Genomic DNA, 237,854 nt, shown 5'->3' on the forward strand with positions numbered 1-237,854 from the left:
CCTGGAGATGTTAAGTAAGTAGAAGTCCTTGAAGTATCACTCTGTCCCCCTGCAAAATCTGGGTCCTATTTCACCATCCCCGATCCCCCCCACCATGTTTACCCAGGCCTGCTCTCTACACTATTCCAGGCCTTCCCAAACTTGAATCACGTAAGATTTTTCCTCCGGTACTCTTTCTTTGCTTAATATTTTTCTTGAAACCAACACATTTTTTTTAAACCAAAAAAAAAATTCTTAAAGGACTCAGAACACATCTATCACAGTGGAAAGCCTGGACTATTGGCCATAGGTAGCAGGTAGCTGTGCAAACAGAGATGATGAAGATGAAATGATTTTATAAATTCCAGCAGATGCTGGTGTCCAGGCTCTGGGCGAGTGAAGCCTCAGCACAAGACCCTCTCCCTGAGTGATCCGAGGGATGGAGCACCCTCGCTGCTCCAGCCAAGACCTGGAGCCTGTCTACAGGGGTTACTGGCTGCTAGGGAAACCCAGATGAGTCAACATAAGCACATGGCAGTGAGGAAGGGACCCAGCAGAGGTTAACACTAAACAGTTCCCAGTTATTAAGTACTGACTGCATGCCAGGCGCTGTGCACTGTTTCACTGAAGTCCTCTAAAAGTTGGTCCTCTTCACTATCCCCATTTCACAGATGCGGAAACTGAGGCTCAGGGAAGTTACATAGCGAGCCCACAGACACACAGAATGAAGCGGGACTTGAATGATTTCACTTGCCGAATCCTGCCATTTCTACTTCTAAGCATCTCTCTTACTGGTTGCCTTAAAGTCTCTCCCCAAGATAATTAGAATGTGAGGCTGGGTTGTCAATTCCCATTCGTTAAACACCCACCTGCACCAGGCTCGGTGCCGGGCATCTGACAGATACTGTGTCATGTGAGCCTTGGGAAAACCCTGAGCAGAGGTGGTGTGGCTTTCCTCAGTTTACAGATTAGGCAACCACGACAAAGAGAAGCAGGGTATCTTGCCTAATGTCACAAAGGCAGAAAGTGATGTGACCAGGACTCCACCTCAGACTGGCTTTCGTTGAGAGGCCTTAGTCACACATCTGGGAGTGCTTGGGACTTACCAGAACTGAGGACGGTCACAAAAGAGCTTTTGAGAATCTGATGACCCCAGATCAATCACAGGTAGCTTTAGGCAAATCACTGTAGGAAAATGTATCCGCCCCCACGCCCCCACCGAAAGGTAAATTAGGGAGTATTTGACTTACGAAAGTCTCAATCCTCTGGGCATTTTCTCCTTTTCGTTTTTTTCTAAGCAAAGAGCCTGCCCTTGCTCATGGCCTCCAGGAGGAGTACAACGGGGCTTCGGGAACACTTTCTGGGTTTTTACATAAAGGCTTTGGCTTGCAAAGGTCGAGGCCAGGGAGCAGCCAGCTACAGGCTGATTTGGGGTTTTTGTGTGTTTTTGTTTTTTAATGTGATAAGAACACTTAACATGAGATCTACCTCTTCACAAATGTTTAAGTGCACAATACATTATTATTAACTACAGGCACTATGTTATATAGCAGATCTCTCCAATTTATTCGTCTCGCACGGCTGAAACTTTATACCCACTGGACAGCAACTCCCACTTTCCCTGTCACCCTAGCCCCTGGCAAGCATCCCTCTGCTTCTGTGAGTTTGACTATTTTAGATTCCTCATATAAGTGGGTCATGCAGTATCTCTCTCTCTGTAACTGGCTTATTTCATTCAACATGTCTTCCAGGTTCATCCACGGTGTCACAAATGGCAGGATTTCCTTCTTTTCTAAGGCTGACTAATATTCCATTGTACGTATATTCCACATTTTCTTAATCTAGCCATCTGTCAGTGAACACTTAAGTTGTTTCCATATATTGACTGTTGGGAATAACGCTGCAACAAACATGGGGCTGCAGATAGCTCTTCGAGATCCTCATTTCAGTCCCTTTGGATACATACACAGAAGTGGAATTGCTGGATCACGTGGCACTTCCAGTTTTGTTTTGTTTTTTAATTTTTATTGGAGTAGAGTTGATCTACAATGTTGTGTTAGTTTCAGGTGTACAGCAAAGTGAATCAGTTATACATAGATCCACTCTTTTTTTAGATTCTTTTCCCACGTAGGCCATTACAGAGCATTAAGTAGAGTTCCGTGTGCTATACAGTGGGTCCTTATTAGTCATCTATTTTATATACAGTACTGTGATATGTCAATCCCAATCTCCCTGTTTTTAATTTCTTGAACTGTTTCCCAAGTTGATTGCTTCTTTTGCTATGCTATTTTTGTAAATAAAGTTTTATTGGAACATAGCCATGCCCGTTTGCGTATGTATTGTCTGGGGCTGCTCTTGACCCACAGGGGCGGAGTTGAGTTGTTGCTACAGAGATTATACTACGGCCTGTAAAGCTTGAAATATTTACTATCTGGTGCTTTACAGGAAGTTTGCCAACCCCTGTTCTAGCCCTCTGGGCCTCCAGGGAATTGAGGCCAGGCCACCATGTTTGGACCAGGAACATGTTGGAAGCAACAGGATAAAGATCATGCTGAGTAGAGGAAGAAGAAGAGAAAGGGACACCCATTCTGATTCCTGAGTGTCAGAGAGACCACAAGAGAGAAAACGGATGACCCTGACCACAAGGTCCTGTTCCAAGCAGCTCCAAACCTCCAGATCTCAAGGGGCCACTGACACGCCCCGTGCATCCCAGCATGCACTCCCACAGGTGGGTTAGCCCTGACAAACCAAGGCTAAACTTTCCCACCAGCCTGGCAGGATGGAGGCATCAACAGAAATGGAACGAATTTATACAAAACTCAAATTCCAAGACACCTGAGTCTGGAGCTGTGTCTTACATGTCTACATGTAGTAGACAAGTCCACTTTACTTTAAAGGCAGTCACGTGACAGAAGCCACATTGACTTGGACTTCAGGACTCTCTCCACTGAGTAAAGGCAGGGACCTCCCTGGTCGTCCAGTGGGTAAGACTCCACACTCCCAATGCAGGGGTCCCAGGTCTGATTCCTGGTCAGGGAACTAGATCCCGCATGCAGGCCGCAACTAAGAGATCGCATGCTGCAACTAAGAGTCCACATGCTGCAACAAAGAAGCCTGCATGCCACAACTATGAGCCCACATGCCGCAACTAAGACCTGGCACAGCCAAAATAAATAAATAAATAAATAATTTTTTAAAAAAAGGCAGACACACAGATGAGGGCACAGGTCCCCTGGTCCCTCCAAAGTGACAGCCAGCCTCACCTTATCCTCAAGAAGAGGAGGCAGGAGGGCAATCACTCCCATTTCACAGGTGAACAAAGTGAGGCACAGGGGCTGTTTAGTCAATGAAACCAGCCCCCAAAGCCATGGTTGGTAGAACCTTCTGGAAAAAACCCTCCCTGGGCAGGAGGTGAGAAGGTCTGTGACCCGAGGGCTGGAGTCTGGCTCACTCTGTGTTCACGGCTCAACTTTGGGCAGGCGGTGCCCTCTCTGCTGGCATCCTCCATGCAGCATGAGGGCTGTGGGCAGTCGTGGGGTTCAATGCAAGAACTACACCCTGGGCTCCTCACACTTATGCTCCCCAGGAAGCAGAGCCAATGGGCCAGACAGGGCAGGAGGCCAGAGCCAGGGCACTCTCCACTCTGAGTCCCTATTCACAGCAACCCAACCGATCCTCACATGCTTGAACTCAACCCCTTCTCCCTGCTTCCCAGAAGATGCACGCTCAGGACTCAGGGCTGTGAGATGTCCCCATGCTGCCTGCACTGAGCAAGGGGATGGGAAGCAGGAGACTGCACTGTCACGTAACAAGTGGCTCCCATCAGGCCAGGGCCCCTGCGGCAGAGGGAAGACACAGACACCAGAGAAAGAGGGCTCACAGCAGCGCTAGAGTTCACATCCTGCTTCTTGGGGCCTGTTCCAAACTGTGCTGCTTTCAGAAAGCCGACCCTCTGCCACCATCAACTCACTCTTGTTATTCGCTTACTGCATGCCAGGCACTGGGCACATTGATCTCATTTAATCCTCCCAACAGCCCAAAGTTGGAACTGCTATTACCCCCATTTCATGGATGAAGGAACTGAAACGGAGAGGTTGAGTAACCTGCCCAAGGTCACACAGCTATCAGAGGCTGAAGTGAGATGCAATGGGACACTTGAGCCCAAGCTGCTGCTTTAAAATGCGCTTTGTTTCAAAGATGCTACTTCTTTTTTTTAATTAGCAATTTTGAAAACTAGAACGTTCACATGGGTCCCCAAAAAAGAAAACAGGCTATGAACAAATCTGTGTCCCTTCCCCTTCCCGTGTGCCCCAACCACTAAGTCTCACCCCCGCCTCCACAGGTAACGTTTAGTCATTCGGTGGTTAGCCACAGTTTCTTCATGCAAATATTAGCTGATACAAATATACACTCAGCCCTCCCTTTTTTTTTTTTTTTTTTTTTTTTGCGGTACGCGGGCCTCTCACTGTTGTGGCCTCTCCCATTGTGGAGCACAGGCTCCGGACGCCCAGGCTCAGCGGCCATGGCCCACAGGCCCAGCCGCTCTGCGGCACGTGGCACCTTCCCGGACCAGGGCACGAACCCGTGTCCCCTGCATCGGCAGGCGGACTCTCAACCAATGCGCCACCAGGGAAGCCCAGCCCTCCCTTTTTTTAATGCAAAGATGTATATACTATATACTGTCTTGAATCTTGCTTTCCTCACCTAATAAAGCTTAGAGACAGTTTCTCACTGTTCTTTACAACAGCAGAGTACAGTATTCCATTTTATATGGAGTGGGCCAGTGTCTTTTATCAGCCCCCTACTGATGGAGGGTCTAGGTTGTTTTCAGTATCTGGTTTTTACAAACAATGTTGCAAAGGATAACTTGTACATAAATAATGTCCCAGGAGTTCCAGTTTATTTGTAGGATTATTGTTGGGCAGCAGCCCAGCTGGGACAGAGGGTTTCTGCATTTGTAATATGGACAGATATTACCAAAGGAAAGACCAGGTTCCAAATAAGGCACAGCTCAAACTCCAAAGCCCTCGGGCTGCGGGTTGGGTGGAGCGAAGGCCTGGCGAGGCACCATCTCCAGGGGCGTGGTCCATGGCAGTGGATGGGGCCTATGGCATTGGGCGGGGTCTGGAGGGCAGAAAGAAGAGCCCCTCCCCCTCGCCCCACCAACACTGGCTCTTCTAGTCCAGCCACCTTCTCACCTCACCCCCACCTGCCCCCTCTAAATCTTCCCGTGATGACTTAACCGTCATGGCAGCGCATGGCCTTAAACGCGATGAAATAGCACACAGCTGCAACAGGTAAGGAGGCCAGCGGGGGAAGAGCACCAAGCTGTATTAAAACGGGGCAAAACGGGAAAGCATGCCGCGAAGGGAGGCCCGCATCACCCCCGACCATTCCCCAGGGATGACCATGTGCAGTGGGGCAAGGTTTCATTTACCGGACTTTTCCCTGACCAGCTGAACCATTAAACTAGGACACCGAGATGCCTGCCACCGTACCCTGGGCATTTCCTAATCAGGAGGGTATTCGTGGCAGCCCCGCCCTGTGCAGAAGGTTTCACGTGCATTATTCCAATGAAGCCTCCCAGCCACCCATGAGGTCAGTTCTATTATTACCTTCATCCTCCCTCCGGAAGGGGACACAGGTGAGGTAACTGCCAAGCCACAAGCTCCAAAGAACGTCTGTTTGGATCATCAGAGCCACAACTCATAAGCAGGACATTTGAAGGCAGTGGGTAATGAGGCTAAAAATATTTATTTGGAACAGATTCTAAGGGCAGGCCAAATTCCTGTTCAAACCCCACCTCCTGTTACAATAGCTTTGGGTTCAGGGAAGGACTGGTGAGTAAGGGTTCCATCCCAGCTCTTCTTTTATGATACACATGGATTTATTATGCAATAAGGTTAACACATGCTTATGGCAGAAAATTTGGAACATCCGGGGAGAAAATGAAATGAATCCATACACCCATCACCCAGGGGAAGCCTCTATTAACATCATGGTACAGTGGCTGCCACCCTCCGTTCTTGGCATGTGTGTATATGTTCATGTGTTAACTGAAACAGAACACATGTGCAGAAAAATGCACGGATCATACATGTATAGCTCAATTTTCAGAGTGAAAACTCCTGCAACACAAGCATCCACGTCAAGAAACAGAACATGAGTGACCACGTGTGTGTTTTCGAAACAAAATCAGGATCCTTTGACGTTGTGGGATGACTGTGTCCTTCCCCAAAAGGTATGTCTGCGTCCTAAGCCTGGGGACCTGTGAATGTGGCCATATTTGGAAATACGGTCTTTGCTGATATAATCAGGTCAGGATGAGGTCCCTGTGGATTAGGATAGGCCCTGATCCAATCACTGGGATCCGTATAAGAAGAGACACAGACAGAGGGAAGAAGACCCATGATGTGATGAAGGAGGGGTGCAGCCACAAACCGAGGAACACCACGGATTGCCAGCGAACACCAGAAGCTAGAAGAGGCAAGGAAGGGTCCTTTCCTACAGCCCTTCAGAGAGAGTGTGGTCCTGCCAGCATCTTAATTCAGACTTCTAGCCTCCAGAGCTCCGAGCAAAACAATTTCTGGGTTTCTTTGTTTTTATTTTTTTTTTTTAACACTGAACAGTATTTCTTCCAATTTCTGTTGTTTTAAGCCACCTGTTTGTGACAGCATGTCACGGCAGCCCAAGGAAATGAATACATATGATGTATATGCAGTTCAGGATTTTTTATGGTTATGGGAGTCATATGAGTTCACCTTTCACCTCCAGCTCCTGGACGGATCTAAGAATGTCACCTCCTGCAGCCTGGTGACCATGGCAGACACATCAGATGGTGTCACCACCTAAAGCACTTCAGTGGCTCCCCCATGTCCCTGTGGTCTGGCGCCTGTACCCTCCCACCTCATCTCATACCTCGCTCCCTGTTCGGCCACTCAGGCCACATTTTGGCCCTTCTCCTCTCTGTCTCTGTGGCCACAGGGCCTTAGTACATGCTGTGCCATCTGCCAAAGATGCCTCTACTCTCCCCTCGACACGTGCGCGTCATCATCCTTCAGATCTAAACTATTCCCTGCCTCCCTATACCATGTACCTGGTAACACCAGTGATCTCAGGACCTCTTCGTAGGGTGTTTGGGGGAGAGGCTTCCAGGGAACTGCCCCCGAGTCTGTCACTCCCAAGGTCTTGGCTCTGTGTCCCCACCTCCCAGAGAGGAGACATCCCCACTGGTCAGTGGTCCCCAGGGCTCCTTCTTCCGCATCTCGCCTCTCCTCACCACCCATGGCCACCTCTCGGCATCGCAGTGGTGCTTCCCACCCTCTACTCTCCATACCCAGCTGAGGGCTCTATAACACGTACCCAGCTCCCTTCCTGAAAACCCTTTCATTGCCCCCCACTGGCATCAGGGTAAATTTCTAGCTCCTACTTCGTGAGCCTCTTGACAAGGCCATTTTGATCCAGCCTCCAATGAGCACTTACTGCACCAGCCTCAGTCCCCGGCGCCAATTCACCTCAGTCCTCCTGTCCCCAACAGGCTGGGAGCCATCATGCCTCAGTGCCTTCTCCCTTTGTCCCTTCTGTTCCCTTTGCCTGGGCCCCTTCTCCTTTGGGCTTCACCTGGCTAAATGCTCACTGCATCCTTCTCAACTCCCACCAAGGTACCACCTCCTCCAGGAAGCCTTCCCTATGCCCCCGACTGTGTTTTCCCTGAGGCAAGAATGGTGTTTTGATTGAACTGAGGACCCCCAAAGTGGGTACGCAACGAGCATTTATCAGAGAAATTATGTCCCAAAGACAAGGCCCGTGATAACAGAGTCAGGTTTCCATGACGCACCCAAATTATAGTGACTTTACCAGGATGCCCCCAGGGTCAAAACTTCATCCACGCTGCCCAAGTCAGGCTTCACCCCATGTACCCAGGGATCGGGGCTTGGAGGTACCGCTCTGGCCCTTACCAGCCACAGACGGTGCTCTGTTCAGAGTCCCCAGGCCCATCTTCAGAGCACCTCTGAAGCCCACCTGTCTTACTCTAAACCCACCTCCCATCTCAAAGCGGGGGAGCACAGTTCTGCCCCCTGAGATCCAGGCCCACAACACCCCAAAGCCTCAGGAGGTCCCTCTGACCCTGCTTCTGAGGTTTACCTTCCCCATGCTGTATGCTCGGCCCAGGATGGATTTATCACCAGGTTGGGGGACAGGGAACTCACTCCCTTACAGGAAGCTCACCCCTCCCAGAAGGAATGGTTGGGCCCTCTAGCTGAAATAAAGCCACCCCAGTGGGCCCCAACCCTGCAACATCATGACACCAGGGGTCACCAAGAGCACCTGCAGGAGGCAGCGCTGGCCCTTCTCTCTTGACCTTGACCAACTCAGTCCTGCCTCTCTCCACGCTTTTCTCCATCATGAAACAGGATACCAGGGAGTCCACATTCCCCTAAACGTGCAGTCCTGCTGAGCCCCAGCCCCCGTCCCCCCGTAGGCTGGCACCTGGGCGCAGTGTTGGCCAATCCTCCCGTTTACAGGACAAGCCAGATGTTCACATTTCTGTGTGAAATGGCCCTACTTTAAAACAGGACTCAAATTTTCCAAATCTCTGAGTGGCCAGATAGGAGCCCAGGTCATGGACCTCTGGGCTCAGGACGCCAGCAGGGATCCACAGGGAGGTTCGTGATAGCTCTGGCTTTCCCAAGCACTACTGCTGGGGACTTGCTTTAAGTCACATAACTAAAACGGCTGCTGTGAGGCTCTGGGACCAGCTGGGATGGGCTATCGATATGCTGGATGGGCAGCTAAGCCTTTAGGGTTTTGTCTGGAAACACAAAGGCCTGGGGCAGGGAGACAAAGCTGAAAGCGTTATCAGCAGTGACTCAGCGAGCCCGCGTTAACATCCCTAGAAAGGCAGCCAGGGTGGGGTTCTCAGCAGGGTGGCAGGAAGCCCACATCCTTGGGGTGTGTGCAGCTGTCTGGGATCTGGGATCTGGGGTGATTTCCTCACCCTCGTCTGAGGAGGTGACGCTCTCAAGAGCAGATTGTCAGGGACGGTTTCCCAAGCTGGGAGCCGAGGGCCACCTCCCTCCTAACAAGACCAGGCAGCCCAGGACGGGGAGGGAGGGACTCCAGGGGCAAGTCTGCGCCCGTCTTGGGCAGGGTTCCGGCAGGGAGTGAAGCAAACCTCAGCTCACGTCTGCTCATCACCTGCCCTGCACCGCCCCAGAGAAGGCTCTGCCCAGCAGGGCCTGGCATGTCGTCAGCACTCAATAAATACTTGTTGAATGTATGGCTGGCTGGCTGGCTGGCTGAATAGACGGTTGGACAGATAGACAGACGGATGCATGGATGGATGAACAGATAGATGCACAGATGCATGGATGAATAGATGCATAGATGGATAAACAGACAAGACGGATAGATGGATGAATAGATGACTAATGGACGAACAGAGAGACGGATGCAGGGGTGGCTGAATGGATGAACAGACAGATGGAGTCATAAATCTTTAAGGATAGAGAAAGACACTTCGCAGGCCCAAGGTGCCGACTGGGCATGATAGAAGCAGCCCGTCTTACAGTAAACCTCAGCCTCCAGCAGGGAAAGCGCTGTGGACGGTGATGTGGGCAATTCACACAGCTGGGACTCATGGAGAAGTGGGCGGGCGTGTGACTGCACTTACATACCTCCAGGCCTCGGCCTGTGATGTTCCTTCTGCCTACAACACCCTTCTCCACTTCTTTGCCTGTCCATCTCCCACTCAATCTTTTATGACTCATCTTGGACTTCTGTGTCCCAAGGAAGTCACCTGAGAGGTCCTCCTCTCCCTAACCTGGCCTGCCAGGTTCCCCCCACAGACCACCCTGTGTCATGATGGTCTGTTCACTCCTGACCCCCCAGTGGGCTGTGGGCCCCTGGCGGGCAGAGACCATGCCCAGCTCCCGTCTCCATCCCCAGCGCTGAGCCTGGCACTCAAAGTACTCAGGAAATGCCAGTGAACTCAAAGCCAGCACACAGAGGGGGGATTCTGTTCCCTACTCCCCCAGTGTACAGAAAATGTGATCTGATGAGAAAGATACTTGCCCAACTCAACTTTAAAAAATGAAATTGGAGTCACAAAAGCAAAGCAGGCTCAGAAGGAAAAACACAGAGCCCTAGACTTGTGGTTTGATAGAACAGAAAAGCTCCATATTTATGTCGTGTATCATGGTCCACAAAGAGCCGTCACGAGTCAGCTCAATCCTGTCGTGGTAGCCATGTTTGCTAAGTGGAAACAGAGGCCCGGAGCTAAAGTGGCTTGTCCAGGGTCACAGTGAGTGTTGGGACCAGGGCCAGGGCTGGGATCCCAGGCAGGGGGCTCACATGCCAATCCACTTGTCCTCCTTCTAACAACTGTCTACTTTCCAGGTTAGGAACCTGCTGGGGGCTAGGCCAGCCCAGGAGGGGAAAGGCTGACTTCCCCACATGGAGGTGATAAGGAGGCTCAGAGACTCTAAGTCACCTACCTGGGCTCACACAGCTAGGAAGGTAAGAAGTGGCCAGCTGGGGAGAAGGGCAGGCCGGGAACCCTGGGCCGGGCAGAGACTTCATCCCTAGGGCCCCTGCACTGCCACCTGGACCACCATGGACCCCCAGCTGGGAAGACGGGCCCCCCACCCCCCATGTGGAGTCTAGATCTCTCAGAGCCCCAGCCCCGCCCATCCTGGGCTCAAAAGATAAGACTCCTTCAGCAGAATTGGTGACAGGCTGTCCTAACTGGCTCAGCCAGGAGATGCCCAAGTTTGGGTCAGAGGGCACGGTTCTGACTCCCAGCTCTGCCACTTGTGAACTGTGGGAGCTTCTGCATGCGTGTCTCTAAAGCGGTGGTGATGAAGCCTGCCAACAGGGTGGTCGTGCCCATCACACGAAATCGCGTATTCAAGCACCGGCCACAGTGCCTGGGAAACCGTAAGTGTTGCCGTCCTTGCCACCAACAGCATCTTCATGACACCAAAGCACAGCAAAGAGGCTCAGAGTTCGCTGCAGGGGAGGATGAATTGCAAAGAACAGGTCTTCTGTGCTTTACCCTTCTCAGGCTGATAGGGGAAGGCTGGAGGTCCCAGCGCGCAGATGGGGCTGGGGGGGAGTGCCCTCCTGCAGGAACCTACATGGCAGGGAAGGCAGGGCCACCCACTGGGGCCAAGGAGACCCAGTTAGCAACAGATCAACAGCCCCATCTGTGATGGAGAGAGGAAGGGCCAGTGTGAAGGCCAGGAGGTGGGAGCTGGTTCAGCCTGGCAACGAGAGAGTGGGCAGGTTCTGTCTCCCCTCCTCTCACCAGGGTCTGTGCTCCCCCGGCCAGGCTCTTCCTCCCCAACTCCCTTGGTCTGCTCACTGCTCGCTCCCCAAGGCATTCCGCACCGATTCCTGCCACCCAGCAAGGGAGGGTACCAACCCCGCAGCTTTGGAGCCAGACGGGGCTGGAATCAAATTCTGATGTTCCCACTTGCTAGCTCTGGGCTTTGGCTGTCTCTTCTGGAAAGAGGGGACTAAACGCCCCCTGTGGGAAAGGAACTTAGCACAGCACACAGGCTGCTCAGGGTCCTGGGGCAGCCTCACTGGGGTCCTCCTAATAGGTGCCTCTCTTCCAAACAATAAACCTGTACAGCTACTTGGGAAAAGCGCTTGTCCATTTCTCAAACTAAACATAAACTCAGACATTTATACAATCCCACTCCTGGCTGGGCATTTAGCCCAGAGAAATGAAAACTTATATCCATACAAAAACCTGCAGCAGCTTTATTCAGAATAGCCCCAAACTGGAAACAGCCCAGACGCCTCTCAAGAGGTGAATGGTTAAGCAGTCTGTGGCATGGCCACATTGTGGGTTACTCCCCAGCCATAAAAGGGAAGGAACCACTGACACACAAAACAACTCAGATGGATCTCAGGAGCATTGTGCTGCGTGGAAAAAAAAAGCCAACCTCCGAGGGCACATGCTAGATTATTCCATCTATATAACATTCTCAAATGACAAAATTATAGAGATGGAGACCATATTTGTGGTTGCCAGGGGGTCAGAGGTGGTCAGGGGCAGGGCGGCGGGTGTGACTGTATGAGGAGATCTTTGTGATGATGGAGTAGTTCTAGTCTTCATTGTGATAGTGGTGAAGTGAATCCACACACATGACAAAATGGCACAGAACTGTGCATGCACACACGCACGCATGCACACACGCGCGTGTTCTCTACCAATGTCAATTTTGATATTGTAGCATAATTATGTGAGGTGTAACCATTAGAACTGGGTGAAGGGTATGTAGGACCACGCTGTACTGTCTTCGCAATTTCCTGCGACTCTAGAATTATCCCAGAAGTAAAAGTGTGGTTTTTTTGTTTTTTTTTTTTAATGGCACGCATGGTATGATGTCTACAATTGGCTCTCAAATACTCCAGCCATAAAGGGAAAAAAGCAAGAGAGGGAGCCCACAAGGAGGTGATAAAACAAGATTGCAAAACATTGCTGATGATGACGCCAAGGGGTGGGGATGAGGGAATCACTGTCTGGACCTCTTGATTTCTGTACATTTTTGAAATTTTCCATAATAAAGCTGTTAAATTTTAAATGCTGATATGCACGGGCGGGCTCACGTAGGCCCAGACACCAGCGTGCAGGCGTGCTCCGAGAGCCCTGACTCACACCCCCTCCGAGCCCAGGAATCCTTCCAGACAGCTGTATGTGTATACATGTGCATTAAGGAAATAAATAACGCTTAACCACCGTTGTGGAATCCAGCCACACCGGGTCGCATGACCGTCAGGCCATCTGCAGGGCAGGGCTCAAAGGGGTCCAAGGGCTGTTTTGAACTCCTATAGAGAATCTTCTGGAAACTGGGGGCGGTGGGGGGGTGTGTGTGTGACTAAGATGGCTCCTTATGGGAGAGGGTGTTGGGAGGGGAAGACTCCCAAGAAGGGCTTAGATCCACAACAGTTTCCCCAGGCGGCCCCCGAGTCTGGGGGCTGGGGAGGAGCTGGCTCCTAGGCAAAGGGAGGCCTGGGGAGGGGGCTTGTCCCTGCAGGGGACGGGGGCGTGGTGCCTCAGTGTGCCCGGGCAGGCGGCTGCGCCAGTCCACCCTGCCTGATCCCTTCAGTGGCATTATTATTTCCTGAGATTTTTAAGTGATGGCTTGACGTTGGGGGAAGTCACTACTTGCTCTGAACCTCAGTTTCCTCAGCTAGAAAATGGGTCCAATGACAGCACAAATCTCACAGGGTTTCTGTGAAGGTCAAGTATGGTGGCCACAGCCTTACACAAAGCTGACTTAGTGCCAGGCCCTGCACTAAGGACTCTGTGCACGTTAAATCCTTCAATGTATGGCACTGTTACCACCCCCACTTGCCAGATGAGAAACCAAGGCACAGAGAGGTTGAGAAACTTGCCCAAGGTCACACAGCTGTTACGTTCAGGAACCTGTAGGTCAAGCATTGAGTTCTAGGCCCTCGGTACTTAAATGTTATTTATGGGGATGATCTTACATTTTAAAGCATGTTCATAGCTGAAGCATGAGTTGGGAGGGAAATACAGGGTAGAAAACGCCTTTCTGTTCCCCCTTGAAGACCTGCCACCAGCTGGGCTGGAAAGATGACTAGAGGGCCCAGTGAGCCCAGGCCAAAGACCAGCACTCCACCAGAAAGGACCAGTCAGACCTGGCCAGTCGGGGTGGGGGAGGAAGGGAGCCCCCCGCCAGCCCACCTCAGTGCCTGGTCTTCTCAACATGACATGTCACAGAGGAGCAAGGGGATGACAGTGCGGACTTTGAAGTGGAGGCAAGGACTCCTGCCTGTCAAGCTCAGAAACAACACTTGCTTGTGCATCACTGTGGGACTGAGCCTCAACTTCCCCCTCTGTATAATGGGGCTAGCCAGGTCTACTGCCTGGGAGGCCTTGAGATGCGGCCAGTGCCCACCTCATTCTGCAGCCATCCATCTCCCCTTTCTCCCTGAAGCACTCTTTCCTCACAAAGAAGGCCACACCCAGCAAGAACACAAGGGCAGGTGCGAGCAGAGAGAAGTAGCCGGAAGCATGTAGAGGTGACCACAGCACTGAGGCCCACAGAGCCCCATGCCACTCTGCTCCCTCCATGCCCCCTCCACAGTGCAGCCAGGGCAGACCCCAGACTAGAAATGACATCTTGGGCCCTACAGGCTCCTTCTGCAAAGCTCTGGGGAACGTTGGTTTCCACAGTCGGCAGCGGAGTGCTGAGTCACCGGGAACCCTGGTCAGTGGTTCATGACTAAGGAAGAAAGACCATGCAGGCGTGGGGCGAATGCAGGGGTTGCGATGCCCTGGGGACCGTACAGAGGCCTCCCTGCCACCCACGCGTCCAGGAAGGAGACTCCTGCGCAGGGGATGGCCCTGGGGTTGGGGGGGTGTTGAAAGCCTTCAATTACTGCTGACAGCCTTCCGGCCAGCTTTACGGCACAGTTTACGGACAGTCTGATCCAGACATGAAGAGGTCCCTTGTGGGATGAAAGGTCAGCTAGAAGGGCACGATGGGGCAGGGGATGGAGACAGCCTGGGAAAAGGAGACAAACTCACGGAGTGTCGTCATGAAACCACTCTGGGCTGGAGACTGGCACGCGCCATCCTTCCATCCCGTGCCCACTGCCTGGGCTCAAGACTTGTTGGCACCTGAGGGAGGGTGGTGGTGATCACCACGCCCCGGGCTCCTGGCGCCCCTCATCTCCTCCAAGTCGCCACTCTGGCCTCAATGGTTCACCCTTAATGTGGCTCCCCACTGCCCCCAGCAAGAACCACAAACTCACCTGCCCTCAGGGACCAGGCCAGGGACCAAGGAGTGAAAGGAGGCTGGCGGGAGACAACAGGGAATGGTGGAGACTGTGGACGATGGGACCTCACAGGCCCCCGACACTGGGCAGCTGTCACTCAGTTCCAACTGGGGCCTGTCAGGCAGGAATGTGGGTCCAGGGCTGCCAGGTTTCCCATTGTTCAAGCACGTCAGAATTCTGGATTATTTTAAATCCTGGTTTTTAAACATTGCAAATCATATATATATAGAGAGAGAGAGACAGACAGACAGAGACAGAGAGAGAGACAGAGCCAGAGAGACAGAGCCAGAGAAATCTAGGTGCTGTACAAGCCACACAGCTTGTCTGAGGCTGGCTCTGCCCTTCAGCCTCAGATGAAGTGCAGCCCTAGTGGCCGGCCTCTGGCCACCTCCCCAGGTCCCCCCTCCCTTTTCTCTTGTCCTCCTGAAGTAGCAGCAGCTCCCCTGACACAGCCAGTGGTTTCCAGCTGCCTCCACACCCCTCACCCTGGGAGCCTCACCTCATAGAACAGCATCCCCGAGCTCCCCAGGGTGAGGGGACTTGGTTCCCCGGGGCCCCCAAGAGCCTCTACTGAAAGCACACAGCACACGGGGCTGAAGTAACACCCTTCTTCCATTCTAAGCTGCTACTGATCTGATAACTGCATCTAGAGAGACTATATATATATATAAAGGTTCAAATCCCAACTCATCCCCAAGGCCTACAGATCCAGTAATGACGTGGCCCCTGGCAACCTCTCTGAGTGTTACCCCCTCCCTCATTTCACTCTGCAACAGCCTCACTGACCCTCTTTCATCTCCTGAATGTGCCAAGTTCCCTCCTGCCTCAGGACCTTTGCACACGCCATTCCCTCTGCCTGGAATGCTTTCTCAGCAGATCTTGCCACAGCTTGAGCTGGGGGTGTGGGTGGTGGGGAGCACACATCTCTCAGCAGACCTCAACTTTACTCCTTAGTAAAGTGACACCTTCATTGGCTTCAAGCCACCCAATTGGGCCAAACTTGCAGGCTATTTTGTACCTCAGGGCCTTTGCCCAGGCAACTTCAGCCGGGGATGCCTATCTTTGGACCCTGTATTAATTCTCCCCCTTCAGGGCTCAGTTCAAAAGTCACCTCCTTAGAGAATCCTTACCTCCAAAATTCTCCAGGGCAGGTCTCCCCAAGGTCCCTCCCTGGTTGCTCTCTCTCCCTTTGCCTTATTTTATTTCCTTCTGGAACTCATGGCTCCCTGACATAATCTTGCTAATGTATTCCTTTCTCTCCACCTCCCCGCACCATGGATGTGAGCTCCACAAAGCCAGGGGCTTCATCTGTCTCCTTCTCTGCTGCATTCCCAGGTGGCCCACGAGCACCTGGGCACCAATAAACACATGCAATGCCAGTACCCATGAAACAGGGGTGCTATTCGGAAGACACTCAGATTTCAGAAATTATTCACATCTGAGAAAAAAAAATGTCTTAGTGGCAAGCCACTTAGTGCTGTGTCTGAAATAGTGCCTCCTGGGCGCCCCTGCACCCCACAGGACATGCCCGCGTTGATTCCCTCTGCAGAGGTTGAAACACTGCCCCACAGCCAGCTGCCTGAGTCCCAAGTCCAGCTCTGTGGGCTCCAGGCAAACCCTGCCTCGTTTCACACTTGTAACAGACTTGGGGGGGCAGGCTGTGGTGTCCTGACTTTTCAGATGAGGAAACTGAGGCTCAGAGAGGCCAAGGATCTCCCATCAAAATTACACAGCAGAAAAGGCACGAGACCCACTCCCCCAATTTACCTTCCCCTATATGCCCCAGGGGAGGGGAAGGAGATGAGGAAAGAACCAGCAGGAAGCCAGGAGCCTTCCCACTGCAGCCCCAGCTGCAGGCCAGGGACCAGATGCCCGCGACCCTGCTGGGGTGGCCCCAGAGGCGGCCTGGGGGGTGTCTTGATCCACACGTACAGGCCGTGGGTCAGCAGGGCCTGGCACACAGACAGCTCTGCTCACAGGGGCCAGCCTACAGGGGACATAACCTTTGCCCCCAGACCTGGGGAGGGGCTACCCTTCTGGCTGGTCTGCAAACATGGGGAGCACTAAGAGGCTCGATCTTCTTCTTTAGACCCCAGATGACAACGTTCCTCAGGGAGAGAAAGCCACTGAGACATTTTCTGCAAAAACCGTGATCTTCCAACCTGTGCTGGGAGCAGGGAGACACAGTGCCCAGCGTCCCAGAAGGGCAGCCCACCCATCTCTCAGCTGACCCCAACCTTACTCCATCCATAAAGCAACAACAGTTTGATGAATTTCATGCCACCCAACTGGGCTGACATCACAGTGCTTTTAAACCCCAGGGCCCTTGCACAGGCTGCTCCCTCCACCTTGTGGGGGGGGTGGGTAGTATAAGTAGCCCTTCAGACTAATTTTACTGCTTTGTCCCAAGTCCTCTGCAGACATCTCACCCGTGAAACTCTCCCTGCCCCCTTTCCACCCCCTCTTCCTCAAGTTGAATTAGCTCCTGTGGACCCAGTGTCAGTTCTATCATGGTGCCTCTAAAAGTGGATCCCGTTCAGTGATATATAAGTCTGTACCTTTAGCCATGCTCCTGACACCTGGAAGGGGTCAAGGGCATGTCTGCTATCAAATCATTCCCACAATGGAAGGATGGCACACTGTGCAGCGCCCAGGGATGGCATGCCAGGTCTCCACGTGTCCCAGGGATCCCCCTCCTTCCTCCTGGCCTTTAGCTGGGGACCCGTCCCCTAGAAGAAGCACCTCAGACCCACAGAGTGAAGCACGGACAAGGGTGACCCCTCCCCCCAGCCAGAGCTGACCGTTCGTTAAGACAGTGCCTGACCCCAAGGGTCTCTGTCCCATTTCTTGGTCTCCCAGACATCATATTCCATCACCTGAGCTTGGCCCAGGCCCGGGCAGGGAAGGCACGGAGGGTGGGTAGAAACACCACCCTGTCACCTGCCATCCTCCCTGAGGTCACCTGGCTGGGCAACTGGCTCTCTGCCCCTCCCCAAAGCCTGATGTCTAGGGATACTCCCAAAATGTGTGTGAATGAAGTACAAAGGAAGACCAGAGTCTGAACAACAGCAACACCAAAAATATGCACTTATCTGGCGCTTGCTGTGTGCAAGGCCCTGCTTAGATGTGCCCTTCTATTTTATCTCATTTAATTTGTACAGGGCCTCAAAAAAGAGACTTGGCGAGGAGGTAGTGGAGCTGGAACCCAGTCCCCTGCAGTCTGAACTTCACGCTGCTTTAGACACCCCAGTTGGCCAGGAGGCATCTGTAAAATGGGTCACAGCTCACACCGCCTTGCCCCCGAGAGTCCTGCCAAGAGGATGAAAGAGCACACATGGGCCAGATGCAAGCAGTGGGGGGACCCAGAGGGAAGTTGATGCAGCCCTGAGGGGTTCCCCCAGATGTCAGCAGAGGGAGTCTGTCCCTTGGGGCCCCAGCCTAGGGATGGGGAGCCCCAGGCCCCTGACCCACATAAGGGCCACGGGGATCAAGCCCCAGGGGCCACAGGAGCTGCTGGCCACTCACGGTCACCCTGACCTCCGAGGCAGGCCAGCTGGGAGTCACTCTTTCCAACCCCATCAGTAGAGCTTGGCTGCGGCCACAGCCAGGAAGTCCAGGGCGGAGGCTTTGGCTTCTAGCTGCTTCCACCAAGGCCACTTTGCCCAACGTCATCACTGGCTCCCTAGCCTTTAAGATCTGCTGTATCCACACATATCATTCCATCATCACTTACCTAATACCCTTCATAATAGGACCGCTTTAAAAACAATTCTTTATTTATTGTAGATGGAAATATTCTATCCCTATGTGGTCAAATCACTCTGAGGGGTACTTCTAGTTCTCCCCTGCCTGCAGCTTTATGGTAAATTGATAACTATAAACATAAAACACGGCTCACCCGTGTACAACTAAAACCATCATATACCTCACCAGGAATACAAGTGCCCCATTCTGTCCAGCTTCCGAGAAGAGGGTCTCAGTTGCTCTCTCAATCTCAGACCCTGGAGGTTCCCTTTCAGGCTTTCCAAAGGTGGGGGAAGCCCCAGCACATTCCTTCAACCCAGCACTCAAGGTGGGGTTACAGTGCTGAGTGCCCCCATATCTCCCTTGGGAAGAAATCTTGAAACCCAAGTCCAGCGGGCAGTGGGCTGTTGACTAGAAAGAACCCCACTTAGATCAGAAGCCAGGAGCCCTGGATTTGAGCCCCAGCATTGCGGCCAAGTCACCATGTGACCTGGGCTGGTGGTTTCCTGAGTCTGAGCTTCTACTGCAAGTAGGAATAACCCTCCCACAGGGGATTTCACTTCCTGAAAGCTCCCAGGATGGCTGCCGGCGCATCTTGGGCCCCCAGGAAGGCACGACGATGACTAGCAATGCCCTCCTCATTCCTGGACAAAAGTGGTGGGTGTTCATACTCTCATGGTTGACAGGCACGAATAACACCATCCAGCCCTGGAAAAATTCCAGATGCTAACAGATGAAGAGATGCCAACAGGTGCTGTTCAGCGGTCCCAGTGTCAGAAAAGCCACAGCCATCCAGCTGGTCACCTCCCTTCCCAGGCTCCCTGCCTCAGTCTCTCCATCTGTGAAATGGGTGAGACTCCCGTTTAAAGAGGGACAAGGAAGGACTGAGATTCAGACATCGCCTGAATTTCCAGACCTTTCATTCTCAGTGAAGTCTCTCTCCAGGTGGGCAGAGGCGGTAACCGGCACTTTCCCAATTGTGGAGAACCAGCGTGATGTCGCCGGCAGCCCCTTCAGGCCAGTGGTTGTGAGAGATGGACCCCCCACGCATTCCCAACCCCAGCCCGAACCTTAATTAGCTTAGATCAATCCCAACCCTGCACACCCTAAATTAGTTAGCCCGGGGCTGGCCCCAGGCCCCGGGTGGGAGTGAAGCACAATCAGGACTAGATTTAGCAAAAATAAAAATACAGGACACTCAGCTAAATGTGAATGGCAGCCCAACAACAAATACATTTTTTTTTAGTATAAGTATATCCATGTAACATTTGGGATATACTTACACTCAACATTTACTCATTGTGTATCTGAATAACCGGGTGTCTTGTAGTCTATCTGGCAACCCTACTTAGGACTCTCATTAGCCAATTGTGGGAAGAAAGGCTTCCCCAACCCAGGACAGCGAGCAAGAAGCAGTTGGCCCCCTGGCCGCTGGCTGTCACCTCACACCCGTGAGGGAAGGCAGCCACAGGACAGCCAGCACACCGAGGATCGGAGGAAGGCTCGGAGAGACAGGGCTTTGCAGGGGCTCCTCCGCCGCTGCCTGGCACCTGCATTCACTGAGCCTCGTGGACCAGGCACCACACTGAGCGTGCCTTATGTACATTATGACTCTGTATCTTCGAGAGAGAGCCAGAACAGGCGAGGAACTGAGGCTCCGAGAGTTGCTTGGTGACGGTCCGAGGTTGGATTCGAACCCAGGCAATTCAGCTCCTGGGGGATAGGCCACCACACTACCCCTTTAAAATGTATGCAGATCCCTTATCTTGGTACAGGGGGTACAGGATGGGGGGATGGGGGTGTTGACTGCTAGTGATTAACACGCATTTGACCTCATCGTTACAGATGAAGAAACACACAGAGTGTGACGGTGCTGTGACACCCGCTGAGTTTGGGATGGGAATAGGGAGGTTGGGCCACCCATCCAGGTCCCGGCTGTACACACCCTGTCCTGGTCCCCTGCCTACCAGATTTCATTCCTTTTAGGAAATGGAAGAGTCGTGACAGCAAACCCCAGGGCCGGGGAGGGCAACTGCACTGGGCATCTAGTCTGGCAAGAAGGAGCCGCCAGCCACTCAGGGCTGGGCTGAGCGGGGAATCCTCATCAGTGCCAAGCCAGGATGGTGAGAAGCCCCAGGCCCCAGAGCATCAGCGTGCAGACGCACCCAGCCCAGGCTGGCCTTGCTCTAAGAAAATCCCCGCCCACACACTGGCAGGGACCGCAGAACAAGAGGCCAACCCCACAGGCTTCCCCTGCTGGCCCTGAGCCCAGCCCAGCACCATCCCCGGCTACCTAAGACAAGGATGAAGCCCACCCGTCCTGAGACCCTGTGCCCGGCCAACGGAATCCCTGAACCCAGGATCACCAGGGGAGGAGGGGTTGTTGGTTCAGACATTCGGTCCTGGTCGCCCACTCTGGGACAGGTCAGATGAGAAGCTAAGGACACAGGTGAACGTGGCACACCCCTGCCTTCAGGAGCCCCAGATCAGCCACGGAGACAGACAGACAAGGGTAGACAGTGTGACCAGTATTGCGACCCAGGCCATACATGGGGCCACAGAAGCCCAAAGGGCAACTCCATCACCCCACCTGGAGGAGGTGTTGGAGGTGACACCCAGGTGGGGCTCAGGGAGGAGGAGTCAGAGTTAACAGTGTCATCCGCCAAGGGGCAGGGAGGGAATCTGAACCCAGGGCTTCTAACGCCATCACTTTGGGACCGTGTCAGCTGTTCAGGGTGCCTCTCACTGCTGCTCTCAGCCAGCCCACATCAGGTCCCAGAGCGAAAGCCAGGCCCTCTGCCCAGGCCCTGGAAAGCCCCTTTTGCTGGGGGATTTTCTCCAGCAAAGGGTCACACGTTCACGGGACCCAGGCCCAAAGCAGTAAGGGTGGACCACAGCCCCTGGGGGACAGACACATCCCCTGCTCCCCGTGTCTGGGATGGGTGAACAAAACGGGGTCTGGTTGCCTCTGGGCTCACATGGGCATCTTCAAAGCAGCAGCTCCTAATGCTCAGGGGGCCAGGTGGGGGAAGGATGGAGGAAAGGGTAACCTGGAGAGCTGACAGCTCCCAGACTGGGGTTCTGTAGCTGGGCATGAACCCCAAAAGGCCACTTGGAGGCCCTCTGGTGGGAGCTGAGGTCAAGGTCAGGCTTGGAGGCTCTGAGGTAGACAAGGCCAGGGTTACAGAGACCCCCCTCACTCGAAGGGAGAAGGTGAGGAGTGAGGGCTCAGAGGTGAGGATCTCCCCATCTGTCAGAAGAACAGACCCCCACTTACTCCCGACTCTGACCACAATCCCAAGCCAGCTGGGGCCCATAGACCCCGAGAGCCCTGAGGTTTTCCTCTGAGCCCTCCCCAGCTGAGCCATTTGGGACTCTGGCTCCAGAAAGAGCTGACTCAGTGGTCCAGGCAGAGACCCACTGTGGGTTCTCACCACCCCCAGGACCTGCACTGGAAACAGACATTCAATGCCCTCCTGGGATTTATATCCAGAATATGTAAAGAATTCTTACAATTCAACAGGAAGAAAACAAACAACCTAATCAAAAGTGAGCAAAATATGTAAACGGACATTTCTCCGAAAAAGCTTTACAACAGGCCAACAAGACCATGAAAAGATGCTCAGCGTCATTAGCCATCAGAGAAGATGCAAATCAGAATTAGAATGAGATGCCCCTTCACGCTCACTCAGATATCTAGAATCAAAAAGACAGATAATAAAGACGTTGGCGAGGATATAGAAGGAACTGGAAACTTCATGTAAAATAGAGCAGCCATTCTGCAAAACAGGTTGGCCGTTCTTCAGAAAGTTAAACAGATAAACAGCAAGGTCCTGTTGTACAGGACAGGGAACTATATTCAATATCCTGTGATAAACCACAATGTCAAAGAATATATATAAAAAAAGAACGTCTCTATGTATATAACTGAGTCACTTTGCTGTACAGCAGAGATGGGCACAACATTGTAAATCAACTAGACTTCAAGTAAAAAAAAAAGTTAAACAGAGAATTACCATATGACCCAGCAATTCCACACCTGACTATCTACGACATGAAAGAGTAACGAAAACACACATCCGCGTAGACTTGTAGGAGCATGTTCATAGCACCGCTATTCACAATAGCCAAACAGTGGAAACCACTCAAATGTCCATCACCTCATGAATGGAGAAACAAAACATGGTCTATTCACACAAAGGAATATTATTCATCCACAAAAAGGAGTGAATTCTGATACCTACTATAACACGGATGAACCTCAAAGACACACTAAGTGAAAAAAGCCAGTCACAAAAGACCATGTGTTGTATGATTCCATGTATATAAAATGTCCAGAAAAGGTAAATCTATAGAAACATAAAGTAGATTAGTGGGTGTCTGGAGCTGAGGGTAGCTGTGGGAATGACTGCAAATGGAATGGGCACGGGGTTTCTTTTTGGGGTGATGAAAGTGTTGAAAAATTAGACTGTGGTGATGATAGCACAACTCTTGAATTTACTAAAATTGGTAGAATTGTGCACTTTAAACAAATGAATTTTGGGGAATCTAAGTAAATCTCAATAAATCTGTTAGAAAGAAGGCCTCCTGGGACCCAGAGAGGTAGCTGGAGATGCCCTGGACAGACCCGGCCTGTGTGACGCCCCCAGTGGCCTTCCTACTTTTCCTTGTCTGTAAAGTAGGATGAAAGGGCCTCCCTTTTGGGGCGACCGTGAGTGTGGCCCTGCTCAGCTGTCCCCTCCCACCTCCCAGGCCCTCTAGCTGAGGACAGACCCCAGGGGGAGGCAGGCAGGGGAGCCAAGGGAGCAAGGGGCACAGCTGTTTGGGGAATCAGCTCATTTTCATGTTCCCGGAAACACAGCCATAGCTAATCAGCCAGATGGCTTAAGCAACACGAACTGACATGGGAGCCAACTGAGATGAGGGGCCTGGGGCAGGCCCCTCCCCCACCCCTACTGTCCCCTGGGGTCACAGACATCGGCATCGGAACTCCACCCCCCAAGTTCTCGGAGCAGAACAGGAACCCTGTACCTATGAGATGCCAGAGGGCAGAGGGGCACCTCAGTCCCTACCAGCGCAGGGACAACGGGTGTTAGCAGTGTAGACTGGTGGTTACGAGCACAGACCCTGGGCTCAGACAGTCTGGGTTCATATCCCAGCTTGGCCACCACGTAGCTGTTTGATATCCAGTGAGTTTTATCATTTCTCAGAGCCTCAAGATTCTTTTTTTTAAAAAAATTAATTAATTAATTAATTTTTGGCTGTGTTGGGTCTTCGTTGCTGCGCACGGGCTTTCTCTAGTTGCAGCGAGCGGGAGCTACTCTTCGTTGTGGTGCACGAGCTTCTCATTACAGTGGCTTCTGTTGCAGAGCACAGGCTCTAGGAGAGTGGGCTTCAGTAGTTGTGGCTCGTGGGCTTAGCTGCTCCGCGGCATGTGGGATTTTCCCGGACCAGGGCTCGAACCCGTGTTCCCTGCAGGCAGATTCTTAACCACTGTACCACCAGGGAAGTCCAGCCTCAATGTTCTTATCCAAAAAATGGCCATAATATTACAGTGCCTGCAAGGTAGACTCTGGCAAGGATTAAAGCAATGGACATGGAACTTTCTGGGATCCTCATCCTCTCTTCACTCTGATCTCCTCCTGACATCAGAGCTGGCGCATTGCAGAGTCCAGAAGGTGGGGCTGGATGTGAATGGACAAACAGGCCTGAACAATCCGTCAGGCTGTAGAGCTGGACAGGGGGCCGCTTTTCTTCTTAACCCCAGGAACTCTAACAGAGGAGTTCGGAAAACTTGAATGGAACCCTCGGTGGAACAGTGAGGTGGTTCCTCAAACAGTTAAGCACAGAGTTAACCTATGATCCAGCAATTCCACTCCTAGGTATGTACCCAAGAGAACTACATCCACACAAAAACTTGTACATGAATGTTCACTGTAGCCTTATTCATAGGAGCCAGAAAGCAGAAACCATCCAAATGTCCATCAACAGACAAACAGACAAACAAAACGCAGTCTATCCATACAACGGAATATCATTCAGCCATAAAGAGTACTGACACGGGCCAGGACATGGATGAACCTTGAAAACGTGATGTTAAGTGAAAGCGGCCATTGAGCATCTTCTATGATCCCATTCATGTGAAAGTCCAAATAGGGAAATCTAGGAGACAGAAAGCAGATTGTAGTGTCTGGAGCTGTGGAGAGTGGGGTAGGAGGGCTGATAGCTAATGGGTACCAGGTTTCTTTTTGAGATGTTGAAGATGTTCTAAAATTGATAGTAGTGATGGTTGCACATATCTGTAAATATACTAAAAACCACTGAATTGTACTCTTAAATGGCTGACATGTATGGTATATGAATTATATTTGAATACAACTGTTAAAAAAAAATGGGGGGACTTCCCTGGTGGCGCAGTAGTTAAGAATCTGCCTGCCAATGCAGGGGACACAGGTTCGAGCCCTGGTCTGGGAAGATCCCACATGCTGCAGAGCAACTAAGCCCGTGCACCACGACTACTGAGCCTGTGCTCTAGAGCCTGTGAGCCACAACTACTGAGCCCGTGTGCCACAACCACTGAAGTCCTTGCACCTAGAGCCCATGCTCTGCAACAAGAGAAGCCACCGCAAGGAGAAGCCCATGCACCACAATGAAGAGTAGCCCCCGCTCGCCGCAACTAAAGAAAGCCCGTGGGCAGCAACAAAGACCTAACACAGCCAAAAATAAATTAACTAATTAAAAAAAAGAAAAAAAAGAATCCTTGAGTTTGGACACTGAAGGACCTTCAAGACCACTGGATCCAACTCTGTCCCCAGAGATGAGCAAAGTGAGGCCGGGAAGGGGACAGATTTGCCCAGGGTCACTTGGGGCTTCCTGTTGCCTGGGGCCGGAAGGAAGGGTGTGTGTGTGTGTGTGTGTGTGTGTGAGACATGCTTAACCTGTGCAGGGGGATGCGAGGGGGACAGGAATGGCGGGCGTCTGTGGGTTGAATATCTGGCACGCTCTATGCAGACCTCCTAGCCCCTACTCTGATCTTTCTAGCAGTCCAGGGTCCTTCATCTCTGCCAAGATAAAGGGGCAGGAGGGAATTGTGTGGACATCCCTGTGACTGTGTACAGAAGGTAGGCTACGTCCCAGACGTGTCAAATAATCCCCTTATTTTATGGGGGAGGGGATGAAAGAGACTCAGAGGTGTGATGGGGCTCACCTGGCAGGACACAGCCTGGAATGGAACCAGGTTTGTGTGATCCCAGACCCCACAGATGGAAGGGGCACCCTGCTCCCAGGCTGGGATGGGCAGGGGCAGGGCGATTTCTCCACTGAGCTAGCACATCAAGGAACCAGTGTTGGGACAGTGAGTCACAGGAGCCCCTGCACCCAGGCAGAGCCCCGGCAGCCCTCTCCGCCCTGCCCTGGGCCCTCTGTGGTCTCTGTAACTGGTGGGGGTTGGGGCCTGGGATCCACCTTGCTCCTGTCTGCTCCTCTCAGAGGCATCTCTCTGCCTTCACTGTCACCATGGTCCTCGGTGAGTCCCCAGGCTCAGATCCCCTCCTGGGCTTTGGAAGGGGGGCTCTGGGTTGGACGGCTGCTCCCAGGTGCTCCCCCAGCTCCTCAAGGGCCCAAGGTTACCTGCCCCCCAGCCCACTGGGATGATCCCATGAACAGACATCAAGGCTGCAGCCAAGGGGCAAGAAGGAGGTGTGAGCTTGAAGGTCAAGTCCCCACAAGTGGGCACATCATTTTCATGGGCCTAGATCTTTCTGGAGGTACAGGGAGGCCCTGGGGTGGAGGATGGGCAGAGGAGGACCTCAGGCCACACGGTGAAGACACTGCCTGGCCCATCCCAGGGGCAGGAGGGGAGAGAGAAGCCTCAGGACACACCAGAGTTGCCCTCGGCTCTGAATCGAAGAGCCCAGAGAGAGTTCCGGGAAATACAGGCACCTCTCAGACATGCCTTTGCTGCCCCTCTAAGCTGCCTCTTCCCAGCCCTGGATCTATCACTAAACCAGATCCACCAGGCCACTCTGCAGCTCTAGAGCCTTCAGTGGCTCCCTAGCACCTGGCACCGGGGACACCACTTCATCCCCTCCCCTGCCTCAGGGACTTGGTCCTGGACCCCATCCTCTGATGTCTCTTTGGTTTGCTGCATGCTGTTCCCAACTGCCTTTCTCCTTCTTCACCCAGAAAATTCGATTTCATTTTCAAAACTCCACTCCAACCCCCTTAGCAGTTATCCCTGACAGCCTTGGGGAACTTGCCTCCATGATCTTTGTTTCTATACAGAAATGAAAGGAAAACCACAAACTCTGAAAAAAACTATTTACAACATTTGATAAATTATTATTTCTTCTAATTTTAAGTGGAAAAAACAAATCATACAATGGTGAACACAGTATCGTACTTTTTGTGTTAGACAAGAAGAAATAGGAATATCTGTGTCTACCTATTATGTTTATTTTTGCAAAAAGAAAAGAAAATGAACAGAAACCAATGAAAACAGTCACTCAAAGGCAGCTGGTTGGGATTGAAATAGAGGGGATCGGGATGGGGGTGGGCTTTTTAACTTTGTTTTATTCGTGTACTGCTTTATACTCCAGAAATTAAAGAAAAAAAGATAAAAAGCAAACCCCAAATGTGAATACAAAAGAGAAACAAGTGAACCTAACTGTGTACCAGATTGATAACCACACTGAGAAAAGTGTATATCTCAGAACTTTTGAACACAGTGATCTGACTGCATTTCCTCAGAGTGATACATTCTAAGGACAAAAAGAAATGCAAAGGAATCTTAAATGGCACCCAGTAGGGTTTTTTAAAAAACTGAAGTGAAATTCAGAAAACATAAAACTAACCATTTTAAAGATTAAACTTCAGTGTGGCGTTTAGTACATTCACAGTGTTGTGCAACCATCGCTATTACCTACTTCTGAAACATTTTTTTCTTTTGTTTTTGTTTTTGTTTTGTAAAAGTTTATTATCAGAGACAGCATAACGTGTGGGACAGCACACAAAGAAAGTTTGTTTACTTAAGACAGAAGGAAGGCAGAAATACACACCCACTAAGACATTTTCATCACCCCAAAACCATTAAGCAGGCACTCCTCTTTCCCCTTCCCCCACTGATCTGCTTTTTGTCCCCTGTAGGTTTATTTTTAGAAGTCACCACTACTAAAATTTTGCAACGATTCTACACATATTGTAAGATAAAGCAAAGAGTAAAAACTAATGTTATTAGGAGCCTAGATTTTTCAGTGTAACAGACAAGAAATACAAATATAATGTAAAAGTAGTTAAGATGAATAGGTATTTGTACACCCATGTCCACAGCAGCATTACTCACAATAGCCAAAAGGCAGAAACAAACTAAATCTCCGTAAACACGGATGAATGGATAAACAAAATGTGGTATAAACATACAATGGAATATTATTCTGCCTTGAAAAAGAAGGAATGGGGAGCTATTGTTTAACAGGTATAGAATTTCAGTTTGAGATGATGAAAAGTTCTGGGATGAGAGATGGTGGGTGATAGTTGCAAAACAACGTGAGTGTACTTAATGCCACTGAATTGTTTGCTTAAAAATGGTTAAGATGGTAAATTTTATGTTATAAATATTTTATCACAATAAAAAATAATTAAGAAAATACTCTTGGGCTTCCCTGGTGGCGCAGTGGTTGAGAATCCACCTGCCAATGCAAGGGACATGGGTTGGAGCTCTGGTCCAGGAAGATCCCACATGCTGCGGAGCAACTAAGCCCGTGTGCCACAACTACTGAGCCTGTGCTCAAGAGCCCGTGTGCCACAACTCCTGAAGCCCACATGCCTAGAGCCTCTGCTCCGCAACAAGAGAAGCCACCGCAATGAGAAGATTGCGACCTGCAATGAAGAGTAGCCCCCACTCGCTGTAACTAAAGAAAGCCCACACGCAGCAACAAGGATCCAATGCAGCCAAAAATAAATAAATAAATTCATTTAAAAAAGAGATTAAAAAAAAAGAAAATACTCTTGATATGTGAAACTTGAATTGGGATTATCAATATGTATCAATATGTGTACATGATTTTTACAAATACATTTTCTATCTCTGTCCACTGAAATGGTCTAGGAGCAATGACACCCCAGTAGCAATAAGCACACCTAGTACTCAGGTCATGGTTTCTAAATATCATTTCTCTTTTTTTAAAAATTAATTAATTTATTTAATATTTAGTTTTGGCTGTGTTGGGTCTTCGTTTCTGTGCGAGGGCTTTCTCCAGTTGCAGCGAGCAGGGGCCACTCTTCATCTCAGTGTGTGGGCCTCTCACTGTCGTGGCCTCTCCCATTGCAGAGCACAGGCTCCAGACGTGCAGGCTCAGTAGTTGTGGCTCATGGGCCTAGCTGCTCTGTGGCATGTGGGATCTTCCCGGACCAGAGCACGAACCCATGTCCCCTGCACTGGCAGGCGGATTCCTAACCACTGCGCCATCAGGGAAGCCCTAAATACCATTTCTTCTTAACTGAGAACTGAGGCTCTTTGGACAAATGGCTGATTCCAGGTGGGCTTAGGATATCTTATACTGAAAAGCAAGAAAGCTATCAAAGACAAAAAGAATCATATCAGGGGCTTCCCTGGTGGCACAGTGGTTGAGAGTCCGCCTGCCGATGCAGGGGACACGGGTTCATGCCCCGGTCCGGAAGGATCCCACATGCCACGGAGCAGCTGGGCCCGTGAGCCGTGGCTGCTGAGACTGCGCGTCCAGAGCCTGCGCTCCGCAACGGGAGAGGCCACAACAGTGAGAGGCCCACGTACAGCAAAAAAAAAAAAAAAAAAAAAAAGAATCATGTCAAAGGTCACAAAAACCAGATTAAAGGGACTCACCTTGGCTAAACTGAGAGTTCTGAACATCTAAAAAAAAAAAAAAAAAATAGTGACTATAACGAACTGCAAGGTATCCAGTCAATAAATATTCCTGTGTCCATACTGATACAGTGTATCCTCATCATTCACAGATGCAGTATTTGCAAGTTTGTCTACTTGCTAAACTTCATTTGTAATCCCCAAATCAATCCTCTCAGCAACTGTCACAGTCATTCCTGGACATGCAATAAGTGGTAAAAAAAAAAAAAAAAAAAAAAAAAAAATTCCCCTGACATGCATGTTCCCAGGTGAAGTTAAACAAGGTGACACCCTGCCTTCTTGTTTCAGCTCTCAGACCATAAACAAAAGTCCTTTTTTGTGGTCTACTGAGTGCCAGGTTTTTCGTGGGGGTTTTTTCCCCACATTTTTGTGGGTTTTGTTGGTGATTTTGCTACTTAAGATGGCCTCAAGTATAGTGAAGTGCTGTCTAGTATTCCTAAGCCCAAGAAGAGGCTGTGATGTGTGTTGTAGAGAAAACATGTGTTAGATAAGTTTCACTCAGGCATGAGATTTTGTGTTGTTGGCCATGAATTCAGTGTTAATGGATCAATAACACATATTAAATAAAAAATCTTTTAAACAGAAACACACATAAAACAAGGTTATATAGTGATTGGTTGACCAAAAGATTGTGACCCAAGGCTCACAGGAACCTAACCCTGTATTTCCTCTAAGAGCCATGGTTCAGTGTTTAAGGTGACCCTACAGAACCTACCTACCATGAATAATGAGAACTGACTGTACTTAAAAACAAAAAGTGGGGGGAAAAGCTCTTTCTATAGAAGAATACCAGCTAAAAACATAGATGGAATGATAGAAAAATCAGTTTTGCAGACCCCAGTATAATAAGTGATTTGGGTAAGGATCTCTACTGGCTGTGGAAGCCCGTGGTGAAAAGCCATTCGGGTACAGGATACTCACCTGGAGCCAAGACATCACCCCATGGGTGGTCTATTGCACAGGGGACAATAGAGTATATATGGAGAAACTGGGAGGCAACACCAAAGTTAATAAACTCAGCACCACTGATATAATGATATAAACTGCTAGTGTGAGTTCCCCGATATGATGCAACAAAACGTCACCCATGGGGTATTCTTGCTTAAAAAGTTGCATCAGAATCCAGTTAAGCCTCTAGGCTTAAGCCTTCCAGGTTATAGGACATACGGGGACAGAGAAACATTAAACAACCTCAGGAGCAGATAATTAGACAATATGAATTTGAGATCATCTATATGAGGAAAGACCTAGATCCTTCTAGAAGTCAATGTCATGGGAGAAAAGAAAGATGGCAGGATGAAAATACACTAAAATACTGAAAAGACAAAACCAAATGCAAGGTGTGAACTGGGTGTGATAGGATCCTGGTTTTAAAAGGCAGCTATGCAAAATATATATATATATATATATATATATATATATATATATATATTTTTTTTTTTTTTTTTTTTGTGGTACGCGGGCCTCTCACTGTTGTGGCCTCTCCCATTGCAGAGCACAGGCTCCGGACGCGCAGGCTCAGCGGCCACGGCTCACGGGCCCAACCGCTGCGCGGCACGAACCTGCGTCCCCTGCATCAGCAGGCGGACTCTCAACCACTGCGCCACCAGGGAGGCCCTATGCAATATATTTTTAAAGACTGGGACAACTGGGAACATCTGACTGTACACTGGATACTGGATGATACTGAAATTCTGTTAATTTTCTTGGAGCTAATAATGTAGTCATCTCCCATAGTATGGTGCACTTTGTGTCCACACAGGCCTGGGCCCACCTTTTGGGAAAAACACACTAGCTATTATTACTACCACTTTCTGCCAGGCCCTGTGTGAGGGGTGCTGCGTACATGGAATCCAGCTGTCCAGTTCTGCATCCTTCTTGCTGGCTGTGTGACCTTGGACAATTTACTTAACCTCTCTGCACCTTATCTGTAACATGGGGGAAAGAATGGTACCAAACTCACAGGACTGTTTGAGGATTAAATTAAGACTCTGAAGGGCTTAGCTCAGACTGGCACAAAGCAAGTTCTCAGTAATGTTATAGATTTTTAGCTGCAGAAGAAGCAGTTAATCTGTCTGTAGGCTGCTTTGGGCCAATGACTGAGCACAGTGGCGCTGCTAAGACAGGCCTCTTCCTGAGAGGGAGATTTTATATATATTCTATATTTATGTACATATATCTATACACAGATCTTCCTCAACTTACCGTAGGGTTACAACCCGATATACCCGTCATACGTTGAAAATATTGTAAATGGAAAATCCACTTAATATACCTAATCTACCAAACATCATAGCTGAGCCTTACCTACCTTAAACGTGCTCAGAACACTTACATTAGCCCACAGTTGGGCAAAAGCATCTAACAGAGCCTATTTTATAATAAAATTGAGTAACTCGTGTAATTGATTGAATACGGTACTGAAAGTGAAGTACAGACGGTTGTAAGGGTGTCGGCTGTTCACCCTCGGGATCGCGTGGCTGCCGCTGCCCAGCATCACAAGACAGGAGCGTATCATGTATCGCTCACCCAGGAAAGATCAAAATTAAAATTCGAAGTATAGTTTCTACTGAATCTGTAGTGCTTTCACACCACTTAAAGTAAAAAATTTAAGTCGAACCATCGTAAGTAGAACCACTGTAAGTTGGGGATTTTCTGTCCACGAATATATGCCAATATATACATACATGCAATTAATATGTGGGACATTTCACCTTGAATTTTAGAGGCCAAGCCGTGCACCTCTGAGCAAGCTCGGGGGGGTGGGCCTCGTCTCCGTCCATTTTGCAGATGAGGAAGCTGAGGGTCAGTGCTGTGTGCCCACTACACACAGGGCTAGGGTCCTGGTCAGGGAGCTTCCCACTGCCCCTCTTCTCTCTCCTGCTGGACCTGTAGTGTGAACCTGGGGTGGGGGAGGGACACTGGGGCTGCCCAGACTCCCTGGGGGACAGAGAAGAAGACCAGAAGGGGCCCTGGCCTGTCACACACCTCTTTTTTGTTTGTTTCTTGCCAGTTTCTACCTAAAGTGAAGAAGATAGATGGGGCTGGGCACTGCCTTAGGGTTGTCTGTTCTGCAAAGGCTTCTCTACCCTCTACCACATCTCAAGCACTAGGCTAGACAGAGAGACATGTGGATGTTGCTACCCCAGGAGGCCACAGTCCAATACATCCATAAATCCCTGTGTGTAGGAGGTTGTGAAGCCAAACAAGAACATTTTTAAATTGAAAGTAGAGCACTGTAGCAGTTTTTACCTGCAGAACTAGCAAGCCACCTGGGAGGAGACCAGGTTTCAGGTGGTTCACAGTGGGGAGGGGGTTCTATTAGTCACACAGCAGGGGGCAAATAAGGGAAGCCAGGGGGTGGATGGAAGCATCTTAGAGAACAGGATCCAGCAAACTATGGCCCCCAGGCCAACACTGGCTCACTTCCTGTTTTTATAAATAAAGTTTTATTGGCACACACCATGCCCATTCATTTACATATTGCCTACAGCTGCTTTTCTGCTACCCCTCCCTCTTTCTCTCTCTCATATCAGACTCTTCGTGCCAGACAGCAACCAGGGCATCCTTTCTCCTTCTGGCCATGACCAGTCTCCCTCCCAATCCCCCTGCCCGTGGGTTCCTTAGTGACCAGGAAACGGCCGCTGCTCCCTTCGTCCCTCCCAGCTTTTTTGTAGCTATTTATGTAGCAAAATCTCAATAAAACGTCTTTTCCCTTAAAAAATAACAGCAGAGCTGAACTGCGACACAGACAGGAAGGCCCACAAAGAAGTTGCCGGAGGTCAGGGCTCTGTCAGTCCTGTTCTTTGCTGCTGTCTCCCCAGCACGGAGCATAGCGTCTAGCCCAGTGTGGGTGGTTATAAAGTGATGTGAAGCTGCTTATAACACCACCTTCTAGTTCCGTTACCATGAGCCCTTTTCAAGCACTTATTCAAGTATCCAACCCTTGACAAAACAGATGACAAAGAGGGGCTGCATGAGGTGGCCCTCAACCTCTTCTAGCCTTCCTGTCCCTGGTGTGGCTGATCTGCCCTGCCCTTGGCGGCCTGGGGCTGCCCTGCAGGCCCAGCCAGGCCTGTGAATCATCAAGGGCTGACTCACGTACTGTCTAAAAATATATATTGTCTCATGCTGGCGGGCATTGCTTTGATCACTGTTTGCACTCAATCTGGTCTTTTTCTGCTCAACTTAGAGCCCTGCGCGGGCAAGGTCTGGGTTTTCACCACTCCGGGTCCCCAGGTTCCTCTTCTGTCCACCACCCGGAAAGGCATCTGGGAGGAAGAGCTTGGATGTTTTGTATAAATTGTGCCCTGCCTCTCACTTACCGTGTGACACTGGGCAAATCACCCAACCACTCCGAGCTCTCATTTGCGTCATCTGTTGCCAGCACGAAACAAGAAAAGGAGGCTCTGCTGATGCACTCCGCTTCTTCCCTACCTGAGTAAGGGGCGGGGTGGGGGGGTGATCTGCCCACTGACCCCCAGCTGGGCTTTTCTCTGCCAGTGAAATCATTTGACATCATCTCAACATCCAAGGAAATTGGGAAGCTGAGATGGTGCTGAGTTCTGCATCTCAGTGCCAAGTGCTGGGAAAGCTCCGGTTACAGAAAACAAGTGGAAACCACAGGCCCTGGGCTGAAGGTGGAACTAATTTGGGAGGCAGTGAGGAACAGTGGAACATAACCCGGAGCCTGAAGGCTGATCTACCCCAAGCCAGGCCACTGTCCAGGTGGAGCATCTGGGGCCCAGTGGAATTCTCCAGCTCCTACTTCTTTCTGCAGAGGGCTGGGGCCAGGACGGGGACCCACCTCAGGGTGGCTGGGTGGAGATTCAGAGCATGGGCCTTGAAGGTTGGAGCAACTTCAATCGGATCCTGCTTCCTCACTCCATGCTGTGTGACCTGGAGCCTGTGGCCTCACCTCTCTGAGCCTCAGCTGCTACATCTGTGAAGTATGGGATCTAGGGATACCTTCCTCATAGGGTTGCAACACAGAAGGTTTAGCACTGTGCCCAGCACCAATGAAGCCCTCAGTAAGTCAGAACTGTGGAAACAGGACATGGTGGTGGTGTGGTATGGGAGCAAAGACTGGTAATGTCCTCATTCATGTATTCATTCAACAAACATTTATTGAGCATCTGTTCTGTGCCAGACACAGCTACAGGAGGGAACAAGACAGACCCAGCCCTGTCCCCAAAAGAAAATGAACAAATAATGAACATGTAACTGTAATAATCCTGTGAAGGAAAAGAACAGGGTGCTTGGATGGGGAGTCATGGCGGGGTGGGGTCAGGGGAAGACTGAAAAAATCGGCATCTGAGCAGAGACCTGAAGCGTGAAGTGGATGCAGTGAAAGGAAGATTGGAGGAGGGGGAATTCCAGGCAGCAGAAACAGCATTGCAGAGGCCCCGAGGCAGGAGAGAACTGAGGGGATGGGGGTGGGGCATTAGAGATTCACCAGGGTTGGGCCATAGTCAGGATTTTGGATTTTATTCCAACAGTCCTGGGAGTGGAGTTGGGGCCTGACAGCATCATAAGCGCTCCCTCTCGGGGGAGGCTCTGTCTCTGGAGCGCAGGGCTGGTCCAGGTGCCCGCACACAGGCAGCACATCCCAAGGCCAGATGTAGGAACTGCCAAGCCTCCCCTAAAGGGCAGGGTGATGCCCACGAACCACTTCGGGGCCTCCGGTGGCCAAAGACCAAGAATGGACTGGGGTGGGAGGGGTCAGCTCAAGACAGTAGACTGAAGGAAACTTAGGGATTCCCCCTCCATCCTACAGAGGATGAAACAGACACAGAGGGAAGAAGTGACTTGCCCAGGGTCGCATGATGTGTTAGTCCCATTCTTATATCCATCCGTGTAGAAATGATTTGCTGAACACCTACGATGTGCCACGCCCTGTGATACGCTCGAGGAATACAGGGGGTACATAGTAAGACATGGTCATTGTCCTAAGGTTTCCCACACTCCTGAGACGAGGACATTTAAACTGACACCTGCAGCCAAGCCCAGAGCTGCCTGCTCCCCAAATCCTCCACCTCCCAGTTCAGTTCTGGTTTTACCACCTGCCCCTCCCCCGGGCCTGCTGATTTGGGGGTTTTGTTCGGGGGCAAACAGTTCACATCTTCCCTCTCCCCAGATATACTCCCGGACACTGCCTGGTCCTCCTGCCTTATCTTCAGGATCCTGTCTCGGGCTAGGCAGTAGAGTCAGGGAAATAATGCCTCCTGGACAGAAGGACAAATGGAAAGACAGATTAAAAAAGTGAGCCTCTCATTAAAAAGTCTACAAATAGGGACTTCCCTGGTGGCGCAGTGGTTAAGAATCCACCTGCCAATGCAGGGGACACAGGCTCGATCCCTGGTCCGGGAAGATCCCACATGCCGTGGAGCAACTAATCCCGTGCACCACAACTACTGAGCCTACACTCTAGAGCCTGTGAGCCACAGCTACTGAAGCCTGAGCGCCTAGAGCCTGTGCTCCACAACAAAGAGAAGCCACCGCAATGAGAAGCCCGTGCACTGCAATGAAGACCCAAGACAGCCAAAAATAAATAAATAAATAAATTTATTTTTTAAAAAGTCTACGAATAATAAATGCTGGAGAGGGTGTGGAGAAAAGAGAACCCTCCTACACTGTCCATGGGAATGTAAATTGGCGCAACCACTATGGAGAACAGTATGGAGGTTCCTTAAAATACTTTAGTTGCCATATGACCCAGCAATCCCACTCCTGGGCGTATATCCAGAGATAACTCTAATTCAGAAAGATACACGCACCCCAATGTTCACAGCAGCACTATTCGCAATAGCCAGACATGGAAGCAACCCGAATGTCCATCGACAGATGAATGGATAAAGAAGAGGAGGTATATATATACAATGCAATAGTACTCAGCTATAAAAAAACAATGAAATAATACCATTTGCGGCAACATGGATGGACCTAGAGATTATCATACTAAGTGAAGCAAGTCAGACAGAGAAAGACAAATACCATGATATCACTTATGTGTGGAATCCAAAATATGATACAAGTGAACTTATTTGCAAAACAGAACCAGACTCACGGACATAGAAAAATTTATGGTTACCAGAGGGGAAAGGGGGTGGGAGAGGGATAAATTAGGAGCTGGGATTAGCAAATACAAACTACTATATATAAAATAGATAAACAAGGTCCTACTATATAGCATAGGAAGCTATATTCAATATCCTGTAATAAGCCATAATGGAAAAAAATAAGAAAAAAGAATAAGAATATATATATGAAACTGAATCACTTTGCCATAGACCAGAAACCAACACAACATTGTAAATCAACTATACTTCAATAAAATAAAATTTTTTAAAAGAAGCGAGCCTCTCACCATTCACCCCACTTCATGCCACTTCTCTACTGGGGGTGTCACCCAGGATCCCCCCACAGTGGAAGCCTGGCCCACTCCCAGCTCTCTAGACACAGTGCACAGATTCTCCTGAATCTCAAACAGCTAAGCAGCTGTCCCCTAACCTGACCCAGGGGTGATGTCAACTTTGCCCTTGGAAGGAGGTCCCAAAGGGAGGGGCATTTAAGGCACGAGTGGAGAGGTGGGAGAGGCACCAGAATGGACGCTGGGTAGGTGGCAAGGAGCCAGGCTGCCTGTCTCTTGAAAGCCCTGTGAGCTGGGCAGCGGCAGGCTGGGTGGGTGGATTGGAGCCCCTGTTCCAAGACGTCTGTCTCAGCTGCCAGGCCCCGACCAGGCAGGTCAGCACAGGTGCGGGATGAGCTGGGCCTGGGTGCAAAGCATCTCTGCTAGAGGATGCCAGCATGTGCAGTACACACCTGGGCCATCTCCTCCTTCTCCTCCTCTCCCCTGACCCCCAGCAAAACAGGAGCTCCTGGGCTCCCACTGTGTGTCACTGTTCCTCCCTCAGCCCCATGGTCCAAGTTCAGGGGCAACAGGAAGTCATGGTGATAACCAACCATGCCCAGTTTGGGACTCAGGGATTTCCTGGGACATGGGAATTTTGGTGCTAAAACCAGGACAGTCCTGGACAACACAGGACCTTTGGTTACCCTAGCAACTGCCCACTCAGTGAGATTTGAGGGTATCCAGAAGATTCCTGATTCCCAGATTATCCCATCTCCTGTACTCCTCTACCACAGGCACCTAGAATTCCACTATTACAGAGGAAGATTTCCTAAAGTTGTTCAACTGCACTGGTAATCAGAAAAGGCAAATTGAAATAATGAGATACGATTTTTTTTTTTCTCCTAAGATTGGCCCAAATGAAGTCGTTCACTGATACCAAGTTGGGAAATGACTCTTTCAGTGACAAACAATACAGACCTTCAGGAGGGCAGGTGAGGTATTCACTGCTACAGCCCAGCAACCCTGCTTCTGGGGGTTTCCCTAGAAGAACATTTGCCCAAGGAGCCATGGGAAAGGATGCTCGCTGGGAATGAGCTCCTAACACAGGCTTGACACAGATGGACCTTGAAAACATGATGCAAAGTGAAAGCAACCCAGTGCATGGGCCACATGGCATGATTCCATTTATATGAAATAGGTCAGAATAGGTCAATCCATAGAGACAGAAAGCACGTTAGTGGTTGCCAGGGCCTGGGGGCTGGAGGGCTGGGGGAGCTTAATGGGTACAGGTTTTTTTTGGGGGAGTGATAAAAAAAAATTCGTGAACTAGATAGAGGTGGCTGAACTGTTCACTTTCAAACAGTTAATTGTCTTATGTGAATTTCCAAAAAAGCGCCTTGTTAATAATACTGAGACCCGGAAGCCACCTGAATGTCACTCAGGGGGCATCTTGGGTTTCTGGTACAGAGGCTGAGAGAGGCAGGTGGGGAAGGGAAGTGGGAAGACCTCCAGCTTAACCTGCGCTGTGGCCTGGTCTCCACGTGCAAGTGTCCAAGGCCTAGGCTTGCAGGGCAGGGGCAGAGGAGCCCCTCAGGGTGGGGTTGTTACTGCCTGACTTGCTGGGGCCTGGCTACCTCTGTCTCTCCTCATTCCACACTCCGTCTGGGCCAGTCAGTTCAGCCCCGCCTACCAGACTGGTGGGCTCTTGGAGCCCATTACCCGAGAGATAACCAAAGAGGACTCTCCAACAAAACTTTGCATGAAATATCTACAAGTAAGAGGATATGGTGTCTAGCGCAGACGTAGAGAATGGACTTGAGGATACGGGGAGGGGGAAGGGTAAGCTGGGATGAAGCGAGGGAGTGGCATGGACATATATACACTACCAAATGTAAAACAGATAGCTAGTGGGAAGCAGCCGCATAGCACACGGTGCTTTGTGACCACCTAGAGGGGTGGGATAGGGAGGGTGGGAGGGAGAGGCAAGAGGGAGGGGATATGGGGATATATGTATATGTATAGCTGACTCACTTTGTTATAAAGCAGAAACTAACACACCATTGTAAAGCAATTATACTCCAATAAAGATGTTAAAAAAAAAAAAAAGAAATGCTCCCTCTAGTCCTCGGAGGTTTAGGGCCACTTCAGGGACTCCCAGATTCTGGGGGAACACCTGGTCACCCAGCTTTTCCTGGGGGCTGGCAGAGGCTCCTGCCTGCTTGTTGGTGCTGGGGCCTCTCAGCCCCTTTGGTCATTCCTTCACTGGTCCCGCAACTCTCCTCTCTGTGCCAGGCCCTGTGCTGGGTGCCAGGAGCCCACGCATTGAATCTAGCAGGTCTTTGCTTTTAAAGAACCCCCTCCAGTTCCAATCCAGTGGAATAAATGCTCCAAGTTAACTGAGCCCAGAGCCCGGAGCAGCAAAGCCTGAGAAAGCCAGGCTGCTCAGCAAGCCGGCTCCATGGCCAGGCCTCGGGGTGCTGCCTCCCCACTGGGCCCAGAGGAGCTGGGGCCTCAGCACAGGGCAGCCCTGGAGTCAGCAGCCCTTTCTCCCTCCTCAGGGAGCCGGCATGAACCCCCAGCCCTATGAGGGCAGAAGTCCCTCAGTGGGTCTGCAGCTGCTACAGTGAAAGTCAAAGAGATGCAGATATTCCCTCAAGGGAAGAGCAAGGGCAAGAAAGGGAACACAAGTGATCTCCTCCCCCAGGAGCTGGGCTGGGCCAAGATCCAGTGCCCTGAATCAAAGCACCTCAGAGTGGCCCCCCCCAGTTTAGCGATCCGATTCCGCCCTCCCCCATTTGGCCGCCCACACAACTACGTTCTCCTTAGTGAGGCCCGGACCCGGAGTTATGCTTGGGGTCTCGGTTCAGAGCCTCAGGAGGGAGGCCCCACCATGATTCCCCACTGGGTAGAAGGGTCACCCAGAGCCAGCCCCCAGCCACCAAGGTCAGTAACGATGACCACCCACAGTGTAAGCCGCGTCACACACATCTTCTCATTGAAGCCCCACCACGCCTCGAGGAAGAAAAAGCATTCTCTCCATTCTATGGAGCAGGAAACGGAAGGTCGGAGAGATTCAATACTTTGCCTGAAACAAGTCAGTGGGTGGATGGCCGAGCCAGCACTCAACAAATAACAACAACAACGACATTCATAATAATAGTAACAGCAGCTCTAGCGTTCTCCTATCGCCGCTGCAACAAGTACCACAAACTTAGTGACTTAAAATAAGACAAACGTTTCTCTTACCGTTCTGGAGGTCGGAAGGCTAAAATCAAGATGTCGGCAGAGCTGCACGCCTCCTGGGAGCCCCAAGGGAGAATCCATTTGCCTGCCTTTCCCAGCTTCTAGCCACTGCACGGCCCCTTCCTCCCTCTTCAACCTCTGCCTCCCCCATCACAGCTTTTTCTCCTTTGATCCCCCTACCTCTTCTTAGAAGGACGCTTGTGATGACATCATTGGGCCCACCGGCATAACCCAGGTGTATATCCTTTTCTCGAGATCCTTCACCTCATCCGCGGCGCCCCTTTAACCATGTAACTGACAAAGTCACAGGTTCTGGGAATTAGGAAGAAGTAATCAGCCTACCCGCAGCAGATAAGATCTATTGAGCTCTTACTAAGCTAAGCGGCCCTGTGCTTAGCATTTCAGGGCAGCACGCCTCACACTTCAACAGGGGCAGGCATCTCCAGGGAATGTTGTTGAAATGCAGATTCTGGTTCAGGAGCTCTGGATTTCCAACAGGCATCCAGGTGGTGCTGATGCCGTAGTCCAGAAATCACACTGTGAACAGCAAGATTCTAGAAGAGGAGCCGACAAACTTTCTCCATAAAGGACCTGAGAGTAACAACGCTCAGCTTTGCAGGCCCTGTGGTCTCTGTCGTGATGGCTACAGCCCCAAAGCAGCCACAGATAATACAAGAACAAATGGGCATGGCTGTGTGCCAATAAAACTTTACTTGTGGACACTGAAAATATAGCTTTCCCATGTCATAATTTTTTTTAATTTTCAACCATTTAAAAATGCAAGGACCATTCTTGGTTTACAGTCTGTGCAAAAACAGATGCCTGGCCAGATCTGACCCTTGGGCTGTAGTCTGTAAAACCCTGATCTGGAATATCAGTTCCAGGAGAGCATGTAGTTCTGCCTTCTTTTACTTGCCGTGGTATCCCTTGCATCTGGAAGAGTGCCCGGCACCTAGTAGTTGCTCATAAAATATTTGTGGAAAAACAGACATGTAGACACAGAGAACAAAACAGTAGGGTTACCAGAAGGGAAGGCTGGGAGGTAGGGGAGGTGCGAAGTGGGTAAAGGGGATCCGGGACAGTGCAGTGACCTATGGAAACTAAACTGATGGTGGTGAGCATGCTGTAGGTACCTAGAAGTAGAAATATGAAACATATTATGTAATAAACCAGTGTTAGCTCAATTAAAACCAAAACAGAAAATATTTTATAGACAAACCTATCTATAAAAATGTTATAAAAATCCTAACTCCAAAAAGTAAAAAAAATAATAATAATAAAATTAATCTGTTGAATGAAAGAGTAAATCATCTCATTCAATTCTCACAGCTACTTTACCAAGGAGGTATAATTCGGAACTCTGTTTACAGAGGTGGAGCAGATGAAAGTAATTTCTCTGGATCTATTGATAGAAGAAAAGGCATGGAGGTGGCATGTCCTGGGTCACGAAGCTGGCCTCCTGGAGAAGCCAAAACCCCTCTGGCTCCGCCTGTGTCCTTCCCCACAGCCAGGGCCACAGAACTGCCTGCCTCTCCAGCTCCTGCAGGGAAAGTTCTGCTCCACAAACCTCAGGTCTGGCTCCCTCCACACATCTTCAGCCAGGTCTTGCCGAGCTCTCACAGAGCCACGAGAGGCAGAGTGAAAGTCTCGCCTTTGCTGGTTTGGAACGGCAAACACCCGGCACTTCCAGCCTGCGCCACCAGGCACAAGCTCCACCAGGTCAGAAGATGCTGGCTGAGGCTCCGGGCAGGTCAGAGCCTGGCAAACAGATTTCCTTCAGGGGCCCAAACTGGTAACACAAAAAACATGTGAAATGGGAACGGGTAGGGCTGAAACCATACGTGCCAAATCGCTGCTACTGCCGTGAGCAGTGACACCTGGCCAGTTCTGGGGCCTTTTAAAGCCTTCTGTGGCCAAGACAACACATCAGAGACCCATATGGCTTGAAGCTGCTGGGGGTGTCTCCCCTCCATTTTACAGCGAGTACCTCTTACCCCAGGACCTTTGCCCATGCTGTTCCCGCAGTCTGAAATGCTCTTCCCATTTCATTAGTTAACTCCTTCTGGAACCTCAAGTCCCAGACAATCCTTCCCCCACACAGGCACGTGGCACGTCCCTTGTCACACCGGCAATTACACGTTTGTTTGTGTGATGAGTTGATTGCTGTCTATCTGCTCTTGTATCCATTCCCCTAGGGCTGCCGTAACAAGTCACCACGATCTTGGTGACCTGAAACAACAGAAATGTATTCTCTGACAGTTCTGGAGGCCAGAAGCCCAAGATCAAGGCGTCGGCAGGACTGGCCCCTCCTGGAGGCTCTAGGGAGAATGCATCCTATGCCTCTCCTTGGCGTTCCTCAGCTTGTAGACCCATCCCTCTGACCTTTCTGTCTTCACATGGCCTTTCCCTCTGGGCTTCTCTTCTGTGTCTGAGTGTCTCAAATATCCCTCTCCCCTTCCTTCCTTCCTTCCTCCTTCCCTCCATTCCTTCCTTCCTCCCTCCCTCCCTTCCTTTCTTTTTTGCCACACAGGGCAGCTTGCAGGATCTTAGTTTCCCGACCAGGAACCCAGGCCCACGGCAGTGAAAGCGCCAAGTCCTAACCACTGGACCGCCAGGGAATTCCCTCATTTTCTTATAAGTACACGTCACTGAATTTAGGGCCCACCTTAAATCCAGAATGATTCCATCCCAAGATCTTTAACTTCATTACATCTGCAAAGACCTATTTCCCTATAAGGTCACATTCGCAGCTGCCTGGGACTTGGGCATGTCTTTTGGGGAGGCCACTGTCCAACCCACGGCAATCCTTCTAGACTGTGAACTCCATGAGGACAGAGACAATGTCAACTTTTTCCACCAGTTTACCCCTGGTACCTGCCGCATGGCCTCATACACCTTCGATGTTCAGAAAAGATTTGTCAAAGGTAGGACTGTCTCTGTAATTTGTGAAGACCAGCGAAAAATGAAAATGCAGGGTTCCTTGTTTGAAAAATTATGAATTCCAAGGTTGGTGACAGCAGAGCATTCAATCCAGCGTGGGGTCCTTCTCAGAGGGGGACCCTGCCCTGGTCGAGGGAATGATGAATATTGAAGATTACTTACCCTGCCAGTCACCCTGGGGAATGGCTGGTGAAACCATCTCCAGTCCAAGCCCCAGGTGCCAAACCCCAAGTTCCGTCCATTTTGCAGATGGGGAACTGAGGCCTGAGAAGTTAAGGCTGCATGAGGTCAGATGAAGCCGAGCCCCTGGGTCTCCTGACCCCCTGCCCCTTCCTCCCACCTGGCCTTTCCAATGACTCTTTAGTGGGAGTGTCCCACGCTCAACCCACTCAGTGCCACTCAGCGCTGGCCCCCTCACAAGTTTGGGGACACTTCAGAACATGTGCAGCGGGGCCACTGAAGGACCAGAAGAAAAAAGGTTGTGGGAACTTTGCCCACGGTCTAAATTAATCACAGGCTTGGCCCGAGCCTGTGTGTCAATCCAATGAACGTTTGATGGATGCTCACCCTGGAGCTGGCTGGGGTCACCTGCAACAGCCTGTCCCCTTTCGTCTTCACATCTGTCCTATGGGGAAAGTGCTGCCTGACCCCCACCTTACAAATGGGAGGCTCAAGTTCAGGGTGAAGTGCTGCCCGAGGTCACTGCTGTTTGCACCTGGCTCCCTCTGACTCCAGGACCCAAGGTCCTCTCAGCTCAGGACCCAAGGACCTCTCAGCTCATAACCTCTTCACAAGAACCCTGACACCTGTGCTATAACCCCACGCAGCCTTGCAAGGAGGATACTATCGTTACCCCCCCCCCCATCTTTTAGACAAGGAAGCGGAGGCACAGAGCAGCGCCTTGCCCAAGGTCACGTAGACAGCAGGCGGCCGATCTGAATTTAAACCCAAGCAGTAAGCGCCCCGAGTCCTTGCTGCCAACTGCTCGGCAATGCCGCTCGGGAGCCTCGGGTGGGATCCTGAGCAGGGGCCAGGGAAGGGCAATGTTAAAGGGAGATGCTGCTCCAATCTGCAGGGGACCCTGATCCGGCAGGTGAGGGGGTGTGCAGGGGTCAGCCTTTCCCACTGGCATCCCCTCCAAGGTGAGTCCACTGCCGCGGAGAAGGCACGGAACAGGGAAGCCGCCGGCCATACTGGTGCAGCTGGCGTAGGACCTGCCGTCTACACGCCCGGGACTTACCCTCTCTGGGAGCCTCAGCTTATAAAGCGCCGACACCTGTAGCACGCGCCCCCCGCCACGGGTGTGTTATGAGGATCAGATAGTTCGTAAAGCACCAGGCACAAATCGGCACACGATTAAGGCTTAAAAACATGCCTATGGGTTGGGACTTCCCTGGTGATCCAGTGGTTAAGACTTGCCTTCCAGTGCAGGGGGCGGGGGTTCGATCCCTGATCAGGGAGATAAGATCCCACATGCCTTGGGGCCAAAAAATGAAAACATAAAACAGAAGCAATATTGTAACAAGTTCAATAAAGACTTTAAAAATGGTCCACATCAAAAAGATCTTTAAAAAAAAAATGCCTATGGGCACAAAAGACACAGTCCCCCTGCTCCCAAAGAGCTAAAACCAACCCCAACCCTATCAAGAGGCACCACCCTTCCTGGCTTGCCCAGAACCGAGGGGTTCCCGGGATGCAGAGTTTTCAGTGCTAAAACCAGACAGTCCTGGGCACACAGGGACCCGCTGGTCACCGTAGCTCTAGCTGACCAAGGTCACTGGCTCAGTTGAGCCCTCTCTGGGCTTTCGATCTTGGAGCAGCTGGAGAGGAGGGGAGTGAGGACCATGCTGACCACTGATGTCCTGAGGGAGATGAGAGGCTGGGCTTTGGGGCTGGGGAAGGGCCTTCCCTTTGAAGTGGTCCCAGCTGCAAACACAATGTGGCCTTTTCTGCTAAAGTCTTTCATCAGCCGAGAATTCCTTCTCCTCCTGGGAGGGGGCCAGTTTCCCATTTGAAGTCCTTGGGGTGGGACAAGAATGCTGTAGGCTCAGGAGGGCCCTGTGTTAGATTCCCGCTACTGTAACAAAGTATCACAAACTGGGCAGCTTATAATAACGGAAGCTTATTCTATCACAACTCTGGAGGCTAGAAGTCCAAAATCAAGGTGTCGGCAGGGCCATGCTCCCTCTGAAAGCCATAGGAGAGCATCCTTCCTTGCCTCTTCCCAGCTTCTGGTGTTGCTGGCAATGCTTGGTGTCCTTGGCTTATGGCAGCCTCACTCCAGTCTCTACCTCCTTCATCACACGGCCTTCTCCTTGTGTGCATCTGTGTCCAAATTTCCCTTTTCACATAAAGACACTGGATATTGGATTTAGGGCCTGTATTAATCCAGTATTACCTCACCGTAACCTGATTACATCTGCAAAGACCCTATTTCCAAATAAGGTCATGTTCATAGGTTCTGAGTGGACACGAATTTGGCAGGCATACTATTCAATCCAGTAGAGACCTCCCCCCGAGGCAGGGGACCCACCTGGTACCATGCCTGGAAGGTGGGGCAGGGCCTGGGCCCCAAGTGCTGAAACACCCTCACCCACTCCACTTCCTCAGCCTATGCTGGGGTGAAGGTAGGTGAACCTGGGCAGGAAGAGGTGGAGCAATTAAGGACCCCAGTGGCCCGGTCAGGAGCTGATGGTGAAGGATGCTGCAGTGGCACTTGATGTTGTAGTCTGCCTGGCCTCCTGGCCTCCTCTTCCTGGCAACAGGGCCTGCGTTTTCCTTTGAAGCTTTGCCCCTCCCCCACTCTCAATTCACAAGGTTTGGGGAGAGATGAAGGCATTCCTCGTTCAGAGGATGGCCGTGGGTCCCAGGCCTGGCCAATCAAAGCAGTGCATTCCACTCAACACAGTGATTGGCTCAGGACTGGACAGGCGACCCAATCAGCAGCACCAACAAGACTCAACCTGGACTTCTGTTGCAGCTTACCCCTGGGAAACTGAAAACTTGGGCAGCCATCTTGCCACTATAAGGAGAGAATGTGCACTTGAATGAAACCACCACAGAGAAAACTAGATTCACGAGACACTGGAAGGGATTCCTGATGCCACGTTTGAGTACCTAGATCCAGCTGGTCCTGAAGCCATAGCTCCATCTGCATTTTTCAGCAACATGGGCCAATTGGTACCCTTTTACTGAAGCCAGTTTGAACTGGTTTTCCATCAGGGACAAGGGAAAGAGAACCGACATGTGGTGTCGAAGCACACTGGACCTCAGTGCCAAACTGAGGTTCGGTATCATTGGGCAACTTTCCCAAGGTGCTTTCACTTTATAGCAGGTACTGTGCTAGGCAAAGCTGGTCCCTGCTTAATGGGCGATAAAGAACAATTACAGTGTCAAGGGGCAAGGCCAGTTTGAGCATTTCAGTCTGCAAGCACACGCAGGAAGGTGAGCCCCAAGAAGGGAACACTTCCCTCCAGGATGCTGGAGGGAAGAGTTTTGGGGTGAGGGGAGACAGAAGTGGGCATGGTGGAGGGAAGTTTCGGAAGAGCCTGGGGCCTTACAGAGCTCCCTGAGAGAAGATGGGGGGTGAGGGCCCTCAATACTAGGAACACAGCTCCTTCTGGCGCCTGGGAGAGACCCTGGTCCCCAAGCTTGCCTCACAAGCAGTGGAGCTGCCACCTTTGAGGGCTCCTGATGCTTGGGTCGGAGCACAGAGCAGTCTCAGTGTGGATTCAGGATGGGAGGGCATTTCTGTACATGTCTGACCCCATTTGCTCCTGAGACTTTCTCCTAAATCTGAGAAGCGAAGGTGGGAAGCCCCAGTACTGAACAGATGGTGGCTCACAACGCGTTCTATTTGATTGAGAGGAATAAAGAATTGTGACATTTTGTTCATGCTACCCAAAGCCATCTATAGATAGATTCAATGCAATCTCTCTATCACGATTCCAGTGGCATTTTCCACAGACATAGAAAAAAAAGGTCCTAAAATTTGTATGGAACCACAAAAGACCCCAAATAGCCAAAGCAATCCTGAGAAAGAAGAACAAAGTTGGAAGCATAACACTTCCTGATTTCAAACTATATTACAAAGCTATAGTATCAAAACAGTATGGTGCTGGCAAAAAAGAGACACATAGACCAATGCAACAGAATCAAGAGCCCAGAAATAAAAAACCCTCTCATATATTTGACAAGACTACTCAATGGGGAAAGGATAATCTCTTCAACAAATGGTGTTGGGAAAACTGGATAACCATATGCAAAAGAATGCAATTGGATCCTTATCTTACTCACAAAACTTAACTCTAAATGGATTAAAGACAAACATAAGAACTGAAACCATAAAATTCCTACAGGAAAACATAGGGGAAAACTCCTTGAAAAGGAGTTTGTTCTTGGCAATTATCATTGTTCTTGGCAATGACTTCTTTGGAAATGATACTAAAAGCACAAGCAAGAAAAGCAAAAATTAGTTAAGTAGGACTACATCACACTAAAAAGCTTCTGCACAGCAAAAGAAAGATGAACAAAGGAAAAGACAACCTATGAAATGGGAGAAAATAGTTGCAGATGATAGATCTGATAAGTGGTTAATATCCAAAACATATACAAACTCATACAACTCAATAGTAAAACAAGTGAAAAACAATTTGATTTTAAAATGGGTGAAGGGGACTTCCCTGGTGGTCCAGTGGTTAAGACTCTGTGTTCCCAAGGCAGGAGGCCCAGGTTTGATCCCTGGTCAGGGAACTAGATCCTGCATCCCGCAACTAAAGATCCCACGTGCCACAACTAAGACCCAGTGCAGCCAAATAAATAAATAAATATTGTTTTAAAAATGGGTGGAGGAACTGAATAGACATTTTTCCAAAGAAGACATTCAAAAGGTCACAGGTACATGAAAAGGTGCTCAACATCACTCATCATCAGGGAAATGCAAATCAAAACCACAATGAGATATCACCTCACGCCTGTTAGGATGGATATCATCAAAAATGTAAGAGATAACAAGTGTTGGGGAGGACGCGGAGAACAGGGAACCCTCGTGCGCTGTTGGTGGGAATGTAAATTGGCGCAGCCACCATGGAAAACAGTATGGAGGCTCCTCAAAAAATTAAGAATAGAACTACCACACGATCCAGCAATCTCACTTCAAAAGAAATGAAAACATCTGCCCTCCCACGTTCATCAGAGCATTAGTCATAATTGCCAAGATATGGAAAAAACGGAAGCATCCGTCAACAGATGAATGGAAAAAGATGATTTGGTTTATATATATATATATATATATATATATATATATATATACAATGGAACATGATTCAACCATGAGAAATAAGGAAATCCTGCCGTTTGTCACAACATGGAAACTTGAGGGCATTATGCTCAGTGAAATAAGTCAGACAGAGGAAAACAGATACTTCACGATATCACTTACATGTGGAATCTAAAAAAGCCGAACTCATTGAAACAGAGGGTAAGAATTGTGATTACCGGGGGCTGGGAGGTGGGGGAAATGGAGAGATGGTCAAAAGTTATGCTTCCAGTTATAAGATGAGTAAGTTCTGGGGATCTAATGTACAGCATGGTGATTATAGTTAATAATACTGTGTTATATACTTGTAAGTTGCTAAGAGAGAAAATCTTAAATATTCTCACCACAAGAAAGAGATGGTAATTATGCGATGTGATGCAGGGGTTAGCTAATACTATGATGGTATAATCATTCTGCAATATAAGTGTATCAAGTCAACGTTGTACACTTTAAGCTTACACAATGTTATGTGTCAATTACATGTCAATAAAACTGGAAAATTTTCTAAAGTAAAAAAAATTTTTTTTAATCAAAAAAATTTTTTAAGGATTCTGTCATTTAAAAAACCCATGTTTGTGGAGTAAAACTCATTCATCTAACTAATACTAGGGAATCCCACCGGGAAGGCTTCCTGGCTACTTCCAGCCCAGCCTCTGGACCCTCCCCTCTGCCTGTTCTCAGCCAGGAATCAGCTCTTAAACACACACAAAGCACTCAGAACAATCCCCGGCTCACAGCACGGCTGCATTAGTACCTGCCCTTATCACTGTTAGGATTCCATCTAGCGCTTTATAAGCTTCAGGTGAGAAGTCCTAGTTTGCTAAAACACCAGCACGGCCTCCTGGGATGAAAAATCTCTGGGAGTGCTGAGCATATGACAGAAAAAAAAAAAAAAAATCAACACGTTTTCCTCCAAATGTGTAAGGAGAAAAATGTAAAGATGCCCTGGTGAGTCCCAGACACGGCCCATCACTAACCTCTCTCCTTGGGCCACTGACTTGATGACCAAACAGCCTACTCATAATCACTCACTTCCTGTGTGTCATTGCTTTTAGTAACCACATGCCGTGGCTACCCCCTTCCTCCTGCAGACCCCAGCTGGTGCCTTCCCATAGAAGCCTCCTCAGGGTCCAGGTTTTTCCTCCAGCTTCACACAGCAAATCCTGTGACCCACCCCATGAACCAGAGGTCTCCCTGACCTGGATTGCCCCGTCCAGCCCGAGACAGCCATCCATCCAGAGCCTGGTTACTCTCCAGCTGAGGCTGACTCTTGTATTCTGAAGACATAAGAGAGGAGAATATTCATGGTTCACTGCAAACACATGATCGCCAGTGAGACTGAGAGCCATGTGCCCAGACAGGGAAGCCAAACCCAACGAATCCTGGTGTGTGCTGGGTCCCCACACAGACACACTTTGACCAGGGACCTTTGTACATGCAGTTTTAGCTCTGGGTTTACAAGGCCACCCCCTAAAGTCTGAAAAGGTGAATGTCAGGGAGTTGCCACCAGCTAAATACTGATGCCAGGGTCACAAAAACCCACTGGTAATGTTTCCTGTGGATGACACTACCTGAAAGAGGCCCATTGTTAGCAAGCAGTCAACTCACTCTATCTTTTGAGCATATCAAATTACTAATAGAGAATATAATGGCAGAGCGGGGTGTAAAGAAAAACAGGTACCAGTCCTAACTCTGTCCCTAAGTTAAACAGCTATCAACTACTCATCATGAAGTCTTAAGCAGGACACATACCAGCTCCCGACTGTGTAATAAATGCTCCTTATCAGAATAAAAGTATGAATTTCCTCCTTAACACTCTTCTCCCACCCAAAGCCCCACCTTTTCACACATGTGCACGTGCGCGCACACACACAACGCTCGCACAGCTCGGTTCGCTTTCCCTTTCAAGGGAGGGCATTCGAACTCTCTGTGCATCATTTTGTTGCGACAACTTTCTAAATGAGAGTGCTTATCCTCTCCGTGCTTTATCCCTCCAGGTCACGTTGGACTTTTCAAGTTAGGTGCTCCCGGGGACGTGAGGGAGCAGTCTCTGCTCATACAGCTCTGACATTGGTTGGGTTCCTTTGCATTTTACAAGAAGGACCCTGATAAGCACCTGCAACTTCATGCTAGAAACTTATGAGAATCAATTTTTTAAATTTATTAAAAGCATGTTAACCCAGCATTAAAGAAGAGTAATACCCCACATGAGCGTCCGTTTCCGCTCACACTCACTGATTTTAAAGAAATTGCTGCTTTTATAAAATTCAAAGGCCTGGGAAAGAAGGCTTTTAATAATGCAGTTAAGCCTTCTGTGAATATTTTATTAAGTTCTCGTATATCCTAGCTCACTAATAAAAATCAGGAGCAAGAATACTGGTACATTTTACTTCCCATCATGATAGAAGGAGATTAAGAAAAAAAAGTCTTGGGACTTATTATTAGCTTTTTTCCCTCCACAGAACAGTTGTTTTCACTGAAAGTCCTTGGTCTCAACCTGTTCTGAAAAAGTGGGAGTTCATTGTATGTGAAATGATTCGTGAGTACACATTCTTCCAGGGTGACAAAGTCCCTGCGTCCTGGGAGAAGGGTGATCACACAAGGGGGAGACAATTCTTGCCTCAGTTAGGTGCACACATTACTGTGGGACCCAGGGGATCAGTCTCTAGATTTTTCTCCCAGTTACACCCACAAAGGACAGGCTCTTGGGGGACTGCAAGGACTTCAGGTCTCTCTAGACAGACAAGAGGAATCACTTCCAATTGCCTAAAGGAAAACTAGAAAGAAATATGACACTCATTCACTCAAAACTACCTCATACACCTGACCTCAACTCCTCTTGGGGAGAGAAAATTCGGTTGAACTAGTACAATCTTCTTACAGGAAACTCTCTAAATGTTCCAAATTCTGGGTTCTGCCTCAGCAACAGTGGTGCAAAAGAAGGTGGAGCAGAGACCTGGGGTATCTCTCCTTGCTGGGGCGGAGGCGTCCAGCTTCCACTTCTGCCTTGAGGCTGAATTATCTCAAGCATCTGGTTCAAACTGTAAATGCAGAGGGAACTGGATTCCAGGGGCTCTCAGCCCCTTTCCCTCTAAAATCTCACTGTGAGCCCACCAGCTGGCTTGGGGATCTTTGGTTTTGTAGGAGTAGTCATTCTACTGGTTGGATCTGCAGAGGGGGTCTGAACTGTCTGAAAGGGGAGAGGGAGCCCGGGAAAATCACATATTAGACACAGCACAGCTGTGTCTCCTACAAGAGCTTGGTGAGAAGCCTGGGAAATAGACCCTGGCTGGTGGCCCTTCACCAACCACCTCTCCTTAGGCACTTCCTGAGTGCTGGCAGATTGCAGGTGCGCACTTTGTAGACTTAACTCACTTCATCCTCACAACAGTCCTGTGAGGTAGGTACAGGTGACAGTGACTGTTGTTTGCCTCCCAATTCCATCTTCCCCTTCCTTCTTACTAAGAAGAAGGAATGTGTCCACCTGGAAAACTATATTAGTTAGTTAGTGCTGTGTAACAAATAAGCCCAAAACTTAGCTGAAAACAACAAACGTTTATTATCTCACAGTTTCTGTGGGTCAGTTTTGTGGGTTTTCTGGATCAGGTCTCTCAAGAGATTGCAGTCAAGATATCCGCTGGGACTGCAGGCATCTGAAGGCTCAGACTGGGGGAGACTGTTCTTCCAAGCTCACTCATGAGGCTGCTGGACTGAGGGCCACAAGTCTTCACTAGCTTTTGACCAGAGACGTGTTACTTATCCTGGGGGTCTCTGCACAAGGCAGCTCACAACATGGCACTGACTTTCCTCAGAGCAAAAGAGCAAGAGAGGGCACCAAGCCAGTAGTCACAATCTCTTTGTAACCTAATCTCAGAAGTGACATCCTATCACTTTTTCCATATCCTATTGATCAGAAGAAAGTTACTAGGCCTGGCCCACACTCAAGGGGAGGGAATTACACAAGGGAGTTAACACCAGGAAGCAGGGAGTAGAGGATTCCTACCACAACTACCTTTCCCAAACTCCTTTGAAGCCAGATATGCCCATGTGACTAAATTCTAGCCAATGAAATATAAGTAGTTTTGTTGTGGATTTTAGGGAAGGCTCCTAAAAAGGGAGTCCGAATGTAGCTCTTCTTTCTTGTAATCTGGAACATAATGGCTGGAGCTCTAGCAGCTATTTTGGACTATGAGATGACCTTTGAAATGGAAGCTAGTGTGGGAAAACTGAAGGAGCCTGTCTATGATGACTTCATAGACTCATCCAAGCAGCCCCGACTGCCTGCCTTGGGAGTCTTGTAGTTTGGGGTGGGGAGCAGGTGGTTAATCCATCTTTTTTTTTTAAACATTTTTATTGGAGTATAATTGATTTACAATGGTGTGTTAGTTTCTGCTGTATAACAAAGTGAATCCCTCTTTTTTAAAATTTTATTTCAACATTTTATTGTAAATAAAATGTTTAAGTTTTATTTAAACATTTAAAAAATTATTTTATTTTACTTTTTGAGTTAAAATACACATAACAAAAAATTTACCATCTTAGCCATTTTATGGGTACAGTTCAGTAGTATTAAATACATTTACACTGTTGTGCAACCATAACTCACTTCCTCTTGTAAATCTGAAACTATACCTATTAAACAATAACTCCCCATTCTCCCCTTCCCTCAGTCCCTGGCAACCACCATCCACAGGAGTATTTTACATGAGTGTTTTAAGCTACCGAGTTCAGAACTCTGTCACTCACAACTCAACCCAGTCTTAAACACTGCAGTATTATTATTCCCACAGTATGGAGCAGAAAACTGAGGTTCATAGGTCCACAGAACTTATCCAAGGTCAAAAGCAAGTAAGTGGTTAAGCCTGGGCTTGACTTCCAATTTGCTTCATTACAAAACATCCTTCTTCCAATGCTTCTAGAAAGAGATCATCTAGAGTTCCTGCCCATCTTCTAGACAATTTTCATCATGTGAAATCAAATGGAAAACACGAATGGCATGCATAGCAGCCTGGCAAAACAGTCCTTTTACTAGGGCAGGGAGTAAAGATTGCTGTTTTTATCCAGTGTGTTCCCTGTCTCTCCTGTAGGGACACTCAGCAAGGAACACTGTGGACCGGGCAATTGTCAGTTTGGGAAACGTGCCCAATTTCAGAAGTGATAGGGAAGGCTGGACTGAAAGAGTGAAAGGTCTGCACAACAGATGGTCTGTGTTTGAAGGCCCGCTGCCCCAGGCTACGGGCAGAGTTTGGTTAACGCCCTCTCAGAGCAGGGTCAGATAGACGGATGCCTTCAGGCACAAAGCCACCTCCCTGTGGAGAAGAGCCTAATCAGACCCCCACGAGAGTATGAGGGAAAGCTCTGGCAAAGACGGGCCATCCCCTAACCAGGGAACTCCATTTCAAACCCCAGGACCTGCCAGAGAAAGCAGCCTTCCGCTGGTGGTTAAGTGATGCTCGTCAGTTCGTCTGTGTGGCCTTTTCGCGGGTGAGGTACTTCTTTCTGCTTTCATTCCCTCACTCTGACCTATAGCAGTAGCTGCAGACAGAACACTAAGGTCAAAAGGTGCTCCTCGGGCTTCCCTGGTGGCGCAGTGGTTGAGAGTCTGCTTGCCGATGCAGAGGACACGGGTTCGTGCCCCCGTCCGGGAAGATCCCACATGCCGCGAAGCGGCTGGGCCCGTGAGCCATGGCCGCTGAGCCTGCGCGTCCGGAGCCTGTGCTCCACAACGGGAGAGGCCACAACAGTGAGAGGCCCGCGTACGGAAAAAAAAAAAGAAAAAGAAAAAAAAAAAGAAAAAGGTGTTCCTCAAGGGGCTGGAGACACTTGACTTTCTCAAGTTAAGCTAAACATTTCTGTTTTACTCTTGGTGCAAGGCTACAATAACTACATACCAGCAAGCTCTTTCACAGACTGTAGGGTCCTCCTTGTACCCAAATATTCCTTGTAGTAGTCAGGGATTTCGTGGTGGCAAGCCAAAGATGTAACAGACCAAGATAGAGATGGTTTATTGATTTACTTACCGGGAAAGGATGGGGTGTATCTGGCACTGGGCACAAATGGATCCCGGACTCCAGGGCTGCCGTCCATGTGCTCGCTCAAACTGGTTCATCCGTCTCTCATAAGTGGGTTCTCAATGTGGTTGGGAGAAGGTCTACTGCCTGCAACCCCAGACCACGTGCTTCCAGTGCCGCGCCCAGAACAGGCACGAGATACCTGCGACTCCATCTGCCTAGGAAGTGATTGGCCCATCCCAGGGCGAGGGAGCACTCTGATTGGCTGGGCCTGAGTCATGTGCCCACCTCCTGCGGAGGAGGGCGGGGTGCTGTGAATGGTAGGGCCCTACCAGAATTACATGATTGGACAAGTTCGGCTCAAAGAAACGGGATGCTTCCGGAGAAAAAGGAACCCGTTTTTACTCAGTCCAAAGTTGTATGTGGATGAAGGTTTTTCTGTGCATGCGTGCAAAATCAAGTGCCCTACTGAATCCAGCTTGCAGGTGGATCTCTCACTGCACTGGCCCTCCTGATCCTGGCTGGGGGCTCCTTCCCCCTCAGTACTCTCCTGCTTTCTTTCTGTCTTCCTGACAACCTCCTTCATTCTCCCACCTGCTTTGTTTGAATGGGGATCTCAACCAGCTATAAAGGTCCTGGGGCAGATCCTGCCATTTTCCCTCCAGGATGGGTGAACTTCCTCCGTTGGCAGAGAGGGAATTCCCTCTCTAGTCCCTGCCTAAGCCCTCTGAGAGCTGCCCTCGTGTTCTCCGAAGACAGAAGAGCTGCTGGTAAGCCGGGCTGCTAATTCCAGATGACATTTGACCTTTCAACTCCAACAGGCTGAGTGGCAGCTGAGTGCAAAGCCGCAGCTGGACGTTGACAGTTATTGGCTGAAAAGAGAAAAGGGAGGGAGGTGCAGACCCCACCCATCTCTGGGGGAGGAGTGGCAAGCGGATTTGATTGACGTATCCCAGTTCCAGTCGAGGATACATGGGGTATAAGCTCCTTTTCTCAGGCCATAAGATAAAGCAACACTTTCCAAGAAGCATAACTCTGTCGGTGACTCTGTACATTTACGTCTGTTCATAGCAGCCTTAACGTGGCCAGGAGTACTGGAAAATGTGGTGGGGTTACTCAGGACCACCCAGAGTGCCTTCAGGCTTGTTTCCACCGTGATGTCAGGAATCGGATGGACGTCTGCAGCTGGTGGTTACTGTCCTCTCACTGCTGCGGAGAGGCAAGGGCAGCCCTCCTAAGAGAGTGGAAGTTTGTGCCCAAGAGGGGAGCGACATGAGCCCCGGAACAGACAGGGCAATGGCAGACCTCCAGAGTCAGGGGAGGACCTCAGGAGTCTTTGTCTCTTTTTCTCCTTTCATGGTTGCATCTTAACCCCTCATTAGGCTGTCAGCCTGGTGTAGTAAAGGAGGGTCTCCTGACCAGCCATTCTCAGGGGTCCTGTCTTTGCTCCCTTCCGGGTCTACATTTTCTGTCTAGCCACACTCCCTCCTGCTGCTGCACGTTGGACCCCATTTTCTTCCTTCCTTCCTTCCGTCCTCCCTCCCTCCCTCTCTCCCTTTCTTTTCTTTTTCATTTTTTGCCACTCCGCGGGGCATGTGGGACCTTAGTTCCCCGACCAGGGATCGAACCTGTGACCCCCTGCAGTGGAAGTGCAGAGTCTTAACCACCGGACCGCCAGGGAAGTCCCTGGACCCTGTTTTTTCAGTCATCTCACTCATTTAGAGGCAAAGGAGAGAAAGAACATAGTGATGGCGAGCCCGGTCCTGGCAGACATGGACTGTGGCCCCATTTGGTTTCCAGGCACTTGTATGAAACCCTCCTTTCGCCCTGTGTTTCCAGGGGCCCCATTTATGACAGGAAAGACATGGCGATACTCAAGAGTTCATTTCAAACTGCTTAGCTTTTGTCTCTCTCTCTCTTTTTGGTGCTGGGGTTCAGAGGGAAGCAGCAGAGAGGGGCAGAGCCTCCCCTACTCTTGCTCAAGCTCTCTTCCTCTGCAGAGGGGCATTGGCTTCCAGAATTGAGCCGTTTCTCAGCACCTCGGTCTATTTTTACAGTCGAGCCGGCTGCCCCATGCCAAGGTTTCTTACCACAAATAGAACTTCTGGAAAGGCCTACCGGTTTCCTCGGGGCTTTCAGACACCTCTTCACATTTCGCTTGGCCTCCCTTCCGCAGCCCCAAAAGGGAATATCTGGAGCCTCTCGTGATCGCAGGCCCCCCCCGAGGCTCTGCAGGGAACCCTCTGGGGTGGCAAGAGCCAGGCCCACCTCGTCCAATCTGGCTGCTGGCGCACCCGCCGCCATGGCCCACACGCTGAGCCAAGGAGCCCCAGGGGTAGCCAGGCGCCAGCGTGAATCCCAAACCGTAGGCTCACCCCTGAGAGAGACAGTGGGAGCAGAGGAGCCACCCAGGCCCAGCTTCGGTGTCCCCGTCCCCTCAAAGCCCCCGCCCTGCCAAGTGCCTCCGGCCCCCACATGTCCTTTGAGACAGGATTTGAGAACTCACCACAATAAGTGTCACGGGCAAGTGACACACACTGACACACTTACCTGGCAGGGGATGCCTGGAGTCTGAACCCTCCAGAAGCAATTCCTACGAGTCGAATTATAACAAGTGGAGGTGTATCTTACTGATATGTGGGAAGGAAATAAGTATAAGTAGATGAAAGACAATTAAAGCAACATTATACAGTGGTGGTGGGAAACATAAAGAAAACAATACCTTATGCACAAAAAATGTCCATGTCAATTTATTGTTTTATGTATATAATGTAATAAATTCTGAGAATTATTATATAAATATTTAAACGAAATTGGAATGCTAGATCTTCCTCCACACACACACACACACACACACACACAAAGTTAAGAGGTCACCTCATTAACGTGCTAGGGACTGTCAACCAGGCAGGAGCTATGTGTGCCCAAGACCTGCTTTGGTTTGTCAGGGTCTGAGGTTAGAAGATGCAGGGGAAAGCCACTTCTCGAGGTACTGGAGACCAAGCTTCAGAACATTCCAGAACAACAGCAACAAACCCAATCATTTGAAAGGCTCCCACGTTATGTAAGTATCCCCACTGGCCGCTCAGAGCCCAGGCTCTGGCAGACGGACGGGGTTCCAATTTCAGGGCTGTCACTTATTAGCTGTGTGACCTTAGGAAGTTTCTAAACTGCTCTAAGCTTCCCTATCCCCTCCCGAGGGAACAAAGGGGATAATAATACCGTGCCTGGCACATAATAAACCTCTAAGTCTGAATAAGAAGTGTCTACCAGAGCTACACCCTTCACATGAAAGAGTGACATTTTCCACATGGTCCCAATTATCCAAAGTAAAGATACAAAGGAGCTAAGAGGTATCGACACTGCAGGTGAACTAGAGATGGGCGTGACCTCGCCCTGGGCTGTGCCCCAGCCGGCACAGGTTTGCTTTATCAACAATTATGTTCCTTTCCCCTTCAGCTGAGGCAGCTTCCTCAAGATCAGTGGCTCCCAGACCTGGGCAGGCACCAGAAACACCTGAAGGGCTTGTTTCCAGACTGCTGGTCCCCACCCCTGGAGTTTCTGACTCAGTAGGACTGGGGCGAGGCCTCAACATTTGCATTTCGAGCAAGTTCCCAGGGGATGCTGATGCTGCTGGGAACAGGGAGCTTCAAAGACCCGGGCGTGTCTCTTCACGGCTCTGTGGACTCCTCTGTGAGTGAAATGATTCGCTGGCTCACGAGAAGGGCGAGGGCTTTCTGGACGCTGCTGTTGTAGTCCTTTGGCAGGAGTGTAAATTGGAAAGCAATTCGGCCATACATATCAAGAGCCTTTGTGCCCAGGTGAGACTCGGGTGTGCAAAGGGATTCTGGCCACCCGGATCCCTCAGCACTTCCACAACTGCCGTCTCCCTCTTTTTTTTTTTTTTTTTTTTGCGGTACGAGGGCCTCTCACTGTTGTGGCCTCTCCCGTTGCGGAGCACAGGCTCCAGACGCGCAGGCTCAGCGGCCATGGCTCACGGGCCCAGACGCTCTGCGGCATGTGGGATCTTCCCGGACCAGGGCCCGAACCCGCGTCCCCTGCATCGGCAGGCGGACTCTTAACCACTGCGCCACCAGGGAAGCCCTTTTTTTTTGTTTTTAAATATTCTTTTCCATTATGGTTTATCACAGGATATTGAATATAGTTCCCTGTGCTATACAGTAGGATCTTCTTGTTTACCCATCCTATATATAATAGTTTACATCTGCTAATCCCACACTGCCAGTCCTTCCCTCCCCAACTCTCCTCCCCCTTGGTAACCACCACTCTGTTCTCTATGTCTGTGATTCTGTTTCTGCTTTGTAGATAGGTTCACTTGAGTTGTATTTTAGATTCCACATATAAGTGATATCATATGGTATATGTCTGTCTCTTTCTGGCTTACTTCACTTAGTATGATAATCTCTAGGTCCATCCATGTTGCTGCAAATGGCATTATTTCACTTTTTTTTTTTATGGCTGAGTGGTGTTCCATTGTATACATGTACCACATCTTCTTTATCCATTCATCTGTCGATGGACATTTTGGTTGCTTCCATGTCTTGGCTGTTGTAAATAGTGCTGCCGTGAACATAAGCGTGCATGTATCTTTTTGAATTATAGTTTTGTCTGGGTATATGCCCAGGAGTGGGATTGCTTGATCATATGGTAATTCTATTTTTAGTTTCCTGAGGAACCTCCATACTGTTTTCCATAGTGGCTGCACCAACTTACATTCCCACCAACAGTGTAGGAGGGTTCCCTTTTCTCCACACCCTCTCCAGCATTTGATATTTGTAGGCTTTCTAATGATGGCCATTCTGACCCCACCGCTGCCATCTCTGTGTCTCCCCTCCAGGCCACGGCCTTCATGTGGACATATGGTGGTATCAGGTCGTGGTTAGGCATGTCGGCATTGTAGTCAGACATTCTGGGGTTTGAATTCCAGCTCTGCCACTGACTGTGACCTCCAGGGCAAGTGACTGAACCCACCTGAGTCTCAGTTTTATCTTCAAGTGGGGATGAGAGTACCTACCCATTGAAAAATTGTGAAGTGTGTAGAATAAGAGTACACCCAATATACATTTCCCATGATCAATTACAGAAAAACACACAGTGCAGTAGAGAAGAAGGTTTACTTTCAAAAAGCAAGGGTTGAATACTGCAGGGGTAGTTTAAAGTGGAAAGTTCTAGAGAGCAGAGAGTGGGTGTCTTCCAGAGACTCTTGGTTTTTCCTAGTGAAATTGAACAATGGCAGTGAATGGGGTGGGGTGGGGGGAGACCATGGTGAGCGGTCACTCCCTGTCATCTCTCAGCAGCTCGCAGTGACCCAGTGAGGAGCAGGCGGGGGTCTGGTCTGACTCACCAGGAACTCAGCCAGCATCCTCGGGCTCACATAGCTGGTGAGCGGCAGTGCGATCACAGAGAGCAGACACCATGCGCCCGAGCAGGCTGTCTCTAATGTGTGGTTACCTCAACGCCTGTTATTAATGGAAACTCTTCTAGAGCCTGACTGGGCATGAGAGGATGGAAAAGGGAGACAATGAGGGCTCTGAGGCTCCGTAAGGTGGGGTGCTCCTATCAGGCATCCATCAGGACGCCAAGTGCCTGGTGATTCACACACACCCGGAGGAAAATGAAGTCACCTGGACGATGGAGAATTCCGGGGCTGTGAAAACAACCCAAACACCCAAAGGACACTCCATTTTTTCCCCACTTAGACCCAGCCTTCAAAAGTGGGCAGAAGACTAACCTTCCGAGTCACGATCATTTGTCAAGGTAACTTGTAGGCACAGCGCTCCAAGATGCTATTTAATTTTTACCCCATTCAACAAATGGAGGGCCGCCTCTTGGGTAGGATTAGTCCTTCCTGAGTAAAATGAACGACTCTGAATTCCCAGATTCTGGGTATTGGTAATGACATCGGGGCAACTGGACTGCAGTGCACAGAGGGGAGATGTGCAAAGAGATTTTACTCTCATCACCAGCTGGAACGTGGGAGGGAACCATTTTCAGCCAAGTGTTTCCAGTGGTCTGGCCATTGCCAGTAAGGAAGATTCCACCGTCTGGGCTTGAGGCACCTGCAAGGCAACCGGGCGGAGGACTACTGGCCCCCACCCATCCTCCTGGGGGAGGAGGTAAGCGTCAGAAGGCAGGTAGCTAGTTCTCCAGCTGGTCTCAGAAATACGTAAGACTTTCCACCCAAGTCTCACAAGTCAGGCGTGGGTGCATGAGGCTTCCCACCACCCAGGGTTCTGCACAAATCCACAATCTGCATACCAGGCAAGGTACTCTGCCTTCAAGCTATCTGGTCCAATATCTCCCTTTGTTCTCACTTAAGAAAAACAGACATGGGGATTCAATCTCTTTTCTTATGAAACACAGATTAAGGTCCATGCCCCCACTCCCAAAAAAAGAAAGAAAAAAAGGGGGCTCCTTTTTGGGGTCCTTTCTTTTTCAATGGGATTATCTTATCTAAAACATTTCAATTTTAAAAGCACCTCCCAGCCGCTGGATGTTGTCACCAGGCCCAGCCACACCAAGAGCTTTATCAAGTTCAGGTTCACGACATGACCGGAAAAAGCAGGAGGCCGAGGCAGAAATGGGCAAGTGGCTGAGGACAAACTGAACTGCTTTCCGCAGGGACCAGACAACTTGGAAGAGAGCATGGCTCAGCAGGAGAAACACGAACTGGCCTTCAGGTATTCTATTTCCCCTCCTCGACAAAATCAGATGCAGAGATTTACTCCATGAATCATTTGGGGAAAAAAAAGATTTCAATTGAAGTTATGAAACTTAAGTCATGAGATTAAAAAAAAAAAAGCATTAAAAAAGATGGCACTATTTTTAATGAGCACTAGCTTCCCAGGTCAGGAGAGAGTGGCCTGGCCTCAGCAGTAACCCAGGGTCATAGCATTTTCCTCTCCTCATCAAGAGAAGGGCTGCAAAATTGTCTAAGTGGGAACTGCACACGCAGGAATGGTGAGATCCTCTCTGTGCTGCTGTTCTTATCGGCAATAATAACAGGATACTTTTAAAACACACACTCAAGACCCACACTTGTTATCAGACCGACAGATTTTTGAGCAAGGCACCAAAGCAATTCAACTGGAAAGGTCTTCTCCACAAATGGTGCTGGAATAACTGGATGTTCACATGGAATTAGGGAACCTCAACTCCCATCTCACACCATATACCAAAAAATTCATTCAAGACGGAAAGTAGAATTAAACATAAACATTAGAACTACAAAATTTCTAGAAGAAAAGCAAAAGAATATCTTCACAACTTAGAGATTTCTTTAAAAACTGATAAAATAGATTTCATCAAAATTTAAAACTTCTGGGCTTCCCTGGTGGCGCAGTGGTTGAGAGTCCGCCTGCCGATGCAGGGGACGCGGGTTCGTGCCCCGGTCTGGGAAGATCCCACATGCCGCGGAGCAGCTGGGCCCGTGAGCCATGACCGCTGAGCCTGTGCGTCCGGAGCCTGTGCTCCGCAACAGGAGAGGCCACAACAGTGAGAGGCCCACGTACCACAAAAAAAAAAAAAAAAAAAAATTAAAAACTTCTGCCCAGTAAAGATACTGTTAAGCAAACAAGTTGTTTGGGAAGATGAGTGAAATAGGTGAGGGAGATTAACAAGGAGAAACTTCCAGTTATAAAATAAAGTCACAGAGATGTAATGTATAGCCTGGGGAATATAGTTAATACTATTGTAATCAATTTGTGTGGTGACAGATGGTAACTAGACTTAGCATGGTGATCATTCTGTAGTGTATAAAAATATTGAACCACTATGTTATACACCTGAAACTAATTTAATACTGTAAGTCAATGATCATTCAATTTATTCAATTAAAAAAAGAAGTTTCTGGTACAGTGGATCCTGAATGTTCTCACCACAAAAAAAAAAAAAGACGTGGTGATCATGTGATGTGATGGCAGTGGTGGTGATAATTTTGCAATGTGTGAGTGTATGAAGTCAACACATTGGAGACCATAAGTTTACACATGTTATTCATCAACTGTAACTCAGTAAAACTGGAAAAAAAAGAAAAGAGAAAGAAAAGAAACAAGCAAGCCACAGACTGGGACTAAACATCTACAAAACAACTATCTGACAAAGGAATAATGTCCAGAATACATAATAAACATCTACAACTTAATAGCAGAGAGACTTAACAACTTGACAAAATACAGGCAAGAGAATTGAACAGATACTTCACAGAGGAGTATACACAAATGGCCAGTAAGTACCTCATCGTTAGTCATCAGGGAGATGCAAATGAAAACTGCAGGGAGATATACTATAGGGCTAAAGACCAACAACGCCAAATGTTGCCAAGGGTGAGAGCTACTGGTGAGAGTTTAAATGATACGTCCACTTTGGCAAAAGATCTGCAAGTTTCTTATAAAACTAAACATATACCTATCTAGCAATTCCACTCCTTGGTATTTATCCTCCACAGTGAAAGCTTTTGTTCTCAAGAAGACTTGTACTAGAATGGGGACTTCCCTGGTGGTCCAGGGCGTAAGACTCCCTGATCCCAATGCAGGGGGCCCGGGTTTGATCCCTGGCTGGGAAACTGGATCCCACATGCATGCTGCAACTGAGAGTTCCTGTGCTGCAACTAAGAAGCCCACGTGCTGCAACTAAGAGTCCGCATGCCACAACTAAAAAAAAAAAGATCCCGCATGCCACAACGAGGATCTGGCACAGGCAAAATAATAAATAAATAAATATTAAAAATAAATAAACAAGTAAATAAAATAGAAGATTGTACTAGAATGTTCACAGAAGCTTTATTCATCATAGCCCCCAACTGGAAACAGCCCAAGCATCTGTCCATCATGAATGGACACACAGACTGTAGTATGTGCATACTCAGTGGTAAAAAAGGATACACACGGCTACATGGATGAATCTCAAAAACATCATGCTGAGTGAAACAGGCCTCACACCAAAGAGCATGACTTCGTGATTCTACTTTCATGAAGTTCTAGAAAAGGTTAGACTGACCTGTGATGAAAAAATTCAGCGCAGTGGTAACCTCTGGGGGTGGGAGTGGGTAGGAGTGGACTGGAAAGAAGCAGAAGGGAATATTCTCTGGTGATGGTGATGTGATGTTTTGTATCTTTTTTTTTTTTTTTTTTTTTGCGGTACGCGGGCCTCTCACTGTTGTGGCCTCTCCCGTTGCGGAGCACAGGCTCCGGACACGCAGGCTCAGCGGCATGGCTCACGGGCCTAGCCGCTCCGCGGCATGTGGGATCTTCCCGGACCGGGGCACGAACCCGTGTCCCCTGCATCGGCAGGCGGACTCTCAACCACTGCGCCACCAGGGAAGCCCGATGTTCTGTATCTTGATAGATCGTGTTGCATTAGTTAGAACCTATTGGATGGTACACTTACGATCTGAGCATTTCACTATAAATTTTATCCCCAGTGATCCCCAAATATAAACACATATTAAACTCTGGCTCATGACACGCATGCTCAAGGATTTGGGAGGGGGAGTGCTCTGATGTTTGTAAATTACTTAGAAATGCATCCAAAACTAAGATGAATTGATGGGTGGACGGAGGGATGGCTGAATGGTTATGTAATAAAGCAAATACAGCAAAATGGTAGCTGTACAATCTAGGTGGGGAGGAAACGGGTGTTTGCTGAACAATTCTTTCAACTTCTTTGGATGTTTGAAACTTTTCATAATAAAATGTTGGAGGGGGGGAACAGGACGAATACAAAGTTAAAAAAAAAAGAGGACAGAGCCGCAGCATTCAATCTCCATCCCAGCTCTAAAATCAAAGAACTATAAAATGACTTGAAACACCGAGGTCCCCACTTCCACCCCCACCTCCAGGTTTGGTTACAGTACTTACGTAACCCCAGAACCACAGCCCCATCATCATAATATGCTCCTGAGCCTCCGTATCAAAAATCCAAAGCAGCATCCTACGGTTTCAGGCCCAGAAGAGACATCAGCCTGCATGTGTGCGTGTGTGTGTGTGTGTGTGTGTGTACCAAGAAGATGGTCAACCCAGTTCACCTGCTTTAAGTCATTTGATACAGTTGGGAAAATAGGGGTCTGGGCACATACCAGGGCTCAGCTGGGTATTTAATGCTAAGCCAGACACCCACCTCCCCAACCATGCCTATGTCAGCTCCAACCAGGGTTTCAGATCAAAAGCATCATCTTCCAATATCAGTGTGACTCATTGTGCACTTGTGTGTGCTGGGCGTTTGACATGACTTCATTTAATCCTCACAACCACCCTATGAGGTAGTTTTATTATCTTGCTTTTATGGTTGAGGAAACAGCCTCAGAGAGGGTAAATAATGCCCAGGAACACACAGCCGGAGCTGGAATGCAGGTACATTCAGTGAGGCTCTAGGGCAGAGGCCCTTTCTAGAAAGCACTCCCCCCAGCCCCGCAAGCCCCTCTGAACCAGTACTGACAGGGGTGCAACCTGTGTGTCTGTACAGCTTTTTGAGCAGGGAGAACTGGGCTTCAGGGGACAATGAAAAACTCTCAACACCTCAGAGCGACGGGTCCAATCTCTCTCCCTCCAAGGCCCTGCACACGTGGAGATCTTTAGACGACCCCACACTCTGCGTTTCTATGCCAGGCGTGCTCATTAGGCTAGATGTATGTTTCCTATGTACACCAATCACAGCCTCGCCCTGGTTTTCCCTCTTGTTCATTCCGTTAAAAGAAGTGCCAGGCCTATGTTTTCCTCTAAGAGTTTGATAGTTTCTGGCCTTACATTTAGGTCTTTAATCCATTTTGAGTTTATTTTTGTGTATGGTGTTAGGGAGTGTTCTAATTTCATACTTTTACATGTACCTGTCCGGTTTCACCAGCACCACTTATTGAAGAGGCTGTCTTTTCCCCACTGTATATTCTTGCTTCCTTTATCAAAGATAAGGTGACCATATGTGCGTGGGTTTATCTCTGGGCTTTCTATAGTGTTCCATTGATCTGTATTTCTGTTTTTGTGCCAGTACCATACTGTCTTGATTACTGTAGCTTTGTAGTATAGTCTGAAGTCAGGGAGCCTGATTCTTCCAGCTCCATAGGCAGAACACTCTATGACATAAATCACAGCAAGATCCTTTTTGACCCACCTCCTAGAGAAATGTAAATAAAAACAAAAATAAACAAATGGGACCTAATGAAACTTAAAAGCTTTTGCATAGCAAAGGAAACCATAAACAAGACCAAAAGACAACCCTCAGAATGAGAGAAAATATTTGCAAATGAAGCAACTGACAAAGGATTAATCTCCAAAATTTACAAGCAGCTCATGCAGCTCAATAACAATAAAACAAACAACCCAATCCAACAATGGGCAGAAGACCTAAATAGACATTTCTCCAAAGAAGATATACAGATTGCCAACAAACACATGAAAGAATGCTCAACATCATTAATCATTAGAGAAATGCAAATCAAAACTACAATGAGATATCATCTCACACCGGTCGGAATGGCCAACATCAAAAAATCTAGAAACAATAAATGCTGGAGAGGGTGTGAAGAAAAGGGAACACTCTTGCACTGTTGGTGGGAATGTAAATTGATATAGCCACTATGGAGAACAGTATGGAGGATCCTTAAAAAACTACAAATAGAACTACCATACGACCCAGCAATCCCACTACTGGGCATATACCCTGAGAAAACCATAATTAAAAAAGAGTCATGTACCACAATATTCACTGTAGCTCTATTTACAATAGCCAGGACATGGAAGCAACCAACGTGTCCATCAACAGATGAATGGATAAAGAAGATGTGGCACATATATACAATGGAATATTACTCAACCATAAAAAGAAACGAAATTGAGTTATTTGTAGTGAGGTGGATGGACCTAGAGTCTGTCATGCAGAGTGAAGTAAGTCAGAAAGAGAAAAACAAATACCATATGCTAACATATTTTATATATATATATACATAGAATCTAAGGAAAAAAAAAGGTCATGAAGAACCTAGGGGTAAGACAGGAATAAAGACACAGACCTACTAGAGAATGGACTTGAGGATATGGGGAGTGGGAAGGGTAAGCTGTGACAAAGTGAGAGAGTGGCATGGACATATATACACTACCAAACATAAAATAGATAGCTAGTGGGAAGCAACCGCATAGCACAGGGAGATCAGCTCGGTGCTTTGTGATCACCTAGAGGGGTGGGAGGGAGGGAGACGCAAGCGGGAAGAGATACAGGAACATATGTATAACTGATTCACTTTGTTATAAAGCAGAAACTAACACACCATTGTAAAGCAATTATACTCCAATAAAGATGTTAAAAAAATTTTTTTTAAAAAGTGTCAGGTACTACCTGTTTCTACCCGTAGGCTTTAATGACTCAGGAGAGTCCAGCAGCGCCCTCTAACCCCCTCCTTTGTCTTTACCCTCCTGTCACACTTTCCCACTGGGCTGTGCCTGGCGACCGCGTTGAGCAGGGGTGGGAGTTCCTCGTGCCAAGTCTGGGTTTGTAACTTTGGGGACAAGGGGGAGGGGGAAGGGAAGATGTTAAGAGGCCCTTAATTGGGGAAAATGTTTTACAAATCTGAATTCCCACGACACCTGGGATTCTCATCAGAGCTGTAACAACTCAGATCCTTCCCACCAGAAAAAGATACAGCCCCTCCTACACCATTTACCACGGGCTCCACTCCAGCACCAGGCATCTGACTCATCAAGGCAGGTGAAAGGGTTAGAGGTTAAAAAAAAAAAAAAGAGAAAACCATAAGCAACAGGCTTAGTGACTTACAGGGCTTTTTCAAGGGTGATCTTTAGAGAGAAATAAGTCTATGTAGAGATTAAGTATGTCATTCATTTATAAAAGAAGAGAAAGGAAAAAACCAAAATCCTATGAAAATTTCTTTAATTTTCATCTTTTGGAAATACATTTTTCATTTTTATTTCCACGATACAAAAATGTTAAATATCTAACAATGATCTATATGATGCAGATCTACTGAAGCAGATCCACGAGATTCTGTCCCTGTTGTGACCTGTTTCAACAGAGAAAGGGCTGGTACAGGGTGTCGATTTGTCATGATTTCACACACATGCACACACGCCACCTCACCCCCAGATGCCACCAAACAGAGAAGACACCAGGCTAAGATAATGAAAACTGAAAGCAGCACTACATGGGAAAACAGAAATTAACTTTTCACTCGTACACTCCACCATGAGAAACTCATATCTTAGGGGGAAAACTCTAAATAAATATGCCCCAAAGGTGAAGGGAGGTGTTGACAGCGGTAGAGATTTTCCTACTGGGAAAACAAGCTTGAGAGCCTCATATTTTCAGGCAGTGATGGTGGAAAGCAGGCAGACACAACCGAATTCTCTACTGGGAGACATACCCACGCGCTGGGGCTGCCCCCAGGACTGAGCATGAGATGGTGGATGAGAACCTCTCAAAGCAGGAAAGAGTTCAACCCCAAATCAGGATCACAGCACCTAAGAGTGTCGGCTCTTTCTGTGAAATCTCACGGCCAACCTTCCCCATCAGGTGGATTCTTAAACACAGATTCATGACAGGAAGGGTTTCACATGAGCAACAAGTAATGACCTGGTTAATCACGTACACATGACAGCCAACGACATGCTGAGCGCCAGCAGACAGGTGATGCTAAAGAGGAAGGAACACAGCCTTGATGATAAAAACTGGGATTTTTCAGGAGACACACACTTGGTTTCAAACCCCTCCTGTACCACATTGGATTCAGTTAAACACAGTATGGCTTCCAAAAATGCCGGCTGCTTCTTTCCTTCTCAGCAACAGCACCAGCGGTTTGTTCCACTCAGGTCTTGGTTACCACGTGTCAGGGACCTCAAAGAGCTTGGCTGAGCTGTCCGAGATGCTTCCTGGTGGGAGAGGACAAAACAAGGTGAACAAGGAGAGGACCACCCCGGGGGGGAGAACAAAAAGACCAGCTGCAAAGACAGCTTTGACCAGGGCCAGGGCCGGGTGGTTGGCACGGCCACAAGTGGAGAGAGTCCACGGGTGGGCCTTGCCTATGGAGAGCAGTGCCCGGCAAAGAGGCCACACTGCAGAAACATCACGGCAGGGCCGAGGAAGTGCCTCCCTGCTTGGGTGCCTCTCTTGATTTTACAGGAGTGACAGTACCTCTCGGTGAGAACACACTCTGTATTCTTTGCTAGCCAGCATGCTGGGCACTTAGTTCATTTAATCTTCATAAAAGCCCAGTTCAGGGGTACCAATATCCCCATTTTACAGATACAAGACATCTAGCGAGTGGCTGGGATGGGGTCTGGATCCTTCCGCAGCACCAAGGTGGCTGGGTTCCTCTGTGCCGTGGTGACCGGCACCCAGATGAGAAATCTCAGGGGCTGGCGGCTAGACAGTGGCGGGAAGCCGACCAGTGGGAGTTCAGAGATCCCAAAAGGGGCAAAAGCAGCTTGTAGCTTTTTCCAATTTCAGCAACACTGGCTACAGTCTTCTCGGACTGAAGGGTCTCTTCCGTTACAAACAGTTTCACCCCGAAGTTAGAAGCCCTTCTGCATTCAGCTACTTTCTGCAACAGCAGCAGCAGCACTGGATCAGGGCCGGACCACAAATGTCCAGATCCGAGTGAATGGGAATTAAGTCAGGAAACAGCGTGTTCACGATGGAAAATGCACGACCGGGCATTCCCGTACCCGTGGTATCATGCATTATTTAAGCCTTAGAGCAGGGCTGGCAGGGAAAAGGGCAAAGCCAGCCCCAGCCGCTAACATGCCAAGAGTTCAAAAGGGGGGAGGTCTGTGATGATGCCTGAAGTGGAGAGTAACTTCTAAAAACAGAGAGGAACTCGCTCGGCTGGCAGTGGCTACTGCCAGTGACAGGAATGCCTAAAGGTAACTAGGTCCAAACACATGAAATAACACAGGGAATTCCACTAGAGTGAGAATTCCCACTTCTGCTCATTTATTGAGATAAAGTCCAGACAGACAGGATAAGAAGAGCAGGCGAGGGGTCATTTGAAGTGTTCTGCCCCAAGTCTCGTGGCTGTGTTGCACGTGCATCTCTTGGGACTGCTCCTGAGAAGTGAAGATGGGCAGGAGATGGTCCACGTGACAAAGACTGCCATGATCCAGTTAGAAAAGGAATAAAGGTTATTGAAAAATGAAACAAAACACAAACACTCCCCTCCCCAGAGCAACTAAATACTACAGATGGCCCATGATAAGACTGAAACCAGCCTGACTCCTCCTCCACCACACATTCACACAACACCTAATTGTAGGGAGGAAAATAAACATCAATAAGGGCATTTTTACAATTCACATATCAAAGAAATATTACAGCAGCCAATCTGCCATTCTAAAGGTAAAAGCCACAACGCCAAATGTGGGGAGCTGAAATAAATTAAAACTAGCTGAGAAGAAAAAAGATAAATGGCTAAAAGCAACAGCGTTGTCATATTTATAATCGCACCCATGGTTAGCTGGATGGGAGTATATGTGAGTCTGGTGGTACGCCATCAAACGCACAGGAGCGACTCTGTGAAGAGCTAGTGAGAAATAACAGAATAAGCAAAAGCTGTGAAATGAGGCAAGTCTGGCCTGACCATCTCACTAGCTGTAAGACTCCAAGCAACTCTCAGTGCCTCATCTATAAGATGGACTCGATGCTACTTTACGCCACCCAGGACTTCTGAGATTCAGCCAGGTTCCTGGCACAGAGCAAGTTTTTTTTTTCTTTTTTTTTTTCTTTGCAGTACGTGGGCCTCTCACTGTTGTGACCTCTCCAGTTGCGGAGCACAGGCTCCAGACGCGCAGGCTCAGCGGCCATGGCTCACGGGCCCAGCCGCTCCGCGGCATGTGGGATCTTCCCGGACAGGGGCACAAATCCGTGTCCCCTGCATCGGCAGGCGGACTCTCAACCACTGCGCCACCAGGGAAGCCCCAGAGCAAGTTTTTAATGCACGTTAGGCCCCTTCCCTTAGGGATAAGGTGGCCCAACACTGAACGTGGTGGCTGCCCAGGAAGCCAACAGCCTGCAGTCAGAGAGCTGCCTAAAATGCGCAGCTGCTGAGCAAGAATGATGTGTACGGAGGAAACAGAACTTTACAAACCATGTAAAGGAGACCCAGACCAGAGGGGAGCTGGACGCCACTGCTGGTGTTTGTTCTAGCACCTTCCAGAAAGGGAGAGCTGTAGACCGTTGAAGGATCTGTCTCAAAGCTAACGGACAAAGAGCTACGGTCGGTTTTCCGGCGAACTCACTTTCACAGCCCTGTTTAGTTACTAGAGTGCAAAGAATTATTCAGGAACAATTCTTCTTTTTAAATAGATACTTCAGGACATCTGCCTCCTGCTACGATGGGCCATACCTTGCATCACATACAAAGATTAACTCTAAATGGATAGTATGTCTGCATGTAAAACCTAAAACTGGAAAACTTCTAGAAGAAAACACGAGAGAAGATCTCTGCAATCGAGTAAGGCAAAGATTTCTTAGATATGACAACAAAGGCATAATCCAAGGGAAAAAGATTGATAAATTGGATTTCGTTAAAATTTAAAACTTCTACTATTGAAAGATACTGTTAAGAGAATGAAAAGAAAAGCACAGTCTGGAAGAATTTGTAGAACACCCATAAGGACTTGTATCCTGAATACGTAAGAATACATAAGAACTCTTGAAACTGAATAAGGAGAAAACAAACAGCCCAATGAAAAAATGAGCAAAAGATCTGAACAAACATTTCATTAAAGAGATTTAAATGGACAAATAATCAAATAAAAAGATACTTAACATCATTAGTCATTAGGGAAATTCAAACCAAAGCCATAATGAGATACCAGTACACACCACTAGAATGGCAAAAAGGACAATACCAACACTGGTGAAGGTACAGAGCCACTAAGCCCTCATGCCCGGCTGGTGGGAATGCAAAATGCTGCAGCCACTTTGGAAACCAGTGTGCCAGGTTCTTATAAAATTAAATATACACTTACCACACGACCCAGTAATTCCAGCCTTAGGTATTTTCCCAAAGAAATGAACACTTAGTTCGCACAAAAACTTATACATAAATGTTTATATCTGCTAGATTCTTAGTTGCTAACAACCTAAATGTCAACAGGCAAAATGGATAAATAAACAGTGATATGTCCATAAAATGGACTGCTACTCCGCAGAAAGAAGGAATGAGCCAGTGACATGGGCAAGAACACAGACAAACGTCAAATGTGTTAAGCTAAGTGCAAGACTCTAGGGGTTACTTATTGAATGATTCCATTTAAATGACCTTCTGAAAAAGGCAAAATTACAGGAATAGAAAGCAGATCAGCAGCTGCTGGGATCTATGGATGGGAAGGGGCTGATTGCAAAGGGGCAAGAGGGAATCTTCTGGAATAACTGTTCTATTTCTTGAGCACAGTGATGGTTATTTGACTGTACATATTTGTCAAAATTCATCAACTTGTACACCTAAAAGTAATGACATATTGTATGTAAATTGTATCTTAATAAAGCTGACCCTGCAAAAGGTATGAGGAATGTTGTTTTAAAAAAAATCCAACAGATTTTAATATGAAATATTATGCTGCTAATTAAAATTATTTGACCAAGAGTTTTTTTTTAAATGGGGGGAAAACAAGATACTAAACGACATATAGAGTATGATGCCAACTATGTATAAAAACGATAGGCAGGGGCTTCCCTGGTGGCGCAGTGGTTGAGAGTCTGCCTGCCGATGCAGGGGACACGGGTTCGTGCCCTGGTCCAGGAGGATCCCACATGCCGCGGAGCGGCTAGGCCCGTGAGCCATGGCTGCTAAGCCTGCGCGTCTGGAGCCTGTGCTCCGCAACGGGAGAGGCCACAACAGTGAGAGGCCCACGTAACGCAAATAAAAAAAAAAAAAAAAAAAAAAGATAGGCAGAGTAAAATACTTGTTAACAGAGTATCAAGTAACTAGGGTTTAATGTTCTTTCTAGCTTCCTTCATTTTACTGATTTTCATAGTGAGCACATTATTTTTGTTAACAGAAACAACAAAAGAAACTAAAAAGTGGTAAACACAAAGGGTGATTGTTTCTGCTGATTTACCTTTCATCTAACTAGAGTTGAAAGGGAGAAACTCTGAGCTAAGACAGCTCTCCCCTCACGTGAATCTGAAAAACCACACAGCACACTGGAAATCTGCCGTCCTACCATTTCCTACAGAGTGGAATTCTGTATAGGGCAAGATCCTCTGGGGTGCCATACAGGAGTTTTTAAGTAGGAAGTGCTCCAAAGGGCCTGGTCATGGGGTGGTATCCACACCAAGAAAGCAGGGCTCCCCTGGATGGTGTGTGGGGAGCCCCCGAGGTATGCCTGGAGGAAGAGGGAGGTGCAGGGAGTGTGCCGCCCCACAGGGCAGCACACTCCTCAGTTAGGCTGAAATCTGCATTTTAATTGAGGAATTAAAAAGTTCTTTGGGAGGTCGCTGGACATCCCTAGCCTGGCCGCTCAGGTGACCGATAGCACCAACTGCAGATTGTGTTCCTCACTTCAGGAGACCTCCAACAGCACAAGGAGACCGCTGTTCTAGGTAGACTCCCTACTTTTATACTGTAACCCTAGGGGTTTAAGCTGGAAAGGTTCAGCAGATTAGTCAAGACTACAATAAAACCTGCGGCTCTTGGAAACCATGTAAAGCTCTAATGTGTTGGGTTTTTCTTTTTTTAATAAATTTATTTTATTTTTGGCTGCGTTGGGTCTTCGTTGCAGGCTTTCCTCTCGTTGCGGCGAGCGGGGGCTACTCTTCATTGCGGTGCACGGGCTTCTCATTGCGGTGGCTTCTCTTGTTGAGCACGGGCTCCAGGCGCGTGGGCTTCAGTGGTTGTGGTACGCGGGCTCAGTAGTTGTGGCTTGCAGGCTCTAGAGCGTGGGCTCAGCAGTTGTGTGGCACATGGGCTTAGTTACTCCACCGCATGTGGGATCTTCCCAGACCAGGGCTCGAACCCGTGTCCCCTGCACTGGTAGGTGGATTCTTAACCACTGTGCCACCAGGGAAGCCCTGTGTTGGATTTTAAATGTAAAGTGGAAAGGAAACTTGGAACAACTCTATCATGTGACAAAAAGTCACCAGGAACAGTCCACAGCTCGGCCCTGTTCCGTGAACACTGTCTAACAGGCACTGCCGGAGCCTTTGGCTAGTGGACAGTCCATCTTTATTTTGAGACTGGCCAGTCTCGTCAGCATCAGGCCACTGGAACACAATTCACTTACTCAGCAAGAGCAAGTGCGCTGTGGACACCCATCCATTACTGTCTGGGGAACATTTCTTGGACAGTTTACTCCAGCATAAATGGCACACAGAGCTGTTTCCTTTATATACCAATGAAGAATATACCTTGAATGCCCCAGTGGAAAGCAGACAGCATTACCAATCTACATTAACTGCAATAAATATAAAGGGAGGGGATTTATATTATACATTTGCTTCCTGAAAATAGGATAGAAACAACTACAGTTACGAGAAATATTTACTAAGTACATAACATGTACATAAAAAGCTCCAAAAGAGAATAATGTCTCGGACTTTTACTGCATGACTTCATCACAAGAAAATCCAGGTTGGTAGTTGTTTCTGATCTAGAACAGATGCCAGAAATATTCACCTTTGCAAAGAATCCTTTGTTTCCTCTAAAGTTTGGATAAACTTCACATTTTCCAGAGTGGTACAAGGCCTTTGCTCTGGATCAGACAGCCCTCCCCGCCACCCCCAATAACAGCTGTATTTGACTTTGCATATTTGTGATTCTGTGAGCCTTGGTTTCCTCTCTATAAATTAGATATAATGATATCTACACCTTACTTGGTTTTTATAACGACTAGACCATAAAGGACGTTCCTAGCACAATGTCCAGTATATAATATCAACTCAATAAATGGTTATTTCTTCTATAACTTAAGTCATTTTGTTATCTTGGAAGGTGTCCAGTACTTAACTCTTAGTGTATCTTTGATACTAAATTGTGTAACTAAGAAAAATGACACTGTTTTGTGTGGGATTTATCGAGCATCAGTGTCCCGGGATTGCTACGGTACATGATATTCTATGGCCGTACTTTTTGCTACTTTCCCCTCGGAAAACAGAACATTTCCTACAGGTGGAATGCTGTCTTTTATGTTTCTCATGCCTTCACTAGCAGTGTACTGGGCAACCAACGCACCCTAGGGAATCATCTGAGCACCTGTCAAGATAACGTCCCCAGTAGGAACGCTCAGGCTAGATGCCTTAGAACCCATCTGTGCAGGACAGACGGAGCCACACTGTACCAGACACTCTAATCCAGTTCTGGCCGACATCAATCCAGGCCCTCTTTGCTCCTGGGATTCTCTGAACCTTTGGGAGATTCATACAGACCCTTTAGAGTCCGAACTTTGTACTGTCGCTCATTTTAGGACCTCCTTAAAGTAAATGAGCGATCAAAATCATATGACTTACCAAGTCCAGCACCCGATATCTTGACCTACATCCAGCTGATACTATTAGGACTACATGCTTAAAATAAACCAGCTAAAGAGGATCCAGGAAACTTCCAGTCTTGCGTCAGAAGGTCTTAGTGAATGGTGCTCCAGAAGAAAACTCAATGATCTCAAGTTCTCTGATTCAATTAAAAGTTGTCAAGATGCTTCTCTTTTTTTAGCTGGATTGACAAAGAAGTACAAAAATCTATTTTTTTTTTTTTTAGCTCAAATCTTGTGGCAGTGACAGCTTTACTGTCAATGGGAGGAAAAAAAAACTATTTTAATGATGGTATTATAAATTCAAAACCCCAAATAACTCATAGAAAGTTTTCACTTAAAACGATGAAAGTTATAAAAGGAGCTAATCTACTGATGCAATCTATTATTAGGTATTTTAATACCTTTGAGACTGTGCTGAGATAGAAGGGAAAAAACCTAAAATCCTGTCCCTGAGAAGTAACAGATAAGTGAAAAAATTAAAGAGAATGATGTGAAGGAAAGCTATACAAGAGGGGAAAAGTGCCCCGCCCCGCAACATGCTTGGGGTGAGCTCTGAAAGTCATGCTAACATTTAATATTTAAGATTTGTGAAGCAGGTACAATGCGGCAGTGGTAACAAGTTATCAAAGATGAAGACTAAGTATGTTACAGATTAAAAACTTCTCTAATACTTAAATGAGGGAAAGGGAGACTCACAGATTCAAGAGACAGTTAAAATACACGACCCAGACTTCAAACAAGAGTTTAAGTTTTCAGTTAAAGTTAAGCTTTAGCATAATGTATAAAAGGCATCTGTGACATTTTTGCTGCTTCTTTGATTTCATTCATATCAATGAGATTCAGAAAACGCCCTGCAGGCAGATCGAGCCACATGTAAAAACAGGAATTAACTGAAACACAATGGATTCTTGGCTTGAGTGTGAATCAAGTTCCAGGCTTCCACTCCCATCCTTTGATTTGACTGTTGGTTCCACTAACAGGGGTGACTGTCAGGAAGCAAGATAAAGGAGAGGAGTAATTTTGGCTTGCAGGCATCCCCCTCATCACGTAACTGTGCTTAAAGGTACTCACTTTATTGCAGGCCTGACTTAAGGGCTCTGTGATCTTGGGCAAGTCACATAACCTTCAGGCCTCCGCTGTTTCCTCACTCCTTTTCTTTTCTTTCTTTCATTAATTTTTTTTAATCGAAGTATAGTTGATTTACAATGTTGTGTTAATTTCTGGTGTGCAGCAACGTGATTCATTTATATATATATTCTTTTTCATATTCTCTTCCACTATGGTTTATTACAGGATATTGAATATAGTTCCCTGTGATACACAATATGACCTTGTTTACCTATTTTACATATAGTAGTTTGGATTTGATAATCCCAAACTCCTAATTTATCCCTCCTCCACACCCTTTCCCCTTTGGTAACCATAAATTTTTTTTCTATGTCTGTGAGTCTGTTTCTGTTTTGCAGATAAGTTCATTTGTATCATATTTTAGATTCCACATGTAAGTGATATCACATGGTATTTGTCTTTCTCTTTCTGACTTACTTCACTTAGTATGATAATCTCTAGGTCCATCCATGTTGCTGCAAATGGCATTATTTCGTTCTTTTTTTATGACTTAGTAGTATTCCATTGTATACATGTACCACATCTTTCCATTCATCTGTTGATGGACATTTAGGGTACTTCCATGTCTTGGCTACTGTAAACAGTGCTGCTATGAACACTGGGGTGCACATATCTTTTCGAATTAGAGTTTTCTCCAGATATATGCCCAGGAGAGGGATTGCTGGATCATATGGCAACTCTATTTTTAGTTTTTTAAGGAACCTCCATATGGTTTTACATAGTGGCTGTACCAATTTACATTCTCACCAACAGTATAGGAGGGTTCCCTTTTCTCCACACCCTCTCCAGCATTTGTTATTTGTAGATTTTTAATGATGGCTATTCTGACCAGTGTGAGGTGATACCTCATTGTAGTTTTGATTTGCATTTCTCTAATAATTAGTGATATTGAGCATCTTTTCATGTGCCTGTTGGCCATCTGCATGTCTTCTTTGGAGAAACGTCTACTTAGGACTTCTGCCCATTTGTTGATTGTATTGTTTTTTTGTTGTTGTTGTTGAGTTGCATGAGCTGTTTGTATATTTGGGAAATTAAGCCCTTGTTGGACGCATCATTTGCAAATATTTTCTCCCATTCTGGAGGTTGTCTTTTCATTTTCTTTATAGTTTCCTTTGCTGTACAAAAGCCTGTAAGTTTGATTAGATCCCATTTGTTTATTTTTCTTTTTATTTCTACTGCCTTGGGAGACTGACCTAAGAAAACATTGCTACGATTTATGCCAGAGAATGTTTTGCCTATGTTCTCTTCTAGGAATTTTATGGTGTCATGTCTTATATTTAAGTCTTTAAGCTATTTTGAATTTATTTTTGTGTATGACGTGAGGAAGTCTTCTAACTTCACTGATTTACATGCAGCTTTCCAGTTTTCTCAACACCACTTGCAGAAGACACTGCCTTTTCTCAGGCGTCAGTTTTCTTAATTGTAAAATGGACCATCATGCCTACTTCAGAGATTTAAACGAAAGCATTTCCATCAAGCATGAAGTGCAGGAGTGGCGGGGGGTGGATGAATTGGGAGATTGGGATTGACACATATACACTACTATGTATAAAATACATAACTAATGAGAACCTACTGTATAGCACAGGGAACTTTACTCAGTGCTCTGTGGTGACCTAAATGGGAAGGAAATCTAAAAAAGAGGGGATATATGTATATGTGTAACTGAATCACTTTGCTGTATAGCGGAAACTAATACAACATTGTAAAGCAACTATACTCTAATAAAAATTAATTAAAAAAAATAAAGATAGGATCCGAACATGCCACATCTAAGGAACTCAGGATGGTGGAGTGGCTGCCTTCATATGTGATGTAGACTCCTATGTCAGAGAGAGGCGAAGGCTCTAAGAGTCCATATTTTTAGGGGAGAGAGCAGAAGCAAGAAGACCCACAATCCTGCAGCCTGTGGAAAGAAAACCACATTCACAGAAAGACAGACAAAATGAAAAGGCAGAGGACTATGTACCAGATGAAGGAACAAGATAAAACCGCAGAAAAACAACTAAATGAAGTGGAGATAGGCAACCTTCCAGAAAAAGAATTCAGAATAATGATAGTGAAGATGATCCAGGACCTCGGAAAAAGAATGGAGGCAAAGATGGAGAGGATGCAAGAAATGTTTAACAAAGACCTAGAAGAATTAAAGAACAACAAACAGAGATGAACGATACAATAACTGAAATGAAAAATACACTAGAAGGAATCAACAGCAGAATAATAGGCAGAAGAACGGATAAGTGACCTGGAAGACAGAATGGTGGAATTCAATGCTATGGAACAGAGTAAAGAAAAAAGGATGAAAAGAAATGAAGACAGCCTAAGAGACCTCTGGGACAACATTAAATACACCAACATTTGCATTATAGGGGTCTCAGAAAGAGAAGAGAGAAAGAAAGGACTCAAAAAAAATATTTGAAGAGATTATAGTGGAAAACTTCCCTAACATGGGAAAGGAAAGAGCTGCCCAAGTCCAGGAAGCACAAAGAGTCCCAGGCAGGATAAACCTAAGGAGAAACATGCCAAGACACATAGTAATCAAACTGACAAAAATTAAAGACAAAGAAAAATTATTAAAAGCAACAAGGGAAAAACGACAAATAACATGCAAGGGAACTCCCATAAGGTTAACAGCTGATTTCTCAGCAGAAACTACAAGCCAGAAGGGAGTGGCATGATATATTTAAAGTGATGAAAGGGAAGAACCTACAACCAAGATTACTTTACCTGGCAAGGATCTCATTCAGATTCAAGGGAGAAATCAACTGCTTTACAGACAAGCAAAAGCTAAGAGAATTCAGCACCACCAAACCAGCTTTACAACAAATGCTAAAGGAACTTCTCTAAGTGGGAAACACAAGAGAAGAAAAGGACCTACAAAAACAAACCCAAAACAATTAAGAAAATGGTAATAGGAACATACATATTGATAATTACCTTAAATGGGAATGGATTAAATGCTCCAACGGAAAGACACAGGCTCACTGAATGGATACAAAAACAAGACTCATATATATGTTGCCTACAAGAGACCCACTTCAGACCTAGGGACACATACAGACTGAAAGTGAGGGAATAGAAAAAGATACTCCATGCAAATGGAAAACAAAAGAAAGCTGGAGTAGCAATACTCACATCAGATAAAACAGACTTTAAAATAAAGAATGTTACAAGAGACAAGGAAGGACACTACATAATGATCAAGGGATCAATCCAAGAAGAAGATATAACAATTATAAATACATATGCACCCAACATAGGAGCACCTCAATACATAAGACAACTGATAACAGCTATAAAAGAGGAAATCGACAGTAACACAGTAATAGTGGGGGACTTTAACACGTCACTTACACCAATGGATAGATCATGCACACAGAAAATTAATAAGGAAACATAAGCTTTAAATGACACAACAGACCAGATAGATTTAATTGATATTTACAGGACATTCCATCCGAAAACAGTGATTACACTTTCTTCTCAAGTGCACACGGAACATTCTCCAGGATAGATCACATCTTGGGTCACAAATCAAGCCTTCATAAATTTAAGAAAACTGAAATCACATCAAGCATCTTTTCCGACCAAAACGCTATGAGATTAGAAATAAATTACAGGGAAAAAACCATAAAAAACATAAACACATGGAAGCTAAACAATAAACAATACATTACTAAATAACCAAGATATCACTGAAGAAATCAAAGAGAAATCAAAAAATACCTAGAGACAAATGACAACGAAAACATGATGATCCAAAACCTATGGGATGCAGCAAAAGCAGTTTTAAGAGGGAAGTTTATAGCAATACAATCCGACCTCAAGAAAAAAGAAAAATCTCAAATAAACAATCTAACCTTACACCTAAAGGAACTAGAGAAAGAAGAACAAACAAAACCCAAAGTTAGCAGAAGGAAAGAAATCGTAAAGATCAGAGCAGAAATAAATTAAATAGAAACAAAGAAAACAATTGCAAAGATCAATAAAACTAAAACCTGGTTCTTTGAGAAGATAAACAAAATTCATAAACCTTTAGCCAGACTCATCAAGAAAAAGAGATAGAGAACTCAAATCAATAAAATTAGAAATGAAAAAGGAGAAGTTACAACAGACACCACAGAGATACAAAGCATTGTAAGAGACTACTACAAGCAGCCCTATGCTAACAAAATGGACAACCTGGAAGAAATGGACAAATTCTTAGGAAGGTATAACCTTCCAAGAGTGAACAAGGAAGAAATAGAAAATATGAACAGACCAATCACAAGCACTGAAATTGAAACTGTGATTAAAAATCTTCCAACAAACAAAAGTCCAGGACCAGGTGGCTTCACAGGTGAATTCTATCAAACATTTAGAGAAGAGCTAACACCCATCCTTCTCAAACTCTTCCAAAAACTGCAGAGGAAGGGACACTCCCAAACTCATTCTATGAGGCCACCATCACCCTGATACCAAAACCAGACAAAAATACTACAAAAAAAGAAAATTACAGACCAATATCATTGATGAATACAGATGCAAAAATCCTCAACAAAATACTAGCAAACAGAATCCAACAACACATTAAAAGGGTCATACACCATGATCAAGTGGGATTTTTCCTAGGGATGCAAGGATTCTTCAATATACGCCAATCAATCAATGTGATACACCATATTAACAAACTGAAGAATAAAAACCATATGATCATCTCAATAGAGGCAGAAAAAGCTTTTGACAAAATTCAACACCCATTTATGACCCAAAAAACTCTCCAGAAAGTGGGGATAGAGGGAACCTACCTGAACACAATAAAGGCCATATATGACAAACCTACAGCAAACATCATTCTCAATGGTGATAAACTGAAAGCATTTCCTCTAAGATCAGAAACAAGACAAGGATGTCCACTCTCGCCACTACTATTCAACATAGTTTTGGAAGTCCTAGCCATGGCAATCAGAGAAGAAAAAGAAATAAAAGGAATACAAATTGGAAAAGACGAAATAAAACTGTCACTGTTTGCAGATGACATGATACTATATATAGATAATCCTAAAAATACTACCAGAAAACTACTAGAGCTAATCAATGAATCTGGTAAAGTTGCAGGATACAAAATTAATGCACAGAAATCTATGCACTATACACTAACCAATACACTAACAACGAAAGATCAGAAAGAGAAATTAAGGAAACACTCCCACTTACCATTGCAACAAAAAGAATAAAATACCTAGGAATAAACCTACCTAAGGAGGTAAAAGACCCATACTTAGAAAACTATAAGACACTGATGAAAGAAATCAAAGATGACACAAACAGATGGAGAGATATACCATGTTCTTAGAAAAATCAATATTGTAAACATGACTATACTACTCAAAGCAATCTACAGATTCAATGCAATCCCTATCAAATTACCAATGGCATTTTTACAGAACTAGAACAAAAAAATCTTAAAATTTGTAATGGAGACACAAAAGACCCTGAATAGCAAAAGCAGTCTTGAGGAAAAAAAACGGAGCTGGAGGAATCGGACTCCCTGACTTCAGACTATACTACAAAGCTACAGTAATCAAGACAATATGGTACTGGCACAAAAACAGACATATAGATCAATGGAACAGGATAGAAAGCCCAGAGATAAACCCATGCACCTGTGGTCAACTAATCTATACAAAGCAGGCAAGGATATACAATGGAGAAAAGACAGTCTCTTCAATAAGTGGTGCTGGGGAAACTGAACGACATGTAAAAGAATGAAATTAGGACACTCCCTAACACCATACACAAAAATAAACTCAAAATGGATTAAAAACCTAAATGTAAGACTGGACAATATAAAACTCTTAGAGGAAAACATGGGAAGAACATACTTTGACATAAATCACAGCAAGATCTTCTTTGACCCACCTCCTAGAGTAATGGAAATAAACAAAAATAAACAAATGGGTCCTAATGGAACTTAAAAGCTTCTGCACAGCAAAGGAAACTACAAACAAGACGAAAAGACAACCCTCAGAATGGGAGAAAATATTTGCAAACGAATCAACGGACAAAGGATTAATCTCCAAAATATATAAACAGCTCATGCAGCTCAATATTTAAAAAACAAACAGCCCAATCAAAAAGTGGGCAGAAGACCTAAATAGACATTTCTCTAAAGAAGACATACAGATGGCCAAGAGGCACATGAAAATCTGCTCAACATCACTAATTATTAGAGAAATGCAAATCAAAACTACAATGAGGTATCACCTCATGCCAGTTAGAATGGGCATCATCAGAAAATCTACAAACAACAAAAGCTGGAGAGGGTGTGGAGAAAAGGGAACCCTCTTGCACTGTTGGTGGGAATGTAAATAGATACAGCCACTAAGGAGAGGTTCCTTAAAAAACTAAAAATAGAATTACCATATGACACAGCAATCCCACTACTGGACATATACCCTGAGAAAACCATAATTCAAAAAGACACATGTGCCCCAGTGTTCACTGCAGCACTATTTACAGTAGCCAAGTCATGGAAGCAACCTAAATGCCCATCAACAGATGAATGGATAAAAAAGATGTGGTACATATATACAATGGAATATTACTCCACCATAAAAAGGAACAAAATTGGGTCATTTGTAGAGACATGGATGGACCTAGAGACTGTCATACAGAGTGAAGTAAGTCAGAAAGAGAAAAACAAATATCATATATTACCGCACATTTGTGTAATCTAGAAAAATGGTACAGACGAACCGGTTTGCAAAGCATAAGTAGAGACACAGATGTAGAGAACAAATGTATGGACACCAAGGGGCGAAAGCAGGGTGTGATGAATTGGGAGATTGGGATTGAAATATATACACTAATATGTATAAAATAGATAACTAATAAGAACCTGCTGTATAAAAAATAAATTCGTTTAAAAAAAAACAGAAAAAATAAAGATAAAAAAAAATAAAAGCATGAAGTGCAGTGCAGGGTCATCAGCAACACCTGGTCAGCAGGTGTTTCTGTCACCATGTCTGCTAGCTGACCAGGTTCTGGCCCGATCTCCTGAGCAGGGCCTTTCACAGATGCTGGCTTCCCAGCAAGCCCCTTCCTTGCCTGGTACTTGGGTCCTGCAGAGGGTCTGTGCACCAAGGGCTGGGTTAGCTCATGGGGCCTCCACAGCATGTCTGGAGGACAGAGAGGATACGGGACTTGGCTCACCTTCTCATTCTGCTCTTACTAGCTACCTGGACCTGCATATTTCTTCGCCTCTCTGAGTCCAGACTTCTGCATCACTAAAACAAGGATGAGTCCCTATGTCAGGGCTGTTGTGAGAATGAAATTCAATCAGGAAAGAGAAGGCTCCAGTGTCTAGCACACAGTAGGCATACAACATGTGTTCATTTCCTGTTTCTTTTACTCCTTACATAATTCTGCTTACGAGAGAAATTCAGGTGGCCTGGGGTTTTGCTGGGAACAGTGAAAACTCCGCTACTGAAAATAACACATGTAGGAGTAGGCCTCTGTGCAAATTCACATATACATTTAAAATATTGAGGTGACTTTACATACATCAGCAAAGCCTCTAAACCGTGGAGGACAGAGAGAAGGTTACCAAAACAGACTTAACCATCTTTAACAAGGAGGCCCCCACCAAGCCTCACTCTATCAAGAGCCAGGGCTTTTCGGAGATTCCTCAAATTAAATTAAAATGATCTGAAAAACATCTGGTCCCGTTTTAGGCTACATGGGCTTTGTTATCGACTGAAGCCCTGCTATAATCTCTCCCCCCAAATAAGAGTTTCTAGAACATTAAAGAAGACACAGCTCTAGAACCTTAGTGAGATTCAATACACACCTGTTGGAGAAAGGTCCTTCTTCATCCTTTTTAATTTCTTGGCCTTTTTCCTTCCCTCTGAGAGGGATTCTGCACAGGGATCTGTCTGCTCAAGCTCAGCGTCAGAAATCTCCCCTGATACTCTGGCCTCCAGGACACCTTCTGCTTGACTGGGACTCAGATTTCTCTTTCCTACTGTGCTGGTGGCTGTGAGACTGAAATGCAAGTGGAACAACATGAAAGGTGTTGAGAGTAAGTGGAAGACTAAACCTATAAAAATATTTTAACACTCTTAATTCTATTAACACTTAACTAGCAATCAAACAACATGGGTAGCTGCTGCCTGGAGGTGCAAGTTAAAGACCTTACTGTGAACTGGAGTCTGAGAGTTTACCCACAACAAGCTTATTCAGAAGAAACTTCTACACCAGGCTTGTGCACAGATATACACAAATCTAAGCTGTTCATAGTGTTTAAAAGAAAAAAATTTTAAAGAAAATTTCTGGTCTTTATTTTGATAGAGTTACCCTAACAGAAGAGTAGAATAGTAGAGCAACCATAACAAAATAACAGTCTGGATTACATTAAATCACAAGACAGCATTGTTACTTGCATGCTGCCTGATGGATACACAGTAGAGCAGGAGAATTCTTGAGTCTGCCGGCTGTCACACCGCTCGTGCATTTGAACACTTAAAAGGTGTACCCCACCTTCATATAATTCTCTTCCATTCCAAAAAGGTGACTTGTCAAGATTATAATTAAACCTGGCTTCATTTTAAAAGCTTTATAGGATTTGACATGTTGAATTAGATCAGATTACATGTCCTGATTTTCCTTAAGAAAATATGTTCCCTGAATCAGAACTTGATAATAACAGAGACCACAGGGCCAGTGTGAGTCCTGTCTCCTCTAAATGAGTCTTATAAACAGGTTTTTTATTTTATAGCCCCCAGGTTATGAAAAGCATAAAGAATCTAGTCATTCCCCCTAAGGGAGGCCATTCAGGCACAGAGTGGGGTGCGGAGAGGGAGAGAGAGAGAACATGAGCAAGCTCCTGTGTCAGCCCTCCCTAGGAAGTGAACGCTTTATTTTATTTTTAAATATATTTATTTATTTACTTTATTTTTGGCTGCATTGGGTCTTGGTTGCTGTGAGTGGGCTTTTTCTCTAGTTGTGGCAAGCGGGGGCTACTCTTCATTGCAGTGCGCAGGCTTCTCATTGCGGTGGCTTCGTGTGGAGCATGGGCTCTAGGCATCCGGGCTTCAGTAGTTGTGGCACATGGGCTCAGTAGTTGTGGCACGTGGGCTCAGTAGTTGTGGATTGCAGGCTCTAGAGTGCAGGCTCAGTAGCTGTGGTGCACGGGCTTAGTTGCTCCATGGCATCTGGGATCTTCCTGGACCAGGGGCTCAAACACGTGTCCCCTGCAATGGCAGGCGGATTCTTAACCACTGTGCCACCAGCAAAGTCCCGAAGTGAACGCTTTAAAATGTTACATATCAAAAACTTGGGGGACTTCCCTGGTGGTCCAGTAGTTAAGACTCTGCGCTCCCAATGCTGGTGGCAGGGTTCGATCCCTGGTCAGGGAACTACATCCCACACGCATGCCGCAACTAAGGGTTCGCATGCCACAGCTAAGGAGCCTGCCTGCCGCAACTAAGACCCGGCGCAGCCAAATTAAAAATCAAGAACAAAAACAAAAAACTCGGGCTACCCGATGATTCAAGTTCTGCAATGTTACTCTTCCCTGTTCCTTACTTCCTCACTCATGTGAAGAAGGTGGTGGTGCTCAGAAGCCATAGGAAGCACAACAGAGAGAGCTCAGAGCAGATGGCCTGTTAAGCCTGGCTGGCCAGCCTCCCGCTGTCATCTCTTCACCTGTGTTATATGCAGCTTTTGGAAACATCTTTTATTGAGGGGATATGAAGAAAAGGAGAATACCAAAGGTAGTATTCTTGGGGGAGAGTTATTAGAAATTCATGCTAGGGGACTTCCGGGAAGATGGCGGAAGAGTAAGACGCGGAGATCACCTTCCTCCCCACCGATACACCAGAAATACATCTACGCGTGGAACAACTCCTACGGAGCACCTACTGAACGCTGGCAGAAGACCTCAGACCTCCCAAAAGGCAAGGAACCCCCACGTACCTGGTTAGGGCAAAAGAAAAAATAAACAGAGACAAAAGGATAGGGACGGGTCCTGCACCAGCGGGAGAGAGCTGTGAAGGAGGAAAAGTGTCCACACACTAGGAAGCCCCTTCGCGGGCGGAGACTGCGGGTGGCGGAGTGGGGGAGCTTGGGAGCCGCGGAGGAGAGCACAGCAACAGGGGTGCAGAGGGCAAAGCGGAGAGATTCCAGCGCAGAGGATCGGGGCCGACCGGCACTCACCAGCCGAGAGGCTTGTCTGCTCACCCGCCGGGGCGGGTGGGGCTGGGAGCTGAAGCTCCGGCTTCTGTCGGAGCGCCGGGAGAGGACTGAGGTTGGCGGCGTGAACACAGCCTGCAGGGCGTTAGTGCACCGCGGCTAGCCGGGAGGGAGTCTGGGGAAAAGTCTGGACCTGCCGAAGAGGCAAGAGACTTTTTCTTCCCTCTTTGTTTCCTGGTGCACGAGGAGAGGGGATTAAGAACGCTGCTTAAGAGAGCTCCAGAGACGGGCGCCAGCCGCGGCTAAAAGTGCGGAGCCCAGAGACAGACATGAGACGCTAAGGCCGCTGCTGCCGCCACCAAGAAGCCTGTGTGCGAACACAGGTCACTATCCACACCCCCTTCCGGGGAGCCTGTGCAGCCCGCCACTGCCAGGGTCCCGGGATCCAGGGACAACTCCCCCGGGAGAACGCACAGGGAGAACGCACAGCGCGCCTCAGGCTAGCAACGTCACGCTGGCCTCTGCCGCCGCAGGCCCGCCCCACACTCCGTGACCCTCCCTATCCGGCCCCCCCCGCCCCCCCCCCCCCCCCCCCCGGCCTGAGTGAGCCAGAGCCTCCGAATCAGCGGCTCCTTTAACCCCGTCCTGTCTGAGCAAAGAACAGACGCCCTCCAGCGACTTACACGCACAGGCGGGGCCAAATCCAAAGCTGAGCCCCTGGGAGCTGTGAGAACAAAGAAGAGAAAGGGAAATCTCTCCCAGCAGAGCAGCGGATTAAAGCTCCACAATCAGCTTGAGGTACCCTGCATCTGTGGAATACATGAATAGACAACGAATCATCCCAAATTAAGGAGCGGTGTGGATGAAAGGCTCTTGGTGCTGCAGCCAGGAGTTAGTGCTGTGCCTCTGAGGTGGGAGAGCCAACTTCAGGACACTGGTCCACAAGAGGCCTCCCAGCTGCACATAATATCAAACGGCGAAAATCTCCCAGAGATCTCCATCTCAACGCCAGCACCCAGCTTCACTCAACGACCAGCAAGCTACAGTGCTGGACATCCTATGCCGAACAACTAGCAAGACAGGAACACAACCCCATCCATTAGCAGAGAGGCTGCCCAAAATCATAATAAGTCTACAGACACCCCAAAACACACCACCAGATGTGGACCTGCCCACCAGAAAGACAAGATCCAGCCTCATGCACCAGAACACAGGCACTAATCCCCTCCACCAGGAGGCCTACACAACCCACTGAACCAACCTTAGCCACTGGGGACAGACACAAAAAACAACAGGAACTACAAACCTTCAGCCTGCAAAAAGGAGACCCCAAACACAGTAAGATAAGCAAAATGAAAAGACAGAAAAACACACAGCAGATGAAGGAGCAAGATAAAAACCCACCAGACCTAACAAATGAAGAGGAAATAGGCAGTCTACCTGAAAAAGAATTCAGAATAATGATAGTAAAGATGATCCAAAATCTTGGAAACAGAATGGACAAAATGCAAGAATCAGTTAACAAGGACCTAGAAGAACTAAAGATGAAACAAACAATGATGAACAACACAATAGATGAAATGAAAAATACTCTAGATGGGATCAATAGCCGAATAACTGAGGCAGAAGAACGGATAAGTGACCTGGAAGATAAAATAGTGGAAATAACTACTGCAGAGCAGAAAAAAGAAAGAAAAGAACTGAGGACAGTCTCAGAGAACTCTGGGACAACATTAAACACACCAACATTCGAATTATAGGGGTTCCAGAAGAAGAAGAGAAAAAGAAAGGGACTGAGAAAATATTTGAAGAGATTATAGTTGAAAACTTCCCTAATATGGGAAAGGAAATAGTTAATCAAGTCCAGGAAGCACAGAGAGTCCCATACAGGATAAATCCAAGGAGAAATACGCCAAGACACATATTAATCAAACTGTCAAAAATTAAATACAAAGAAAGCATATTAAAAGCAGCCAGGGAAAAACAACAAATAACACACAAGGGAATCCCCATAAGGTTAACAGCTGATCTTTCAGCAGAAACTCTGCAAGCCAGAAGGGACTGGCAGGACATATTGAAAGTGTTGAAGGAGAAAAACCTGCAACCAAGATTACTCTACCCAGCAAGGATCTCATTCAGATTTGATGGAGAAATTAAAACCTCTACAGACAAGCAAAAGCTGAGCGAGTTCAGCACCACCAAACCAGCTCTACAACAACTGCTAAAGGAATTTCTCTAGGCAAGAAACACAAAAGAAGGAAAAGACCTACAATAACGAACCCAAAACAATTAAGAAAATGGGAATGGGAACACACATATCGATAATTACCTTAAATGTAAATGGACTAAATGCTCCCACTAAAAGACACAGATTGGCTGAATGGATACAAAAACAAGACGCATATATTTGCTGTCTACAAGAGACCCACTTCAGACCTAGAGACACATACAGACTGAAAGTAAGGGGATGGAAAAAGGTATTTCATGCAAATGGAAACCAAAAGAAAGCTGGAGTAGCAATTCTCATATCAGACAAAATAGACTTTAAAATAAAGACTATTAGAAGAGACAAAGAAGGACACTACATAATGATCAAGGGATCGATCCAAGAAGAAGATATAACAATTGTAAATATTTATGCACCCAACATAGGAGCACCTCAATACATAAGGCAAATACAGACAGCCATAAAAGGGGAAATCAACAGTAACACATTCATAGTAGGGGACTTTAACACCCCACTTTCACCAATGGACAGATCATCCAAAATGAAAATAAATAAGGAAACACAAGCTTTAAATGATACATTAAACGAGATGGACTTAATTGATATTTATAGGACATTCCATCCCAAAACAACAGAATACACATTTTTCTCTAGTGCTCATGGAACATTCTCCAGGATGGATCATATCTTGGGTGACAAATCAAGCCTTGGTAAATTTAAGAAAACTGAAATTGTATCAAGTATCTTTTCCGACCACAACGCTATGAGACTAGATATCAATTACAGGAAAAGATCTGTAAAAAATACAAACACATGGAGGCTGAACAATACACTACTTAATAACGAAGTGATCACTGAAGGAATCAAAGAGGAAATCAAAAAATACCTAGAAACAAATGACAATGGACACACAACGACTCAAAATCTATGGGATGCAGCAAAAGCAGTTCTAAGAGGGAAGTTTATAGCAATACAATCCTACCTTAAGAAACAGGAAACATCTCGAATAAACAACCTAACCTTGCACCTAAAGCAATCAGAGAAAGAAGAACAAAAAAACCCCAAAGTTAGCAGAAGGAAAGAAATCATAAAAATCAGATCAGAAATAAATGAAAAAGAAATGAAGGAAACGATAGCAAAGATCCATAAAACTAAAAGCTGGTTCTTTGAAAGGATAAACAAAATTGACAAACCATTAGCCAGACTCATCAAAAAAAAAAGGGAGAAGACTCAAATCAATAGAATTAGAAATGAAAAAGGAGAAGTAACAACTGACACTGCAGAAATACAAAAGATCATGAGAGATTACTACAAGCAACTCTATGCCAATAAAATGGACAACCTGGAAGAAATGGACAAATTCTTAGAAAAGCACAACCTGCCAAGACTGAATCAGGAAGAAATAGAAAATATGAACAGACCAATCACAAGCACTGAAATTGAAACTGTGATTAAAAATCTTCCAACAAGCAAAAGCCCAGGACCAGATGGCTTCACAGGCGAATTCTATCAAACATTTAGAGAAGAGCTATCACCTATCCTTCTCAAACTCTTCCAAAATATAGCAGAGGGAGGAACACTCCCCAACTCATTCTACGAGGCCACCATCACCCTGATACCAAAACCAGACAAGGATGTCACAAAGAAAGAAAACTACAGGCCAATACCACTGATGAACATAGATGCAAAAATCCTCAACAAAATACTAGCAAACAGAATCCAACAGCATGTTAAAAGGATCATACACCATGATCAAGTGGGGTTTATTCCAGGAATGCAAGGATTCTTCAATATACGCAACTCAATCAACGTGATACACCATATTAACAAATTGAAGGAGAAAAACCATATGATCATCTCAATAGATGCAGAGAAAGCTTTTGACAAAATTCAACACCCATTTATGATAAAAACCCTGCAGAAAGTAGGCATAGAGGGAACTTTCCTCAACATAATAAAGGCCATATATGACAAACCCACAGCCAACATCGTCCTCAATGGTGAAAAACTGAAAGCATTTCCACTAAGATCAGGAACAAGACAAGGTTGCCCACTCTCACCACTCTTATTCAACATAGTTTTGGAAGTTTTAGCCACAGCAATCAGAGAAGAAAAAGAAATAAAAGGAATCCAAATCGGAAAAGAAGAAGTAAAGCTGTCACTCTTTGAAGATGACATGATACTATACATAGAGAATCCTAAAGATGCTACCAGAAAACTACTAGAGCTAATCAATGAATTTGGTAAAGTAGCAGGATACAAAATTAATGCACAGAAATCTCTGGCATTCCTATACACTAAGGATGAAAAATCTGAAAGTGAAATCAAGAAAACATTCCCATTTACCATTGCAAGAAAAAGAATAAAATAGCTAGGAATAAACCTACCTAAGGAGACAAAAGACCTGTATGCAGAAAATTATAAGACACTGATGAAAGAAATTAAAGATGATACAAATAGATGGAGAGATATACCATGTTCTTGGATTGGAAGAATCAACATTGTGAAAATGACTCTACTACCCAAAGCAATCTACAGATTCAATGCAATCCCTATCAAACTACCACTGGCATTTTTCACAGAACTAGAACAAAAAATTTCACAATTTGTATGGAAACACAAAAGACCCCGAATAGCCAAAGCAATCTTGAGAACGAAAAACGGAGCTGGAGGAATGAGGCTTCCTGACTTCAGACTATACTACAAAGCTACAGTAATCAAGACAGTATGGTACTGGCACAAAAACAGAAATATAGATCAACGGAACAGGATAGAAAGCCCAGAGATAAACCCATGCACATATGGTCACTTATCTTTGATAAAGGAGGCAGGAATGTACAGTGGAGAAAGGACAGCCTCTTCAATAAGTGGTGCTGGGAAAACTGGACAGCTACTTATAAAAATATGAGATTAGATCACTCCCTAACACCATACACAAAAATAAGCTCAAAATGGATTAAAGTCCTAAATGTAAGGCCAGAAACTATCAAACTCTTAGAGGAAAACACAGGCAGGACACTCTATGACATAAATCACAGCAAGGTCCTTTTTGACCCACCTCCTAGAGAAATGTAAATAAAAACAAAAGTAAACAAATGGGACCTAATGAAACTTGAAAGCTTTTGCGCAGCAAAGGAAACCATAAAGAAGACCAAAAGACAACCCTCAGAATGGGAGAAAATATTTGCAAATGAAGCAACTGACAAAGGATTAATCTCCAAAATTTATAAGCAGCTCATGCAGCTTAATAACAAAAACACAAACAACCCAATCCAAAAATGGGCAGAAGACCTAAATAGACATTTCTCCAAAGAAGATATACAGAGTGCCAACAAACACATGAAAGAGTGCTCAACATTACTAATCATTAGAGACATGCAAATCAAAACTACAATGAGATATCATCTCACACCAGTCAGAATGGCCATCATCAAAAAATCTAGAAACAATAAATGCTGGAGAGGGTGTGGAGAAAAGGGAACCCTCTTACACTGTTGGTGGGAATGTAAATTGATACAGCCACTGTGGAGAACAGTATGGAGGTTCCTTAAAAAACTACAAATAGAACTACCATATGACCCAGCAATCCCACTACTGGGCATATACCCTGAGAAAACCATAATTCAAAAAGAGTCATGTAACAAAATGTTCATTGCAGCTCTATTTACAATAGCCCAGAGATGGAAACAACCTAAGTGTCCATCAATGGATGAATGGATAAAGAAGATGTGGCACATATATACAATGGAATATTACTCAGCCATAAAAAGAAACGAAATTGAGCTATTTGTAATGAGGTGGATAGACCTAGAGTCTGTCATACAGAGTGAAGTAAGTCAGAAAGAGAGAGACAAATACCGTATGCTAACACATATATATGGAATTTAAGAAAAAAAATGTCATGAAAAACCTAGGGGTGAAACAGGAATAAAGACACAGACTTACTAGAGAATGGACTTGAGGCTATGGGGAGGGCTAAGGGTAAACGGTGACAAAGCGAGAGAGAGGCATGGACATATATACACTACCAAACGTAAGGTAGATAGCTAGTGGGAAGCAGCCGCATAGCACAGGGAGATCAGCTCGGTGCTTTGTGACCGCCTGGAGGGGTGGGATAGGGAGGGTGGGAGGGAGGGAGACGCAAGCGGGAAGAGATATGGGAACATATGTATATGTATAACTGATTCATTTTGTTGTGAAGCTGAAACTAACATACCATTGTAAAGCAATTATACTCCAATAAAGATGTTAAAATGAAAAAAAAAAGAAATTCATGCTAAAGTTCACTGTTTAAAAACTGATAATACCTTTAAAATTTTCTTAAATACTAAAACAATTTTCAGCTGGTTTCAGAAAATTTGGAAAATTCAGGAAGTGTTAAGTAAGAAAATAGTAAGGACACACCTATCCATTGTGAAAGGGTAAGAGGCCTAAATATTCCTCTGTGCTGTAAACCCTGGAACCTAGCAGCCTCTGAGATGTAAATGTTTAATGAAAACTCAGCTGGAACCACCAGCATTCAAAGTACTTCAAGAAATACAAAGTCCTGAAATAGCCCCAACTGCACATAGGAATCTAGCAGATGATAAAGGTGGTATCTCAAATTACCGGGGCAGAGATGAACTTCCAAAAAAATGGTGGTGGGACAACAGGAAAAAGATAAGTTAGGCCCATCCTTCACCCATAAAAAAGAAAAAAACGCCAAAATGGATTAGATATCTAAATGTGAAAAATGAAACGATACAAATACTGAAGGAAAACATGGATGAATTCCTCTAAAACCTGGGTGTCGAAAAAGGCTTTACTATAACTCACAATCCAAATTTATAAGAAGATTTATAAATTTGATCACATAAAAATCTTTTGCATGGCTATCAATAACATGAGCAAAGTCAAAAGACAAATGACAAACCAGGAGAAAATATTTGTAACATATATCACAGATAAAGGGCCAATGTCCCTAATACACAAGTAACACTCAAAATTGAAGAAAAAAACCCCAAAATCCTACAGGAAAATGGGCAAAGCTATGAATAAATAGCTCACCACACACACACACACACACACACACACACACACACACTCACTCACACACACACACCCCTTAAACACATGAAAAGATGTTCAACTCCATTCATGATGCAAAATAAAATGATACTGAAATATCATTTCTCACCCACTAGATTGGCAAAAATATCCAAAAGACTGATGAAATATTCTGTTGTTGAGAGTGGGGAAATAGGCACTCATACATTGCTGGTGACAATGAAAAATGGTACAACTCACTCTTACAGAAGGGAATGTGGCACTATTTAACAAAACTTTATATCCATTTACTCTTTGAGCCAGCAATCCCACTTCTAGGAACTCAGAAGATGCACCTCCAACAATGCAAAAATACTTATGTACAAGATTACTCACTGCAGCTTTATTTGTTGTTATGATATATTATTGCCAAGTTCCTAAATGTCTAAGCATAGGAAATTGGTTGAATAAACTATGCTATGTACAGTCAATGTAACTAAGCAGTTACAAGAAAGAATGAAGATCTCAAAGAACAGATATGAAATTATTTCCAGTGAAGAAAGCAAAGTGCAAAAGGGCAATTTATTCCAGTCTTGGGTGAAATGTCAGGGGGAATACCAAAAAAAAAATCCTGAACTATTTAGTAGGTTTGCTTCTGTAGTTGAATGAGTGAAGCAATTCTGAAAATATCTGGATACATGATAATGCTCAGCAAATTAGTAAATGTATTCATGTAGTCAGAAGACAGATATGGGGGAAGGCAAGGGAGAACGCTGTGGGGATGTAATGGAACTGGAGATATAGGTCCGGGCTTGGGATTTCTAAAATAAGTACGTGTGTATGTGTGCACGTTTATGTGTACGCATATATGTATGGGAAGTATCTATGTATATCCATGCCCCTATTTCCCAGCTCTGCCCACTGAAAGGACCTAAAAAACAAAAACAAAAAACAAAAAACCTAATGGCCATAAGCACATCTAGTGTCCAGATTTTAATGTCTAAACCATACCCCACTGAAAAAACACAGGGCTCCTCGAAGAAGTGCTTGATTACAGGGCTGGGGTAAAAGCTGCACAAGATGAGCTCGGCTGGGGTAAAAGAGGCACAAAATGAGTCCGGACCATCTTGCAATACCAGAAAGTAGGAAACTGCTCAAGAAATGACGGGGCATGTCACAGGGATGTAGGAACCAGGTGGAAAGGGCTCCCACTGGCCAAATATTTGAGCACCAAAATAATTAGGGGGCAATAATAAATTCTAAACCATTGAAAAAACAGGAATCCATGGATCTATACCGATACATAATACAGAGAGACAGAGAGAGGAGGGAGAGCTCTTAGTCCTGGTTGAATGCTGACTAGGAAATGGTAAAGGTGGAGAGAGAGATGGAGTTGGCAAATCATCCTTTGGCAACCATCACGTGAAGAATGACTGACGCAAAAATCATCAAGAGGTGCTAAATCAGGGGAGATATTTTGATGAAGAGTAGGCTATTTGCATGGTCTTAAAGTGTCTCTCCTGAGACTGATATCCTGAGAAGGACATAGCATCACTTTTGCACATTCTACTCAGGATTGTATAACCTGAACATAATCATGAAGAAACATCAGACAAACCCAAAGGAAAAACACCTTACTGAAAAAACATGGGGTGAGGGGCTGGTGTCCTTCAAAAATGTTGTTGTCATAAAAAAGACCAAAGAGACATTGAAAACCAGCTGCAACACATTATGACAGACTGACTGTCTTAGTCTTAGTCTTAGTCATAGACTGACTGTCTATGACAGACTTATACTAGAGGAAAAAGCCATAAAGATAATATTGGATCAAATAATAAAACTGGGATATAAACAGTAGATTACAGTATTATATCAATGTTAAATTACCGAGGTTGATAACTATACTACAGTTATACAAGAAACTATTAAGGACCATGATGTATCTAACTTCCTCTCAGATGGTTCAGAAAAAAACAAGTGTGTTGGGGGCTGCGGTATGGAGAGAAAAAGGGAGCGAAGGCAACACAGAGTGTTTATATACAGAGAGAGGAAGGGGAAGGGTGGAAGAGAGAGCGTGTGCACACAAAGCAAAAAACAGCAAAATGTTAACAATCAAGGTAGCCGGATAAAGAATATATGGGTGTTCTTTGTAATATTTGTGACTTTTACAGAGTTTGAAATTATTTCCAAGTTAAAAGCAAAACAAAACAAAACAAAACAAAACAAACTGGAGGAAGCATGATGTTTAAACAAATAAGGAAAAGTAAATTTCATTGAGGATTATCTTCTTTTTTTCTAATTTAATTTTTTTGGCTGCACTGCGCGGCACGCGGGATCTTAGTTCCCCGACCAGAGATTGAACCCATGCTCCCTGCAGTGGAGCGCGGAGTGCTAACCACTGGGCCACCAGGGAATTCCCTCAAGGAATATCTTCTGATGCCTGCTTGCTGTGGCATAATCTAGGACTGAACTCTGTGTGTGCTTACACATGACTAATAAGTATATCGCCAGCCTAGAGACACGTGGAAGAAGCTGCCTTGACCCATTAACAGAATGTCTCATCTGATACAACAGAGTCCCTTTCCAGACAGCCAGGCTGGAAAGGATCCCTCGGAGTCAGCATCTGTGCCTCTTCATTCTTCAGTGCCTGAGCCCGTCAGCTCATCCCCTCATTTAACCAATATTCTACCCACATGATGAGCACCTTCCATGGACCACACCTCCAAACGCCCTCCAGTCCTGCTCGTTTTACTCTCAGCCACCATTCCAGCTCTTTCCTCACGCTGCTGTCGGGCGCTCGTCCTATCTTGCCCCTTGACTCTTAAAACAGGATCCTAATTGGCTAGTCCCCCCTGTCCTACTCTTCCCAGCCTCCATTCCAGCTCTTTCCTCACGCTGCGGTCGGGCGCTCTTCCTATCTTGCCCCTTGACTCTTAAAACAGGATCCTAATTGGCTAGTCCCCCCTGTCCTACTCTTCCCAGCCTCCCTTGCCCTTCAAACCCATTCCTCCCAATGTTAGCAAACTTCTTCCAAAGCAGAGATTTGATCAGATACTCCCAGCTGCAAGACTTCCACGGCTCTCTACCGCCAACCTGAATTTTAACTGCTTGGCACAGCAACCAGGACCCTCTGTCATCTGGGTCCCCGTCGGCTTTTCTAGCTTTATCTTCCACAAGGCAGTCGAGTTGCAAAGACAGTATCTGTTCACCTTAATGAATTCCATGACATGCACTCTTCCACCTAGTCCACTGTCCCAGTAGTGGGCTTATCTGCCCCCATACACCCTATATTTCCCATCGGACGTTGCTGCCCGTGCTCCGCAACGAGAAGCCACCGCAGTGAGAAACCCGTGCACCGCACTGAAGAGTAGCCCCCGCTCGCCGCAACTAGAGAAAACCCACACGCAGCAACGAAGACCCAACGCAGCCAAAAATAAATAAATAAATAAATAAATATATAAAATTTTAGGGGTTAGCTCGGTAAAGTAAGATATAATAATAAATGTATGGGTTACTTTTTTTTTTTTTTTTTGCTGGGCGTGGGCTTTCTCTAGTTGTGGCAAGTGGGGGCTACTCTTCGTTGCAGTGTGCAGGCTTCTCATTACGGTGTCTTCTCCTATTGAGGAGCACGGGCTCTAGGCATGCGGGCTTCAGTAGTTATGGCTTGTGGGCTCTAGAGCGCAGGCTCAGTAGTTGTGGCACAAGGGCTTAGTTGCTATGTGGCATGTGGGATCTTCCCGGACCAGGGCTCAAACCCCTATCCCCTGTATTGGCAGGCAGATTCTTAACCACTGCGCCACCAGAGAAGTCCCTGGGTTACTATTATTATGAACCAATATACTATGACAAAATTATATATTTCAAAAACATGTAAAAATAATCTCTACCTGATACAGACATTTGATAACAGAAAACATTAAAAAAATAAAACATTAACACTAAATGGATGGCCATTAAATATCAGTTAAAAATTGAAAGATGTCACAGATGTTTATTATTTAAAAGTTATTCTTAAATGAGATTTTAAAACACACAAGCATTAATATTTGTCACAAGACAATATTCCAGATAGAGAAAAGATTCTCTCATGTTATGCTGATGTTGATCAAACTGTTCCGAGTGTTTCCAAAGCAAATACAAGTTGGGTGTTAAACTACATATTGCTTTATATTAGCTCATTTCCTTTTTTATTTAAAAAATTTTTTTTAGTTGTGGCATGCGGGATCTTCAGTTGCGGCATCCGGGATCCTTAGTTGCAGCATGTAGGATCCACCTCCCCGACCAGGGATCGAACCCAGGCTCCCTGCATTGGGAGTGCAGAGCCCTAGCCACTGGACCACCAACGAAGTCCCTCATTTCCTTTTTTAGAGATGAAAATATTTTGTCTGCTTGCCTTGATTTTCATTTTGCTGTTAAAACTGATACCGCTTGTCCTAATTCAGATTTTAGATCGAATGATTTTACACTGGAGTATTCCACAGTGACATTTACATTTTGTCTCTGAATTTCGTCTATAAAAGTATTTACCAAGAACTGTAGCCTACAGCAAATATTCAAACACTGAAACACTATTGGATTCTATTAAGACAACGTAACATTCGGATATCCTAGCAAGGTTAACAGTACATGTTTCAAAACTGCCAATTTAAGGACTGCTTCCAAAACTTACTTCTTGGAACAAGATTCGCAGGATTTTTATAAAGTGTACTGCTGTACGTAATCTCGTTAATATATTCTTATTTACAAGAATGATTCACTGTTAGTAGCAGACAAGGCCACAAACACACACTTAACAACATGGCAACAGTGACAAGCAAGAATGACTGATTTGATTGTGGCCCTTTCTCTCCTACCTGCTCCTGTCCTGATTTCAGAAATGTTGACCGCAACCTTTGACAGTGATTCCATGCTTGCTTTCAACCTTATGTCAGAGAATTCCTTTGAACTAGTAATGCCTATGCTGATGGTTAAAGTTGAATTCCCACAGATTTTGCCCCTTTATCTTAATTTCTCAACTGATATTTCTCATGATTTGGAATAACACATAAATGTCCCCAGAGATGCCGGGGAGGAACTGGTGAATGGCAACCCTACTGGAAATCAACTGACCACAAACTGGACTCTCTATTCTGTGTCATCATCTATTTGTCTTCCCTTATGCCAGAACCACACGGTTTTTAGTCCCGTAGCTTTCAAGTAAGTCTTAAAGACAGAATAAGTCCTTTAGTTGGCTGGGAAGTTCATGCTGCTGGATAAAATAATAACCACCTTTCATTTTAAAGGGCCGCCCAGTTTACAAAATTCTCTCATTTGATACTTGTCTATAATCATTTGAAGCTGAACATGTGTTTTCACTCCCATTTTACAGGCAAGAAACCTCATCCTCAGAATGAGTGACTTCCCCCAGGTTGTGTGGCTGGTCTGGTAGATCTGAGGGTGTCCTCCAAGCCGAGTGCTCTTTGAAACGCTTCACAGCCTTGCTCCCCACCCCATCTTCCCAGGGCAAAATAAACTGGAAAAATCTGGGGAAGTGGGAGCTAGGAAATGCATTTTTATTGTTTTCACAAACTCTCATGCTGAATTCAAATTCCACGAGCATGACTGTTCCTGTGTTTTTGGGCACGGTCTGGATGGATGAGGGGAGGATGTCAGATAGCCTAGGCCCAATTCAGAAGGCAATTCCTTAGAGATGGCTGATCAACTGTGATTCTTATTTCTAATAAAGAAGTTGAGTTTGAAAAGCAAAATCAACATTAAGTACGGCATGTCTGTATGATAGTACCCAGGAATAAAGAACATCTCTTGTGGAATGAATGGTGGGGGGTGGAGAGGATATACAAATGTGTTGTATATGTGACTACTCAGTTTATTTATAAATTAGTCTAAAGGAGAGAAAACTTGGTTCTGGGTTACAAAGAAACCATGACATTCAATCAGAAAAACTTTTTATAAGAATGTGGTTTGAACCTGGTTAAACAATCCCTTATTGCTAACTCACTTTAATTCAACACAGAAAAGATTAATCAATAACAAACATGAAAGACATTAATACAAATTCCTAAATTTAAGAACCTGCACTCAACATACAACTAATTGGAGCTGAATTCAGAACATCTGAAATTTTCAGAGGCTAGGATGAAATTTAATTTTGCAACTAAAATTTACTTTTGGCTCCAATGAAAGGATTTACTAATCACGCCAGTAATACAATCAAACCAAAACAACTCCTCCTCATACCAAAAGCCCAACTACTTTAGAAAATAAACTGCTTTTTAAAAATTTCCAGGAAGTTAAACACGACCAATTGAACGCAGGTATTTATCTGTAGAGAGACAGAAATATCCTTACAAAGGCACAGAGAACAGGAGAGGCAGCAGGAGAGGACGGGATGTCAGCTCACCTTGGAGACACTCTCTCTGGAGAGGACAAGTAAGGAGAAGAGTGCCAAAGAGTGTTGCAATACAGGGGGAACAGAAATCTAAGTGCTATATAAAAAGCTGATGCACCCGATAGAGCCCTGCAAAGTCTCAGCAAATAACAGGCACCAGATCCCTGGAAGAAGCAGATGATAAGATGATAAGGACTGTGCTACGCCAACAGAGGGAAAGGCTGTCCTAGGATCCTCACCCCCATCCCTGTGAAGCCAGGGGACTAGCATTCCCCCGAGGCCAATAGGAGCTGGACAGGAGGTTTTATCTCTGGAGAAACTGATCCCCTCAGAGAGGCACCAAGTCCAGCAGTGGAGAGTGGGATCAAGCACTTAAGAACTTTCTAAATGGGGAAGCAGCATCCTCCACATACTGAGAAGTGAGGTCTCCAGCTTCCTTCCACCAATCAGTACCCAGAGCACCAGCAGTCAGGCTTATCTCCCCCAAGCTGCAAATCAGAAAATCAATTTCTAAAAGAACTGAGTCATTACAGCTAGTATCATACTTAATGCTGAATGCTTTTGCCCTAAGATCAGGAACAAGACACCGATGTTGGCTCTTGCCACTTTTATTCAACATTGTACTAGAGGCCCTTGCCAGTGCAATAAGGCAAGAGAAAGAAATGAAATTCATAAGGTCCAATGGACAGAGATAAATACGATTGCCTTTTTTTACAGATATGATTGTCTAAACAGAAAATACCAAACAGTCTACAAAAAGTTATTAGAACTAATAAGTGAATTTAGTAAGATCCAAGGATACAAGGTCAAAATAGATAAATCAACTGCATTTCTTTCTATTAGCAATGAACGAATGGAAATTGAACTTTAAAAATATATGACTTACAATAGCATCAAAAAGTAAAATACTTAGGGGCAACTTCAGTAAAGCATATGTAAAATTTGCATAATGGAAAATATAATACTCCGATATGAGAAATCAAAGAAAACCTAAATAAGTGAAAAGATACACCATGTTCATAAGTGGGAAGACTCAATAGAGTTAATTCTCCCCAAAATGATATTATAGATTCAACACAATCCCCATCGAAGTCCCAGCAAGCTTTTTGTACAAATCAACAAACTGACTAAACTTTTTGTGGAAAAGTGAAGGAATTAGAATAAGCATTGTTTTGGCTTCCCTGGTGGCACAGTGGTTAAGAATCCACCTGCCAATGCAGGGGACATGGGTTCGAGCCCTGGTCCAGAAAGATCCCACATGCCGTGGAGCAACTAAGCCCATGCACCACAACTACTGAGCCCACGAGCCACGACTACTGAGCCCGTGTGCCACAACTACTGAAGCCCATGCACCTAGAGACTGTGCTTTGCAACAAGAGAAGCCACTGCAATGAGAAGCCTGCACACCACAACAAAGAGTAGCCCCCGCTCTTCACAACTAGAGAAAGGCCACGCGCAGCAACAAAGACCCAACACAGCCAAAAATAAATAAATTAAAAAAAAAAAGAATAAGCACTTTTTAAAAAGAAGAAAATAGTTGAAGGATCTACTATATGATTTCAAGACTCACTATAAAGCTTTAGTATAGGGCTTCCCTGGTGGCACAGTGGTTGAGAGTCCGCCTGCCGATGCAGGGGACGCGGGTTCATGCCCCGGTCTAGGAAGATCCCACAGGCCGCGGAGCGGCTGGGCCCATGAGCCATGGCCGCTGAGCCTGCACGCTCGGAGCCTGTGCTCTGCAACGGGAGAGGCCACAACAGTGAGAGGCCCACGTACCAAAAAAAAAAAAAAAAAAAAAAAGCTTTACTATAAATCAAGACAATGTGGAACTGGTCTAAGGAAAGACATATAGATCAATGGAGTACAACAGAATCTAGAAATAGACCACATACAAATATGGCCAACTAGTTTTTGACAAAGGAGTCAAGGTACAGTAATTGAACAGAGAAAGTACAGTATTCTCAAAAAATGGTGCCAGAACAAATGGACGGCTATATGCAAAAAAATGAACTTGTACCCATGCCTCACACTGTACATAAAAATTAACTCAAAATAGATCGTATACCTGAACATAAAACCAAAAAACACTATAAAACTTATAGAAAAAAAAATCTTGTGACCCTAGTTTAGCCAAAGATTTCTTAAGTAGATCGCAAAAAGCACAATCCCTAAAGAAAAGCATAAGCCTCAGAGAAAAGATACATAATTACAAAGCCAGCTTCTCATCTCATCACTCTACAGAGCAAAACCATCAGTAAGTTCTGCCTCCAAGAACTTCTCATCCCTTTTTAGTTCTTTCTTAAGTAGTGGATGCCCCCAAATAGTCACATTTTTGAAGAAAGGCTTCGAGAGACAAAAACCAAAACAGACCAATATTCAGAGAGGAAGAACTCTGAGGAAACAGAGACAACATAGAGAGCTGAGGAAAACTTTAAAAACAACAGGCAGTTCTTGCTTTGCACACAGTACAGGATCATAAAAATGGACTAGACTACTGTATTTGCAAGCCAATGGATAAACAGAAAAATGAAGAAGTGGCAATAAGTACATTACTTGGAAACAAGGTAAATTATCAAAAGAAAGAGTTGAAACTGGTTGCCTCTGAGGGACAGAATGTGGGTGGCAGGGGACTGCTGCTTTTTATTATAATTTTAAAAAATATTATTTGGCTTTAAAAAACAATGCTCAAATATTTCATTGAAAATATTTTAAAAGAAAAAAAATGCCAAGGACTTCACAAAGATCCACTTAACGTGTGACAAACCACTATGCCAACAGTAAATCACTACTTGTCTGGTTATGTTAAATGGGTATACACAGCTCTGTTACTTAATTGGCTTTGTGACCTTGAGTAAGACACAGTTTCTCTGACCACACCCTCCCCAGTTCTCCTTTGTAACATCGTGGAGGGTGGACTAGATCACCTCCAGGTCCCTTCCAGCTCCACAAGTATGTGGCTTTATCAGGTAACACTGTTGTTCACACAGTTATAGGTGCCGCTCATTCCTTAAAAGAATGTATCTGCTTTTGTACATCAACTATATCTCAATTAAAAAAAAAAAAACAAAAGAATCTCCTACGGCGGGGGGGGGGGGGCTTCCCCGGTGGCGCAGTGGTTGAGAGTCCGCCTGCCGATGCAGGGGACACGGGTTCATGCCCCGGTCTGGGAAGATCCCACATGCCGTGGAGCGGCTGGGCCCGTGAGCCATGGCCACTGGGCCTGCGCGTCCGGAGCCTGTGCTCCGCAACGGGAGAGGCCATAACAGGGAGAGACCCGCGTACCGCAAAAAAAAAAAAGAATCTCCTACAATCTAATCTTCAGCCCCCGCTTCCATTCACATGAATTAGTGCAGTATTCCATAGTTACTAGCATTTGTAAGTAGAAATGACACATAAGAAAAAAATTCAAAGACAGTTACCTAAAAAACAACAAATTTTATAGCATGAGTATCTTTTTTGTGTTTTTTTTGCAGTACGCGGGCCTCTCACTGCTGTGGCCTCTCCCGCCGTGGAGCACAGGCTCCGGACGCGCAGGCTCAGCAGCCACGGCCCACGGGCCCAGCCGCTCCGCGGCATGCGGGATCCTTCCGCCTGCATCGGCAGGCGGACTCCCAACCACTGCGCCACCAGGGAAGCCCTAGCATGAGTATCTTAATCCTACATGTTTTGGAAGACATTTCACCTCTTTGGAAATTGTCATCCTTGGTGGTTTCTAGTTTTCTCATAAACCCAGTAAACCCAACCTGAGAAGGAATAAACTCCATAATGTCAACTGAACAGGCTCAAATTTGGAAGTAAACTACTGTTTCACAAATGATGACAGAGGAAAGGGGTAGGTGGGGTTTTCTTACTCATGAAAGGATCCAACTCTCCCTCTCTGCTTGGGCACCCAAACTTTATCTGATGCCCACTGTAGCCAAATGATCTGCGCTAACGGAGGGAGAGACACTAGGGATGAAAGAAGAGAACAGAAAGAAACCTAGTGACCATGTGGACAATGCTACTCTAAATTCTAATAGCATCACTATATTCACTAATTTAGCTATCCTAAATGGACATTCACATTACATATTTAGTCAAATTAATGATGAGATGACAAATTAAAGACAAGACCCAAATCAAAACCTCTGAATTTATGCTTTTCAACTGGAAAGAATCAAAGAATATAGCTATGATTCTAAAGTAGCATCAATAAAGTAAATATTATTCTTATGAGTATTAATTATACTGAAACATATACGGATTATACTGAAACAAGGTAAAATATAGTACTCTTATTACTTGGTGAAGTATTGCCACTGAAATCAATTACAGATGTTTATCCTGAAAGATGCTACTATGAGGGTTGCAGACTCAAATATTGCTAATGGTTATTCAAAATTAAATTTATGGTTGAATTGGAACCTGTGGACACTTTTATCATATTCATTAGCAACAGTTTTTTAAAGACACAGAAGGCTACTGTTTTAATACAAATGAGTACGAGTTTCAAAATCATCTCCATTTAGTGCTTTAGCACTAACAATTTGATCTGACAAATCAACTAGGATGGCTTTACCAGGAGAAGAGAACAAGGTACTTCCTGATGGGCTGCTCCTGACATGGAGAACATCATTTCAGCTCCCTGAGAACAGAGGACCACCTACCAGATGATGTTCTGACACCAAGAAACCACATGCTTCTTGCATCCTGGTTTGGTTTTTGAAGACCCTTCTGGGGGTAATTTGTGACTACAGCAAACTAGAAACTAATCCCTTCCAAGAATTTAGAATCATTCATTTAAGATGATGAACTATGTACCTCATGGTCATTCCCAAGAATTCCCCGATTCTTTACATCAACTATTTGACAACTGATTAACACTCAAAAAAGGGTGGTCTGAATACTGATTTCTGTAGCATCACATGAGTTTGACTTCCTTTTAAATTACTTTCCCTTAAAATATGTGATTAGGCAAGCATGAATGGACTTCTGACTTGAGATTTTCCAAGGCATCCACAGTCAGTCTACTCCCACCTTCATATGGCTCTTTCACTCTAAGTAGCAGGTAAGACAATAAAATAAGCTGGATACTGGTATGATTATGAAAAGAATGTCATTCCACCCTGCCCGACCTTTAGCAAAGCAAGTGAAAGTATTCCAAGCATGGCCTTATATTGTTCAAAAGGGAAAAAGCAGTCTGCACGGCCTTCTCCAATCAGAAGCTGGGTAGGAAGACGTGTTCCTAGTGTATTATGGGTTCTCTTGTTCACTTGTTTATTTAAACCTTTCTCTGAGTGACCATAACGCATCATTTGTTAGGTGCTGGAACGTTAATATGAGTAAACAACAACTCCCAACTTTATCTTTTTACTTCCTATAGAGTCCCCAAGGCAAAGAAATCCCAAGGATTCCATGTGGCATGGAAAGCATGTCAGAAGGCATTTCTGGTGGTGGGGAAGGATCACAAATGGATATGTGAGAAGACAGCAGGCATTCTGGAAAGAGTATGAACGGGATCTGGGATGAAAATCTGGGTTCTGTCATTTACTGGTTTTGAGACTCAGGGCAAGTTCCTTTAGCTTCTGTGAGTCTCAGTCTCCTCAATTATAGAATAGGTTATTGTGAGGATTAAGTAAGAAAACAAAATAGCACATGTTACAGTGCCTGGCACATGGCAGACACTTAAATGCCAGTGCCTCCTCTGCTCCCTCCCTGTCCTGCAGTGGGCAAAAGGTTCACGTTTTTAGAGATGGTGTTGATCCCAGTCTTCAGAGGTAGTTGTCCCAATCTTTGCAAAGCATCAGGAAAGGAGGTGAGGAAGAGAAAGAAGAATGGAGGAAGGTGTGAGCAACATGAGTAGGTTGAATAGCATGACTGTGATGGCTGGAAGGGTAAGAGGGGAGTGTTCCCGCAGCCCCCCAGTGGGTGGGGGGGGAGTTGGTAAGCCATCACCTAGACATCCATTTGTTAGCTCACAGGTGCCTGGAACCTGCAGATCATCAAGAACCACCCAAACTGCCCTGCTCTGTTGGAAACATACAAGGTTTCTAGAAGGCACAGTTCCATTTTCCCCCAACATTAGGAAAACGTTAAATACATAGAAAAGTTTGAAGAATTGTATAGTAAACATCCATTTAGCCATTACTTATATTCTATAATTAGTTCTACATTGGAAGTGGAGATTTAAAAATATACAGCAGATTTTAGTTCTTTTGCATTTGGGAAAAAGGGGCACAAAAGGCAGGATCTGAAGGCTCCTATCTGGCAAGCATCTGGCTTCTGAACTACCAGTGATGCAGCGGAATGAAATGAAATCTTTTCTTCAGTGATCCTTGAACGGACAAAAGGATGAATGTCAAACCTGTAGACAGTATTTAAACATGGAACTCCTATCAGTACAATGACAAACTTGGTGTTGGGTCACAGCAGCCACTCTGCATCCTCACACCAGCCCCCAAAACACAAGCACTTTGGCTTCTGCTGGCTAACAGTGTACTAGCAGCATTTTTTAAAAGCATAAAGTGTCAAAAAAGAACTGCCAGAAAAATGAACTGCCAGATTTCTACACCTGGAAATTAAATACAGGATTTACATATTTCACACTTTATTTTAGCTAAAACTATACTACAAATAGGAATAATCCTAACTGCACATGACCTGAGTACCTCAAATAGGAAATCTGTTTTGTATTTAGACATGTGAAAAATAGCATTTCACTTCCCTATCATTTAAGTGTGCTGAGGGCAATTTCAATTGTTAGCATCATTAAAAATATATATACTCATATGAAGAAAGAACGAATAATATAACACATTATTAGAAACACAGATAATTACTTTTAATTATGGTTAATTAAATAAATAACATGAAGCTGTGGAAAGAAAACATTAATTTTCAAATATCACTGCTATTATAAAACACGAAAGCATCTACGACAGCACCAGCTCTGTGACCTGGAGCAAGACACTTCTCTCTGAGTTTTCTTATCAGAGAAACAAGACTAATAATGCTACTTAATCCCCTTCAAGGTTCTTCCTCAGTCCTCTGCGAGGATAAAGGACCACTGCTTTTCTGATTACGGCATTTCATAATCCTGATGGTGGTTCCTACTGCCCTTTCCCTCCAGCTACTGTTCCAGGCTGAGCAGACTCAACACCTCCCCTTCCTTTCATAACTAAGTCACTTTCCTCTGGATGTGCTGCAGTCCCTCTGCTTAAAATCAACCAAACAATCCACCAAAGGCCACTACTAAGGGGATGACCAGAGCTGAGCAGCTGAAGGATGACACCTCAGTACTTCTGATATTGGCTTGTACATCTCAGGGTCACTTCTGTTTCTTTAAAAAAAATTTAGGGACTTCCCTGGTGGTGCAGTGGTTAAGAATCCGCCTGCCAATGCAGGGGACATGGGTTCAATCCCTGGTCCTGGAAGATCCCACATGCCGAGGAGCAACTAAGCCTATGTGCCACTAATACTGAGCCTGCGCTCTACAGCCCGCGAGCCACAACTACTGAGCCCGCATGCCACAACTACTGAGCCCACGCACTGCAACTACTGAGCCTGCATGCTGCAACTAGTTAAGCCTGCACGCCTAGAGCCCATGCTCCACAAGATAAGCCACTGCAATGAGAAGCCTGTGCACCACAACAAAGAGTAGCCCCAACTCGCCGCAACTAGAAAAAGCCTGCGCGCAGCAATGAAGACACAACACAGCCAAAAATAAATAAAATTATAAAAAAAAATGAAAAAAACGACAGTCTTACACTGATGATCTATGGGACTAGATATCTAACAGTCTTACACTGATGATCTATGGAACTAGGTATCTAAGCCTCTCCCCAAAGAAATAAGTTTGAAATTTGGATGTTTTAACCTTAGGGCTTCTTCAACCTAGGATTTTTTTGGTTTTGGTTTTGGTTTTTTAAAGAAAACTTGATTTATTAAAATGAGACAGCATTTTTTTCAAACACGCACACTCTTAGGTGCAGATGATGTGCCAGGTTTCTAAGAGGCAACTTAATGCACTGGGCTATGGATCCAAAAGGCGTATAAGTTAGAATCCTGTGTAACTTCAGTGAAATTGTTTAGCTTCTCTGAGACTCAGCTTTCTCATAGATAAATTAGGAATAAACCAAGGGTTTCACTGATTTGTTAGAGAATTTTTTTAAATGATGTAAAGCATCTAGCACAGTGCCTGGAATGAAGAATCTGCTTCATAAATGAGTTTTCTCTCTTGTTTTTCATTGTTCTGCAGATATTCCAAAAAGCATGCTGTGTCAGTGAGCTTTACATCTTTATACTGATGGAGACAGAGAAAGAGATAAGAAGATGAGAGAGGTTAAAGGAAGAATGATTCATCCGAACAAGACCACTGGTCATGCATTAATTTTTCACAAAGCAACTTACTACAACATTCATGAATTTTGCTACAGGGTTGATTACTTAAACTAGGATTAAACACCCAGGTTTAGCTAGTTAGTATGTTTTATTAAGGAGACTGAAGAACAGTAAAACCATTTGCAGTGTAAGGAATCACATTTTAAGAGAAGGAGGCTACGAGTAACTTCCAAGATACACAGCTAAGTGAGTAAAGGAAGGTGGGGAAAAGTACATGCGGTCCATTACCATCTAACAAAAGGTGGGGGTATACACACACACACACACACATACATAGTTGTTTATATATTTGTAATAATGGAAGGATATACTGACAACAAAACTGGTCACCATAAGGCTGGGGCAAGAGTGGCGGGTACAAGTTGGAGGAGGCAGGGAGAGAGGCTTGGTAGATTTGACTGTGGAACCACATAAATGTTTTACATAATTATAAGGCAAAGTTAAATTTTTAAAAAGAGAATCATTAGAAGTAAAAATAAAACAAACCTAAGTGTTTACTGAGTTGGCAGCTTAACCACACAAAAAGGAATTATTTCAAGTGGCTTTAAAATAAGGTAATTTGACTGTTCATCACTATGCTCTAAGGACAAAAATGACAGCAAAAAAATAAAATTCTTTTCAATAATTATATTATTAGTAATAATACTGAGAGTTATTTTGAAACTATTATATATGGCAGGATAAAACTACTATACATGGTAGTAAAGTTACAAATAAATAATTAATTTACTATCATTAGGAACCAAAATTTTCAGCCTAAGAAAAAAGAGAAACAAAATTAAAAGAAGTTAAATAAGTCCTGGGGTCTACTGGAATTGGAAATATCAGTATAAATTTACTTGAAAAAAAAAAAAAGGAAGGGAGGGAAGAAGGGAGGGATGGAGGGAAGACTTTCACGCTAGCTCTTTTCATTCAAAAAGGCTGTAAACAATGACAAATCCAATATCAATAAACACCCTTTGAACCCAGATTATGGTTTCTAAATACAATTTCCCATCAAAAGGAACAGGGCCCTTGGAGAAATGGCTGATTCCAAATATAAGGTAGGAAGTGTACAGAGAGAGCCTGAAATATCTTCTCAAGAATATCAAAAGTCATGGTGGTCCAATGGTTAACAATCTGCCTTCCAATGCAGCGGATGTGGGTTCGATCCCTGGTCAGGGAACTAAGATCCCACATGCCGTGGGGCAATTACTGGGCAATTACATGCACTGCAACTACTGAGCACGCGAGTCACAACTAGAGAGCCTGTGTGCCGCAACTACAGAGCCCACGCGCTCTGGAGCCCACACACAACTAGAGAGAAGCCCACGTGCTGCAATGAAGATCCTGCATGCTGCAACAAAATCCCTCGCAATGAAGACCCGACACAGCCATGAATAAATAAGTAAGTAAGTAAGTAAGTAGGTAAATATTAAAAAAGAACATCAGAAGTCAAAGAAGCTATTAAAGACTATTGGGCTATTAGAAGACTCAAGAGACAAATGGAAATGGTTCTCACCAGTCAGAAACAAGATAATTAGAGCATCAAAAAGAATGGCAACTGTAATGTACTAAAATATATAAAATATATATTTTTTAAAAACCCATGATTCAAATAAACAAAAGAAACCTCATTGCTCATCTTCGGAAGGTGCTAGGAAACCAGCAAATTTTTCTGAAAACTGGTTTTAAAAAAGGTGTTTTGGGGGGTGAGAATAAAGAGTTAGTTCTGCTTTTTCTATATGAACTATACCTGTAGGTAACCAAATAGATGATGAGAAGAAATGTTTTATTTTAAATAAAAGCACCTGGAATAATAAATAAAGAAGTAACAAACTATAATATTAGCGTTTTGCAACCCTTCATGAAATAATGAATCTAGCCATTGATCATTAATGGCTACTAAAACCATCAGGTGAAAAACTGCTGCGGGAACTTCATATTAGATGAACCAGGCCAGCAACATCTGAACCCACTTGATCAATCTTATCACAAAAATAGAGAAAAGAAGACTTTTTGTGTTACCCAATGTGATGCAACAGGAAATATACAACATCATCTAGGAAATGGTCTTGACATTCAGTTCAGCCCTGAAGCTGATCAAGTGTATCGATCTAACTACCAGTTAATTACACAGTAGTAAGGTAACATGGTATACAACCTTATAAGAATGTTCCAGAATATGGGAACTTCTACAGAGCAAACAACTTGGTTCTTAAATCTACTGCAAAGGAGTGGGGGGTAGGGGAGAATTCACAGAGAGAAGGAATTCAGAGATTAAGACAGAAATGAGACACATCAACCAAATGTGATACGTGAATTTGTTTAGAAACTAGAGGTCAAACAAAACACTTATTTTAAAAAGTTTGTGAACAGAAAATCTGAACACCAGATATCTGATATTAAAGAGTTGTTATTAATTTTTGTATGTGGTAGAAGTACGGTAGTTTTGTTTAAAAATGATTGCTTATCTTTTTTATCATGATCTTCAGACTCATGACTGAAATGATTTGCTGTCTATGATTTATTTCAAAATTATCTGAAGGGGAGAGGGAGAGAAGGAGTACTGATTAAGTAGGACTGGTCACACACTGACTGTTGACACTTTGTGATAGCTAGATAGGCCTTCCTTGTGTTGTTTTCTCTACTTCTGTTTATATTTGAAATTTTTCTGTAATGAAAAGTTTTGGTATTCTTTAAAGCAGAAATTCAAAAGGGCCTCTCTTCTGCTCCCTAGGATATCACTTTTAAATGAAAAGACACAAGCTCTTAGATGTTTTCTTAGATGTGTGGTGATTACAGTTAAGACAATAGTCCCCTATTTGGCATGTACCTAGATGCAATCTGTTTGAGTACTTTCTTCCCTTGAGGATAAAGCTGCATACCAGACCTGGGAAAAGGTATAGGGGGCATGATGGATAGTGGAAAGAACGGGGCTCTGCAGATACCCTGGTTTCAAGCCCCAGTTCTTTGTCGAGAATTGTTTAATCTCCCTGAGTTTAAACTCTGGATTGTTCATCCAGTCAACCAAAATTTTTGGAGCAGCTGCTAGATGCCTGGCCCTGTTTGGAGTTCAGCAGTGATCAAGACAGGAACAGTCCTGTGAAATGGGGATAACCTCACCTCCCTCACAGTGCTGCTATGAGCATCACATGAGATAAAACATGAAAGACCTAGCTCAGAGACTGGCATTCAGGAATTTATTCATTCATTTAGTCACCAAACATCTGAGTACATCCTCTGGGTCAGACTCTAGGTTATGTGCTAGGGACATAAAGACAGAGAAAACATTGCACCTGCCTTGAAGGAAAACAGGAACGTAAATCAATGATTATAGTGGTGAAAGCAACATATTTTAAGTTCTGAAAGGATAAAATTTTGGATCTAGAATTCTATATTCAAGCAACATTATCAATTATGAAGGTAAAATAGAGACACTGTTACAGAGTTTATTAACCATACACTATATACGCAAAAAAGAAAAAAAATCACTCAAGGAAAAGATTACTTCCCTCAAAAAATATCTACACACAAAAGGCTGGGATATTTGGGAGATTCTCCTTTGGGTAGCAAAGCTTTAATGGCATAGGAATACATTTTCTTCTCTGTGCGCCCCATTATGCAACTTTTTCTCTTCAGAATACTGCATTTACACAGTCATATTATAGATGCTGTATACCAGTTACCATCTCTTGGAATCAGGTTCTCAAGAAAGCACAAATGTACAGATACAAAAAAGTAGTAAAAATAAATAAATTAACAGCACTAACCAAAGAGAGAAGGGAGACAGAGAGAGACAGAATATATATGTGTTAAATTTTTAGTCTTTTTTAGAAGTGAACAAGATATAGACAGAATATATACGTATTAAATTTTTAATTGTTTTAGAAATGAACAAGATATATTAGTCAAAGAAGATGAGAAACAGAGGTATAATTTAAAAGTATAGTGATAATAGATAAGGAAGAAAATGATAACAGTAGCTGCCACTGGGAAAAAGAACTGGGAGTGTGGAGCCAGGATTTTCCCCCCTTCATTTCATATTCTCCTGTACTATGTGAATTTTTTAAAATTATGTGCATTCATCACTCCAATGGTTTAAAAAGTGTCACAGGAAAACACTTTTTCTTCTAAAATATATGTAACTCACAAGATCTACAGTCAATCTGCCAACATATACTCTGCCCAAATATAAGAAAGATATTAAGGTAGCTAGACTAGATAATTTTTATAGTCCTTTCCAGAAGCTAAGGGATATGCAAATTGTGGAGATGTCATTTGGTTAATATAAAGACACAGATGTAAAGTCAGTTCCTAAGCTATAGAACCAAGAAGAGAGCAAGAACTAAAAAAAAGGAAATTTCCCCAGGAAAATGCAGCTGAGAACCAGGAACAGGGCAGCAGTCAAAGCTAAATGGAGATTCCTGCAGTAGAACCAGGGGCAAGAAAAAAGAAACAAGGGATGTCAACACTGAGAGGGAGTGAGGGGCCCCCACAGTAAGAGGGGTGGGGCTCAGGCTGTAGGGAAACATTCTGAGATGGGGGGTGGGGCGGCAGGGGTGGGGTCTGAAGGTGAGAGGCCACCAGTCGGAGCCACAGAAGCACGAAAGCAATGAATATGCAAACAGAGGACCAAGACATAGAGGACAAAAAGGGCTGAGTACAAGTTTCTTCTGCTACAGACTGAGTGGTATCTAACTATCTAGAAATCATGGGGAGAAAGAGCTTCAAAGAAATTCTAGTATACAGATGGCAGATGGGAGTTTGAAAGACAGTACCCAGTGAACGGGTCAATGATCTTTTCTCTATTTGGTGTGTTGTCCTTATTATTTCAGTGTAGTAAAGGGCTTTCATAGGTTCACCCAATCTTATTTTTATTATATACCTCCTAAAGAAAAGTTCTCCTGCTACAGGGATTTTCAAAACTCTAACTCAAAGGGCCTCAAGAGTTTGTATCAGTTTCCTCTTCATGCCCTACACTGTGTACAGTGTAAAAACACTTGGAATTTAAGAGCTAGAAGGAACTTTAACATTCTTTCTGACAAAATGCCTCACTTAAGATGAGAAAACAGAGACAAATCCTGGGCTCTTGCTGGTATTCACTGAAGGGAAGAGTGAATGAGGTCTTTCCCAAGGTACCCTTGGGAAAGAACCCAAGCTAGAAACCTTGTTTGTCCAGCTGCCTAGAAGTCAGTTCCCTTTCCACTCTGTGGCCTTGGTTGTCTCTAAGGCATTTTTCAGTCGGAGGAGAGAAAACACTTGCTCCACAGGCCCATTTATGAATAAATGTGTAAGCAGTGGGTCCTGGAACACAGTCTGCTTCATCAGAATTCTTCTTTGTCTCTAAAGGGCTCCCCACCCCGGCCCCTATTTCCTAATGTAATATGCACATTCAGTTACTAACTGCTAACTTTAGATGAAAATTATATGAAATCTGAAAACCATAGGTTTGATATATGCTTTAGCATTTCCTACATAAGCAGGAATTTCCAGGAGCTACTACATTTTCAAGGAAGGCTGAAATTTAGTTTCACAGAAAGGGAAGGCTAGAAGGAAGAGACTGACCAAAGGGTTTTTCCCAACAGTTGAAATAAGCCAAAGGGCACATAACCCCTAGACATGATTGAACAAATCTCTGTAAGGGCAAAGTGGCTTTGGAAAACCATTTTCTTTAATTATAGAACATCGTTAATAAAATGAGAATGGTAATAGCATCTGTTTTTCAGGACTGTTTCAAACATCAGTGTTTATTTATGGGGACTTAATATCTATTAGTGATATCTTAAATGTTTTCGCTTCCACTGTAAAGGAGGATTCTTCAAACACCATGCCAACCTGTACTTATTCAGAGCTCTTGCCACCAAACCAAATCTCCTTTTTCCCTTCTCAAGCAAATTTATGTCCAGTCCAGTTTCCCAAAGCCCCATCTTTTGTCCAGTAATCAATTATAAACTCCTTGAATACTCTGAATCTATTATAGAAAAGAAAAGAAGCCTGCTGCCACAATACCAATGCAAACAGCAGAAGAAATGGACATCCACCTCTATGGGCAGCACTAACAGCCAACCCTAGAAGCTCAGCTGTTGTGACGTGTCTTCCAAGGTCTCAGATCAATTCTCTAGAGCCAAAGAAGTGAGTCAAAGAGCCAACCATAAGGGCCCTGCACGATCTTAACTGGATCCTTCTAATTATGCCTGAATTTTTATGTTTATACTTATGTCATCTCCCCCATAGTTTAGTCCCTTATTTTCTTAAGAGTATTAACTTTTAAAGAAAGAGAGAGGGAGAAAAGGAACAAAAGCAACAACGTATCAAGCTTACAAAATGTAGAAGCAAAATATGAGCCAGAAGATCACAAAGGATGGGAGGGGGTTGATGGAAATATACTCTTGTAAGAATCTTACATTGTTCATGAGGCAATGTAATTTTCACTTGAAGATAAACTGGGATACATTAAAGAGGCGTATTATAATCTCTAGAGCAGTGCTTGGCCAGAAATATTTTGTGAGCCAGATACGCAATTTAAAATTTTCTAGGAGCCACCATTAAAACATAAATAAAAAGAAACAAATGAAAATAATTTTAATAATATGTTTATTTCGCCCAATATATCAAAAATATTATCATTTCTACATGTAATCAATTCTTCAAAATCAGGTGTGTGTTTTAAATTTACAACATATCTCAGTTTGGACTAGCCACATCTGAAGTACTTGTTAGGCACATGTGGTCAGTGGCTACCACTGGGCAGAGTAGCTCTACAGCAGGGATCTGCAAACTTTTCTGTAAAGGAACAGATAGTGAACATTTTGAGTTTTGTGGGCCACACAGTCTCTGTCACAACTACCCAAATCTGCCACCATAATGCAAAGCAGTCAGAGGCAGTACGTAAATTAATAGGCACTGCTGTGTTCCAATAAAACTTTATAGGGCTTCCCTGGTGGCACAGTGGTTGAGAGTCCGCCTGCCGATGCAGGGGACACGGGTCTGTGCCCCGGCCTGGGAGTATCCCACATGCCGCGGAGCGGCTGGGCCCGTGAGCCATGGCCGCTGAGCCTGCGCGTCCGGAGCCTGTGCTCCGCAGCGGGAGAGGCCACAACAGTGAGAGGCCCACGTACCGCAAAAAACAAAAAACAAAAAAAAACATGTGGGCCTGATTTGGCCTATGGACTACAGTTTGCCAACCATTACTCTGGAGCAATGACAAAAAATAACACAAAAACGTATAAGCAAAAAGTTGACAGGGAAGATAAAATGGGAGGCTATAATATCAGTAAGTACTAAATAACACACAATTCATCCAAAAAGCGACAGAAAACAGAAGGACACAGAACGAGCAGGACAAGTAGGAAACAAATACCAAGATGGAAGACAGGCTCACCTGTATCATTAATTAGATTAAGTATAAAAAGCGGGGATTGTCAGAGTGACTAAAAAAGCAATACTCAACCATAAGCTGTTTATAAGAAACCTACTTTAATTATAAAGACAAGTAAGTTGCCAGTAAAAGGCAAACACCTACAAGAAACAAGAGTGGCTATGTTAATATAGGACACAATAAACATCAAAAAAAGGTTATTTCTAGAACTGAAGAGAAATGTTCCACAACGATAAAAGGGGCAATTCATTAAGAAGACATACCAATCCAAAATGGGCATATACCTATCAAAACAGTTTCAGGAAGCAAAAATTGATATAATTAATGGAGAATTAAATCCACAACCATAGTTGGAGATTTCAATACCACTCTCAGTAGCTAGAAGAAAAAGTAGACAACCACCCCCCCAAAAAAAACCCAATCAGTAAAGATATAGAAGAGCTGAGCAAAACCATGAACCAACATAACTTAAAATGATATTAATGGAATATCACACTCACTCAAGTCCACATAGAACATGCACCAAGACAGACCACATGTCAGTCCATAAACAAGTCTCAACAATTATCAAAGAAGTTCTAAATAACTCATGTGTTAAAGAAGAAAGCACAAGAGAAATTAGAAAATATTTTGTAATAGATGACAGTGAAAAGACAACACATCAAAATATGTGGAAGGCAGTTAAGCAAAAACTAAAGGGAAATTCACTAGAAAAGAAGAAACATAAAATCGAGGAGTTAAGTTCCCACCTTACAATGGGAGAATAACATTTAAATCCAAAACTATTAAATTCAAATAAGCAGAAGAAATAATAAGAAGAGTATAAATAAATGAAAAAGCAAGACACAAATGTAATAGAGAAAAACCAATAAAGTTAAAAGTTGGTTCTTAGAAAGAATTAATTGATAAACATCTAGCAAGGAAAAGAGAGAGAAAACACAAATTACTAGTATTAGGAATTTTTAAAGGGACATAAATATAGATCCTACAGATATTGAAATTATAAGGGAGTATTTTGAGCTAATAATTTTATGCTAACAAATTTGACAACTTAAATAAAATGGAATATTCCTTGGAAAACTAAATTCCTAAGTGATACAAGAAGAAATAGAAAAGCTAAATAGTCCCATATCTATTAAAGAAATTGAGTTCATAATCAAAAACGTTTCCATAAAAAACTCTTATGCCCAGATGTCTTCACTAGTAAACTCAACCAATAATTTAGGGAAAAAAAAAAAGTCCTATACACACTGTCACAAAATAATAGAAGAGGAACTTCTTAACTATACTAGTTTTATGAGGTCAGAATAATCCTGAACCAAAACTTGACAAAGATGTAAAAAAAGAGAAAATTACAATCTAATATTCCTCATCCTCATGAACAAAGATAAAAAAAAATTTAACAGTATATTCAAATCCAACATGTAAAAAGGATAATACATCATGACCCAGTGGAATTTCTCCCAGGAATACAAATCCAATTAAGCATTCAAAACCCAATCAGTGTCATGCAAAATACTTACAAAGGGCAAAAACCATATGACAATTTTAAAAGATACAGAAAAAGCATCTGAAAATATCCAACATCTATTCATGATACAAAGGCTTAGCAAACTGGAAATGGAGGAGAACTTTCTCATCCTGAAAAAAGACTTGTATGGACAACCTAAGAATTATAGTTCAAGGGGAAACACTGAACTAACTTCCCCTCTCTAATACTGGAAGCAAGGCAAGGATATCTACTCTTCCCACTTTAACAATATACCAAAGGTGCTAGTTGGTACAATAAAGCAAGAAAAAGAAATAAAAGACATAAAGATTGGAAAAGAAATAAAACTGTGTAAATTAAAAACTCTGCAGAATATTAAGAAAAAACCCAACCTATCAGAATAAGTGAATTTTAAAACGTTGCAGGATACAAGGTCAATATACAACAATTAATTATATGTCTATAGAGAAGCTGCAAACAATTTGATAATGAAACTTAAGAAACAATTCCATTTCTGATAGCATAAATAAGATAAATATTTAGGGAAAAATTAACATAAGACATGTAAGACTTCTACAGTAAAAACTATAAAACAGGTCTAGTGAAGGAAGACAAGATCGTTCTAAAATTTATGTGGAATACAAAGGATCTAGAATAGTCAAAACAATATGAAAAAGAACTATGTTGGAGGGTTTATGCTACCTGATTTTAAGACTTACTATAAAGTCAGAAAAAAGCAAGTGTGGTATTGGCATAAGAATAGTATAAAAATGAGTGGAACAGATCCAGAAATAGATCTAAACATACACGGTCAATTTATTTTTGACAGAAGTGTCAAGTTAATTTAACAAGGAAAGAAAAGTCTTTTTAACAAATGTTGCCAGAACAACTAGATATCCATATGGAAAAAACTAAACCCTGACTCCTATCTCATACAAAATTAATTTGAAATGGGTCAGACTTAAATGTAAAAGCTAAAACTATAAACCTTCTAGAAGAAAGGTTTCTACAAAATAATTGTAACCTTAGGTAGGCAAAGTTTTGGAATGGGGAAAAAACCCACTAACCATTAACAAAAAAAAATTAATAGGACTTCATCAACATTAAAAATATCTGCTCATCAAAATACATCACTAATAAAATGAATATACTACCCCAGACTCAAAAAATGTATTTGCAGCACAAAGGATGTGTATCCAGAATATATAAAAGAACACCTACAAATCTACAGTAAAAAGACAAACAACCTAATTAGAAAATGGGCAAGCAACTTAAATATCCACCTCAAGCAGAAGATATTTGAATGGTCAAGAAGCACACAAAAAGGTGGCCAACAAGAGAAATGCAAATTAAAATCACAATGCAATACCATCTTATCTCTTCTAGAATGGCTAAAAAAGACTGACAGCACTAAGTGTTGTCAAGGATGTGGAGCAACTGGAACTTTCATATAATACTGGGGGAATATAAAATGGTATATCCACTTTGGAGAACTGTTCGGTTGTTCTTATAAAGTTTAACATACATCTATCCTAAGAACCAACAATTCTAATCTTAGATATTTACTCAACAGAAATGAAAACGTATGCCCACAAAAAATTTTTTATAGAAATGTTCATAGCAGCCTGATTTATAATAGTCCCACCTGGAAACAACCCAAATGTCCACCAACAGGAGACCAGGTTAAGGCTGTATATTCATACAATGAAGTAATACTGAATAATAAAAATTAACGTACTCAGGCTTCCCTGGTGGTGCAGTGGTTAAGAATCCGCCTGCCAATGCAGGGGACATGGGTTCGAACCCTGGTCCAGGAAGATCCCACATGCCGGGGAGCAACTACTGAACCTAAACTCTAGAGCCCGAGCGCTGCAACTACTGAAGCCCACGTGCCTAGAGCCCATGCTCCACAACAAGAGAAGCCACTGCAATGTGAAGCCCGCGCACCGCAACGAAGAGTAGCCCCCGCTCACTGCAACTAGAGAAAGCCCACGCACAGCAAGGAAGACCCAACGCAGCCAAAAATAAATAAATATATTAAAAAAAAAATTAACATACTCCTGATACACACAACATTAAGGATGAATTTCAAAAACAGGTTAAGTGAAAGAAGCCAAACATAATACCAAATGATTCCATTTTTTATAAATTCCAAGAATAATCAAAATTAATCCACAGTGATAGAAATTTGAAATAGTTGCTTAGGACACTGGGGGCTTGGAGTTGCTTGAAAAGGGGCACAACAAAATTTTGAGGCGGGGAGATAGAAATGTCCTACATCTTGCTTTCAGTGGTGGTCACCTGTGTATATGTAACTTAAAACTCCTTGAACTAAACATTTTAGATCTGTATATTTTATTATGTTATAATATGAGGTATGTTAATTATACCTCAATTTAAAAAATCTCTAAAAAACCATTTAAAAAGTAGGGAGGGCAGGGCTTCCCTGGTGGCGCAGTGGTTGGGAGTCCACCTGCCGATGCAGGGGACACGGGTTCGTGCCCCGGTCCGGGAAGATCCCACATGCCGTGGAGCGGCTGGGCCCGTGAGCCATGGCCGCTGAGCCTGCGCGTCCGGAGCCTGTGCTCCATAATGGGAGAGGCCACAACAGTGTGAGGCCCGTGTACGGCAAAAAAAAAAAAAAAAAAAAGAAAGAAAAAAAAAAAGTAGGGAGGGCAATCCAGAATATTAACAGTGGTTGCTTCTGGGTGGTGGGATTACGGCTAATTTTTTCTTTGTTAATTCACACTTTTCTCTTCTTTACAATTTTCTATAAGGAACTCCCCCCCCCAATTTCTATACCTATGTTTTATAGTTTCACAAAGATTCTAAAATATCACCAGCATTTATCTTCTGAAAGTAGGAATACAGGTAAGTAAAGGAAGTGTGTATCAAGTTCTCTTTCTACAGCAGGCATGTAGTGCAGTGTCTACGTGGGCTATGAAAGGGGTTCAGAAGCTCAGCCAGAAGCAACGTGGCAGCCTGGGAAGAGGAAGAGATCAGACAGAAGAGTTCACCTCTGACCCTGGCTTTCTTACTAAATGGTGGGCAAGTCAGAAAGCCCCTGTTTCTTCACCCCTAAAATGGGAATAAGATGTATCCCCTTGTCTGCCTCATCAGGCTTTTGTGAATGTTAACTGAAATGGTCTATATAGCACAGAAGGAATTAATGGAGTAGTAACTTCTGATATTATGTGAAAAGTTAGAAAAAAGTCTTTCTCACAAGTCAGATTTACTACTTACAGTCCTATAAGAAGCTGCGAGAAGAGCTTTGCTAGAACGACGCTGCCCTTTCAAATCGACAGCCAAGAACTCTTACCTATTGGCGTGGTAACAGTGATTCTGCAAAGCATAGGAGATGCACTGCGTGTTTAACCGCTTTCTCTCAACCTCCTTCCAACTATCTTCTGTCCACTTTCTCTTGATCTGCTTCTCCTCATGCTTTGTCCCCACATATTCAGCATAGGTCTGGATCCGATAGCTCTCTGCATATCTGCTGGTATTGACAGCTACAAGGAAAAGAAAAAATCCTTATCAAAGAGTCTCGCCTAGCCCCAGGGACGTCACTTCAGAAAGGTGGACTGAGATAGTCAAAGGAGCCCTGGGGTGAGGTTTGCACTCCCAACCCCGCTCTGCCATTTAGAAGCCAGGTGGCCATAGGCTCTCCACATCTGAGTTTTCTCACCTGGAGAAGAGACGGTCACTGCTCCTCAATCTCCCTTACAGTGTGAAAATGCCCTGTAAACTATTCAATAACCAGAATGATATAAGCAAAACGTTAATTTTCAGAATATTTGCAGGTAGCATTACGGCCTGAAAATTACTCCTTTTCAGAGTAAGAAAATGAAAAACAAAACAAAATCACTAAGGGAAAACTGTAAACCCTCACTTATTTTGTTAAAAATAAAGATGACAAGAAAAGCAATATTGACAGCAGTGCTGATCACTGTGTCAAATAGTAAAGGTCTACCATATGTCTGTGTCCGGTGCTTTGCGTACATGTCTAATCTTCACAATGCATTTGCAAGGGAGAATTGTCTTTATTGAATATGAGAAAGCAGGTGCACAGAGGTCGGGGGGATTGCTGCAGGCCGCACCGTGGGCCAGCGGCAGTGCTGGGCGGCAAAACCAGGCTGCTTTGACCCTAAGGCCAGGGCCCTGCCTGCCATTCCGCAATTCACTTTGGACTCGGCAGATTCAAGATATTCCCACAGTACTTGAGACCTGCCTCTTCTCCTTCTGCTTTGAAAGCCTGCTAATTCTCTGTAATGTGCCTCTGGCAGAAGTCCCTGAAAACCAGAGCTTGTTCCCTCTTTGGTGTTAATGCCTGACTAAGGCCGGGTCCGTTTTGCTGCCTCCTTCTTGGAGGGTGGGGGATGGGACGTGCAGGTGGCCTGGGAGTGAGGACCCACGGAAACCGGGAGGATGGGCCGCCATGTGCTGGCTCCAGCTTCTGCAGTGTGAGCACACACTCCCTGGCCCACTATCACTGCCACTGGTTATTACCCACACTAGCAGCAAGACCATAAGAGCTGGGCAATGCTGGCAGGGGCTGCCAGACTTGGGACCCGGGCAGCTGCAAAAGCACCATGACGTCTGAAATAGAGTATACCCACTTCTGTATACCCACTTCTAGCAAAGTTCTTGGATCAGAGTAGTTCCCAGTAAATATTATGTAAATGAGGCATGGCAGAATGCAGCAAGAGGTGACGGACACACCAGAACTAGACAAGGGACTCCAGTACTTCAGAGACCTTAAACCACAGGGAAAGACAACCGGATGAGAGGCAGATACTACCCACATACCCAGCCCCTGACACTTTCATCTTCACTCCAAGTGGACCAGATCTGCCTAAAACTTCTCAGCACAATAGGAGTTTATAGAATGTCATGCCCTAAATGTTTAGCCATCTAAAGAGCAAAGCAAAATAAAACAACAAAAAGAAAAATAAGAAAAGACACCTACTCTTATTATGCACCCCAATGTTCACTGCAGCACTATTTACAATAGCCAGGTCATGGAAGCAACCTAAATGCCCATCGACAGATGAATGGATAAAGAAGATGTGGCACATATATATACAATGGAATATTACTCAGCCATAAAAAGGAACAAAACTGGGTCCTTTGTAGAGATGTGGATGGACCTAGAGACTGTCATACAGAGTGAAGTAAGTCAGAAAGAGAAAAACAAATATCGTATATTAACGCATATATGTAGAACCTAGAAAAATGGTACAGATGAACCAGTGTGTAGGGCAGAAATAGAGACACAGATGTAAAGGACAAACATATGGACACCAAGGGAGGAAAGTGGCAGGGGTGGGGTGGAGGGGGTGAGATGAATTGGGAGATTGGGATTGACATATATACACTAATATGTATAAAATGGATAACTAATAAGAACCTGCTGTATAAAAAAACAAAATTCAAAAAAAATTCTTTTTTACTAAGAAGTTTGCTGTACTTTTCAAATATTCACTCTAGAGTTTAACAGGAAAAAAAGAAAAGAAAAGAAAACAACCCTAAGGGTATTAAAGAACTTTCACGTTATCCCAAGGAAGTAGATTGAGTTAGTGAAATGTGAGCTCAAAACAGCATATGCTCTGACTCACTACAAGGAGGGAAACAGAAAGTACCCAGCTCTGCAGATACACTATCGACCAAAGTCACTCCGATCAGAGAACCACAGAAACAGGATCCTTTCTTTAAAATCTTATTCCTCAGGAGTTACTCTTCTTGCTTTCAACGGACTACATTTCTGAATTTCTTGGCTCATTTATCTAACCGCCCCACAATCTGTATACCCAACAAACATCATCCATCGGTGCCTCTGTCTAGCAGCTGCTCACTGGGTGTCTGTCCCAGGGACGATGCTAGATATTTGGTAAAACAAGATACAATTTCCACCCTCTTGAGCTCACCCTGTCACATGCAAGCTTTATGCAGTTTCCTGTAAGCTTGAGACTACCTACTAAAACAGGTTCATCTATCAATGCGATACATGAGAACCCACAGATTCTACATGATTATTCTGTCCTGATCGTTGGCAAATGAGCATCTCCTGGATTTTCGTCTTTAAGTTTCATTCCTTACTCAGGCAGGTTGATTTTGAAGTGTGCCCCACAGGGATGACATGTGCAATAATGCCTCTCTCGAGTTTAATTTGGATTACCAAGTAAAAGAGTAGGCTTGAGTCAACATTCCTCCTGAAAGCAGAGGTGATGATAGGGTCATAAAGGAGCCAAGATGATCTACTTAACAGCATTTGATTGTTTCCAGTAACTTAGCTCTCAGCCCCATGGACAAATGTTTCAAAAATTCCCTAACCATGGTGGGGAATTTATCTGAGCACATTTGGAATTAGGATCACTTAAAGGGGGAAACAAATAACAATCCACTTTCCACGGCTGGCCTTCACATGGCAATAATTTACCAGCATTCCTTCAAGTCCCAGCAGCTTTGCAGCTCTCGGCCTTTAATCTGGAAGCCAAGCTCTGGCCCAGAGCCACCCTTCTAATGGATGAATCAGCAAAATGAATTGGCTGTCAGCTGTGTCCTCCAGTGATTCCAGCTCGCCTGTCAGAAGCAGCGTGGCTCAGGCAGCTTGGTAACACTAACCTTTTCCAAATTTGTCAGGAAAATGATTCAAGGCCATCTTTTGGCTGTGCCACTTTGTGAAAGCCACTGCAAAACCAAACACGGTGAAGGCCCTTCCTGGTTCCTTGTGGGTGAGTGAGAGCAGCTCCTCTCCCACAGTCTCACCCACCCATGGCTTCACTGTGCCGGGTCCGCTGTCTCGACACTTTGTGCATTTAATCTTCACAACCACCCCATGAGGAAGAGATGTTCTAGTCATCACACAGATAAAGAGACTGAGCATCAGGGGAGCCGAGCAGCTTGCTTATGGTCTCATAGGGTGAGCAACAAGGCTGGTATGAAACCAAGACGTGACTTTTTTCTAAAACATAACACTGCCACAAGTCTGACATATATTTGTGTATATTTATGTGTCCATTTAGATGGACGATTATCTTATAAAATGCTTCCTTTAGAGGAGTTTTAAAGAACTACTTAAAATGTTGAAATTTTTTTCTAAAAATGTAGACCCTTCCATTACTGTCAAGCAAAAAATCTCTCCAACTAAGTTGAGAGATACATAATGTTCACGGACAAGAACACTTAACATAAGACATAGAGTCCTTCCTAAATTTATCTCTAGATTTAATGCAGTTTCAGTTTAAAAAATTCCAACGTTTTAATAAAACAATGAAAAAATTTTAAATGAGATTAAAAAAAAAAAATCTCAACAGAACACAGAGCAGTGGTAGCCAGGGACTGGGGGAAGAGGTCAACCGCCAAAGGGATGAGGGAATTCTGGGAGTGATGGACCTGTCCTGTATCTTGATTGTGGTGGAGGTTACATGATGATGTGCATTTGTTAAGATGAAGACCTGGGCAACAGAACAGTGTATATTTCACTGCATATAAATTACACCTCAATTATTCTGTGGAATTTGAAAGGTTGATTCCAAATTTTAAAGGGAAGACAAATGGCCAATGATAGCCCAAACATTTCTGAAGAAGAATAAGGAAGGGAGACTTGCCTTGATAGCTAAAAAAGCTTATTGTAAACCTGTAGTACTTAAGACAGTGTAGTAATGGGACAGAGATAAACAAACTGACCAGTGGTACAGAAGAACCTAGAAACAGACCTATGCATCTGTGAAACTTTGATTTTTGACAGAGGCAGCATGACACTGTGCAAAAGGAAAAGTTGGAAAAATTGTTTATCCACAGGAAGAAAAAAAGAAATTGGATTCTTACTCACACCAGGCCAAAAAATCAACTCCAGATGGATGAAGCACTTAAATGTCAAAAGCAAACTTTGAAAACTTGAAAAGAAAATAGAAGTGAATATCTTCCGGAGCTTGAAGTAGGAAAGAATTTATGAAGATACAAAAAATGTTAAGCATTAAAAAAAAGATCAATAAGTTTGGCTACATTAATACGAAAACTCTTGGCCACCTGAAGACACTTTAAAGAGAGGGAAGACAATCTACACACTGGGAGAAGATATTTGTGACACATACAACTGATGGAGGATTAGTACCAGAATACATAAAAATGCCTACAAATCAGTAAGAGAACACCTAACAGAAAAATGGGGAAAAGACACGAAAAGCATTCATAGTCGTTTCACAGAAAAGGGAGCATATAACGCCAATAATTATATAAAGAGTTGCTCAACCTCAGGCAAAGGCAAATCAGGAGCACAATAAGGTATCATTTTGTAGATCTGTAGAGGGAAAGGGAGAGGGAGGGTGAAGGGGGGTGGGGGGAGGTGAGGGGAAGGAGAGAGCGGGGGAGAGAGAGAGAGGGAGAGAGAGAGAACCAAAAAAGCAAGAAAATGATCAGCATGACTTTCAGAAGAGTGATTGCCACCCACAGGGGATCAGGGGGATGGGATGGGGAGGAACAACAGGTAAATGTAACTTATTAACAATATTTTAGCTCTTTGGTTGAGTGGTGGTTTCACAGACGTTCATTACATTTTCAACAAATTGTTTAGTTTTGCTGTTGTTTTACACTGTCCAACTCCTAAGGGCCATTTCTGAGACTAAGTTAGAAGGGCTCTGTAAGACGAGGTAAGAGTTACTCCAGTTTCAATGTCTTCAGTGATAAGGAGGTGTCCCTGAATGGTCCGTGTGCTGCAAACAATCACGGCTGCTGAAACGCCAGGCTTCTCAGACCTTCCGAGAGAGGCTGAGGACATTTGTGCAGCCTGGTTATTAAGCGGCTGCAATCACTTTACTGCAGCAACTGCTGGAGGGGGTGGGGTGGGGGGAGCATCAGGAAACTTCAGAAGCAGTCACACACCGTTAGTCCCGCATTTTCTGCAGTGGCTACCCTCAGCCAACTTCAGGTTCTCAGTCAGTTTCTAAGGGAATTACCTATAATGCTTATCAATCCAATGGTTACAAGAAAGAGAAATATTTATTGGTTACTTATTCTGCCAGGTATGGAAAAATCCTGTAAGGATTATCCTGTCTCTGTAGATAAGGACACTGAAGCTCAGAAGAAGTGACTATTTCAAGGTCTCAAAGATGACAAGTGTTGGGATCCAAACCAAAGCTACATTCTTTTCATGACACCATGTGCACTGGAAGCATCCCAGACCGTGTCATTTAGAGTTAACACAGGCAAATGCCTCTGTCTGCAAGAGACTCAGAGTCTGTCCACCTCTCCATACAACAGTTATGAAAAAAGCAGAAGGAATCTCTCCGTGATAACCTGGTATGTTAACCGCCCACCCGAAGTGACGTGTGCTGACAGTGGCCTCTGCCAGCTTTGCAGACACAAACCCTACACCCTACCCACCAACGTGTGCTTTAATGCTCTACGGTGCCCACTTCTGACACCCTTCATGACCTCTCCTGACCCCTCCCTCAGCCGCCAGCCTGGGGCCCTGCACCACTGTGCCCTCATTCTGGGTTTTCACCCCACACCAGGAGGGCACCAAACATCGCTTTGTGTTTGCTTGCTTATTTACATGTGAACATACCAGATTCAGAAGTTTTCTCATATTCCATATAATTTGATCAACTCTGGGTTTTCAACAGCATGACCATTTTCTGACTTTTACCAGAGAGAGAATGGAGGGTTTTATCTCAGATTCCACGGGAGAACTAACTTTACAAAAACACTCAACCCTAATAATGGTCACTAAGAACATTTGCCTGTGTTCAAAAAAACTGATCTTGGGTGTACCTCCCCTCAACCCACACAAAGAACTAGGTGGATACTAAGGTGCACACAGGAATCAGTGGTCTGTCAGAAGCACGTGCAGTACAGCTATTTCCAGGGTGCCCAAGAGGTGAGAGCGGGCGAGCCCGCCCAGGAGACAACAGCCCTATTTTACCCTTGCCAGTCCATCCTCTTCTGTAAAACCCTGCAGAGTCTTCAAGATAAAGTGCAAACCTGCTAGAGGACGTCAGGGCCTTTAGCTTGGTCCAGCCCTCACTTCAACGCTGACTCTTTCCCCACGTTTACCCAGGCGCTCTTGGAGGGAAGGGACCTTAGCTTATTCATCCGTGTAGCGCCTGGGCTCTACCATGGTACTTTGGCAGGAATTTCATCGGACATTGTGGAAGGAGGGAAGAAACACAGCTTTTGTACCTGCTGTCAGCTTGTTTCTACTCAAGAGAAGAAAGCCAGAACCAGGATACATATTCACAACATCTTCAGTGAAAAATTCCATGAGGAAGGGTGGTTCAGCAGATGAAGAGTCCTGGGCTGGAAACAAGAGCTGGCTCTGACTCTGAAGGGCAGGCTCCCCTGGGCAGGAGCAGTCTGTGCACACTGCCACACCTGAGCCTCACAGCAACGCTGGGAAAGAAATGGCAACGGCCCTTGACAGCAGACTCGGCGAGGCCAATGCACCTGCCCCGGGCACATGGTCAGGACCCAGGGCTTGTGATTCCTTGTCCCTTGCTCTTCGTACATTGCATACTTACCCAATAAAGGGTTGCTTGGTTGTTTGTTTGTACAGTACTAAGGCTAGGGAATTCCCTGGCGGTCCAGTGGTTAGGACTCTGCACTTTCACTGCTGAGGGCCTGGGTTTGATCCCTGGTCGGGGAACTAAGATACCACAAGCCTTGCACCACAGCCAAAAAAATAAATAGAAATAAAAAAATAAAGTAGTAAGGCTAAAGAGTGAAAACTAAGGCACATGAAAGAGATCCAAACACTGTAAAGAGCACAGCGGAAATAATGGAGTAAGAGGCAGAAGGGAAATGGGTTCATTCACTTCTGCTTTCCCCAAGCCTCTATCACAGCACCTGACATGCAGGAGACACTCAGGAAATGAAATGCACTAAGGCCAAGGGAGCAAGCTCAGGCCACGATGCTTAGAAAGATGTGAAGGGCAGAGTGTGAGAGCAAGGCCAGCTGAGCGTTCACAGAACCAGGCTCGTACCCCCCGGCACTGGGTGGTTGGTACCGTGCGGGCAGGTGCTGTGAGTCCTGTGACGGATAAGGACCAGAGCAAACTCAACAGGCGCCCGGAGAGGAAGTGGGTCCCATCCTGGTTCCGCCACATACAAGTCACGCCTACGACTCCATGCCCTCTCCACGTCACCCCCTCATTCTGCTCACGGCTCCCACACCTCATTTCACCTCAGAGTCTCTAATTAAGGCCAAGGAAGTGGATGGGAATTCCCTGGCGGTCCAGTGGTTAGGGCTCCACACTCTCACTGCCGAGGGCCCAGGTTCGATCCCTGGTTGGGGAACTAAAATCCCACAAGCCATGTGGTGTAGCAGAAAAAAAAAAAAGCTAAAGATGTGGAGAAGAAAACACTCTCCACAAACTGGACAAAGGCTGACGTGTAGACATGGTGACATTTACTTAAAATCTACACAAAGGGAGGCAACGAAGTCAAATGGGAAAACCACAGGTTCCAAGGCCACAGTGGCCTAGGTTCAAATCCTGCCCCCAATTTTAACTTGCCTGAGGCAAGTCACCTGCCTCCCTGGGCTTCCCTTTCTTTATCCATAAAACAGGCATATCTACCGACCTCAGAAAGCTATTAGGAAGGGCAGAGAGTACATACACAGAGCTCTCAGCACAGGACTTGGCACACGGTAGGGGCCTAAGTAATGAGGCTGTGGCTGTTAGATCACAAAACAAACGGTTCAGACTAAAAGAATGGTGTCTAAGCCACATAAGATATTCTACAGTGAAACAGATTCAGCGAGCTGTATAGCTCATCACACACTGGGGGGCGAGAAGTGAGGGGGGCCTCACAGACCTGAGTCTGCAAAGCTCACGCGATACTGCTATCATTTAGAACTGGGGTCTTTCCCACGCAAAAATGTGGAAAATACAGGAACCGATACGTCAACCATACTGGACAAGTATAAAATCAAAAAGTCTGAACTATAATTTTTAAAAATTGAACTAAGACCAAACTTAGTCAATTAATTTTCACTAACTCTCCTGGCAACACCATAGTCCGCTTCTGAAACGTGCATCTCATTCATTCATTCCACAAACACTGGCTCCAGGTACTGTGCTGGGCACCGGCGCGTGGAGGAAGGGAAGAGATGGTCCCTGCCCGGAATAAGCTTACAATCTAGAGGAGGAGGAAAGGAACAGAAAGGATTGGTAGGGGAGCACTAGGGAGGCAGGAATCGAGGTGAGAAATGATGATTTCAGCATGAGGAAGAGCACGAGGTTGACTGTGGGAAAGAAGCTGCTGCTTAAGCTCTCGCTCCCACGGCCTCTGCCACCTGCCTCCACTTTTACTGAAGGGTGTCACCAAGGAGCACTGCTCGCATTAACCAGCCTGGGTGTTTTTTTTTTTTTTTCTTTTCATGGTTCCCAGCTGAAAAGTCGATTAAGAAGAAATAAAGCTACCATTTATTGAGTACTTACTATATATAAGAGCTGTGCTGACTGCTTTACAAACAAATGTATTTAGTTCTTGCTTGTTCATTTATTCACCCTTCCACCTGTTTGTGAACACAGACGCTAATGTATGAAATTCTCACTTGTTCATTTATTCATCTATCCATTCATTCATGAACAAACACACCATCTTCTATGCATGGGCAACTGGGGCTGAATCAGAGACCTGGTCCTTGTATTCGCCAGGAGGGAAGGACAGGGCACAGAGCCCCACACGTGTGCTGAGGGTTAGAAAAGCGCTCTGGAGTTTCCAGCGGGAGCTAGCTTGTCAAGCCCAGGACACAGGGACCGTTTCCCTATGGAAAAGACATTCAGCCTTTCCTGAGACCGAAGGCTGGGAGAGCAGACAGTGTCAAAGACACTGGGGGTAGGGAAGCGTGTTCCAGGCAGAAGGAACACCGAGTGACCTATCTGAGTGAGGAGACACAGTCTTGACTGAGGAACTGAAACACGACCTTAACAGTGGAGACTAAAGAGGGAGCGGGGAGGACCTGAGGTGAAGCCGGAATGATGGACACGCCCCCAGGGCTCCGGCTAAGTGCACAGGGAGCCACCGTGGGGTTTTAGTCACCAGGAGGGTGCGAGTGTGATCTGATGTGTGTTCCTACAAGATCACTGCAACTGAAGGGGAAAACAGGAATGGGAATGGAGAAGGCGTGGAGTAAGAAAAGAAGTCCTAGTGGAACTCTGAGGAACAGCAAACATTTAATCACCTTACAGACGGGGAGGAGCAGGCAGGGGAGCCTGGGACGCTGTGGGCCCAAGAGGAGGGGACTAACTTAGAAAGTCTCGGGCTGTGGAGCCCAGGAAGGAAGGGTGGGTCAATGTACTGAGCAACCACGCAAGAGGAGACAGGGGCTCCGGGGCTTTATGGCACGGAGGTCACCGGGGACCTTGGCTAAATGAGAGGGCACGATGGCTAGGGTGATGAATCCAGACCACTGGAATTTGTAAAAGGAAAGAAGTCACGGGGAGCAAAGGGAACTGGGTTCTAGGAGTCCTTTTGAAAAGATGGATTAGATTCAGCAGGTTTTCTCACTGTTGGAAGAAGCAGCAGGTGGGCCTGAGGATAAGGGACATCGAAAGGCCTGGAGAGGAAACGGGGCCCAGAGCACACGTGGGGACCCCACTTCCGAGAGAAGGGAGGAGCAGGTGCAGAGCTCGATGAATCTGGGGTAGGAAGCCCCACCCGGAAGTTGGCTGTTTTTGGGTAAAGGGAGTGGGTCTTCCCGAGAGCCCCAGAGCTGAGGCCGGGAGGACAGGAAGGGCAGAAAAGGCTGTGGAGTTGTGACTTACGAGGACCCAGCTGGAGACAGCGGCCTTCTAGGCAAAGTTACCAATCCACCCGTGCTCTTTTTCTCCTCAAAGCAACCCCACAAGGTGGGCAGGACCTCTTGTTTTTACAGACACGGGAACAGAGGCTGAGAGAGGTTGAGTAACCTGCAGAGGGCCAAGATAATGGACTGGCAGAGCTGGATTTGAATCCTCACCTCCCTGACTTTGATGCCAGGCTTCCGACGACACTTTTAACCTGCCCCTCAAAGCTGTCAACACAGCTGCTGCTCTAAACCCAAGCCAGACAAAAAAAGGTTTTCATAAATGCTGACACAGCTCCTTAAAAGATGGGGTAGTGATGTTCAGGAGGTAAGAATGATCTTATGATGGAGTCAAACAGGAGCAGATGGAGTTCCAAAAAGTTTAGAATTGAGAGTCACTTTAAGAAAAAGACAGAGAATACCTTTTTTTGTTTTTTAAATAAAGACGAAAACACACAACTTACAATAGGGAGCTGGGAAGCAATTCCATACTTAATGGTATTGACGAACTTGACAGACAGCTGAAAGACCTAAGGCAATTTGCAACATTCTTCACACTTCATGGGAAAAAATTAAGATTGATGTCTCAACTACACAGGAATAATTTAAAGTAAAATCAAAGATCTCCTCCTAGAATGTGTGAAATGGCAGATCCTAAATGTCAGGAACACTGAATAAATTATACTCTAGGGAAGACTAAACAGTACATGTTTTAGTTATACTATTTTATGACAGTATCTTTAAGGTCTACATATACCACAAAGGAGTACAAATAAATAATAATCATGGTTTACAGACAGGCTGCCATGCACCAGATGCTGTATTAGCTCTAATCCTAATATATTACCGTTATGTTCTATGATATCCTAATATATTAATCCTAACATACACTCTTTCATCTCTAATCGTACCTCTACAAAACAACCCTATTTTGAGTATGACAAAACAGAGACCCAGATGGGTTAAGCCCCTTGCCTGACATCACAGTGCTGGACAGTGGAAAGTGGCCAGATTTAACCCACTGCTGATACAACCTCCCCCTACACGGGTACCTTTCGCGCTCTAAAGGCATACAGTGTCCAGTAGGTTTTAAGTTGCAACAGTGTCACCAAACAAGACCTATCTTTTCTAGGCAACCCACTCTGATGTTTCCTATTCTGTTTCTTTTCTCTCTTCTTTTTTATTCTGGCGTCAACTAGCACTGATTTTCTGACCCACTGATGGGCCATGACTCGAAGTTTGAAACAAGCCACAGCTCACTGACACCCACCATTCAAAGTGGCATTTCTGTGCCACAATGCGCTTTGTGTTCTAAAAGGTTAGTCAACAAAAGAACTTTTAGGACACAACCTATTCACCAACCAGAGCCAGTGTGTAAACTGAACTGCTGGCTCGAGGTAGTGGCCGGGTCTGCAGTCAGAGTTAAGAAGGGTTCACTGGTTCTCGTGAGCGATGTTTCAGATGCCAGACACGAATATACACCAAATATAAATGTCCCCACACACACCAACACCACACTTTTGGACTGTTAACCTTGGCAGTTTGAGCTGTTTATGAAGCATTAAATCTGCCACAATATTAGTGCTATTGTGATAACACATAAATGCACCAACTTTTCTCCACGTCCCAAGACCATGTTTACAGAAAGCCTCACAGAGCAGCATATTTTCAGACTTAAAGGTTTCAATAGGTGAAAAGCTTAAAGTCTGTTTGTGTATAAGCCAACCAGATACGGGAGATGCTGTACTGCAATATTTACACTTTCATTAAATGTCTCTCTGTGGATGTTTTGATGTGGTTTTCATTTGATAAAAGAATTTACTTACAGCTCATGACTAGGCTTATTCATTAACCAAGTGAAACCCAGGAGGGAAGGAGGGGGCCTGGGGAGAGAATGAGAATGACAGGCCTTTATCAGCCAGGCAGGGCTGAGCTATCTTACCTGCAGGGTGAGTCATTACCCCTGGGAAGGAGGGTATCAGTCCCCAGAAGCAAACTGGCCTCTCGCAACCTAGTAAGGAGTCACAGAAATTCCATATAAACTGTCCATATAGACAACTCCGTCTATGGTTCTCGTTAACCCTTCTCTGCCACGCTACCAATCTAGAACCTCTCAGGGTTCTCAGGATGGCACCAAGATGCTACCTATGAAAAGAGCCCTCTTCCTAGTCCTGCCTTGTTCTCTTCCCCGCTCCCCACCCCTGCAATCCATCTAGAGATGCAGAACCTCCTGAAATCTGCATCAAACGTGACTCGCCTCTTCAGCGTCTCCAGGACACCCCGCATGTGATCTGTTACCACCAAAAAGGTGAGGAAAAAAATGCCAACACAACCTCCTTTAACACTCAGGCCAGCCTCCTTGGTGCCTGCATGGAGCCTCACTGGCACTGTGTCCAGCCTCTATGGAGAGAGAATCGATTCATAACAAAAGCAATGAAATCTGCTCTTCAGACCACAGGTTGCCTTGGGACAATGCAAAGTATTTGTTATAACCGGCAATGTCTGACTTCAGAAACGTATACAGAAAGAATCACAAGCTTCTCCAATGAGGAAATAAAGAATGACGAAGCTAGCCTTATTTTCCACATCAGTTTTACTCTTTGCCTTTGCTGACACTATGTGCCCAGCAGCTAATTTATTTCACTGGTGGGTTCTGTCTGTAGACCACACAGTAAAACCCTACAGATCACCAAACAGGCCAAAGGGGCAGCACAAAACTGAGTAAGAATTACTTTGGTTTTTAAAGTCCCACCCCATCTTGGCTTTTAACACATTCATTCTACACTTGTATTATTTTTCTCCTTTTAAGTCACCAAACCATTTCCCTATGGGCTTTAGGAGTTTAAGAAGACTAATCCACCTCTTTATTTTCTTCATCCTTAAGTCTGTCTCCCTGTTATGGGAGGTGGTCGCTGCCATCATCAGTGGTCAGACCTACAGGCAGCATTCGGGTCTGACACAAGCATGTTAAGCTGCCAAAAGCAGCTGAAGTAGCTCAGTGTCAAGCACATACATACACAGGAGACTGCGGGATGGAAAGACAGGAGAGAGAGGGACGAATAGAGGGATGGGGAGAGGAAGGGGGAGGGGAGAGCATGCCTGCCCGAGAGGCGGCCAGAGAGTGAGCTTCTCCCATTCGGTGAGGAAGTGCTTTTAGAAGATGGCAACTCCCCAAATTCAGAGAAGTAACAAGTTTTTCACCACTCCTGAACATTTAAAGAACCTGTGAAATATTGTGCCAGCAGGAGAATAAGGCAGATTTTCTTTTTTAATTGATACTGGCATTGGTCAACTTTCCTGTCTGAAGTTGTTAAGATCTCTACATTGTTCTGAACAGTCATTTTGTTTTCTACATCCTAAGGAGAAGTAAATGTAGATCTTTTTGTGTGTTTTGGACATCCAATGGAAAATCGACTGGTTAGAAAACAAGAGTCAAGTGTTACATTTTAAAACACTTACATGAAAAAAGAAACTGAATACAGTGGCAAGTGTTGTTATACTGCTACACTTTAAAGCAGTGGTCCCCAACATTTCTGGCACCAGGGGCTGGTTTCGTGGAAGACAATTTTTCCACGGACGGGGGCGGGGTGGGGGGTATGGTTCAGGCAGTGATGCGAGCGATGGGGAGCCATGGGGAGCCATGGGGAGCGGCAGATGAAGCTTGGCTCACTTGCCCACCGCTCACCTCCTGCTGTGCCACCCGGTTCCTAACAGGCCAAGGACCGGGGACCTGGGGTGTATTTTATAACATTACATCTTAAAATTCCCAAAGGCTCAAGAGCTTCCGACAACATCAAAATGCTTAACACAAATTAGGAAACTGAAAAATAACTTTTGAAGGTCATGTATCGGTAGAGCAGAACACAGAATGCTTTCTGATTGATAACGGAGCGTTCAGGGATTTTAAAGTACTCTCTACTTTTATTTTTCCCTAGAAAAATATTATCACCCTTTAAATGATAACTCTGCAGTCCCACATCTAATGCCTCTAACATAAGTAAAGTCTCATTTTAAAGCATGTAAACTTAAGTTTAATGAATGAATTTACTTATCCTGCCTTTGCATAGCATTATGCTATGATTTCAATGAAGAAAAAATATGAGTATCTGACAGCAACTTGCATGGGACAGAGCTGCAAAGCTCTACAAACCACGTTTCTGCAGGGCACTCACAGACAGACTGGTCCCGCACCAGGTTAGGGCAGCAGTTAGAGGCCTTCACCAACAGGAAATGCACAAGCCACGCTTCCTTCTAAGGCTACAACTGGATCCTTCTGTCAAAACCAAATCAGCAGCACGGAGGTGCATGGCTATATACAACACACTCAGTGCAACAGTCCACGGGTCTGACTCACAAATGAAACAATTTTGACTAATGTAAAAAAAGAACATGTTTTCGGTAACCAATCCCCCTCAGGACTTGATTTGGGAGGCAAACTGTCCAGCTTCTACCTTCAAATGATAGACAAATGAGAACAGAGGAGAGCGCGAATGTTAAGATATACGCAGAGGTGTGAAAAATAAAGGAGAAAGTCGGCTTGCAGAGCCAAGTTTATCTCCTACTCCACCCTGAGTAGTCAGCCAAGAGCTGATAGAGGGCTTTTTCCTAAAGTAGGTAGAAAAAAATCCCCACCAGCTGGGGGTTGCCAGGCAACCTGCCACATTTTACTAAAGCAGGAGCAGTGAGAATCCCCAGAGGGCAGCTGGAATGCCGCGAAACGCCTTCTCCCAAGATCCAGGCGCACACTTGCCCCACAAGCCCACCCTGGGGCTGACACACACATGGGGAACAGCTATCTGAGTGCAGCCTGAAAGTCACGGACGTGGTGCAAAATTCACTCCAATCTCGGCCCGCTCTTCTCCAGCTCAGGCCAGAGCGCAGCCGGGATTCACTGCTGTCGCCAAAAAAAGCACAGGCAGACCCTGTAACTTGGTTCTCTGCAAGTCTGGACTAAATGCCGTTGGGTTTTTTTTTGGCTGTACCGTGTGGCTTGCAGGATCTTACTTCCCTGACCAGGGATTGAACCCAGGCCACGGCAGTAAAAGTGCCGAGTCCTATCCACTGGACTGCCAGGGAACTCCCTGTTGAGATTATTTAAATTAAAAATAAAAAATTTCTTTTTGAGCAATTCATGATTTAAAAGATTTTAATACAACTGTAGGAGCAGAAAGGCCCGATGGAATGAGTGTACACTCTGGGGCTGGAAAGTCCTACCACTGGGCTCCCACTTCACCTCTCTGGGCAACTGTTGCCTTGTCCTTGAGCTGAGGTGCTGTCCACAGGTCATTTCAGGGAAAGCACCTAGCACGGTGGAGTTGCAACAGCATGTGTGCAACAGTGTGTCTGTGTGGAGAAGACAGGCAGGGAGGCTAAAGGTGAAAACCACGTTTAGTCAAAGTTACCCTTGAAAATTCCCTTTGGAGGTGTCATGCCAGCATCCAATGTGGCTGTTTTTCCCTCCAGTGTCAGAGCACTCCGCTGATTCTCCTCTTGCACACCAGGCTTGCATGTGAGGACCAGGTTACTGAAGACACACGTGGGTGAGCACACTTAAATTTCTAATCGGCAGGGGTCACCCGACAGGCGGAACTTGAGAATGGATATTCTCGTGGGAAAAGCAGGATCCCTAGCTCCCATTTCATCACCGACTCACTCACTTTCACTGAGTGGACTGACAAGCAAAACCAGTCTCACTACTGAGAAAATAATTTCCCCAATGAGTACATTTGAATTCATGCAAGTTTAAAAATTTTATGATGCTTCTCTAGTTGCAACCGAGTGAATACATAACCCAGGCCTTTGTGCCCATCCTCTGAGCGCACAGACCCCAGCTAGTCCTTCTAGATAGGAACATGTTCCAGTCACTTTATGTCACCACTGATATTTCTCCCAGAGAGAGTATCTAACACAGCTATTTCTCGCTGCTTCGCAGCAGCCTGGGGCTTGCGATGATTACATGCCACTGAATAACTGTGGCTTGACATCCCAGAGCATGGATTTTACTGGAGAGCAGGGAGGAAAAGTTAAATAATTAATCTAGTCATTTAAAACATTTTAATATTAAAATAAAATGGATGTATTATAGAGTGGAATTTTTCAAATTTGCAAGGATGGTTTAAATAAAACACGAGACTGCAGAGAAATGCCAACTCGCGCTCCCTGATGCGCTCCCCTCCTCTCTCCCTACTGCACAGCACCCCCAGGTGCCCTTGAGCATCCTGTCTGCTCCCCTTTGGTGTTAGGGGTACTTTGTGGAGTTTAAGAATAGCCTCCTCCCACAGAGGCCCTTTGTAATAAATATTAACTGAATGAACGACCCATTCTTTCTGGTGTAGTGAGAGCACCAAAAGGGGAAAGAAACCCCTGACTCCTCTTCTTGGCATCCAGGTGGTAAATGTCATGTTCACGAGTGGTTTACACAAGACAACTCATACTCTCAATGCACACACGAAACTCACGGACCTGTTAGTTCTTCGTGAATAGGAGCAATCCTGGAAAGAGCTGACCGGTGTGAGAAAAGGGTAATGCAGTTATCTATTTTCTCCTGCGAAGGTGACAGAAATGGATGTATCACGTATGAGCAAGGAAAGACGAGGGCAGCCTCAGCTGAGAGGGTGTGCTCCCACAGTTCAAATCAATCTGTCTGAAAGGGGTGATAATACCCCTCTTTCTCTGCATACCTGTGGTCATAATGGGAAGGTGGGAATCCTGTCCTGTAAGCTCACAGCCTGATCCTCATTCACCTGACAAGTATTTCTCGGCCAAAGTGAAGTGGTCACCTTGCATCCATCAGCTCATCTACCAAATGATCTGGACCAGGGACTGGGTGAGCTTTGAGCAGCAGAGGCCACCTGCCCCTAGAGCTGCAGTTACCACCTCCTGAGACTACATCCCATATGGTACCCTAGTAGGCTCTGCTACCATCACTGTCTAGAGAAAACGGCAATCTGTTGAACGACTTGCCCGAAGTCCTGCAACTAGTATAAGGAGAGGAGCTGGCATTCAGACCCGAGGAATCTTGGTCACCCTACCAACCAGGAAGAATGATGTCAAGGAAGCGACCAGGCACTCGCCACCTGGTCTGCTAGCTGTTCTCCGAAGCAGGGAACACAGGCGATGGTGTTGGTCCCTTCCATGTGCCATCTTCAGCAGACAGGTCCACTGACTGTCAGTGGGTGTTCTGTCTGAATGAGAGGGGCGCACCCTTTGACCTAGTATTCCTCTTTTAGGAAACCAGTCTATGAAAACAATCTGAAATGAGGACTAATTTTTAATGCACAAAGATGTTTAAAGATAAAAAACATATATATATATATAAAACCACAAGCATAAACCTCCAAAATGTTCAACAGTAGGGGGAACAGCTAAACAATTGCACTATTCAAATTCTTCAAAAATTACACTTTTCAGGGGGATAAGAACCAAGCAATAAATAATCAATAAATTCTCTCACTAGTTATTTGGACAAAAGTAACCTGAATGCCTACCTCACAGGCTACATCACTGATTCATTCAACAAGTATTTGCTGATTACCTACTACGTGTCAGGTACTATTTTAGGCACTGAAAATACATTGAGAATAAAAATCTTCGCCCTCCTGTAGGGTGGTTATATGGGTGTGCTCACTTTGAGGTAATTCATTGAGTGGTATACTAACGACGCGTCCACTTTTCTATATGTATGTTAAACCTACATTTAAAAGTTTAAAAAAGCCTGGTATCATGGAGTTTATATTCCAGTGGTAGAGTGCAGACACTAAACAAAAAAGTAAAATACATTGTGTATATATAGTGCTATGGAGAAAGAGAAAAGCTGGGAGTGCCGAGATGGGAGTTGCAATTTTAAATAAAGGTCAGGGAAAGCCTTACTGATAGGATTGCCAAATAAAAATAGAGGACACCAAGTTAAAGTTGAATTTTCAGATAAGCAACAAATCATTTTTTAGTATAAGTACATTCCATACAATATTTGGGCCATGCTTAGTTTAGGCAAAATCTGGCAACCCTACTTACTGATAAGATGGCATTTGAGCAAACCTCATTCCTAATGGATTTAATACTTAATGCTTCTAAGTAGGACACCAAAGGCAAAAACTATAAAAGAATAAATTGATAGTTGTTACTATGATAATATGTAAAGCTTTGGGGTAGCAAAATAGACTATACTAAGACGTATACAACAAACTGGGACAAATATTTGCAAAATACATAACCCAGCATTAGTCTCCCTAAGCTGCAATTTCTTCTGTAAAATGACGGGGGAAGATGGTACCTGCATTTCATAAAATCGTTATGAAGATTTCAGAGCAGTGTCTAGTAGCTAATAACTAATGGCTTACTAAATGTTAGAAATGAATAATCATAATAAAAGTGTACTCACAAATCAATAAGAAAAGCACACAACACACAAAATGAGACGAACCAATTAAACTTCTCAAAATAATTCTAGTGTGCACTTTGCAGAACATAAACTAAAATCTGAATGGCATCCTTGCACAAGTATTACCCATAGGATACTTGTTAATACAAAGGGGGAGAGCTACAATGGAGATTTCTGAGGCCACCATTTAACAAAATTATCAAACAAAACATCAGTAATAATGGAACAAATAGACAGTGTGTGTCCCTCAGTGTGACGTGCTAAGAGGACATCGCCTACGTAGCCCTCCTGTCAGACACGTGTAATCCCAGGAGACAGACAAACCCGAATGGAAGGACACCACAAAACAACACCTGGTCTGAACTCTTCAGAAAGTGTTAATGTTATAAAAAACAAAAACAGGCTGGGGAACTGTTCTAGATTAAAGAGCTATGATGACTCTACTAACTTCGAAGATGAAGGAAGGGGACCAGGAGCCAAAGAATGGGGGTGGCCTCAAGAAGGTGGAGAAAAAGCAAAAAAAACGGATTCCCCCCTCCAGCCTCCAGAAGGAACACAGCTTTGCTGACACCTTGATCTTAGCCAAGTGAAACCAATTTGGGACTTTTGCCCTCCAACTGTAAGACACTCCAACTAAACTGTAAGATAATCAGTTTGTGTTGTTTTAAGCTACCAAGTTTTTGGTAATTTGTCACAGCAGCAGTGGAAAACTAATACCAGTGTTTGTTTTTGTTTTTTTACAACCTGTAGAAGTTAAATTGTAGAAAATTGAGAGAAATACAACCGCTTCCTGTCCCTAGTTATGCAAATGATTTCTGTTCACAGGACTGTAAAAATACATTGTCTAGTGTGTTAAATTCTCATTTGAATTGCTTTTAACATCTTATTAGTTTTTTCATTAATTAATGAGTTGAATAAAATCTTTGACACTTGTTTAAAAAAAGAGAATTATGATGACTAAATGCAATACATGATTTTGACTTGATCTTGGATCAAAAAATAAAATAAAAAACTGTAAGAGACAGTGTTGAGACATTTGGAGAAATTTTATTATGGCCTAAACATTAGATCGTATCAATATCATAAATTTACTTCAATAAAAAAATAATAATACATATATACATACTTGTATATGTATATATTATGGATGCATGTGTGTGTGTATATGTACAGAGCGAGGGGGAGATAAAGCAAATGTAACAAATGCTGCCGTCTTACCTATAGTGTTATAGGTTTAAAAGTTTTCAAAGTAAAAAGAGAAAATACCAAAAATAAAATGAAAAGAACGGCTGATAAGAACAGTTTTAAAAAGATAAATACCTAACACTGTACGGATTATAAACTGATATAACCTTTATACAGGGCAACCTGACAATATATGAGAAATTCTTATTTTTAAACTTCTTTTTTTAAACCAATTCTCTGGCTCTATCATGTTATAGACAGAGGCCAAGTGAAATTCCAGAGATTTTATAATTTTGCATTTGCAGTTCCTCCTTTCACACAAAATTCTTCTGCCCAAAGAGGTTTAAGAGTGTTGTTAAAATTAAACAATGCATTAAAAATGAAAACTCACCTAAAAATTCTATAATAAGAATATTATTGAGTAAATTATGGTATACCAACTTGATGGTTTATTTAACTAATGGAACCCGTTAAAATTTTTTCATAGAGTTTGTAGGGGAGCAAAATTTGCCACCCCAAAATGTGTCTATTTAGCATGAGGATTATTTTAAGCTGATTATTTTTAAGAAACAGAACCCTTAGGAAGTCTTTGTTTTTAACCCCTTCTCTTCCTTTAACTGCCTAAAAGAATTTGGATAAAGGGCCTGATCTAGGAAGAGCACTACCGCCAGAGATGTCTGCAAAGATATGGGCAAAGTGAGGTTGGGGGAACTCAGCAGGGCCTGGAGACCCCAGTCCTGTCTGTGTCCCATTGTCTCTGCAGGGCCCAGCAAAATGTTTGCTTACCAAACATTTATTTTCCCATCTCTATGTGAACTGCCTTCCTCCTCCTTTGAAGTCTCAAACCCCTACCCCTTTCTCCTCCTCTCAGAAGGCATATAAGCCTCAACTGCCTAACTTATCCTAGGGTCTCAGGTTTCTTACAGAGCCTCTAGAATGTACGCAATTAAGTTTGTTTTCTCCTGCTAATCTGTCTCGTGTCAATTTAATTCTTAGACCAGCTGGAAGAACCCAGAAAGGGTAGAGGGAAACTGTTTCCTTCCCCAACAAGCTTAAATAACTTGAGAAAATTTCTCAACAACTATTATTAAAAATAGAAAAAATTAAAGCATGTACAATTATACCCACATAAAATAAAGAGGCAAAATACTAAAAAAAAAAAAACCAACAGAATGTTATGATGATTATTTCTAGGTGATTTTAACTCATTTGTGTGTATGTTTCCCTCCAATTTTCTGTAATGAACATGTATTCATTTCATTTTTTAAAATACTTTTTAAAAATAAAAGACAAAAAATTTGGCATTCTTAGACTTGCAACAGAGTGGAATATTTTTGTTACTGTAGTTACCCGATTAGACATCTGAAAGCTGAGTGCAGGGAACACAGGCTCATAGTCCCACAGTGCTGTGTCCTCTAATAATTAAAAGAGAGCCCTGTTCAAAAAGAAAACTTTTTAACTGACCGTGGGATAGCAAAGTTTTTGATAATTACAGAGGAAGGTTATGAGCTATGAATATGTTTACACATACTATTATTTTTTAACATCTTTATTGAAGTATAATTGCTTTACAATGGTGTGTTAGTTTCTCCTTTATAACAAAGTGAATCAGCTATACATATACATATATCCCCATATCTCCTCCCTCTTGCGTCTCCCTCCCACTCTCCCTATCCCACCCCTCTAGGTGGTCACAAAGCACCGAGCTGATCTCCTTGTGCTGACGCATACTATTATTAATACGCTGAAAATGTTATACTCAAAAGGCTTGATTCGATGCCAGCAAAGACCAAATAAATTTTCTTTGAGACAGAGCAGTCTCAATATTTTATTTGATTAATTTGGTGTTTGGCTATAGCTCAACCTCAAAAATCCTAATCTAGGCTGAACCAAAATTCCACAATTCATTTCATTTTTAACTATAGGCTTAAGAGAACAGAGTTATCACACACTAAACGAAAATCTCAATATCATTTCTGAATGTAGGCAAGTCAACATCTTAAGCTGACAACTTTCAACGTTCGATAGAATTTAAAAATTATTCTTGAAAGTAAAGCGTTCTGAGAATAATAAAATTATTCCGAGAATCCAGAAGGTAAAATTTTTAAAAGGCAAAATTTCCAAAGAATAAGCTAAATTATAAATAAATAAAATTATTCTGAAATAATTAAGTAAAATTATTCTGAGAAATAAAATAATCCACTTAGAAGACTTAACCTACCTGCAATGACCTCTCAAGACAGCCATCTCCATTGAGAAAGGAACCTCTCCTACAAGGCTACAATCTGCCAAAGAGCTGTAAACAACGTATCGATCTGCTTATTTGACCTTACTGATCAGCCCCTGATGTGGCTTCCAGACAAGGTGCCCACTGCATGGATGGGCACTCCAACTTCTAGCCTGCATCTTAGAATACTCATTCAGCTGGCCCTGCTCCCTCACAGAAAGCACAAACAGTGCACTTAAGAGTTACTGAATTGAGCGTGGAGAGAAGGGGAAGAGCGAGCTTAATTCAATAAATATGACTTTCTGCATGATTGTTTAGTAATTTTTTCTTTGGCTATAAGTAAACAGATTATTTTAAAATGTTGTCACAAATGACAAAACAGTGTAATTACCAATACATTTTTTAAAAATTTTATTGAAGTATAGTTGATTTACAATGCTTTGTTAATTTCTGCTGTACAGCAAAGTGATTCAGTTATACACAGATATACATTCTCTTTCACATTCTTTTCCATTATGGTTTATCACAGGATACTGAATATAGTTCCCTGTGCTATACAGTAGGACCTTGTTGTTTATTCATCCAATATATTAACAGTTTGCAACTGCTAATTCCAAACTCCCAGTCCTTCCTTCCCACCACCCCCCCGGCACCCTGGCCCCGGCAACCAAGTCTGTTCTCTATGTCTGTTTCTGTTTCGTAGATATGTTCATTTGTGTCGCATTTTAGATTCCATATATAAGTGATATCATGATATTTGTCTTCCTCTTTCTGACTTACTTCGCTTAGCATAATAATCTCTAGATCCATCCATGTTACTGTAAATGGTGTTATTTCATTCTTTTTTATGGCTAATGTTCCACTGTATATATGTACCACATCTTTATTTATTCACCTATTAATGGCCATTTAGGTTGTTTCCATGTCTTGGTCACTGTAAATAGTACTGCTATGAACACAGGAGTGCATGTATCTTTTCGGATTATAGTTTTGTTTGGGTATATGCCCAGGAGTGGGGTTGGTGGACCATATGGCAACTCTATTTTTAGTTTTTTGAGGAACCTCCATACTGTTTTCCATTCCAATATGTTTTCTTATGAAGAGATATTTGGGGGATCAAAATTTTAAACACTATACCCCATCCATCACTTAAGAGAGCTATCAAATGTATAACAAATAATAAAGATAAACTTATATCATCATCATCATTATTGTTTAAAACCCACAAATATGAAGCTCAAATACTCGGTCAAATATCACCAACATCTAAGAGTATGTGAAAAGCATTTTTATATGTAATATTAACACAAGTGTGAGGGCAAAATGTATTAAATCACAGAGATTTTTATAGCTGGAGGGGAAAAAAAAGCCTACAGAAGCAACTGTTTCAGGTAGAATCCTGCTGCATAGGAATAAGTGCATTTCCCAACCCTTGGGGGAGGGTGTAAATATTTTTCTATTCTTGAAGGAATAAACATTTTGGCATCGTATTTCTTTAGTAAAGAAGGAGGAATATGGTTAAATGTCCTTGTTACTTCTAGTCCCTAAGAAATGGGTTTCACAGCTCACCAGAGTTGAGATATACAACTTATCATGCTAACATATTCCTAACAGTTTTCTTTCAGAGAAGAGTTTAAATCCTCACCCAGAGTCGACAGACAAACAAAAACACCCCAACAAAACAATGACAAAAACAAATGGTGGAAACATTCCTCTTCAGAACAGATTCCCAGACACCCAGCAATTAAATTTAACCTGCTCAGCATTGCTGCAGGCTTTTCAAGCATCTCTGCAGCTGAAGACTCTACCCACAAGGGAGAACACACTGCAGAGGGTTGAAAGAATGTGTTCATTTGTGAGGAAAAGGAAAAGGTCAGGGCCATTTCCAAAGTATGGGGTAATGAATTTCACCAAACAAATTTCAACAAAGGCTGCAGGAAAACCAAGTGAAACAACATATCCTCCTAAAGCTGTAAACTGCCATCCAGGGTAGCTTTTTAAATCAATACATATGCAATAGCCAACTTAACCAGTACTGCGTTTTTCTAACATTTTCACAAATTCTTGAAAAAAATGAAGGCTGGGAAAATGATCTACTTAGAGATAATTAAGTGCCTGTATAGAACCACAAATTATGTAGGTTTTATAAAAATTCACTTTTTTAAAGCACAAAAAGAAAGATTAATCTGTATGATATGAAGATGATCAAGGCCTTAAAGAGAAAGGAAACAGCTGCTTAATCAAAATGACAAATAAGGAAACCCAAACCTTGAGCTGGACTTAGTTTCTTAATTTGTCATTCTGCTTTTCCAAAGACCATACCAGGTCACTGAGTTTTAAACCCAGGTCTTCACTGACAACCACAGAAGCACACAGCAGCAGACTATCTAGCTACCACCATCCTGGCACATGGTGTTTTGACTTGCTATGCAGACAATGCTTATCTTCTAGCCAAGCTTGCTCTTCTGCTGTGCTAAACCAGGAAGAAGAAGAGACAGAAGAAATCTATACAGAGAGCAGAAAATGTAGAAAAGAACTGAACCACAGAGGGGGGAAAAAAAATTCACCAATGTCAAAAGTTCTGAATGCCACCCAATCACGGGTTGCTCAATAAAGGTAGTTTCTGGAGGGAATTCCCTGGCAGTCCAGTGGTTAGGACTCTGCACTTCCACTGCAGGGGGGCCAGGTTCAACCCCTGGTTGGGGAACTGAGATCCCGCAAGCCACTCGGTATGGCCAAGGGGAAAAAAAAAAAAATGGCAGTTTTTGGATCATTTTCCCTTCTTATGAGTCCCAAGAACACACAAAAATCAGATGACAAGTTCTTAACTCTTCTATTATCTCCAATCTATACAAGTATTTCCTGTCAATTGTACATTAGTCTTCCCTTATTTAAAAAAATAAAACAAAATTAAAAATTCACTGCTAGCTCAAAACCTAAAAGCACACAGCTTGCTTATCTCCATGAGTTGACACAGGATGATAAGTCCAAGGTTCCATTATCTGTTAAAGGTCAAGGATGAAACAGCTTGGCCTGTTCTAGGGACACAGCCTACACCCCACACCCCTAATGCCCTGATCAGAAGTGAATGCCGTTGTTCACAAAGGAGAGGGAAAGAGAGTCCAGACACATTAACAGAAATCCACTCCAACTGCTGAGAAAACCCCAAGCCACATCCTATTTGATGGCTCATTAAAAAAGGAAAAAATTACTTGGGAAGTGCTCAAGCAGCAGACGAATTCCAACACTAGTCAGAGAGGGAAGCTAATAATACATCACACATAATGTAAGTTTGAATCACCATGCTGAAATCATGAGAAAACTATGAGACGACATATCTTTGGCTCTCTTCTGCCTCCTGAATTATTAGGCTTAACAGATTCAAGTTGAGATCCATGTACTTAGAGGGTTAAATGCATCTAAAAAGTAATTCTGAAAAGCCTTTAAGAGCTAAAAATAAGTGATTTTTCTTTTCTCCTCCTGGAAGGCATAAGTTAAAAAGCCACTAATTGTGTATAAAACACAGTAAGACAAATAACATTATCTTCCACGCTGGAGGTAGAGCTGCCATGGAGTGGAGCACTTCCTAAGCGCCAGGCCTGCACCAAGTGTGGTACCAACAATCCTCTCACTGAGCCTCATCCAACCTGGGAGGCCGGCAACTGGGGTCTCCGTGAGGAGGAGGCTTGCTGACTCTCTACAGATGGATGAGCAAAGGACTATTTCAGCTTCGTTTTCCACAGGAGGAAACCTAGGCTCAGCAAAGTCGGGATAAGTAACTGGCCAACACCGGTTAAGCGCGTTAAGAACCAGGCCCCGGAAATCAAAGTGAGGCCACGGCACACCAAACAGCCCTGCTCTTTGCACTCTGCCTTAGGGTCTCTGATATCTCTTTTTATCCATACGCTTCTACAAAACTTTACCTTTCCAGGTGAAACTAACAATAAAAGCAGTCATCTTGTTCATTTTAAAGAGTTTTTTTCTTTCCTTTTTTTTTTTCTTATAACTAAAATAAATGCTTCTCTTCCAGGACCACCTAAAAACATACTTTCAGAACTTCAGCAAATATACTATTAAAAATAAAAATATTACAGAACTGTAGCTTTGCTAATAAATAATACAAATATGGACTATTTATTATATATATTCATTTTATCTGAGGTCTCACAGAATCGCTATGAGGGAGTCATTCGTAGGCCATGACAAATGGGTCCCATCATTAATCATTCTAGTTCCCTGCTGGATATCCTGTAAAATCCTGTATATACCATATATACTGTGATACACCACACTGTCTTGAGTTATGACCCAATCTATGTGGCTGTGACTGGTATGACTGTTTAGACAGCTCACTAAGAACAAAATCTGTAACTTGGCCTAAGGCCCTGCTTGATGGGGCCCTGCCCAGCTGCCCAGCTGCCCGGTCACCTCTTCCCTACTCCCTCACAGCGCTGGCCTTGCTCCCTCTTGCTGATAAGGCTTTGAAAAAGGTGCTGCGTCTGCCTAGACTGCTCCCCACCACAAAGCTCATACTCACTACTCCTTCACTTGTTAGCTCAAAACTCTCTTTCTCAGGGAAGCTTCCCCTAGACTAGCTCTGTTTCTCCTGTTCTGTCCTCTCATCTAGCACTTTCCACACTTTATTAAACTAATTTCTGCCTCTCCCACTAGACTCCAAACTCCACGGGGTTGGGGTACGTGTTGCTCACCCCCTGCATCCTCAGCACCCAGCATATATGCACTAATTTGATAAACTGTTGAGAACCTTGTGTGTGTCAGGAACTGTTCTAGGCACTGGGGATCTATCATGGACCTCTGATTCTAATAAGGGGAAACAGACATGAGGAAGTGTACAAACTAAATGAAAAATCAAACAACCACAGTGCTCTGGAGAACAGTAAGGCAAGAAGTAGGGGGAGGTGTGGAAGAGTTACTTTCAAATGGAGTGGTAAGGCAAAGAAATGTGGGGCAATGATGTGACAGAGGTGAGGTGAGGGAGTGTGAATCACTAAATACCTGGGGAAAGATCATTCCAAGTGGGGGAAGTAGCTTGTGAAAAGGCCTGCAGCAGGAGTATGCCTGGAACGAGCAGGCATACAGTGGGCACTTGATAATGATGTTTTGTATAAATGAGACAGCACAGAAAAGCTACATAAGATCAAGCTGTTAATTATCACAGATGCCAAGGGGAAACTAAGTTTTCATCATATAACTTCTCTATTGGTAATAAAACACCATGTGGTCCACAGAACAAACGCAGAAAAGCATCTTTACAAACTCCCCAAATCAACACTTACCTGTCCCTTACTGCCTCTTCAAACCAAACTTGCCTTTGTTATTGTGTTGGTCAAATTCTAAAATATATACTTGCTCCAGTATCTCACAGCTCAGCCATAAGCAACTCATACAAAACTTGAACCTAAGTACTTGGAGATGTTAACTTCCTTTTTAAACCAATGTCCCCAGTACAAACATGAACTGGCTTTAACCCATCTCAGGTAGCAAATTCTATGGTATGTTTCATTGCCGTTAAATCACTAGAACTGACAAGTGAACTCTAATACATATACATGAAAATATTTTATTGCTAACATAATGTTTCTCCAGAGGTTTTAATAGTTTAAAAAAAAGTCAAAATGAGTAACAGAAAAGGATTGTGCTCAAATCCCATAGGAAGTTATTAAAAAAGAAGCAAAAAAATTATCCCTATGGCCAATGAAAGCATGCCAGAAAGACATGCCTACAAAGGGGATGAAAGCTGTGCCTAGTATTTTGAAATGAACTGTAAAAATTTAAGAGAATGATATAATATACGTGAGAACAAAATCAGAACTAGAAATACTCAGAAATGAGGGGACGGTACTCAAGAAAACATTAGAACTCAAGAAAGAATTCGATATGAAAGAAATCATTTTATAAATGCAGACTAAATTAGAAAGAATACAAGAATGAATAGGTGCAACATGACTTAAGAGACAGAGACGATGAAAAAGAGGAAAAATTTTAAACCAAAAAGAAACGAAGAGGTTAAAAATGATTAGAAACTAAGTGACAGAAGACAAGCAAAGAAGATTCAAACAGATACAATAGCAGTTCTCATGGACAAAAACAAATGCAATGACTAGAACAATACTGAAAGTTAAAATTCATGACAGGGCTTCCCTGCTGGCACAGTGGTTAAGAATCCACCTGCCAATGCAGGGGACGTGGGCTCGAGCCCTGGTCTGGGAAGATCCCACATGCTGCGGAGCAACTAAGCCCGTGCGCCACAACTACTGAGCCTGCACTCTAGAGCACGCGAGCCACAACTACGTAGCCCATTAGCCACAGCTACCGAGCCCACGCGCCTAGAGCCCATGCTCCTCAACAAGAGAAGCCACAGCAATGAGAAGCCCATGCACTGCAACAAAGAGTAGCCCCTGCTCACCACAACTAGAGAAAGCCTGTGTGCAGGCAGCAACGAAGACCCAACGCAGCCAAAAATAAAAATAAATAAATAAATTTATAAAAATAAATAAGTAAAGGGGCTTCCCTGGTGGCGCAGTGGTTGAGAGTCCGTCTGCCGATGCAGGGGACACGGGTTTGTGCCCCGGTCCAGGAGGATCCCACATACCGCGGATCGGCTGGGCCCGTGAGCCATGGCCACTGAGCCTGCGTGTCCGGAGCCTGTGCTCCGCAACGGGAGAGGCCACAAGTGAGAGGCCCGCATACCGCAATAAATAAATAAATAAATAAGTAAGTAAAATAAATTTCATGACATGACAACTTTGCTGAAGTAACCAAAAAAACAAACAAACAAAAAACAACAAAAGAGGCAATACTGCACACTGAAAGGACACACCACATACCTGGGAAAACTGATTCAAAACAACCAGCCTGAAGACATATCCTAGTAAAGCTAGTAGACTTTAAAGCAAAAAATCTTTGGGGTATCCGTTCGAAAAGAGCAAGTCATTTAGAAGGGAAAAAAGTCAGACTGCCTTTGAGAGAAGCACTTCAAGCCAGAAGAAAATGGAATGTCATATGTAAAATACTCAAAGAGGGATTCCCTGGTGGCGCAGTGGTTAAGAATCCACCTGCCAATGCAGATTGAGCACTGGTCTGGGAAGATCCCACATGCCGTGGAGCAACTAAGCCCGTGCGCCACAACTACTGAGCCTGCGTGCCACAAGTACTGAGTCTGCATGCTACAACTACTGAAGCCCGCATGCCTAGAGCCCGTGCTCTAGAGAAACCACCGCAATGAGAAGCCTGCGCACCACAACGAAGAGTAGCCCCCGATCACCGCAACTAGAGAAAGCCCACATGCAGCAAAGAAGACCCAACGCAGCCAAAAAAAAAATACATAAATTTATTTATGTATTTATTCTAAAAAAAAGAAAAAAAGAATTCCAGAAGCATTCTTCCCATGACTTCCTAAAACATGTACTAGAGAAAAAGCTTCAGACAACCAAACTGGCTGAAGAAACATCATTATAAGTACTGATAGTGAGCATTAAATATATATTTACCTGTAAGACTAACATTAAATGATGGTTATAAAGGACAGAGTATAGTGCATATGGCTGATGGCTCTGACAATGTAGATATTAAAAGAGAAAACATAAGAATAAGGGAGGCATACAAGAAGAGTAAAATGTGCTGCCCTCTTTATAGTTAGTAATGGCGAGTAAAAGGGTATTTCCTCAAATCAGATGCAAAGGACAGGGAAGGCAAGAAAAATAAGAGATTATTAGCTAATTTCAATATTGCTCATATTGGCAGGGAACCAGTAAATAATGACTAAAAATAGACAAGATTAAAATATTATATGTTAGTTGTGGCAGACTGCAAAATGGCCAAAAAGTCTTCCTTCTTTTTATGTACACCTTTTGCAGTGTGACTTTTCTGCTCTTCCCATCAAGAGGTGCAGTGAGTTTACTGCTCCCCTTGAATCTCGGATTGACATGGGACCTGCTTTGGCCAAAGGTGTTTTAACAAGCACAATGCAAACAGAGGGAACTTATGGACAGTGAAAAGGGGCATGGCTAAGGTATTACATAATGGCATTAGAATATGGTAGCCCTTAAAAGAAAGAAAAAAAAAAAAAAGAATATGGTAGCCCTCAGGACAAAAATGTTAAGTTGCTCTTAAAAAAAAAAAAAACCACAAAAGCAATAAGCAAAACTTGAAAAAACATACTAAAGGGGAGAGATAATAAATAAAACAGACATACAGAGAATAACTATCCATATAAAAGACTTTTATACCTACATATATACTATAAAACAATGACAGAACCAAGGCCAAGCATTATCAGTTATATGAATAAATTTAAATGAGCCTAAACTCACCTATTAAAAGAAAAAAATTGATTGGTTAGCAAAGCAAAATCCAACTCTGTGCTGTATTATTGCGGTACTACTGTGATGTTATCTCCCAGATATCTTGGGAAATTAAAAAAGCAAAGTTGAAAAAAAAAGTAAATATAGATTACAATTTATCTAAGAAATAGAAGAATATAAATATGTCTACTTACCTGTTTATATTAAGAAAAACAAACAATGGAAGGATAAAACACACACTTTTAAAAATAGTTACTTATAAGGGGAGGGAGAGAACAGGGTGGAGGAGACTGGGATAAAAACTAGACTTTTCTGAATACAGTATATCTTGTTTTTTAAATTTGACTTTGGAACCGTGACAATATTTTAAATAATTACAAAATAATTGTATTTTGTAATTGTATTAAAAGAGATCCCTAAGAACTAAAAAGAAAACAAATGAGCCTAAATGTATACAGCTTGGGGCATAAACTCACAGAGAGGGAACTAATCCAAAAGGCTTTAAAACAGCTATCAAACTGTACGTCCCTCAAGGACAACAGCCCAAGCCAAACAGAACTGCAAAAGTCTGAACTGTTCTCTATCACACTGGTGGTGATTGCACTGGTTGGTTATTCCGAGACTGCTGGGTATATACCATGAGATAAAACAGATGAATAATTATATGATACTCTACTGCCACCCTTCCCAGTATCACTGGGAACCAGGATTCTTGGTATGGGAGAAAGAAGATATATGTAAGACCAAATTAAGTAAAAAAAACTTTAGCCCTGATGTTGAGTCAGAAATGCCAGTTTGAACTCACGATGTATTTTTATCTGAAAGAAAGGAAGATGTTTTTCTTAGCTCTGTCTATTGTAAAGGCTCAAAAACAATGACCAACTCAGCACAGTGAGCACTCTGGCACCCTGATTGTGGTCTTGAAATACCATTTTCCATGAAAAGTATCCAGAGCTCCTTAGAGGAGTGTTGACTCCAGGCCTGGGGCAGAGCATGTACCAGATGAACCTGGAACATCTGTCTGTCACAGGGCAGGTCAAAAGGACTTGGCCAACCTCAAGAGGCTCTCACTTGCACAGCTGGGAGAACTGGATCATTAGTAAGGGTTAAAACTGCACCTGGATGAATTGCATTGTAGGTGTTTATGTGCCATTACGTCCATGAGTTCACAGTGATAGCAAACCAAAATAGCTAACCGACTGGTCACAATTGGACAATTCTAGTAAATCAACTCACTTTTTAAAAGAGCAATAAATGAAAGGAAAGAATCAAACACATATTCTGCTTTTCCTATACCAATTGTAAACCACATATAGCAGATAAGTGAGAGTTCCTCTTTATGAATGTATTCCTACAAATAAAGGAAACAGGAATGCCAGAATTACAGTATCACCTTACTGCAACCTCTAATGAAATAATGGATCTACGTTAATCATTAACAGCTGTCACATCACAAAACGAGAGATACCCGATAACATGGGCTTCCCGATGGACGAACACAATGACACCTATGAAGCGGTCTTGCATCCTGACCAAATCAAATCTTATTTGGATCAAGCCTCTAGATTTAATAAGTAGTTTACAGGAAACAGGAGGACAGGAGAATATATAAGACAACACACGGGGATACAATCAGTAAAATCAGAGCTGCAAGAAACTCTACAGGACAAATGACCCTGTTTCTTCAACAAATGAGAGAAAGAGAGCTACAGAATAAGAGACATAATAGACATTTCAACAATCACAGCGTGTGGCCCTTCTGTGGATCTTGACTCAAATGGAAAAAGAAAAACTCGCGACACTTGTGAGATAATTAGAAATTTTAACAGTAAGTGAATATTTGACAATGTTAAAGATTTATTTTTTTTAAAGCAATAATAGCATTGTGGCTGTGTTTTTTTTTAAAAAAAGAATCTGTCTTTGAGAGATACACTGAAATAAGAACCAGTGAATATGATATGGTGTCTAGAATATGCTTCAAAATAAAACAAAAAGGGAGAGAGTAGGTATTGGTGGACATGAAATAGGACTGGCTATGATAGTGGCTGAAAGGGGAGTGGGTGAGTACACAGAAGGATTCATTCTATTCTTCCATCTTTCCTGTGTATCTTTAACAGTTTTGGTTTTTTAACCAAACCAACAACTGGACCGCAGGAGCCTCTCACCTCCTCACACCCCTCAGAGAGCCAACGTGAGTTTACCATGGCCCGAGACTCACCATTGTATTCCCCTGTCTGGTGACTATGCCACAATGGGTTACCCTCTGGTTTCCTAGCCTGGCTCCCCAAATGGCTTAATGAAAGTAAAAGATTTAACATAAATTCATTCCCACTTCCATTGCTTTTCCAGCTCTCTCAAGCTGCTATAACAACACACTTTGACAAACCTAAATATCCCCTTTTCTTTTTCATATGGAAAACAAAGTAAAATAGAACATTTGACATGCCATAGACCAAATTCCTCTATTTTTTCCCCCAAACTCCTAATTTATCTCCTCCCCTTCTTCCCGTCCACCCCCACCCCCACTATCCCCTTTGGTAACCATAAATCTTTCTATGTCTGTAAGTCTACTTCTGTTTTGTAAATAAGTTCATTTATATGATTTTTTTAGATTCCACATGTAAGTGATACCGTATTGATATCACTTATATGTCAAATCCTCTACTTTTTTTTTTTCTGGGATAATTAAGATGAGGTCTAAGCATAAGCTAAGACATTTCGACCAGAATTTGGCCCCTTTGGAACTTTCACTCTCATGGAGAGGAGTTCAAACAATAAACAGAGCAAAGATATCCCCAAACTCAAGATTTTGTGGCTGTTCTCTGAAAGCAAACCAGGGTTGCCAAAAAATTCAATGACCCACAGGTCCCATCCCCCCACCCCCAAACATCTGACACGTGGTATAATCTGGACAGAGTCATGCATCAGTAAATGAACACAAGGAACCACACCAATCAGTTCACACCAACAGAGAAATGTGGCTGCTTTCTACTTGGAATATGTGTTAAATAATACAAAAGAGCTAAGTCTGAGGTAAAAGTAGTCCCCCAGGTAAAGACAAGAAAGGCCTAACACCAACATTACAGAAAGATCTTCAGCCACAGACGGGTGGGGGAAGGTGCCAAGCTGGTGCAGAAACGCAGAGCCTCCTCCCACTAGAACTGCAGGGAGCACTCCAGAAAGGAAATCAAGACTTTTTTCCTCTTTTTTTTAATGTACAGCTGAGCTTAAAGGGAAGAAAAAGAAATCCTCAGGTGTCAGAAATGAGCGAGAACTTGAAGCCAGAGGTTAAGAGCAAGAGTGGGCTGGGGCAGCTCCAGGGAGGATGAGACCTGGGCACAGGCCCTAACAGCAAGAAGCCAGAGACTCAGACACGGTTTCAGGCCCGTGTGGGGCAAAAACAGGACTGAGGGCCCTGCACAGAGCTGGGCACATAAAAAAAGACTCACCAACTGGCCTGGAGATGTGGCAACCAAGTCTGTCCCTGCCTAAGGCTGTGGGTGGGAAGAGAAAAGTCTGTAAGAGAAATCACACCTCAAGCCTGCTCCACAAGGGGGTGTTAAGAACAAAGAAGCAAGCATGGTGAATAGCAAAGATAACTTGACCAAATTCACCATCTAAAAGACAGAGATTCTCTGACTGAAGAAAAGCAAGTGTGCACCTATTTGTTATTCACAAAAGACACATCTAAAGCGATGCAGAAAGGCTGAAAGTAAGAGGCTAGAAAAGATATGAAGCAAATACTAACCAAAAGGGGAAAATTTGGGTCTAATTAAGTTATATCAGACAAAATTGAGTTCAGGGCAACAACAACAACAAACCACTAATTAGAACAATAAATGCCCCAAACCCAAAACCGACAGAATTATAAGCCAACAATTTCAAAACCACAGTAGGAGCTAAAAAAAACCCCCCAAAATCCCAATTATAAACTTATAGATCAAGCAAAGGAAAAGAATGAGTAAATAAATAAAAGATTAGAATCACATATTTAACAAGCTTGATCTGCACGTATGGAACCCTATACTTCAAGATTGGAAAACTGTACTCTCCTTTCAAACACACTTGGAATATTTATAAAAACTGACCAGGTCACAGAGCAAGACTCAACAAATATCATGGACTATCTTAACCACATTCTCTAACGTGAAGTCATAAAACCAGAAACTCTATGGTGGGGACTGGGGTGCAAAGAAAAATAATCTCCACTTGCTGCCCCTTTCCTCTGAGCACAGAGAATCTACCCTCCCACTAACCCAAACTTAATACTGTATGTGTGTAGAGAGTGAGCTGGCTTAGGAAAAGCTATACATTTCTGGAGAACATGGAATGATTATGCCACTTAATATCAAAGACAGAGTAGTAGCTAACTGCCTGGCCAAACAGAACCTGCTTGACATTGTATGCCTCCTGGGAGTGATGCAAGGATTAAGGAGATAAAGGACTAAGTCATTCAGGGGAGCCCAGATACAACACGACAGTTGATTCTAACCTGTGAGCTTTAGTTAAGTTCTCTGTTTTTTAGCCTAAGAAATTGAAAACATTTCATGAGCTGTTGTTTTTCCAAGGCAACTACCTAGTTATGAATTTGTTTGGGTTTGTTTTTCCTCATCAGTAAGTAAGCTCTCAAAGAAGAGCTGGGGCCTGAGGGCAAACCAGTATATTATCATACCCTTGGTCCACCCCTAGCAGTTTAGGTAATCAAGATTCATTACCAGGTACACTTTCCTGTCCAAACATGAATTATGAAGAAAGATCTTGACTCCTAGGGGCAGCTGTTTGCTGCTGCTACTAAACTGCGGCATTAGGAGTATTCGATTTATCAAGGTAAGAAGACAAAGATCAAGCTCTAACATAATCACTTTTCAAAATACTTGCAAACATTTAAAAGGGAAGGGAAGGGGACTTCCCTGGTGGTGCAGTGGTTAAGAATCCGCCTGCCAATGCGGGAGACATGGGTTCAAGCCCTGGTCTGGGAAGATACCACATGTGGCAGAGAAACTAAGCCTGTGTGCCACAACTAATGAGCCTCCGAGCCACAACTACTGAAGCCCACATGCCACAAATACTGAAGCCCGCACACCTACAGCCCGTGCTCTGCAACAAGAGAAGCCACCCAACGAGAAGCCCACACACAACAAAGAGTAGCCCCCGCCCCCTGGGGGAAAGCCCGCATGCAGCAACGAAGACCCAACGCAGCCAAAAATAAATAAATTAATTAATTAATTAATTTTTAAAAAGTCATTAAAAAAAAAGGTAAGAGAAGGACTAGACTAGGAGGGATAAAGCTCCCTTTACTCGAATTAGAAATCCAATGAAAATTTAGAGGAAAGTCTTTAAATGTACCTAAAATACTTGACTGAAAACATTTTATCTCCACTTAAAAATATAATTTTCCAAACAGTATTCCATTAAAGTGTTTATGTAGCAATACGAGTTCTCCAAGGAGTTAACATTAACAAAATATAGCCATCGGTGCCATTCAGATCCTGCCCCATGGTTTTTATGTGTATCTTTCCTCATTCAGATGCATTAAATCTTTGTACCACCAGATATCACAGTAGAATTTTATACATATATATAAAAACTGAAACTCTTATTTGTACATCAAAACGAATCTCTCCTTTAAATATAACCCAACACAGTACAAGTACAGGTAATGGGGAGGAAGGAAGAGCCTTCCTACATTAATTCTCAGTAATTTCATGAGAAAGAAGAGGATAATTTAAACAACAACAGATTTTTTTTTTTTTTTTTTTTGCGGTACACGGGCCTCTCACTGCTGTGGTCTCTCCCATTGCGGAGCACAGGCTCCGGACGCGCAGGCTCAGGCCATGGCTCACAGGCCCAGACGCTCCGCGGCACGTGGGATCCTCCCGGACCGGGGCACGAACCCGCGTCCCCTGCATCGGCAGGCGAACTCCCAACAACTGCGCCACCAGGGAAGCCCAACAACAGATTTTTAAAAACAGTCTATGACAGACATTTCCCAGAACAAATACTACTACTACTCCTTAAAATATATATATATGCTTACACATGGTGGTCTCAAATGAAGTATTTCCTTGTTTCTGCTTGACTGAAGTTATCCAGAATACTTAGAGATAATCTCACTATGGAATTTCAGTTGAAAGATTTCTCAGAAAAACATGTAGATGAAGTTCCTCTGCCACTCTTACTAAATGTGACCCTCTACAGATGAGGAAGTAAAGGCACCAATGGATAAAGGCTGTTCTCTGCCAAGAAATGAAACAGATGACTCCCGCCCATCTGAAAGATAAGGATGTGTCTGGAAAGTGCAGGAAGCCATGTCTGAAGTTGTCCAAGACCTGTCAGTTTCAGTACTTAATACTGATACAGTCCCGTCAACACAGCGGTCACAGAAGGGGATAAGCCCTCTGGGCCAGCAAGGCAGGGCATCCATCGCTCTCAGCCTGACGTAGGGCACACACCCACCCACATGAAAGTCAGAGTGGCCGTGTCTGTGCAACAAGCTCCCAGGCAGGTACGTGAAGGTAGTGATGTGCCAGCCATGCGATCTGCTAGGGCACAGCCTGTCCACCACATCCACTGCCGCCTGTCTTCACTGTCACACAGCCATGAAGGTGTCCCCATGCCAAATGACTGGTCAGAGCTGCTCAGTGAATCCAGGGATCTGATTAGCCTAACAGATCTAAAAGTGACACTTTCCTTAACTGTGGGCTCCACTTGGGAAAGACTGGACTATGTGTTACGTGTACAGAGGTGAAAAGAAAGACTGCGTAATGGGACAGCAAGTGCCCTTCAACCAAATCTGCTGCACGTTGCTTTCTCCAAGTACCTGCCAAAGGCATTAAGTGAATCTTCCATAGCTTTTTACTCTTCTCCCATCCCAGGCCCCTTCTCTGCTAAAGGGACCAATATGCAAATTAAAGTCTGCTGATACGAAGAGGCTGCCAAGGTGAACCACACATCCTGGGTTTTCTCAAACCTCACCACACAACAGAAAAGGTAAGATGGAAATCTACAACGAGAGGATTCATCTGCAGAAATATGGTATCAAGAAAAAGAAGAAATAAAGACAAATCACCTTCAACGAAAGTCAAATTCAACAGCTGTAGGAATTATAGGCACAGATGTTCAACATACAACCAAATTTAACCACCCTCGATCCTTTAGCCATACAACTGTAATAAGAACAAATGCCCAAAGTCACGATAAACTGAGGAGACGGCCCCTGGTTCTCATCTCACCAAATGAAGCTCCTTGGTCTCCATCCACCTAATTATCCAGCACTTGGAGAAGCCCACCGCCCCTGTGCCAGTTACTGCCCGGGCTGCCCGCTGGGCCAGGCAAGGCTGGGCGCCCTGCAGCAGCCCGTTTCTGCAGCAGTGTTCCTATCGGGCAGGAGCCAGGACTCTCTCGCAGCTCTCCCTGAAAAATAACAAGTAGGCAGCCCAGAATCCTTTTGCCTAAGAGCACTGGGTGGAACACAGCGGAGGAGACATGAAGGCAGAAAGGAACAGTCTCAGTATTCGCGCTCCTTACGATGCCTTATCAAGTATCCTCCAACACTGAACCACTGCTCCCCAGGGGAGATTAGAGCTAGGTTCCTGCGAGCCTTCGGCCACAGCACTTTCTTAAACCAATCAACACACACTCTTGTTTTACGGGTACTTCTGTTTAAAGATACCTTATTTAACATACGTTGCTGACTCACTACTACTGAACTCAGCAACAACGGACTGAATGCGGCTTCTCTAACGCATTTTCTCCGTAAGGCACATCAGTCTTCTCATGCTGGGGAACAGAGACAGCACTTTGGCCCCATGACTGGGGGGAGGGGGCATTTCAAATGGCAAAAATAGCCAACAGAAAGCACAAAAATGTGAAAAAAGTGGCAATAAATAGACTGTGAAAAGGACCCTTGTTTACAGTACGAGCTGCAATGAGAAGCATCGCCTCGTTCAACCTCAACTGGGGACCGCGTGCGTTGGGAGACTCACATTTCCACCGCTCTGCACATGTCCAGGAACGACCACAAAAGCTCCGTGAGTGCTGATTTTGAGGTTACGAAAAAATTTTAATGAGTAGGTGAATTCACAAACACAGAATCTGTGCGTAATGAGGACTGACTGTACTTTTAAGACCATGTCCAAACCAACCTCCCAAACTGACTCAGAATAAATCCGTAGCCCGACCTTACAGCAAATCTTACAAACTCCTGTGTCTGTGGAGTCCTGGTATTACATGCAAACCTACTCGAAAGCTGACCTCTGTAACAGAAAGAGGCTCCAGGAACTAGTGAAGTGGGGACCCCGAGTAGACTCCGAGGGAGACCCCTAACTGCAACTGACAAACGATGAATTAGAACAGCAACGCAGGAAGCCATGGGAAAGCAAAGGACAGACAACTAAAAATCATTTTGGCAGCAGTTTTGGTCTTGTGTTGAAAAGGTGCAGGTGGGAGAAGACTTTAACTGGAGGGCACTTCTATCTGAGGGACACATCATTCTACGAGGTTTACACCACAGTTTCCACGATGCGGCAATGCACGCTTTTTATAAAATCAATTCGGTAATGCTATTTTAATGTCTGGATTTCTGAATGGGGATGGGATAGGGCAAGAAGTGCATGTTAAATAAGCAGCTAGTGCCAGGCATTGTGTGAGAACATTACCTTTATTACCTCCATCAATTCTTCCCAGCCCTGAAAAGTGCATTTTCTCATCTTGATTTTACAGCTGAAGGCTCAGAGAAGTTAAGTCAAGCACCCAAGATCACACACCCAATTTTACTCCAAGTCCATCATACCATCCGGGCTTCTTCCAAACGGCTAAAATAAGTTGAGACGTTGCTTGGGTAATTCAATTAATTGAGTATCCAGTGAAACAATGAATTGAGCACAGTATTTCTGGTAAACTTTAATTCATGAGTTTTCCTCTAGGTACTCAGATCTTTTACAAAAAGAAAAGAGGAAAAAGTATTTTCTCTCTATTCATAAATCTTCAAACCAAATCATGGAAGACTACACACAGATCAAATAGCAAATAACAGAGGTCTTCATCCTGATTCCTACAAGAGTGTCACTTTACCCTGAGTGCAAAGGTGGCCCTGAGCAAGCACCTAACGGAGACCCTCGTGGTAGGTTTCTCTAGGCTCCAGACTCTGAAGGTTTTTGATCCCGCAAATGTTGCCTAACTGCTGCCGTACTGCATGAGGTTTACACTGTGGAAAGGGCATGCTCTAAGTGTCCACATTACTTAGCATGAATAAGCATTTTAGGTGACAAGTTCTACTAGAAGAGGGAAAGGTGGATTCGTTGCCAGTACGACAGCACCATCTTCTGGTCAGTGAAATGGAATGAAGACAGAGAAAGTCACACCTGGACTTAAAAAAGCACTTCAACAGTTTAGTAACACAGAAGAGGGGCAAGCTAGAAAATTCAGTGTCTGCAAAATCCAAATAATGTCGGTAGTAAACAAACAGCCTCACAAACCAATCACAGAACAGAAAAAACTTTAACTGTAGGTCATTACTGGTTGCCATTCTACTTCTGGAAACACGGCCAGCCTCTCAGTTCTCCCACACTGCAGAACCCATCATCCTTATGAAAGAAATTTCTTACCATGTCATCACTCACACTCACACCCACACCCACACACCTCTGGGTGCACCAAAAGGCGCTCTGCAGCTCACACACAAAGTTGAAATTTGATGAGGCAGCGATCAAGGCCCTCAGAATCTCATCCTTTCCAACCATATCTCCCACTAGTACCAGTTGGCAGTTAGGGAGCATCATCCTCTCTTATGCATTCTAACAAGTTGTTGGAAAGATGGAGGAACTGATGACAACATAGCATCATCTTTATGTTCCCCCAAAGCATAAGACCCTTAGTAGATTGTGTTGGAGATGGATTTGGGCCTGAGGTCCAAACAGGGCTTCCTACCATAGCCAATACCACCCCTACAGAAATCCAGACCAGGAGACCCCATCAGTGAAAAGACCTGATGGTTGCAAGAAGCCTCTAAGATCTAAACTATTTCCTAATCTCAAGATTAGGAAAAGACCCCAGATGCTGGTTTTCTAGGCCTGCCTTCTTCAATGCAGTGACCCCACCACTGGTCAAAAAGGCCCTTGGGTGCCAGCCTCTTCCTAATTTCACCATCAGATACGCCACTGGCCTCCTTCCATGAGGAGGAGCAAGCAGGGGGGATGGAGGGGGGTCAGACACTTTAGCCACAATGTTCCTCTCTGGGTGAGAAGTGTGGATGTCTCCTCCCGGTCCACGGAGATATAAGAATGGAGGAATGAGCACTCCTGCCAGATGCTGTCCACACGAATCCCCAGCCCACACTGGTCTAGAGACAGGAAGCACCTAGGATGGAGATCTTTGTCAGAGTCACCTTTACTTCCTCCCTACTGCTAACACCTGCCACAGTGCTCTGCACAAATGGAAGAGAAGACTCTCCATTACATAAAAACTTTACCTGTCTCCTAAACCATATGAATTCAAACTTTTTTGACCATGAGCTACAATGATACATTTTTATTACAACCCAGTACACATACATGTATTCCTGCATGTACAGATTTATACCTGGAAAAAAACTTAACATTAAAAAAAGCAAACCTAAGCTCTCAACACAAGGGTTTGTAAAAAAAAAAAAAAAAAGACAAGAAAAAAAAAGCAAACCTATCTTTATTAGATGGGACTCACTTCGACATTTTCTAACTTTTTCTTTTTATAAAAAAGCTGGTCACACTCACTAAAATGATTTCACAGCCCAGTGAGAGGGTGAGCCAGCCTGACAAATTGTGTCATAAACATCCTCTTTCCTGCCCACATCGGCTCTGCCTGAACGATCATCTTTCTTCTCTGCTAACTCAGAATCAGCCTTCTCTCAAGGACCCCATCAAGGCCTCTTCTCAAAGTCTTCCCCAACTCTTCCCAGCACTGTCCCAAATACCAAGGATGTAAAATAATGACTAAGAGGCAGTCCCCACTTCAAGAAGTCAAGTCTCCTGGATGGGACAATTGAACACTATACGATAAGCCCTACGTAAGCCATCTTCCCTTCCTCTGAACACAAGACACTTGCCATCTGTATGCACTGATTCATTCATTCATTCAATTATTCTCTCCCACCTTGACTTGCTCCAGTATCATTTGTGTAAACAACATTTACATGTTTGTCCAAAGATGAATCCGTCAAGTAGGATTTCTTTTCTTGCAATCTTATTTGTCAAGGGCTAATTTTCGTGAACTCTAAATTAGGAACTGAAGTGCACTGTCACCGATTCTTGGAAGCCAATGGCCCGTTTATTATTCTGCATAGCATTTATAAATGTGGCAGATAAATTCAATTTGGCCTCAGTCTCTAAGAGAAGGCTCTGAACTAGAGTAAATACAAACACCAACCTCCTAGACACTTAAAAATAAACAGAACCTGCTCGAATATATCCATCAATTTTTGACCCTGTGCTACAATGCCACCAACAGACATGGAAGAGTGCCATCAGGGATGCCACCTCTGACAGCAATCAGGCTTTACAAGAACAGCTCAAGTTGACAAACTAAGCACTCCATACCTGGAAATTCTTTTGAAAGCCTCAGACTTAAAAGAAAACCAGTGAGATGCAATATATTATTTTGAAATTTGAATTAAAAGACTACCCCAAATCAACATTACAGAAGGCTTGTACAAGGGATAAGATGCAAACTCCTAATTTTAACACATACGTTTCATGTTTCCACCTTCTAACTTCCTCTCCAGCCACTCCACCACATGTACCCCCTGTTCCAATCAAACCAAAGGATGTGCTGGTCCCACTCTTTACCAGAGCTTTCTCAGGCTTCTTCTACTAGGCTAACACCAACTCATTATTAGGATCAGCACAGGCACCACCTCCTCCAGGAAGCCTTCCTTGTTAACCCTCTTCTGCGTCTCCATGTCAGTCTGAACTGGTTCTCCCTCTCTGAGCAGTGTACCTTATCACAGCCCCCAGCATGTACTGATGCACTAGTTGTCTAGATACCCGTCTGCCTCACTAGACCATGAATTCCTTGAGCGCAGAAATGCTTATTATTTCATCTCTATTCCCCATCTAAATTCAGTCCCTTGGTTCTTCAACAGTAGACAGGCAAATATTTATGCAAAGATTAACACTGCAGCTTTCAAATGAACCCCCCCTTTTTTTTTTTGGTTGCGCCACTCGGCTTACAGCATCTTAGTTCCCCGACCAGGGATTGAACTCATGTCCCCTGCAGTGGAAGCATGGAGTCCTAACCACTGGACCACCAGGGAATTCCCAGAAACACATCTTTTTAAAAAAAACTTGCAAAATACCTCATAATTATTCTCTTCTCTGTTGTTACTGTAAAGAACACTGAACATAAAAATACAAGGTATCTAGCAATACACATTGATAAATTAGTAAGGCTTACATCCATCTGAACCTATAATTACAAAAATGCACACCTAAATGTGACCCTGCTCACACTATAACACAATTCATATTTGGGGAAACAACAATTACTAAAATCAGTAGATATCCTATAAGTAGCTCATACTTTTTTGCTAAATAATACGCTATAAAAATTTATTTCCTTTTCCTTTAAATTATCTATATAATACCAATAAAGGATTTGTGAGAAAAAAAGTCTCAGTTTCAAAGTTTTATTTTCATGTGTTGGTGTCTTTTCTATGTTCTTTTTCCCAATACCGTAGCAGTTTGCTCCTCTGCCTTTGAAGCAATTAGAAAACAAATCTCTATGATGTTCCCCACGTTACTCCAATTCACATTAAGAAAGAACAAAAGACATTCCTACTAGTTGGACAGTGTAATATAAAGCCTTATTACTAAACAGTTATTTTAACCCATGCTTGCTTTTTATAATCATGAAACCTGAAAAACACTCTTAAATATCTAGATATGTTGACATGAGGTGACATGAGGTGTAGAAGTTAAGGTAAAACCCTGGTCTGAAGTGCTAGAGTAACCACCACTCTAACACTTCAGTGGTCTAGCATTTTCTGGCATTTTCGCTCAACATGATGAAGTGACATTTACCCTGCTACTAAAGTGATGTTTGGGCTTCTTTCCAGGATAAACAAGAAAAGACAGGTTGCAAAAATACTCAACAGTGGAAATATTATCAACAAACATCACAAATCAAAAATGTTTCATATCCACCTTCCCAGAATAGCAGATTTAAACCAAAAAGTTGAAGGAAAATCCAGAGAAACTAATTCCATAAATTTCATGATTAGAAAAAAGATAACCATAAAATAACTACAGTCAACAATATGCTAGACGTCTAAGCATTTCAGAAGCAGGACGTTTCCTTTTGCTGTGCCCCCACACATATAAAAAAGAAAGTACTACGACATTATTCTTAAACTTAAATATTTTAGTACATAGGTAATATCTGTCCTAAAGAAAAACAGAAGATAGAAAAAAAAACACACGAAAGTAAAATTTTCCTGTAATTTCACCACCCCAAGAGATTCGCTGGTAACAAAATAATTTGTTTTGTTAACAAACAAAAATAATTTGTTTTTGTATTATTTGTAACAAAATAATATCCTGAAACAGCCACTGAAGTGGTCCAAAATCATTTCACTTATAGTATTTCAAATTTGCTAATACCAAATTTATTTCATTTCTTTAAAATAGTAAGGTTGTAGACAATAGGGATCATGTCTGAGAAAACAATGCTAACATGTAAAGACTAACACAGCTAGCCTATTTAATCAACCAGTTCATTATTTCTGGTGACAAAACAACAACAAACAGCATTTGAAGCCTCAAGAATAAGAATCAGAGATGCAGGGTCTGTGTTGAATTCTCAAACTTAGTCTCTCAGTGGCCTAAGAGCAAGCAGGCTGATTAATCTCATTGCTTCAAATTTCCTAAAACCACCAGCATCCTAAAATACTTCCCGAGAGCTGACTATGGCTGTGGTACTAAATCAGGCACAATGGAACCTGCTTTCTAACTTATTCTGCATAATCTTGAAAAGTATGTATGATAAAAACAACAAGAACAATGAAACATACAACTACATTCAAAGATGCACAAAATTTTCTGAGTAAATGAAAAGATACATATTCCTGGTCATAAAGAGTGAATTTTTAAGACTGAATATTTCTAAATAAAGATGTCAATGGAATTAATTTGTTAAAATAGCAGTGAAAAATCCCAGTGGGCTTTTTGAGTGACCCTGACAGAATGATTCTAACACTCAATACAAAGAATAAATAAAAGCTTATTTTGAAATAGGAGTCAAGAGTCCTAAAACTGTTTAAATTAAGTGTCCAGCAAAGAACTGGTTAAATAAACGATGATACCTTCATATGATGAAATGTTATTCAACTAAACACAAAAAAAGAACTTATTACATAGACATGAAGCACTGGTAAGTTAAAAGAACACACAGTAAAACAATATGCAAAGAATAAAATATTATAAGGTAAAATATATACTTAAATATAATATACACAGTTGAAAAGTAAATCTCAAATACTATTGCAATTATCTTTGCAATAGTATTTGAGAAGAGAAGAGGCACTACACAAATTTTTAATTTTTTGGTACTTTAAAATTTTTCCATTAACAAAAATTATCACTATTTAATAAAAAAGAGGTACAAATGAGTTGTTTCCGTTTTTTTTAAGATCATTATGGACCCAATGATTTCATGTTTTCAGAATTTATTTTAATAAAATAATCAGAGATATAAAGACAGACAAAGATGCTCATTAAAGAATTAACTTAAGGACTTCCCTGGTGGTGCAGTGGTTAAGAATCCGCCTGCCAATGCAGGGGACCCGGGTTCGAGCCCTGGCCCGGGAAGATCCCACATGCCGTGGAGCAACTAAGCCCACCTGCCACAACTACTGAGCCTGTGCTATGGAGCCCGCTCGCCACAACTACAGAAGCCCACATGCCTAGAGCATGTGCTCCGCAACAAGAGAAGCCACCATAAAGAGAAGCCAATGCACCGCAATGAAGAGTAGCCCCCGCTCGCCCCAACTAGAGAAAGCCTGCACACAGCAACGAAGACCCAATGCAGCCATAAATAAATTAATTAATTAATTTTAAAAAAAGAATTAATTTAAAATAGTAAAAATTTGGATATAACTTAAACATCCAAAAGGGATATAGTTAAATAAGTTACATGTACCTATACAATGAAATACAATGCATCCATTAAAAGGAAACTCTTCGGGCTTCCCTGGTGGCGCAGTGGTTGAGAGTCCGCCTGCAGATGCAGGGGACACGGGTTCGTGCCCTGGTCCGGGAAGAACCCACATGCCGCGGAGCGGCTAGGCCCGTGAGCCATGGCCGCTGAGCCTGCGCTTCGCAACGGGAGAGGCCACAACAGTGAGAGGCCCGCGCACCACAAAAAAAAAAAAAAAAAGTAAACTCTTATAGAAAAATGTGTAATGGCATGGAAAATGCTTGTGACATAATGTTAACTAAAAAAGCAGATCCAAAAATGCATTTAAAGTCAGGTCTCAAGTAGTATTAAAAATGTTATGAAAACACTATCTAGACAGAGTAAAACAAATGACAGGAAACACTAACCAAAATATTGTTAGTATTCATATCTACATGGAGAGACCATGGTTGAATTGTTTTCTTCTTTGTAATTTCAAATATTTCTCACATTTTCAACAGTGAGTTTGATTTACTTCTAAAACTGGAGGCGTAATTTTTAAACAAATGACATTATAACTAAATTTGATAGGTTTCCTGAATACTCTGACAAAGCAAATGTTCTTAGATCCAGATAACATGGCCCCTAAAACACAAAACACAAAAAATCAAACCCAATCCTTTGGACAACAAGCAATTTAACAGAATATGAAGATTCAGCCTCTGAAGCACAAACACTGCATTTTTCCCGGTTACATTCAAACTGCCACAGGACTCTTCCTCATTGATGCTTTACTGCTGGCAATTATATTAAGAACCCGGGAAGCCTTATCTGGCAGTCAGGAAGCTTTCTGCCCTATTCTCACACCATCTGATGCCTTAATTAGGAAGAGTCCAAGTTACTGCCACACTCTTAAATAAATCTGCCTGATACAGATTTCATAGCAGAGATGCATAAAGCTGCTAATTCTCATGATTAAACACATAAGGGAATTAGTAAAACAAGAAGGTTCTTAATAAATATTATTAAAAATTTCCACAGTGCCTTTCGTGGATTAAGCGATTTAGAGAGGGAAAGAAGAGTCAGTTGCTCTTACAAGGTTTCAAATAAGATATCTACACAAAACATAGAGACATGCATGCTTCTTACTAATAACGATTTTCCTTTACCAAACTAAAGTACTCCATAAGCCAATACTATAAAAAAAAATCTTGTCTATATAAAAACAAATATATTGTTTCCAGGTTTCAGTACTTATAGAATAAAAATCATGTAGCATTTTAACCCACAAGTTAAGTCACCCATCGCCTCTCTCCAAAACAAGCTTTTTATTTTAAAGTCATGTCATAGTTGAACTCATTTATTTATTGCTATAAATTTATAATTCAATATAATTGTTGTAAGCCAACTCTAATACAGTTTAAGATTAGGAAAATTAACATGCAAGAAAAAACATTATTTGTTTTCTGGTTCTTTCTTGACTGTTTTGTGCATTTCCTCTTCGACAAGAATAAACATACAGTAACACACTAGCCAACTATGAAAAGTAGCACAGATGGAAGCAAAACACCAAATACTTTGTCAGGATATTGTCCCTCAGTATATATGTGTATTTGAAAGGAACTGAACTTAAGTCACTTTTAATTGGTTAAAGGAGGTAAGTAGCAGGTTCTTAATGCATTAACATTAGATTTTCTTAAAATGTTATTAAACAGAGAAAGAGGTAGTACAGCATGGTATAATGTGGCAGGAAGTTTTGTGTCAAATGTAGATGCTATTAGGGTAACAATTAAAAAGCAAAGGTAAGGCATTCCACCTCCTAACAAACTGACCTTTCCACTGATGACAACATAAGCTCTGGAAAAAAATGCTAAAAACAAGTATCGAAAGGCTCTGGAACAGAAGCAGAAACAGGGAGATTTTGGAGGGGAGTCAAAACTTGGAGGAAGCAAACTGCCACAGGGTGAATTTCCTGGGTTTTTTTTTTGGATGTGACTCTGCCTTAAAGGGAATCTGTACTAAAAAGGGCAAAGAGCAACTAAAACTCTGATAGAAAAATCCCATGTCTTTCTGGTAGGAGGAGTCAGGGGAAGACACAAGGGGCAACCAGTGGCAACACAGAATGAGGAAGGAATCCTCGAAGAGAGGAAACCAGAGAATGGGAACTCCAAATGTGGTGTAAAGATAGCCCACGTCCCCGGCTGACCCTTAACCATGCATGTGGCAGACTGAAAGCAGTCTGAGCTAAGATCTGAGCCACTTCCCACAAGCATGAAGGGGTTTGTAGTTTTAGCTAATTGCCCGCTAAAACTAAAACGAAAACATCAACACTCTTCTGAGGAATATAAGTGAATCCAGAGTCCACAAAAGAACATTCAAAATGTCCAGGAAACAATCCCAAATTACTGAACATATGAAGAGCCAGGAAAATGTGGTCCATTCTCAAAAGAAAGGTAATCAATAGGTACCAACACCTAGGTGACACAGATGTTGGAATTATTAGACAAAGACTTTAAAAGAGCTATTCTGAATATGTTCATTGAGGTAAAGGAATATAGGCTCAAAATAAAAGAAAGACAGGAAATCTCAACAAGAAACAGAAAAGGTTAAAATAAACTGGATGGAAATACAGAACTGAAAAATATAATATATGAAATTAAAAATTCACTGGATGGACTTAATAGCAGAATAATGATGATTGAGGGGAGAGCCAGTGCCCTGTAGATAAACAGAAATTATCCAATCTGAAGAAGAGGAAAAAAAAAGAAGGTAGAAAAAATGAAAAGAGCATCAGGAAACACAGGAACAATAGCAAAATGTCTCCCACATATAGGTAGTTGAAGTCCCAAACAGAGAGGCAAGAGAATACAGAACAGGAAAAAAATATTTGAATAATGTCTAAAAACTTCCCAAATCTGGTAAAAGACATAAATCTATACATTCAAGAAGCTCAGTCAACCCCAACAGGATAATTACAAAGAAAGCCATGCCAAAGTACATCATATTCAAACTGCTAAAAAATCAATGGTAAAGAGAACATCTTTAAAGTACCCAGAGAAAAATAACCCGTTACATAGAGGGCAACAATGATTCAAATGACTGTAGCCTTGTCATCAGAAACCATGGAGGCCAGAAGACAATGGAACATCTTTAAAATGCTGAAAGAAAAGCCCAGAATTCTATATCCAGCTAAAATATTCTACATGAATGAAGGCAAAATAAAGACATTTTCAGATAAAGAAAAACTAAGAGAATCTGTTGCCACCTCACCAGCACTGTAAGAAATACTGAAGGAAGTTCTTCAGGCGATACCCTGAAGAAACTTGGATCTTCAGGAATGAATGAAGACATCTGAAATGGTAAATATCTGGGTAAATTTTTAAAATTATCCTTTTAATTTTTAAAATATTTATTTATTTATTTAGCTGTGCCGGGTCTTAGCTGTGGCATGCGGGATCTTTAGTTGCAGCATGAGGGATCTAGTTCCCTGACCAGGGATTGAACCAAGGCCCCCTGCACTGGGAGTACAGAGTCTTAGCCACTGGACCACCAGGGAAGTCCCCCCTTTTAATTTCTTAAAATATGTATGACTGCTTAAAGCAAAACTATAACACCACTTTGTGGGATTTATAATCAAAGCACGTGTAATACATGTGCCAATTACAGCCTGGAAGACAATAGGAATTGGAGTAAATGGACCTATATGGATGTAAGGTTTCTACCTTCTATGTGAGAATATGAACTCTAAGTGGACTGTGAAAAGTTATGGATATATATTGAAATTTCTAAAGCAACCACTAAAAAATAATTCATATAGGCATAGAACTAAAAAACCAATACAGAAATTAAAATGGAATTCTTTTTAAAAATTTCAAATAATCCAAAAGAAGACAGGAAAGGGGGAAACAAAGGAACAAAAAACAGAGGGACTAAACAAAAAACAAACTTTAAAATGACAAGCCTAACCATATAAATAATTACATTAAATGTCAGTGGACTAAATACTCCAATAAAAAGCCAGAGTTATCAGAATGGATTAATAAAAAGGAATACCCAACTATATGCTGTCCACAAGAGACTATTTTATATATACACAGATGGGTTGATAGTAAATGGCAGAAAAAGGATATACCAGCCAAACATTAAAAACACAAGAAGGACAGACTGACTATATTAATATCAGGTTAGACTTAGAAATAATAGTAATACAAAAGATAAAGAAGGACATTTCATAATGATAGAGTCAATTTACCAGAAAGACAAAACAATCATAAATGTGCACACACCCAATAACACAGCCTCAAAATATATGACAGGAAAAATAACAAAATTAAAGGGGGAAACAGACAATTCCACAATCATAGGAGATTTTAACACCCTCTCTCAAAAAGTGGCAGAACTGCTAAATAAAACATCAGTAAAGACACAATATCTGAACAACAGTGATATTTATATCGATAGATCAAACGTTATACTGCAGAATTCACATTCTTTACAAGTGTACATAGTACATTCAGCAAGATAGGTCATATCTTATGGGCCATAAGCAAATTTCAGTACATTTAAAAGGACTGAAATCGGGCTTCCCTGGTGGCACAGTGGTTGAGAGTCCACCTGCCAATGCAGGGGACACAGGTTCATGCCCCGGTCCGGGAAGATCCCGGCTAGGCCCGTGAGCCATGGCCGCTGAGCCTGCGCGTCCGGAGCCTGTGCTCCACAACGGGAGAGGCCCACGTACTGGAAAAAAAAAAAAAGAAAAACGTATCTAACTTAATGATAATGAAAGCAACATATAATTGATGGAATGCACCTGCAACAGTGCTTACAGGATAATTTATAGCTTTAAATGCTTGTATTAGAAACAAAAAGAGGTCAAAATCAATGACTGGGAGAGAGTCTTAGCTACACACACACTGTTAGCTGGGCTTGAGGCCTTGTGCCCTCACACAGGAGAATGGAGATCCGGCCGAAAGTGAAAACTGAGGCAGACTGTGAACTGCTTGAAGGTTGGATGCTGAATGTTCCCCAACCTCATTGGCAAAGGGTAAGAGCCTTACTGGCTCCAGGTGTTCAAGCACAACACCTGACCAATCACGGGCTGACTGATAAACTATAGGAAGCCAGGCTCAAAAAATTTTAAAGACTTAAAAAAAAAAAAAAGCACATAACGTTCTACCTCAAGAAACTGGAAAAGAAGAGCAAAGTAAACCCAAAGCAAGTAAAAAAAAAAAAAAAAAGAAGAAGAAAACAAAAAGGCAGAAACCAACAAAACAGACACCAGCAAACAACAGAGAAAAACGAAGTAAGCCAAAAGCTGGTTCTTTGAAAAGAGCAACAAAATCAGGAACCCCTAGCTAGAGTGACTGAGGAAAAATGAGAACACAAATCAATCCCACAAATGAAAAACAGTTATCACTACAGATTTGGTAAACATTAAAAGGCTAACAAAAAGCACAGGTAAAGTTTAAAGTAATAAGCAGCCTTTTTAGCAAATCCAGTACCGAATAATCGCCTCAAAAGTCGTATAACAACTCTAATATTTATCTGTTCAGCACAATCAAAAGCTACGCTTTTAAAAGGATGATTTTATATAAACACACTCATACTGTGGACTGAAGTGAAGCTGTGAAGCCAAGTACCTCCCCCCATCCCAACAAATCATCCTGAACAAGCTCCTAAGGCAGTATATCAGGAATTTCTGTAACTCCCTGAACTGGGGCTGGCTTTACAAAATAACCAATAGGTTTTTACCTCTACTAAAGTGCCTTCATCAATTTTTGCTCTTTAAAATTTTCCTGTAGTATTCATGGTGTACTCTAATCTCCGGTTTTTCAAAACAAATGAAAAGGTTATTTTCCTCAAGCTATTTCTATAAAACTTACAAGCAGAGAGATAATGCCTTATAATATATCTAAGGACACTCAAGACAATGTCTAACTGTTGAGAGTATGACTAGGAAGGGCTAATACATTTGAAATATTGTTGAACTCTTTTCCCCATTTAACAAAACTATATTAGATATATAAAAATCCTAAATGTGTCTGAGGTATTCAGATGTGACCATTACAGGTGATTTCTTATTCGATTACTCTGAGAAAAATTCTCAAACGGTGAGGCTAAGTGATCTCCTCCATGGCATCAAGTCCCACACTGGCCACGTGCTGCCTTCCCTGAAAAGCCAGAGGGGAAGAATATGAAAATATGGCTTGGATGGGTTTTCACTATCTGAACCCCAAAGCAACCAGGGACTCTTTTATCTTCACAGCAGCAGCAAACAAAACGCAACAGGAATCGAACTAAATGGCACTCAGTAAAAGAGTTTTAATAATTTCAATAGACCTGAAAAAGAGTTTTCATATTCATGAAAATGGCTTTAAAGAAATCTTGATTAGACTTAGCACTACCAAAAGAAAAAGGCATGTGTCAGTTAAAAAGCAACTCCGTAAGTGTAAATCAAAAATAGTTTGTAACCGAGCCAAAGAAGCCATTACAAGCTGCTATATATAAATAGGCATTTAATGATTTTTCCAACATTACGTTATTGACCTAACAAGCCCTGTTTCCGCTGAAATGAGTAAGTAATTTGTTTAAGATAACATTAATAGGATTTGCGGCACATTAGATACCCTGGGTCTCTCTCATTGGTAAAATTACCACTATAAAAAACAAATTTACATTGTCTTTCAGGGAAACATCTGCATAATTTCAGAAATCACAGCAAAAGGCGAGAGACATGAGATACAACCATCAGGCGCAAAAAGGCGTTTCTAAGTCATAACACCTTGAATGTCATTTATTCAGCTCAACAACTATTTAACATACACTTACTAACATCAGACATTACGACTCTAAGCACTGAAAACACAATGGCAAACAAGAGATATGGTCCCTGCTCTCAGTCTATCTGGGAAGACAACCAAGCAAGGTATATTAAGAAAGGATACCAGGCTAGCACAGAGAACGGGGTCTGATCCCCTGCAAAGGGAGCCAGAGAAAACATCTGAAGACACGGTTGTTTAGGCTGAGACGAGGAGGCAAGTAAGACGAAGCCAAGCCCTGGGGGTGGGGGATGGCTGAGTAAAAGATGGCTGCTGGCAAAGAAACTGCGGTCCGTAGGCACAGTACGTGCACCGCCAGGGATTTATGTTAAGAGTTGTCATTTGTGTCAGAAAAGAGACTATCATGGAAAATTAGACTTTACTAGTACAGCCGCATGTATCAAAAGACAACAGTCATCTAACTTCTTAACCTAGGAGGAAAAAAGGTAAGAAGGTCACAGTTTCATCTTGGCCTACTCCCCACATCGCCTGTTCACACACACATCTACTCAGGCCACGGCATGTGCCAGGCACGAGAGGAGGATCCAACAGAGAATAAGATGGGCAAACAAGCAAATCAGAGGACTTCTGTGCCTACATGATTCTGAAATGTAGCTCCCTGATTTCAGGTATCACTGAATAAAATACTGAGCTTAAAAGCTACTGTACTATTGAAAGACACTTTCAATAATAAGTAAGGGGTGGGCTTCCCTGGTGGCGCAGTGGTTGGGAGTCCGCCTGCCGATGCAGGGGACACGGGTTCGTGCCCCGGTCCGGGAAGATCCCACATGCTGCGGAGCGGCTGGGCCTGTGAGCCATGGCCGCTGAGCCTGCGCGTCCGGAGCCTGTGCTCCGCAACGGGAGAGGCCGCAACAGTGAGAGGCCCGCGTACCGCAAAAAAAAAAAAAAATAATAATAATAATAAGTAAGGGAGTAATCATTATTGCACGTCAAATATGGTGTAACAGGAACAATAAAAGAAGCTCTGACACCTCACACACATAAACAAGGAATTATGCTTGTATTTTCAACTAAGTACTACTCACTAGTGTCTTACATATTTCTGATTTACACACACTCATGTTTACTGTTCATAGCAAGGGAGGCCAAGCAAGTATTTCAATAATTACTACCAATTGTCAAGCACTGCTGGTGGAGTGCCAGGCTCTTTGCTGGGAACTTAACATCCATGATCTTATTTCACAAAGGAACTAACTATCATCATCTGCGTCACTCAAACGAGGAACCTGAGGCTTAGAGAGTTTACGTAACATGCCCAAAAATGCATGGCTGACAGGTGGTGGAGGCAGGTTACTACTCCCCGTGTTAGCATGGCTTCAAAGCCTACGCATCCCCTTCTCTCCCACCGCATGGCTCCTGAGACTGACCAGCAAGGAAGCTGAAGTGTGACACTGAGTGAGCAGGTGAGGCGTGACAAGATTTCGGGTGGGGAGTTAACATTCAGTGTTCTCTCATCTACACCGAAGTCTCACTACAGTCTTAACCTCAGGGTCCCTGCCCCCCACTAACAATTCTCTAATAATTCAATCCCTTTGGATTCCAGGTAAACTGTCTTTCTAAGGATTGTGGGGGGATGGGTCATAAAAATAAGCAAATATTAAAAAACATTTAACTAGCAATATCATTCACACTCTGGATCCAACATTTTTCCTGGTGTCATGAGCTCCTGAAGTACATTTCACATTGAAATCTACTGCTAAATAACCATAATAAAAGTTCATAGTGATGCCAAGCTTTATAAACATAATCATCTCATGCAGTCCTCATAATAACCCTAAAAAATCCATAACATCATCCTCAGTTTATAGAGATAAGCAGAAGCTTATCAGGGTTAAATACCGTGTCCAAGGTCACACAACCAAAGGTAGTGTAGTAATATGACTCCAGAGCCTAAACTTTTCATTTCTATAACATAGCATATATTCCCGCAATGGTTATATAATTCTTTTTAAATACCAAAAATACTCTGACCTGAATTTGTGTATTTATAGAAATTTTCATATAATTGCTCATATAGCTACATTATCAGAGTTATACAGTTTTAGTCTGTGGCACTTCATTTAATTAAAAGAAAAATTACATTATTAAGCACCAGGGAACTTGAAATCTATCTGAAGAAGCAGCTTAACAATATATATTTTCTTCAATATTTAACTCAATAGCTTTTCATCCTATGAAAATAGACTGTTTTGTGATGGTTAATATCAAAATCATTTAGGGTCCAACAATAAGAGAGGTAGCATTCCACCTTTTTACAATCCTAATTTAGAAGCAAATAAAATATCTTTCAGTTTATTTGTTCGTAAAACAAGTATGTGACACAAGTTTAATGGAATAAATAAACCACAAAAAATTATAAATAAATGGGAAAAGTACAGAGGCAAACAGGTCAATACAGGGATCACCTTTTGGTGTCTGTCCCCTATTCCTCTCAATTTGCTATTTCTAACCCTCAAATAGTAAACATACGAATCATTTCAGAAAAAGGGCAATGGGAAAGGAATAGAAAAGTTAAAAGTATATGATATAGTATATCTAAGGAATCAATACATTTGTCTTATTTTCTCATCTACACATGATACTTACTAATTATTTCCTTTATTTTAGAGACAAGTTCAAAACAAACCGGGCAGCAACGCTTGTGAATCAGCTGACTGAACCCACAGCATTTAGACTGGGAAGTGGGCAAGCTCCCACTTATCATTAATACACAAAACAAAGGTCCAAAAGACTTACCAATTGGTACTTGTTCAGGTTGGCTGAGAGAAACAAATGCTGATGTGTCATTGATCCAGGATATCTGAATGTTACCTGCAACAGTGAATTAAAAGTAAGCATTTAACCATTTAGATAGCTATCAGATTCCATTTGTACATCTGATATATTTCAGAATATCCATCAATTTAAAGAGAGATGAGGTGCTAGTTTAAAATTTGATCAAAATCTCAGCACTACGGAGAACTAAAACTTAAATCTACCACTGCAGCTATTTCAGTTATAACTTAAAGAAAGGGGCTTCCCTGGTGGCTCAGTGATTAAGAATCCGCCTGCCAGTGCAGGGAACACGGGTTGGAGCCCTGGTCCGGGAAGATCCCACATGCCGCAGAGCAACTAAGCCCATGTGCCACAACTACTGAGCCCATGTGCCACACTACTGAAGCCCACGCACCTAGAGCCCGTGCTCCACAACAAAGAGAAGCCACCACAATGAGAAGCCCGCACACCACAATGAAGAGTAGCCCCTGCTCACCGCAACTGGAGAAAGCCTGCACAGAGCAACGAAGACCCAACGCAGCCAAAAATAAATTAAAAAAAAACTTCAAGAAAACAACAAACCAGGAAAAAAGAAGCAGCTTTAAAAATTGTTTTAAAAACAAAAGAAAGATCCTTCTGGATTAAATCCTGAGGCAGTTTATCATTCAACCCAATCTCATGCCAGGGCTGGAGACTTTTTTCCAATCAAGATCACTAATAGGGAGTTCCCTGGTGGTCTAGTGGTTAGGATTTGGCACTTTCACTGCCGTGGCCTGGGTTCAATCCTCGGTCAGAGAACTGAGATCCCGCAAGCCGTGCAGTCAGGCCAAAATAAAAAAACAAACAAAAACTAATGAAGACCTAAATAAATGAAGGAATATACCACGTTCATGTACTAAAAGACTCAAAATCCATGAACCTGGTATATTAAAAAAAAAAGACCACTAATAAAAATCAGAGACCACGTACGCTAAAAAAAAAAAAAAAAAAGCACAACTATTTCTTTTTAGAGATTCAAACTCTGAGAACTATGAACGGGGAACATGAAATGAATCAATGTAGCAAGAAATAAGAAAAATTCAATGATGATCTCAAGGTCAGGTAAAGAAAACAGGTAAAGAAAACAGGTAGGGGATGGAGGACAAGGTAAAGATGGCATCAGAGAGAGGAAACCAAGACAGACTAATAGAGAAAAGAAAAACACTGAGGGACAGAAAGCAGTATAGTGGAACAAAATGATTTTCACATACAGAGACAAGTCCTCAATAAAGGTGAAATGCGGGACTTCCCTGGTGGTCCAGTGGTTAAGAATCTGCCTTCCAATGCAGGAGACATAGGTTCAATCCCTGGTCAGGGAACTAAGATCCCACATGCCGCAGGGCAACTGAGTCTGCACACAGCAACTACTGAGCCCGCAAGCCACAACTACAGAACCCATGCACTCTGAAGCCCGCGCACCACACTAGAGAGAAGCCCACGCTGCAACAAAGAGCCTGCATGAACAATCCCACGTGCCACAACTAAGACCCGATGCAGCCAAAAATTTAAAAAAATAAATATTAAAAAAAAATAATGTGTGCCACTAATTAACCAAAAAAAAAAAAAAAAAAGCGAAACAAACAGAATGGAATGCAGGAGACCTGAAGAGAGGCAGGAGAGGAGCAGTGGGGCGGGGAGCTTGAGAAAACCAAGGGAAAGCAGAGATCTATCAGCTACCACTCTTCCTAAAAAAATACAGAAAACTGGAATTTTAAAAAATGGGTAAACATCACCAGAACTTAGCAATGAAAATAATCTTTTAATATCTACTAAAATTTTCAAAGGCTAGGAATACTTGAAAACTGCTTTGTTTCTCCACCACAGGAAAAAACTCACTTCCTGCTGCACAGTGGGGTGCCAGGACTTTCTCAATTATAAAATTTACTTACTATTATTTCCTTACCTCTCTACCCTGTAGGTTTTTTAGATAAATAATAATATTTAACATTTTATAAGTAGTTACTATATGCCACATACTATTCTGAATGCCTTCCATGGATCAACTCATTTAATCTTCATGACATGCCTATGAAATAGGCAGTATCATCATCACCATCATCATCTCCGAGAAGGAAACACAGATACAGAGAGATTACCTGTTCAATATCACACAGCTAATCTTTTTTTAATTAAAATGAAAAAAATTCTACTCAGAGCGTTCTGCTTAATTTAGCTAATTAAAGTTTGACTAAATCGGGATAAAAGCAATACAGAATGGAAAACAACATAAAAAGCTTTACAAAGAAATGAGCTGTGAAATTCAACTGCATTTCTGTACCTGCATTTAAATTAAAAAGCAGGACTAGGGACTTCCCTGGTGGCACAGTGGCTAAGAATCTACCTGTCAATGCAGGGGACACGGGTTCGAGCCCTGGTCTGGGAAGATCCAACATGCCGCGGGGCAACTAAGCCCGTGTGCCACAACTACTGAAGCCCGCGTGCCTAGAGCCTGTGCTCTGCAACAAGAGAAGCCACCACAATGAGAAGCCCACGCACCACAACGAAGACCCAACTCAGCCAAAAAAAAAAAAAAAAAAAAAAGCAGGGCTAGAATTTCAGAAGTCATTTAGACTATCTGCAAAGATTAGGATAACTTTCCAGAAATATACCTACGTTCACTTACTTTCCTGAAAATTAAGTGTGTAACGTTTTGTACTTATAAAAGCTAATATATGCTTATTTTAGGAAATACAGAAAAGCATAAATAGGAAGAAAACAATCCTATCTGAAACATTCAGTGATAAGAGCATGATGCTTCCTTTCAGTTTGATTTCTACACAGTTTAAAAAAAATGTTAGTTATACAGGAATCCTACTTTATATCTGCTTTTTACTATAAATGTTAAAATATAAACACTTTACCATCTTTTAACAAACTCTTCAACTCTTTTTAAAATGGCTACATACTAGTCTGTCGGGAAGACACATAAACATTCACTGAACATTCTTATTATTGGACATTTAGGTTTTTGCTGCCTCCACTTTATGCACGAATTTCCAAAGACGATAGCTTAAATACTTTGTTAAAATAAAGAGACATTGCTGAAGACTTACAATCAGAATGGCCTTTATAAACCCTAATCAGAAGACTGTTCAATTTAACCTAATCGCCTGACCTGATAAAAAGGTAACAGAAGAACCGCCCTACCTCATACATATCACATATCTTGGTCCTCTCAAACATCTGTGCTTGTCTGCTTGGACTATTCGATGTCAAGCAGCAACTGCCTGACCTTATGAAACAGACATTCTCTCTGAATTTAATCTTAAAAACAATTTATCCTTAGCCCAGACTTATTTCCCATGGTTGGCAGTAAGGGGCAGTCATAGTAACTGTATCTTGCTTTCCATGGATTAATAATAGCACTCTATTGTGGGATGCTAGTGAAAGTTCCTCAGATCACATTAGCACAAAGACTGCAGCATACCAAACTCCAGAAATTCCATGAGTGAGACTACAACCTTGCATATTAATCCTTGTTTGTGCCCAAGTTAAAGCCATCTGTATACCTTTGACCATCTAGACCAAAAGAGGAGCAGGATCCTAGAAGTACAGCTGTACTTGTGCTTTACTTACCAAAGGCACTGAAAAGCTGGTAAAGGTCACTCGTTTTCCATTCTTTGGGGAATGTCACATGGAGGACGTGATCACGTTTAGGCTGCACTATAAGACAAATTTTTGATGAAAGGTTAATAGCTGAAAAGTGGACAACAGACCAGTGGTTCTTTGATGAAGCTAAGCCCTGGCTAACTTGGGGAATCGTTATGAATGCCTCATGATTACCAAATGACCCCTGAAAGCATTCTTGGGATTGACTGGAAGGACACTGCCATCTGAGCTTAGGCCTCATGCTCTGATACTTTACAGAACCCACAACAATTTGAACCCTAGCAATTCTATGCAGAAACATCTTCGCTCATAAAGTTCCTGGGAAAATTATTTAAAGAAAAAAAAAGACTGCTCTGTTCAAGAAGTTTCACTAAACATTTAACTTTCTCCTTTTAATCTAGTTGTCCATATGTTTATTTAGTTAAAATAATAATAATAATAACGCAGTATCCAAGTTAAATGGACTGTGTTTGAGCAGAGGCAGTCCTGAGTCACAATCTTGTTTTCTAATCCCAGACCCACCACTTAACTGTGCAACTCTAAACAAGAGACCTAACCACTCCAGCCACGCATGGTTATAAATTGGGGATGACGATATTCAGCTCATAGAATTGCTGTGAGAATGACAGATTTAAACGTAAGTCTAATATGGAGTGCAACACAGTATGTACTCAAACTATTATTACAATGATTATTATCATCAAGTATAAAGTGTAGTTCACCCATTTCTCTATGCCTATCAGCATATATTAAGGCAAATAAACCAGGCTAGGAAAACAGCAATGGAAAAGAATAATCAGAAGAAGCAACCACCTCCCAAATAGACTGGCTTTCTGAGGTTTTCAATGAAAAAAAAAAAAAATCCACCGATTAAACTTAAATATATACATACTCAAATAACTGGAAAATAGAAAATGTACTGTTATTGACATGGCTAGCACATCTTAAAATCTATTACATATATATTTATAAAAAATTACGAATTTAGAGTTCTGAGTGAAAATGAAGTAATGATGAGAAGACATATTTTTTTAAAATTCCACTCATGTATAAACTGGAAAATGTAAGTAAAGAGATGAGTTAATCAAGGCCCAAGGGTAACATTAACTTAAGCATACTATTCATATCAACCACAAAATCACTGGCTATTTTTAAGTGAATAAAGCTCTTTCTTCAGTAATACTTTTCCTGTTATCCCTTCCAGACCACACACTTAAATATGCAGATGCAACGAGAAAATAAAAATTCACTTACAGTCTGGTCCTTCCAAGTTTAGATAGGGGATATCCATGACTCTCATGAGAAATAGCCTACCAAAAGAAAAGAAAAACGGATAATGGACTAACTTCTATTAAAAAAAGACTGATATAGGCATGTTTATTTAGCTAAAAAAAATAAACATATAGGCATCTATTAAATTCTTTTGTAGAAGCTTCTTAATTATATTACCCTATTTCTAAAATCATTTTAAAGGGTCTTAAGATTCACTTCACATTTTTCTCTAGGGCTAAATATTTATCACAAATAGAAGAAAAAAACTGGTACCGCCAACACCTACAAACAGCTCCTGGCACTCAGGAGCTACTCAATAAGTATTAGCTAAATGAAAAAAATTAGTAATCAAAGAGTCAAAGAGCTGCCTTGTTGGTCCAGAGAAACTGAGAGAAAACAAGTACTACAGAGTGCTAACCATCTTAACCTCCTATGAACAACTGTTCCCACAACTGTAAAGGTAAACCCTATGGATTGGTGTTTTGTGAGCTAAAAACGTGTCACTGATGTCTTTTTTTTTTTTTTTTTAACTGAATGCAGTCATTGGATGAATACTAATCTTACTGGGTGAACTGCATGGTCTTAAATAAGTGACCGTCTCAAAAGCTCATGTCATTACTGCCATTTAAAACATATTAAGAGCGCAAAGCAAAATAATCCTTGCTTAAAAAAAAAAAAAACCTATCACACGGATATAAACCATAGCAATCATTTATGTATACTTCCAAAATGGATACAAAGGCACTTTTAAAAGAGTACTTCTAAGTTACAGCTCTTGGTAATGCCATTCAATTTGCTTTTATTTGCATAATTATGGACAAGATATCAGGCATTCTGTTGTTTGTAAGATGATTTTAATGAGCTTTATTTAGATAACATATTGTGCATTTCTGGTAGGGACCACATTATACAGCAAATTAAAAAGGCAATCCAAGTGCCCAACAAGCAATTAGTTTGGCTTCACTGACCCGCAATTAAGGCACATTATTACCAGGCATTCAAAAGCCAGGCAGGGCATGATCTGGTTTACAAATGGAACCATCAGCATGAATACCACTGTTCTGTTAATGCCAGAAAAAACGAAGTCCTGGTACTCTGTGGTTTGAGAACTTGTTGCCTAGCCTACAATTTAATAAACCAAATCTTATGGCTAAGAAACCAAATTTATTTTTAGTTCACTAATTTAGTCTCAAGTGTACTATTCTGGTTCTGGTAGCTGGTTTACCCAATTTAATGAATACTGCCTGCAATGCCAGAAGACAACGAGACATATAAAGCACCTAGCACATAGTAGGTTCCCCTCGAAAGTAACTGTTATTACTACTGACAACCAGAACCTGAAAAGTTAGTCCTCGGTTATAAGGTTATTTTTATGCTTCACATAATTTTCAATTCTCCATCTAGTAAATTTAGAGATGGCTCCCAGCTTTAAAAACCACATCAAGAAAACTTTCAGTGAAAGTTAAAGGAACATATAAAAGTCAAGCATCATAAAAACAATTTAAAACGTGTACCCAAATTTCAACAGAAGAATAAAAGCTGAATCACCAAGATGTTCACTGCTATACCATCAAATGCACCAATAATCAAAATCAACCTCCAGGTTCAATGTGGGGGTTGGTAAATTACATTTCATCATTTCAACAGAATATTAAACAATCAAAATTAACTTCAAGATAATTTTCAAAAACTTCAAAACATCAATAACTTGTGGTACAATTTTAATTTTTAAAAAAGCACGAAATTTTATACTATTTTGACAGCTTTGTAAAACACCGATGTCATTAAACCAAAAATAAAAACTACTCCCCACCCCCTGCCCCGAAAAAACGCCAATCGTTTTGGGAAACTTTGTTTTTAAAAATTCCTTTTACTATTATTTTTTTTATTTTATTTTTTTTTTTTTGGCGGTACACGGGCCTCTCACCGTTGTGGCCTCTCCCGCTGCGGAGCACAGGCTCCGGACGCACAGGCTCAGCGGACATGGATCATGGGCCCAGCCGCTCCGCGGCATGTGGGATCCTCCCAGACCGGGGCACGAACCCGTGTCCCCTGCATCGGCAGGCGGACTCTCAACCACTGCGCCACCAGGGAAGCCCACTATTATTTTTTAAACTTAAAAAAGAAAATAGAGGGACTTCCCTGGTGGCGCAGTGGTTAAGAGTCTGCCTGCCGATGCAGGGGACATGGGTTCGATCCCTGGTCCGAGAAGATCCCACACGCCGCGGAGCAACTAAGCCCGTGCGCCTCAACTACTGAGACTGCGCTCTAGAGCCCGTGAGCCACAACTACTGAGCCCGCGTGCTGCAACTACTGAAGCCCGCATGCCTAGAACCTGTGCTCCGCAACAATAGAAGCCACTGCGAGAAGCCTATGCACCGCAACGAAGAGTAGCCCCCGCTCGCCGCAGCTAGAGAAAAGCCCGCGCGCAGCAACGAAGACCCAGCGCAGCCAAAAAAAGAAAAGAAAAGAAAATAGAATAAGCAACAAGGTTCTACTGTATAGCACAGGGAACTATATTCAATATCCTGTGATAAACCGTAATGGAAAAGAAAATGAAAAAGAATGTATGTATATATAACCAAGTCACTCTGCTGTAGAGCAGTAATTAACACATTGTAATTCAACTATACTTCAATAAAAAATAAATTAAAAAAAAAAAAAGAAAAAGAAAATAGAGGCTACCAGAACCAAGAGGCCCAGGGGAAATAACCAGAGATTTTCTTAGAGAAAGTCCAATTGAAAATGCTAGTAGAATCAATCTTGTGTACCCTATGTACTACTTCACCTGCTGTGGGGGAGACGAATACAAAGTGAAATCACAAGGTTGAGTCTGCAATTGCTTTATTTCTTTTTAAAATATTGTTTTCCTCCTAAGATCATGTGGCCTCAATGAGCTTAGAAAACCTACTGTCCTATAAATATAAACAAGGATGACAGTTAAAAAGCAGACCTTCCCAATTCTCTCACCATGCAAATATTTTAAAAAGAATTTTTTTAAGATATCTTTTGTCGAGCATTATACTGGCTATTTGTCAAGCATTATACTGGCTATTTGTTCTCTAATATTTCATCTGGATTTTAAGTATCATTTCTGCTTAAACTAAGTAAAAATTTATTCTCAGTGAAAACACTCAAAAAGATTTTTTCAAGTTAGTTAATCCTACACTACCTTGTTTGCTTACTCAATACGTTAACTAAATAGAAACCCCTTTCAAATTTCAGATGAATTATATTAATAGCCCTTCTCACTCATTCCCTACGCCTCCACCTTCATGCCTGGGCTTTAGAGAGAAGTGAATCACCCCAAACCCTGGAAGAACACGAAAACCAATTCTGTGTGTGACTTGGCAGACTGCACCCCATACAATTAGGAAACCAATTCTAAAACTGTAGCTGAGCGTCTGTGGAACAGAACCAAAGTAAACTCGCCAGGGCCTCCCTGCCCCCATAGGTCAGACGGTTTGCAAGCCACTGCTCTGGTAGCACCCCTGCCCTCTTGATGGAAAATTAAAACATTTCATTGCATGCATGCCTCGTCAAAAGGCCTACATTGACTCCCTAGAGTGATTTGATAAAATACCTCACGTGTAGATCATCTGACTGGACAGTTTTCATTTTAACATATGAGGAAATGCACTAGGCAAGCAGAAATGCTGATAAACACATGAAAGGATGTTCCTTCCCTGTGATTGTATTGAAGAACAGTCTCTTCCAAGAGGCCTTTCATCTGCAGATATCAAAAACACATTCGGACCAAGGCTTGCATGAAACGTTATTTCTATCTCAGTGATGATTCAAGACAGCTGTAATTTGGTAAAGACACTCAAGGCTGTGTGGGGCCCTTGCCACGTTCCTGCAAGTTTCCTGGTGAAACATTATTTTAGCACTTACTCTCCAAAGGACTGACACGAACTCTGTCAAAGACTAAAATTAAAATCCCCATTTGATACAAGGGCCAATTTTACACCAGGATTCTATCCTGGTAAACTACATGACTCAAGTTCATATTCTAGATGCTATGACACAAATTTTACTCTTTTTGGCATTTGTCAGTTTGTTAATGTTCTATGATAATACTGGTAATACTGTTTATCTCGGCTTTCAAACATGTCTAGAAAGATCCAAGGGTAGAACACAACATACTCGGGGTCATTCACTCAGCAGGCTGGATGAATGAATTCAGCTCAGCCAATTTAACAGGCTACACAGAATAGGCTGTGTACAATGGCTTTATGTCCCAAACAGCTACCCACCTCTGCTGCCCATATGCTGCATGGCACTCATGAAAAGCCATCTGCTAACATTCTTTTCTGACCAGAGCGATATGACACTGTGACCTAGACTGTGTAAGAAGGCCCGTAGTCACAGAATTTCATTTCAGACATAAAGCTCCTTAAGAGTCTAGAACCTTGAGCACTTATCAGAATGTGCTTCCCTAGTCCCCAGATCAGCATCTGGACAGAAATGTAAATTCCTAGGCCCCACCTAAGCCCTACTGATTCAGAATCTGGGAACTGAAATCACTGGGTTCACAGAAAAAGAGTATGTTCAAGGCTGTGTTAATTGCCATTCATGATGATTCAATGGTCAGCTGGATAATAATAACTTGTGTCAACTTGTCCAAAAAAGTATTAGTCTTAATGATTTGTTTACAATAAATCATTTTGCTTAGAAAAACACAAAACGATTACAACAAACACCAAGGACTACCTCGAAATCCAGGAAGCAATAACATAAGGCTTCCACCACTCCCGGAAACCAGGAGCTGAACTGTGGCATGCAACTAGGTTCTCTGCAAGAGATAAATTGGGGAAAATTATTGCTGACAGCTGTTTTTCTCATTTTTAAGAAGAAAGTAAAAAAAAAGATTACTTAAACTACTCTCTTGGCAACTCACTGGCAAAAGTCCAACCCTTTCTGTGACTTGGCCACAAATCAGCACCTCCAGCATCACCAACTTTAACCACTAAAGCAGCACCCAAGGCTGGCCAACATTGGAAGGAGGAACACTCACATACATACAAAGAATCAGATGTCTTCAACCTTATCAAAATTCTCCGACCTTACCAACAAGTTTCAGAGCCAGATTCTGGCAACCACAAAACACACTGAGCAGCTCAAAAGAAGTACACTAAGATCAAACGTTATTCTTTGATGACACAATAGCTTGCCTTGGACTATGGCTTATCTGAACCATTCCCTAGTTGTCCAGTGAATAAAAAAGGATTGCAAAACAGCGCCAGTATTAACCCGTTTTATGCAGCTGTGCTCAAAAAAGCAAAAAGGGCAAAGGTGATATTCAAAAATGCACACAGGGCTACTTCCCTGGCGGTCCAGTGGTTAAGACTCCGCGCTTCCACTGCAGGGGGTGCAGATTTGATCCGGGGAACTAAGATCTTGCATGCCATGGGGCATAAATAAATAAATAAAGTGCTATGGAAAAGAAATGGCTGGATATATCCTTTGAAAAAAAAATGCACACAGGAAGTCCTGAAGGTCAATCAGGAATACTTTGCACGTAGGCTCAATCCTCGGGGAATCGAAAAGATCATTACAGCTTGTTAAAATTCTGCATGACCGAGTCTATGTGTAAAGCCAATAATTCTATTCAGAAATGAAACAAAATATTTAATTTTGCTCCTGCAGCAGCATGCTTTCCAATGCTGTTAACTGATGGCAGAGAAAGACAATCAATCAGTGAGGTGCACTGAGGGCCACTTTAAGAAGCAACTGGCAGAAAAACCAGTACTGCCCAGGGCAGTGCAGTGGACGTGCATCTGACAAAAGGCCCAACACAAAGGTTAGGTTATAAGTGGACAATGATATATCCACCTGACAAACCACTGAAGGCCAGTGAGTGACATGATGCTGCTAACCACTAGTTTTACTGTCTTCTGTAAAATCCTTTACTGCGTTTTTTTAAGTTACAAAACTATATAAATAGTACAGCTCAATTAATAAATGAAATAGAGATAAAACACACTAGTAGGAAATAACACTAAAATGACAGCTTTTTTTTTTTTTCTTTTTGGCTGGTGGAATTACAAGTGGGTAATTTGTGTTTCAGTCAGGAAAAATATATATTACTTTTTTAAAGGACAAAGTTCCTGACTAAAATAACAGTATTTATTATGGCACATTCAGCCTCATTTGATCCTCTGGTGTCTGGAGGACAGGCAGGCATCAGTCCTGTCATACAAGGAATGAGGAAGCAGGTTTTCCCAAGTCCAGTGGCTCACCCTTGGCCATCATGGGAGCAGAGACAGACTCAGATCCAAAGCTTCCCACTACAAGCCCTACACTAAAGGCTCCTGCCTTCTCTCTGCTGGGTACCCACTCCCATCGGGCTTTAACCTGAGCTACTTCCAAAGCCTCCATGTGAAACAGAGAGCCTGCTGTCCATGGGGTTTTTTGGTGATGCTTTAAGATCTGATTAAAATTATAGCTTTGTGTGATGGGGCAGAGTCCAGATACAAGAAATGATGTTGCTGTCTGAGAAGAGCTTTGGGTACACTGAGGAAGGCAACTAGGATGACCGAGCAGAGAAGAGAGCCATAGAGCCACAGGTCAAAAGGACAACCTTCCCATGTTTGCAGTGCAGAAAGAGCTGCTATCTGGGCTACCTGGGCATCGAGCCTTCCAGTCACACCTGCCCCCACACACCATGATCACCATCAGGAAAGCCAGTGCTTCAGCACATCTCAGGGTTGAGCGAGACACTGAGGTGTCTGAATGCTTATTTTACGTAGGTCAGATTTGTACACATACACACAGGCCTGAATGATCTAGAAGGATGTCTGATGTTACGGCATGTCTTCATAAAGGAGAACAGTGTTTATTCTGGTGTCCTGCCTGAGCAAAAGGAAAATCCTCCAGCCTCTAAGCTTCTCATTCTCCCATCTAGAAACTCAGTATTTCAATAAATGAGTAAAAATTTGCATTTGCTCATCTGCTTTCATCAAGACTACACTTCTCTTCCTAAAAAGCTTTACCTCAAAAAAAAAAGAGATTTCCAAGTAAAACTGCACTCCTCTTATACCACTGCAGACTGGAATACCGAAATGTCGAGTAAAATCTAATCTCAACACAATTTGAGCAGTGAATTAATTTGTACCTCACCCCAAGTCCCAAGCCTTCCAAAGGAAAATTGAAACCTTTAACGACTGCCAGCTCTACTGTACTTGCAAATGGTCTTGGTATTTCCTTCAGGGCACAGCAGTAAAAGCACTTCATAAGAACCTTGTATGCAAGGGCTCATCATTATACATATTTATGCGCTATAAAAAACTGATTTTATCATCCAGGGTAGGAAGCATGCAGACATCTCTCACAAAATAAGCTCATTTGTTTTGCTCACTAAAGCTCTCGTGTAAAATAAGAGGGCAACCGCTGGCTACAGGAGCGTTACTGGGGCACCAGCTATTTCCATTTCACGCGGGGGGTGGGGCGCGTGCAATTTCCATCTAGCCACTTGATGTTTTGACAAATACAGCATTACCCGACATTTGTCCCGAAGCCAACTCATGTCCCTTCTCAAGCAGAGAAATACGCAAGCAACAAGGAGGGGGGAAAGAAAGGAAAGAAGAAAGAAAACCAGCAGCTCATGTAAACAGTCTCCATCAAATGAACCATATCAAAGTACATCAAATAAAAGTGTTAAACTAAACCTTGTACAAAGGCAACGTCCGCAGGGCCTATAAAACAGCAGATTGTAAAATGTCAGAGGAAACCAGTCCCCCACAATCCAAGGGTCAAAGTCAATGTCTTTTAGAATCACTGCTCAAGCCAAACACAGAGACAAAGAAATCTTTCAAAGATATTAGCATTATCTCTTAAGAAAATGTGCCACTAACTGTAGAACTGTATCTTTTAGAGACTGTTGCTGTGGAGGAAGAATCCATTCCCAGCTGCGGACAGACCTGGGTTATCCCTGACTCTGCAGTTTCTGGGGCCCTCAGCAGATGGCCTCAGCTCTCAAATGGGGACACTATTACCTACCCCCTCAGGGCTGCTGTCAGAAATTACTGTCAATGCAGGTGAAATCCTCTGAATCGTGGAAGATGTTCGTTGGAGAAGATATTTGTTAGCTAGTCTAAATTTCTTCGAGTACAGCTAACCCTTTTTTAAAAAAATATTTATTTATTCATTTATTTGGTTGCACCAGGTCTTGGTTGCAGCAGTCAGGCTCCTTTGTTGCAGCTCCCTGGCTCCTTAGTTGCAGCACGTGAACTCTTAGTTGTGGCATGCATGGGGGATCTAGTTCCCTGACCAGAGATCGAACCCAGGCCCCCAGCATTGGGAGCGTGGAGTCTTATCCACTGCGCCAGCAGGGAAATCCCTCACTGCTAACCCTTGAATCGTATAAATTAACTGTTAAATAGTCTTGGAAATAACTATTACCTACTTGTTCATAGCCAGGGCCAAAACAAGGCAAGGAATACCTAAGAATGCTGACTTCACTACCAACATGTCTATTCAGTGGGCCTCCAAAAAGATATATCCACATTCTAATTCCCAGAACCTGTGAACACTGCCTCATTTGGACAAAGGATCTTAGCAGATATAACTAGAAATTAGGTTAAGGACCTTAAGATGAGGACATATCCTGAACTATCCAAGTGGACCCTAAACGCCATCACAACTGTCCTTATAAGAGAAAGGTAGAGGGAGACAGGACACACAAAGAGGGGGAGGCAATGGGACAATGGAGGCAGAGATTGGAGTGATGTGGCCACAAGCCAAGGAGGGCCAGCAGTCACCAGATGCTAGAGAGACAGAGCCTCTGGAAGGAGCACAGCCGTACCTATACCTTGATTTCAAACTTCTGGCCTCCAGAACTGTGACAGAATAAATTCTGTTGTTTTAAGGCACCTACCAAGCTTGCAGTGATTTGTTATAAGAATCATAGGAAACTAATATGATATCCTGCTATGGAGGAGGCAAGCTGTTTAAACAAATATCCAGGGATTGATTTTTTTAACCTCAACAAATTACTTGTTTATCGTAACGATTAACCAGAGGGACATGTACTTTAAAGCAACCAGAGCAAATACAAGGCTAGAACGGGCCTACATGTGGACAGCCCCTGGGGGCCCACAGGGCTGGCATGCCAAGTAGAGGTATGTGGAGTGGGTGCCCTTCAAGGTTTCTCTAAAAAGTAGCCTTTTGACAAAGCCACGGTAGCAGCTTGCCTGATAAATCTTTTTGGCAAACAAGACCGCAAGGCAGAAATTAGATAAGGCAAAATCAGCTTGAGGCAAGCACCCCCTTCCCTGGAGGAGTCAACAACTAGTTTGGAAACAAGCACTAAGTTCCCAGTCTTGAAAAGCCCCACACTAAAGGCTTCAGGATATTATAATGTGCCCTAGACTTGCCTTGTCTTTCACCTTTATGAAAATCAGTGTATTAACTTTCAGGGCAATCAAACCAAGCCAATCCTTGGAGATTCTTTCCATCCTAGTAATTTGGGAAACCCAAAGTAAAATGAACATGAGTTGGGACAAAATAAAGGGCTTTGGTTAAGGGATTTGAGGATAAAATACATCCTGTGTACCAGGGAAAAATACATTCGGTAAACTAGGGAGCAATTGGTTTCAAGTCTTCCAGAATCTGGGAGGCTGCTCTAAGCGTTCGTAACAGTGTGATTCTTACTCTTCATGGCACCTGACTCCAAAATTTGCACAATTTGGAAGAGGTTGAGAATGGACTCCGCTTCTATTAGAAGGCTTACTCCCTAGACTCTTAATAATTAAGAAGCAGCGTCCAGGGACTTCCCTGGTGGCTCAGTAGTTAAGAATCCGTCTGCCAATGCAGGGACACGGGTTCGATCCCTGGTCCAGGAAGATCCCACATGCTGCAGAGCAACTAAGCCCATGAGCCACTACTGAGCATGCATTCTAGAGCCCGCGAGCCACAACTACTGAGCCCACGTGCCACAACTACTGAAACCCACATGCCTAGAGCCCGTGTTCCACAACGAGAAGCCACTGCAACGAGAAACTGGCGCACTGAAACGAAGAGTAGGCCCCACTCGCCGCAACTTGAGAAAGCCCGCGTGCAGCAATGAAGACCCAACACTGCCAAAAATAGTAAATAGATAGGTAGATAGATAGGTAGTTAGACAGAGCAATGGGATAATATATTTTTTTAAAAAAAAGAAGCAGCGTCCACAACAGTTCTAACTGGTTTAGGACAAGTGATGAGCTATGTTCCCTATCCCTGGTTCAAGATCCATTTTTGGTAGAACCGAGGGGACAGAGGACATTGCTCCTGTATTCAAGCACCATTAACATAAAATTAAAGGACAGCTAATACCGAGCTCCTGGGAAAGCCAGCCCATTGGAAAGGAAGGGTCCCATAATTGGCACTGCTATTTTTTTTTTTTTTTTTTTTTTGCAGTACGCGGGCCTCTCACTGTTGTGGCCTCTCCCGTTGCGGAGCACAGGATCCGGACGCGCAGGCTCAGCGGCCATGGCTCACGGGCCCAGCCGCTCCGTGGCATGTGGGATCCTCCCGGACCGGGGCACAAACCCATGTCCCCGGCATCGGCAGGCAGACTCTCAACCACTGCGCCACCAGGGAAGCCCGGCACTGCTATTATTCGCCTCCATTCTGCCTCCTCTGACCTCCTCGCTCTGGCATGACCGGGGGCTCCTGGAGAAAATGACAACACAAATGCTCCTGGTGGCAGACGAATGGAGGAGGTGTCCACTTCACTCTGCTGCTCACCAATCACACAGCCTCACCAGCATCCTGAGGCTCAGTGCACATGAGTGCGACCAACACACAGAGACGTATTCTCTCCTCATTCACAATCCAACCTCGCTGCAAGACCTTTTTAAGTAAGATACGAAAACAGTTAGGAAGTGCTTTCTTAAGAGGACTTCTAGGTTGCTGTTCTCTATAAAAAAAAGATTTTATTGGCACCACACACTTCTGCCTCTTTCCTCCTGTCAACACAGAGAGACTGCCACCCAAGGATCTGAGGTAAGTCCATACAGCCTGCTTTGTTTATCTATCACTGTCCCCAGTACCGGGAAAAATGAGATTCACCTTATCTTCTTGGAAGTTCACTGTAGTGACGGTCACAGCCGCACTCAGCACAACCGCTCCACGCCATGTGCTATGCCAGCAGCCTGACCGACGGGACTCTGCAGCCTCTGCAGCCTCGGGGCGGCCCCCCAAGGTGGATGTTTACTACTCCCACTTCACAGAAGCAGAGCTGGCTTCAGAAGGCAGAGTAATAAGAACCCAGGTGGCCCCGACTGAGGCCCCTGCTGCCTTGCCTGTGAGCAAACCTTACGGAGGGTGTGGCACCACTCCCCAAAACAGCAACGCAAACAGAAAAGAAAACTCCTCCAGGTGTTTGCAAAATAGCAATCGTTTTAATAGATTAAGATCTCACCGAAGCAATGAGTTGCTCAAAAAGAAACAGCTCACACAAGGACAAGTTTATAGAGACAGAAAAGTAGATGAGAGGTTTACCTAGGGCTTAGGGGAATGGGGAATGGGGGAGTTATTGCCTGATGGTTATGGAGTTTGTCTGGGGTGAGGAAAAAGTTCTGGAAATAGACAGTGGTGATGGTTGCACAGCACTGTGCATGTAATTAATGCCACTGAATTGTACACTTAAAAATGGTTAAAATGGCAAATTGTATGTTACATATATTTTACCATAATTTTAGAAAATGCATAATGTCATGTAACCAAAACCACTGAATTGTACACTTTAAATGGGTGAATTGTATGGTATGTGAATTTATATCCCAATAAAGCTGTTTAAAAAAATAAAAAAGAAAGAGCTTTCAAAGGGTCACTTATAAATGTTATTTCTTTACTTTCCTCTCCCAGTAAAAATCTACAACTGAAAATGCTACCCAGCCCAAAGACTGAGATATGACCATATGCCTCGGGGGAAAATAACAAGCAAAAAAGATGCGCACGCAAATTTTCTCCCTGAGCACCATTTAGTTACAAGCATGCTTTTCCCTCCCCTCCCTCCCTTTTCTGATCAAGGCTCATAATTGAATACAAAGCCCTACTTATAGGGGGTGTACAGTACTAAAGGTATGATTATATGGTATTTTCTATAAAAACAAAAAGCTCCCAGCACTTGGTCAAAGAAGCAGGTCTTCAAAGTATAAATGTCCCCACAGCAGTGACAAGCTGAGTGAGTGAGGCCCACAACATGCCAGCCACCGTGCATTTTACATACATTCTCCCATGTCACCCTGATGGCACACCAATCAAATGGGTACCAATGTTCTCAACTCCAGAAGAGGAAGCTGAGGCACGGGGTGGGTAACTTGCCCAAGGGGGCCCAGGTATAAGGATTGGGGCTGGGATTCAAATCCAGGAACCTGACCCCAAAGACCACAACTGCTCTCTACTACATGATACCCTGAAGTAAAGCAGTTCTACTGTAGAAATTAATCAAATGATTCTAACATGTGAAATGCAAATAGAAACCAATTATGTGGTGCACTGTGACACCCACAGCTAGGCTTCCCAACAGCACAAACTGTGTTGTAACTCTTGCTTATGTTGGGAAATTGGAAGCTTCATGGGGGGTATTACTGTAACACTTAAAAACAATAGACTCTATTGATAACCAGGCTGAACAGGATCTCAGTAAAGACACATTTGCTCCATCACCCAGGATGCTAAAACCCGACGGCAATTGCTGGGAACCAGGACAGATTAGCATTGCCCTCTTGTTGCTCCAGTACCTTCTGCTCCTCTGTATGAGGAGGGGCAGGCAGGACAGGAGAAGGTGAGGTGAGGGCCTCCCTGCAGGGGGTCAGGCACCACTCTAGTGGGAGACAAGCAGGGTCTACACTTCCGGACACATGGGTCACCTGGTGAAGGGCAGTGCTGGTAAGTGAGGCAAATAAGCATGGGCCTGTCCAGTACCAGTGAAAGAAAGGAGGTTCAGCGCAGATCTTAAGTATTTTGTTTTCCTACAATCCTTCAGTTTAAAATCTCTCTGATGTTAAATACGAAGCACATGCGTATTGTAAGAAAAAACCTGCTGCTGGAACATGATTGTTTTCCACGGAGGAAAAGAGAAAGTATCGGTGTGCTTTATTTCAGGTGCCGTAACGATTCCTCCCACTCTATACTTATCACTGTTTTATATACCTATACAACCTTCCATAAATTGCTATTTTCATTTGAATAACAAAACTCTTTAAAATGCTCCATATCACAGCAATCTTGCTCCCGTTATGTACCAATCTGACATACTTCATCATCATCTGATTTTTCATAAGCAAACACTAAAAGGTGAGTACTGGAAAAGCGGACACTTCACATTTGCTCCAGTTTTATATCTGCATGGTAACAAATTTTCTTCTCTATCATGAAACTAAAAACATAAAATACATTCTGCTACCACATCTACTGTTTTGAATCTCGCAGTGTGTTAAATTCTCTTCTATTTCAAGAAAGGAAAATAATATATGCTAGTCACCTACTAAGTTCTAGGAACTATCAAAATCCTTTTGCATCTCATGCGATCTTTATAACTTCCGTGGGAAGGGAATAGTTCCACCCCTGTTTTTACAGAGGAGGAAACAAATTGTCTTATGGCTTGTCTCGTCACCTACAGCTTAGATAGAACATATAGCCATGTCATCCCAGGAAGACCCAGATTTCTACAGGACTCCTGTTCAAATTCAAAACACTTGTGTCAAGCACCAGGCAGCCATCCTGTACAGTAAAGTGCAGACAGTTCTTCCTTTTTAACTCCACTACTTAGAAATTAGCCAAAGTAAGATACGTGCTCATTTCCTTCCTCCTTCTAAGAACTGAGGTAAATAGAAAATAGCCTTCCCCCAAAACCCTTCAGAAAAGGTTATCTACAAAAGAGTTCAAGGTGTCTTGCAGAAACAGATGGCTGTTAATAAAACGTTAAAGCAAAAGTCTGATTTTGTGCTTTCTGTGGTGCAATAAAAAGTAAAAGCAGAGAGTATTTTTAGCTCCTTCCAGACTAAAAAGATTTCACCAAAGGCTCTTCTCTAAGTCTGGTTTTCCATGCATTGATGAAAACTGACCAAGGTCATAAAAGAAGGTAAACCACTTCCTGAGCAGAGAGCCCATGACATAAAGGAAGAGCACAGTGCACACAGCCCATCATTAGCAGTGGTCTCACCCTGATTTCCATCGCTCAGCAAGCTTAGGACTTTCATTCTGAGTCCAAAAAGGAAGGGAGAAATACAGGAGGTGCCAAGGCCATGAAAGAGACAAATGGTACCATGTGAAGTCCTGCTGGGAGGTTCTCTTGGACAAACAGGGCTCAGAAAGCACCCTGTACTGCATTCAGTCTGCATTCTGCTCAAGTACCAACTGTCTCAGGATCTTCTCAATAGTTGACTCAGTAAAGTTTCCCCAGAAAGCACACCTAACACAGCCAGATGCTAATTTAGAATAATGTGGAAATAGGTGGAGTTTATCTCCCCTCAAGGTCTACTTTTTAAACATAAATCTGGTGAGAGCAGAACAAAATATTATTTGCATGTGTAATTGTCTCATGTCCATCCAAATTTATATCAGGGCTATGCATGTTTGGTTAAGCTTACATTGAGGAAAGCCTGGTGCCAAAACAAATAAACCCTCAGAAAAAATTACAGATTTTTCTAAAACCAACCACTTGAGATAACGTTGACGGCAACTGCTGGATGTTTTTCTACGAGGGAAATCTTGAAGAAAAGTAACAAAATCAAGGTTTAATGTCATAAATGAAACCTGCATTTAAGTAAGAATGAGGTCAATATTAACACAAAAAGAGATGTCAAAAGAAGCAACTGCTTTTCCCACTTTCTAAATGGGTTAAGAATGGATGGCTGACTATGGAGAACAGTATGGAGGTTCCTTAAAAAACTAAAAATAGAACTACCATATGACCCAGCAATCCCACTAATGGGCATATACCCAGAGAAAACCATAATTCAAAGAGTCGTGTACCACAATGTCCATTGCAGCATTATTTACAATAGCCAGGACATGGAAGCAATCTAAGTATCCATCTACAGATGAATGGATAAAGAAGATGTGGCACATATATACAATGGAATATTACTCAGCCATAAAAAGAAATGAAACTGAGTTATTTGTAGTGAGGTGGATGGACCTAGAGTCTGTCATACAGAGTGAAGTAAGTCAGAGAAAAACAAATACTGCATGCTAACACATATATATGGAATCTAAAAAAAAAAAAAAGGTTCTGAAGAACCTAGGGGCAGGACAGGAATAAAGATGCAGATGTAAAGAATGGACTTGAGGACATGGAGAGGGGGAAGGGTAAGCTGGGACGAAGTGAAAGAGTAGCACTGACACAGACACACTACCAAATGTAAAATAGATAGCTAGTGGGAAGCAGCTGCATAGCACAGGGAGATCAGCTCGGTGCTTTGTGACCACCTAGAGGGGTGGGATAGGGAGGGTGGGAGGGAGATGCAACAGGGAGGGGATATAGGATAAAGATGTTAAAAAAAAAAGAAAAAGAATGGATAGCTGTACTTGACCAAGCTATTCCAACATAGAATAAAAACAGTCCTTATTTTGCACTTCAAATCCTGCTGGAATTTTTTTTCCCTTCGAAGATGAAGATTCTTCCTTTACAGATGGGGAAAAATAGAGCAAAAAAATCAAAGTGGCCAAGAATTTTCAGGGCAATATCACAGGAGGATTCCTCAATCCTCAACTATTTTTGATATGCATCTAGGTTTCAGCAAAAAATAATCTGAAGACACAAGTCCCAATTTAAAGTGAAGTTTATGTGTTTACTGCCCAGTTCTTCTGAGTAATATCCTTGCACATAATTAGCAATAATAAATTGATCTAGAAATATATAAAGTCTTATTTAAACTTTTAAATCAAAGCCTATTTTGACTACTCTTCATTTTGGTCACACAGATGACTGATAAAACTAGAGACAGCCTCTATCTAACCCAGTTTGTATCCATCACTTGATTTTATTAGAAGCTGATTTTAGTGGAGAAGAAGGATTGTTGTTTTAAATATTTAAACACGAGTAAACATCTCCCAGTTGGAAACTATTGTTAAACAACTAACTTAACATCAAAAACACAAAAATACAGGACTTCCTTGGTTGGTCCAGTGGTTAAGAATCCGCCTTCCAATGCAGGGGACACAGTTCAAATCTCTGGTCAGGGAACTAAGATCCCACATGCCACGGGGCAACTAAGCCCACGTGCTGCAACTACTGAGCATGTGAGCCACAACTAGAGAGCCCGCGTGCCACAGCTACAGAGCCCACGCGCTCTGGAGCCCACGCCACAACTAGAGAGGAGCCTGTGCACTGCAACGAAGAGCCCACACGCCACAATGAAAGATCCCGCATGCCACAACGAAGACGCGACGCAGCCAAAAATTAAATAAATAAATATTTTTTAAAAACAAACATAAAAATGCAAGGAAAGGCCCAATCCAAACAATATTTAGTGTCACCTGCAGATTCCATAGTCAATGACATAACTGTCTTTCCTAAGATTTACAAAGATAAACACTACCCCCAAAATTAGAATTAAGAGCTAAGAAAAACCTATTTTGAGCTGGATAGACAGCTAGAACTCAACTGTTAGCAGAACTAATTTCCCATGCAGAAAAATTCAACTTAATTTTCAATATACACTACATTGTTACCCAGTCCTCTTTGAAAGATGTTTTGAAAAGTCAAACACATTTACCTCTGAACTTCCACAGAAAAGAAAAACGAGGATTAAAAAAATAAGAAGCCACAGTATGATAAAATTCACTAACTCAGACTACACAAATTCCAAGCCTATAGGAATCCAGATGGTTGGAATTAACATCTGTCTCTGCAGCATGTCACCTACAAACAAGCACTGTGATACTGGTATTTATACAGACTCTGAAGGAGACAGCATTCTTACTCGGTGCAGCACTGATGGAAATGTAAAGTGCTGCATATAATGTTAAGGAAATGATGTAACCAAACCAACACTGAAACAGTTCTTTCTCTCAGTGGTAGTAGTGATCGATGTGGGCTGCCCTGTTCTGTCTGGCTTGCCCTGAATCTCCTAGAACCAAGCCCATGAAGAGAGCTGGGGTAAAGATGAAGGTTTAGGGCTCTGGCACGGAGCCAAACTGTGGCCGGCTTGAGGATCACATCCATAACTTTAGCCTCAACTGTGCCAAGAAAGCACAAACCACACTTTGAAGTAACTATCTGAGATTCTTTGGAAATGCTCTGAACTTAGACGTTTCCCTGAATCACACTGACTTCCTCCAACAATGAAGGTATCCGAGCAAGCTTTTACTTCATTGGATCCATTCAGATGAGGGCTCGGGATGCAATGATAATCAAAACGTCTCCACAGATTATCTTAAAAGCCATTTGTGTAACCAACATCATCTTAGAAAGAACATCATTTAATCAGATAATAATGCAAGCATAAATAATAATCTCACACATAAAGGCTTGTTAGGGGTAAGTTAGGTCTGACTGTACACAGACACATACACACAGTCTCCCTTGTGAGTCATTTAAATTCCAAAACCGCCAGTTCTTTGTCTTGGAAGAGATGTGCTACCTTCAATAATGTTTTCTTTCTTTCTTTTATTTAGCCAATATATTTAATAAATTATTTTTGAAAAGGTCAATTTCTATTTTTCAAAAAACATCTGAGTCACCAGAGATGAAAAATATCTTATCTAAAAATGCCCTAGACCTCCCAATCACCCCTAATAGACATCCCAGATACTGGGCTCTTCCACAGTGAGAGAATGCTGGGGGACTGGGACCCTGATTACTTACTTGTTAAAAAAAGGTTCGATGAGTTTTGATCTGGCAGACACATGAATCTTTGGAGGACTAAGAAAAGAACCTAATGAAAAAAAGCAGAATATTATATACACTCAAGTAGACAAAGACTGAAAAATATCTTTAAATCAATGGTATGGTTCAGCAAGGGTAAAAGGTACTTATCCAGGCCAAGTACACCACAGGTAAGCGGTGATGGTTCTCCCCGTGTACTCTCCATCCCCTGCCCTAACATCCTCCCCCTCCTCCCACTCCAACCTCAAAACCCTTCCACTTCTCACGGGGTGAGTGGATCCCAGGGAAAGGGCACACAGGGAAGATCCACTCTGGACCACGGTGTGTCTAACAGAAACATGTATAGTGAGTACCTAGGTAGTTTGCCATGGAGATGAAACATAGTCCTGTGATATAAGCATCATAGCCTGCCTCGTGGAGCTGTTCAGAAGCTGTGTCATAACTTGGAAAACCTTCTGCACTTTCTAAAGAGGAAAAAAGAAAAAAAAAAAACCGTTTTCCCAAGATCATCACAAATCATGAAGACTGGTAAGTGCACTGCCCTGCCAAATCCAAATGGCATTAGTCTGTGCTGCAGAAACATCCTAAATAGGCAGAAAGAAACCTATCTATTTCTTAATTCTCTCCACACAAGACCTTGAGATAACAGAGTCACTGAAAACAAGGGCTTTGGTCTAGACTAGAGAAATGCCTCCGTTATGTTATCAAAGACTCAGCCACAGGCCTCGCAACTGCACGCAGGTGGGTGCTATTTACAATCATGCATAACTCGCTCTGTGACAATGATTCCTCTTCTGATTGGGACACAACAGGTATTTCAGAGTAATGACTAACAGCATGGCCTCTGGCGTCCCACTGTCTGAGTTTGAATCTTTGCTCCACCACTTATTTGCTATGTGATCTTGGGCAGATCACTCCCCCTCTGGGCCTCCATTGTGGTAGAATGGAGATGATAATCAAAGCTCCCGCCTTAGGCTTTTGCGAGGATCAAATGAGCTAATATAAGTAAAGCTCTTACACCGTGCTTGGTACACGGTAAACGCTCTGTAATTTTTATCTGTCAATACCCCCAGGTAACCCTCCCCAAAAGCAAAAGACTCCAATCAAGATTGGCAGCTCAATTCAATACTATCCTTTACTATGTCTCCAAGCTTACAGATCTAAAGATGAAAGCACAACTAAGTCCAAAAATAGATCAGAACTTGCTGTAATGCTGCCCTTGGAACATGGGGCCACTTCATAGGAGAGACCATTTTATAACATGACTCTTTGGTCACACTGATATACACAGATGCTGAGAGAATGAGGTCTAAGAAGAGAAAGCTGCTTTAGAGTAAACTCTCTACCAGAATATTATATGGAAATAATAGGATAAAACTATAACTCATAGATAATTATTTCCTAGAACCATTCTGGAAATGAATATCAAAAAGGTTACAACAGAATCAAAAGCATGAGTGGAAATTAATAATGAAAAGGCTACAATTGTTTTTACGTCAATACAGTGCTCTTTAAGCAAGAATTCTTTAAACTCAGTAAGTATCAAATATTAGACTTTAAGCTTAAAAGAAGTCTTTTAACATGAGACCCAACTAAGTCATAGCTTCTACCCTGCCACCAGCTGAAACACATATTTCCAAAATCAATTATTTCCATTATATAGTTAGAGAAAAGGGTCTAGGCTTTCTCCCCTCCATCAACGCCCCCCCCCACCCTTTTCTTAATTCCTGTTTTGGACTATTCCAGAAAGGGAAGCAAATAACTGTAGCCTTGGCTGCTTCAGTACCTTCCATTGTCAATTTCTGAACCATCAGTCCTATTATCAAGGTCTCGGGAAGTTTGCAGGCTGCGGCTAAGGGAATGTGAGTTACGGTATCAAACAGCACAACTAGGCTAAGAGGAACCAAGGAAGTAACACCTGGAAGGTTCACCAAATACCTGGGTAGGGGCCATGGCCAGACGTGGCAAAACATCTCCACCCCCAAGAAACATTCCTCCCTTTTTGGTTTTCCTCACTGCTGCTGTTGGGTGCCTAAGCCACCTCTGAAGGAGGAAGGGCTGGGGCCCCTCCTTCCTCATCTGTAAACCCAGTTCTTGGGCTTTCCTGACACAGAAAGCATATTTTCACTCTAGCCCATGCAGTTAATCACCAACTTTGTCTCCTCTGAAACAAAGCACCATAAAACAGAAAGACACTTCAAGTTTAGGGAGAATTCCAAGAATTAGGAAATAAAAAGGCCCTGAAGCTTCCATTGCTAAACTTCTCAATGAACAGGCGACCCAATCCTACTCACATAAAACAGATGTAGAATTAGAAGACCACCTTTACTCAGAAAACAGTAATTCAACCCAGGGCATGAGCAAGTTAATTTAGCCAAAATCTACAAATGTACAATATACGTAGTTTCTAGAACAGTTCCACCTTTCTTCTACGATAGACATCCGTAATTATCACCAAGTGTTTGGGGCTTTTCAAGATCATTTTATATTCTTACCAACTTTAGGAGGGTTGAAAGGTGTCTCTTTTAACCGCTTTTCCAATTCCGCAAGGGATGTGTTGTTAATGATATCCTGCAAACCAGTAAGCAGAGAATGATGAGCCTTCATCATCTCAGTGCAACATACATTAAAGAGATTCATTGAGTGTCAGGAAAAAAACAAAAACAAAAACAAAAACATCTAGTACTGCCCCCTTGTGTTCTTTAAAGAAACACAGGAGTTTTGTGTTTCTTTAACACGTTTTTTTCAATGTGAAAGAGAAACGGCAAATTTAATTTCCACCATATGGAAAGTACAGCCGTATGAAAGGTTTTTACAGATGTGTTAGACATCTACAGACCTTTGGGCAGAAAGCTATACTGTTCTGGCATTCATTTCACTCAGCCATATAAAGTCACTTCAGAAAGTAGCAACTGATTATACTTTTACCTGAATTCTCTTGATTAGAATATATATCCAAAATATGTAAAATAAGGAAAAGAAATGAAGGAGTGTGTGCATGTGTAACCTATTCAAAAATACATTACATAATATTAAAAATTTACATTCAGAAAGAATAAAGGAGAAAAAAACCCCAAAATTCTACCAAAGACAACTAACTGCTATTCACATTTTGATATATTTATTTCTAGTCTGTTTCCGATTTCTTTTTTCCTTTTTTGTTCCTTTCTTTCTTTTCTTTTTTTTTTCGGGGGGGGGGTTTGAAAATGACATTTCAATAGACCAGAATTCCAAAGCTCTTAGCAGTAATTCAGAAAATTTCAAACTATAGCTTGAAAGTTCAGATTTTAAAAATACCTTAAAAGGTTGTGTGCTGGCCATCAATTTTGTATCCAAGAGTCTAAAAGCAAAAGAATTTTTAATAAGGTAAACAAAATGTATAGCAATGTTCAAAATGTATTTTACTCAAATGAAAGTCTTAAAAGTGGACAGAGGAATTAAGCACATCAGCCATTCCAACCTAGTGCTGGCATCTCTGCTACATTAGATGAGGACTCAGTCCCCTCATCCAGGGACTTCATCAAGAGACTGTGGGAAAGTCCACACCCAGAGTACAAGTTCTAGATTTGCTGAGAGGGCATGGGCTACATTGACCTCAAGGGTAAGTTAAATATCCTCATATGTTTTTACATGGATCAACTACTGTTGCAGGTCTAACACTCTCAAGCTGTTACCATCTCCTACCACTACCCAGATTTGTACGACATAATTTCTTGGAGGGTCAAAGTTTGCATTTGGCAGTTTCATACTATTGTTGTTATTTCTTACTATTCTGCTTCAGACACTGGAATACTAAAAAAAAAGAAAGAGACACTAATATGAAAACTGTTTGTTCTCACATAAATGTGAGCACCGCAGATAACAGGACAGAAATAGCCTGGCTGAAACAGCAACTGTCCACCAGCCCTCTTCAGACAGGTCCTCAGACGCAGACCCTTGCTCTGCGGACTTCATGTGGCTGACGTGGACCTATCAGAACCGTGGACATTATCAGATTAAGGCACTGACTTAAAGTTGAGAAAAAGAAACTCTCTAGGCAGACAGTTCTTGACTGACTACAGAATACTCTCAACTGGATGTATTCAACTCTGTCCAACTATATATTCAACTGTCTCCAATAGTCAACTGAATACCCTAGACTGGACACTTCACCGTGACAAGGTTCACCCGACATATAAGAAAGACAAGAGCCAACTCAAGAAGACCTCACCAGTTCCTCAGATAGAGGGAGGTGGGATGAGAAAAAAGCAGCTGCTGTCCATTTTCACCCTCAGGTTGTTTCTGATTTTTAATTTTTAACAACAAAATCAATCATCAATTGTAAAAGCAAACCATCACAAAGGTAGAGCTGTTAAGCCATTTCCCAGCTTATGTGAATGGGACTGTCATCATGACCTAATGGTTTTAATAAATCACTGAATACCTGTTTGTATTATGGATGCCCTGATGACTGTTTTAAATGAAAGACAGGGGCTTCCCTGGTGGCGCAGTGGTTAAGAATCCGCCTGCCAATGCAGGGGACACAGTTTGAGCCCTGGTCCGGGAAGATCCCACATGCCGCAGAGCAACTAAGCCCATGCACCACAACTACTGGGCCTGCGCTCTAGAGCCCATGAGCCACAACTACTGAAGCCCACATGCCACAACTACTGAAGCCTGCGTGCCTAGAGCCCGTGCTCCGCAACAAGAGAAGCCACAACAATGAGAAGCCCGCGCACCACAAGGAAGAGTAGCCCCCGCTTGCCACAACTAGAGAAAGTCTGCGTGCAGCAATGAAGACCCAACACAGCCAAAAATAAATAAATAAAATAAATAAATTATTAAAAAATAATAATAATAAAAAAAATAAATGAAAGACAAATCCTCAAAGAAAGCTTACCTGGGGAAGACACATGTTGTCATCTCCTTAAACTCATTTAAGTCCTAAAAAAAAGAGGATGACCTGTTATGATTTTACTCATACACTCACAATATTTAAAACATAAATATTTAAAGTCCCATAGCTCTCTTCTCAAACAGTGATACCTCAAACAGGCCCTTTATGCTAAACTGTCAGGCCCATATCTCATTAATAATTACTTTCTAAAAATCTTGTCAATCTCCTCACTGACTGGGAATCATATGACCTGATATTAAACTTCTGCATAACCAAAATAGACAAATATGAACATTTTACGGCTGAAATAGGAGGGGAAAAAAGGTTTCTATTATATGTAGAAAACTGTCAGTTAGCTCTATTACACAACTCATCATAATAGTGAGACTAGTAGAGTTATTTAAATAACATGGTTCACAATATCCTGTGATAACCCATAATGGAAAAGAATATGAAAAGGAATATATATACGTATAACCAAGTCACTTTGCTGTACAGCAGAAATTAACACACATTGTAAATCAACTATACTTCATTAAAAAAATTTTTTAAATAAAATAAAGCAGTTCATGCAGGAAATAGACATATTGTAAATTAGGTTACACTTTTAATGGAAACACCATTGAAATACTGGTTAAAATGGCCACTAAAACACAGACTTTCCAATACACATGATTCTTGTTTAACTACTCAGAAAACTGCTTAAGTGGCACCAATAGCAAGTGCCTAAATTAGACAATTCATTTCCCAAGTTTATTTGCTCAGGAAGTCTAGAGCTGAAATGAGATTGCTCTCATTTTGAATTAACTCATTTACATACATAATTGCCACACTGTACTGCGCAGTCATACTCCTGACCCTTTGTAACTATACTTCTCTTCAGTGTTATTCATGCTTCATAGGCAACTGCCATTTCCCATTAGCTTTTCAAGCCTGTAAATACAGACTATTTAGCTAGCTTGAAATATTTACCAGCTTTTCAATGGCTATCATTAAATTAATGAACAATACATGAATAAGTGGTTTCAATGCTAAGTCACACAAAAATGCAATAGACTGTAACCTCTCAATACCATTACAAAGCTTCACAAGCAAAAAAAAAATAGAATTATGGCAACTTCCACGGCCAGCATACAGTAGAGTTCTAAACCAGTGCCTTCTAAAAGGTCATGCTGAATGAAATACCAAGAAGACTTTTAAAAGGAGATTCTCCCCTAAAAGGCTGTCCCCAAATATGGATTCTTTAGTATACTTTTAAATGCAACATTTGACAACAGCATATGTAAAAGTTCTACCATTTTAAATAGGTCTTGCTCTTTATTGTCATCGCTTCTTCTAAAGGTAGATGGAAGAAAACCATTTTCTCCTTCCAACAATGACAGAACACAAAGAAGTTAAATAACATACTCAGGTCACCTGAGTAATAAAGCAAGGGATGAAACTGCTTATCCTAACCCACTTCCTACTTTGCAACAAATCATATGCTCTTTCTAGTAGAATTTGATTCAAAACTAGTTACATTCAAGATAACATTTATTAAGTGCTTACATACTAAGTGCTATGCTAGGCATTTAGACACGGATAATAAAAAAATTATATTCCTTGTCCAGGACTTCCCTGGTGGTGCAGTGGTTAAGAATCTGCCTGCCAATGCAGGCGACATGGGTTCAATCACTGGTCTGGGAAGATCCCACATGCCACAGAGCAACAAAGTCCATGTGTCACAACTACTGAGCCTGCACTCTAGAGCCCGCGATCCGTAACTACTGAGCCCGAGTGCCACAACTACTGAAGCCCACACACCTAGAGCACATGCTGTGCAACAAGAGAAGCCACCGCAATGAGAATCCCGTGCACCGCAATGAAGAGTAGCCCCTGCTTGCCACAACTAAAGAAATCCCATGCACAGCAACAAAGACCCAATGCAGCCAAAAAGTAAGAAAAATAAAATTAAAAAAAAAATAAAGGTTATATTCCTTGTCCAAGGAGCGAATCACCTAGAAGGAAAAGGGGAGTAAGTTGTAAAGATAAAATTTATGCAACAAAAGAGGTACACAAACAAAAAGAAGTTTCTCTGAACTTCTGTGGGAGTTCAGAGAAAGGAAAGATCACTTCTTGGGCAAGGCAGCAGGCAGGGAAAACTTCACAGAAGAGGCGTAAGCTGGACCTTGGTAAGACAGGTAAAGCCATATATAGCAAACATTGAGAAAAGCTAGAGAAAATTCAACTTGGAGGAAATTATATACCCAAACCAAAGACACTTTCCAGGGGAAAAAATGAGCCAATCTTGCTGAGAATAAGGATGGTAACGAGAATGAGCCAATCTTGCTGAGAATAAGGATGGTAACGAATGACTAAATTACACAAGAAGGCTGGGCCAGATCACAGAAAGCTTGATATGCCAGGCTAAAAAGAATCAACTGTATAGAAAAACAAAGAATGTGGGATTAATTCAGAATTTTGAGCAGGGTTAGTGATGTGAACAGAGCCATACATCAGGAGATTATAAAACTGACACAGTCGGAAGATTCGCATTTGTTAAATCAATATTTAATGCATCTTACATGCCAAGCTCTGTTTGGTGTTCAAAACACCTATAAACAGTATTAAATACTTTCCTCTTTCCTTACAGATACCTTCACTGCTTTAAAGGTCAAAAAGTCGTGAGAGAGACTGCTACCATTCGGCCAATAAGGAGTGAATGATCTGAAACTAACATTAGCTCTTTAGATGTACACAATGCAAATTAACACCCATCATGTTTGTTTTGAGACTCACAACTATGATGTCTTTGAGTCCCAGAGGGCGATACAGTTGTTATGAAAAGCAGGGACAAGCTAAAGGTTGCAGAAATAGGACAAGGGAAGCAACAGACCCGCTGTATTCAGAGCTGTGCTGTGTTGGACTTTTCCAAAGAAAAGTAATCAAGATGCTGATGGAACGATGTCTCGTAAGAAATATGAAGTAACTGAGGCTTTGCAGATGTATAAAAGGCACTGAACTCTATAAAGTAGGTATCATCCAATCCAGAAGTCATAAAAGATTAATCTGGTGGTAGCTTAAAGCAGAGGTTGGAAAACCATGGCCTGCAGGCCAAATCTGGCCCATCACCTATTTTTTAAATAAAATTTTACTGGGACAAAGCCACACCCATTTGTTTATGCACTGCATTCTATGGCAGTTTTCAGGCTACAATGGCACTGTTGAGAGTCCTGACAAAGACTGTCCAGCCTGGAAAGCCCCGAATATTTTCCTACCTGACCCTTCATAGAAAAAGTTTGCCAACCTCTGGTTTAAAGGATGGGATGAAGGTTAAAGCGAGACAGAGAATCCTGCCTGGATTCTTTTTGCTAATTCCAGATGAGAAATAAGGCTACTTGCTACCTGAAATGAAAATAATCCAGATGTGAGAGACAGCCCGGAGACAAAATTGCCAGTATTTTGTAACTGGCCAAATCTGGGGCACAGAAGAAGGGTCAAAACCGATGTTAAAAACAGTATTGGTGACTGGGCATCATTTATAGTAAAGAAATCAGGAGAAAGAACTGGATTGGAGACTAAAGGAAAGAAAGGTTGTGTTAAGTTACACATCTTGTTTGCAACATGTGAATTTTAAACACCTCTCGTTGTGAAGGCTATCCAGGTAGACACATGTGGGGTCCAGCATGAATTACGACCCAGATCTGAGGAGAGATCCCAGCTGGAGAAAAAGATGTGGGTGTCTTCAGCTGAAGTCCTGGAAGTGGGTGAGATGACTAAAGGACAGAAAATATGGAGAGAAAATACAGGAGAGGAGAGGACAGAGTGACGAGGGGCAAACGAGACGAGGCCACGGGCAGTCAAGGAGCAGGAGAGGAGGAGATAGAAGAGAAGCTCTTTTCCCAAAGCTCATGCTTTGGTGCACTGAGATGGCCTGGCTCCAAGAGTAAAAAAAAAAAAACACCGAGGTCAACAGAGAACCTAAGGGAAGCAGCCTCAAAAGAGGTAAGCAAGACTTTTGCACAACCTGATCCAGTCTAGATGACCTCTAGCACCACCCCACCTTCAACGTCCCTGCTATTTCTCCTGTTAGCAATACCAAACTAGAAGACCACACCTGCGGCCCAGGAAACCCCCGCCCAGCACTAACTGAGCAAACCACTGGCGCCACGACAAAACAAATGTTTAACCGTGCTCCGGCAATGGCAGATGACCAAAGATTCCTTAAAATGGCTTGTAGTTATGTATCTCCAAAAATGTACAACCAAGCTCAGGAGACTGTCCCTCTGGGAGCATGCTGCAGACAAGGAAATGGCACCCAGCAGAGAACACTTTCTCAGTAATAAAGACTCAAGAATTTTTAAAACAGGCTGACAAGTCACTTACCGAGGGCAGAGGGCAGTAGAACTGATGAACCGTGTGCATGACATCCAAGAGCATATTGTGTCCAATGACAAGTTTCCCCTAAAAAAAGTCAAGATTAGGAAAAGACTTCTTGGTACAAAATTATATCAGGACTTGAGAGTGAAATGTATGGTTCAGTTCCATAAGGATTTTGTACTAAACTTACTTTTTGACACTAAGGGAAAAAAAATGTATAAAGATATGCAAATAAAGAAATTTGGGCTGACTTCATTCCTCTTCTGGTGTTCAATCCAAAATGCAAAGTAAAACTCCAAATGACTTTGATTTCATTGATTTTTTTTCTCTGGTTTTTATTCATCTTGCCACCCACAAGAATCAGTAGTAAAATTTTTACTGAAGAGCTCAAGAAAGTAACTGAAAATGCTAGGTACCTTGAACTGTCGAATAATTTGTCAACAAACTCCAAATATCTATTTTCGGAGTGTATTCTTTAAAACAACTCACTTATTTCCAAAAGATATATTCATAACAATGCTAAAAGGTAAAAATAACCAATTTCTAATTTTATTAAGTAGAATGAGTTTTCGTTTCCTTCATTATCTATGTCAAAATTCATGGGGCTCGTTCTGAAATATTTCCAATGAAATTCACTGCTTTTCAACCAGTAAGGTATAATATATGTGCCATATATTTTGATAAAAATTAAACTACGAAAACGGAATATCAACTTGGATTTAGCTAGCCAGGTGACAGCATTTTTAACATAAAGCATCTGGTCACTACAGTGGAGCTTTTCACTATGTCCCAGTGGCCCTTCAGAGTAACACTCCTTGACTCACAGAGCTAAACATAATTATTTGAAATAATTTTACACAAAATCTCCCAAATCCAAAAGACAAGCTGTCCTTTTGGCTCAGTGTGTGGGCACATTCTGAACACCTATACAATGCTAAAATACCAAATATTAATTAAAACCACAGAGAAGACGTGGAAGGAACCCAAAATGGAATAGAAACCTGAAAGATGAACCTAACTGTATTATAAATGAATCCCTCAACAACACTGAAGGAGGCTGATAAGAACAGAACTATGAAAACAGCATATAATAAGAACTGCATTTCCCAATGCTGGAGAAAAAAATGTACAAATAAGAAAAGAGAGTAGGTTGGAAATAAACCCTGGGCTTCCCTGGTGGCGCAGTGGTTAAGAATCTGCCTGCCAATGCAGGGGACACAGGTTCGAACCCTGGTCGGGGAAGATCCCACATGCCACAGAGCAACTAAGCCCGTGCACCACAACTACTGAGCCTGTGCGCCCACAAGCCACAACTACTGAAGCCCGTGTGCCACAGCTACTGAAGCCTGTGCGCCTAGAGCCTGTGCTCCACAGCAAGAGAAGCCACCACGATGAGAAGCCCAAGCACAGCAACGAAGAGTAGCCCCCGCTCACCGCAGCCGCAACTAGAGAAAGCCCGCGCATAGCAATGAAGACCCAACGCAGCCAAAAATTAGTTAATTAATTAATTTAAAAAAAAAAGAAACCCTGTGGTATTGGACTACAATCTGAGGTCTATCAGTATAAAGGCATTTTTTAATATATATACATATATGTCAGACATGGAAATATCAATGTGTGTATACATGCATGGTTACACACGTGTATCATTCTTAGCTCTGTCCAGTGAGGGGAACTAGAAGCACTAACACCACAGTAGTAGCCCAGGACCAGATCTTGGTTTCGAAACACCATTCTCCAATAAAAGGAACCAGGGCTCCTTGGAGAAGTCATTGATTCTACAGCAGAGGCAGGGAAAATAGAAGATGAGTCTGGAACATCTTGTGATGTCAGAAAGTAAGGACGTGCTCAGAAAAGGGTGGGGGCTTGTTCCAGGGGGAGTCAACCTGAAGAAACTCCAATGGCCAAGGTGGTACCATCTGAGCCCCAAAATAAACAATAAAAAAAGTAGATTAAAATCTGTAGAATGAAATAAATTTCCCTGAGTCCAAAAAAATTTTAAAAAGAATTAACAAATAAACAGGGAAGCAGGGACAGCTCTTCCTTCTAGAAGAATTCCAAGAACGAATGGAGAAAGAAAGAGGGAAACACAGACTCGCCACTAGAAAACCACAGCAATAATGGCTGCAGGCAAGATCCACCGACAAATGCTACGGTTACAGGCAAAAGCTTGAGGAAAAACAGGATTTTCGGGACTTCCCTGGTGGTCTAGTCGTTAAGACTCTGCGCTTCCACCGCAGGGGGCAAGGGTTCGATCCCTGGTCAGGGAACTCTTGCACGCCACGTGGTGCGGCCAAAAAAAACCCAAACAAACAAAAAAACACAGGATTTTCCTTGTCTCAATCAAAGTATCTCCCCAAAAATATTTATCAGTCACAAAGGAGGTAACAGTAACTCTACAGTGCACAAATCCAGCAGATATCACCTAAACCAAGTGATTCAGGTCAATATCATGAACCGTCATTTCTGTGGTATTCCTGCCTCAATCAATATATGTCCTCAATCCAACATGAGAAAAGATCAGACAAATCCAAACTGAGAGACATCTGACAAAATTACAGTCAACACTCTTTAAAAATATCAAGGTTGGGACTTTCCTGGTGATCCAGTGGTTAAGAATCCACCTTTCAATGCAGGGGAAATGGGTTCGATCCCTGGTCAGGGAACTAAGATCCCACATGCCTGGGACAACTAAGCCTGTGCGCTCTAGAGCCCACGCACCACACCTAGAGAGCCCACGTGCCGCAACTACTAAGCCCATGCGCTCTGGAGCCCATGCACCACATCTACAGAGCAGCCCAAGTGCCGCAAGGAAGAGCCCACATGTCGCAACTAACACCTGACATAGCCAAATAAATAAATAAATATTTTTTAAAATATATCAAGGTTATAAAAGACAAAGAAAATTACAGACTGCAGAAAACTAAGGAGAAATAACAAGTAAATGCAATGTGGGATCCTAGATAGAATTGTGAATAGAAAAAGGACTTAGTGGAAAAGGGTGAAATTCAAATTAGTTCATAATATTGTACCAATGTTAATTTCCTGGTTCTGATAACCGTATATTATGTAAGATAATAACATTGGGGTAGCTAGGTGAGGGATATATGGAAACTCTGCACCAGTTTTGCAACTTTTCTCTGGGTGAAAAATTAATACAAAATTTTTTAAAACAGATTCACTACCAAGAGTGATGGGAAAAGAATTTGATCTGATATAAAGAGAGTCTACTGTTCACTGGCTCTACAGAGTTTAACTATGTTAGTATTTTTAAGGTATGTGACTTTTAAATTTTAAGTCTGGATCACTAATAAATAGGGCTTTTCTCGCAGTATGCTTTGTGACGTGAACTACCAATGGTCAGCAACATACTATGAATCACTCTGCAGAAGAGAGACAACAGAGAGAAAAAATAAACAGAGGCACAGCAGGCTAAGGTATCCAAACTGTTTGTACAAGGCAAACAAACGTCCCAATCTTGGAAAAGCTACCTAAACCCTCACAGTGGCTATAAGAGGGCTCAAAGCCAACTGCCACCCCACATCTCTGTGTTTCACGGACAGCCTCAGTCAAATCAACCACTGCTCTAAAGGTTGCTAAGAGTATATAATGTAAGCAAACATGACTCCTCTCTGCTTTTCTGGATACCTGTAATCTTAGCCACTTCTCAAGAGACTCACACCTTGGTTTTTCTCCAGGCTCATCCAACTCTCTATTCCGTTCTGATGACGTCACTTACTTGAGCGAAAGAGCTCCAGGTGAGCCAGCCCTCCTCCTTCACAAGGCTCTCTAACTTCTGTTTACTGGCCACAGCCCCCGCCCCCACGGGGGACAGTGGCTGCCTCTCCTCAGATGCTCCTGTTTGACAAGCCTGCACCTGGTGGTGAGACATTCACGGACTCCTGGAGTCTGGCCGTAAAGCTTCCCTGATGCAGAGTTCAGCGTCTAAGGGACAAGATGACTCCTCCTGCAGGGGAACAACTTCTTCTCCCTAGGCCAGCTACTCAAGTAAAGAAAAGTCTTGGATTCCAGGCAACTTAGCATCCAGGCAAGCAGTCTGACTCGGATGCATAACTCACAAAACAACCAGCAGCAAGACCCAGTTTAATCTATTCAAGATGTGGGTGCCTCTTTCCTGAAAGGATTTACGAAACAAGGGGAAATGTCTATCCTATCTATTACAGAACCCTCCAGCATATTTACACAAATGGTCAATACATTTTTTTAAATGTATCAAATGTTATTAAGGCTATGAGATATAAGATTCAATCACAGTTATGCAGAGAACTCTATACAATTATTTTTACCCTCTAGATTCTTCTAATTAAGGAATAAAACGCTTCAAACACTAGATTGTTTCTCACCATATTCTTTAGTTTGTTATTCTGCTTCTTATTGGTTTTGAGAATAATAAATATTAGTTCCATGGAGCCACATAAGGCTGTCACTGTATAATCCTCCCCTGCGTTTTACAAGAAATGCTTTCTAAAAAAATGGTTTGGATATAATACCGCAATTACGATGTCACACTAAGCGCCTTATAACAACATTCTGTCTTTATGAAGTTCTAACTTCTCCCTCCAGACCAGGTAAACAATCTAAACGTGACCAGATGATTAATGTGCAATGATAACTGGGCATTTCACCTTAAATGTTATGTTCATGAAATTAGTTAAAAAGTCTGGTTCACTTACCGAATTAGCAATGGCATGAATGACTCTAGAAAACCCCACAGCATCATTCAGTTCTTCCTAATTTAAAAACAAAACAAAAAAACCACTATTGACGTATACATATTGCTTATTTGAACGGGTTAAAATCTAGGCAAAAAAAAAAAAAGACTGAAGTTTTATATGGAGTTAGATAGCTTTAGTTTCACATGCTTTGAGCTATCACCCCAAACAACTGCATCTGAAATGACCTATGCACATAACTTTCTTCTGTTTTAAAATGAGCAAAGTGGCAAATTATTCATTAGTTACTAAAATAACAGTGCTAGGGTTTACCCATCACTTCCCATCAACTGTTGAAATTTCCTAGTCTCTCAAGTTGCCTTAGAAACACAAACTTTTAAAAGCTGCCACCTGCTGGCCAAACTCAATACTGAATTCAATTCTGAGGTGACCCACCCAGCAGCTGACTGTCAAATCAAGAATGTTCAGACTGTTTTTTCCTGGTCAAATGCATTTTTATAAAATTTTTATAGCACAACACTGAGACTCATCCCCATTCAGTTTCTTCTCTCCTGTTTTATTCCCAATGCACTTAAATGGGCTCAATTTCTCTCCTATCTTGAAACCCCTTCCTTTAATCTGAGCTCCACGCAACCACTCTCCTTCTTGTCTCTTCACAGCTAAATTCCTTAAAGACTCCTCTCCACTCACTAGGTCCAGTTCAACTCCCAGGGACCCGCAAGCCCCCTGCTCCCCTGCTTCACCCTCACTGAAGTTGCTCACCTCTTTAAACTACTCTCAAGTCTAACAAGCGTTGGCAGGGATGTGGAGAAATTGGAACACTTGTGCCCTGTTGGTGGGAATGTAAAGTGGTGCAGTCACTGTGGAAAAGTGTGGCTGGTCCTCAAAAAATTAGAAACAGAGCTACCATACGAGCCAGCAATCCCACTCCTGGGTATGTGCCCCAAAGAACTGCGAGGACTCAAAGAGATACTTGTACACCCATGTGCAGAGCAGCGTTATTCACAAGAACCAAAAGGTAGAAGCAACACAAGTGTCCAACAGCAGATAAACGGATAAACAAAATGTAGTACATACGATATTATTCAGCCTTTAAAAAGAATGGAAATTCTGTCACATGCTACAACACAGATGAACCTAAATGACATTATGCTAAGTGAACTAAGCCAGTAACAGACAAATACTGTACGATTCCACTTACATGAGGCACCTAGAGCAGTCAAATTGACAGAGACAGAAAGTAGAATGGTGGTTACCAGAGGCTGAGGGATGGGGGAATGGGAAGTTATTGTTTAATGGGTACAGAGTTTCAGTTTTGCAGGATGAAAGGAGTTCTGGAGATGGATGGTGGTGACAGTTGCACAACAGTGTGAATATATTTTACAGTACAAAACTGTACAGTTTAAAATGGTTAAGATGGTAAAGTTTATGTTATACATTTTACCAGAATTAAAATTATTTTAACTTTTTAAAGAATGTTCTTTAAAAAAGAAGAAAAAAACCTACTCCCAAGGCTAAACCCAATGGCTATGTCTCAGTCCTCATTCTACTTCTCAAGAACATCAGACCCTGTCAACATCCCCTTCTTCAAACACTCTTCCCCTTGGCTGCGGTGTCACAATAACCTCAGGCACATTTTTGCACTTCTGCCCATCACTCAGATGCTGGTGGTCCTCAGGATCCGACCCTGGGCCCTCTGCTCCTTCCTCATGCATATGATAGGTGCTCTCATCCTGTCCCGGTCTCTCTGCCAACAACAACAAAGTCCAGCCCTCACCCCTCTCCTGCACTCCAGCACGACAATCTGCTGACAGGACACCAATGCTCAGATGCCCCCAAAACATCGAAAACCTCATCTGCTCAAAAGCAGAATGTAACACCTTTGTCCACTGTAGGGGTACAGCCCTACCACGGTATCCTGGTGACCTTGCACATATCCAGATAGTCCACGCAGGCAAAGGCTTGAGATGTAACTAATGTGCATCTGGATGGAACACCCCAGGAGAGGATGGGAGGCCACCTCCCTCTCTCACCTGGGAGGCTGTCATGAGACAGTTTCTCACTGCTGCCCAGGTTCTGATGAGGCCTGGGGCTTCCTGCCCCACTGCCTTTTCAGAATAGAGCTACAGAGTATGAAAGCACTTAGCCACAGTCTAGAGTTGGCTGCTCGGCGATGGGGCATCCACAGCTCACTCTGCAGTCATCTGGCCCCTTTTGTTTCAGTGTTGTCTTTTTGGTTTGTGGGACAAGCACCACGTGTAGCTGTCACCTTCTCTAAGTCATAAACTGTCTAAATCTAACAGAGGCTTGCTGTGTCTTTCCTGGTTGCATTAGTCTGATGTGGCCCTGCTTTATGCATGGGTGAGCTGGACGTCCACCCTCGCCCAAACCCACTCCTGGCCTCCTCCACCTGCGCCCCCCCCACCAACACCACTCCGCCACCCCATCTAAGTGGACTGATGTCAGCCTACCCAGCTGCCCAACTTCCCGGCCTGAGCATCTTGTTTCTTCTGCCTTCGTCTTTCACCACCCACATCCAATCACAAATTCCTGATGCTACCTTCTAAAGATGGCCAGATTCCACCTAAACTGCTACTAACTTTCCTGTTCCAGGGCACTGACATCTCTTAGCTGGTTACTCCGCAGGTGAACTGGTCTCCCTGCCTCCAGACTTACTCGAATCCATTCTCCAGAGGACAACCAGGGCGAGGTTCCAACGATGCAAATATGACCGTGCATCCTAATCTGTCAAATCATATCATCTAAACTTTGTTTTAGGAAAACTAGTAACTGTGCCTGAAGTTAGACACAGCAAGATTAGTTAATGGGCTGTGAAGCTCAGTGACACACAATTTAAATGATAACCACTAATTCCTTCTCCAAGACTGCTTCATGGAAGTGAAGACTGGTCAACCATGATGCCAGCCTCACTTTGTTGGCTGCATCTAATTACTTAACCTTAGGTTCCCCTCATTCTCTTCCAGGTTTTGCTACCAATTCGATTCTTCTCTAGTAGAAAAATATTCATTAAATTGAATCTATCACAGGATCTACAACTCTGTAGCCATTTCTCACCCAAAGGAAATGAACATAATCCAATCACCTGTTCCTTAGCGTGTTTCTGCTGCTCTCTTCTTTTACGTTCTTCTTCATCTACTTTGCTGATAACAATATAGCGCTCTTTCTAAAAGACATAAAGCAGATATACAATTTTCTGGAAGCTACCTGACCCCTACCCCCCAAAATTCAGATTCTGCTACCAGTAGAAGTACAGTTTTTCTCACTGCACAGTCCTTCATGGGCTAAACACACTGAAAGTATTTTGAAATGCCACCAAAAGTTGAGTTTGGCTTTACAAACCAAAACTCCACCTCCGTGTTTCCATGACATTTTCCCATGGTTTATTAATCACCCCAAAAGACAATTATAAATATCAACAGACTGTGAGAATAAGACACTCCATAATGAACACTAAGATGCTGCATTTGAACGTGAATTTCTAAATAGTTGTTTTTAAGATAATTTCTATATAATCTATAAAGAATGTTGAATCACTATGTTGTACACCTGAAACTGTAATATTGTAAGTTAACCACACCTCGATAAAAAAATTTCTACATTTCATTAACATAAGAAAAAAATCCTGGGGAATTCCCTGGTGGTCCAGTGGTTAGGCTTCCAGGCTCTCACTGCCAAGGGCCCGGGTTCAATCCCTGGTCGGGAAACTAAAATCCCACAAGCCGTGTGGTATGGCCAAAAAAAAGGGAGAAAAAAAAAATCCTGGATTTTCTGGTAACTTGTCAGATAACTAGCACCTTCTTTCTCACATACTGCATTTTGTATCAATCAAATATACTACAAAACCTCCTGTGTCAAAGTTTGAGATTTTTCTTCTAGCAAGACTTAATTTACTTAATCTCTTATTTAATTAGACATCTGACTTAACAACAAGAACTAAATTCTAAAATTCTGTAGAAGGAACGCACTATTAGCTCACCATCAGCCCACCTTTACCCATCACAGTTCTATCACTGCACCCTGGGAGTACATGATGATAGCTATGTTTATGCCCCAGATTCTAAAATTTAATTTTACTGGGCCACATAACAGGAAGCAATTATTACATGGATACCATGTATATCAGCTTTCTGTGAGGATTAAGAACATGTACTAACATTTGCATACTTTCAAGTTTACAAAGCATGTTCACTTCCATCTACCCACTTGATAACTATTTTTTAAAAAGCTGTGAGATAGGTATAGCTCATTACCATGCTCATGCCCAATGCACAAATGAGGAAAACGAGGCTGGCAGAGGGGAAATGACTTGCCCAGTGTCACCCAGTTCATATGTAGCAGAGCCAAGGAGTAAACTCTGACTTTCAACTGCTCGATTTGATTGCATTTTGCATTTGCATACTGTTGCATAGGTTTCATGCATTTGATGTTGGCCCTGGATAATTCTTGAGGTTACCTTTTCAGTTTCTAAAGTCTCAACATGAATGCCTTTGGGATACCTAAAGAAAAGAAAGAAAACATGACGTCAGTAGATGAGACAACAGCTAAAACCCTACGTATTTTAAAAACAACTACATAGCCATAATTTCATTACTTAAGTTTTATTAAGTATGAAATAAATACCGCTACTAGGAAGACTTTAGAGTAATTTCAGCTACTAAATGTTTCCCTCTCTCTCCTCTTAAAACACAGAAATGTGGGCTTCCCTGGTAGCGCAGTGGTTGAGAGTCTGCCTGCCGATGCAGGGGACACGGGTTCACGCCCCAGTCCAGGAAGATCCCACATGCCACGGAGCGGCTGGGCCATGAGCCATGGCCGCTGAGCCTGCGCGTCCGGAGCCTGTGCTCCGCAATGGGAGAGGCCACAACAGTGAGAGGCCCGCGTACCGCAAAAAAAAAAAAAAAAACACACAGGAATGTAACTGATTTCAAATTAATATTTTTAGGACTTAGGCATCTTCTGAAATGTCAGGCATCCCGTAATACAGTCAACTCATTACTACACTGTCAAATCTTGCTTCTAAATATCACAATGTTTACTTCCTAAGAAAAATTCTGAAGGTCTCTTTGGATGATCTGGGGCATGCACAGGGGAGATGTGAGATGAGTAACTCTGCTGTAATCCGGCACAGTAGTTTCATCTGCCCAGGAGAGGAATCTGGAACTCGGGTGGAGTACGTGGCAACGATAATGTGAGAGGAAAGGAGCCTGGTCAAACAACAATGGCCCTTTTCCTGTTTTGGTCAAAGTAAATTCCCAGTATACATGCCACTGGCAGACTCTAACGAAAGAACAAGAACCCCAAACAAAGTCAAGTGCAAACATCCATCTGTCTAATCCTGATACTCAATTTTTGAGTTAGAGATCCACTTGAAAATATAATTAAACCAATAGAAACACCGCCAGAAAAATACACACACACAATTTTGGATATTGTTTCAGGGGATTCATAGGCCTCCTGAAACCTACCCATGGCCTAACCCCTGTTTTAGAAAAAGCATTCACCTGAGTATTTCCCAGGTCTTAAAACCAAATCTTTACCATATATTGATACCTTCAAAGAACAAAAACACTACACATCCAGAAGTTAATGGACAGGCCAAAGTGACAGTTAAAAGAAAATTGTAAAGGCTTTGCAACATCTACTAAGAAGGAATAACAAGGAAATAAATTAAGTGGGTATGAAATAAATTAAGTGGGTATTCAACTTAAGAAATTAGGGGAAAACAATAACAAAATAAAGCACTGCCCAAGAACATGGTATGGTCAAATCACCAAGAACTGCAGAATATCAAAAATGAAATAAGAGCTAAAAAATTACATTTAGTTTTTAAATCCTGGGTCCCTCACAGAGCTCTCGTGTATAATATAAACACTTACTTCCAGCTCAAAGTCTGATAAATTAGTTTTCTTTGGAACCTATAAAAACAAATGAAAAGGTATTAATTTTGGCTCATTAAAGGAAAATTCAAACTGACCAAGCACTGGTTGGGAAAGACATTTAATTTTTTTTTTTTTTTTTAGACGATGGATTGGGGATTTCCCTGGTGGTGCAGTGGATGGGAAACTGCCTGCCAGTGTAGGGGACATGGGTTCGATCCCTGGTCCAGGAAGATCTCACATGCCACAGAGTAACTAGCCCGTGCGCCACAAGTACTGAGCCTGCGCACCACAACTACTGAAGCCTGCGCTCCTAGAGCCCATGCTCTGCAACAAGAGAAGCCCACGCACTGCAACAAAGAGTAGCCCCCGCTTACCGCAACTAGAGAAAGCCCACGTACAGCAACAAAGACCCAATGCAGCCAAAAATACATAAAATTTAAAATAATAATGATAATAATAATGGATAGAATAAATAAAGATGGATTGAATTTTTTTTATTTCATATTGGAGTATAGTTGATTAACAATGCTGAGTTGGTTTCAGGTGTAGAGCAAAGTGATTGAGTTATTCATATACATGTATTTATTCTTTTTCAAATTGGGAAAAATATTTAATTTTTAAAGGAGACTTCATCAGAAGCGACAGGTAATGTGCAAACAAGAGCAGACAGGATGTTTGAGGTGGGAGGATTCCTCACCACTTTTCTTCATCGAAATGCTCTTTATTATTATTATTATTATACTGCCTTTATAGAAGAGGCAGAAGTTCTTGTCTAACCAAAGTATTACTTCCTGTGGCTGTATGAAGAGTTTTAAGTAGACAGATGTATTAAAACACTTCTGTGAAGCTAGTCACAAAGTAAAAGGAAGGAAAGCAGGCTGTTTCAGTCACTGACTCTACGAAACACTGATGTTTTTTACTGCAGAGAGAAATTAAAAGGACAGGAGTAGGGCTGCCCTGGTGGCACAGTGGCTGAGAGTCCACCTGCCGATGCAGGGGACACGGGTTCATGCCCCGGTCTGGGAAGATCCCACATGCCGCGGAGCGGCTGGGCCCGTGAGCCATGGCCGCTGAGCCCGTGCGTCCGGAGCCTGTGCTCTGCAACGGGAGAGGCCACAACAGTGAGAGGCCCGCGTACCGCAAAAAAAAAAAAAAAAAAAGGGACAGGAGTAGCCTGACAGTAAATTCTGCTCTTCTGAAGCCTTTATGTATGAAGTGCAAGTCGAGGCTACAATAATGATGCCACTCTTGAGCATGACTGAAAGCAAAGGTGCACAACAGTTTTCTCCCCTCCAGGATGGAACAAAGCATTCATTCAGTGTCTCTATATACCATGGTCCCAATTCTGTTAATGCTAAAGTTAGTGCTGAAATATTGGGAACATACCTATAATAAAAAGACTATTTATGAAAGCATTTTTAAGCAACCAAATGGAGCACATGCCAGAAATCATCTACCTTTCCAAAAAAAGTACACATGAAAATATTCAGGGCAACTGACCCAGTACATGGCTCTAAATCCAAGTTCTTGTTTTCTTCACTTTGTAATAAATCTTCTATTTTCTCTCTGAGGAATTAGAATAAAAACATGACCATCAGCATCATCAAGGAATGAAGTTGTCAACCAGCAGAATCATCACACTCAAAAGCAATCCAAATACAAGAACATACGACACTGTAATTTTACCAAATCATGTTATAACTTTTTAGTTCAGTAAGGCTTAAAGAAAAATACTTTATTTTGGCATTTGTTGCTGTTATTAATGAGTTCTCAACAACTTCTCCAGGATTCAGCAATACAAATGATTTGCATTTTTACTTTGCTAGTAAAGCAGTTATACTGACAGCTAAACAGAGCAAAACCAGACGCTCCTCCGAGGGCACGTTTGCTTGTCAGAAACTTCACTGCAAGAGAAAAAAACATGGATGTGTTGCAAATATCTGGATGGGCCTCTGCTTTCATGGGGACTGGACGGTGGCTGTCAGGCCCGTGGTCCACGCAGGTCTGACCACTTGGCCAAGATAGTCTCTTGCCTGGCGACACATGGGAAGTCTAAGTACAGTACACAGAACTCGATTTACAGTTGACAGCTGTGACACAAACTCAGATACACCACAGTTAAATCCTGCCCCTCAGACATCACACCTCTGTGTGCACTGTGCACGTGAAGCACGAGCCTGAGATACAGACGTCAGCCCTGCTCCAAGACACGTGACTCAACGCACGTTTGGTTTCAGTTTAGGAACTTACACCACTTGGTCAATAAACTTCTTCTGATCCTCAGGAATCGTCACGGGACATTTTGAAGTGTTAGGAGACGCGTACGACAAAGCGCCTGCACCGTTGGACTGTAAACGTTTTTCATCATACTGCTCTCTTAACTGTCTTTCTTCTTCCTGGTTTAAGTATGGAATTCCTGAACAGAATTTTTAAAACAATGCATTAGCAGAAGTAACCATTTATCATAAAAATTTTGTAACAAACCAAGGCGTCTAAAAGACTCAGGAAAGACCATATTTAACTACAGCTCAAAAAAAATCAATGGAAAAAACAAATGATTTTGAAATGTGTTTGTCTATTCATTCACTCCATTCGCTCGTTCATTCATTCTCCTTTCAACAAACTGTGATTTGGCTCTTACGCTGTGCCAGGCACTGTATCAGGCACTAATGAGCTAACAGTGAACAAGGTAGACTTGTCCTGCTCTGTAGTGAAGCGAATGACCTTAGGTTGACCAGAGAAGGCCACCAGGAGGGAGGACCTCAGGGTAAGAATGAATCAGACATGAAGGATCTGGGGGAAGAGTATTTCAGGCAGGGAACAAGCATAAATGCCCAGAGGATGGAAAAGGCTTGGACTGTTCCAGAAACAGCAAAGAAGCATAAGCAGGAGAATGGCGTAATGTCAGGTTGGAGAGGATGGGGCAAGATTACATAGCCCCTTACAGGCCACGTAAGAATTTACTTTATTCTACGAGCAATGGGATATCATCAGGTTTTAAGCAAGACAATCACATTATCTGCTCCATGTTTTTAAAAGATCATCTGGACTCCTGTGAGAGTTGAAGTAGGGAGGTCAGATGGAAGGAACTGTCCACTGCAGATGTCCAGGCCAGAGACAACCGCTTAGATCAGAGGTCAGCAGACTTTTCCTTAAAGGGACAAACAGTAGATGTTTTAGGCTTGAGGGCCATACAGGGATCTCTGTTGCAACTACTTAACTCTGACCTTTGTAACATGAAAACAGCCACACAATGGGTAAATGAATGGGTATGGCTGTGTCCCAGTAAAGCTTTATTTATAAAATAGGCAGAAAGTCATAGTTTATGACCTTGGCCTAATCTACAGAGATGGAGAGAATGATTCTAGAGATAGGAGAGCTAGAACTTGCCAACATACTTGGGTGAGGGAGAAAGGGAAGAGCAAAATAAAAAACGACATCTAACTATTAGGTTTAAGCAGTTGGGACAACAGTAGGGCCACTTACTGAAGTGGGGAAATCTAGGCAATGAATAGACTTGGGGCCCAAGAGGTGAAAATCAAAAGCTACCTCCTGGATATAATAAATCATCTAGGGATGTATATATAAATGAAGAGGTGCAGATATAAGCCTAAAGCTCCAGAGAATGGTGTTGAGATATAAATGTAGGTGTCATCAGGACGTGGGGGGTCATTAAAAGCCATGTGACACTTAAAAAACTTTATAGAAAGAATGATGGAATTAGAAAATCATCACTCGTCAGCAATAATAATAGTTTCAAGCAAGAATTATCAATGGATGCTAAAACTAATTGGTGAAAAAGTGATCCACATTAAAAACACCAACAGCTGCACAACAATATTAGTGTACTTCATACTTTACATACTACAAAAAAAAAAGTTATCGTCGGTAATGCGGCTAATTGATGTCATATGCCTCCTGATATGATGCACTGAGCAGCACAGACATTCACATGTGCAGTATCCCTGCCCGAGATGAACAGATGCATTTGGACTTGTCTGAGGAAACATCAAAAAAATCCAAATCGAGGGGCATTCTACAAAATAACTGGCCTCCACTATGCAAAAACGTCAAGGTACTAAAATCGCAGACTGAGAAACTGTTCTGGATTTTAAAAGAGCAAAGAGATATGACAGTTCAAAGGCAACGTGTGGTCCTGGATTGAATCTGGACAAGGGGAAATTATTTTTCCTCTTTTGCTATAAGTAGCAAAACTTATATTAGGTTTGCAAATGAGGTAACAGTACTGTAGCAATGTCAATTTCCTAATTTGGATTACTGGGCTATATAAGAGCTCTTGTTTTTAGGAAAATTCACACTGAAGTAGTTAGGAATAAAGGAGCATCATGGGTGCAACTTATTCTAAAATGGTTCAGGAAAAAAATTATATATACACATATATAATGAGAGAAAGGACAACAAAGCAAACATTATAATGCTAACACCTGGGAAATCAGAGGGAAGGTATCAGGAATTCTTTGCGGTATTCTGGCAACATTTATATAAGTCTGAAATTATTTCGAAATGAGAATTTAATAATAAAAAATAAATAAAACCATGGAATATATGAGACCAACTAGGAAAAGTAATATTTAGAAGCTGGCGAGACGAGAATGAGCCAATCAGGACGCGGGGGAGTCCAGAGGGAGGTGGGACGAAAACCAGGAGAATGAGTGTCTGAAAGCCAGAGGACAGAGTCTAGGGAACGAGGGAGCAATCGACTGGGTCAAATTCCTCCAAAGGTGGAACAAGATGAGGACAAAGAAGGATCTATGGGGTCTGAGATCATGGCAGGCACGGGGGACCAGCAGTGTCCTTGGAGGGGTGCAGATGGCGGGCCAGCTGGGGGTGGGTGAAGAAAAAAACTAGAGGGGAAGAGGAAGGAACAGTGAGAACACACATCTCATTCAAGATGCTTTCCTCTGAGTGGGAGGATCACAGGCCAGAAGTAGAAAGGGGATGTGGAATCAAGTGAGGGGGGGATGGTTTTGCTTTGGTTGGAGTTATTTCAAGACAGAGATGTTCCTGCAGGCCTGCTTAATCTTCACAGGCCACCAACTCCTTCGGTGGTCGGGTGAAATCTACAGACCCTTCCCCAGAATAATGTTTTCAAATGCATAAAATAAAATATGCAAGATTGTAAAGAAAGGTAATTATATTGAAATAGTTACCAAAAATTCTTTTTTTAATCTGTGATATAATAATACGGGATAATAATACAGGAAATCAGCTTCCTGGTCAACACATTAAATAACAAGACCTAATGGCAGGTGACATAACTATGATAATTTCAAAGTACTGATGAAGGTAAACAATATTCAAGATATCTGTCACAACTGAAATGCCATTTGAAGATACCTGGGATTTCACTGAGGACAACCTCCCAGCTACTCTAACACTGCTGGGTTGTTGCCGACATTCCTAACAGAAGAAACAAACAAATTCAGTTCAAGGTTAGAGAAAATATAGATTTGAATTCCACGATGCCCTCCCCAAGTTCACAGACTTCTGAATTCTATCTATGGCAGGAAGGCGGCCATGGCCTAGATTAAGAAGCTCTGCACTTTCACAAAGCATGTTTACAAAGGTTGATGGAATGATCAGCAGAGACGGGAAAATATCCAGGAGAGAGAAGGGCAAACTGGAAGAGCCAGTGCCTGACTAGGAGGCAGGTACTAGCCTCTGACCGGTGCAGGGACTCCTCTTCTCTGTAAGGAGAGAAACGAAAAGGCTGAGCCCAGGTTCGGGGGAGACCTGTGGGTCTGGTGGTGAGAACACGAAGTGGCTCTTCCCTGATGGCTTCTATTTTCATTGAGAGGCATGGTCATCAACTGAGTGCGACAGACATCACAGAGAGTTGGAAAGGGAATTTCTAAGTCAGAAAAGTAGGATTTTTGAGCACGACTGAGTCCTTTCTTGAAGCTTGTGGTCATGAATTTAAAGTGACAAATTAGCTCAGGTGTGTCACATTTGCCTGCAATATTCAGATGCTCAGAAATAGAGGAGGTGGATGATAAGATCCAACCAGGGCTGGGACTTGGCTAGACCAGGGCAATAGAGGGAAAGAGGAGCAAGGGCTGGAAGAAAGGATAATGATGGACCAGGTGGACAAGGAGAGAAGTCAAGACAGGAGAGTGGAAGGTAACCGATAGTGAAAAAGCAATGGAGGTCAACTGATGGCTGAAATGAGGTACCCAAGTAAGTGGAAGAGAAAGACAAGAGAAATGATGGAGATGGGCACAGTTATTGCTAGTAAGACCCATGATGCTACCAAGGGAGTGCAGGGCTAAGGGGAGGCAGAAGCGAGGACTGCTGACCGCCTGGCCAAGAAACAGACAAGACAGAGCATTTGCTGGCTGTCCTTGTGGATGCTGGAGTCACCCAGAAGGAGGAGAGAGGTAGGAGTGGAGAGAAAGACGATGAGCCGTCGCCAGGGCTGCTGGTGAAGGCCACGCCCAGGAAGTCAGCAGAAAGAGGGATGGCAGAGCTGGTGACGCAGCCCTGGGAAGAAGCATGGCTCCTGAGAAGAGGGAACTCAAGTGGATTGAAGGTGGCATGCCTACCACTGCCTGGCTGCAGATACAGAGACAGAGCTGAAACCACCTGTGCTTGGGAGGGCTGCAGGGGGAACGGTAAGAGGAGTCACCTGGTTCCACTTCAGACAAGGAAGTCAAAGGCACTAACAAGAAGACTGCCAGGAGAAAAGGGCCTGGCATTTGCGAACCCTGAGTGGCAAGATTTGATAAGAAAAGAGAAGTGAAGGTCTAGGTCAGAATTACAGAGCATCTACAACAACACGGGGTTAGAGTCTCGGTAATAACAGTTGGCCTGGGAGCCCTGATGCAGCTCTGACTAAAATATTACAAGGTCTGACTACAAAACTAGAGAGTGAGGCATCCTCCAATTTAGCTGTTTCTCTCCTTTTATGAAAATAAAACCATCAGGCTGGAAATTACACACTCATATGAGTCTGGGTAAAGTAGTTCCTTCAAAAGATTTCTGCAACTATTCCATTATAGGGCTCTAACTACATTTGGAACTTGTGTTTTATAATGGCTTCCAGAGTCAAGTATGAGCCAAAGCAAATAAATTGTTTTATTATACCCAAACTGTGTTACCCAGCTGGTTCATCCACCATGTTAAGCAGTTTGGATTCCAAATTTCTTTTAGTATTTCCAAAAATCAAAATCATCACTAGACATGAAGACGCAGCACCACTAAAGCAATTTAAAAAACAACATGACATGGGTGCTAAAGGCCCTGCAAGGATATCATGCTCAGGGGAAGAGACTTTAGCTGAAGTCTTTGTTCTACAACCTTTGCTGAGAAAAATCTCCTTTCTTACCTCACTCAATAATACATTCCCCATGGGAATGAATACAATTTACAAGAATAATTAAGTGAAAAGTACCTATTGACCTTGGAGCAGCAGGCACTTAATACTGCTGAGAAAACCAGAGGCTTTCCCCAATACTTTTCGGGAAACAAATGAATGGAGGAAGGAAAACCACTCTGGTGTGGTCTAACGTCCGGTGTTCATTCATCAAATATTTAACTGTCACCTCCCTGATATGGAAGAGGAATCGTGCTCCGCTCTGGGGATAAGGAAGGGACGTAGTCCCTCCCTCCAGGCCGCTTGCCAGCCTATCATGCCAGCAAGTTAGCCATCAGGATTGTGCAGACTATGTAGACATTCTTCCGCCAAAGACCATCTCTGTATTACTGGAATACGGCTGCTTTTTAAAATGCTACATCGTAGCACTTGTACCACTGAAAGGAAACAGGGATGCAGTCCCCCCAGGTGGTCTGCCAGGAAACCAAGTCACACCAGCGACAGAAAAGCTCCACTCAGTGAGACCAGGAGCTTGAGGGGCCTCATTAGAGCTAAATGAAGTAGCTGCTCCTCTCCTGTTCAGGCCTTAAAAAAAGGGCACAATAAAAACTCCATGGCTGCACACGATGGACTGGGAATCCGAGATCCTGTCTCGGACAGCAGGCACAAAAAGAGAATTCTCAACTAAATCCAGATTTACAAGCTCTAAAGAGAGGTCACACATAGTCTTACCGTTGCGAAAAACTTTATTAAAATCAAATCCTTGGCTTGCTAGAAAGTCAATGCTTGAGCTCTGAAACAAGAGTAAACAGAACATGCGTTTCGGTGATGTTCGTGGCAGGTGTATGAATAGAAGCAGAGAAAGAACTCAGGCAAGTAAACAAAGGCAACCAGGCAAGAAGGCAGCACGCTAAAGGTCAGAGGACAAGGCATTTCTACTCCACGGCTGCCAAATCATCCATTAATTCACTTAAACTATCTGGGCTCTTCTCCTTTATAGCCTATAAAACAAATATCCTTTGTTTCACAACATTTAAGAAAATTTTGCTTAGTGAACATATATTCTCCCAATCGGCAGGAAACTCCTGGTGGCTGTACTGACTAGGAGACTATAAATAAAAATTAAATGTATTTCTATTATCTCACCCCAGGTTCAGGTTTAAGGTAGCAAACATGTGCAAGTTATAAGGTATCAATTATTCACTTCAACTTAGATTCTGAAAGCCCCAAATCTTTTTTTTCTTTTTTTGGCCACGCCGTGTGGCATGTGGGATCTTAGTTCCCCGACCAGGGATTGAACCTGCGCCTCCTGCTTTGGAAGGGCAGAGTCTTAACCATTGGACTGCCAGGGAAGTCCCAAGCTCTTAATTGGATGTTCTTTACATTCAAGATCAAAATAGAGAAAAATTCCCAGTAACGAGACTTATTAAATACATATCTCAAGCCTAGGGTAAGTCAAAATATATAAGTAAATGTTAGTAAAAATATTAATTAAATAATACTACACAAGAATGGGAAAATTTTCACAAAGTTCTTACTCAACTGACTGAAGAGTGGGAAACATCACTGTAGCTTCTCTAATTTTATTCTTGTTTTAAGTCAGAACATTAGAGGGCAGCACACAAGTCATTTTAATCTGACCCCTCATGGAACTACCTTCCTGACCTCTACCTGACATTATACCATCAGTCTAGGCTGAGGGACGCTGTACCAGTTCCAGTACTCTCTTTAGAGATGCCACTGAAGACAAGGTCTTCTACATTAGTGATTTCTTTATGATAACAGAAGGGGAAATGTCCTGAGGTCTCTAGTCTGAGGAAAGCTGAACTCCTCCTGAGCTCTGGCCTATTTCGATCCTATGGGCCACAGAATTGATTGTGTGTTCCCACTATTCTTGGCTGGTAGGAAGCTCAGAGACAAAAAGGTGAGACTTTCTTTGACACAAATTCTGTGTTCTAATCATAACACAGTAATCGTATCCTCATTTTTTTTTCTTCCAACTTTTCACTTACTTATCTTTTTAATCTTATGTTAAAAGGTTTCATATACTGTATATACTTTTATATATATATATACATATACTTTTTACCCAACACAAATTCTTTTTAAAATATGATGAGATATAAAAAGGCAAACTTACCAAATACACACACACACACACACACACACACACACACACACACACACATACGTGTGGGTACAGGCACATCATTTTCCATCATGTCCAGGTTTCCTGTGGTTTCAAATAAGCAACCAGTCCCCGCCCACATCTTCCCTTTTTATCTTGTTCTGAACAAGACCCAATGACTTCTGACTTGGGCCACAAGCCTTTTTATCTACCATGCCTGAGTATTCTTAAAACTCTGCCCACCTAATATTCCATCACTGACAGAGGCACCAAAAGATGGATTATGGAAAGGCATTTTTGTCCCTGCTGTCACTAGACTCCAAAACATCCTAACTTCCTTCTTTAAAAATCCAGAGTCAGAGATTCACCTATCCCCTTTTTGAAGCTATTTACTTTCCACTCAAATAATACCCTCTAAGTTGCACACAAAAAAATGTACTTTATGCCACTGAACTGAAAGCCTCTTAAAATGGTAAATTTTAGGTTATGTATTTTTTACCATAATAAAGAAAAAAACCCATCTAGAAAAATGGCACAGATAAACCAGTTTCCAAGGCAGAAATAGAGACACAGACGTAAAGAACAAACATACGGACACCAAGGGGGGAAAGCGGCCAGGGGTTGGTGGGGGGAGGGTGTGGGATGAATTGGGAGATTGGGATTAACATATATACACTAATTTGTATAAAACAGATAACTAATAAGAACCTGCTGTATAAAAAGAAAAGAAAGGAAAAACCCTTTGAACCAACAAAATCTATTTGTGGTTTACTAACCACTATCTTTGGTTTGTCCTAAATGTACCATTTTCAGGATTCAAAAGATGAGCATGGCTACTTGGGAGGACAATTTGACGCATCTATCAAAATGTTAAATATATAAGCTCTATGAGTCAGCAATTCCCCTTCTAGGAAATCTATAAAAACATTCCTACATATAACCAAGACATGCTGCACACAGATGCTGACTATAGCATTGTTTAAATAGGTAACCACTGGAAAACTTCTAAACTCCAGTTAAATAAATTATAACATATCCATACTATGAAATATGAAGACAGTGTGTTAAGTAGAAAATACAAGTTATATAAAATATGAATATTATGATCCTGTGTATATTAAAGAAAAAAGCTAAAATTATGTATATATATGTAGACATAAGAGTATATGTACATATGGACATAAAAGGAGTGAAATGGGGAAAGAAGTGGCATGGGGAAGACGGGATAAAAAAAGAAACTCGTTCTTTACTCTACAGACAGCAGCAGGGTCTCGATTTTTCACGACCACGTATGTATTTTCTTCCATGAATTCAACTATAGATGTTCAGTCAGAAAAAGGAAGGAGAAGAGAAGAAAAAGAGGAGGTGAAGACAATGCCAATGCCATGCAGTTCTTCTGCCGCCCCACTGGACGGGCACGTGCTCCAGGAGTGTGCCTGGCTCTCAGGTAGCTCCCCCATATCCCGCCCAGTGTGAGCAGCTCACTATGTATACAGATGCTTATTTTTCAAAGAGCATATTAAGTTATTTTGCCCCCAAACTCTCCCTGCTTTAAGGGTAATAAGAGCTTTTCAAGATTAATTTTTGACCAGACACAATTTTCACCCTAGTCGCTGACTCCAGAAGCTAATAAGTTCCTTGTAAGATGCAACCCTGCTGTCACCATAGAATTTTAAAACAAAATCCACCTTAGATGGAGGACAAAAGAAAAAAATTCAAAGACACTATCATTTACCATATCCATACAATTCACAAGTTTACTTACTGAGTCTAAACCTCTTCTCTGCCTTTGCTTTTCCAGAACAGAGAATTGCACCTATTTTTTTTTTTTTTTGCGCTACACGGGCCTCTCACTGTTGTGGCCTCTCCCGTTGCGGAGCACAGACTCCGGACACACAGGCTCAGCGGCCATGGCTCACGGGCCCAGCCACTCCGTGGCATGTGGGATCTTCCCGGACCGGGGCACGAACCCGCGTCCCCTGCATTGGCAGGCGGACTCTCAACCACTGCGCCACCAGGGAAACCCGAGAATTGCACCATTTTTATCCCATTGTCCATTTTAGACATTAGTCTCTGGCCTGTCTTCAAGTCTGTGATGTCTTTCTTTGTTTTAAGGAGTGGCTGGCTACTATAACTACCTAAAGTGTTCCAGGTGTAGCCCCAGAATGGCTTTGTACAATGGGTAGGCTTCTTTTGATCTGTTTCCAATTCATTTCCTAGAATAACTGTGTTTGTGTTGGTCTTTTAGAACAAAGCATCATCCCCAAGGTGTCTCATTGCCACTGTCTGCATTTGTTTGATTAACCCCTGGCTAAAGCCATGGAATCCACTTTAAATAATTGACTTTTCCTGGTACTGTTGGAAAACTACATCCACACAAATTTCCCAACTGAGCCTATTTTTCTCTCAGTGAAAATCTACAAATACTGTTTAATTAAGTATCCTATACTAAGGTGACTGGTAAATAGCTGTTAACTGGTTGCAGGGTAAAGAAATATCAACTATGGTTTATTTGCTAATTTAAGAAAAATTCAGGTTTACAAAACCAAAATTACCTTCTCTTCAGCCCTAGATATACAATTAATGCTCAATTTCATTTGTTTATATCCTGCCTTATTACAGAAAGAACCTGACATGACTCAGTCACTCAGAAGCCTACCCTCCAGGCTTTCTTAACTGCATTACTACTTACATGCAGGAAAAGGGAAAGATGGGAAGACTCAAAGGAACTAATGTTGCTACGGGGAGAGAAGCTCAAGCATAAGATCATAAGGGAGAAAAGGCCAACATTCAGCTTTCATCACATATCCATTCGCTATACACTTATTCACATTCACCTTATCCATTGTATCAGATTATTAAGAGAGCAGAAAGGAAAAAAAAAAAAAAAGAGCAGAAAGGGGAAACTGATATTCACTGAGTGTCTACTAGATCAGCTACAACTCCAAACAGGGTGTTCTAAAGGGGAACCTCCTTGTATCCTTACCTTGGCTCATAAAGTCAGCCCTCTCCTCCTCAGGAGGAAACAGTGGTCTTTATCTACCCTCTCTTTCCTAATTGGTGAGCTTGGGAAAAGAAACTGAACATATATAGCTTAGCCCCTTTTGGGCTTTCTCTTTTCAAAGAGGATACACACATACCCGCCTCTTCCAGAAAATAAAGCTCTACCCTTGGAGATGGGTGCAATGAGAATGGGGTGGGAAGAAGCCTGAAGGTCCTGATCTGTAGGTTCAATTCAGGGGTAAGACATTAAAAATCCCCAAAAGAGTCACACTACGAAGCCATGGTCTCAGATTCAGCTTTACTAATGATAAAGCTCACATTCTCATTTCCATCTGCCTGTCACTTACATCTCATTCCTTAACTCATTCTCAAGTAAAAGGGAAGATGGGAGTGTCATTAATTTACAACCCTAAAACTGAAAGTCAGAGAGGTGAAATGATTTGCCCACAGTACAAAGTTAGTAGTAGAACCAAATTTTAGAGAGAATTCTGATTCCACATTTCCACACTGCCTCATCAGCAATTCATAACAGAAAAACAACTCAATTATACTACTAACCTGACAAACAAATTTGACATCTGGTGAAGATCTATTGAAGGGTTTCGGGAAAACATAGAAGTTAAAAGACTTTGTTATATACCTGGGGAAAATAAGATAAAAGGAGACTTAGGGCGTTACATTACGCCATGACAAAAGAATTCCCACCACTTATTAAAACAACCTACTTTGAATCTGTGTAGTCATACTTAAAAGTGCAAAGGCCAAACTGAAACAGCAAAAAGTCCATGGAATGCTGGAAAAGGGAAATAAAATGTCTGTCAAAATAGTGCTCTACAGTCGACGTCAGCAACAGTATTCTCAATCAGGTGGGTTTTCTGATTACTTAACTTTGTTCCAATTAGAACAGATTACAGATTATCTATCAGACGCATTATTTTTTTAACATCTTTATTGGAGTATAATTGCTTTACAGTGGTGTGTTAGTTTCTGCTTTATAACAAAGTGAATCAGTTATACATATACATATGTTCCCATATCTCTACCCTCTTGCGTCTCCCTCCCTCCCACCCACCCTATCCCACCCCTCTGGGTGGTCACAAAGCACCGAGCTGATCTCCTGGTGCTATGTGGCTGCTTCCCACTAGCTATCTATTTTATGTTTGGTAGTGTGTATATGTCCATGCCACTCTCTCACTTTGTCACAGATTATCCTTCCCCCTCCCCATATCCTCAAGTCCATTTTCTAGTAGGTATCAGATGCATTATTAATTTATATACATTTCTTAATATTTTTCCCAACTTAGGCACCTATCCACCATCCAGAGTGTCATGGTAAACCTATTTCCAAATGATTAAAATAACCATATCACATTTCCTGTAAATCAAATTAACACTGAAAATACTAAACCTTCCCCAAAATGTTTTCCAGCAAACAGTTATTTTTGCTGTTGTTTTAAATACCACTAAAATATCATTTTATAGCTGGGGTTGAGACATTAATGAATAAGTTTAACGATTATATTCCTCTATAATTCAACATATGCAGGACCAACATGGGAAAAAAATTTTTTTTCTAGCACATCCACGTACCTTTTTAAGCTTCTGATACCTTTCTTCCGGAGTGTCAAAACCATTTGTTAATGCGGTGACCGAGGGTCCATCGCTGATTCCTAGATTTTAAGAAATAAAAGTTTTTAACTTGTTAATAAATGCTAATGGAAAAATGTCAGTCAACTATTCAATGGCGCTATAATTTCATATTTTCATGAATTAAAATTAATTGGAAGTGCTCTTTTCTTCACTTTCTCAAAATTAGCATTAATTTCACTGGCTACCAAGCTAAACTCTATAGTAATGAATTTAGAGATGTGAATGTTTCAATTTGAGAATGGGCAGTTTCAGTGTCTAAAATAGATTTCAAATATAGAAAACACGATAGAGACCTCACCAAAAAACTATTAGAATTAATAAAGGAAGTCAGTAAAGTTGCAGGATACAAAATTAATATACAGAAATCTGTTGTAAATTTCTATACACTAATAACAAACTATGAAAAACAGAAATTAAGAAAACAATCCCATTTACAATTGCATCAAAAAGAATAAAATACCTAGGAATAAATTTAACCAAGAAGGTGAAACACCTGTACTCTGAGAACTCTAAGACATTGGTGCAAGAAATTGAAGACAATGGGAATAAATGGAAAGACTGTGCTCACGAATCCGAAGAATTAATACTGTAAAAATGTCCATATTACCCAAAGCAATCTACAGATTCAAAGCAATCTCTATCAAAATACCCATGGCATTTGTCACAGAACTAGAACAAATAATCCTAAAATTTGTATGGAACCACAAAATACCCCGAACAGCCAAAGCAATCTTGAGATGCCACCTCACGCCTGTCAGAATGGTTATTCTCAAAAACACAAGAAATAACAAGTGTTGGCAAGGATGTGGAGAAAAGGGAACCATCATCTACTGTTGGTGGGAAGGTCAACCGGTGCAGCCGCTATAGAAAACAGTATAAAGCTTCCTCAAAATACTAAAAATAGAACTAACATATGAGCCAACAATTCCACTTATGGATATTTATATGAAAACAAAAATTATTTTTTCTTCAATAATTCTAATTCGAAAAGATATATGCATCCCTATGTCACTACATCATTATTCACATCATTATTTACAATAGAAAAGACATAGAAGCAACCTAATTGTCCAAAGATAGATGAATGGATAATGAAGATGCCATATATACACACACATATATATATATATACACACACATACATACATACATATATATACACATACATATATGGAAATATTACTCAGCCATAAAAAATAAAACCTTGCCATCTGCAACATGGATAGACCTAGAAGGTATTATGCTAAGTGAAATAAGTCAGAAAGAGAAAGACAAATACCATATGATTTCACTTATTGGTGAAATCCAAAAAACAAAACAAACAAACAAAACAAAACAAAGACATTCATACAGGGAGTAAACTGATGGTTGCCAGAGGGGAGGGGGTGGGTGGAAAGGCCAAATAGGTGAAGGGGTTTAAGAGATACAAAGTTTCAGTTATAAAATAAATGTCACAGCATAGGGAATATAGCCAACAATAACTTTGTAGCTAACAGATGGTAACTAGACTTAGCATGGTGATTTCATAGTGTATAAAAATATCAAATCACTATGTTGTACACCTGAAACTGATATAATTGGTCAATTATAATTCAGTAAAAAAAAAAATTAGGTTTCAAAACAGTCATGATTTAAGGAAACAATCTCTATGACTGAATAAGTTTTGCTGCTTTCAAAGATTAATGCATACTCAGACATCAACAAATACTGATGCGCATTATTGTTAGAGTACAGTCTTGGTCAACAGTTTGGAGTAACATCTACACAACAAAGGTATACTCAAGGTCAAGAGACAATTATTTGCGGTGAAAACTCTTAGCTTTCCAGGGAACTGACTCTAACTAGAAACTGCACACTTAATTAAAGCCAAAGATTACCCCCAGCACGGAGTCCTTTAGAAAGAGCTGAAGTCTTACAAACATGTTAAGCTTGTAGCAAAAGTGTTATCTATACCAAAAGTGGATATCTTTGATCCAAAAGGAGAAAAAGAAAAAATCTTGCAGTTATAACTGTTAGTAAAGTATTAGACACACATGCACACCCATGCCAAGGCAGGCAATGAACACTTCCACTAATGCCTAAAGGAATACCCTCATTTATCTGCAAAAGTCCGACCCTAAAGTCGGTCACAAAGGACAAATATTGTATGATTCCACTTATAGGAAATGTCTAAAGTAGTCAAATTCAGAGACAGAAACAGTGGTTGCCAGAGGTAGAGGGGAGAGAGGAGTTGGGAATTATTGTTCAATGGGTAGAGTGTTTCAGTTCTGAAGATGAAAAAGTTCTGGAGATGGATACACAACAATGTGAATGTATTCAATGCCACTGAACTTTAAAACGATCAATTTTATGTTATGTGTATTTCACCACACGTACAAAAAAGCCTGACCCGAACTCCCAAGCTGTCTCACACACATCCAACAGTTTTTAAGCAGCACCAAAACCTTAATCTCTATCTGCAACCCTTAGAGGTCTAACAACCACAAACCCAATCACAAAACCCACCGCACCTCACCTCTTCCGTGCTTTCGAAACGTTTAAGAGGAAACGTGGAGACCCATGCAACTTGCCCAAGGCTACAAACAGGGAGGAGCGGCCAGCAGGCAGAAGTCCGGGGCAAGGGAGCAGGGGGTAGGGGTGCAGGAGTTTTGGCTATGCACTGTAAGGTGCCAGCCTCAAGCTTGCAAGCGAGGGATACCTGAAAACTCCCCATCGATGGCGAAGAAGTCCGCCTCCTCTATGGCTTGGTACACTTTGTGGAGATTACTCTTAAAATCTGTGGAGAAACCGAGAAGAGGCTCAGAACCGGTGGCCTAGCTGCTTGCCCACGGGCTACTAGGTTGGGAAGCAAGGAGGGCCCGGGGAACTCCTACGTCTCCTAGGGCGGAAGGACAGGTCCCTGAGGGGTGCACAGACAGGGGCGGACAATAAGCCCCGCGGGGGCACGAGCCTGAGAGGGATAAGGCCCTGGGGGTGCCCGGGTAAGAAAGACAAGGCCCCGAAGGGTGTATGGGCCAGAGAGGAATAAGGCCCCCCAAGAGGCGCAAAATGGGAGCAAACCCCTGAGGGGCTGCCTCTGCCCCAGGCCCCGCCAAGCAGACCGGCCGTGTTCCGGGCCTAGCAAGCCGGGTGAAGGGGGCCGCGGTTACGCGGGGAGGTGCACGGCGGACACGCACTGCTCCTGATTATCTCCATTTTGCAGAGTGGCCAGGCCCGCGGCCCCGTCCGGCCCGCCTCTGCCGTTCCACTCGCGAAGTTCCACCGCCAGCAGCGCAGGCAGCAGCGGCGGAGACCGCGGGGGTGACTTCCGGAAACAGCGCGCGCCGGCGCGCCGTCACGTGTGCCTGCGTCATGGCAGGGGCGGGGCCAAGGCTGGGTTCCTTTCCCGGGACACAGGAGGGGCGTGGCTATCAAAGTCCTTCAAGGCGTGGTCTAACTGGTGAGGACCAGACTTGGACAATTTACTTTATTTGTTTATTTTTGGCTGCATTAGGTTTTCGTTGCTGCATGCCGGCTTTTTCCAGTTGCGGGAGCGGGGGCTACTCTTTGTTGCGGTGCGCGAGCTTCTCATTGCTGTGGCTTCTCTTGTTGCGGAGCACGGGCTCTAGGCACGTGGGCTTCAGTCGTTGTGGCACATGGGCTTAGTAGTTGTGGCACGCGTGCTCTAGAACACAGGCTCAGTAGTTGTGACGCACAGGCGTAGTTGCTTAGCGGCGTGTGGGATCTTCCCAGATCAGGGCTCGAACCCGTGTCCCCTGCATTGGCAGGCGGATTCTTAACCACTACACCACCAGGGAAGCCCGGGCCATTTACTTCAGAAGTTTGCGTGACATGACATCCATCCAGTTGATGAATATATATTTCTTGAGTTCCAGTTATGTGCCGGGCACCCTGAAAGGAGTGGGGATACAGTGAGGAATAAAAAAGACAAGCTCCCACTGGAGCTTAACTTGAGGGAAGAGGGAAAAGTCAGGCAGGAATCGAACTTGCCACTTGGAAACCCAAAGTTCGCTGTGAAGAGAAAGAGCAAGGTGCTGCAATAAGAATAATGGAAAAGAGAGTTACTTACAGAGGTGACGGGGAACGCACACCTGAGACCTTTATCTACTGCACTAGCTACTGGGAGTACTACGGTGGGCAAAACAGATTAGGTCTTGCCTGATGGAGTTTTACGTTGGTTTGTGGTTTGCAGTTGATTCCCAGAGCCTACGACACTGCTGACACGTCGAGATGCTCGATAAACGTGGGTTGAGTGAATGAATTCACCTTGGTCTTTCACAAAAGCCTACTATGAAAGTTGGTTAGAAGATCTGCTTTCAAAGGCTAGCTCTGCCATTTATTAGGTCTGGAATTATTCAATCTTCCTAAACCTCGATTTTCTCATCCACTAAATAGGATTGAGGATCAGTGGTGATAATGTATGTGAATTGTAAAGCACTGTAAGAATAAATGTAAGATATGATCAGCGTTCTGACCTGCTGTCACATTTCCCTGCATTCACACCTTAGGTTTGAGAGAAATACTGAGTATGAACCACTTGTGCTTTTTGAAAAGAAGATAACCATTTTCTCCCAAAAGAAAATATTAAGAACCCTAAAGAACAAGTAAGAGTGTGACCATATTTTCCCCACCAGGTGCCACAAGTCCATTTTCCTCTACTCATTGAAAGGAAATTTATATATAGTTAATTAGGCCCTCTATTCCTAGTGTGAGCAGCGGAGAGTAAATGTGAAAACCAATATGACAAGTAGTCAAACTTCAAACTTGAAATATCTTTCTGCCTTCTAGTATCAGCTTTAAAAGTCCTAGATGGAAAGTACTGGTCACATATGGCCACTTAAATTTAAATTTTAAGTAATTTAAGTTCAATAAATATCAACTTACTGCAAAGCTACAGTAATCAAAACAGTGTGGTACTGACATAAAGACATAGAGACTAATGAAATAGAGAGCCCCCAAATAATCCCTTGAATAAATGCTCAAATGATTTGCAACAAGGATGCCGAGACCATTCAGTGAGGGAAGGATACTCTTTTCAACAAATGGTGTTAAGAAAACTGAATATCCACATGCAAAACAATGAAGTTAGAACCTTACCTAACACAGTATAAAAATTAATTCAAAATAAATCAAACATCTAAATGTAAGAGCCAAAACTATAAGGGTTTTACAAGAAAACATAGGACAAAAAAGCTTCATGATGTTGGATTAGGCAATGATTTTTTGCTATGACACCAAAAGCATAGGCAACAAAAGAAAAAGCAATGAATGAATTACATCAAAATTAAAAACTTCTGTGCATCAAAGGACACTATCAGGAAGGTGAAGAGGCAACCCACAGAATGGGGAAAAAACTTGCAAATCATATATCTGATAAAGCGTAAATATCCATAATATATAAAGAACTCCTACCACTCAAAAACACAAAAACAAACAATCCAATTTAAAAAGGACTTAAACATTTCTCCAAAGAAGATATAAATGGCCAACAAGCTCATGAAAAGACGCTCAACATCACAAATGCAAATCCAAACCACAATGAGATATCATTTCACACCTATTAGGTAA

General features: G+C 43.2%; 1 protein-coding gene and 1 non-coding gene across 5 annotated transcripts; both read right to left on the minus strand.

Moving 5' to 3' along the window:
- Positions 1–67,179: 67,179 nt before the first annotated feature.
- PARN (poly(A)-specific ribonuclease) lies at positions 67,180–235,591 on the minus strand. 4 transcript variants are annotated; one of them, XM_060123780.1, is made up of 24 exons: positions 235,463–235,591; positions 234,985–235,062; positions 232,227–232,306; positions 231,362–231,429; positions 231,195–231,276; positions 226,238–226,298; positions 220,423–220,588; positions 219,673–219,738; positions 218,170–218,208; positions 216,747–216,789; positions 215,376–215,456; positions 212,273–212,329; positions 207,585–207,662; positions 203,223–203,266; positions 201,641–201,683; positions 200,839–200,914; positions 198,697–198,807; positions 198,323–198,392; positions 180,502–180,557; positions 179,215–179,301; positions 175,582–175,656; positions 120,280–120,469; positions 83,751–83,944; positions 67,180–68,191 (listed from the first exon to the last, which is right to left on the minus strand). In XM_060123780.1, the coding sequence occupies exons 1-24, from the start codon at positions 235,479–235,481 to the stop codon at positions 68,139–68,141; spliced, it is 1,917 nt and encodes a 638-aa protein (XP_059979763.1). In that variant the 5' UTR covers positions 235,482–235,591; the 3' UTR covers positions 67,180–68,138. The 4 variants fall into 4 exon arrangements, with proteins under 4 accessions (XP_059979763.1, XP_059979764.1, XP_059979762.1 ...); XM_060123779.1 differs by lacking the exon at positions 67,180–68,191 and adding an exon at positions 68,198–69,367 and having other exon boundaries at positions 231,195–231,225; XM_060123778.1 differs by lacking the exon at positions 67,180–68,191 and adding an exon at positions 68,198–69,367.
- Positions 135,751–135,822, minus strand: TRNAK-UUU (transfer RNA lysine (anticodon UUU)). The gene has a single exon. It is a non-coding gene; the product is annotated as a tRNA-Lys (tRNA).
- Positions 235,592–237,854: the final 2,263 nt, after the last annotated feature.

The sequence above is a fragment of the Lagenorhynchus albirostris genome, chromosome 15, assembly GCF_949774975.1.
Source record: "Lagenorhynchus albirostris chromosome 15, mLagAlb1.1, whole genome shotgun sequence".
Taxonomy (NCBI): domain Eukaryota; kingdom Metazoa; phylum Chordata; class Mammalia; order Artiodactyla; family Delphinidae; genus Lagenorhynchus; species Lagenorhynchus albirostris.

Coding starts and splice junctions, on each gene's coding strand:
- PARN (XM_060123778.1), bottom strand. Junction 219,739..220,422: donor AAGTTTATTGACCAAGTGGT/GTAAGTTCCTAA, acceptor CTAATTCCTCAG/AGAGAAAATAGAAGATTTAT. Junction 218,209..219,672: donor GATTTAGAGCCATGTACTGG/GTCAGTTGCCCT, acceptor TTGTTTTTATAG/GTTCCAAAGAAAACTAATTT.